We start from the raw sequence: 218003 nt of genomic DNA, 5'->3' as shown, positions 1-218003 counted from the left end.
GTTTTGAAGTGCAGGGCTGACATTTTTTGAACACTCGTTGCTTTTATTGGCCTTGCTGGTATAATCATAGGCAAGCTGATTTACTGCAAGTTATTTTACTGTCTGTAGAGCAGAAGGACAAAGTCTGTGTACCTGTCTAGCAGTTTTTGGTTCAAAGGAAACAGCTGCAGTCAGCCCCATGCTACTATGGTGAGATGGCAGGGTAAGGATGAACAAGGCTTAGGCTGGGACAGAGGTGGAAAAGCTGCATGGGGCAACCTGATGCTGTCAGAGCCAGCAGGACTGAATCTACTGGGGAGTTCAAGTCCTTCAGAGCCCCTCAGGTAACTTCCCTAGAGGGACCTGCTGGGGACCTGAGAGAGGTTTTTGATCTTGGGCATTGTGCTGTACACACACCATGCTGTCCATGCTTGGTGCTATCTGTGCACCATGCTGAACATGCACCATGATTTATGTATACCATGTTGTATGTGCATTGTGCTGGCTGCACTTTGTGTACATGCACACTGTTTTATGTAAACTGTGGTAGACATGCCCAGTGCTGCATATTCATCGTGTCATACACCCCCCATGTTGTACGTGTACTGTGCTGGCCATGCACTGTGCTGCCCGTGCCATGTCTGCTGCAAGTGTGGCAGATTCTGCTTTGTGCCCAGGCAGCACATGGAGGGCCAGCAAACCTCTGTGAATACTTGTGGATTCATGGCTGGCAAAAACACCGTGTGAAAACCATGAGCAACAGCTCATGCTGAGGAGGACCAGCCACAGAACAGTTAGAACCGCTGCTGAGGGCAGGTTGGTGTTCTACAATGGTTATGTGGAGATGGAAATAACTATGAAACCAAATAACTCTAGTGGTTTTTGCAATGAGAACAAAAGAGAAAATTCACTCCCTGGACTCATCCGAATTTCCCAACACATCTTCAGATGGGAAGACAGCCAAAATATTCCCCTCAGGGAGGCAAGCAGCGGCAGAGGGGAGAAACAAAGCAACATTGCTCACTAGATTTCAAACAGCTGGAAAAGGGCTAATATCAGTTAAACCCTGTAGCTTGAAGCACAGTGGGAGGTAAAGAATTCTTCACCGAGAATAATTATAACTACAAAAACCTGCCTGCTGACACCCCAGTCATCACAGTAACCAGCAGTTGTATCACACAGACAAGCTGTTCTTGAGCAGGCTTTGTGCTGTGCCTTTTCCTTGAAGGATCCCACTGCCATTCCATGTGGTCCTGTCAGTGCACAAAGGTGTTTGTTGCCACAGAGAGTAAAGACAAACCCCAGACCCTGCTCCACCATTACGCAGAGGATTAAACATGCTCTTGTGTGTTCAGAAATCCAGGGGCAGGGAAGCCTCCCTGAAGAGAGGAAGATGCCCAACCTGCTCTGCCCTGCAGTCACACTACCCAAGCTGAAATCAAAGACAATCAAGTGGGTTTTTACCCACAAGTGATGAGAATGGATTTTTGAGGCTGACTGCACCCTCCAAAACTGAATTTCACCCAGTAATTCCCGATCGAACATGCCTGCACTTCAGCAGTGCCTTAGTTCAGGATCCCCAATCCTTTTGAAAAACCCTGCAGAATGGGGGAAGCTGGTGTATCTACGCAGCTTGCTGAATATTGTCTTTACTAAACATTTTGTGCTGTCTTTTTAGCCTTTGGCTCCCGTTTCATTATGCCGTTTTCCGCTAGGTGACAGCATCATATACTTCCCCTGCATTGACTCATACAGAGTCTGCTCAAACCACTTCTTAAGAAGCAATAAATTTTACTGAAGTACCAAAAATGCTAAGCTCAGAGTTGTTCATCAAATTCTTGCCTAAATTTCTTGCACTGTTTTATGGAAAGTTCTACAGCAGAGCAGAGACACCTTTCTTTTCTATATTTCCTATGTATTTAATAGCTTGTTTCTCTGTCTAAAAATATCCAAACCAATAAAGATGTCATGTTTATTTCTTGCCTTCTTACTGTCCTTCATCTGTTTAAAGTGTTACAGTTGTAGATGAAAGAGTGAGAGAAATCTCTCACAGGGCCACTTTCCTTAATATTTGATGCCCTTTTGCCCTCTGAAATACAAAGTGAATGACTGGGTAAATACTGCTGCAGTTGATGAAGCCCTCTGAGGGCATATGTCACAGCATCCATAACTGGATTTTCTCTTACTGCCTAATTTCCAATGATCATTCATTGCTAAGGAGCTGCTGCTCCTGGTCCCATCAACAGACCATTGTCCCAGCATTAGGGAGGGCAGGGAGTAGCAGGCTTCCCGGGAAGCCCTTCTAAACAACACTGCCACATGGAGAGTGTTTTTTGAGGGAAGGTGTTTTTCAAATGTTGTCTGCTTGCCCATAAAACCTCCCACATGCAGCCGGCTCAGCTGCCCAGGACTGGACACAGGACAATGCTTGAAATGGCAATGTGGCACTTGGCTGGTCATGGAAACAGCAGAGACCCAAAGGCACAAAACCACCCACAGTTGCTGCTGCCTGTGATTTACAGGTACCATGGGGACTTTGGCAAGTCTCTTTGAACAGAGAGATTCACCCCATCTGTAAGAATAAGCAAGGGACATAGTAATCAAGGTATGAGCCAATCTCTGAAAATGTAAATACAGTGTATATTCTTCGAAGATCTGCTATTACTCTTCATTTTTTGCCTTTAAGAATAAATCCAAGCCTTTTCTATTTTTTAAAAAAAATTGCTAGATTGCAGCCCTTTAGAGATTTCATTAGTGTGCTCTTGGTGCCGAAAAACTTTGGGTAATTAACTTAGGAATAAATGGTACTAAAAAGGGCATAAAATACGAGTTTAATAATGCCACATAGATAATGAATCTTCCCTTAATGATATAGGGCATTCATCCAATATTTTCCAAGCATTTTGAAATCTAATTTAATCTGACAAGGATGAATATGAGCAAATAAAACATGAAATTTACCAGGTGGTTGCAAGTCATACAAACACTCTGCTCACAGCTTTGTGTCTGGGTCATTTCACTGGCATCAGCAGATTCTTAAGCTTTTTGATGGATTGCACAGACTCAGTGTCCCACTGCCTGTGTGATGGTGGGGCAGAAGAGGACAGGAGCGCTGAAACAGTGACCTTTTCTTTCCCTTTAATTTCCATTTTGTTCTATAACACTCGGATATTTGAAGTTACACATTTAAATATGTGGTCCGTTGTTAACATACTGTTCTGCAAACTTTAAAATCTGGAGGTTTGGGGCTTTGCAGACAGTATGGGAAGCAAGGCTGTTTTGGGGCAATAAAGCAGAGCAGGTCCTCAACCTCTGCTGCTTCCAGGACTCCAGCTCACGTGGCCACTGTGGTAAAGCTCCAGTGACAACTGGCGTGGAATAGATGCTGTTTCAGGGCAGAGAAGTGATGGAGGAAGCAAGAAACAGGAGTTTGCAAAAAAAAGAAGGCGTGAAAGGGCTGATGGGCCATGGCCTTCCTGTGAGATCTGCTGCAAGCACACTTCAAGCCATCTATCCCCAAAACTGCAGGTTCCTTACAAACAAGAGATGTTTGCAGGGATGGCAGCAGAACAGGCTTTTTCAGGCTGTGGTCAATCTACTTTTATGGCAGGTACCTTCAATGCGTCTGATAGTTCCTGCCTTAGCAGTCTGGATTTGTCTCCGCAGCCCTGAAAGGAGCCCATGCAACAAATGGAGATGGAGATATTTATAATAACATATCCAGTGCCAGGGAAGATGTATTGCACCCAAAAGAATTGAATTTCACTTGCTTCTTTGTTGTTCTAAGATAATTTATCCTAACATTTCTCCTAACTGTAAAGCATGTCCTGTATTGCATCCTTAGCTTGAGGTACCTAGGGAGCAATGTCAACAGAAGAAACTTTGTCAAACTGCAAGGGAAGATACATTTATGTTTGACTTCACCAGTGAATATTTAAATTTCTGCACTGAAGCCATTCTGACATTTATTTCCATGACAATTCTCCAATAAAACAGAGAATCTGATATTAATTAATAAATTAATCTGATTAATCTGATTACAGATTAATTACTGGATTTCTCAACACACAGGAGCATGTTTAATCCTCCACATAATGGTGGAGCAGGGTCTGGGGTTTGTCCTTACTGTCTGTGGCAACAAACACCTCTGTGCACTGAAAGGACTACAAGGAATGGCAGTGGGATCCTCCAAGGAAAAGGCACAGCAAAAAACCTGCCCAAGAACAGCTTGTCTGGGTGGTACAATATGATTAACACAAATAATACAATTAATAAATTAATCTGATATTAATTAATGATTTAATTGACCTGCTGGCTTTGCTGAAACTGCAGGGAAGTAAGTGTGCATTTAATCAATTTTGCTGTGTCTGTAGAGATCATCATTGTGAATGGTCTCCTGGAGATGCTGTTCAGTTACTTGCTCTCTGTAGAAAAGGAGGTTTTGGATCCTGATATCATCTAGAGAATGCAAATACCCAACAAATGTCTTCCTATAAGAGCCTGTTGGGAAGAACCTTGATGCTGCAGATGAACAGAGTGCCATGTGCTTTGGAAATGTGGCATTTCCCTGCTCCCTGGATACTGTGAGCATCCTGTCACCTGGCAAGGGGTTCACTGCAGAGAGCATGCTCAAAACTGCTGAGTGCGAATTATGGGCTGCCATAGGAAAGTTTTCAGAGTAAATAGAGAAAAGTAGAATTCCTGAGAAGCTCAATGGTTGGGAAATGCATGGACTGGTGTACAAGAGGAGGAAGATACCAGCTTTAGAGCAACTTTGCTCTAATAGAATTTTATTTTATTTTTTAAATTTAAACTTATCCCAGATTTTGGTTTTCCTTCGGTTTTTTTCTTCCCTTAAATGAATAAGGGACTTTCTATAATAATTTTGATGTGAGCAGTCAGAGAGGACACTTGTGATTTAGTTTTATTTTATCTGATAGCAACCTGATCTGATGACTAATTAGGTAAATTATTGCCCACCATTACGATTCTATGTTCATTTAAATGGCACTGTTTGCTGTGTTACTTGAACTGTAAATTCCTAGCACAGGGGTTACTTTTATACTTACTTTTATATTATACAAATCTGCACACAAGGGTATTACTAGAAAATAATTAATTACAACCTATCGACAAAAATAAGTCAACTACTTATTTGGCTCCCATGTGGAACAAGCAGTTATCCAAGTGTGTAGTCATATGCTGGAGGACTAAAATTTCTCAGGAATATAACATGTTATTCTCCATTCATTCACAACCCATTGTGCTATTTTTTAAGATTCAGACTGTGCAGTGTGAAGGAAACGGACACAATTTGTTTTAAACAATCTGATCAAAACGCAAAGAAATGTGTATTCATCAGAGAGGAGGGTGCTGCCTTCATGGCTCGCTGACCTTTGTCTTCTGCTGAAGTCCCCGTAAGATTGTGCAACCAACTCACATTCTAGCCATGAATTTTGCATTGGGACATCTTTGTTTGAGAAATGCACAAAAAAACATAGAGTGCCTGTATTCGAGAAAGTGGTTAAAAAGAGAGTTTTCTCAAATCTGACACTGTGTGATTAGAACAAGTCTCCAGAGTCTGGCTGAGAAGTGGGAGAGGTGTCATCCCAGAGAGGAGATGTTCAAGACAACAGATGCCAGGCCTTGCACACCCAGTCCCAGACCTGCAACCCAGGTGACCTGGAAAAGGCAGCAGTCCCAGGGTACTCATCTAACACACTGTATATTCTGCCAGCTCTCCTTCTCATCTCACCAATTTTTTGGTAGAGTCACCATGGAGGTGAACACTTCCTGAAGGAAAACACCAGGCTATCATCACTTGCATCAACAGTTTCTTGTCAATCTTTCCTCCTATTTCAAAATTCTGCCACTGTAAATATCACATGGCTTTGACTGCAGAAACTGGGCCAGACTCATATTCTTAAAGATGGCCATAGGACGGCCTCTGATTATCTAGGTCTGTTACCTAAAGGCAGAATCAGAAATAATCAAGAAAATGTGCTGCGTATCCAGAGCAGAAAAATGCTCATCAACTGACAAATTAACCCCATGTAGAAAGGCCAAAATCAGAAATCCCTGAACCAATTATCCCAGCAATGAGAAACTGTTTGCAGTTTGGGGACATCCCCTTTTGAGGAATAAGCTGCTGCTCACGTTAGTGCACTTATTCTCCCAGGCCAGCAAATGTATGCAGCTTAGACTACTCCTCCGATGGAAGTGGAAGTGAGAAAGTGCCTAGGGAGGACTGCTTGAACTCAGGTATTTCTGTGCACTTGTCAGAGCCCTGAAGCTCTAGAGTTTATTTCAGCTAATGCAAAAACAAGTGGAATCCAATAAGGTACAATTTGCTCTCAGTAGAGAGGAATTAACTGCAGAACAGAGATGTAGCTGTTCTTCTGGGGCCCAATATCAACGGCTGATCACTACTCATGGAAAGCAGGAAAAAATCTCAGTCACACATCCATTTGATATTTTGAAAAAGTCAGTTTCCCAGTGCAGACAACTGTATACCAGGGCAAACTTTGAAACAGAACTCAGAAGTCACACAAACACATTTGAAGGCCACTGCAGCCAAAGCCTTGGAGAGCCCTTGTCCCTCTGCTGACAAAGGACCTTGAGATGGTTACAGAAGTTGAACGTCTCAGAGAAACAATGAAAGAAGCAATGTTTGCATCCAAATGGAAAACAAACAAAAAAGGGAATGTTGCAATTACTGTAATTTGGATATTAGAAACTGCAAAAATTAAATAACCAAAGGAAAAGAATACAAGAGACAAGCTACGGTTACAGAGAAAAGGGCAATAAGGAAAAGTCTTTAAAACATATTAGGGATGACGATAAACCAAACAATGTCTTTGGACTATTACCAAATTGAAATTACAGAAATGACAATAATTATGCAGAAAGGCAAATGTTTTTAATAAACAAATACTCCTGTTCTGAATGTAGGAGAAAAACAGACACAAATGATGCATTCCCACCAGATGATGATACAACAATTAGCATAAAAGCAGAAATTCAGGGCATATAGCAAGCAACAGTTACAATATCTCAGCATCTTCGAATCAGCAGTGTAAATAATTTGCAAAGCAGTGTTTTGAAGAGAACTTACTTTTTTTTCTGACCTGCTAACGCTGTTTTGGCAGTGATCATGGAGTACGGGTAACATTAAAACAGGAGAAGGAAAGATGCTATCTAAGGGAAATCACTGCTCCGTCTCAAGACAGGCAATGTTTTACTGGTACTTGGGAAAAACTACATGAAATCCTGTCAGATCTGGCTGGCCACTGATCCGTGCTGGGGCAAGCAGCAAGCAGTGGAAAGGAGAGGTCCTTGATGCAGAGGCAGGTGTCCTGCTTAGTCAAACATGATGAAACCACACACATTTTCTTTTAGTTATAGGTAAAGTCAGTGCTGAAAGGGATTGGGGCACGTGTGCTCAACAAGAATGAGGAGGTGGTGGAGCTGTGCCCAGAAGATCAGATTCTGAGAGAGAGATCTGAGTCTGAGGAGGGTTAATTAAGTATGAAATGGCTAAAGACCTAATACAGGTGAGACAATTGTTTCTGAAACACTGTGCAGTCGGTGGCTGCTGGCTGCAGCAGCATGCTCATAAGTGCTGAAGCGGATCCAGTGACAGTGGAAATTTTTTCATCAGTCTTTGCGCTGGAAAACAGCATCTTTTATTAGAGTGATGGCACAGCTTGAGACTTGCAGCCACAAATATCAGATAGGATTCTATCTATTGAACAAAGACCTCTGTTTTATTCCAACATGGGCTCCAATGGTTTTCTTGTTTAGAAGTTACTTCACTACAACAAAACCGTTGTCTCATCTCTTGGAAAGGGCTTTGTTTAGTGTAGACAGAATCTTCTGTCTTCCCCCTTCCCCTGTGTTTCATAGAGCAGTTTCATCTCTTCCATGATCAACTGCTGAAACACCTCATCATGCATCACTTAATAGCTGGCACATGTAATGATTCTTCATTTAGCTTCCATACAGTAATGATGGATTTTTGATTATTAGTAGGTGATGATGGCTAAAGAGTTTTAGGATACATTTCCCTCTGAGCAGCTCTCATGCTGAATGCCAGCACAGACCCAGGCAGTGAGGGAACAAGAACCATGCAGAGGTGACACACTCAGTCTTGGAGCATACACATGGTAATTGGCAAAGGCAGGTCTAAGCTGGTGTATCTGCCAGGGGAAGGATTGAGGAGATAAAGGGCAATTAGAGCCATTATTAATCCCTTGTGGGCTGACTGACTGTATGGAACTAATAAAGAAGGAGTAACAAAAAACTGCATGGACGCGGCTGCCGATGCTCTTATCTCCCTGGAGAATTGCTGTTCTCACTGTGCAAAAAGGTGGGCATGGGAGCGGGACACACCGAGTCTTTGCACCCCAGAACCAATTGGGACTGCTGCTAGTCCCTCCAAAAAAAACCCTGGCTAAAAAATATTTCAGTAGGTTCATGCCATCCCATGCAGGGATCCCCACAGCATCCACTGATGGCACATCTTTTCTTGGTCACAGCCATGAGGACACCGCAAGACACAGAGACTCAAAGTCATGTATTCACATAATTAAGGCTGTGCCAAAGGCAACTGTGGATGCTGAGGTCCCAAAGTGAAAATCGTCCCAGAGAGATGAAAAACTGTCTTTAGAATTTTCATTTCCCACCCCCCCCCTCCCAGCTGAACATAACAGAGATCAGAGCCTAGAAGTAGAGACCTTCTAAGAAGCAGACTTACCTATGACAGGAAGAGTTGCAAAAGTATGATGGTTATTTTGACGGAAGATGAAAGCATTGCATTGCTCAGCCACATGGGAGGTCACAATCTTATGATGGAAACAGTTACTTTAGAAAGAAGGAAAACCTAAATATTTGATATTGTTTCTTGGAAGTAATGATCAGTTTCTTTAATTTTTTTTAAGATGCTGGATTATTTAATTTGTGGCTGAATTATCTATTTTACTTTTAAAATTCTGGGGAAAAAAAAGGTAAAATAAAATTATTGATCGGCAATCCCCAAAAGCTTTCCAGCACAGCTATTATTTCACAACCTATTTCCAAGGAAAAGTCTGTTTAAAGTTTCTATTTTTTCAGACAGCTTTATCTCAGCATGTGAAGCATTTCTGAGTTTCATCTGTCACTAGCCCCACTGAAATCAAAGGCTTTACCGGGGTCCAAACGTGTTGTGCTGTTTTATTACGTATTAGTCATCCCTAAGTCTCTTCCAGCAGCTGAAGATCACAGTGACTTGTCCCCAGTAGAGGCAGGACTGTGCTGTTCCTCCCACACCTTGCCAAAAGGCTATTTCCTCAATATTATCTCAATATTAGCTGAAAGCATTTTATCTGCAGGATCCTTCGGAACACCACCCTTGCTGTGCTAAGGAAGCAGGAGTTTGTGGGGAAGCACAGGACTCCCCAGGGACAGGGGAAAGAACCTGGCTCTTCACCGTCAGACCAGCCCAGGAGCCTAATAAGCACCTTGGGGAGTCTCAGATGGAGTCTCAGCTCTCCCAGTGGGGCTGTCTGGTACATAATAAGAAACATATACAGATCCCAGCCAGACCAGCAGCCAGCTCAGTGAACTGGCCAATTTCTTGAGGTGCTCATCACAAACTAACTTCTGCTTTTTATGTCTGTGTCTAAGATTTAGGGTGGATAGGAGTGTCTGAAGGCACATATTTTCTGGCAATCCTTGAGCATTATTAAGTTTTCTCAAAGCTGTTCCTTTTTTATCTTAACAATTTGGAGGAAGATTTGTTCTTAGAATGATGTGGTTTTTTCCAAGTGAGCTGAAGAATTTTTACATCTCTGCTGTGTTTGCTGCACTGCAAGGGAAAACACGAATGTAAAAAAAATAAACACAAAAAATGGATTTTGAACCCCCATTTTTTGAGTGATTCAAATTAATTGCAGCACTACAGAATTTCAAGAGTGCTTTGGGTTTCTGGGCTTGCAGAGTTCAGAGCAATTTAAAATTAAAGAGTACTTAAAGTTTCTAACAGCACTTCAATTTGCAAGTGATCAGAGTTCAGGGATGCAGAGGAAAAGTAAATTAAAATAAATGGAAGAGTTTTTCAGAGCATTTATCTTAACCCTGGCATCAATGGCACCATGTTCAAGGGCTGCCAGCACTTCCATTGTGTGCTGTGCGCCATGGAGCTTTATCTCTATGACAATCAGCTCTTCAGCAAAATCAACTGGTTGATCATGGCCTCTTAAGAGACAATTTGTATTTCTAAACAGCAAAAAAACCTGCATACTCTTTGGGCACAATTTCTGTGTCAAAAGCTTCTTTCAACATATTTGAAAGGACTTAGACCCAGGAGAAAAGTTAGGGAAATCCATAAGGCTGAACTGAAAGCTGCCACCACATGAGCTGCTAGTTGGATATGCTGTGCAACAGCTCTTGTGGGCACCCACATGCTCACAACAGTCTTCTGGCACCATAACACCTCGGCTTAATTTCCAGTTTCCTGCTTCCCCCTGAATGCCATGCTACAGGAAGACAGCAGGAATGGCATTCTTTCATCTGCACAGGGGTGTCTAGAAGTCATATCTAAATGAATATAAATACACAGGGCTTTTTAAAAAAAAATTTGGTTTGAACACATTAGTTTAACTTAAGAAAAGAAAACTGTCAGATCTCAGAAAACTAAATAAAGTAATCCTCTGATATTTCCTGGGAAAACACTTTTCTTACTAAGTCTTTTCATGCTAGGTTGAAGGCAGATATACTGCTATGAGGGCACTTGCAAAAGTTAACATCTAATGTAGCTCCTCAAGGGACTATCAAGGCATTTCCTTGCATACCTGTTGACACTTCTGACCGAGATATTACTTCCCAGTTCCGTTCATCTGCAATCAAACACAAGACTGTAGAGGGAAAGATGCCATCCTGAAATTACAGCTTCCCCATCAATGTACTTGAATAGGTTACCCAGAGATTGTCGTTTTTCACCTGAAAGCAGACATCAGGTGTCCTTTTTCAAAGCATTGAAGTAGTGGATGATGTGGAAAAAAGAGCTAACAGCAGAAAGGAAAATAACATTTGAACACCTTGCACAGCAACTTGAGAGAAGGCAGGTGCCAGAGGAAAAGGTGTTCCACAGTGCAAGGGAAGGCTGGGGAGGTTGTGTCTGCAGCAGGGGAGTTACCTGGGCTTGAACCCAAATTTGACTTCTCTCTAAATGTTCAAAGCTTTTGCTCTTTGTTTTCTTTCAACAAGCACCCAACAAATCCTGTAAAAAAGAGCTGATAAGCTAATTAGTTTCAGAAATAACTTAATCCACAGAAAATGCCCAAAAATCTCAGTACGAGTCCTGCCCATGGCTGTGGTTTCTGAACATTGCGAGGAAAGAGGAGGATATGAGGAGGATTTTCCTGCTAAGATAGCACTGTGGATGGAGAAGAGACCAGCTGGAAGAAGCAAAGGGTTCAGCAAACCTATATAATCTTGGAAATTAGGAGGGGGAAGGTGAAAAGGAAAGAATTTAAATCAGAAATTTTCAAGTTTCTCATCTTCAGCCATATATTTTTATGAGAAGAAAGGAGAAACAAAAAGCACAGTAGATGGAACCTCCAATGGAAGCAGATATTACTGTAGCCCTTTCACTCCCTTAGATCAAAGGGCTATCATTTTGCTCTTGGAGATGGAGCCTTTTTTGTAGGAAAGCAATCACCTGAATTTGCCTGCACCAACCAATTCAGCAGGGCAAAGGAGGGACCTCCTTTCCCTGCGAGGTATTCAAAGGCCCACCAAACAAAAAGCTGGATTAAAGCAAACTCCCTGTTAAATAGTGGGAACAACCCAACTGTGTGTGAATTCCCATGTGGAAACGGCAACTGGGTTGGCACAGAGGTGGGCTCCCAATGAATGGCTTTGTCATCAGATCCTGGATGGTCCCAGGTCCTGCTGGAGCACATACCTGACAGCTGCTGGTCTTCAGAACCAAACCCAGCTCTCATGAGGTGAGAGGGTGTGTCTCTTGGCAGATTGGCAAAGAAGCTCCCTGTTACGTGAGCCATGATAGATGTGCAGCTTCTGCAGCCCAGCACTGGGAGATGGAGAACACCAAATGAGAAGGCATAAGGGGTGGGGACAGTTTCCCCACACCTCCATGAGTGCTGCCTCCTTACCTTGCTCCTTCACCCACCCTTCTGTGAGCACAGCATGGTCACAAGAGAAAATGGTTGGGACAACTATTATTAGGAAAAGGGCTGAGAAGAGAGGCCACCTGATCCAAAATCACAAACCCACTCCCTCCTGATCTTCTCTCGATTATCAAGCTATTTATAGTTACTCACTCATTGCAAAACTCTGCAAAATCAAGTAGCAGCAATATGTGCCCTTTTAATTATTAGTCTTCATTGGTGAATGCTATGTGTATGTTCCCAGGGAATATTGCTGTCCTCTGGAAGGGAATAATCAGGCCTGTTTATTTCCTGAGGCACTGGGAAGTAGCCTAATATTCAGTAGTTATGCTTTTAGATACTTGTGGGTAGCTGTGATCTAATTATTTAACCTATGCCCGAGTTATAAAAACATTGGAGCCAAGATAGTACGCCTAAAAATGTGAGATACAAAGGTTGTTGTCATGGAATATGATACATAAGTCTGCATACCTGATTTTTAAAACATTTATAGCTAGGGTTAAAAAAATGCCTGAGATGCAAATAGGCAGTATATGGAATTTTATCTGTTGCCTGCAGATTGGTAAGTTACGAGCAAGGAAGGACAACGCAAATGGTTGTTTTGTGCATTGGTGGTTATTACAATTAGTAAGTGCCTTCTGCTTTTCAGATCTCTTTGGAAAGCCTCTATAGGAGAGACAATGCAATTATGCATGGAAAAGGCAGTCACATCTTCTGCAGAATAATTTACAAGGACAGTAACGGAATAAGGAAATCATAATTAATAAGCTTAACTTGTTGACTTTTTAATATCTATTATACCTCTACTTATATCAGCTACAGGTAAGAGTCAAAATGCAGGCAAAATGCTTTTTAAAGAGTTATCCCTGTCTTAAAAAAAACCCCAAAACAAACAACATTTCCCAGAGGAATACAGGCTGAGAGCTTGAATTACGGAAGAGGTAACAGAGATTGTGAGATGGCGAAGCGAGAGCTTCATAAGTAAGAATTTATTCATATCATATAATAAAATATTTCTTCATTGAAACACCCAAAAGTAAACTTAGCTTCCCTGTTGAAATAAAGTACTTAGTGCTCTGCCTCTCCAAACACAAACATGAAAAAATTTGACTTTTTGAATTTAAAGCGATTGTTGCATGATAGACGAACTTTCTGCTCATCAGGAATGTGCAAGAAGCCATGTTGACCATCCAGCAATACTGCCATCATTTTCTATCACAAACTGGAATACGGATATAAAAAAATATTTTAAATGTTTTCCAATATCCAGTTAATGTATTTATACAAAGTTTTACCATCCTTGCTTGGGTGGAGGAGCTCTGGTGGAGTGAGGATAGCAGTGATGCATCACAGAATTTACCAGGAGCAGTAAAGGGGCTGCAGAAGTCTTCCTTGTCCCCTCTATCCACCCACCTGCTGCCACTGGGCAGGTGACTGATGCCCAACACAGGACGCCCATTCTCATGGTGTATGAACATGCTCTGCATCTTGCTGAAGCAGTGCTGCCTGTTATTGCTTATGTTTTCCCTGTACTCAGCGTGGTAAAAATGACATTGATACAAATATATTCCAGAAAACCATAAACCACAGAGAACATTTATATATTCAGCTAGAATCTTTGCTTGCAGGAGTCATACTGGCGTTCCCAAACCCTGTTTGGAGATGATTCAAAGCTACGCCAAAAATCCTAAACACAAAACGGGAAAATGTGAATAGTTTTTCATCACTACCACCAAGATATTTTTCAGAAAATGAATAAGTATTCATCTATTAAACTGTGTATGTTTTATTAATTCAAGTAAAAATGTATTAGGCTGAAAAAAACCTCCTAAGTTTGGTTTCTTAAATGCTCCGGCTGCTGTTGCAAAGAAAGCTCCAGAGACAGGCAGGCCAGAATCCACCATGCTTCATCTGGTTAGGAAATTAAGGGATAGGTGCATGGTGAATTCCAGTGAGGATTGCTGTAGTAGGTCTGGAAACCTCAGGAGAAGATCACCTATTACTCAGACTCATTTTAAACTCACTATAAAAATTATCAGCCAGCAAGATATAGAAAAGTCTTGCATTAATGAAGGATGGACTCTGATGATAGTAGTAACAGAGCAAGAGGAGGGAGCTACCAGTAAAATTTTTCAGATACTGAGGTCTGTTTATCCTGTGTAGTTTGCTGTGAAAATTTCATTTTCACATGGAGGCAGATAAGTTCATGACCACTGAGCTTTGGAAGGGGATATCAGCTCCACAGGCATAAGGTGGAACAGACTGAGAATCACTTGGAGAAGGAAACGCCGAGCAGATTGTAAGGCTGAGATAATTCAGAATGTTCTGGGAAAGGCAGTTTTTCTCTGTGAAAAGGGTGAAGGTAACACAATGTCGTTTACTTCTAGTAAAGTCATATAAATAAGGCTGTGGATGTTGAAAGCTTGATCACAGAGAAATTTTCCAGCTTTCTGCCAGCATCCATGTGAGACCCTTGATTTCACATGCACGTTTTCTGTGAACAGTGAGAGGCTTTTGTAAATCAATACCTGTTATCTTGCAGCTGCAATTTGTTGTGCAGATTGTTATGTTACTGACTGGAGAAATATTTTGTAATGGGTGTTGTAGGGTTTAAACAATCATTCCAATAGGTGCATGGTCAAAGGACCTTATGCCATTCAAGAGAGCTAGGTTACATAAACAAGTTTGGAAATTAATAAAAAAGTCCCTTTCTCTCGACTGGAGTCTATGCCGCTTTTCTCGCCATCCCCGGTACAACAGCGACATTACGCATTAGTTAAAATGAAGGTCTGGGAAGAAATGTTTATACTGTTTTAGGTGTTTTTCCTTAGTTGACGGCTCCTAAAGGGTGTCATCAAGTCAAGGAAAAACTGTATGTTTCATTGCTGGCAATGTCGCCAAAGCAATCGGTAGCTTCCTTTCCTCACCACTGAGAGTCATCCTTCATGCATATGAATTCTCTGTTTGAAGAAAGATGGTTACAACAAAAAGACTTAAGTATCAAGGAGACCAAACTGGAACAAAGATGTTTAATTAAGTAAACACAGAAACATCGAGGAAAGACAGAAATCTATAAAAAAAGTGAAGGTAGTCTTATTTGTCAGGAGTGGTGCAAGGGTTTGAAAGTCCCTAATGCGAGCAGAGGTTCCAAAGAGAGGATGAGACAATCTGTTTTTCTCAGCCAAGCCTGCAAGCAACAAAATTACTGAAATAGACAACCTGTCCTGCTTCACAGAGCCACTGCAGAAGGAAACTTTCAGCAACCTCTGCCAGTATTTTCCAATAAGCAGAGAGTTAATGAAGATCTGCTGTAAAAAAATACTAATACCTGATGAGGGCTGGCTCGTTGGGTATATTGCTCATGCTGTAGTGCGAAGCCAAATCCTGAAGCTGAAGGCACAACCAGGCACTGAGCATGTGGTATCAATGATTATTAATGCCCATCAGAAGGCTGCAATAGGTAAATATTAACTATGATGTTAAAACAAACTTTTGCGCTGTTAAGCTCGAAGGTAAAATTGATTGGTTAGTCATTCGTAAACAGTTAGTTCATTATAATCTATGAATTCCTTACTATCAAATCTTTATACTCTATTAATCCTTACTATTAAATGAAATGGCACATTGGGTTTGACACGGCATCCACACCACTACTGTGTACAGCAGTGCAGTCCTCTGCTTGCTCTGCCCAGCCACCCCATGATCATCCTCCTGCTCTGCCTGGGTTGATCTCTCACAAAAGAAAAAAAAGAGATTTGCACCTTTCCAATCCTGCCATACTGAGTAATGTGAAACCTGTCGCTCCACTCTCCAGCCAGGCGCATGTATCTCACTGTCCTGAGCAGTATTTTATTCCAGTGACTGAAAATAATTCACAGACTTTAACATTTTTTCAAAAAGCAATTCCACTAATTATTCAAGTAGAGTTAAAATCAAAAGCCTTTTGAAATATTTATTCCTTTATAGCTGGCAAATTGGTTACTGGTTCAGCTTCATTGATATCACCAGCCAAGAGCAATCAAATTTTTTTACAGCACTAAATGCAGAAAAAGAATTTCCCTGTTAACTTAAATGGGTCCTTTCAAATGCTTCAGATATTTTGTTAGGGAGGTGCTAACATCATCATCATATGCTACTTAAAACCCAACACATTTCTTGCTATGTTTTCAAACATAACACTTGATTTTATTTTTAGATATTGATGTGGCCTGTGAAAGTTTCTTATAAGTATTCTATGGAAAGGGCAATACTGAGTAATTCTGGTTTATCTTTAAGGGACCTTTCAAGTACTCTCTGCGTTTTTCTCTTCTCGGAGAAATATAGGCAGTTTTCTTAATTAACAAATGCTTATATAACGTGCCTAAATATAAAATTAGACTTTATTTTCAAGCTGCTGACCTACTAGATTTCTTTATGTCATATGGACTTCTGGCAAAAGAGTAACTGTGAAAATACTGCTAAAATTGGAGCTGCAACATTTGACTGCTTTATTTTTTTGCTTTCCTATGTACACAACAGAACCAGAGTGTCTAGCAATGCTGACGGTGTAGAGGAAACCTGGAGTGGGTTGTATCAAGCATGGAGCAGGAGGGGCTTGGCCTTCTCTAAAAAGACTGAAATCTGTCTTTTTTACAGCAAGTTGTTTTGTACCGTACTGTCTGGGTGGAGGATAAAACCGCTTTAATTTGCAGCAGAGTTGAGCATCTGGTATTTTAACTTCTGACAGCACTTGGAGCATGTTGACACAACTATTTGGGAGACTTTATTCAGCCAAAAGTTAATTGCAAAGAGTATCTGCATAATTCTCAGCTTCACGTCAGGTGTTCCTAATTGCAGGGCCCTGAATGACCTTTAGGTTGAAGACATACAGCCCAGAAGACCTAACTAGCGTCTCTGGGTGGCTCTCCATACCCTGAGTCACCTCCACGAAAACAAGTTTCACTGGGGTTTGCAGGAGGCTACATTAACTGCAATTCAAACTTTCTTGTGGATAATTCCTGCCCTGTTAACTATGTGACTAGTCAAATCAATTTTTTTATCTCAATCAAAGAAATCAAAATAAATAAACCGAATCCATGTGTTGAAATCTCATTTGCAACGTGCTATTATTTTAATTTGTCCTGCAACTTCAGACTCTGAATAAAAGTAATATAGCTATTCTAGTCGCCTTAAGGAAGGAAAGGTGCTGGAACAAAATGTTTTCCACTCTAAACATAACTGGTATCTGTTTATTCTTCCATATATTGATGATGGAGAAGATACAATTAGAGAACAAACGACACATATTTCAGAGCATGAGCCATGGATACTCAATCTGCCTGGTACGGGCCTGAGCTGGCAACATGCTGAAAGCAGCGGCCCAGGACCAGGAGTGTGGATACCCTTGAAAGTTGTTGCCAAATCCCAGCCTTGTGTTAATCAGCCCCATCCATATTTTGCTGCCAGAAAAATGCTCAAAAAAATATCATGTTTGTGAACACGTGTCATTTAACAGTGATCTTTTCCAGTGTCACTCTCGGGGCACGAAGCCAAGTCTAGGGGTGCAGCCTCTTTGTCTCCTAATTACATGTGCTGGTCATTTGTTCTTCAAATTTTTGGGGTTTTTTGTTTTAAACATTTGAAAAATGTTTAGGAGAATGTGAAACATCCTGTGAAACTTGCAACTCATGGAAATACATAAACCCTCTAAAGAGGTTTTTCTTACTGGGAATGAGATAGACCAGTATCTGAATCCTAGAGGACTCCCTTGTTTTACTCATTAAGTCAAGGAAAACATAATATTTTGACTGTGCTGGAAAAATGAGGACTCACACCTCGTGTTCTGGCCTGAAACTTTTCAAGCATTGCTCACTTCATGAATCACTGTAGGGAAAAGTACAAAACAAAGAACAAGCTAGTCAGTGACTGCTTCCCCTTTGAGACAGACCATGGCCATCTAAAAAAACCCAACAAAGACCACAAAACCAAGTTCTGTCCATCTGGTAAGGAAAAGGGGAAAAGGAGAACAAATATCAGAGCTCAGTTATTTCAATCGTCCCATAAGGAAATTAAATTTGCTGGTTAATAGGCTTTACTTGACCTGGCTTCCGAATGACTTTGACTTAAGCTGTCAAGAAAATTTTTGTCAGTGAAGGCTGGAATATCAAGAACGTTTTTGGTAATTCAAGACCAAGGACTAACTTAATCTTTTCCTCTTGATAGCAGGACTTTCACTGGTATTGGTGGTCTGTAATGAGCATTTATCAAAATACCTCTCTGTCAAATTTTACTGTAGGACAATTAAGAATAGAGACACTTCTAAATTTTTATATGATAAAGACATGTGAGGTAATACGGAATAGTATTTAGCATGTTGTCTTGGTATTTGACATCAGGGTATATCAAATTATGTAAGCTTTCCACAACAGAGAGTTTTAAAGTGGCTGCTATGGGCTTTCTCTGTCCTTGATTAATTGACTTCCGCTCTTTTTTTCCTGCAGTTTCCCTATTGTTGATATTTTTTGTGTTTCAAAGAGAAAGTCCCAAACAAGACAAAGCAAGCCTCGGGCAGGACTAACAAAAGAGGTGTTTAAAGGAAATATTGGCCTGATGGGCCCATGACTTAGTTTGCAGTTATATAGGTCACACCAGGAGCCATTGAAATTAACGTGTGCTCAACAGTGGAGGATTCCTAGGTGATGTTCCTTTTTATAGGGAAAACCAGGTAAACCCCTGTAATAAAATGTCGTAAGAAATTGTCAAGCTTCAGAAAAAGATCCCTTAACTTACTAAATAAATAAGGAAAAAATCACAAAAGTGAGGGACATTGTAATCTAAGGTATAGATGAACATGCTGAACAATTCAATCTGTTTTTTAAACCTCACCTTCGTTACCCTTGCTGGGCACCCTGTGAGTTGTTCCACACCAGGGGTCCTCCGTGGATGAGGCATCCATGAGTTCTCACCCCCATCAAATATTTGTCTCTCATCCCTGGTCCTGTCTCAGGCACTTAGCCTGCTTGACCTGGAAGTCACTGTCTGGTGGGATGCTCAAAAATTTCTCTCTGCTGTGGCTGCAGATGGTGAAGAATGCACAGAGGAGCTGATATTGATAACCATTTCTCTTGCTGAGTAAAGTAAATTAAAAAAAAGGAGTCTATTCCCAGCCAGTCATGGCCAAGTTGCTCGACGATGTCACGTCAGCAGCCAGACTTCATTTAGTTCAAAATCCTGGGCTCTGGTGCAGATTTGACTGGAGCACCACTGAGGGGAAGAGCCAAGAATTAATTATGGGGACAAAATTAGTCAGAAATCTGGGTGCAATGTACTGCTGTCGTGTTGGCAAAGGGCAGTTGGGAATAGCTGCCAAAGGCCAGGCATCGATGGGCATCTCCACGCTTTGGCTTTTGAAGAAATATTTCAGTCTAGGGATGCCCTTTAAAAACCCTGGTTGACAGCATCTGTGCAAAGTGGGATGCTTTTTCGTTTTGGGCAGAGAGGGCATCATCCCTTGCGGTGCGTCTCTTGGCTGCCACACACAGACCGTAGGGCAGGAGCATTTGAAAAACCTGCAGGTCACAGTAATTTAATGTTCGACTTTGGCTAGTCCCACACGACAAGCTACACAAAATACACAAAATAAACACAACAGTATCAATAACAATTAGAATGATAATAAACAGAGTAGTAATGATAAATATTAATCTAGAGAAGTGCCTAATAGATGAGAGAATTTTAAAGAAAACAAGTTACCTAGTGCACAAATAATGGTTGCTCGCAGTAACAAAGCTAAAAAAAAAATTATAAACAATTAGGACCTTATCTGTGCTGTCTCTAGAATGGGGAATTTTGGAGTTTTCCTCCTAGGAGAGTGTGGGGCCACCAAGACAACTGCCTGAGCTACCTCAGCCACAAGTCTATCCTAAATTCTTCTTGCTGTGGCAGGACCTCCGTGTTTATTTGCCATCTCTGCATCTCTAATTTGTACACAATTTCTGATATTTCACCATATCAGATTCTTTCAGAAACTCATAGAAACAGGCACCTTCTGACACATTTTTGGTGTATTAAAGCAAAATTGTGTTCAAAAGAATAAATGTTCAGGCTAGTATAGACAGCAGCTTTGATTCATAACTAAAAGAAATATCCCTTGAAGTAATCAGAAGTTAAAGACAATTAAATAACACCCTGATTCATAGCTCCCAGTTTGTATATACTTACACTGTAAACAAATAGCTGAAATATGCTGTTTATCCCAGGAAAAATACAATGCTTCATAAAGTAAAATCAAATGTGTATTATACGTTAGTATTCTTGCTTTTCTCGTTTTATCAACATCAATTTTCATTTCCAAATTTCAATCTGGTGAGAATACATAAGAATCTTGTTGCATTTATTGTTTGTTTGGGATTGCTTAATTAATGCAATGTGAAAAGGAAAAACCCATCCTCCGTAAGGGTCTCTCTATTTTTGGTTACAAATAAATGAATGGTTTTAAACCTACATAATGGACTCTTTGTTCTTTAACAGATTTACACTACTTAAAGCCTTTCACTTAGGTCTGCAAATTTTTTCGAAGTATTTTACTTTGGATACAGTGGTATCTGAAGAAAGAGTAAAGGGTACAATGCAAAATAATAACCTGCAGAGCAGCTGGAAAATGTACAGAATCAAGGTGCTCAAGCTAAAACAGTATCTCCTTTGAATTATCAACTTCTCCAATTTTTCCGTGGATCAGTTGCAAGCATATATTGCTGGTGTCAACACAAGGCATTAACATGGCAGCACAAATAAACCAGCTCCTGTATTTGGATGTGCCTGCAGATCCTTCACGGAGTGCACAGCGGTGCTGGCCAGCTAAGCCCGTCTCATGACCATAGGTTAAGGAGACTGTAATATAACAAACATGGCATAGCCATGAAGTTATTCCCAGAGCCCATCAGTGCCAGCAGTCCTTCTGGACGATGTGGATAAGATTGCCTAACCACAGCTCCCGAGATAACACGGGAATGAGGGATGAAAACCCGCATGAAATTGGTAGAGAAAAAAAGGGCTTCCCACTGGGCTGAAGCCACACGAATAGGGATTAAAGGAATGCCTTCGGCAATATCTCATAGAATGGCTTGCACTCTGCTCAGTTTCTGAAGGAAAATCATTTTAGTTTAACACTACTCTGACTTAAACGCCAATACGTAAAGTCACTGAGACGTCACTGAGCATTGAACTGCCTCAGGTTTAAAGTCTGTTCTCTCTTCAGTCATATCTCTTTTGTGTTAAAAGAGGAATTAAGGAGATATTTAATCATCGCCTTTCATTACCTGACCCAATCGCACGGCTTTTCTTACAGGGCTCGTGCAGTCACTTGTGGATCCATTGTAAATCTGTACTTTGTAAAAGACCGGTGAAGTGGTAATTGAGTAGAAGATTCTTCTCTTGCTAACAAGAGATACTCACATAGTTCTCTTTTGGTAAAGAAGCAAACAAAAAAAATCAAAAACCCCGTTAACTTTAGTCTCCTTGCTTTGATCCATAAGAAATGTAGAGAGCACTAAGATTGGGAATTAATTTGGGCAGGAGAATAAATTGGAGGGCAATGACTAAAAATCTCCAGCACACTGGCAGCGGTAGAGGCTCAAAGAATATTTTTATGTTTGAGAAAATGAATGGAATTGGAAGTGTTTCTCTGCATCCAAATTTATGGTGACACTACTGATTATGATACAAGGAAGTAAGAAGCTGAAAGAATATATTTGCTATAATCCAATTATGCGAAAAAAATAATAGCCACTCATTCTTAGTTTCATTAAGACTATCCCTAACAGACAGACCTGAATACCACCAGAATTATACTACTATGTGTGTCCATTTAAAACTGGAATTTTTGTTGTATATCCAAAAGTTTCCTACCGCATAAAAAAGATGGACTTTTTGGGGGATAATTTATTTATTAGGGAATATACTTTAAAAGTATGGTCTGCCTGTTATACTTACAGGCTAACAGGATGAGAAGTCATTCTCTAGGGTGAGAAATAACTTACAGTGACAGGCAGAGCTGAGCTTGTGATAACACAATTTCCTTAAAAGCAATTTGTAACTTTATGTCAAAAACTTATTGAAAAGAAGAAACATGTCCTAATTATGGGAAAATATTTTGAGTCTGGATTTATTTTTTTTCTAATGTTCTCATTAGGAAACCTATTTCTGATATCCACCAGCCACATATATATATATTCTGAATAAAAGCCTATTTGCTATATCAGCTATATAGGCAAAACATACCAAAACAAGTAAGTTTTGGCCTGAATTTAATTTTATTTGCTTATGTAGCAAGGTATTGTGATGTTTCTTTTGCTTCAATTAGAAATTCGGTGTTATTTCTTCCTCCATTATTTATTCTACCTTTTATAAAATACATGAATTTCCAAGTGCCTTGTGATGCACATGTTAGAAAGACTGGTATTTTCTCAGCATTAATTCTCGTTTGCTTAGGACATGGGAAAGGGTTGCCATACACAGTGTCATAATTACAACTCTCTCGTATGAGAAAAGATAGCTCAAGCCCTACAAATGGTTTGATAATGGCTTCCACCAAAATCAGTTTAACTTGGTGACTGAGCAATTTATAATTGATCAAGTCCTGGTGACTTGCGCTGGGGTTTGGTGCGGGATGGAGTGATGCATCAACCTTCCATGTGCTGTAGCTTTCAACTTTCTTGCTAATTACATAGATCACCCTAAAAAGCAAAAAGAATACTTTCCATTCAGTAGCCCAGAAACCTGTGCAGGGATTACTCGGAGCTTTACTATTACGATGAAGCTGGGAAGGTTGTTTTCTAAGAAGTAGGCAGAAGCATTTCTATTTGTCATAAGCACAACTTTTCCTTTCATGTGACACATCTGGGTTACAGTGAGCTGCCTCGAGACAGACGGCTGGCGGTGGTTGTGTAATATTACAATCCAGCAGGCCTCCGCAAAGGAGCAAACGAAGGAAAGTGGAGATGAAAAAAAAAGAGATCTTAACCGTCTGTGCCGCTTCCAGTGTTAGCTCACAAATCAGTTGCTGTCTCTGCTCGGAGATTGGTTGGGTCCAAAAAACATGAGGCGCTCCAGTAGAACAAAAACTTTTGTCCCCTCTCTCTTTAAGTCCGGTCCTGGGAACACAAGACTTGAAAGGTACAAGGTAAACAATACGATTATGAGCAGGTATGACTGCAGGAAGAGTGGGTGTAGAAACCCTTGCATATATTTGTCTCGTACTGTCTGCATCAATTACTCCTGGATGCACAAAAATCCCTTGCAGGTTAGCACTTGATCTTCCTATTAGCACAGCATTTAAGGTTTTCCCCATGGGTCCATGTGCATCCAAAGGCACTTTATGAACTGCAGGATAGTCTATCATCCATCCCTGCTGAGCCTTTTGTTCCGCAAGCAAGCCTGTCATATAAACCTGTGCCGGGCACAGCGGTTCATGGGGAAGCATTTTTTTCTGCACACGCCCTCCCCTCCCGTTCCGTTGGTATTTTCGCTGATTCTTAAAAGGCTTCCCATTGGCGTGGAAACGAGATTTACATTGTTTCGCATATTGTACCGGTTTGCCACATCGGTTACACAGAACTACTCCAGGAACTGCTTTGTTGTTGTTAGTTATTTTGGAGGACGGAGTTCTGTGTGGGCAAGGAGATTTAAAATGGCCTGGTTGTCCTCAGCTATAGCAATTATGTGTCATTTTAATAGCTGCTGCAGCAGCCGTAGTAACAGACACGGTTAGCATAGCCATTTGAGGTGGTGCTGTCCCTATTTTTGCACATGCATTAATCATATAATGCAACGAGGGCCTTTTCATAGGCAGCAAATCAATAGCTTTTCTACATTCCTCATTTGCATTATCTTGTGCCATTTGCAAAATTAAAGTTTCTTTTACATCCACATCTACGATTTCCTTTTCTATCGCATCCTGAAGGCGGTCTAGAAAGGCAATAAATGTCTCATTAAGGCCCTGCTTAATAGTTCTGTAGCTTTTCCCAGGAGCTGACATGCTCGCCACCTTAAACAGAGCTTGCAAAGCATTTTCACGGGACTGTGGTAGGATCAAAGGGTGCAGGCGAGCTGAGGCTCATCCACGGGGTGCAACCCCATCAATTGCGGTACACCTGCGCCAAATCAAGGATCAACTACTGGCAATCGCATATTATTTAAAGCAGTGTCCTCACAAGAAGCCCTCCACTCAGTCTCATACACCGTACACAGAACCAGCTTTCAAAGCATCTTAGCAAACTGCTTCAAATGAGAGGGAGTTAACCCTTCACTTGTTATGAATTTCTGCTATTTCTCATACTAGCGTATGAGCTATTAAGTTCTCAGGTCTTCGTCACTCATTAACAGAAATGTCTAATTCCAGTTCCTAAAACTTGTGTTTAAATTGGTATTTAAGAAGGACTATCGGCATAAATATGAACAGAGCTTTAAACTGGTGAGATATGGTCAAATATTACAGAAAGCTTGGAGAAGGAGGGAGGACTCTTTTCAACCTATCTGCTGTTTCTTATAGGAAATATGCATTAAAAAACAACCTACAGATGAAAAGGACGAGATACTTGAGCTGTCATTTTTGACCATCTGAGTTAAGTCTGCTCCGTCGGCTAACTGCGAAGAAGATGACACTGTTTTTAATTGCACACTTTATTCCTTGTTCCTGAGGGTTATCACTAATACACTCAGCCTTTGGGGAGTATTAGAGCTTAGACTGTTATGAAAATTGGGATGAACATAGATAAGTCTTATTTTTTTTTATCCATTTATATACACCTTTATGGCCATTTCCACTCAAAGGCCTTTTTGTGCCCTCTCTCCAGTGCCTTCAACATTTTCAGCCTTACAAGGTAAGAATGAGGAAAGCCCTTCCCTTTCCGTAGCTGCACTCCATTGCACGTTTTCAAAGCTAAAACAGCTGGAGAGCCGGAGGGTGATACAGAGAGCTGCACAGAGTGTTGGTGTGAGGTTTGGGTTCGATGGTTCCTGCTGCTTATGAGGAGGAGGAGGATGGACCTGGCAAAGCCCTAGTGGAAAGTCCTGCCTCATGACAGCTCCTCGTGTTGGGAGATTGTTTACTGCCCTTTCCCTGCAGAGATGGCACAAGAAAAGGCAGCCAAGATGAACACTAGCTAAGAGCCTCAGAAGTACCAGTTGGAGCAAGAATCAGGGAGGGGCAAAGAAGGTGAGGAGGGGCACTTGCTGAGATGTGCTTGCAGAGGGTGTGCCATCCTGATTTTGTGTCTGTAGCGTGTCCTCAGAGACAGACGCAGCAGCATCCGGATTCGAGGAGGATTGCGGGGAGATGCAATTATTTATTCTTCAGGGCCTCCTGGGGCTGTGCAGAAAATCAGCCCTCTCCCACCAGTTTGCAAATGAATGGAAGGAGGCTGCTCTTATATTGTGGAGGTGTCTGTCACCTCTAAGCATTCAACAAGCCACTGTCCAACTGTGCCTGCTCATATTGCTCCTTCCACTGCTCGAGCTCTTGCAGAGCATCCCTTTTTAAACACCTCTCTGTGCTCTGGGCAATCTGCTCAGCTACCCTGGGGTCTGGCTGCTTAACTTTTTTAAGGTATAGTAATTTCCTAGTGAAACCGCCAACAGTCACCTGCACTTCAAAATTTCTCTTTAATTTCATGTTATGTTTAAATTAATGTTGTTTTCTCTATGCCTGTCTCATAGCAATTGCTCTCCCATAGAGGCTCTCTGGGTTTTCTGCCTCGAGCAGCGGCGCTGCACCTTTTGGTGGACCATCAGGTCCATGGGAGATACTGCCAGGAGATACGTGATGGGTATCTCCTTCCACCCCTCTCCTTGCTGCACCTGGAGAATGAGACCACCATGACCAAGGTCGTTGCAAGTGGAGGGAGGTTTTGAGAGGTACCTTGGGCACAACTCCTTCCCAGCCTGTCCATGTCGGGATCTGAGAGGGTGGCAAACCTGCTTTTCCTTTTTGTTTTCATAAGCCCTACATTTGGAGCAGAAATGCCTTATGTCTCCCATGCAGAAGAAATCATTACTTCCTTCCTGCAAGGATGGGCAGGTTTCTTTTCCTAAAACCAACACTGTCACAGAATCATACAACGGTTTGGGTTGGAAGACATACGAAATATCACCTCGTTCCAACCCCCCTGCTATGGGTAGACACGTCTCCCACTTCAAGGGTTGCTTCAAACCCCATCCAGCCTGGACTACAACACTCCCAGGGATGGGCCAGACACAGCTTATCTGGACGCCCTGTTCCAGTCCCTCATCACAGTCACAGGAAAGGATTTTTTCCTCATGTTCTGTCTAAACCTACTTTTTTCCAGTGCAAAGCCACTTTGCTTTTTCCTATCACTATTCTGCTCTGGCAAAAAGTCATTCTCCAGGGACGCACAAGGACCCCCTTTTTTTACATTTCCCAAGGGATCCCAGGTGCCCCGCAGACTGGTGGTGGGAAAGAAGGGTGTCCATTCATTTGTGCAGAAGCTGAGTGAACACCGCAAGGTGGGTTGCTGTCCCCTCACTCTCCCTTTTAAAGCAAACAATTGCCAGTTTTTCTCCTCAGGGGGACACCCTGGCATCACATATCTTGCGTTCACTCCGTGCCTTCTCAATTTCTCAGAAAACCTCGGTGTTAACACAACTTTGTAAACAGCCGTTGTTTGGCTACAACAAAAGGATCTGCAGATCTGTATTAAGCCTTATGGGGGGGGCTGTAATTTTCATTATGCAGAAACTACTCAAAGAGCTCCTCAAGGTGTTTCAAAAAGGGTCAGTTGTTAATTGATATTACTGGAAGTTTCAGACGTCAGCCTTCCAATGCACTCAACTCTCCATGGCACAGCTAAAATTGCTTGATCTCCTGCAGTTCTTTTCCATTTAACTTTACCGGCAGAATAAAGTGAAGTGAGAATGGACAGAAGAGTGGAAGTGTTGTGCAGTGCTCTGATATTTGCTCAGCTCTGTGAGACAGGAAATAAACTTTCCAGCAAACAATTTTTAACACGTCTTTCTGTTTAAGAATAAAAGGTTTATATGGAATGAGTCATGGTGGCATATTCTACTTTTAAGCACAGTGACGCACCTAACAGAAGCTTTCCTGAAGGTATAGCGCAGGAACTGCCCGCAAAAGCCAGCTCGTCAAAGAGCAGTGGGGGTTACCTGTGGCAGGCACAACCTTATCTCCCTCCAGACACTGAGAATTTGGAGGGCTCTGCCATGCCAAGGGCTACATGAGGGGCAATGCCACCTTCTATGGACAAGAGCGTGAACCTTGGAGTGATGGATGTATTCAAGCAAAGCATTACGTTCCCTACCTTTGAGTTAATTCTTCAATTTACATCAAATGTGATAGGGTGGAACAGCTGCTTTTGGAAGTGAGAGTGGGCCGGGTTCGCAGAGGCCCAGGTAATGTGAGGCCCTCAGTGATCCCTCCCTGTTTGTCCACGTATTTTATCTTTGCTAAAGTCAGTGAAAACAAACACCAGCTAAAGCATCTCAGGATTTTCTTCAAACAAGTCAGCAAAACTGAAACCTGCAGTAAACCTTTTCCAACAAAACTAATGAAAAGATGGGTCGGCAGATGTAGAAGGATCGTGTTTGAAGAAAATCTACTTGATTTTGGTTTTGAAAAAGTTTCATGCTTCAAGTCCACGTAGTTTACAACCTCAGCCTTCTCCATGCAAAGGTCTTTTCAAAAGCATTTCTTTTTGGTGAAAATGTATTAAATCACTTGCCCTGAGATGAGTTTTCTTTTCAGCTTGACAAGCCAAGAATGTTTCTATTTGGATGAAAACTCACAAAACAATAGGAGATGGAGAACAATTTCCTGTCTTTAGCAATGGGTATCACTTTGTCCACTGATTTCACTCGATAGAAGCATGGGATGTGTCACACTGAGGACCAACTCCCATAGTGGCTGGTAAAGTGCCAGGAAGAGATGAGAAGAATTAAAATGGATGAGAAATGGTCAAACAAAAGGGAGGAGAAGCCTAAATACTTGCCCATTTGCAGCAAATGTTGGTTGCTCCCATGTTGTGGCAGCCTTCCTGAGAATTATTTAAAGATGAAATAAGGTTTTTTTAGTCAGTGAGGGCCATCACAAAGGCATTGATGAGCAAAAGGACGAAAACAGGTTTGTGCTTCACACTGTAGCTGGGCCAAGTCTTGCTAGTCCCCTGTATTCGCTAGTGTAATTAGAGCTCTGTGATGCTGTTGCTGGGCCCTCTGCACTGGTGTTTTCTCCTCCACACGCAAGACCAAAGAATCACAAGCATTATTATTCTTATCTAAGTTTTACCTCCAGAGTACTGAAATTAAATACAGGCACGGAAGAAAGCAGGCTCACTGCTGTAGCAGGACATCAGTACCTTAATGTCAATTCGGAAATACAAGCTCCCATAAATTTAAATCCCAAAGGTTCCTATGACAGACCGTACAGAGAACGGTCTGTGTGCCAGTAAAGACCGAGGAGGTGCCATGGTTAAGAATCAAACAATTTTTGTCGCATCATCGCAATTTTTAACAGTATTGTCTCAAATACTGCAGTGAACACCTGCCTCAAACAACCACTGTGAATGTTACCTAAACATGGAACAAAGCCTTGAAGTCAAATCATATGTAGGAAAGCAACCTGTCATTACCATGTTACCAATGAGGGTAATTTTAAAATCAAACTAGGTTACCAGGTTTCAAGGGTTTGCACTCCCACAAACCTTCTATCCAAAGCAAGCAGCCGAACTGTCAGCAAAGAGCATGTTTGTGGTGCGTTACCAAATGATAATAAATGGAGAATCTCACTAAGCCACATGCTCTAACAAGGCATTGCTCTCCCACAAAATGAGCCAGGTGTTGACAGGGTTATTCAAAACTGGGGAAAGTGTGAGGATTTCAGTCCATCTTGTGTTTTCAAAAAGCACCCTTGCAGAACGAAGGGACCTTTTCCCCTAATCTTCCATGCGTGAAGCTGCCTAATACGTCACGGGCAACCTGGGCTTACCTTGCAAGTAAACTGTACTAGACCAGGGCAACTGGAGATGAAGGCGTGTGTTGGATGAGCTGATGGAGTAGCCTAAAAGCGTGGATGGGATTAGTAGATCTGGCTCATGAGGGGCTGGCTGTGGTGCTTGATTTCAAATACGTGTTAAAAGAGAGGCTGCCTCTACTCCAGGGTGATCCATAATTAAATGCAGGTTAGAATCCTCAAGGTCCAGTACAGTATTTTGTTTTATACTCAGACTGCAGCACATAATAAGTCCCTTTGTCTGAAGTGCAACCTGAGGAGAGAGGGGACTTGTATCTGACAAAAAGACAGAAGGCAAGCTCATGCAAACTTACTGATCCACAGAAACAATTCGTTGCTTCCTTTTTTCTTCAGAAATGGTTATTGCTGCAACAAAAGTTGATTTCTGGACCTTGGAAAGCTTCCTTACCTAATTCACTTTGGCCTTCTGCTACTCTAATATGTGTCTACTGTAGATTCCTGTAATTAAATTAGGCTGAAAAATTATACTGCACCTGAGTCACTTGATTGGTTAAATATGTTGGCATGGGCTGATGAGGAGCAACGGGTTGGAGAATGCTGGTGCAGCAATGTAAAAGGCACTCGGATGTACAGAGCTGCTGACAGGCAGAGCAGGGTCCCAGTAGTGAGAAGGACAGGGATGTGTTTCTCCCGGCTTGTTGCACAGAGATAGCTGGGAGTCCCAGAGTTACAGTCAGCGTGAGACGGCACCTTCAGCACAAGAACTCGCTCAACTCAGCATCCATTGCCCATAGGAAGACCCCTGCTGCCCAGCACACCCCAGGGACCTCACAGGGACGCCTCTGCGTGTAATTGAGATGGAGGATGCTGTCCCATAATATATACCGCGAGCCTTCACATTTACATGTCACGCTGCTCCATGCACTTATATAGACGTTTTCCCGATTAGCTTAAATTCTGTCTTGACAGAATCGACACAGCAGGAAATACTATCCTGAATGTCAGGGACTTAAAGTATAACCTTTTCTAACCACGGTTAAATGCTATCCAAAGCGGAGGCATCTGAATGATGCTTTCAAGGAGAAAAATAATAGAATAACAGAAAATCATAGATGTTAAGTTTGTCGAAACTTAAAAATGCAAATTACCTTTTCAGCCAGAGGGACTATAAGGTTTGTGGTGATTTTTTTGGGATTAATGTTCTGCCAGCTACTGTACTAGGTTTCTCTATTTATCAACCCTCCTATCTTTATACTAGTGGTTGACTGAAGCTTCAGAGATACACACATAAACCTCGGCCCACAACTTACTCCTCCATTTATCAAAAAGAGACAGCCATGGCTCTGCCTATTTAATAAAGACGGAGTGACTAAAGGTAACCCTGGAGATGTTGCTGTTTGCAACAGGGAAAATTGCTGCAACTTTGATCTGAGCAGTTATATCTGTGCACAGCACACTCCTTCATTCTATTGGCACGATGCTGCAGACAGACCTTAAGAAACTTTTAAAAAATGTTCGGAGATAATGGGCAGGGCAGCCAGTTGGTCTGAGAAAGTAGCTCCCACGGGGAGCCAGGAACGGTGGCTGTAAGTCTTCTGGGTGCATAGATATATGTAGTGTCGCGCGTGTAACAGGGTGATAAAGGCAGAGATAATAAGCAGCCAGATTCGCTGCTTTTTGGGATGTGGCATCTGCCAGCACGGAGGTGCAGATTGTGCAAACCTGAGAGTATCACAAGATCTCTTGTCTCGCACCCATCCTCTTCAGGGACCCAAGACTGTCCTCCAGGAAAATCCATACTAGGACAGAGCTGAGCAGTGAAAGTCAACCTATGGAAAGACATTTTGTCTCTTCTTGCAGATTACGAGGTATCTGCTGTGCTCTGTTTCTGAAATGCTGGCTATCTCAGCTGCCAAATGAGGGTGAGCATCCTGTAAGGTTTTCTGGTGAAATGGGCTCATTTTCACCTGCAGTGATGTGAAGAGGCTGCATGATCTTTCTATAAACCCTGAAGAGTGTCTTGGCTCTTTCATAGGTTTTGAGAAAAGAGAGCACAGAGGAAGTTTGAGAAGAACCCTGTACCTTATAAACATATAATGTAATTGCAAAATTCTTAAAATGTCATGAAACTTATGGTGAATTTTCAAAACTAATTCAACAGCAGTCTCTTTTCATAAATAGCAGCTAACCCAAAACTGTAAACTTTAAGGATGTGAAGTACCTTTGTAGCCTCTGGGATGACGCAGAAAGTTCACATTTCACTTTGGACTGTGCTGCTTGTAGGCACCCTCACCATCACAGTGCTCCCGCATCATCACACAATCCTCCGCTTTCCAAGTTTTAGAAACAGCTCATGGAAGGAAACACACCCCTTAGTCCAATTCTGTTTTGTGATGGGTGGGAGCCCTAAGACCTTTCAGCTCCCCAAGCAAAGTGGGGGAGCACAGGGCAAGGAGTCTGGGGCATTGCCCCAGTCCATGTCTGCAGTGGATAATGTTCGAAGCATCTCCATGGAATCTACATCTCTCTACATGCTTTTGATCCCACAGAGACTGCGGACATTTCTGATGCCTGATGGCATCTGAAACAAACTTCTTCCAACCTGGGAAGATGAAGAGGTCCCTGGCACCTTGGTGACACCGAGGTTCAACTCCCCAGCACCACAGGCATTACCCTCAATTCAGCACCCATCACCTCAACATCTATCACCCACCACGCAAATGCTCAGTCAGTCACCAGCATCATTGGACAAGGAGTCCTCACTCTCCCAGAGCATCTTCTCCCCGCTCTTGCTTTTCTCCCTCTTCTGCCATTACATTCGGTTTCTCGGATTCAGCAGCATCCAGCACGTCCCAGAGGCAGCACCAGCTGAGCTAATGGCTGTCTCCAAAACTCCTCTCACTCAGGCATTTCTGCCGGCCATAGGAAGGGAGAAGAAAATTGCTGGCACCAGTTCTGCATCAGAGCAGCTGTGTGCAGCCATGGGAATGAGAGGTGCTATTCATTATAGCTGTGCTTATATTTTCCCTCTCATCTCTGCCTCTTCTTTGAGAAAATCCAGCCAGTCCCACTCTGATTCCCTGTTAATTCTGCAGAGCTGGCCTGTCTCAGCCGGAACACCCTGCAGGAACAGAGAAGGGGGAAAGGGGTGACATCACACAGCTGCGCCGGCAGCTCCCAGTGTGCGTCCCCATGTCCATGGGAGTGTGCAGCCTTGGTCTTGCCCAATGCCAGAGGGCTCCCGGCTTGAGACTCATCTCACTGTAGATGCTCTCTGGTTAAACCCATGATTTTCATAAGATAAATCCCTCCCTTGCTGTTCTTCACACATCCTGGGCGCCAACAGGTTCACTACACTGCTAAATTAATGCTAGGAGAAAGCTTTTCACCTGATGTCATATTTAATCTCTCCTTCTCCTATATATATTTCCTGAAAATGTGTAAGAGCAGGAACCTTCTAAGACATTTCTTAAGTGTAGAATACCAAAGTGACTTCATTATATATTTATCTTTTCTCTTTTTCTTCTCGGGTACATTCTGAGCTGTGCTCATTTTATCAGCCTTTCAAAGGTGCAGCCAAGCCGCTGTTGTTTCATACAGGAAGAGGTAACACACTCATCATGACCAGTGCAAACAGCCAGTTAGAGGGAATGTTTCTCCTAGACACTGGTGATAGGCGCCAAATTCCCCTTAGGTTTGAAAACTGGTGCCGTGTAATCCTCTGTTACATAAAGTTCTGCCTTGAGCTACACCTTTTGTCGTCAGCTTGTGAAAGCACCGACTTGCCTGAGCATCACACGGTCTCAGGATAAGGCCTCAGTTGTCTTTAATGGCTCAGTAGTTCCAGCAGCAAGGGCCAAACTGCTTCTTTTTTTCCATCTTTCATTATATCATATTTCCCTTTCATTACCCTTTCGAAGCCGCTCTCACCATCTCACACTTCTTAATCATTTCTCAGAGTGTTTTTAATGCTTCTTCCCGATTTTCCTTCAGTTGTCTTTCATGTTTCACGGGCTGTATGGCTGTGGCTCTTTGTAGTGTCATGCCTTTTCTATGTTTTTTAATTCGCTGCAGGTTTTTGTGGGGTGTTTCAGTATTTCAGAGTTGTCTTCCATTTTTATATCAATGTTTCATAAGAAAACTTGCAGGTCTTGAGATCTGTCAAGAAAGAGAGAGCAATAAATTAAACAACGTCCAATGCCTGGGAGCTCAATGCCAGCATATGAAGAACCAAGTGTTCAGAGAGTTTTGGGACATAAAAATCCAAAGAAGCAGAGAAATCACGGGTCAAGACACTGTTTTTCCTTCCCTTGACATGCCAGTTTTCTAGCATTGTATGTTGTTCTGTGGTGTTGAAGGGCAAAAATGTGCCTGAATATGGGATATTGCATAAAAGCTCTTTCCCTGTGAAACTCCCCACTTAAGGGTGTTGAACACCTGCATATGTCAATAAATACATCAAAATTAAAATAAATTAGAATGTATTTCTTGAATGAAAAAAGTCAAACTGTTGTTTTGGTTGAGGATTTGTAAGCTCTTTGTGTTTAGAGAACCGCTTCCCCCAGATGAAAGCCTTGGAACGCCTTTTCCCGCTAGCCTCCAGCTGCTCTCCTGTACCTCTTCAAATAAATTATGCAAGGATTTTGCTGATGACCCCTCATCATTACATTGTGGCTTGAACTGCTCTCTTTGCCAATACAAACGGCAGCAGCAATTGCTCTCCATCTGAGCAAAGTAGTCAAGCGAGGCCTCTTGCATAATTGCATTATGCTGATGTGTTGAAGGATCACCGCTTTTAGGTGGAGTGGAGAGAATGTAAGAGAGCCAGGAATGTCTTCTAAGTGAAAAGAGTTTTAATTAGCACTTCAAGCCTCTGAGCCAAAAGAGAGCATTCAAATCAAAGCTGCGTGCTGTTAGTCTGAACTATGCTGGACCCTGCTTCAGCCCCATAGCAGGAGAGGGCATAATTGAAATCTAGATTTTTCTGAGTCTTCCTTTTGCATTTGCTTTCTGGTGAGCAAAAAAAATTTACTTTGCAAATGTGAGAGAGGGACCCTTTCCTCAACTTCTAATTTTTTTCTACTTCCCACTAAAAAATCATTGTTTAAAATCAAAGCGGTCTCCTTATGGAGAGATAATTTCCCCTTTGTTTTAAAGTTTACTTTGCTTCAAAGAAGGAAACCATGTCAAATCTTCAGAATTCCCTGCTCCTCCTTTCTTTGTAATAACTGGGCCTTTTTAGAAGGTATTTTATCCTGTGTTTTGTGCAAAGCAGGTAGGATAGCAACACTTCCCATGAAGCCAGCAATCTCCTACAAAACAACCCAGACGATGGCAGAACCGGCTTTCCTGGAGACAAGTCCAGAGCAAACCTTTGCTGTGTTCTGATGCAGTGCCATTCCCACTTCCTTTTCAAGGACCATGACGCCATTCAACCGGGGCAAATCAAAAACGTTGTCTCGAAACCAAGTTGACGTCTCTGAACGAAGGTGTGACCCTCTCCTGGCCACGAGAATTTTCTTGGAAATTTTGGCAGGTTTCCAAACAAAAAAGCCTTTTTCTTTTCTCTCTGAGCACAGGTGGTCCTTCGTTGCGCTATACTCTCAGAGACTAAAAAAGGGCCTACTCCAAGTTGCTGCGAAGTGTCCAAAGGTGATTCCTGGCTGATGAGGGAGCAGAAGGAAACACAAACCAAAAAGGAGTAGAGAAATTGGTCACGCTGCTGTTATTTTTAAGGATAATAGTGATTAACCAGGAGACTCAAGCAGTGCTTAGACCAGGTATCAGCTTGTGTGGTCTTGACTTTTTTAGTGATGCTTCATTGAACTAATGAGAAAAAAGTGCATTCATATATGAAACCTTCAAAACGCTGCAAACATGGCATGCCATACATTGGGGGAAGGAAAGTTTGTGCAAGCTGTCAATGCAATAGTGCATGAACCTCTCATCCTCTTAAACTCAGGACAATATTACTAGAAATAATTGGACAATATGGAGGTATTTAAATGGTATTTGGAGAGAGAATTTTAAGATGTTTTACTCTTAATTTATGCTCAACTTCTTTTGAGCATAATCAAAATCAAAAGCACATTACTGTACTTTACAGGGTACTTAACAAATATCCAACATTTATATGATGGTGAATGTGCCTGGAAATACAGGCCTTGAAATTCAGATAATTAACACAAGCAGATTAAAAGAGTTCCATGTCAAGCTGACAGTAACCCCCTCACTGCCATCAGGCACACAGGGATGCCCTGCAATTTTGGCATTTTGCCTCCCAGAGGGATGGGGATTTTGACAACATTTTGATGAAGGAAAGTTGCAGGCAACTACAGGAAACTACCAGCAGGGAGGGTCATAGACACTTCTATGAATGCTAAAAGTTTTAGAGGTTTCTATAAAGTTAGTAATTCCTACATATCTGCTTGAGATAGGGATGATAATACAAACTGTTTCATTAAACACTCTGAAAGATCTCTAGGTTTCCCTTGATGGATGTGTTCGAGATTTGCTTTCATAAATATCTCCCCTTTACTGACCCCTGCAGTCTTTGGAGTGCTGCCTCCTGAGCATCATAAGCAAGTTAAACATGCCGAATAACGCAGGACCACCTACGTTTCAAAACATCTTAAGTTCCATGTCAGCCTCTTGTATGCTACCGAGCAAATCCTGTTAAATAAGTAAAAAAAAATCCCTTGTTTCTGAGGCAAACGCAGAGGAAATGGAAAATGGTTAGTATTAATCTTTCTTTCAAAGGGGGAGTCCCCTGCTAACCCTCTCAAACCCAGAGAAAGTCAAAATAACTGGGGATGAAAGAAATATGTACGGCTGGTTCTGTGTTGTAATGATAAGAGCCTCTCCAGCTCTGCTGGCAGCACGATCCGGCTACACTCTTGGCTGCCTGCATCTCTCCTCTTCCCGGAGGCAGCACCCCGCCAATAGGAGCTCGCTGCACAGTGAGAAGGAGTGTGAGGGGGAAGAAGCAGAGCCAGAATCACCATCACAGGGGCTTTGTCTTTTGGAATCCCCCAGACAGTACTCTTTTAGCTGGATGCGGCCATAAATCCATGCTCATCCCTCTCCGGAGGTTTCCCGTTCTCAGCGCCACCACTTGAAGGGAGGCACAGAGGGACCTGCAGAACAAAATGATGTCTCAGCTGCCATGCTGTGCCCCCTATGTGCTACATTGCCATCACCTGCTGAGGCAGTCAGCTCTGCTCTGATATGAGCAAGTCCAAGAGGCACTGTGCCACTTATAGCTAGGCCTGCTGGGCAGCATCCTTCCCTTTAACACCATACACAGCCTTTGTTTTGTGTAGCCAGAGCAGCTGAATTCTCATCGACCTTTCTCACATACGCCCAGCATCTCAATAGCCCCTCTCAGGAAATCTTTCTTTGAGATCAGGGCTCACCATTGTCCCATTAGATTCGCGTAGGATTACAGGAAGCTCTGCTGCTACATCTTTGGTTCCCATTTCCCTTATCAATACTTTATGTTCCTCAGCCTATTAGCAACAGAGAGAGCAATCAGTTCTGAAAACCAGCCCTTGACTTACAGCAGAATTGCTCATTACCTAGTGTTTGAATTTTACTAAATTATGTCACATATTTTTTTCCCCAGTGGTCAGATTTTCTTTGTGGTGAATATGCTTCATGCTTTCTTTCTTTCCTAAACTTCATAAGCTTCCACTCTTTTCAAAGGCTGTGACTCAAGCCTGCACTGCTCTTTGAGGAACAGCACTTTTACCATCTCTTTAGTCTGCTGTTGTGCTAAAAGATGCTGATTTCTCACATTAATCCACTTTTAGAAATCATCAGCCATTTTTCACACAATCATGTCTTAACTCTCATAACAAATATCTCCTGCGATCATCATCACAAAGCAACTTTTGGACGTACAGACCTGTTAAAAATGCCACATTCCACTTGTAATACAAATAGGCCTTTTCTGACAGAGATACAAAATCAGAGAATCATATCATCATGAAAGGTTTCGGGTTACAAGGGACCTTAAGGAGCTTTTTTGTTCCAATCCTGTGCCATGGGCAAGGACGACTTCCACGAGACCTCTTTGCTCCAAACCCTGTCCCACTTAGCCTTGAATGTTTCAGGGAATGGGCAGCCTGTGCCAGAACCTCACCACGCTCACTGTCAAGAATTTCCTTGTAACATCTAATCTAAAGCTCTCCTGATTTAATTTAGAAATGTTCCCCCTTGTTCTATCATTATCGGTCAATGTAAAAAGTCACAATTCATTGTTGAGTAACTAAAAGTAACAAACCTTGGTGAAAGCAAATGGGAGGAAATAGCCTTTGATTAGACCCTCCTTCACAAGTAGTGGTCCCTTGGCCCAGCGGTGCTGTTGCCATCCTGCCCTTTTCTTCCTATGGGATGGTAATGAGCTGCAATCTCTAATTTACTAAACGGAGATTCTTCTGGTGTTATAAAAAGGGCTCTATATTTAAACTCATACTCAGAGTTGATGCAATCTAGCACTTTTCCTGCCAGCATACGGTATGTTTGCACAATATCAGGGAGTTTCTTTACCAACAGCAAAGTATTAAGATAGCGATGTTGGCCCTGTTGGGTGTTGGGCTCCAAAAACGATGCCAAGTAATAAGCGGGAAGTTTGAAGACTTCACTCTCAGCCAGGCCGTGAATGCTGCACAGCTTGGTAACTCTGGAGCATGTAACTGCTGCAGTGGCCTGCAAGCTTACAAACCCTACCTGTGCAGAAACACTGCTTTAGTGTTTTTCTCCTTCATGCACTCAGATATTTATTCTTCATTATTTTACGGCTTTCACATATTTGCTAGTTCAGCCATTGCCATTCCAGGTGAGACCACATATAATGAAATACTGGCTTTTTATTGAATATATCTGAGTCTCAGGCTCAGCCACCAGCTCAGACAGAGGTAATTCCAAATGCTGTTGTACCTTTTCTGCAGCCCTGATTGTGTGGCTTTCCTAGGCCACCCAGGTATAGCTGCACAATGCATGGGTGTGGATGCTCTTATTCACCTTGACACACAACTTTCTTTGTTTCAGCTCTAGAACATGCAAGACCATAGAAATTGCTGGCCTGTGTTAAGCCCAGTTGATATCCTGGAACTCCACAGCTGTTTGCTCCAGCCAGAAGGGAGAGGGACAGAGCAGCTCCTCTTAACAGCAACTCCAGCACAGACACCTACAAGGTGTGGTGTTCCAATATGTTGCCTCTTGGCATGTACTTTAGTCCCTTGTCATCCCATCACCTCTCTATGAGTCCCTCTACTTTCTTCCCCATCGCTTTTCAACTGGAAGAACCCAAACTGGTTTTTTATATCAGGTGCTTTGAAGGGAGGAGGAAGATACTTCCCTTCTGCTGGGAAGGATTTCATGACAGGTTTTGGACATACCCAGCAAGTAAAGATAGGAAAACAACTTCCTTGTGCTTCTTTGAAGAAGTCAGATCCATGCTCGTGCATTATATGAGGCCACTTGGCCTGTCCAAAAGAACCAGATCCTCCACACCAGCCCTTTGCCATTAGATGCAGTACAGGTACCATTTTTCCTTGGGCAAGTAGAAGGGTTTGGACAGCCAATTTTATGTGCAACCATGAATTAGCAGAGGAGGAGGCAAGGGAAGCACGGTGAGATTTGAGGCTTGACAGACTCCCAGTATGGTGGTGATTTCAAAGGATGGAGACTGGGTACCACCACCGTCCATTGCCCCGGCCGCTGCCCGACGCTGCCCGCTCATACCCGGCCGGAGGGAGAAGCGAGCGGCTCCTGTCGCAAAAGGAGACGTTGGGCCCCATCAAGTGGCAGCTGACCAAATTGCAGGTAAATTGCAAATAATTCACTGTTAATTTTAGTAGTAATTGTTTTTTCCAAATACCGACTGTTATAACAGCTGTTCTTCACTGAAAGTGCCAGGTTTATGAGGCTGTAGTCTAATACCCATGCAATCATTCAGTGTAATTCTTAGAAATGTAGCTATGATTCCAGTATATGTCCCTGCTCACACAATTGAGTGTGCAACTACCCTATGTCCTGCTTAATTGTGTTACAAATAAAAATGTTTTGGGAAAGGAAGTGTGGTTTGTTTTAGCGCTAATAAAGGCTGCAGATCACCCCATTCCCTGACCCTTATCCCAGCACAACCCAAGCAGGGACACAAGTGCAACAATGCAAACACCATTTTCCCACTATTGGAAACAGTAAAAAATGAATTTTGCATTACTAGATGTATTTCCCATCGCATGAACTACACGCTTAGAAACCTCCCGTGTGTATTTCCACACTTGAACATTGTCACTGCAGTAAATGGGTAATAAATGATGTTCCTGGCATCGTTGTCCAGGGTTATGAATCCTGGGTCTTGTAATGAAACAATAGTTGAGATGCCTGGCGTCCTGGTTTCTAATGCTGCCTATATGGGTAAGGAAGAGCAAAGAACAGGCTCAGCTGTTAGCAAGTCTCTGCAGCACAGCTCAGCTCAGTTTCAGGTACACTCCAGAAATCTTCATAAGACAGAAAGTCATAAGGAAGCCTATGAGACCCTTGCACAGGAGTTCCCAGCAGTTCTTGCTGAACGGTTCACAAGCCACAACTCATAACTCTTTTCTTCCCTCTTCTACGTACTAATCAATCAAGAACAAAATGGCTCCTCGGCATTGTTAGAATTGGTCTGTCCAGCTGGGAAACAGCTCCCTTTCCAGCTAGAGGTTTGTGGTTCAAACGAAACCAAACTGGGACCATTTGTTATTACCATCAGCACACTCAAAATCTTCCCATCAATTAAGTTCTTTCCTTCCCTAGTACCTTTGAAGTGCCTTGAAAACAATTCTGAGATTGAATCTGTTAATTATGTTCTCTCCTCCTCACCTTCTGTTATGTTCATTTAAGGAAATACCAATCTAAACAGTTCTTCTTAGCAAATGAATGCAGACACCTAACAAAAGATCAGCTCATTTGCATCTACATCAGCATGATGTATGCCACAAGAAAACCTTGTGCCTCTGCTACTGAAAACCAAAAATCTCACTTTACATGAATATTGATCATGACAGTCTTGCTGCTTTTAAATGCAAGGCACAACTTTTCTGATGGATCACACACATGGAAAGCCATCACACCAGCCCCCTATCTAGAACTGTTCTCACTGCCTTGGACCCAGTAGCTTGTGCTGGCAGCTCAAAGATTTAATAGAGGGCAGAGAGCAGGCCTGAAAGCGAGGAGGCTCCAGCATCCTCCACTGAAATTCAATCTAATTCCAATAATCTCCTGAAAGGTCACTGAATAAAAATTCAGCAGGCAGCCGATAGAGGGCTGATAGCATTCCTGGCATGAGGCCTACTCACTCTCACAAATAACTTGATAAATGGGGCCATTTTCCCTGAAAGAGAAAGCTTGGGCAAGAAACACAGCCCTCTCTTTGGGAGCTGGGATTTTTGGTTTAATTTCCTGTTAAAGGATTTCTAACACCCCCAAGGCACTCAGCTGGATCCCAGAAAGAGAAAATAAGTTCATGCGTGTCCCTAACTGCTGCACCTGTGAATTAGCACACATCTGAATGAGCAGCCAAAAAACAATAGCATTGCTGGGGAAAGTACTTTTCTGGAGGGAGCAAGCAGGGCTCTATTTCTGGGTGCATTTAGTCAGATTCCCAGCCAGCAATGAAGACCTTCATTCCCAACACTTTGTGCTAAACAAACTCACTGTACCTTCCCAAGGATCTCATACAGAACCTCTGATTTACTGTAATACAGAGAGCATGAAAATCTGGTTTGGGCTTCAATTTTATACACGACATTAGCTCTTCCTTCATTTTTTTCTCCTGCAGGGTGAAGTCTTAATGAAAAAGGCAAAAGTCAGTGCTAATAATCTGGGTATTGTTTTTCCTTCCTTTCTTTCAAACCTGAGTCAGGTGGATTTCAGCAAGTAGATTTACAGTTCAAAGCTCTCCCACAAGCCCACACTGTATGCTGGCTAAGTCACCACATCACTGATATCTCTTAATGCAGGACTTTCCAGTCCCCAGCACCAGAAAGGATCCGCCTAACTCGAATCTCACCTCTTCCTGCAGCAAAATGGCTGATAAAACTTAAAATAAAAGAAAATCCATTGATCTTTCCTACCCAAAAGCCGCATTTTCTCTTAGAGAAAAGAATGGTGCATGGGAGTTATATACTTTTGCTTGTTTCACCAAGTTTCTGGGGCCTGGGACATCACTAGTGTTACAGGCCCCAGGTTTAGGTCACTCACCCAGGACGTAACTCTTGCCCTTTTGGCATCCTTACCAGGCAACGCTTTTTATAGCCTTTTTTATGTAGGATTTTGCCAGGGAGCTCCTGGTTTTGGGTTGGACTGGGAGCATCCCTGAGCCTACTCAGCTGCTCAGAACCAAAGTCACTATAAAGTCATAGCCAGACCTGTGCAAAGGTGTAAAAAGCCTGATGGACGCATCTAGCTGTGTGTTTTGTTGTACTCATGCATCAAAGCAGAGCATGGCAGCAGTGCATCTTTCTCTTGAAAGGGACTGGCAGCAAGCGTGGGTGGAAACACAGTCATGGCTCTGATCAGATCATCAATCATCCCTTCACAACGTGGCTGGTGGTGCCACTCAAGTGACTGAACACCCTACAGTTGCCAGAAAACCACATGGCCCAAGCAGCTGCTGAGCAGTTAGCCAAGCAAATGCCGGGGATGGCAAGGGGAGAAGCAAAGCCTTCAGCCACTCTTCCCAATTAAGATTAAGACCTACATTTAAGTTTGCTGACAAGCTTGGTTATTATCCCCAGTGTAACTGAACAAGGGGTTTCATCCAGGACGATTGGCTGCCAAGTTCAGCCCCAGTGGGAAGCTTCCCCAAGCTCTACTTCAGCAGAGGATGGTTTCTTAAAGTGCAAAGTGTTGTGGGATGACTGTGTTAATCCAAGCAAGTTCCTGGCTTTGCACAGTTATTTGTTGTAGAGATAGATCAAAGTAATTTTCTAATTCAGGCGAGAATTACTTAACTAAAATTGTAGTGTGTTGAATGAATAGTGCCTGGATAGCAAAACGCTCTCTGGTTTGGCAGAAATTCCCCTGTGATGCTTATCTAGAGAAAGTAAGATTATTTTCCAAAAAATCATAAGCAGCAGTTCCTTTGCATCACGAAGGTCTCCTGTTGCTCCAATAATATTTTCCAGAGGATTATTTTTGAAGACCTCTGTGTCACTGCACTGTCCATTTGCTAGCTATCGTCCTGTTAGCACTCCTTTCCGCTCCACTTGCTGTGGGAAAACTTGCCTGTTGTTAATGCTACTTATGTCCCAAAAGACTTTGAAGTCCAGCAGTGGCAAACAGTTTATAAAAGCAAGATGTTATTGCCATTAACCAGAGTTGTTAAATGCATCCTGGCAGGTAATGGGTATGTGACATATGTCTGTACAATAATTCAACTGTGTAAGAGCTGAGAAAGCGCTTGTGTTTTCTAAATGCCCTAGGTTTTATAGAAGGGAATGAGGCCACAGCTGCTTTTCAGAAAGGAGCCACGTGAGAGCAAGGCTGACAGCTGCTAAGGCTGTAGGAAAGGACAGCCCAGCTGAGCATCTCTCCCCATCCCTGTCATCCAAGTGACGAAGTGGGGGCTGTCCTATTGTGAGCGTTTGCCCTGGAGGTGAACTTTAGGTGATAAATTCAGCCACCCTGTGGAGGCTGTGGCAGGGGATCCACACCTGGAATATGCCCATGTGTCTGTGCCCAGACACCACAACAAGCCAGGTCGTAACGTCGGCTTCCAAAAGCTCCAGGACTGAACCACACCATCATCTCCTGCTGCCAGCACAGAAGGCCCTGCTGGCTCCTCCCTCACGTCTCCTGTCAGCGGCAGGAACCCTCTTCTCTCGAGCTGTTGTGTCCGGGTTGATCCGAACAGTAAATGTACATCTTGAGTGTGAATCAACATTATGATTCATCCTTCCTGCAATGTATCCTTTCACTGTGATTAAAGAGTTATTCTGTAAGATAAGACATGAACTTCACTTAAGACTACATGGTTTATTTGGGTTTGAGAATACAGATGCGGTCCTGTTCAAACTGCCATGCCCGGGAGCCAATGACAGAATATAAAAATAGCTTATGCTGTCAGCATGGCTTTTTCTTATTTGTATTCTGAGTATCATCACTTTGGCAGGCACAGGAAGCTCTTCTCGTTTGCATTTTATTTTGCCTGCAGAAAATTTACAGTTCAAATGACTTCTCTATGCTTCATCAGACTAATCAGATGACAAATTGCTTGAGCTACAGAGAAGAGACCTCAGACAACAGAAAATTGTAATGGAAGAAAAAAATTAAATGCCTGCTTTTGATAGGAGCAAAGATTTTGCTTCGTCCCAATCTCAGTTTTCATTTTTTCCTTCTATGTTAGTGCAAAGCTTTGTGAAATGGAAATCAAATTAGTTAATCTGTTTAAAGGGATCTACAGGCTTGACATCATTTTCTTCAGTGACACGGAGCCTCAGAAATGCTGTCCTTCCTTAACCAACAGAAACAGCTACATCCTCTATTTATGCTGCACTTCATTCTGCCACTGAAGCCTCATGAAGCATCCAGAACAAGGCTTAATTTGTCCTCATCTTATTTATAATTTTTGATGTCGTTTTCCTACCCAGAACAAGCAGTTTAAAAAATAGCCAAGGATCTGTCCCTTTTTCAGAAGGGAATGGGGAGATCAGAAGGGTTTTCTCTTCCTTTCTGTGCTGGCTGACCTTGCCTGGAGTGACACAGAGGAAAAGCAATGAAGATACATTGCCCCAGTTTTCAATAGGGGCCTTAACACAGACAATGTCAGGTTTGGAGCTCTGAACTGCCCTTGAAAACAAGTTTGCTCTTAGGTTTCTATGAAATATTATTTTCTGTGCAAGGACTCTCTTCTGGGCTGGCATTCATTTCACAGGCAGAACTGTGGCACCATCTTCTGGATGAGTCTTTAGATTATAAAAAATAACCCACCTAAAGAGAAGATGTTTCTTTATCATCCCTAACAATGAGAACATCTTGAATATTCATTGCCTGTGCACTCCTGATTACAGCAGGCTTTAAATAATTTAATTATGCCATCCATTTTGGAAGCACTAAGAGCTAGTCAAACTCTTGATTGCTGAATTTTTTGTGAGGGAATACAGATTTTGCATCTGAGAGGGTATTTCTACCCACGGAGAGATAACAAGAAGTGCCCCACATTAAATACAGGGGCATAACTCTTCCTACTATAAGGTTATGAGTTCAGGCAATTTTATGGTGAACCAGGAGTGAGTTATTCCACCTCAGATTGTTCCTCAGATTGCTAGCCATGATGACTTTTCATTTTTTAACAGGTAAATGGAAGAAAGAGGTGCAAAAGGAGCCTTGAAGAGCAGCCTGGGAATGCCTGTAAATGTAACGCACAGCCCAAGCCACCTGCTACTGCCTAACATAGGACTAGGGAATCAGAAAACTTCACAGACTTAGAAACACAGCTTTTCTGAACACAGATTGTAGACCAGTAATTACAGTTAAACCCCTAAGGCATCCAACTACCTAAGGGTAGCCAGCAGCGCCTTGGCACTAGGGAGTTTAGGAAAAAGTGCTGAGGCGTGACAGCTCTGCTGCCCCTCTGCTGCCATATCTGTTCATCCTTCTAGTGCAAGTGATTTTCAAAAACCATTTTTTACTCACGTACTTGTGTCATTTTATTTGGTGGTGACCACTGTAAATTCTGTAACAGGTGAGATTATCTGCTGGATGCCAATTATTGACTGTGGGTATCAATCACTTTTTTTTTTCCTTTAATTAAAAACACTCTAATCTTGTTTTTGATTCTTTTTACTGTAATAAAAATCTCTTTGCATTGTGTTTTGACTGAATATAAGGATCTGAAGGCTGCAGAAGGTTTTTACTGCTTCTGGCAGTTACACACGGAGAAATATAAAGCAAGTGGACTGCAATTTTCTTCCTTTCTTCCTTCCCTCCCAGGTACAGCATCTCAGAATCCTCACTGTACCCCCTTGGGAACTCATTGCACCAGTTATCACCTAAATTTTGCCTGAGAGGCAAATCCAAATACCCAAACCATACTTGGGGCTCCACGGCTTCAGACGGTGTGCAGTGGCGGTCAGAGGTCTCTGTCCCTCCTACCTCAGGTGAGCTGCTTTTCTTTGTGAAGCTCCAGGGTACCTGTACTATCAGTCCTCATTCTTAAATCCAGAGTACTAAAACACCAGACCATCTAAAGGATTCTTTTTTCTCTGTGCTTGAAACCATGCCCTGTGACATGTACAAACCATGTGAACAAACCACACTCAGATCCAAAAGAAGCCAGAGAGCCTGGACTGTGTGAGTTGTCTGGTGCTCTGCCTTTTGATACCTCTTGTATGTTACCTGTTGTCACTATAATCATACCATTTATCTTGAATGAGCAATAACTAGGTTGTTGTTCATCATTCCATATCATGGCATTCATGATCACTCCAAAGCAATGCCATGACTGGTGCAGCCTGACATTTATGCAGTGCGACCGAGCTGCTCAGTCACATATGGAGACCTGCTGCAGCTCCCAGAAATCAGCTCCCAGAACCAGCAGCATATTATCACATCAGATGAGATCTCATGCTGCTGTATGTATAAGCACAAAAGACAACATACATTGTGTCCTTCAGTGGCAGCTTGAAGATGTGGTATCTGGCTTGAAATATGCAGGGAGTCAGAGAACCAACCCTGCCCCCAGGAAATTCATGGGACTCCTATTGCCACCAGCAATAGTTTCTGGGATTGCTCTCACACTCCTGCAGCATTCAATACTCAATCTCTGCTGCAAACAGCAGCCACAGCTGCCCAGCTCACCTTGGTATGATGAGCAGGCCTTTGGCCACCTCTCACTCACTGCACAGCCCTACTCCTGCGCAGAAATCAGATCCTGGATCTGCTCCAAGGTCTTCACAGGTCGCTGCGTGCCACTTACCCTGCACCACTGCTAATCCTATCAGCAGCAGTTTCCTCTCTCAGATGTCCAGTAATTGAAAGGACTGGGAATTTTGACTTGCATGCTGTGTTCCAGAAAAATGTTACGGCTATGCATTAAACTCCTGCTGTGAAATAAAACACATGCCAGAGGAGAATGTCAGATACTCCTTCTTCTTTCCCTATGAAGTTATACATGATCAGAGTACAGCAAGAAATGGAGAAACATAGGCAAAAGTTGCATCTCTCGGCTAGCACAACAGGTATGAACTTTCAGGGAAAAACATGTGTGTCTCTCCCCAGACCTAAACTCCAGCCATAGAGAAGAGCACAGTCCTCTGCTCCATTTCTCTCTGTTCAAAATTAAACTCGAGCTTTGTAATGGAGAACAGATGTCTGCTTCATTTCTCTCTCCCCAAATTAGTCTACCTGCACAAAATAGCTCCAAAGAGAGCTTTTAATGTCATAGCTATAAAATGTATTTGAGAAAGCATATGCATAGCGGCACTAAGGAGTCTAGACAATTAAAAAATTTTACGTATATTTCAGCCACTTGCTATTCCTGGTGGTATTTTGATGTCTTTCTATGCCTGAATCCAAAGCTAAAGAAGTCCATTGGAACACACAGGTTCTTTGCTCTTCTAAGCCTCCAAAAAACACATGTCAGATGCTCTGCTGCAGATTAGAGTGGGAACAACAGTGTGCAAATGATTTGCAATCTCCAAATTTCTCATGTTTGGATCACCTTCTCTCTTTCACGTTCGTCACAATAATGTGTGTGACAGGGTCTGATTGCACAGACGTTTAGTAGGAAGCTTTTAACCGTGCAAATTCAAGGGCACAAGCACAAGCAAATGTATTCTGGTCTGTACAGAGGTCCTTAGAGAACATCCTCTTCTCCCTCAGCAACAACATAATTACCTATGGCAAGTGCAATTGAAGAAAATCAAACATCAAATCTGCCAAATATCCAATAGGAACCTGGTTTTCTTGGCAAAGCTTTCAAGCAAAGCCATTTTTTCTCCATTCCCACGGCTTCCAACACATGACCAAGACAGTAAATTGCTCTCCAATACAAGTAATAAATCCTGTCTCTGCTTTACTCTGAGTTAAATGCAACCAGCTTTGAAAATCATAGGCTCATCAGAGCCAGGCAAAATTTTCCTTCATTCTGGAAGAAAATATGCATTGCCCAGATAGCAGCTTTGGACAGTATGAAGCTCTTTTACTCCCATCCTCTGGGAGAGACAGAGATCTGCCAGGAAGGAACCAGAGACCTCAGGGTTGTTTGGTGCTATTGAAAATCTGTTCAATAGGAGAACATCGTTTATGTGTGGCCAGCACCAGAGCAAGGAATAGGAGATGAAACACAATGATCATATTTGTCTGAAAGATTAAAAGGGGCTACTCTGCATGCTCTGGTGCTGACAGATCTCATGATTTAATCACTAGCCTTGAAATACTTAGGGATATTTTAGATTTGTGGTGATTAAGGAACAGTTTCAGGGTTTTCTGATGAAACAAAAAGTTTCACCCCTAAGACTGTACAAACTATTGATCCTGGTTGTATCCTCAATTTGACTGTGACGGTTCTAATCTTTACTTTAGCAAAACATTTTTTAAGGTGCCAGACCTGTGTTGAGGAACAACAAAACTGAGCTCTTGAAAAAAAATAAGGTAGACAAACAATAAACGCTCTCTGGCTCTCCTGGATCCTCATGCTGAAGCTGAGGTGAGGGCAAGAACCCAATAACAGCTCGGAAGGTGCAGACAGTCATACCCACTCTGTGCCAGAGCCGCAGCGGCTGCAGAAAATGACATCTGGTCTGGGATAATCTGCCTTCCTTACAGTGGCTTTATGAGAGGGAAGCGCCACTGATCTCGGAGGACTTGTTCCAGTTTTAGCTCCGGGTCGGATGAGAACGCGACCAGCTGCAACCCCAGGTCAGCGATTCCCCAGGAGAGGGGCGACGCAGCGGGGGCCACAGGAGCGCAGCGCTGGATGGCTTCAGTCCCTCACGCTGCGCTGGAATGGATGCAGCCACGAAAGGATTTCCTGATCCCCAGGCAGAAATTGGGCTTGCCCCAACCTCTTGACACACAGCCCAACCCCGCAGCAAATCACACTGGGCATGGCCTGCCGGAAGGGCGGCAGGTTACCCGCCAGATGCTGGGGCTCCGTTTCAAATCTGTGTCTTCAAAGTCCTTCTCTCTGGAGCTCACATCACCGATTTAAAGTCTTTGGGCTACAGCTTTCTCACTCCAATCTTTTTTGTCAGTATCTGGACACTGTTTTTGTTGTTTTGTTGGGGGGTTTTTTTGTTTGTTTTTGATTTGCTCTTTGCTATCCCAAACCCACTAATTTCAAAACCAGAGATAGAGGCAAGCCCCCTTGTGCCCTCTGGCTCTGGCACAAGGAATGGAGATAACTGGCATGTGTAGCCAGGAACGCCAAAGCGTAGAGTTAGTTTGACTAAAAAATATCCTCCGTGACAAATTGCACAACAAACAAAAAAATATTAATATTTATAAAATATTTAGGCTTCCCTGATTTCCACTTTGGACTTCTTTCTTGAAAACTTAGATTAACATGTAAATATGCATACAATTAGGCCATTACAGGCAAAAATTTTCCTGTCACCATGGAAAATAGGCAGGTTTTCTTTTTGATATATTTTAGGTAAGGGGTCTGATTCTCACTCATGATGCATTCTTCACGTTCTGCCAGCAAATTAGTCTTATTTTTAGGCCCTTTTTGCTTTACTGAAAAGGTGTAAAAAAGGTTTTGTACAAATGAGTATTGGGAATGAACTGTTGTTTTTTGAATTAGAATTACACTTCATCTGAATTATCAAAGATAGAAAAAATAGCACAAATATCAGAGAATACCACATTAAGATACAAAACTCATGCATTTTAACATGTATTACTGAAATGGTTATTGATTATCAATAGTTGTCAATTTATGCTTTCCCCCCATGACCTAAATGTTCTGTTTTCACAAGACAAATCTGGATTTCCTCATAAGTGAGTTGCTGTAAAAGAATTAGATGAAAGACAACTAAATCACCCCAAACCCTGCAACTCTCATATTCACATGGAGCAGGTTTTGCACTAGATGTCTTGCTTGGGAGCTGTGAAAATCACCCTAAGTATATATTTTCCTCCTGGTTTTTGTGCACATAATTATCATTATTGGTAAAGGTTGTAAAAAAAAGAATATACCCTTTAAAAACACGGAAAATGTTGTTCTATTTTTGTTCATTCAGTGGCTTAATTGCATTCTTCATTCGGTGATATGGTTTGTGGCAGTAACACAAAGAGAGCTTTCTCTCTGTTTTCACATCAAAGGAAAAAAGGTTATGAAATACTTTTTGAAAAGCATTTAAATCACCTGACCTGATATTTTCAAATTAATCCAATTATTTTAGTTGAGTGTTTAATATGACACTGTAGATATGGCCCTGGTTTTAAATCAATAAGTCACAATAAGGCATTTACTATCAACCTTTTCACAGTAATTACCAAGATTTTTCTTCTAAGATATATCTCATCTTGGTCCTGACAGCTCAAACACTCCAGCAGTGAGTAACTAGTGTGAGGGAGATCAGCCCTTCAGCTGGGGAAGTCCTGCCTTTTGCTCCTTCAATCTGTTACCTGCCCATGATCGATTTTCTTAAATCCTTTCCTCCAGGACAAGAGGACTGGATCAGGTACTTGTACACCTACATATGTTCATCCACTCTGGTTAAGACCTCATTAATATTTTAATATTAAAAATTCCATGTTTTAACAAATTCCTCAGGATTTATTCTTTTTTTCCTTCATTTCATGTGGTGTCTCATCCCTCCATCATATGAGATAAAAAGGGCCTCGTGACATAAGTCACTGCCTGTCCCTAATCTGGTCCCCCTCAGGGCAACAGGAGGATTTGGGAGCGGAACATGCTGGATGCCACACTCCAATTTTCTCATGCACATGTTTGGATTTTGAATTTCCAGAGTGCCTGTGTTAAAATCAGGAGGAGAGGAAAGAGACTGTCCCACAGAGACTCATGAGGCTTTTGCTTTATTTATAGAGCGTCCAAACCCAGAATATTAAATACTGCTGAGTCATAAGTCTGGGTACAACAAAACAGATGTTGGGATATGCTCCTCTCTGTCACACCAGGGAAACCTGTTGTCAAAACACAACTGAGCTTTCAGTCTAAACACTACCGGCACTATCAGATCCAGCCTCAGAGAGAAATCATAAAACAGCCTACATTTCAGTAGAGGATCTTAACACTCTCCCAAGAGCCCCTCTCTGTCAGCAACCCATTCAGCCAGACTTGCTTTCAGGTTCGAACCAAAACCGCAGCACCAAACTCTCGCTCCACAACCACCATTTCACAAGGCTCACTCTCACATCAGTGACAGCTGCTGGAGAGTGAGGAGAAAAAGAGCAGAGAAGAGCCACACAGCAAGCTCCCTGTCTGAAAGTATCAAAATTTGCCCACTGAAGCCTGGATTTACCTATTTTTTCCCTATACTGACAGCTCCCACACCACGGTACCTATCCAAGTGTAAGGATGCTTACACAGCCTCTTGGACCAGGGAACACAGCAGATACATGGGAATTGCTGTTCCTGGCCAGAGAGACTGAGCTTGAGACTTGTGCCTTTTCATAGCCATATTGCACCACTGACTCAGCTGCCATCCGACACATTAACAGCCAGACCCTGTCCTTCCAGTCACACTTGCTGAGCTCCCTGCTTAAGACCAGAACAGCTGGATTTGGTCATTGGGTCACACATGTCCTTTACAGCTTATAGTGCTATGGGGAGACACTGCCAGTGAAGTCACTGTTCCTTTTAAGGGCTAGGACTGTCACTAAAGTATGGGCTACAAATATATATCTATGTGTGTGTATATATATATATTTATATACAGTTCCCCATCCCTGGAAGTGTCTAAGGCCACTTTGAGCAGCCTGGTCTGGTGGAAGGTGTCCCTGCCCATGACAGGGGTGTTGGAAGTGGATGGTCTTTAAGGTCACTTCCAACCCAAACCATTCTGTGATTCCCTGTCTGTGCACACATGGAGATTCTCTACAGATCTCCAGCTTCTCCAGGAAGTTCTGGTATACAGAGGTCACTGAAATAAACTATATGGCCATCATAAAGATCAGGCTGCTCTAGAAGTGGCTCCTGCTAGGGCAGATTTGGAGAAAAGCAGTGCAGTATCACTACACCAGCTTTTGTTGACAACAGCCTGTGGGTAAAAGAACTTTATTTCCTTCTCCAGCCTCCCATTCTTCTTTAGGCCTAGCAAATGCCCTCAGACATCCTGAGCTTATAATTTCTCCCAGATAAGTTATTTCACAGACTCAAGCCTTTGTTTTCCATCTCCCAGCCTGACTCTGTGAGAGATGCCACAGCCCCCAGCTCCTTCTGCACCTGAAACGATGTCCTTGAAGGACTTCAAATGTTTATGAGAACTGAAGCAGGAATTGTACTCAAAAGCCAAAGTTTGAGGAAGAGAGACAAGAGGTGATAACATACATGCAGGAGAACAGAAGGAAAGAAGATGCTGCATAATTCTCTTCTGCTACTACTTTTTTTAAGGTCTCAAAACTCAAGATTTTTGCCATTTCGAAGAAAAATGCCCAAATTTATGTCTCTTAGGAGGCACATAGCTATAAAGGTGACTAAACTAGGAAACACTCAGCAGTTCTACCCAGACTTAGGAACAGGTCTGTGCATAACCCACTGCTGCATTACACAAAGCTCTATTTGCCAGTCACGTCTCCCCACCAAAAAACAGGCAGTAGTCCTGCTGGGGGACTATCCATATCTTTCCTCACCCCTTGCTGATTGACATAACAAGACTCTGGGAAGAGCAAACTCAATATAATCCCTCCCTCCAGCACAGTCCTTTCTACCTTCTGCTCAACTGCAGTTATTTGGGATTTTTGTGATAGGCTGTGGCTGCTTTCTTTTTAATTACTGTTTTGCTTATATCTCTGAGTTTTAAAATCCTTTTTGTTATTTTTTCCATCCCCATTTTTCACTTCATTTTTCATGCTGCTTCTTCTGTTTGGTAACACCCTCTCACCATGGGTTTTGTGTTAGTAGTCCCTGCCTGCTCTCTGTCCTGCAGGGTCTCCTGATGTTTCTCTTCCCAACAAAGTAGTGGTGTCTGGGTTCTTCAAAACAAAACCACAGTCACCTTCTCTGCAGTATCAGGGACTGATGGGGGGTGTTTGGACAACTCTAAAAGGGTATTTCTAACCAGATGGGAAGGTTAATTTATCCTCATGAAAACTGGGTATTGCTTGGTAAGTAGGAACAATACACTGGCTGGCTCTTTGTGTTTTACAGCCGTTAAAAAGTAATTTTAATAGTATTAACTAAACTCCTGCAGAAATAAATTGCAGGCAGGGGCTTTCCCCTTCCACACTGTTCCTGGGGCACAGGAGCACCTGACCAGGGTTTGACTAATGGTGAGGACCCAGCCTCTGCTCCACTTTTGCGGGCACCTGTGAAGCTGTTGTAAAGTCCTTGGTGGGGAACTGGACTTCAGTGCAGCACACCTTGGCCTGGGGAGAGCTGGTTCTGTGCTGGGCAAGCTCCACCCCTCCCTTTGAGTGTCTTGCAAGGGAAAGTGAATTTAAAAGGCTGTTGAAATGGGCAGGAAAAGGTGTGTGCTTTTGTTTGTTTGGTTGTTTTTTTGTATTTTAATCTTTCCACCAAGCCTTAAAAAAATCTGAATTTTAAAAAAAGGTTTTTTTAGCTCCAGTTTGATGAAACCCAATTTTAAAAACACACAATCCCGGGAGCAGAGAATGGATTTTTATGTTGTCAACAGTGCTATAAATAGTACGTCAGCAACCAGCACGACCTGTACAACAGCTTTAGCCAGACTGCAGATCTGAAGGAAATTCAGATAATACTAAGCATGAGAAAGGATTTTTATATTCATTGTTATGGAAAGGAAGGTCCCTGTTTGTTTGGGGTTTTTTTATTATCTATCATTATAAAAAGTTTATTTTATGACATTAGTAATCTCCTGTTTTGAGGTGTTATCAATAGTGACTTCAGCATATGTTGACAAATGGTTAGCAAAATTTCCAATTAGATGCAGAAAGCACCTTATTAAAACCTGAAGGTTTACAGCACTGCTTCTTGCTCAGCCCCTGAGCCTGAGAAAGCACTTGGGAAAACTGCGAGGAAAGAAAAGATAATGTGTGAATTGCCTGCAAGGCGGGCAAGAGTGAGGGTGGATGTTCAGGGATGTTACAGGCAGTTTCTTGAGAGCTGTAGATTCTTGCTTTCCCATAATTTACACTTGTGTAGTTCATTTTATGCTTCTGGTCCCCAAAAGCAGGATGTTGAGAACTTCTCATTTCCTAAAAGCTTCTTGAAATTCTGTTGCAGATGACAGGAACTGGTTCTGTGCTTCAAACTCCTCTATCCACCCATCAAGTATTAATCAGGTGCCTTCTGTAAGAACATCCAAGCAGGTCACTGTCTTTAATGCCTTGCATGCCCAGGCTTTCACCAGTGGAACCTGATGAGTTTTTTGATCTGATTTGGAGCATCCCCCCTTGCTGCTGTGACCTTGCCTGGCTGCATGCCAGATGATGCTTTGCCTCTCAGCCTGGCCTCATCTTCAGCCCTGTGCTTGGGGCACCCTCTGGAAAGGATGACGTGAGCTTGAATTTTCCCCGGCTGGAGAAGAGGCTGAATTTTCCTCTCATGGTTTGTGTGAGAACTCAGACCAGGAAGTAGCAGTTTTAAGGAGAAGTAGCTGCTGTTCTCTGAAGTGATGGGGCACCAGCTCCTGACTCCAGTTTGTGGGTGCACAGGGAATTGGATGGGTATCCCCTGGAGAGTGATGGTGTTTGGGATGCTTCCTGTCTTTTGTATTTTTATGAGCTGTTTCATTAGCCAGCTGTGAAAAACACCTTCTAACTTGCAGGGCTGTGCTGGTGTGAATTTGGGGATTTTGGTAGGTTTATATTTTCTATGTTGTGTTATAGGAGATTTGCACCCTACCATGCTGTCAAAGCTTTAATCCAGACTGAAGGAGGTAAATAAAATCTCCCTTATCAAGGAAAGGACAGGTGAGATACCTCTTGGGATACGGAAGTGTATATGCAATATGCCTACCTCATCCCTCCTTACGGATGTAAGTGGTGTGCATGTGCTTTATACCAGTATTGAGGAGCAAAGTTTGCGTTTGTGGTATTTCTCCTTCAATCCTGGATCTGGCAAGGTGGGTCCTCCCCACCACCAGCTAGCCCTGACCCTCTAATTCCTTACCCTGAAAAGAGATTTTTCTCATGCAAACCAGCAGCAAGGTGGGCTAGGGTTTTGTTGTTGTTTTTGTGCCCCAAACGGGCACTGGGCCAGGGCACAGCATGGATGTGTGGACATCTCCTCATGGGGTTGGGACAGCTGAGGGGATCATCTCCATGCGGGATGTGGTACAAGCCCCTTCCTCTGTGGTTAACCCAAAGCAGATCTAGTTTGTGCAAGTCTTCCTTGGAGCCAGTGCACTGACATTTCCCCCTCTTCCTTTAAGGAAAAAAAAAAAAATCTAGCATTTAAACCTTTGCTTTGGTAAAGGATGAAATGGAAAAGTAGGTCAGATTTGAAGGATCCCAGCCCTGACAGTGTCCCTTCTAGAGCTCCAGACCCAGGTTTTTGGAGAGAGACTGAATATGACTGCAGCAGTGCTTCTCACGCTCATTTGTGCTCTTCACGTTCCTGTGTACAAAATCACCCTCAAAATGCCCAGGAAAAATTATATCCCCATGATTTTAAGGGATGAATTTGGTTGCCACTGATATATTTATGAAATGAAGCTACCGCTGTTCAGCTCCTTTGAAACTTAGCTGGGTTTTACCACAAAACAGGGTTATTTTTTTTTTTCTTTTAAATAGTTTAAGCCAAATTAGCTGGAACCTAATTACAGAATGCTTTTGATTAAAGCCAGACAATGTGCTCTGGAAGCCAGGATCAAAAATGACAAAACTGGATGGCAGTGAAGGATTAGGAAGAAAAAGGAAAATGACTGATTCATTTTTAAAATCAAATCAGGATCACTTTTTGTACATGGAACAAAGGTTGTAGCCAAGTCAGGCAAACATTTTGGACTAGGGAAAACTTGACTTTGAATAATATGATTTTTAATTTCACTTCACAGGCATATAACTGAAATCCAAAAAGAAACACTAAAGATTATTTCTGCATCTGTTCTTAGAGATCAGGAGAGAAATAGTTGCGAGCCTTGTATGAGATCTAGAAATCTTACTAAGACAAGATTTCTTATCATGACTTGTAGACATGATAGTGCAGCCAAACAGCTGGCTGCTCTTGCCTTAATCACTGAACCTTCAGAAAGTACTCTATAATTATTTTCATGCTATACTCTGAAAATAACCCTGATTAAAGAAATTGTGCATATTGTTAGAAAAACAAATGCTGATTCAGCAAAGCTCCTTTCAAAAATACTTTTGTACCTTTAGCTTAATAATGACCAATAGCCTCATTGCTCTACTGCTTTGAATCCTGAAGACTTTTTATTGTCTGGCAACACACTGAGAAGTGCATTCTTTTCCAAGCTATTTTGCTCTAAAGCAAGCACATGGGTTTCTGTATGCAGGCTTTATTCAGCTCCTGAGGATAGAATGTTCTGCAGTCCTGTGGCATTTCAAGTTATTTACCTTAACATACAGTGAGGGGGGATTGATATCCATGCTTGGCCCTATCATCTGCACACAGGGAAAACTGAGAAATGAGATTCCCTGGGAAATTATGTTTATTAAGGATTATTTATAGCCAGGCGTTTACACCTAGGATTTGAAAATGCAGTGGGGGGGAAGCTTACGGGTGTTGGAAAATGTGGTACAGGACCTGGCAGGGACCTAAGAGTCTGGTCTCTCCCATGGATCACCATATGTGATTCCTGGCCACATGGAAGGCAATTCTTGGCTATCCCAAGGCCTCATATTTCGTTGCTCTTCTGTTATTACATTTTAGAGTGAACACACCAAAAAAGTGAAGCCAAGCCATGAAATGACTGGCAATTGGCTTTGGGATGGGTGAGTGAACTCTCCTGCACCAGGAAAAGGAGGAAAGCTTCCTGGAGCAGAACACAGCCCCAGGGGAAAATATTGAAACCTAATCAAAATGACTGGGAGATTTAAAAACAACAGAAGGGTCCAAGAGATGGCACCCAGCTCTCCTTTCTAGGAGATAATGTACTGCAAACAAATTTGATGGAGACACCAGGAGGATGAAGTGACCCTTGACAGCGTGGATCTCGAGAAGAGTGATAGGTAGAGTGAGACTGAGGCCTGGCTGGAGCTGGGAAATCTGGTGTGCTAAGTGCCATATGGTCCTCCTAGGGCGTGTGCGAGACCTCATTTCCACACCCAACTGCCCACAAAAAAATTGCACTGGTGCTAACACCAGTTGCCTTAGACTTGTTTCAAACTGGGTGACCCCATCATCTGGCTCTTGCTGCTGCAGCCTGGATGACCCATGAGTCATAGGCTTTGTGCTCTGCCACATGCAAGGAGAGACACTTTTTCTACTGTTTACCTGTTGTGCACACGCTTGTGTGCAGGTGCACTTGTCTTACATTTAATGTTCAGCCTAGGAGAACAAGGTATCAACCCTTACCCTTTCCATATTGGCAGGTGGAAGTAAGATATAAATCACAGACATCCCAAGGAAAAACAAAGCCCCAGTGTCCTTTTCAGCCCCTCAAGGCTGGCATGGCTCTTACTGCTGCAGCCCTGGGCAGAGGCAGGAGCACTACCATCCCTTAAGTTAGTGTCCCCATACTGCAGTGGCTATTTCTCCATTCCCACAGGGAAAATTTGACCCAGAGCCATGTGCTGAGGAGTGGTGCTGGCACAGTCATGCTTCCATGGATCTGCTCCTTTCCAGCACAGTGTGGTCTGCAGTCCATGGCTGTGCAGCAAAAGCCTGAATTCACTTGGTCTGGTGTTTAGGCAACACTGTAGGAAATTATTTACAAGAACACAGGTTCAGGCAGGCTGGGAGAAGTCTAACACACATCTTTTGGCAAAGCCCTTTGATAAAACCTTTCCAAGGTAGAAATGAGGGCTAGGCACATATTGATGATTTTCCTACTGATACATAACATCTAACAGATGCAGTTCTCACACTTGCCATCAATAAGGTAGGGAAGCTTCCTACCTTCTACCCAAATGTAAAATCAAGGTATGTGCTTCCTAGAAACAGGAAAGAAATCACTGCCTGTGGCTGGACAAAATGCTAATCCTGAAATTAGGACTTCAGCTTTTAAACTTGCCCTATTAGGATTTGGGCCAACTAATATATATATATATATATATATATATATTTTTTTTTTTTTTTTTTTTTTTTTTTTTTTGAGGAGCACTAAAGCTCCACTAGTGTCCTGTGGAGAACTTTGGCCCTCAGCAGTGATGTAGGACTGGCATGGCTGCTTCCCTTTACAGCACTGCTGGACCCTTTCCAAGGAAAGGAAAAGGCAGGAGGCTCTTGTGTATGAGATTCTGTCCCTATGAAATACTCTGAGTCTTTCCAGCCTATTTTTCTTTCAGCATGGAGATTTGTAACTGCGCCTCTCTGGATTGTATTGATTTATGCATGTCAAGCCCAGTCATCCAGGTGTGAGAAGAGTGAATATAGTGTAGTGTCCTGGGGTACAGCTTCTTGCTGTACCACCAGTAATTGCAGACATATCATGTCTGCTAACTTGAACATTCATTTCAGAGTGTGTATTATCATGTAGGATCAAAAAAGTGTGGAGCTTTAATGTCATTTTCAGAGCAAAGTTTGTACTAGGATTCTCAAGAACTGGGGTGGAGATGCTCTTACTTCTGAGCTGACTGGGATAGTATTTAGAGAGAGCAGCTATGAAAGCCAGAGACACTGCCATATCCAAGAAGAAATGCTAATAGCCATCTGGAAGAGTTAATAATGGCAAGAAGAGGCACTGAACACTGGCTATAAACCCAGGTTCCTGCCATGGTTCTGCAAGGATTTCCAGCCAGTGGGGGAGCTGAGGTGAGGCTGGCCAAGCACTGAGGAGCACCAAGATGAAACAGGATGGTGGAGAGGGAATGAGAAAACCTCCCCAAAAGCAGCATGAGGGAGCTCCAGTATCTGCTGAAAACCCAAGTGCACTGACCTAGAGAACAGCGGGGAAACCATCCCAGTTTGCAACCTCCCAGTGGTAAAGGCTTTAGGAATATTTGCTTTTGTCTTCTTTTCTTTGACAATTTTTGAAAACTGCAGTTCAAGCGCTACTAAAATCTCAGGCTTATAATTGGAAGTAATTAATAAAGGGTTAGTCAATTAGGCTTCTAGTTCTCTGTGGCAGTCAATGGAGATGGGGCATATGTTTCTTCCAGAATACACTACTAATAAAATTAAGGAAAACATTTTCTCCACATCTTCCCCAGTCTACTGCTAAGTTATGCCTTTACTAAATGTTTCAGCATTTTTTTTTTATCTCTCAGGAGGTTTTTGAACTGCTTCAATATATCCACTGCTCTTTCATGGAGAGCTGTAAGTCTCTCCATGAAAGGAACCTATTAAAGGGAACAGCACATGAGAGTCACAGTAAACAACCAGTGACGAAACTTCCCACAGCCAAGGGCTTTATTGGTGGGAACACCAGACACCAGAGCTGGAAATCTCTGCAGGAGGCAGAATGGTTACCCTGTCGCTCTTGGGTACTAGACTAATTTAGATTCAATGATCCTTGTGGGTCCCCTTCCAGCACGGGATATTCCATAACAATTTCTTCTTCAGGCATGAGAACTGAAGGCAGGTGGCTTGCAGTGACCTGGCCCTGCATCTCTGTATCAGTGGGAGAAATTCTGGCTGAAAGTCAGATGGATGATTGTGCGTTCCTGCCTGCTTGTGTCTGTTGGAGATTTATGGATGCTCTGTCCTTCTGCCTCTGTTAGGGGAGTCTGCCTTCCACAGCACTGGAATCTAGCAATTCCTAGAACTGCTGAGAAGTATTTTGTATTCCCTAGACGATGTTATATAAATAAACTAAAGCATACTTGATATTATTTTGTAAGGAAAATTATTCATTTTCCTTTCCTGTTTTTTCCTAGGGTAGAAAGAAAAGAGCACAGAAAATACAAGAATTTTTAATTGAAAAAATTTAAATGTTATTCTGACCTGAAAGCTGGTTTTGATAAGGTTAAAAAAAAGAGATTATTTAAGTTTTTAAAAAACTGGGCCCAGTCCCACTGCTACCAGACTTCAGATGACTTTGTTCCAGATCTGTGATTTTGACACAAAATCGTCTGCCTCAAGTTCCAGTGAAAACTTCATAAATTAATCTTCTTCCTCCTCCCCCCACCCCCCCTCCACCCCGTCTTGTTTACTCCAAGAATACATTTAGCTTATTGTTAAGGATTTTAATAATAGAGATTTAGTTTAAGCAAAACTAATTAACTTATTAAACTTTTGCAGATGGATGATTCCTTACAGAGAGTAAAAGCTTCAGATATTTTTTAGGCAGATCTCTGACCTACTTATGGCTGAAATCCTATTTGAGCACCGGTGTCCTTCTGGTGGCACAACCGGTTATCAGGGTGGCAGTGAAGTTGAATATGCAAATGTTTGCAGACTCGGGGTCTCAATCTAGAGGCTGTTGTGCTCTTAAACAGGGTGATGGAGTTGTGTCCTGAGCCTTTACTGGGGCAGGAACTTGCTCCATCGCAAAATCCTCACAGCACTGTTTTAATGTCACAAGGAGCTAGAAACACTGTCAGTGAGCGTGGATGGGCGCAGGGAACCTCCGCTCCTGCCGGGCTGTGCCACCCGGGATGCATTAGGATTGTTAAGGCTCTGCTGGGAAACGAGGCCAGGACAACGGCAAGACAGAAAACGCTGTTCTGCTGTCAAGGAAATGCTCGAAAAGCAGGATGGAGCGAGAGCTGAGAGCGCAGAGCTGCAGCCCTGCGGCCGCGGGGGCGACGAGCGAGTTCCTCCCGGGAGGGGAAGAGGGGACGGAAGAGCACGGCGCAGCGAGTGCCATCCCCTAAAATATTAATAGTTTCTGTGCGCGCGGTGAGGAGGCAGTTCGCTTGTTCGTTTGGTTTGGTTTTTTTTTAATTTTATTTCATTTTTCCCGATGTCTTCCATCTCCTTCCTGCCAGAAATACAATTTAAAAAAAAAAAGGGAAAAAAAAAATAATACTAATTACCGGAAGACCAACACCGCTACAAGAAGCGCCGGAGCGGCGGCTGGGGCGGCTCGGCGGGGGCAGTAGGTGGGGGCCGGGGCGGCTCCGCGGGGCGGTGCGGGGGGCGCGGGCCCCGCCCGGCTGCTCCGCCCGGCCTGCGCGGGGGCAGCGCCGCGCATCCCGGCTGGCGGGCGGGAGGCTCCGCTCGGCTCCGGGCAGCGGGGCTGCGGCGCCATGGAGGCGGTGGACCAGGTACGCGGAGCCCCGCGGGCGGGGGGCGGGCGCTGCGCTGCGGGGCGCGCGGAGCGGGCGCGGTGCTGACCCCTCTCTCTGCCCGCAGCTCGCCTCCGCGGGCACTTTCCGAGTGGTGAAGGAGCCGCTGGCCTTCCTCAGGGTGCTCGAGTGGGTGAGTCCCGGGCTGTGGAGGGTGGCGGGGGGGCTGTCGCCAAAGTGCCCGCCCGTCGGAACAGGTGGGAGCTGGGTCGGGCTGAGGGACGGGGATACGGGGCGAGGGGCCGGGGACTCGCGTCCTACAGCGCTGTGGCCGGCGGGGCGGTCTGGTGGCTGGGTTTGTGGGTGTCCCGTCCCTCCCCCCACCCCGACCCCCCTTCCTTGTGCTGGCTGTAAACGAATTTTAAAAACATAAAACAACACTGAGGAAAATAAAATCCTCATTATGCATTTAGCAAACTTGTCTCTGGGCCGAGCGGGGAAGGAGGCAGATAATTGGTGTGCGGAGCAATGTCACTGTGTATTGCTCTGATGCTCATTCGTAGTGAAGTCTGCGGGTCAAATGACATCCATCGCCAGTAGGTCTACGGGAGCAGAGAGCCTTTCTGAACGGAAAGTTCAGAACATGTCATGGAGGATTAATCACATTCCCCTAACGCCGACTGGCTGGGGAGTTATGTAAGGCGCGTACTCTGGGGGGCGCGTCCCTGTGCGGGTGCGCTTATACACGTTGGCACCTGCAATGCACAGCCCGGACTGGGGTGCCTGTGAGGGGGTGTTTTGGTGTGCTGGGGCAGCTGCATGCCCCAGACTCTGTCCCTGCTCACTAGAAGCACCTTCTCTTCCCCACTGGGCACCTTGAAGCATCAGGTCCTGTGGAGTTGGGTGATGGTGGATGTGGTGGTGCCATGGCCTGGGATGGGGCGGCCTCACGGTGGGGTCATCTGCGTGTAGCAGTGGACAGACAAGGTCCCTTGTGTTCTTTGCCCAGAGCTTTACAAACCCACCTGGCACTGCTGCTCCTGCCTCAAGGAGAAGTCAGGACATCCAGGGACTGAGCCCAAGGTGCTGGTCTGAGGGTGCTTCAGACAGTCTGCAGCGCTCACTATGGGGCAGAAGAATGGGGAGCAAAGCTGTTCCTATGGAAAATAGTCACTGGGAGCGTGGTCTTTTGGCTGTCTGCCTGATGAGGCTGTATCTGATGGAGCTTGGGAAGCAAGCCCTTCTGGGAAGGACTCTGGACTGACTCTGGGCTGTGCCATCAAGAAAATTGTTCCCACCCTGCTCAGTGTGTTGGCATCCTGGGGACAGCGAGTGGGAGCTCTTCTCTTGGCACTTTCCTGGGTCTGTAACTTCTTCCAACAGCCAAATATAAAAGCTCCCTTTGTCATGGTTGGAAGCCACAAGTAGAACTCTTCTGGCTGCTACAAGTGCACGTTGCCTGTGTGTGTACACATACATGCACACACAGCTGTGTGTAAACAGAGCTCTTCTGACATGGCCAAGGTGGGCCAGTCCTTGGCAATAAGGGGTTGTGGGAGAAGGGTGCAGAGTGTGGTAACATTTAAGATGATCTGAGAAATTACTTTCTCTCTGTTTGACATGTATGTGTAAGTAGAATTAAGCCAAGTTTAGTTCATGATATTTCAGAGTGTGGAAGACCTTATTTTTTTTTTTTAATATACTTAAAAGGCTTTTTGGATTACTGAAATTCCATCTCTATTCAATTAATCTTATTACACCCATCTTCCTTCTCTTCTTACCATGCCTCCCAACTGCTGTCCACCTCTCTCTACCATCTCCAGTCTCAACTAATTGTCCACATCTCCCTCAGACTCTTTTTATCAGCCTAATCATAATTTTAAACTTTAAAAGAAGACCAAATGCTCCAGTCAATTCTGTGTCCGCTTCTGTGTCCCCCGGCAGCCTCTTTGCACTTGATCAGAACAGTCAAATTACACCCCTTAACACCTCCCACTTGAGTCCTAGATTGCATCTGCAAAGAAATAAAGTTCATAGCCCAGCTAGTGACGCAGCGATTCTGGGCGTTGGGTGGCTCTCGTGCTTGGGGGGAGGCTCTGTGGTATTGCAGCACAGATGGCAGAGTTGTGGGGGCTCCTCAGAAGGGCTGGTAGGGTGGAGGTGGTGCAGGCTGAAAATGTCCTTAGCTTGTCCATGCAATCCAGCCTTGAATTTGCACTCATTGTCTGGATGGTTTGGGTTGGCTCACAGTGACTCTGGGGTGAGCACGTCTTTATTCATAAACCTCTGCTGCTAAAATTTGTGTGTTTGTGGGCGCGCACATTTGCGGGTCTGGAGGCAACTGAAGCAGCTGTACATTTCTCAGATGTGTAACTGTAACTGTTGCAGAATTAATCTTTAGGTGTGCAGATTCCAGTTTACCTGTAGTCTGGCTCAGACATGGACCTCTGTCTCGAGGAGCAGGGACCTTATCTAACCTTCTTGAATTTCCTACTTTGATGGTCACCTAACACCCAGAGGAAAGCTGCTGAGATAAGGCTGATTCTTCTGAATATTCATAGCACTGTAATATGTTTTCATTTGTAATTCCCATGTACATTGTAATCTTATTTTCAGACAACAAATTGCATTTAGAAGCCATTTAGAGACAACATTGGCTCAGGCCCGGGAAAGGTTAAGAGGAAGAAAAGAAACCAAGAAATTGACTTGTAGCAATTATGCAAGGGTTGCATTTTTTGAACTCCACCTTGGCAATAAAACATGAGGATCACAAATCTGAGCTTGGAAAAATGCGCACAGCTGTACTGGGTCAGGCCTGGGTGTTTCCAGCTTTGAGTCAACTCATGGCATGTGCTGGGGGCAGGGAAGAGCTGTTTAAAAGCTGTATTTGGTGCTGCTCCTCCTTTGGCTGTTACTCCACAGATCTTTGCATGGGAAGAATGTTCTTCTAAAGCTTATTTCTCAGATAATCCACTGGGGCACTACAACCAGTAGCAATGTCACAAACACTCTCACAACTTCACTTGAAAAATAACTCTCTTATATGTGCACCTGACAATAATGAATAAGGAAAGATGAAAGAGAAGAAATATGTTCATTTGTCTCCCTGGATTAATTTCAGTCCTGCGACTCTCTGGATGTGTTTAGACTGCTTTTATTTGGGCTTGCAAAAAGTGAGCAAGACAAGCAAGTTTGTCACTTTTGGTCTGTTTGTTTTGCAGTTGCTGCCTCTCTGGAGCCCTAGAAGAGGAAATTAAATGAAAAGCAAGGCTCTCCCCATGCAGTGTGATGGGTATAGGAACTGCCTGCTGTACTCAGGCTGTTACTGGCAGAAATACTTTTGTAAAAATGGAAACTTTGTATCCCTAGGCTGCAGGAGGAGTGGGGGGAGAAGGTTAATTACACTGTGAATTGCCACAAACAGCTTTCCGTCTGCAAACCCAAAGCAACCTGATACTTGTCCATTTTTGTGTAAAGTAACAGGAGCTGCAGTGCTGTCCATAATGTCTTTCCCTGTATTCCTCCATAAATAGCAGAGATGCAGAAACTCCACCATTGTGCCAGGTGGGAGATGCTGTGATTGCCTTGATATGGTAATCTGTAGGTTGGTGTTTTAAAGTACCTTGCACTGAGCGCCCATCTCCACCAGCTTTCAGCTCTGTCTGGGCTGGTATGGGCAGGGGGTATTTTTGGCACAAAGACCACATTGTAGCTCTGTCTAAGCAAGTGCAGCTTTTATCAGGGCATGTGTGAATCATTCATGTTGCAGGACAAATCTTGTGGACACTATGGCTTTTCTTGATAGGACAACTTGGAAGTGAATGTTAGGATGTTCAGTGAACTCAGATGTGTCTGAGGAGTTGTTTTAATTCTTGCCTTTATGCAAAAAACATACATTCCAGGCCTTGCGCGACTGGCTATAATCACTGCTTATGAGCATCTTTATGGGATGTACCAAAGAGTTCCAAAGCACTGGAGGGCATTTGGACAACAAATCTTCGGGGGAAATTGGATGATGATGGTTTGAAAAATCTATGTGTGGTGTACATGGACCAAGCTAACCTTGCTTTGCTTCCTTGCCTTCACACTGTGATCACTTGACTGGTGAGCCAGGAAAAAAGCCAGGAAAAACTGTTGCCTGCCTGGCAAGTGTCAAGCTTGCTTTGATGGTATAGATTCTGAAAGGGTTAGCACCTCTTGCCTTGCACACAGATGTGTGCTCAGAAGGCAAGGGGAATCTGAATCTTGAAAGACTGATAGTAAGTCTTGTCTTTTGTCCTAGTGCTGATTGCTCATTTGGCCATGGAGCACTTTTGTTGGATTATATTTGCATGCATATAAATGGACATAAGTAGCTGCGTGCTTTCAAGTATGCCCTAGAAAAGCCTAGATATCTTGAGATGCTGAAAATAAATGGGAAAGAAATAAGAAGGTAATGCTTGCATGAAGCATGTGTGATTAGTAGTTTGCTCTGTCTAGTGTATTACAGGCCTCGGATGTTTTATAGTTGCTTGAGATTCTTCATCAATTTGCATATGTTTGTTTGGTTTTTGCATAACTGGAAGGGTGCTGGCTACTATGGTATGGGCAGAGATTTAGCTGATGGAGCAGGGTTAGCTTGCTGAAGCTTAATGCTCTTCATGGATGCAGGATGGAAGAGCTGAATGTTTGATCTTCTCTACCGTCATATTGAAAGGAAAGCCTTAAAAAAAGGTAATATTTCTTATTGTCTGGTGATGTTGCTTACGCAATGCCAGGATCAGATGCTGCATTTAGTGCTGGGTCCATCTGTCTTGATGTGTAAGAAGCACAAACACTGTTAAAAATACATTGTCAAGTCTTTTGATGTCTGCCTGGGAATATAGGTACTTAGCTGTTCTTGTAAACTGGGTCCCAATTGCTACCTCAAAGGTCTTGTATGTGTAGTGTCAGGTCAGTAAAACACGTGCGATTTAATCAAAAAATGTAAATCCATTTCTATGGAATTTTATTATTAGAAAGGTAATTACTGTGTAACTAACCCTTCTCTGTAAGCTGTCATTAATTGGATGATTTCTTATAGGCAGCTTAGCATAATGCATGCAAAATACACTGCAGCTCTGGGCAGGCAAAAATTGTCATGATGATCCTGTTGGGATGTGAGCATTCAAGAGACCTGAGCCCTGGGAACAGGCTTCATTGGTCCTTGGCTTTGGGCCTGCAACTTCTGAGCACTTATTGGGGTAATCTGAAGGCAGGGAACTCCATCAGGCAAGTTATTTTTATTAGGAAGAGCCCAGGAAGTGGATTTTGCCATTAGACATCAGGGTCTGTGGTGTGTGACAGGAAGGATCTGAAAAGTTTTTGTAGTTTCGTTGAAGGCAGATGTGAAAGCCACATGTCTCTCTGCCAGTGGGCCTGGTATAAAGGCAGCAGAAGCACTGGCAGTGCCTACATGGTGTTTTACCTTGTGTCTTAAAGTCTCAGCTTCTGCGAGTCTCACGAGTCTGAAACCTCTGGCTTTGATAAATCATATGGTTTTAGATCAAGGTAGCAGAAGAAAGATGGGAGCTCTAAAGACTGAAAACCCAGAACATAAGTAAAAGAGCAGGAAATCTGTCTTGTGATCCCATGTTTTACGCAGTCTGCAGAGAGCTGTCTGCTTTGCTGTTCACATCCATGATTATCTGCGTGCATATCTGGTTGGAAACTGAGAACTGTGCTCATCAAAAAGTTGCTGTTAAAATGGTACAAATGCTGATACAAGGGAAGAGAAAAGGTCAGCAGTGCCTGACCACATTGTAAATAAATGATATCTTTCATCTGGAAAATGCCTACCATTTTTCATTTAGGACTGTGTTGTGATCATGGAAGAGCTGATTTTAAAAGGTCACCTAACAATTCATTTAAATCCTGATGATTCTCAAGTAGCCCAGAGTGTGACTTGGTATAAAATAGTTATGTAGGATTAGCACATATGGTTGAGAGACAGGGCTCCAGGAGCAGGACTTTTTGGAGTTACGTGCTGCTGCTGTGGAAACACCTGGGTGAAACTGGTAAAATCTCATGGTAAGCCATTTCAATGGCTGCTCTTATCTGAGTGTGGCTGTTTGAAGCATTAGGAATAGAAGATGAGGAAAGAGACTCATTAATGCTAAATTTGATTATATATGCAAACCAGGTTTCTATGAAAAGAAGAACAAAAATGATCTGACTTTCAAACTAGCAATAAGATGTGTAGAGATAGAGGGTTCTGCTATTAGACAAACACAGTTAAAGTCTCCTTGACAATTTTTATGAGGGCGATGTTTCAGTCATCACTCCTCTAAATCAGCATCTGCATAATCGAGCCCCGGGTAAAAGCCCTGCATGTTGATATCTCTGGATTCAGATGTTGCAGCTGGGAGAGGACAGGCTTGGAGGTGCTTCTCATAGAACCCTTTTTGTCATTTGGATGCTCTGGTCCCCAGCTTAACCTGCATTCATGGCACTGTGTATGATTCCAAGGGGCAGGAGATGTTGCTTGGTGAGGTTGTCCACTCTTGCTCCAAGGGAGAGGACCTTGTCCTGAGCAGAGAAAGAGGAGAGGCAGAAAGCAGGTAATACTGGACTCAGCACAGGGCCGGTGGTGGAAGACAAAGCTGCACATCTGCAAGCTCAGGTTTCCCCTTGGGCACTGAATAAAAATATTTCTGTCTTAGTATGGGCCTGGGGTGCAGTGTGGAAAACAGCACTTGGCTGTGTCTGTCCAGCCAAGCAGCTGCCAGAGGGGTCTTCATGGATTTTATTCTCAGGGGGATCTACAGAGTGCTGTTAAGAACATTATAGAAAGGAACATACAGTGTGGAGATGCTGTGTTTAAGGTGTTTGTTCAAAGTGGCATATGTGCTGCAAAGTGTGACATAGTTGCTAAGGTGACAGCTTGCTTGCTTTTTGGCAAAAGCGAAAGAATACTGAATATAGGCAAACTGTAAGCTTTTTCTTTAATTTGCACAGTTTTATCTTCTGGCCATTGTAGAGACTCCTCAGGTTTGTTCTTGGAAGCAGTGCTTTCCCATTCTGAATACTTCACTCAGTTAAAAAAGCTAATAGTGCTTCCCATTCTTAAGGAAAATCCTAAACCACGTAAAATGATGGAGATTCCAATTATTATAATTGTAGATACACTTATGGCATTGAAGGGCTTTGATATATAACATTCATTTAAGTAAGGAAGTATTCTCTAAGAACATTTTATATAAAAAAATATTAAGTGTTGCCTCATTAGCATCCTATGGATGCAGGCACATCCATGAGTGCATGCTCCACGGTTTTGGATGGAGTATTTGCATGCATTTGTAAGTGCTCAAACCTAAACTGGAATGGATGGTGAGGGGAGAAGTCCTGTGGGTCAGGCTCAGAGGTTGGTTGTGATGGGAGGGAACAGAGTCTTGTGTTGAACAGCTTGGGTTCTGCTGTGGTGAAGTATTTTCATAATGCTGCCAGGGGAGGAGATCAGCAGAGGATTAGACTGGCGTGGCCCCTAAGGAGAGAGGGTGTTCCAGATGAGCAGCCATCTGTGGCGTGAAGCAAATGTTATGGACCTCAGTGTTGAGAGCAAAGCACAAAGGTCTCACAAGATGAGTGTCAGCTTTGGCCCTTAAAGCAGTGGGGTAGGTGCATGACCCAGGAAAAACGCTCAGGAAAGGCTGAAGTAATGTGCTCATTGCTCTTTATTGTTTTACCTTTCTTTTTTTGTGATGTTCTAATGAATAGGTAAATGTGTTTCTCTGAGCAAGCTGTTCTGTCTGTGCCTTTTCCAGAACGCCTTAGCATCTGGGAGAAAGAAGGCTGTGTTAGAGGCAGAGCCTGTGAAAGCTGCTGAGCTAATACTGTGAGGAGCATAAAGTGCTGCAGTCTGATTGTGGGGAGCTCTGTGGGCTCCAGGTCCTGGATAAGTGCTGGTGCAGATGTTCCAGCCCAGTTTGGCTGGGCCACTGCAAGGCAGAAGTTAGTGAGGATGTTTTCACTGACCAGAGACCATGACACAGGGGGCTTTTGCTGGATTGGAGAAGCCTCTTTGATAGAAGACCCCATACTAGTCACTGAAATGTGCAGGAAGGGAGGTAGTGTTAAGGAAGCGGGAGAAGAACCGGAGCAGGAAGATTTCAATGAAGTGTTATACATTTTCGGAGGAGAGGTGTACAGTCCCAGACCTGCTGTCAGAAATAAAGCTGATCTGACTCTCTTGCAAAAGTCCCAACTTGTCAACTTGATCTTTATTCTATGAGAAATACTAGAACCTGCTGCAAACAGCCTGGCTGAATATTCACTAGAAATACTCAAAAGCCTGAAGTATTGAGGGTAAAATTCTGCCCAGAAGATTTCAAAATGAAATGCTGCCCAACATCAGCAAGATCATTGATACATCAGGAAGTAATTTATAGTAACAGCTCTACAGTAGCTCTTTGAATTTCAAAGAGAAGTTTTTTGTATTTGTCCTTGGTCTTCCCTTTTCCTGATGTTAATGCTCTGCCCTCCTGTGTAATTTCTCAGGTGATGTATCTTTGGCTTGAAGTAATAAGCCCCAGCTCAGATCCTTTGTCACGTGCATGTTGAGTGCTTGTATTGAGGCCCCATGTTTGACACTGGATTTGACAATCTTCATATTAGGTGAAGAACCTCTGCGGCATTCCAGATAGTATTAAAGAAGAAGCAAAATCTTCCTTGCTAGGTTCCCAAAAACCAAGGAGACAACTGGCTTCTTGACTCAACCTCTTTGAGGTGGGCTGTATGGTCTATGGCTGCCTTAAGCATTCAGATCAAAATACCCCAGGAAGACAGGAAATATCTTACAGTTATTTAACAAGCAAACTTGAGCCTTGCTTGAACTGTTTGCAGAATAATCTTCTCCCTGGCTGTGTGCTGGAGGTATGCTTGAAGCAAAAGCAAACAAGACAAGGCCCCCATCTGTGTGCAAGTCTAAAACCACATAGTTGCTTACTCCTGCTCCTTCCTGCACAGAGGCCATGCTGCACGCAAAACATCACTTCTTTGCACCAGTTTTTACCCCATTTCAAACAGCCTTTGTATGGAGGGAAGGGTGTCTTGAAGTGGTTGAACATGGCAAGGTCACACCTCTCTGTTGGGACTCTAAGGGGGAACGATGCTCTTGGGTGTATCTCGTGACCAGCCCAAGGGGCTTAGGTTTGATACTGGAAGTTGGCTTATTACTGCAGAATATATATATAGCAATAATTATCCTTTGAAGCTGAGCAGTTTCTTTTAATGTTTTTTTAGGGACTGTGCTTGAAAGCCAAAGCAAGCGTGGGATTCCCCCACTGCCAAATCCAGCAGCCGATAAATCCGGCAGAGCTCTCCTGATTGCCATCTCCAAGGGCAGTCAGTGCTCTGGAATGGAATTAGAACCCCGTTTGAAAGAAGATGCCTGCCAAAAATTAAACAATGGATGCCTTCCTGTTTAATTTTAACATTTTAATTAAATTCTTCACTGCTGTGTGCCTTTGATCTTGGTGAACTGATACACATGGTGTGTGCTGTTCTGTCGTAGCAGCGTTTTGTTCTAATCTTGCACACAGATGCAAGGACGCATTTGAGGATGGATGAAAGTGCAAAAGCTGCTCCCTGCCAAGTACTGAGTACATTGCAGGCTGTCTTTTCCAACTGGTGACCCATGGACATGTGGACAGAGGGATTATTCACAAGTATGGCTCAGTAGAGTTACTCTCTAAACATATTCACTCCCTTTTTTTAATCTTCTGTGAACAGTGCTGCAAGAAGAGTTTCCTTGGTGGAATTACTCATTGAGAGGGTTGAGGCCAAGAGTGGAGATTTTATTGTGAAAGAGATTTAATTTCAAGTGGAAGAATTAATAAACTTTGATTCTTCAGTTAGAGAGCAGAAGCAACACTGGATGTTGTTGGCTGGGCACATCCATCGATAAATCCCAGCCAAGTACCCAGTTTGGCAGGCTGGCTTTCCTTGCAGCCAGGCACAGAGCAGCAGGAAAGGTATTAGAAAGAGTTTCCTCATGGGTTATAGGCTGGGGCAGGTGATTGAGGATCATATGGAATATTTGTCCTTTGCAATTTGGGCTGTACCTAAGATGTCAGGGAAGAATCTGTCATTGCTACATCAAAAGCAGTCATTGGTAGAGCTGCTTTGGGAAAATAAATTTCACTTACTTGAGAGAAAAATAATTCTTACTCCAAATTTCCTTTGAAAACTGGCACTTTGGTGAGATCATGAATGGATGAATATTTGCAACAGAAACTACAATATTTCAGCACAAAATATTTCTGTAAGGAGATATTCTCTACAGAAATGGTTGTATTCTCCTCCTCTGCACACCCTGCTGAGATGCCCTAGGCTCACTCCTTCTGGAGAAATCAGTGATGGATCATCCCAAGTGGGATCCTTCTGCCCATTGGAATGGTGTAGTCTGGCTGTGGCACCTGATATCCAGAGCAGGAGCAGTGCAAGGGGCCAACCCAAACTCGCTGCAGGCACAGCAGTGGTGTTCCCAGGGTAGATTTTGCAAGCCCTTAGCGTTGGCACTTAGAAAAGTCAAAATTTTTTGGAGAGATGACAACTCTTGGAAAAAGACAAGTGAGTGTAAAATGCAGAAGATTGTTTTGGTTGAAAATTGTCATCTGACGTGTAAGTCCATGAGTGCATGCTGGTGGTGTAGTCTATGCATATATTGTATGCCTAGCCCTTTTTATGGCCAACTGTGGAATTTTTCAGAGCTGTGCAGAAGCAGCACAGTTCGCTCAGCAGAGAATCAGCATTCCTAAGCCTCCGTGTTTTGCTGCGTTGGCTCCGTGGGCTGCGTGTGGTCCTGGGGCTGCTGTGGCAGCCTGTCACTCGTGGCAGGCAGCTCTGCAGAGAGGGTGCCTGTTCCAGCACAAAATCTGTGCCTGTCCAGATTGTGAGGCCCTGGCAGGCAGCAGGAGCTGGCTCCACGGCGGGCCAACATATGCAGGGGATGCTGGCTGTGCCACAGGGTACGAGCCTCCTGCCACTGCTGCGTGTGACCTGGCGCTTCCCAGGCAGGGATGATGCCATGAAAATGAGCTCCTTGCCTGTGGTCTTCCATGGCCCAGCGGTGGTCCCCACTGCAGGGACCAAGTACTGTCACTGCTTTTTTTTTCCCCCTTCTCTTTTTTTCATCCTCTCCACCATGGCTTTCACAGCAGAATGACAGCAACAGGAGAGGGAGATGAGTTTTGGGTCTCATGGCAGAACTGATCCAGCACAGCTTGTGTTGCTGAGGAATCAAACAGAAAAGGTCTTTCTGCCATATAGCTCACCACGGCATAGTTCACTCATTTCTAAAAATGGCTTTGCCTCTTCAAATTTACGTGCTCATTAGTGCTGGCCACCCATGGGTGCAGCATTGGTTGTTCATGCAGCTGGAGAGGCTCTGAAAGAGCTCATAAATGTTCACTGTGCAGCTTAGTCCCCCAAAAGTAGTGACTCAGCAGTGATCAGACATCTCTCATGGGACAAACAGTTCCCAGCTATTCCCAAATTGCATTGAAACCCATGTGTCACTGGGCTGCCAAGAGGCAGAGCTTGAGTACCCCACATCTGTATTGCTTCTGCACAGAGAGATTGCTAAGCATGTCCTGGGTGTTAGGACAAGAGTACTCTTGCTTCCTTTAAAAGAGATTTTATTTTTTTTTTTCTGGGGTTTTTACACTCCACCCCATGATGCGCTTTGGGATGCATTCAGCTTTCCCTTCTGAATAGGGCTCCAGATGATGGAAATAAATTATCATAAATTAGAATAGATTGCAGTCTTCAGCATCTCTACATCTGTCATTATGTTTCTTTAACAGTTCAGTTTAACATTTATACACACTCTGACAGCAGCTACTCATGTGTATGCTATAAATATTGGCTTGCAGAAGACATTAATGGAGTTTAGGTAAACGTTTGATGCTGCTAAGATTCTGTTCCATATGGTGGTACGCAGAAAAATTAGATTCAACATGCCATGTATAGTGCACATGTATTCCCTATGGACAGGCCTCCTGGCATTGCAGCAGCTTACTACCCTAGAAAGCGCAGGTACCTTCAAAGAGGAAGGTGAGATTCTTGCAGTCTATTCTGGTTTTTACCACGTGCATTGTCTGCAATGTTTAAAGCCAACATGTAGTTTGTAGAGATGGGAAGTGTTTGTGAGAAAGACATCTCAGAGAAGCAGCAGTCAGGAATTAGGCAACAAGATGTGGGAATGCTCTGCTTTGAACATGTCTAAAGAAAACCCATGGGATTTTCTGGCCCAGGTGCCATTTTGTTAGACAGTAACTGACTGGCAGGGTGAAAACTTTGTGCATTGATTGGTCATGGCTGCTAAACCATGAAATTTGTGTCTCTGCTCCTGATCCAACTGTCACCAAAACTACATGGGGGGAGCGTAGCATGAGGGTTTGAGGAGTCTGGCTTGCATCCCTCTGACTTACAGGAGGACAAACAGCTGAGACCATCATGACAAGAGGCAAGAAGAAATATTCATTCTGGTCCCTCTGGTGTTCCTTCTGCAGTTCGACAGAATTTGGATGTCTCCCATAGGTATGGGGTTTTTGCTTTGTTGGCTTGGTGATTTTTTTTTTATTTTGCTAATTGCAACACTTTGATTAGTGTAGCCTGCTGATGTGGCTGTGTCCTCTGCAGTATTTCGCACATTTACCCCACTTTCAAACTAGAAGTAAGGTAAGAGGTCTGTGCCAGGCTCAGCACTGCAGAGGGGCAGTTGGGGTAGCCCCTGCTCCTGATGTGGGGCCCTCGGAAACATCTGGCTCATGCTGGCCCTGGGGCACATCTGCTGCAGAGAGCAGCGGCTGCTGCGTTTGCCCCTGTGTAATGCAATGTAAGTAATGAAGTAACTGTAATGTACAAACTGACTCAAAGCAGGGCAATCTGAGGAGAAAGTGCTCTTCACACTGTAAATTGCTAAAGGTCTTTATGATGCCAGTGAATTAAAAATCTGAGAAGAAAAACCCCTCCAGTGCTGTAAGTTGAAGATGAATCTTTTAAAAGCTGCTGGTGGGGAGGGGAAGAGGTAATTTATCTGAATGGAAATGTATTTAAACTCTGTATCTTGTACTGTTCTAGGCTGCTGAAAAGCAAACTGTGTTCTTTGTCTCTTGGAGAGCTGGTGACATTTTTGTATAGACTGAATAGGTTTCTGTGTTGATGTTACCCCTTTTGATCTTAATCGTTAGTCAGGTTTTCTGTCCTTTGCAGGTTATTTCTTTTAGAAGAAGTTGCTTCAGATGTTTTGTTGATTCACTCCTGTTTATTCACACTGGCAGTACAGAGGAGCCTGGTGTGCTCCTGCATCCTGTGAGCGTTTGCAGCCACCTTCCCCCTGACTGGGCAGAAACCCCGCTCTTACCTTTGAGTTTCCAGGTTTTACTGTTGTTCTGACTGCTTGTGTGGTTCTTTGGCCTCAACTTTTCTCTGCTTTCTTGCTCTTGCGGAGAAAAAAAAGGTTTTGCGAAACCATTAGCAAGAGCTTTCTGCCAGAGCAAAACCTTGCCTGTGAATTTCCTTTGAAGACTTACTTGTGTCTGAGCTTGAGGCTGGCATTTAGGTCTCTTGAATGGTGCTTTAAAGGAACTAAACTGTATTTAAAGAAAGGCAGCATTTACATTGGCTTGATGCTAAAGACATTTTAGCCTAGCCAACAAGATTTTATGGTGAGCCTTGGTCCAGCAAGGAACCCTTCAGCCTTCTCCAAGCTGAAAAAGAAGCTGGGGAGCAGTTTCAAAGCATTGGGACTCTTCTGTCATTGTTTGTTGTATTCGTTTTTTGCATCTTTTGACCCTTTGAGGACTGAACAATTAAGATCTGCACAGTCGGGGTGCAACTAGGACAGGTGTGGTTTTCTCCATGATGCCCTAATATAAGAGTGCAGAATTTGGGAAGGAATGTGCAGTGAGAGGAAATTCATGTAAACAATCTGCATTGGATCACTTGTCATGAGGATATCTCTTTCAATTTTGTATTTAGTTAACTGCATTTTTAAAAATTTGCTTCTCAGCTACACTGTAAAGATACTTTTGGCTGGGGGTAGAGAAAGGAGCCCTTATTCTGAATGGGTTTTTCTGTTGGTGTTCTCATAGGAAAGAAGTCTGTGTACTTCTTTTTCATCAAACCTTTTAGCTTTCCTATATGGCTGACATCCATAAATTCTAAAGCTGTTTCTTTTAAGCTTTCTACCCCCATTGTACACCTGGAGATGACCCACTCCTAGTTCCTACTGTCACCTGTCATTGCATGAAAGGCCCTTCGGGGTAGGACGGGAGAAAAGTCATACTTTTTGCATTCCAATCAGTTCTGGATCTCAGAGTTTAAAAATATCACAAGTGAAAAACATGGATGTGAGTCATACAGAAGGCACCCTTCGTTTCTCAGGGAGTAAAAATATCAGAAAAACACATTCTTCAGATGTTTCCTCCTGTTGAGAGGTAGCCACATCTAAGATTTCCGTTTGAAGTGTTGAATCATAAACATTGGTTCCCTGCTGTCACAGTGACCACTGGGTACAGGAGACGCCTATTAAATGTTAACAGCTTGTGCTCTGCCAGAGCTACATCACTCACGAGGGTCTGGGTGAGCTTTACATGAAGAGCAAATGTGGAGAAGGCTGCGATGTCGTTTCTTGGGTCAAGATACTCCAGTGCTCAATACCAGTCTGCAGTAAATGCCCCACTTCTGGAAAGTTCTGTGCTCACTTTGGACCTAAACACTCATCCATATCTAACACATGTGGTGTCATATTCCAGGGCAGCACATCTGCATGCTTTTGGAGGAATGACCTCTTTCTTTTTGGTCATTGCCTTTGCCCCTCAGGGGCTGGGAGACCATGGTTTTGTATCAGTTTGCTTTAGTGGTATTTGTGAAGCAAGCATGTTTTAAAATGCATATGCATTTCCCTCTGTTTTTACAAGATTAATATTTGAAAGGATATTTAATACAAAATTGCATAAAGTTATTTAAATTTGAGACATGCTGGAGAGATCAGAGAACTCTTATCAGGTGTTGAATTAGTAATGTTGAATTAGACATGAGAAAATCCTTTTTAATTTAAGTGGCTTTTCTTGGACCTTTTTGCATGTTTAATATCTTCATTCATCCTTCTCATAATTCTTCCAATTTCAGCACTCCTGAGTATCCATGCAGATGTGCACAATCCACAGTGTTCAGGCCCTGATCCATTTAGCCAAACTTTACATCCCTGAGGACCATCAGGAAGCCTGCAAACCACTTGTCTTATGTTTTCCTCTTGTGGATGCAAAGATTGAGTCCTTCATGGATAATGTCATACTTGTATTTGAAAAACCTGCTTGTGCTGCTGTCTGAGAGATTGGAGAGATCATGAGCGCTCTTCAGTGTAGACATTTTAGCATTATCTTCCAAGAATCTTAAAACAATTTGAACTGGAAATAACATTTGCATAATATTTTGTAAGAACACTACGATGAGTCTCTGCAAGGAGAATTACAAATATTGCTTTTCCTTTCTTCATAACTCTCGGAGGGGGTCAACCTCTCTCCAGTCCCCCTTGATAACAAGCTGCTGAGAGAGCTTAGCAGAGCAATGTGTGTCCTGGTCACACCAGAAGGATCTCATTTGTGTTGCTGTTCATAGTCATGATAGGCAGCAAATGGAGCGGAGCCTGAGGCAGCACTTTGCTGCCTGAAGTTGATGCCTGATGAATTACGGAGATAAATAAGGCAAGAGTCTGCCTTTGCTTTTCCCTTTGAGTGTGCATGTGATTGTTAGGTGGCCCATGTTTTGAGAAGACAAAGTGAAATGAGCTTTCAAATATTTCCATGAAGTTGTCTTAATTATTTCATTATAATGGTAAGGAACAAAGCAGAAGAATCAACATGCCTAATTATGACATCTAAATGCAAGAGAAATTAGTCAGTGAACTCTCCCTTCTCTGGGGAGGATTAATCTTCCTATGCTCTATTTCAAATGTCTTCCAGAAAAATGAAAGGCTTATCACCTAGGAAACATGCGGTCCTAATCGTCCAGGTCTGGCTCTTGGATTTATAGATGGTGAGGGGACTCTTAGTTGATCTTCTGAAGCACAAAATTAGATTGTGTTGCTTGTGTTTAACCGTTGTAGTTGAGTTTTGTAGCTGGGTGATTTGAATGAGAAGTGCAATTGGGGTATGTGCTTCATGTCATCCCAACAGGATGGATGAGCTGTGAGGACTGACTCAGCACCAGGCAGTGCCATGTGGAGGGGATGGGTTGGATCCTACTGTGATGCTGTCAGAGGGGCAGTGCTAATTAGCTCAGGTTCTCAGTAATAAGTGCTGTATTGATGAATCTATAATACTTACAGAGCCATCTCATTGCCTTTTTGATCACTATGTGAGACTCCAACCAGCATTTGGCTGTGGCCTAGTGGCACACAGCCACAATTTGATTAGAGGTGATCCTGGCAGGATATGATTCTTCACCCTTGAATTAGGCACTGGATTGAAATGGCAATAATGTTTCCTGCATGCTAGGTTTGGTATGGCAATAAATTCTGGGCCTGTGTCCTTGCTGTTGTCTTGCACCAAGCCAATAGCATCTTGTGATAGTTTCTACTAGGTTGATTATAAGAATTTCAAGCTGTGACACAGATGTAAGATGATTTCAGATGAAGTGTTACATTAATAAATTAATCTTCAGCCTCTGCCTTCTGTAAGGTCTGACTTTCTTTAGATTTTGTCATTTGTAGTCATGTGCTGTGGTGGTGGAAATACAAGTCTGGAAGTACTAAGATATGCTTCCCTAAAATAATTCCAGATTTTTGGATAGGCAGATCATGCCCAGGAATGGGTTTATTCCTTGCCTGCAAACTCAGCTTAGGGTAAAGAAGACTCAGTAGCTGAAATATGAAGACTAAATAAAAGAAAAAAGGGCTGTTTCTTTGCATAACGCTGGGGAAATCAGCCTTACAGTTCACAAACTGAGATGTACAGCAGCTTGCTGTAGGGAAAACTTCAGTCCGTTATTATTTTGCATTTTGGGTTGCTTTACTCATGGCAGTTTATTAATTAGTTTCTATTTTGCACTCTTTCTTAAAAGAAAAAGATTTCAACTCATTATGTATCACCCTTGTACCTTTTTTTCTTCCCAAATTACTCTGCATCATGGTCAGTTCCCATCTTCCCTGGCTGTTGAGTTGATTAACTGGGTGATGCTGACTGGAGGGCATGGGATGGGCCACTGATGCACCACCTGATTATGTGGTCATGGAAACCCCCGGAGGTAAGACCTCTGTTATCAAAATAAATTGGGATTTTCTGCCAACTAATGGTTGGCGAAGCTTGCACTAATGCTAGATTCTGATGGATGATGCACTATGGAAGGCAATTAACCTTTGCTGATAAGCTAGACTTTGATTAAGCTCTTCCAGGCTTTCTCATCACAAGAAACATGTACTACTCATTGAACATGCAAATGTATTTGCAGTGTGTAATTACAACATTTTCTAAAGGAACAACCTATTTTAAACAGGGCTTTTGTTTCACTCTTATTCCTTTGTTGCACTCACCAACTCAGTCATACAGGCTAATTCAGCAAACGTAATTGACTGGTTTTAGGAGTTGAAATATCCTGTTGTTGAATGTTTTATGCTTCAAATACCAATTGTAATGAAGACCTCTCTGGTGGGTACGTAGCTCTCTGCAGCTGCTCTGAAAGACTTGCCCTTTGCAGTGAGCCTTTGGGATGCGGAGGGCTGGCAATGTTGGGATCTGCAGCCCCAGCCAATTTAAAAGTGATCTTATCCCAATAGTGCTGAGAACAAACTCTTTCTGTAGCCATAGGCAGGGATAATTAGGCTGCAGAATGTGCAGCTCATTGCACTTGTTGGGAATTCACTTATTGATCCAATTAGCTTCTGAATTGTTTATAGGGTGATTGTTATAATTAAAATTGATTATGGCTGTGTATTGTAACTTTAATCTTTGATGCTGGGGATTTGGATATTATGGCCTGTCTCCTGTAGCTGATAATGGACTGTGAAGAGCATCAAGGAGTTAATGTATTTTCACACTCCTCAGGGATACATTTTCTGTGTTAGATTCTCATTTATGGTGCTGTTAACTGAGTGACAGTATCATGTTGCTTACCTGGTCATACATATTTTGGTAGCTTTAGTCACTTTGTCTAAGGGATTGCACGAGCTCCTCTATCTGTCTCTATCCATACCATGGTGCTTTAGGAAAAAACCTAGGAAATGGACATTTGGTTTCTAGGTATAATTCATAGTTGTAATCCTCAACTGTTACAAATGCATTCCTATAGCTATCTGCATGTACCTCCTAGTTGTGGTGCCTTTAGTTTATTGCATGCCTAAGAGCATGGAAATGAGAGTTGTATTCTGTTGTACACTGATGGGATTGAAGTTTGGCATAGTTACCATTTTCAGACAGAAATACCTGCACAAATTCTCAAATCAGAGCAGTAGAAACACAGAGAAATGGGCAGTGCAATGGCCCATCTGCACTTTCCCCGCTGTACATCTCATCTCTTGTGGTGTGGCTGTGGGGTCAGAGGGGAGGAGTGAAAGGAACAGAGCAGCTTCCAGATGCACCATCTCCTGTGCTTTCTCCTCCAAACTCCCAGTGCTGCACTGACATTTGGTGTGGGGGTAATGATCTGTCAGGGGATGTCCCTGCTGTGACAGACACTCTGAGATGTGTAGTTTTTAGGATGGAGAAAACCAAGGATTTGACTGCTGTAGAAACCTGTGGTTGAGAGTAATTACAAGCCTTGATCCTGCAGGAATAATCTGTGTGATGTAGGTTTTGCCCCTTCTGTAGATTATATATAATTGATGACTTCACCTTATGATGCCTTAGCCCTGGAGCTGGTGGGTTCAAATAATGCTGGATGCAAGGAGCATGGTCATTCTTCCCTTGTGAGGCTTCGCTCCTCCCTCTTGCTAAACCAGCTTCCTCTGCTCCTCACATGGATATTCCCAGGATTTCAGCTAATGACCACAGAGCACACTTCTCACTCTAAAATCATGTGTCCATCCTCTTCCAAATTAGCAGTTTTTGGGTATCCCACTGGACATTTGGCCTAAAGTAGTCTGAACGCTTCTACTGTTTTATGGTCATCACCAGCTTTCACAACAGGCTCTGGTGAGCCACAGTCTGAACACACAACATTGCAGCCTTTATTTAAATTAAATTCCACCTGTGGTAGGAGTGTTGCAAGGGAAAGTTTCAGGACTGATGTTTGAGTGTAAATATCTGAATTATAAATTAAATTCTGCAGCATTTCAGCTTAAGAACAATTTTTATGAAATCTTGAGAATTGTCATTCTTTCCCGTTCTATCAATAGTAACTGCAAGCTTGAGCATATGCTGCAAAAGGCTCTGAGGCGAAGTATTCACTTAGAGAGAGAACACAAGTGCCTTTTTCATCTGAGGCAAATTAGCAGAAAAGGAGACAACTTCCAGCAAACTGTGGCTTCCGATCTACAAGCTGATAAAATCTGCATATTAGTCACAAGTTATTTTTCCAGATTTCTAGTTCATTCTGTTTTCCAAATTAAAGATGCTGAAATTCACTTTCAGTCTTTTCAGCCTCAGTTTCATAAGTAGTATACTTGGTGGGGAGGGGAAAAAACCAAAATCATCACCACCACCATTATTATACCTCACATCCAGCAGGTCGTGATTTGGCTGGGGTTTTTTGGGAGTAAATCTAAGGAAGAATGCAATCTTTGTTGTGACCATATTCTGTAAAAATTGAATTTTTCTCAAAGAGAAGGTGTTACTTTATGACAATCCCCCCCCCCCCCCCCCCCCCCCCCCCCCCCCCCCCCCCCCCCCCCCCCCCCCCCCCCCCCCCCCCCCCCCCCCATGTGTTGGGTTATTAAAACCAAACCCTTCATTGCATGGGTTTGGGGCTCAGCATCCCAGCACATCCTGTATTAGTACTCTGGACTTTTTAAAATATGAGGTAGGTATGTGTACTAGTTTGAAAACAAACCAGTGGGAGGCACCAAGTCAGAATAACAATTTAATAGGGAAATAAAAAAAGAATAAAGGCAGAAAACACTGGGTTAAACTGACAGAGTCAGGATACAACCTGACTCCCTGTTAATCAGGCTGGCGGTGGCAGTCCGATAAAATGGTGGCTGCCGTCCTCCTGAAGTGATGGATGTGGTTCTGTCGAAGCAGTGATCCTGTAGAAAGGGCCTGCTCTTCCTCAGAAGGTCCAGTGGTGGCTGTGTAGCTCCTGTCCTCTGGGAATCCAGTGGAAAGGGTGTCTGTAGTGTTCAGAATCTCAGATTATATCCAGGATGGAATGCTTGGTTCCTCCCTCTGGGTGGAGCATCTCACAATGGGATGATGAGTCATGAGGCCAGGCATTGATTAAGATCATTAACAGAAGATGGTCCAGAGGGAGTTATCTCTGAGTCATGTGGCGGGACAATGATGGGTCATTAACAGAAAGATAGTCTGGGGGGAGGAGGCAAGGAAACACTGCCCCTCCTGGTTTCAACAACTCATGAGGATGGTGATAGAATACACTGCAACCCAGGACAGTGTGCACCTTGTGTGCAAGTGTGAAAGCACAGAGCCATTCTGAATCTTTGCAGTGGTGGATGTGTGTCTGTCCAGGGCTTGCTCAATTGCTGTGAGGATTAATGGTACTTCACCGAGTTCATTTGACTATTTGAGGGGTTTAAGTGTCATGAGCTTTTCCCAATCGCAGGAGACATCCCTTTCTGGGGGAAGGGGTAACATCCCTTGCCTCATATTGTAGCAGTGAAATCAAGGGCTTGAGGGAAGAAATGGTTCCATATCAGAAAAGATGTCCCTTTTTTTTGTGTAGCAGTCATCAGAGAATCAGCTTTTCTGCCAGAAGTAGCAACCACTGGCTACAGCAAGGGTATTGCTGCTTAGGATAATTCATAAGAGTATTTTGGCTGCAAAGGTTGGGTTTTTACAATTTTGTGTCATTACGGTGACTGAGGACATCTCTTGGTCTTCACTTCAGTCACAGAAGGTGTTTTCTGTACTTTTTTGGCATGTGCTAGTTTGTGTAAGAGTTGCTGAGCCTGAGTTTCTGCTGCATCATGACCTCTGGAAATGTATTGCTGTTCTCAGTGTTGCCTGTAGAGCAGCTGGCAAAAGCAGAGCAAGTGCCATAAAATGAGTTGTCTCTCATGCTTTTTAATACTCCTCTGTGGCGGCCAGTGAGCCAGTGGTTCAAAGGACAAAGAGCGTCCATTAGTAGACAGTCCCTAGTACAAGAGAACCTCCCCAGGTTAGGGTGAACAAAAGAGGCTTCCCCTAGGATGCTTTGCCCTGTTCTATTAATGTACCCCAGTTCTGCTTCCCTGCTTGGCTTGTTAGCCTCTTCACCCCTTTGTTACCTTATGTGTCCCATGTGCTGGAAAGTTCTCCACTCCCTGTTCCCGCATTGGCCCTTGCCCCTCACCACTCCCCCACAGTTTCCCCATTGGTCCCCTTACCCTAGTCCTGCCTTTGTACTGCCCCTGTGCCCTCAGATCATTGGTCTCTGATGCTTTCTCCGCTCCCCTGTATAACCCTGGACTCTCCATTGTTCTCTGTCTTTGTTTCTGGAACCTTTCACGGTGTAGCTGCAGTAAACCTCTCCCGTGGAACTCTATACGAAGACCCTTCCTGCCTCTTTGCCATCAACCCATTTGAAGGAGCTGTCCGTGTGTGTGTGCATGCACACATGTGTGAGTGTGTGCTGGTCCTGCCGAGTGGCTTTGCTTTGGAGACGCTTTTAGGAAGGTTGTGGCACCTCGTGCTCTGGCACCGACAAGCAGCAGCCGGACAGCTCGCGACACTCCTCTAGTTTGGTGCCGCCTTTGGTTAGTGTATGTAAATTTGTGATTGGCGTTTACTGTATTTTTCTATCCTAAATTTAAATTTTATTCACTTCCATAGCATGAAGGGATGCACAAGGGGAAGGGTGCATCAGAGGTTATCAGAGAACATACATAGGATTTGCAGACTGGAAATACTGACCTACAAGCAGAAGACAGCAAGGGCCAGTTTGATATGTACAGCTCATGGTTCCAGTTTAATTGGGTTGGTTTGTGGCAGAATACTGTTCCTCTCTTTTATGCATTATTTTTCCAGTCAAGAAATCATCTGCACTTGTGCTTTTCACTATCTCTTTTCTTCCACACCTCTCTTGCCCCATTTTCACTGCCCTCATCCTGATCATTGCGTAGAGATGTGCATGCATTGGTCCATCACTCATGAGGAGGATTTTTTTGGTTGAAATAAGTCTTCCCAGAAGGGCTAACATAGCATTCATATTTTATTCTTCCAATTCACTCAGATTGATGCAAGAGTTGTTGTGAATCTGCACATTTAGATACGGCAAAGACTGTTTTTATCCCCGATGAAAAACTAAAATGCCATTAAAGCAGAATGTTTGCAGTAATCTTCTGTGTATGTGTGCATAAAGGCCATAAGGAGAAGTGGACCTTATCGATTTGATGGCACTCATTATCCTAGAGCTATTTTCACAGGGTCCTTCTACCACAATTCTAGACTATTTTTCTCTTAAAATTTGCTCTGACATGTTTGTGTTTTGGAGGAATTTTCCCTCCACAAGATGAAACACGATCCTGTCATCTAACTTATTTCTTGTATTTTTTTACTTGTGGCAAATTCATGGAAGTTACATGCTGAATTCAGGGTGGGCTCGGAGGAATGCATGATTACATTAACCTTTATGTACTGTTGTGTACTGAAAATGTTGTCTATTTATTTTCTGTTCAGGCAAACTAATTGATTAACCCATGCAAGATTTTATATCCCCACGTCATTAATAAAGACAACGTTTTCTAACATCTGTATCATTGTGTCTTTTTTAAAATTATTATTATTATTTTCAGTATGACCATGTTGGTTTTGTCTTTTGGTAGGTGGAACAAATAACGATGTTCTGCAGGGTTAAAACATTCTCTAACACTTTCGGGTATAATTTGTGACTATTGTTGCACCAGAGCATAGAGGCAATGGGTGATTTCCATGCTCCCAAGACTCTGCTCTTCTGAAAGACTAGAATATGTAAAACATCTCCTGGGTGAAGGAAGATTTCAGGAAAAAACAGATGTGAAAACATGTTTTACAGAAGCACCTGTGCTGGAGGAGTTGGCCTAAACAAACAGGCTTAGCCAACACCTCAGTGTCTGCACCCACAAAATCCAGGTGGAAATTCTGCTGGGCTGGGTACCAGTTATCTCTGAGTCATTCCTACTAGGTGGCATCACCATGGGTTGTCACGACCCATCTCCCTGACTTTGCAGCAAATTTGCCATTGGCAATGGATAGAAGTTGATTTTTTTCATGTTACTATGGTAAGATGTTTACAGCCATGGCTCTGGATGCATCCAAGGCAGAGAAGGAGGGATGAATGTGTGTGCCCAGCATGGAGCTGGGCTAGTACCCATCACCTGGGCAGGATGCATGCTGCTCTTTGGAGCAGTTGCAGCTGAGATACTGCTGTGCTGATGCTGGAATATTTAGATCTCTGGAAAAGATTTGGTTGCCATTCAGTTGGATTTCCTTCAAAAATAACCCCAAAGCTTTTTGGATGATGGGAGAAGCTTAAGGCATGGTTCACAGGGAAGCATCTCCTCTGGACCTGAGCAAAGGAGGTGAGACAGCCTGATTTGGTAGTGATTTTGGCATGTGCCCTTCCGTTCCATCTCCTGGAGGCAGGGAGGCTTCTGCTTAGGTGCTGGGATACAGGAAAGCCTGCAGGAAACCTTTCCTGTAAGCTAGGAAATTCCTGTAAGCTGTGCCCATTTTAAAAACTAATCCATGTGTTCTTAATTTAAATTCATCTTACCTCTCACATGCTTAAAACTTCTCTACCTGAAATGTGCAGTGGAGAACCATTCTGCAGGGATCTGTAGGTTAAAAAAAACCCAAACAAGGCATTTCCATGGACACACTAATTTTTATTTTCTAAAATCAGAGACTGTGATTGGACTCTGTCCCCCAGGAACTTGTTAAGAGAAGATATACTCTCTAAAGATTTAATGACCAGAAGCATTTTCCTCTTGTTTCACAATTACTTTTTTTTTTTAAGTGACTGCTTGTAAAACATAGGCAAAATATAAAGCTGAAAGGAAGAGAAGCCAGGAATGCTAAAGAGAGAGAGAGAGAGAGTGCTTGCTTGAAAGTGTTGGCCAAGCAGCTGTTCATGCCTCCTATTTAGCATGAATGGAAGACATAGCCCTGATTAAAAATGGTAGGTAGCAGCTGCACAGCCTGGGCTAAGGATTACCAGATGGTTAACTCTGATTGACTTGTCTCCATGGAGCTCAGTGGGAAGGGAGAAATAGAATATCTGAAATGTGATGAACATGCTAGGTACACAATTTTTTTATAATGAATGTGCCAGATTTGTTTACATGCTTCTTGAATAAAATATGGCTGCTAGTTTGACTTAAGACAGACATCTTTAGTACATGCTGTATTGCAAAACCTTGCTCTTTTGATTGTAGGTGTGATGATTCCCCCTCATCTCCCCCACCTCCCCCCCCCAACCCCGGTGCTGTGATACAGCATAAAATAATTGGTTGACAGAATGTTGATTCCGCAGCACGGGAAGGATTTGCACAGATGGGAGTCAAAATATGTCTCCTTGCCTTATGCTAATGCCACCACAAAGGTTAGGGAGAAGTTCAGAACTGAATGTGGAATCCTTGTGCTGCTTTAGCTGTTGCAAAGTGTTTAAAGTCGGTACCTGGAGGAAGAAGATCTGGGTCCAAATCCTCTGTGTGTGTGCCCCCTCTGTTTTACAGCAAAAGGGTACCAGCACTTGCTACGTATTCATAGTACCATGGTGCCTGTGCGATTGCTTTTCCTTGACCTGTGCCCATGGTGGCCAAAGTGGGATTTTTTTCCTACCCTGGAAAGGGCTAGAAATCACAGATATCTCTAAAAATACTGTGGCAAGAGGATGATGCATCAACATGATACCAAACAGCATTTTCTTAAGGGGCATGGCCACATTTCTCACAAGTGCCAGTTGTCCCTTGTTTAAACAACGTGTTCTACAGAGGCTGTAGCCATGTGCAAGGTTGTGAATTCCTCATAAAACCTGCTTTTGGGGTGATGGAAGAAAGTGGGAATTGGTCAGTTAAGGGCCAGAATGGCTCACCCACCTCTTCTGGACAGTCCTTGGGAAGCAGCAGCCCCATTACTTGGTTTCCCTTCCCCTCTCTTTGATCTCAGCTCCTTCTGTTTAGGCAGCAGCTCTCACAGTGTGTTTTTGGAGGAGTCGTGGAGCTGTGGCACCCTCAAGGCCATGGGGTTCATGGGCAAACAGTCCCTCACTTTTCAGCCTTTAGTTCCATATGACTGCCCTGACTTGCATGGGAGATGGAAAATTGCAGGTAACTAGCAATAGAGGCCAGTAATTTGGAAAGTAATACTTTGGCATGTATTTAGGAAAAAAAATAGTAATAACAGTGAATAATTGAGAAATGCCAAGATAAATACCATGTTTTAGGGAATGTGTCACCTCCAGCTGTGGGGAGTGGGAGACACTGATCATGTGTTTCTTTATCCTCTGTGTTGAACATTTTTACTTTGTGTTTGCGTTACTTTTTTAAAGCAAATTACAAATATGTCAAAAAGATGGAGTCATCAGTTGTGCCAAGTCATTTCCTCACATTTGAGTATGAATGGAATTGTGATGCTGATTTTTCTTCATAAATGGTTTTTACCTAGAAAACATTAATTCTGAACCTGTGACACTTAGTACTTTATTATTGGTCTCACCTGAATGTTTTCACTGTATACAAACACAAATAAAATGTTAGTTCAAGCTACTGATACTGATAATCAAATGTGGGGTTTTTTTACTTGGTTGAGTTTGTTTGGGTTTTTTAGCAGTATCAGAGCCTCCCTCCTTCTTCCCAAGTACAAAACCAAACCAAGATGCTGTCTGATTTTCTGGAAGTGACAGAGTCTTAAAAGCAATGATTTAAATTCTCATTATTCTCAAACAATAGTGCCAAAGAGGGGAGGTTGGGCTGGGGATGGTTGCCACAACCTCTGCCTCTTTGTGGGATGAAGTGTTTAGCTGTGGGTTTCATGATCCTAGTGTAATGAGCATCCAGGCTCCAGAGACACCACAGTGTTCTCTATGGGCAGAAGGAAAAGCTCATGAGGAAAACAAACCCATTTTTTCTGGGCTGAGCATGCAGACTGTGAAGTTTGTGGTGGGTTTTGTAAGGGCTTTTGGTCTCCCCTGGGGAATTGAGCCGTTTGGATGCTGGAATGTAGTGGACACGCACATCTAGCTCTCTTGAGATAGCAGGGTGGTTGTCAGGTGTCCTTTTATTTCCTTTCTCCTGCATGCTGCTAGAAGTCTAATTTCTGGGGAAAACTCATCTTCAGCATGGTCTGCTTCTCAGTGTACAACAAACTGGATTTATCTTAAGTGTCGTAAGCCAGTAATAGATAAAGGTGATAAATCTGTTAGCAGCCACACTGAAAGGGCTGAAATATTCTGCATTTGTGGAGGTTAAGCCCTATTTGTGAAAATAGACACTTATGGTTGGGCCACAACTTGCAAAAAAACCAAAAGAGGTGGCCAAGGAGAACTGTCCTCCCTGGTGTTGGATTTTAAATTGTTTTCTGACAGTAGGGAAAGGTGTGGAAGTGTGCTGGTGTGATGAGAAACTGCTGTGCAAGAGGGAGACAAAAGAGGGCTTGGTTTTTCAGGTGTAATGGGCACACTTAAAAATAACTCTGCTGTTTAGATGCATGAAGGGGAGAACAGCTGTTTGAGCTAATAAGCGAACTTGGTGTGGCTGTAGGCACCCTGCAGAGAACTGCAGCCTTTGGGAGCACAAAGCTCCTCTGCCAACATGGAGGGAAGAAGAGAAGCAAAGGTAGTTTTGTGAGAAAAGGAAGGAATTAATGAGAGGTGCTGCTGATGCTGTGTTCCCTCAGTAGCATGAGGTGACCCTCATGTTGATTTCAGCCCTGTGAGAGCCTGGAGGACACAGGGGATGGGATGGGGTGGGATGGGGTGGGATGGGATGGGATGGGATGGGATAGAAGGTGGTCCTGGTTGCCACAGCTGGGCATTTCCTTGTGTGGCCACCACCATGCTCTCAAGGGGCTGTCACAGAGTGTGGGGCATGGGAGGAGAAAAATCTGCCCTCTCCTCACACATGAGGGTAATTTCTGCCTCAGTGATGCTTGGCAAAGCCACGTGTGAAACAGCCTTCAAGTCTCACTGAAAAAAAGGTATGACTGCCAAAATTTTGTCTGTTTTGAGTCAGGAAGGAATGTTGAAATCTTGAAAGTCTGTTTGCCTTGAAAAAGATACCAACACCCCAAAATGCAGATCTGGTCAACTGAAGTATTTTGATTTTGATGCATTACACTGTCTTTTTCATGTGTGTATAAATTTTGTAACACAGTATTTTTCAAGCAAAACTGTTCATTTTGAAAACTTCAGAGCAAGGATTTTGACAATGTAATAAATTTCTGTAGAGAACATGTCATCCTTCCTGTCTACAATTATGTGTGACAAATCAAAGCTTTAAGGGAAAAACACACATGCGCAATAATAGTTCTTTGGGAATTTCCTTTTCAGCTACATCATTTAGTACATTATTTCAATTTTAATAGAAAAGGAAAGGGCTAGTATTGACCTGTGTATTTTGAGAATCAATGGCAATTCCTCCTGGGGCTCAGGCAGCCGATCTCTTGCTGGTGGGAGGGGAAGATGGACCTTCTGCTGTCCCAACAGCATTTGAGGGAATTCTCAGGAATATCTCCCACCACTAACCCCGTTTGACAGGAACCTTCAGAATGATGTGGCCGATGGCACCACTGTCACAGTCCCAGTGGGATGTGTGGCTTTATCTGCTGAAAAGTGAAGAAATGTAGAGGCATTTGAATGCAAAAGCCAAAACTGATGAGCCAGCAGCTCTGCAGCCTTGGCTCTGTGTAGGTGCCTCATTGCAGTTGGAAAGGTGAGGAGGGGGCACAGGTGAGGCTGGCAGCTCTTGGAAAGAAATAGGATTCACAAGGTGGTCTTGTAAGAAATGCCAGGTCTTGGAGAGTGCAGGTTTGCACAGAGGCTCCTCATGGGTGCTGCTGTTTTCCTCCAGAAGCAGCAGGCACCTGTGTATCTGCTGTAGGGCAGAGAGGACAGAAGTGAGTGCACCCTACTAAAAGTGTGTTCCCAAATGGAGAGGAGCCTCTTGGGGGAAACTGCTCATATGCAGCACTGTGTTCAGTACTAGTGTTGTAGTTATTATTAATGAGAAAACATGCCTGGCCATCCAGAAGGTGGTCAGAGTGTGTGTGGGAGGGGCAGAGCTGCAAATGTTTCTGAAGCTACCCTTGAAGGTAAGTGTCTGTGGCCATGGGTTTTTGTGTCATTTACTGCTGCATGTTGTAAATACCAGTGAATGAGAAGTGTTAAATCATATTGCTCTGGTTTTGTGTTCTGATGTACAAGGATGTTCAGTGAAGTCTCTGCCATAAAATATTTTCATTTTATTGAGCTACGCATCAATAACTGCTTGATGGCAAACAAAAAGTATCTGACTGCTGCTTATGACTCCATGGTAAACGGAACAGATGCAAGTGGGTTTTCATTTTAGCGTTGTGTGCTGAGCTTCAGAATTCAGAAGAAACTGCCATCCAAACCTTTTTGCATTCCGTATTTTGCCATTTTACTCTCAGCAAAAACCCTGTCATCTCCATGTCATTCTATCACAGGTAACTCATTGCTTGACATTTTCCCAGCAATATTTCTAAGGAAACATTTTGTCCCCAGTAGCATAAACACTGTGAACTAGGATTTCTGCTTTGTAAATCAAGGCCTGGTACTCTGTACTGAGAATAACATTTTGCTGTAAATGTGTCCACGTCAGGTGACTACAGCATCCTGTCCTCTACACCACAGGATTTGTCTTGGAATGAGTGTGATGAATTAACTGTTTGGAACTTAGCCTCTACATGTGTAGTTGTTTTATGGGTGCTTGGGTGACTCACTAATACTCATGCAATGTAAATCAAATCTCTCCTGCTGGCTGAGTGGTACCTTGAATGTAGACAGTAACAGCATTTGTCTTCTTAGAAATTGCCTGGTTTATCAGCATAAATTGACTGTTAAAATGAATTGTTTGCATGGATATAGAAAAATGTGACAATTAATCAGCTTAAGACACGTAGACATTGATTTTGTGTAAATCTAGTCCATGTTTTGCTATTATAAAGCAATGCAGAGTTGGCTTAAAAGAAATTGCATCTTTAATGTGTGTGTTTGCCTTAGCCAGATTAACTTAAGAAGTAAAATCTTGCCATGGCCCTGCTGCAATATAGGATACATCTATATATAGATCCAGTGGGTGACATCCCTGCCCATGGAGGGGGGGTTGGGACTAGAAGATCTTTAAGGTGCCTTTCAACCCAAGCCATTCTGTGATAGATTATATATTTTTTAAGTATATGTAGGGAGAAAATGTATATATTTGCTCATACACATGCATGCACACATACAGAAATTAAGTAGAGAGCACATGTGTACGAATGACTTTGAAGTGTCACCTCTGAGTTTGACATCTGAACCAAACCTTAATGTCACAAGATGTCACTCTGCTGCAGTTGGTGTGTGGATGTGCCAAGAGTAGGCTGCGTTAGATGAGGCTGGATTAAATCTCATCAGTGCTGTACAGGTCATGCGCAGTATGGGTTGGCCTTGATTGCCCTCCATGCTCCACTATTCATGTTTCTTTTTGGCTGAATGCTTCCGTGCATCCTTAAGAGTAAGCTGTGAATGGGAAATAAAGACCTTTTCTGACCTGGCCATAGAATGAGCCCTATATTTGGGATCATGCATCATGGACATGTGCAGACATCCCAGCATTGATGTCATGATGTGTGTGATCACTAAGGTTCCGTATTTAAAGCTTGGGTAGCACAGAGAAGCTGGGCAGCAGGTTTTACATGGATCTGTGCCTTGCATCCCTGCATTTTGTCTGCAAAAGTAGCATTACCTCTGTGAACTGTTTCTGCAACATGAGTTGGTGCTGGACTCTAATACTGATCCTGCGGGTGTGTGGAGCCACACAGTACCCAGGGCCATTTGCAAATGTGGAGAGGTGCCTCAGCACCTTGCTCAGGGCCCAGATACATCATTTCTTCTTGTCGGGGTCCCTTCCCCCCTGATATGTAGCCCTGGGAGAGGGGCCCTGGGGGGAGACACGGGGTTCCCCTGCCCCTGGTCAGCCTCATTCCCCACTGGTTGGTTTGTGTTCCCCTGCGCAGGCAAGGACCCTCGGGTCCCGTGATTGCGGCAGCTCCTCGGCAGAGCTCCGGCCATGCGGCTGGAGAAATAAACATCTCTGAAACATCTATCAAGAATCAGTCCATATCTATCTCTTTTCCACGGGCCTCCTTGTTTGATATGCGTGTTACAGTATCTGCACTGTAACAAATGGTGGAGAATTGCGAGCAGAACGATCCCCGATCCCTAAGCGACTGATTTGTGAGTAAACTCTAGAAACTCTGGATCTCTCTTCTTGTTTTTGTTTTGCTGTTCCATATCTAAACTATGGAGGAACCATGGAAAGACTCTTGGCTCTCAGAGCCACATATGGACGTTTATCTTAAACTTGAAAAGATTCTTGAACAACAACTTGTAAATTTTAGCTTAATTCAAGCTCGAAAGGAACTGAAACACTTCCTGGCATGGTTGTTTAAGAACTTATTCTATGTTTCTTGGGATTTAATTCTTACCAAAGACTTTTGGAACGCCGTTTGGACACAGTTAATTTCTGAGTCAAAATATATGCCGATGGAAGAATATTTTCATGAATATTATTTAATTACCGAGACTGTTGAGCAATGTCAGCTGTGTCCTGGAGAAGGGAAGCATGCCTCAGAGTCTGTGTGACCCGGGCCACATGGACCGAGCGCTCTCCGAGCAGCAGCAAAGCAGTTCCCACGCGCGGTTGGAGCAGCGCGAGCCGCAGGGTCGGTGGCGGAGCGAGGCGCGGCGGGAGAGGCGGGACCCGGCGGTGCCCGCCCGGCCCCGCGCAGCGCGTGGTGGAGCGAGCCCCGTGAACGCCCGACCGAGAGGGGCGGCGCGCGGGCGGTGGCGGTGGAGCGGAGCCGAGCCCAGCCGAGATGTGTGCTGGAGCAGAGCGCGGCGGGGTTGTCGCTCAGGGGCCAGGCTGAAACGTAGGCGCGGGGCCGCGCAGAGCCCAGACACGCGCCGGAGCAGCACCGCTCGGAGAGCGCGGAGCAGCCGCAACGCGGGGGCCCGGCCGAGACATTGGAGTCGGCGAGGCAGCGGCCGCGTGGGACAAGCAGCCACGACAAACACGCAAGCATGTGATAGGAGAAGTTGTAGCAGCGAAAATCACAGGAACTGTGAAATGGTACAATGTCAAAAACAACTATGGATTTATAGCACGAGATGATACAGGGGAAGATTTATTCATCCATAGAGCTGCCATTAAAAGGAATAACCCTAAAAATTACCTGCAAAGTGTAGGAGATGGGGAAGCTGTACAATTAGATATAGTACAAGGAAAGAAGGGTTTACAAGCAGCAAATGTTACTGGGCCTGGAGGTATTCCAGTCAAAGGCAGCCGTTATGCACAAAATTATAAACAATATCCATCCCAGCAGCTTCCCTACCCACAATCTACTTTCCCCTTTTACCCTATACCCAATATGAGCCCTTTCCTAGGTTTACCCCATCCCCAGTTTCTTCCTAATCTGTTTTTCACCACATGGTTTCCCTATACAATTCCCTTTCCCTATAACTCCTCTCCAATGCTGAGGAGGGGATGAAAAGGGGGAGGGAAGAAATTAAACCGTCTCCTGCCTCAGTTTCCCCTCATGCCCAGAGAGTCCTGTCTCCCTTCTGTCAGCCTTAAGATGTTCCAGAGAATCTGTTTGGACATTTAAAGGGTGGCTTGTTTTGTTTTGAAACTGTCCTGGTTATCTCATGTTTATCCAGTTGTTTTCAATGTTAAGTTTTAAATCTCTTTTTGTTAAAAATAAATGGGTGAAATGTCGGGGTCCCTTCCCCCCTGCCGTGGGGTCCTGGGAGAGGGGCCCTGGGGGGAGACACGGGGTTCCCCTGCCCCTGCTCAGCCTCATTCCCCACTGGTTGGTTTGTGTTCCCCTGCGCGGGCAAGGACCCTCGGGTCCTGTGATTGCAGCAGTTCCTCGGCAGAGCTCCGGCCACGCGGCTGGAGAAATAAACATCTCTGAAACATCTATCAAGAATCAGTCCATATCTATCTCTTTTCCACGGGCCTCCTTGTTTGATACGCGTGTTACAGTATCCGCACTGTAACATCTTCTTGTAGTACAAAAATCTCATCAGAGGGAATTAGAGCGTTTAGTTCTTCATTGTGTGGTTGAACCAGTTAAGCTGCACTTGGTTATCCACGTGCCCAGATATCGTGATGAATTCATCCTGCCTTACAGCATGTGCACATTCTGCTGAGAATTAGAGTTATGTTTTTAAATTTCTGGGAAAAAAATCCAAGTAAACAGAGTTGAACAATTGATTTGGATTGATGACGACCAACTCTATTAGCCTAATACAACACTAATCTGATTCCAAACTGTTAACATATTAAAGCTGCTTAATTATATGTTTGTTTGACACAATGTGGTAATCCTGTATTATTTAGGGTATATTGTCACAGCTCTTGACTTGCAGTGCCTCACCATTGAAAAAAACACAATTAAAACCCTTTAGTGTGACTTAGGCATTCACTTCACCCTTTGCTGTATTGAAATGTGGCTTGTTGTAAGGGTTTCCAAACATCCTCCCTGCTTTATAGAAACAGTCACCACCTCCATTCCATGCATGAAAGCAAGGGGCAGGAAAGGCTGGTGTTTGCTTATGCAAGGAATGGGTGTCTGAGCTGGGAATTTAATCCAGGGTTCCTGAGGAGGAGGTCTGGAATTCCTTCTAGATTAAACGAGTAGGTTAAGGGGTAAGAGGATATAGCACTTTGATGTATTTGGGCAGTTTTCTGGTGTTGTGCAGTATTTTCTATCTGATCTGGATGCAGCAATGTTCCAAAAACTAAAAAGCTTCTTCACATCTGCTCACTGTGAAGAGTGGGATAATGAGATGCAAAATCAAGGCAGAGCACAAGCCCTCTTTGCTTGTTTGAGCCAGGCGCTGTCAGAGGAGGAGATGTCTTCCCCAGGAAAATGGCTCAGCCATTTCTGAGGCTCCCTGTGCAAAGGGCCTGATCCTGGGCTTGTGCCGAAGCTGCTGCCCTCCTCCATGGTGGGAGCAGGACCAAACCTGGGACATTTCTGCCTCACTCACTGTGCATTTCTGTGGTGTTTTGCATTTTTCACAGCAGAATTCTCGTGCAGAGTACAGCATCTGTGTGACTGCAGAGAACCAGAGAGAGGAGAGAGATTTGTGGCTTTTGGTCATAAATAAGTTGAACACACCACGGTCACTTACTATCAAAGATCTCACCAGAACAATTCAGCTTGTATGCCAGGTGGTACTTCTGCTTTTCAGACTGAAAATCTCTGCTGTCACAGATTTTTGACATCTCATACAATACCCTTGAGATTTTTCATTGCTATTAGGCAAGGTTGGTCTGCAAATTTTATGTAACGTCATTGAAATCAATACAGATTGGAGGCATTTTTACTTAACAGCTCTCATTTAAATTGAAAATTTTCAGATTTCTAAATGCAATTGAAAATCTTGAAGCATTTCTTGCAGCCTTGGTATAAAGATTTTAACTTAAACTTGATATGGGGCTTTGGTGGCTATCCAAAGTAAAAATATTCCTGATACAGATGCCATATAAAGTGATACCTTGAAAGCAGAGTAAAACATTTCTGGTGTTGTGTCTGTCTCTTGAGTTCAGCATCTGCAAAGCCTAATCTGCAAAAAGAAAAAAAAACAAAAAAAAAAAACCCCACAAACACGCAGATTCCAGGGATTAATTTATATGAAGATAAGGACAACATCCTCTTTGAACCTAATGGATAGTGTGTGCTGTGGTGGTGCCTTCAGTGGACATTATAGTGACAATCTGCAAGAATATGATGACATGAGGACCTGCCAGATGGATGCTACGAGTTTTGAGGTGTTTGACAAGGTTCTGACATTGGGATGGATAATCAGAATGATAGAGAAGAGGAACAGGAAGTCCTGACTTTCATATGATTTCGAAGGTTTCAAGGCCACTAAACTTTTTCACTCAGCAAGGCTTTGCTTGCTTCAGCGAAAGGAGCTGGGGCTTATTGACCAGTAAGGAAGATCTGTTCCCAGTTAGAGACATTTGCATCCCTGGCAGCTCAAATCAGAATAAACAGAGAGTTTGAGTCCCTCCGGGAGTATCTTTCATGTGCTGAGGCAGTGTCCAGATGCTGCAAGAATATTTCCTCGTTGATCATCTTCAAAGTGTGGCAATGTCTGTAGGCACCGAGTATAGTGGCACCATTCCCAGTGCTGGTGCTGGGTGCTGGTTTTGTGTATCCCTGCTCCATGCATAGCATTTCACTGGGAGCCTGAGATAGATTATCTCCTGTGATAACATTTTTTTTCAGAAGTTCTGTAACTGATGCAGAAGTATTAGTAACTCATACTTTCTCTCTAGTTCTTACGTTGTACTGATTGTGAAATGTCATGCATATACATGAAGATATGAGACAGGAAAGATGATATTCTGAGTTGGTTTTCTTTCTGTTGCTTCCACTTTTTGAGCAGTACCATTTGCTCAGACATCAGGATAAGTAACAGTGCTTTTTACAGTTGTCACTTACCTTTTTCCAAGATACTCTTTAACTTTCGTGTCTTATACCTTGTTTCACATGTCTGTGAGCTAACTGCTCTTCAGTTGGAATTGTCGGCTTGACCCAAATAATTTCTCCTCTGTAAATCTAGACCATAACTACTCAGTGGGTAGTTTTTTGATAGTAAAGCAAAGGTTGGAATAGTAGGTTTCCCTATGGGCTGGGGCAGGTTTGCGTCTCCTTGTTCAGAGACGGCACATGGCACCCTCAAGCCTCCACGTCATTAATGGGAACAGGAGTTACACCTCACAGTTGGGTTGGGTTCCCTTTTTCTGTAAGGTGACAGGCTGTCGGAGTGACTGTAAACACAGGGGAGTTACCCAGAGGCACCTCAACGGGAACAAACAGCATGTGGTTTTGGAGGGGAAAGTGCCTGCTTTTCTGGTTATATGTGTGGTACGTGTGACAGTCGTCACCGTGAGTAATAAACAGGCTGATAAAAGCGCATTTTGGGATCAGATCTGCGTTGATCAAGAAGTTGGTGACACCTGGTGGCGGGCGCTGGCCAAGCCCGGGCTCCGCCGCCTGACCCAGATTCAGTCACTTTGAATGGGCTGCTGCAGAATTAATGCTGTTTTCTGACAAGGGCAAAATGCTTCACGTCAGAGTTACTGTTTTCCGAGGTTTTTCAGGGATAAAACCCGTCTGAGGTAGTTGTGTATAGCAGCGAGAGCATCCTGACTCTGCCGTGGCTCCATGTCTGCACAGGCAGGATGATGTCTCTGACACCATCTAAGGCCTTTGCCTTGCTGCTTGAATTTAGCAGATCCCCTCCTCTCACATCACCTGGAGTATGTTATCTGTAAAGGATGAGAAATTTGGGGAAGAATAGACTGTAATGGAGGTTAAGTACAACTGGTTTCTTATCTAGTATACTTTACAGAAAATTAATGCCATATCTGTGTATCAGGTTGCTTAAGTTTTGTATCACTGGTGAGTATCTGGATCATCTTACACAGGGAACCAATTAAAAATAATATAATAGCATGCTTGCATTTATCCATACCTGCTGTACTTGCCAGAGTCTAACTTGGAAGAAAACCTTCTCCTGGTTAGGGGATTTTTGGAGTCACTGACCCTTTTTGCTGTGAGGACCCTTCCTGCACCCAGATGGAGCCTGCCAGGATGGTGCACATATGGAGCAGTGGTTTGGGATGTGCAGCAGCCACTGTTCACCTCTGCAGAGCCAAAGGGTGACTCAGCCAGGCTGCAGTTGGGATCCTGATGCATCTCAAAGAGTAAGATGTACAGTCCCAAAACTCTGTAAAATGAAAACCAATTAAAAGATCCTTGAAGATTTCTTTAAAGTGACTTTTCATCCTTTACAGTCACATCTCTAAAAGTGCAGCAGCATTATATCAGAGAAACTACATGAAAGGGTTCTCGGGAAGGTAATGTTGCTGCTATCTTTCCCCAGTGATGGCGTTATTGCAAGAGATGAACTATAAAACATATTTCTTGGACAGCCTAAGATCCCAGTGTTTTAAAATGAGAGAAATAGAGACTTTTCCAAAATCTTGTCAGTTCAGTTGTACTGAGGTGTCTTTTCAGACCTTGTCAAATACTTTTGAAGACTTTCATGCTCAGTTTAATTAGTTTCCTCCAATTAAATTTGAATTTTGCTTGTTGACTAAGTGATTCTTCCCCCAAACTGCCTGAGGCATCAAGTTGATCTCGACAGGAATGCTGAAGTAAACACTATTATTTGGTAACTGTGACTGTTCAGAGCTGCACCACTGGTGCCAAACTGTTACTCGCTATGACAGCTCATTATCTCCCTGTTTCCCTGTTCTTCCCGTATCTTTTTGTTTGTTCTGGTGGACTGAAAATAGATGTGTGTCCATATTTGTGTGTACTGCTGTTTTCTGTACAGCAGTGAAACCATGTTTATTAAGTGTACAACGTCTTGTGTAGTTTTAGGGGCGCCGAGGCCAGTGGGGAGGCATGTCCTGGTGTAAGCTTGTTTTGTAAAGTCCAGGGTATTATTTATATATCTGTCTATCCATAAAAACCATCAGGTATATGTTTTTGGGGGTTTTTTACATATATACACATTTATATAATAGTGTGTGAGCAGCTCAGCCTGTGCATGGATGAAGATGACTATTGGTTCCAGTCAAGGTCAAGTCTGTATATACCTGCCAGAAAGAGTCAATAAAGAGCATTCCTGGTCTAAATACTTAAGAGAGGTCTGTGGGAATCTAGAATGCAGAGAGTATTTCTCTGCCTGTTTTGAAAGGTTTTACCCCCCTGGACAGTACTGGTTTTTTTGACCTTTGTCCATGGGAAAATTTGCCTAGCCTCTGGGAAGAATTTGAATCTACAATGGTGTGAATTGGGTGATAGAATACTATGTGAGATTATCACAGGGTGAAAAATTTAGAGTTTTTAGGTCTATTTGCATAGTAAATAGAAGTAGAAAACCTCAAAATGGAGGATAAGTTGTAGTTAAAAGCGTCTTTCTCCTTCTTCACTAGCTCCATATTTTGCAGCAATAGTGGTCTGGGACGATTGGATACAGAGTTCCGCAGTTCCTGTCTACGTGATTTAGGAACTTGTTGGACATTGGTAAAAAAGTGAAAATATCTTGTGTTTTAAGTTTTCATTGGGTAATTTACCTTTAAAAAGGCTGTGAAATCTTGGTAAGTTGTCTTCTTGCTGCATTCTCTGCTCTGTGCTATGTCTAGGCCATGCCAGTGGCTTGTACTCCTTAGATAAGAATTAGTAAACACCTATCTGGAGATTGAGAAGGATGAAGTCCCATTCGCCTCCTTTTTTCTCCTGGCAAAAATCTGAACGTCTCCCCCATCAGGGAAGACAACAATTAGTGACGTGGACAGCGTTAGAGGTCTTTTGGAGCTCATCTGGCTTCTGGACAGTAACATTGTCCACTCTAGGTGACATTTTTAGTAACACACTGTCCAAGTGTATCTGCTGTAATCCATGGGTTATTGTTGGAATTGCTGAAATTTTTTTGGAACTGTTCTGAATCTGTATTAGATATTCCTTTTTAATGCTTCATCTCAATAAAGCTAAAAATACTAAGCACTGAAACTTGTTTCTATACTGTATTATTCAGATGGAATATGAAGGCCAAAAAGCCCATGTTTAATTGGTAGTTTGTCGCAATTTTAGTTCGGAAGATAGCATTTTAGGCACACATATCAGGAAAATGGAGCAGAGGGAGAACTCTTATTTCCTTCTCTGGGTTTGTGTTTCACTGTGCTTTGTTGCAGCTGGATCACCTTGGCAATTGATCTTATTTTGAATGAGAGTTTCCTGATATTGCCCAGGTAGCAGTATTCACATTGGATCCCATAAAATCTTGATAAAAGCAAACTAAAAAGTGTTACTTCTTTTTTCTTACATATTAGGGGAACAGTGATGGGATCATAATTGCAGAGACTTTTCCAGGTCATGGAATTATGCCATGTGAATGGAGGACTCCAAATACAGGATGTATTTTTCGTAAAACATCTCTCAGCTTGAACAGCTCATGCAGCATCACCAGGTTGATGGAAGTCACTATTTTAATTACTTTTTAAATATTTTTAAGGAAAGATGTTGCGTTTTTGTCTGTGGCCTGGGACAACCTTGATTCTGATCTTTTAACCAAGCAAGTAGCTAATTTTATTTGTAAGCAGAGTCTGTGATCTGCATTACACAGATCAACAGATTATGGCATATTTGGAAAAAGAACTAAGCAAACAAATTGAAAACCAGATATCTGGCCTTATCTAGGCAACAAACTGCCTTGCCACTCTCATGAGAAACAGGGACAGAGCCCTGGAGGGCTGCAGCTCTTCCTGCAGTTGTGGAAAGCCACCAGTTGTGGCTGGTGCTGTGAAATGCCACTTCAGGGGAAGGATGTCCTGCTTTCAGGGCAGCCAAACGTCTCTGCCCTGAGTAGATTCCACATGCAGCAGGTTGCACTTGTCTACCAAGTCTTGATCAAAGGGATTCTGCCCTTGCAAGGCACTGGACTGAGGAGCTCAACAAACATGATCTGTCTGGATCTTGAGCTCTTACGGTGATGCCTTTTGAAGCAGTAATGTGATTTTATTTAGTCAGATAGGAAACATTATTTATCTCAAAGCTCCAAGATAACAAATGCACAGCTTAATGTGCTACAGATGTGTGTGAAGATGAATCAGAGCCTTGGGAAGCTTCCAAAGAGCTTCAGTGCCGACGGTCATGCGCTACACAAGCTCCTGACAGAGCCCTGCATACCTTGGTGTAGTGGGAATGGCAGGGAAAGTTCAAGGGGATGTCTGCAGGTTGTTAAGAAACTTACCTGCTTCTCCTTAATTCTCTTTTGTTTACCTTTATTTCCAATAAATTTCACCAGTGAGGGAAACAATGAATAATTTTATGAAGATACTGACAGTTGTTCCAGACCAGAATATTCTTCCCTAAATCTAATTTTCTCAGAAGTGCTGGCTTTTTTCTTCAGTGAGCTGGGGTCGTTATATTCTGTATGTATCCGTTGTCATAAAAATGCTGACAGAAGAATTTGCCAAAATAGCATTTGTTTGCATAAATTTAGCATATAAAAACCTACTTGTGATGAAGTTGAATACAAGGAAAAGCTGTTTGGTATGAGGAGCACTAGCCCCCGTTTGCTATGCCATCATTTATGGGTCTGATATCAGAGACAACCAAAGGTATTCCTGTGCATGGATTAGTGCATATTTATGTGTACTGTATGGCAAGAGTGGTATTTAGTGATATGTTAAGCAGTGTGGAAGGGGCCTGTGTTGCTGCAGTGAGACACTGAGATGCTGAGGAGGAAGGTTTGAGTACCAGTCACCTCTTCTCTGGGATACTCCTCCCTGCTGGGATCAAGCTCCTGTGTTTGGCAACAGCTGTGGAGGATTTCAGAAACCCAAAATTTTGCATGGTTTTGTCCTGTAGTATCCAAAATGTTGCAAATGCCTCAGTCCCCATTACTTTACCTGTTCACCTACTGCCACAGTTTATTTGCCCATCCCCAATGCACATGCTGTCCATGGTGTAAGAATATGGAAAAGGAAAAAAAAAACCTGGCAAACACCCCCAAAACCCAAACTAAACTGACCAAACAAAACAAAAACCAGAAAAGGAATACGGGGATGTTTAAAGGCTCAGCCTTATATTGAATATGAATAGCTCTCAGACTAATTTCAGTCCTCTTGCTCCTGTCACATGGGGAGCTGTGCATGGGGGATAATTCCATATGAAGAGAATCTATGTTTATCTGTAGAACTTCAAGCCCCCTGATAATTAAAGGTAGGTACAAGGGGATCAATACAGATGTTCAGAGGTGAGTGAGGAGGCAGCCAGATCTTATTTAGCAGCAAGGACTGAAGGAAAATGAGTGACTGTGGGTAAAAAGCAGGATCGTGTCCAGCCATTCCTCAACACGTGTGTATATTTGGAGTGATCACGCTCAAAGCCTGGCCCAGAGGGGACTGTCTTCATGGATGGAGTGTACAAAAAGAACAAATGTGTGTTTCCCTGATTCAGCCCAGGTCCAATGCTGTTTTCTCAGAGAAGTGCTGTGACAGACTGAGCTCAGCTGCTGGAGTTGGCTGCTGCTGCTTGTGAGGTAGGGATAGGCTAGAGAAAGTCAAACTCTTCTAAACTGGCTCTGCCCCAGCATGGTTCACAGCTTTGAAGGTGCTGATGTCCTGGGCAGAGCACGCAGGCTGTGCCTTGTCCTGACAGTTGCTCATCTTGGAAACACCCAAGAAGAACCAGGTGCACAGGCAGCATAGGTGGAGGCTGGAGGATAACTCAGGAGTGGAATTGACACAAGGAATGTTTGCTGAGACCTCTTTAATGAATTTCACTGTCTGTCCTTCATGGGCTCTGCGGTGACTGCAGCTTTATAACTCACTGAGGAGACTTCCCTTGCTTTTAATAGCCTTTCTTTCTGTGCTCCTTGGTGTTCCAAGCTATTCTATTACCCAGTTGTCTTCAGTGCCAGGGCAATGATGCAAAATCACCCGCTCTCAGGTGAACGCTGACATTTCTGGGTGTAGCAAATTATCCCACACCAAGCTGTCTGTGTGTGCCAAAAGCACTTCATACTCTGCACATTGTGGGAGTCAGAAAAGTCAGAAGTAAGTTTAAGGAGCTGCTTAAGAAGCCCCATCTGGAGTCCATCACAAGGAAAGTGTCATTCCAGTGTTCCTCATTTGGTGCTCCTTTTCCCAGCAGGTAAAAGGGGGTGCAGGCAGGGATGGTACAGGATGCCCATGGTCTGCCAGGTAGCATGACACCATCTGGATCCCAACTGCTCTGCAAAACTCTGCCATTGTTTTCTCATTTTCCTGGGCTTTTCATGGTGAGTGCCTCTCTGCATTGGCAGGTTTTCCTGGCTTGACTGGCAAAACAGTACCTGGGGAGATGCTCCCTGAATGGTGCTGCAGAAGTTCTGCATGTAATCCCACACTCACACCTTGGGAAACTTGCCCCTGGATCTTCTATATCAGTTCAGGTTAAGGGAATTATAATTGAAAATATTTTTTCCTTGTTACCTCTGTTTTGACATCGTCCTGTATAGTTTCATTTCAGTCTCCATAGTTATTAAAAGCATTTTAGTCTGTTTTTTCAGTGAGTGCACAAATGGTGGTCCCTTACAGTAGAATTTAAAGCATAGCATATGTCTTCTGTTCTGTGTTTAACTGTGACAAACTCCCTGGCTTTACAGGTGCACTCCCTTCTTTCCTTGAGTGCATTAAGTGAGTTTCCTTCTCAGTTCTGATCATCAGAAAACTCCTATTCCACTCCCAAGTGCTACACTCCTTACCTTGCCTGTGAATCTTTCAGGGAGACTCCTGCTGTTCCTGTCTGGCACCTATGGGCTGATGTGGGCTGAGGAGGTGTTAAGCTGAGCAGCCACCTCACAGGTGAGGTGTGGCTTTGTGACAACCTTCAGTTTTCAATTCCTATGCCACCCAGATAGATACACAAAATAATGTGCTTGATAACAAATTCTGATTTATGAAAGTAGAACAAAACTGCAAACTGGTAAATGGGCAAAGCAGTACAGCTATTGTAAAGGATTTTTTTGCTCGGCATCACAAGTAACCTTCATTTCTTCCCTTTAGGTCAAGTTGGAATCTCCTTTCCTTAGTTTAAGATGAGTTTCTTGCTTGTATTTTCTAGAGGTTGCAGCACCTACCTTCTTCTTCTGTATGGAGAAGGAAATGACCTGGGCAGGAAAAAATACCCAAGTCCTGCAGCATCCCAAACAAGAATGCAGCACTTGTACCTATTTCAGAGTTTCAACAGTCCTGGCTTCTTACTCTCTCCTCCCCTCTTCCTAAGTGTCACCTGGCACAGGTCATTTCTGAGCTGTGCAGTGTGAAGAGATGGCATTGATGTGGAACCTTGGGCAGACCCTCTTTGCCTTGTGGAAGATACCGTGGGGTGAGTGCTTAGTGCTGTGCCATGATTCTCCTATTTCTCTCCAGGTTCCAACACATTGCTGAGGTAGTGCAGAGCAGCATGAGGCATGTGTGTGACATGAGATGAGACAAATTCCTCTTGCCCTGGAATGATACATTTCACAGACACGGAGGAGTGTTTTCTAGATTAGGTAGATTCAGTTTTCTTGTATGGATTTACACTGTCAGGGCATTTCTTCCAGCCTTCCTTTGATAGGGAGGATGTGTTCATGATGCTGGACTGCCACTGAGAAATCTGGCCTCAGTTCTTGGCTGGGTCACAGACTTTGTGAGATGCTGGTAAGCAGTTCCTTCTTGTGACTTGGCTGTGAATGAGGAGATCATCGGTTCTTCTATCAGGAGCTCAAGGCTGTTCCTTTTAGTAATACACCAGCCTCAATGCTATGATGTAAATAAGGCTGTCTTTTGCATATTTCTGTGCAGTAGTTTGATGCCTTAAGTAACCTATAAATGAAACAACACACACTTTCAAGATAATATTAATATAGGAGGTAGTATAAAGGTTGATCATTATTGGAGGCCTCCAGGGGCAGATATGGAAAATTTCCACAAAAGCCCACTCACACAGGGTGAATACAGTTTTTATAAGTTTAGCACATTATCATAATTGACAAGAATTCCCAGTTAGAAGCACAGGTGATGAGGTAATTCCCCCTTCTGGTTCAACCCTTTTCTGGAGCACCCCCCCCCTTGGTACTAGCTGTACTTTGTTTATGAAAATGTGTCTTGAAGAGCAGTTTTCAACTTTGGTAGCCAGGGAGAATCAAGACAGGATAGGGACCCTTGGAATGCGTTTCATCTTTCTGCCTAGGGAAAGGCCATGGAAAACTACTGGGAAAACTAGCCACTAATGAATTAATAGGCTACAAATATATGTGTAAAGAATACGGAGAATATATAAAAGGAAAAGGCAAAAATCAGGATATCATCAGTTTGATCCACCACTTCCAGTTATCTCCAGATTTGTCATTGGTTTTTTATTGAGCAGCATTGTCCTATCTCACATTTTCATTCTCCTTTGCCTAACACCAATGAAGGAGAGATATATGTGGTGATAAAGTACTTTCAGGGTGACCTAGGGTGAAGAGCTTATCTGTTGCAAGTCTCCTCTCTTGTAATTCTGAAAGGTTAGTTGGGGCACTAAAAGGACTCTTTCTGAATGATATTGGAGTCAGTATTCAGCTCATAAATATTTGTGTTTCGTGTTTCATCACCATATCAACGAAAATCTGGAAGGCTGTTATATGTTGTTGGTTCTGTCCTGACTGACTGTAAAATTTTGATTGGTTTTACTTCTGGTGCTTGTTAACCTAAATGCAATGTTGAGTTCCGGGGAAATGAAATCCCTTCCAAAATTTTGCAAATAATTGTTTAAACAGGGGCATGGTTTTTGTGATTAATTATTAATGCCAGAAAATATTACTGCGTCCCGCAGCCATAGGGAGGAGGAGAGAAGATCCAGCAGACAGGAACTGTGCAGCAAGATTGATCTATTTAATTATTTTACAAACTCTTTATAGACTTTTTCTCCATAGACAAGGGATCAGCCACCTCTTGGGGGTGATTGGCTAAAATCCTAAAACATCCATTGTCAAAATATTTTTCTACTTTAGTATAAACAAGGCTTCTCAAGGTTGCAGGTGTTTCATTGTTTATAGAACTCTGCTACTATCTTCTGTGAGAGAGAAAAGTCTCTCACGGGCTTAGAAAATAGCAAGAAAATTGTTGATAGCAGCATTTTTGTATCCACAATTAATTTTTTCAAGACAAACTGTTTTCTGCTCTTTGCAGGGGAAGAGCCTCCCACTGCCTTTATCCATATCCTTAATTCAGCCAATGTGTTTACAAGGATTGAGCTTTAAAATCAAAGCACCATCAGGACTCAGCTGTAACTTTGCCTGCAATGACAAGATTGCTAAATAACTGTTGTGTTATTTGTGCTGTAAGCTCTGTGGAAGTGGCAGCCTTTACTCTTTTTATTTTCTAATTCCAACTGCTCCAAAACATGTGCCCCAGCTGACACATCCATGCTGACCTTCAAGCTCAAGTCTGCCACTATCTCCACAAGCCCCAAACTGGGACCAGAGTTAATGGAGCAGCATTGTGAGAAACCTGTGGAGAACAAGGTGGATCTGCAGAAGAGGCAACTGATGAGCAAAAAAGGCTTTGGAGGAGACTATTGCTCACCATAGGGTCAGCATCATCTAATTTTGCAGTGCTGTGCTTATTTCAGAGGGCTGAAACCATGTGCCTTATGGAATAATGGTCCATTTTCCCCATCACCTCCCAGCACTTAATGCACATAAAATTGTGGTCAGAGTCTGACTTCTGTTTGATTTCAATACAATTGGTTTTAGTCATACATCAGTGTTGATACCCTGAAAGCTGAGTGAAAGCAATCATTTTGGCACCCCTCAGTATCACTATCCACAGAGCCTTGTTTAAGCCTGTGTATGTTTGAAATCATGTTCTGCAGAATATTATTGAATTTTGTCACTGGCAGTCCCGGTATGGAGAAGATGGAAAACTCTAGTTAAAAACAATGGGAAAAAATTTAGTAAAATAGTATACTAATACTACATGATTGGCTGAATTAAACATATAAACATGCAGATTTTTTTCCTTATTTCTCACTCTTTCCTTGTGTAGTGGTTTGGTCCAAAATACTCATTACTGTTTACCTTCTGTGAGATAAGAATTAGGAGAAAAGCAAAGCAGGCACAAAACTTGAAAGAATATAAAGAAGTTTATTAATAGAACTAAAAGAAGAAAAAAAAAAAAAAATCATACCACAGCTTCAGAACACTTCTCCTCCCCCCACCTTTCTCCCTTCTCCCACTAACAATGTAAAAAGACAACCCTTGAGATGTTCGGTCTGTTTACCACTTCCATAATAACCTTTTTCAGTTCATTTAGGAAGAGGAGTCTCTCTTGCTCATACTATGGAGACATTATCACAACGAGCCAGCCGCCTGGGTTGGTTCTCTGCTCGCATCATGTGAGAGTCCCTTCCCCCGACTTGCAGCTTTTCCCACAACTGCTTTCGAGGGTCCAATCTTGAGCTACTGGGGTACAATTTTAAGGTTGAGCTGTTCAGAAACAAAAGTTCTCTTCACCCATCTCTGGGAACATTTCCATCTCTGAGAATGGCCCTCCTCCTTTCCTGGGAGAAAAAAGCATCTTTATCTCTAGGACTATCTCTGGGAGTATCTCTAGGAACAGAGGTCTTCTCCTTCCAGTTGGAGCAAGAGTCCTCATTGCTTCCATCTCTTCCTGTTCAAACTTCTCATGAAATTACAGCTGCTTCAGCATTTGCTTGTTTCAGTACAGGTACTTTTGCTCACAAGTACAAGTTGAACGCTCCACTTTATGGGGGGGCGGTCCTGGGTGCAGGGGAACCAGCCAGAGACGTGACACGAGCACCGATACGATTTGAGCATCGTGCTCCAGTTTTATTGTTTACCTCCACCAAGTTATACTTTGAAAAGTTCACGCCCCTTTCCCACAAGAAAGCCTCTATGCAGCGGGGGAGCTGACTAGTGTATGCCTTTTCCCAAGGCTGTTGGCTAGCAGGTGCCTTGCAAGCCTATCTTCAGCCTGAGGCCCCGTCAGGGGTACTTCTGCAACAGCCCTGGGATGCCCAAGCTCTCCTGGGGTATCCTATGCCCCCACTCCACAAGGAATTCCTCTACACTCCACCCCCCATGCTTTCATGAAATTACAACGGGTACTCTTGATATATCATAGTCCATCACTACCATAGCTTTACAACAGAATTCCAGCTTTAAGCATCTCCTCTTTCTCCTCCCTCAGGATTTCAGCTCTTCACAGCACTAAAAGGGTTAATCTCACCCGGGCCTTGCAGCTGGAATGTTGCTTATCGCTGTTGGTCACATGATCTTTGCTGGGCATCGGGCAGCTTCAGCTGAATCTTCATCTTCGGCCGCACTGGAGAGGGGGACCGCGCTGTCTGCACATAGCAGGGCTCTGGGGGGCCGTAGGTGGAACAGGGCTGCATGGCTGGCCTGGCCTTGGCCCACCGGGCCCCGTACAGGTCCTGCAGCTACCTGTCCCAGCACCGGAAATGAGACAGAGCTCCCCCGGGGTTTGTCCATTCTTAAATGTGGACCACAGAGGCGGGCACAATTTTAAGTGGCTTAAAAAATTGTCCATATTCAAATTAGCCAGCTGATAGGTTCTGTCAGGTCACAGAGGAGCTGTAAGCACCTCTTTGCAAGAACATCACTTCCGGGACTATGCTTGCTAACCCATGACACCTTGTCTGGGCACTGTTAGTTATTTGCAGTTTGAGTTACCCCAGAATGTGAGCCTTGGTGTCACCTACTGAAAGTGAGCTGGCTCATAGAAACATCTCTAACCCTAGCCCAAAATTGCCCAGTGTGAACAGCAAGATGTGGTCTCCAAACTGGGTGTTAAAATCACAGTTCAGGTAAGAGCCAGCAGTGTGTTTACAAGTGTAATTATTAGTCTTAACTGAAACTGGCAGGCTGGAAATGTAAAGGTCTTTCCTAAATTAAAGCATCTTCAGGTGATGGTAGAACTTTGCAGAGCTCTGTAAAACCTATTGTCTCTGGTGAAATCAGTCTCTTTGATCTCAGTCGCTATTTTAGTTTTCTACAAAATTAAACAAAACTATGCAACTATTTTAAAAGATAATCAATTGGTTAGATTACAAATACAGCAACTTCTTTTTCTTTCGTATAGAATGTGATGGTTATTAAAGCTTGTGTTCCTGAACTTAAAAATACTTTCACGATAGAAGAAAATAGGTTTGTTAACTATCTGGATTTGCAGATACAAGGTGATTCTCAGCTAAAATGTCACAGCTGATGAGATAACTCTTTAAAAATACTTGGAAACCGTATGAGAAGAAGTGAGCTGCAGGTGCAAGGCAGAGGGATGATCAAAGGAGTGACCCAGGGGCACAGGGAGAACAATCCGTCTTCTGCCTAAAGGCCTAGATCCTCTGCATCAGAGACCCCAAGCTGGATCCCTTTCCTCCCTACCATGGGAGGCAACACTGGCCACATCCACAGGTTGTGGGAGAGAAAGCTTTTATGGGCGTGGGAAACATCACATGAAATGGCACCTGCACATCTCCTCCAGAAGATCCTCCTGGATGGTCAGCTATGCCTAAATATCACCTCAGTGTGTATTAGTGGGTGACAGCCCTGCCCATGGCACAGGGGTTGGAACTGGATGATCTTTAAGGTCCCTGCCAACCCAAACCAGTCTGTGATTCATTCTGTGATTCTCTAAATGTCATGTTTAATATGGTAGTATGTATAGCCAAATGCACACAGAGAGATTTGTCCTTTGAATTGTTTGAAGACTCTTGTTTACCACTATTGATTCGTGCCAGCCTTGCTTTTATTTTAAATCCATCCAGGCCTTGGTATTCTTTGGCTGTGATGGTTCATACTCCTCAGATAGCAATTTATGTGTTTCATTTATAACCTCATGACAGGCCTTATGTTTCACAGTAATAAAAAGGCTGTTTTACACTTAAAATTATTAAATTGTCAATTTCTGAGCACAGACTGAAAAATTGTCTAAGTTAATTGTCTGTTTATGGTTTTCATGAGAATTTGCATGTGCAAATCAGATATTTTGTTGCACAACCACCATCTGAGTTATTGTAAATGCATCCAGGCAGGTTTGGCAGGTATGTTTCGACTAGAGTAAAGAATTACTAAAATATGCTAAAAACCTGGAGGGTGGCTGAAACCAGGTTCAGGTTTGGTCATTGACATTAGAGGGATGTTGATTTTGTAATGCTGCTTTAACTTTCTTTGGCTTAACTTAATTTCATGCAAGGGTTTTAGTATTTTGTGTTCTCCTTGGTAGGGAACTAGTCCTTTCATGTGCTTTATATTGTTTGTGAATTATTACTCATACTGTTTATCACTTTTGATTTTTATAAGCTTTTTTTTTTCATGGGTGATCTGTAATTCAGAGTCAGCATCTGTGAAAGAATTAAGTATTGTTTTTTTCAGGATGGTCATGAGACTGCGCAGCAGACCTTGGGGATAAAGTGTAAATTCAACGAGCCCAGCACAGTGCTCCAACACCAATGTACATGATAACCACAGTCACAGTTAGAGGATGACCATGTCGCTAGTAAAAAAAAAGTCTCTAATATTAGTATACTACTATAGTTTGTTAGTAACTATTTGAAGAATAGGAACAGTATCCATCTTAAGTTCTCTGCCCAACTGTATTTAAAGAAGATAACTGTGTGCTAAATTAAGTAGACAGAGTGAAGATATTTTATCTGCAAATCTAAATGATGCTCAGGTTTTAGACAACCCCAGAGTTGCTCTGCACAGCCTCTTGGTGAGGCTAGCCAATGTCTAGGGGAGGAGCAAGGAGCAGTGATTGATGGGCTGAGGAAGAACCCAGCCACACCTGGGGTGCACTTGGGGTTTGTGAGTATGTACATAATCAAACCCACACATGCCTGGGGTTAGTGCAGGTGAGCTCAGATCAACCCAAGAGAAAATTTAAAAGCCCACCATTAATTACAGCTGCAGAATCACATACAACCATTGCTTTTAAGGGAGGGAGCAGCAGCTTTGGCCAAGTGGCTGGTGCAGGCATGAGGTGAGCAGGTGATGTACTGAGGTAAGCCAGACCTGCCTGGTCCTTGCTGTTGCTTTCTCTACAATTCCTGTGCAGAGAGCTGTGAGGTAGGGCTGAAAACATGGACAAGATAAGGCAGTGAGTAAGGGGACCAAGAGATTTTAGGCTTACTAAATTGTACTGTGTAGCCATTGGAAAGAGCTAGGCTGCTCCTTAAGGTAAGTTAAGGGATGAGGTTGGTGCTGAGAAAATATCTGGAGACATCTGATTTTGTGTAAGCATCCTTTGGGTAGGTGGAGGAACAGCTTCACAAGTTCCCTGGAATGGGACTCTGCAGGAAGGGGAGTTTTGAGGAAGGGGATTGGTGAGGACGAGGTGCTTCACAGACTGGAAGTAAGAAGTCTTCTGCAAAGTGGTTGGATTGTGTGTGGGGCTACAGCAAACTGGGAGGGCTGAGTGTTGGGCAGGTGAGGCAATCCTTCCTGCCTTGCTCTGTGCTGGTTAGACTAGGAAACCATCACATTTTGGGCTTCATCCTAAAAGAAAGAGATATTTGGGAAAATAGAGTCAAGAAAGGGACACTAAAAATGAACTGAGAGTAGAGTCTGTGGGGAGAAAAATTGTGGGGTTCAGGCTTTGTACTGTGGGGGGGAAAAAAAGAGGTAACTGGAAGGAAGTAAGATCCATGTGTGAGTTGTCCTGGGCTGCTGCAGAGAATGAAGGAAGGGAATGGGCAGTTCTCTTGTCTGTGCTGGTTGGGAGGAGAAGATATGCTATTAAGGGATACAAAATTTTAAGAAGCAGATGGAGAAGTGCTGGGGTAGATTTGCTCCAGGAAGTTGTGGGGTTGCAGTCACTGAGAGTCAGAAGTTAGATAAATGTCTGCCAGAAAAGATAGAGCTGCCTGGTCTCTGCTCTGAGGGTCCTTTCAACCCTCTTTGCAATGATGACTTTGAAATCAAATTCTGCGCAAAAATAAAACAGAGCATTGCCTTTCCTCTGCAAAGAAGGAGATGCAGGGTGGGCCCAGGAGGAAGAGATGTGGAATAAAGTGGTGGTGGCAGGGACAAAATGTGACTGAGGCCTGAAACCAGTATTATTTCCTTCCTTCTCTTTAAATATTAATAGAATTTTCTTTGTTATGCAATTAAGATAGCCAACGTTATTTAAAGCTGTTGTCTAAGCCATTAATGCACTGTGCTCTGAGTTATATTTTGCAGGCCTTTTCCTTCCCCTCTCAAGAGATTTTGTTATGAAGTACCCTCACTGGCAGCAGAGCTGGGATACAGTGATGGTACTTCATGAACAAGTTCCTTAGACTCTGGAAGGAACAGTGGCTTTCTGGGGTAAGACTCCTTTGCTTTCTTACTCAACAGTAAACAGGCCTGCAGGGTGACAGATCTTGATAATAATAAAGAAAAGCACACTGTTTGCACTGGGGAAATAATAAGAAAAGGATTTATGAGTGGTTTGGAGTGGGATTCTTGGGGCCATAATCCTCATCCAAGGGAGCTCTCAGTACCAGGGATACTGTGGAAAAGTCTGTTCAAGTTAGCAAGTGTATACAATCCAAAAACCTTTGCATGTAACAGCCCAAGAGGGTCAGTTTGGGGAATTACAGTCCCTCCCACCCCTCCTGACCCAGGTGCAGTGAGCTGAGGTCTGGGAGATACAGTGGTGGGTGTTGGAGTGCTCTCTGGAGTGTAAAGCCTGTGGCTCGTGGGGTGGATGTGCGTTCAGACAGTTCTGTTTGCCCATGTACAGGGGTTCTCTCAGCCTCTGGTCATCTGCTCAGAACAAAAGCTAAAGCCTTAAAGGTTTAATCTGCTTGGAAGCACTTTCCATCTGTTGAGATGCTTAGCATGCAAGCCTGGGCAGCAGAATGTCAGTGTGGTCCATAATTTCTGGTCTCTGTGATCAAAGCTTCCTCATGAGTAAAGCCTTTTCATCCACATCAGTGATGGGAAGAGAACAGGCTTTGTTACCTCCCTGTTGTCGAGGTACCTGTGTTATTTGTATTGCCCTGTGCACCCTGGAATGCAGGGAGCCCGGGCAGGCCCAGGCAAAGCTGCTGCTTTGGCAGACTTGTCACGCACCTCCAGGTCTTCAGTCTTAGTAAAGACAGAGCAGGGAGGTGCAGGCTCTTGGTTGGTTCATTAATGCCTGTGCTTGTCACTCTAAGTGGAAATATATTTGGTGACTTTGGTGTATTAACAGGCTTTTGGTGTTGGACAGGACTGTGGAGAATTCAGAAGCTGCCTGAAAGTCGTGGGTTTTTTCCCTTATCTCTGATATGCTGAGGGTAAACAGCTCTGCCCTCTAGCGCTGTTTGCCAAATCTGGTAAAGCTAAACATGTCTGTGATCCAGGGAGCACGAGAGTGTCCCCTGGAGCACACTGACCCATGCTGGTCCAGGCTGCTCTGGGCATCCCTGGGAGCAGTTGGAACCAGAACAGGAGAATTTTAGCCCCACACCAGGCAGGAGAGCATGGCACATATTAGCATACCTGCTGCACAGCATCCCCACGTTCATTTCTGTGTTCTCCCTCAAACAACCCTGCTTAGCCTGATACTTGCTTTCCCATTACGTTTGTAATGCCTTTGAGAGACATACAGAGGAGCTAAATGATTTTAGCAGCTTTGCTCTTTCAGCCCCATAAATAATGAATTCATCAGTGTGAGAAAACACATGCCCAGACACAAACACATGCAGAGACCTGTGGAGAAAAGGGAATAAAGACAGAAGCTTGAGATTCAAATGCAGAGCGCTGTGTCAGTAAACTGGGAACTGCTTTTTGGAGTGAGAAAGTGTCAGGGGGTGGGTATGGCATTAATTGCCTCAAGAAGAGGCTAAAAGCAATTAGGAATGCAAGTGAGTGCTAGCTGAGGTTAGAAGTGATAAGTTGCTACCTGCTTGGCTCTTGGAGAGGGCCATTAGTTTGAAGGAGATGTTTGTTTTATAGCCTGTAAATCCTGTCTTTAAGCATCAGATGAAATAATTTGGTTGTGACTGGCACCCTGCAACATGACAAGGGGTACAAATACATTGTGAACCTGCTGGACAGCCTCAGCTTGATGGGGCAGGATAGTGGGGTTTCAAAGAATCTGCATTTCTGGAAGTTTTGTAAAAGTAAATAAAAAAATAAATGGAACCTCACTGCCCCTGCTGAGAGTACTTGCAGAGATGGTGTACGTGCAACTAGACACCAGAGAATTCACCCATCCCTTCTCCTCTGCTGGGCGAGTTGTGGACTTCTGATATTTCCAAGAGCTCTTTCCTTGCTGGTGCTTTGAGTACCCTTTCCGGGAGAGATAATGTGGAGCAGGAGGTGTGAGCCTGGCTGGTGTGGGGAGCCATGGGATGCTGAGCTCGGCACCCTAAAAGCCAGGTGTCTGCAAACCTGGGCTGCACCAGGAAGGTAAATGAGATGCAAGAGGTTCACCTGAGGCACCTTAGCAATGTTCTCCTGGCTGGAGATAATTGTGTTAACTCTGTTCGTTTCTGGAAAATTGCGAAGAAAAATACACTGGTTTGCAGTTAGTCCTTCAAACATGAGTACTCCTGGACAGCCAGGGGAGCACATGGGCAGCTCTTGAGTTTAGCAAATGCTGAGACTTCAATTCTTGGATCCATCTTAGCTTGACTTGCACTGATAAGAATTACAGCATTTTTATAAAATTTGGTCCTCTGCCTACAGCCACGTCTAAAAGGTTTTACAGGTCAGCTGCCAAGATGAGGCTATCTTTTGTGGAATTGAAAATTTGTTTGGGGAAGGCTGAACAATTCCATTTGGAGGCACTTTACCACTCAGCAGGTGATAATGGGGGAAAAAATCGTGCGCACAGCCTGAAGATACTGAATTTCTGATCTTAAGTGGGGCTTGGAGTTCTTACATTGGTATCAAAACCATAACTACTTGACTATTGCATAAATAACCCTCCAATATGCATGCACTGATTTATTTTGTTCCCCTTGATACTCAGGCCATCTATGACAACTCTTATGACCTCTCTTGACCTGCTGTATTTGTCTCCTTGATCTCTGAAGCGAGTGACGTCTACAAGATTGTGCTGTCCGAGCTCCTTCCTTCTCCCCGTAGATTTTGAATGTCTTTGACTTGTCTTACCCACTTTGACTGGGAGTAAACACTGTGTCACTGTGGGTTTTGTGAACCCAGCTGGCTGGGCTGAGCAGAGGCCTCTTGGTGCCTTCAGAAGCTCACCCTATAGCTGACAAATTAAAGTGGGGGCAAAGGGAAAGAAAGAGACATTAGTAATTCCTGAGTTCAGGAGAAGTTCAGCCAGAGCTTTCCCCAGTAACTGTCAGTTTCCTTCTCATCCCCCTTTATATATTTAGTTGTAATGATGAAAGCTTAAATGTGAATGCAAATACAAGATAATTTTGCAGATCATCATTCCTAGGAGTGAAAACAATCATTACAGGCTGAAATAATGTAAGTAGAAATATAATAGCAAAGAGAGAGAGGAGCGAGCAAAAAATAAGTTTTTAGTGGAGTTTTAGAAGGAAACAGAGCTAATGAGTTGGAGCTCATCTAGATGGCAGCAGCAGGCATTACTTTTCGAGCAAGTGGTGATTCATGTCTGGAGAATAAAAGTGAATTAGAAAGTTGCCTGATCAGTAATATAGGGGTTGAAAGAGCTGCAGGAAATGATTAGGAGTAGACTGAAACAACTAAGGTATCATGGATTTACATGTACTTCATTTTATTCAGAGTGACTAATACTGGGCAGTTCATAAACCCAGGCTTCTATATCTGTGTAACCTCTAGCTGCCTTTATTTTTAAAATAGTATTTGGGTTGAGCAGTTTTGTTCCTGTTGCTGCAACAGAGTGGCTGGGGAAGAACAAAGGAGGCAGCAAAGGGTTTGCCCCAGGTTGGAGACCAGCACCAGGATGTGCCAGGGTTTTGGACCATGCAGACCCCATGCCCTTCTGGAAGATAGTCCACAGCATCAAACCAGAGGCATGTGCATTTTATGGGCTTATTTATCCTCTGGCCTGTCCTGTCAAACCCAGAGCACAAAGTCTCTTGGGGTGGCTGCAGCCTTTTGCCCCAGCAATGGTGCCAGGCAGGGGATGTTTGAATTTGATGTAGGCAGTTCCTTTGCCTGGGTAAACAGGAGCTATGTAATTAGTGGGAGCAGGTCCCTGTGTTTGCATGGGGCAGTTGTTAGCAAGGCTGTTCCAGGCTGAGCTCACCAGGCTCTGCCCTTGTGTTGTGGCAGATGGAGTTGTGGGTGAAGATGGGCACAGGTGGGCTGCTTAGTGAGACCGAAAATAATTAGGAGAGCATTAGTTTTAGGTTGAAATAAATGGATTGTCCAGCTGTAGCTGCTGTAGGAGAGGAAGCTGAATGTTAATTAGATGCTACCAGTAATTATGATGATTATGTATTTTTTGAGTGGCTGTTGGGAATAGTTCAGTTCACTTCCACAGGGTAATGTGAATGACATTTCTAATCAGTTTAGGGAAGAGGGAAGGTACCTTTTTTTTGGTTTGGGGTTTTTTTTTAAAACAAAGCTACTGGAGGATGCAAAAAAATGTAAGTTGTTTCCTGTAACTGCTCAGAAAAAAATGATTGTTTGTTGAAGTAAGAGAAAATGCTTTGTGTCTGCTGCAAGAAATACATCCTGCTTTTCTACAGAGAAAAATTAGACCCTGGCAGAGATGGGACCTAAACCCATTCTTCCATCTCATTGTGCATTTTTTTAACAAGCAGATCTCTTGAAAATAGCTCTGAATTTATTTTGCTGGCTTTCAGGCCTGTTTGATGCTTTTCTCTCCTTCTTACACATATAAAGGTGATGCCAGAAAAATTAATGGAAACAGTGATTTTTGTAAGAGACTATGACTTATATTACTTGTCAAGGGACAATTTTAATATTTAGATCAGAAAACTAATTTTACAGGCTTGTCCATGCATGGGGCTACTCTGAAACAGTTGCTCCATACATATTTATGTAGGGATTGTGATAAATCAAGTGCCCACATGCAAATCTGTTCAGCAATATCTGTTGTGCTCTATATTCAGTTTTTCTTTCAGTTTTTTCTTTCAGTTGTAGATCAAGCCTCTCACTTATACCCACTAGTTAAGACATGAGCACATTAACATGCCACCCACTGTGTCTGATAACCTAAATAACACCTGCAATCTCAGACAGCCTCTGCTCAAATTCACTCAGCATTATTTGTCAAGGTTATTTGTAGAATAGGTTTGCATAAATTGCCAACAAGCATATACTGAACACCCAGACTTTTGTGGAATACCTTACTGGGAATGACTGGTGTAGGAGAATTTTGTCTTTCATGCAAACCAAGTGCTGCTCCTGGAGGGGTTCTCATTTCAAGAAATAATAACAAATACTTGAATCTTACACACACAAAATGTGCAAAAGCCCAGGCCCAGTGAGCTACTTTGCACAGAAAGCCTCTGCTGGTTGGACAAGGACAGTCTTCTGTGATCTACAGGGAAGATTCACCTAAAGCACTTGTGTGGCTGCCTAATAGGAAACTTAAAAAATGCACCATTCGCCATCATTCACAGGGGAAATACAGTACCTCACCCCCTGACCTTCCTGGAGCTGAAGTTTAGAAGAGCCTTGCTGATGGTGATTCAGGTAAGACATTGCCTGGTGTTCGCATTGGCCATGTTACTTTCTGTTAGGGGCATGACTGATTTTTCTGAACATTGGAACAGTACAGGATACCCTGATGACACACAGTGGTCAAAATGTCTCAGACAGAACTGAAGATGTTCCCAGCATCCTACACTTGCAGTTTTGGGGACATCAGTTGGAGAGGTGTAACCTTTCACCGCATGGCCCAGCCCTTGCTTTCCTTCAGCTTTGTTCTCCATGTGGAGTTTCTTCAGTGGTCCCTGGTTGTGATACAAGGGACCACCTGCTTCTTTGGGTGTGACTGAAGTCCATCCGTTACAGAGCCGAGTGCAAGTGTCCTGCAGCATGAGATGGCCACATACAGACATCTTCTCTTCCCTGTACCCTGGCACATGGGCAGGTCTGTGGCGTGATGTGCCCTTCTCAGAAGCAGCTGCATTTTGTTCCCATAATAGATGCAGTTGTGCAGGGGGGAAGGATTTGCACATCTGATGGAGCTGGAGCAGTGGGTGGGTTGATAGCCTGAGCAGCAGGGTGCCCCGCACCTGGGAACAAGCCTTGGGCTAACAGCTGGCTGAAAACTTTTGGTGGGTTGGATACATCTGGGAGCATATGATTTGCTAAAGCAAGGCTCCTGTCTGCACTGCAAGCACAACAGCTCTTGCTTTCCTTAATTACTTCCATCTAGGAAAGTTGATGGCTTATTTGATTGAACTATGTTAAATGAAAAATAGGTAGCAAGATGAATGCTTTGCTCTTGCTTCTAAAATCCACCGATGATTAGAACTTATGGAAGCAGTAATGTGCTTCATTTTCATTTTTCCCTGGCCAATGAGTCAATTGAAATATATTTTCATCCTTTTATCCAGAGTATTTTAATTTGGGGAATGTAGAGACTCTTCACACATTTTTCTTGCATGCTTGGAGCACTGTGCAGATGGGAAAGTTGGACTGGCATTGATTTATCCACTGCTTACACAGCCTGTACTCTCCTCTTCCAGATTCATCCTGTGGGATCTACTGCTGTTTGATGGGAATTCATCAAAACACACAGTGTCACTTCATGAGGAGCATAGGGTAGCCTAGGACTCTCGCTCCTCTTCTTTGAGGATGAAGAGTTGACAATTTTAAATGGACACCATAAGCAGTATAGTCGAGAGGAGATGGAGGAAGACTGGGAGCTCTGTCAGGTTTTGAATCTTTGAAGAATCAGAGCCCAAGGATGTTGATCTTAAGACCTGTGTTTATAAGAGTGATTGCTTTGCCATGCTCTCCTTGAGGACCTGTCTGAGCATCCATAGAGGGGGCATACACTGTCACCTGCACTGAGGCAGGCTGGCTCATGCCACCAGATCTGTTTTGTCACTATGAGTTCCTCCGTGTGCTGTGCCATCACCAACACTTGTAGGAACAATAGATTCCGCTGCTCCTGTGCCTGGCAGCCTCAGTTTTCCTTGTTTGTCCTTTACTCTCCTCCTGTACTTGGACATGGGAATAGTTTTCAGTCATGCTGGTGGATTTGCTTCAGCCCTGATGTGTTGGTGCTTCCCTCCTCCATCCTTTCTATGCCTGGCACAACTGAGGCTGTGGGATCTGCTTGGTGACAGGGAGGTGGCAGCTCATCGACAGAGCCACCACTAGGGTGACTTTGGCCATAACCCAGTTTCTCTGTGTCCTTGCAGCTTTCTGAGTAAGGAGGTCTGTCAGTCTGAGGGTTCATTTGCACAAACGCCATAGGTGAGAAATCTAACACTGTGATGGGCCATGTTTATTTTAAATCTCAGGGCTGCTGAGAACTCTGTCAGCCAAGGCAGTCCCCCAACCCTTGGGAACACCAGGGGTCTCCAGGCTGGACATGGTGAGAGCTCTCCTGGTTTGCCTGGGAGCACCGTGGTGCTGCTTGGCAGCCCAAGTAATGGCAAAAGTTATTTTTCTATCTTCTTGTCTTAAACAGTGAAGCAAGTTTAGTGATGGGGGGAGGACAGAGTAACACACCTCAGGGAAGAACTGTCTTCCCAGAGGGCTCTCACAACACACACAAAGGGATTTTTAGCCGTGGGGTCCCTCTGGACTTGTGGCCAGGGTGTCTCAGGTTTGCATGGGAAGCAGTAGTTTCCTGTGTGGCTGAAGAGCATTGTGCTGGGGCTGGTCCATCCTTGCTGTGGGGTGGGAGAAAGGGTGAGCAATTTTTTTTTTTTTTACACGTTTTTAAACTAGTGCTCTGTTTCTCTCACTCCTGGGTTGATGGACACTGCTGTTGTCCATCCTAAGGATGGCTCCAGGAGCAGGCTGAGTGAAGGTTGGGATGCTGTACCATCTGTGTCTGGCTGTAGTAGGCAGGGTGGTGGTTCTTTCAGGAGGAAAATCTCCTCAGATGAGCTGGTCTCCCATGATTCCAACATGGACCTGGTGGTGCAGTGAGTGTGCTGGTGTGCTCTGTGCTCGTGTCTGTGTGTCAGTCCCAGCACTGGGAGGGGCTCCCCCAGGCAAGGGGGATGACTCTGGGGCTGGCCCAGGTGCGTGCAGAGCCCTGGCACTGGGTGCCTCCTGGCACAGGCACCTTCCTCTGGGACACAACTTCGGGAAATGTGTTATTTCCCGTCTTTTCCTTGTCAGCTCTCAGCAGTTTCTGTGCATGCCCACCAGAGAGCAACCCCAGCACAGGGTTGTTGTCTCCAGAGAGATGGATTGTAGAGCTGAGTGTGAGGTTAAATCCATCTTCCTTCACCCCTTCCAGCCCTATCCACTCATCCCAAACCTGAGCTGAACAGTGAGTTTAGGCCCTCTGTGTCCTGGGCAAGAGGAGTATCCCACAGGGAAGGAAGGATATGCTGGAGGAGAGAGGCAAGAGACCCTACCTCTGTCTTCTACAGCAAACCCAGTGCCATTGCCAGGGAAGGACTATGCCATGAATTAGCAAGGGACATCAATCTGATGTACAGGAAACAAGGTTTCAGACAGAGCTTAACAACTTGGATGGCTAAAAATTTGGTGCTTTTTGCAGTTTCCTATAAGTACATAGACAAATTGTACTCATCTTGTAGAAGCACAGAATCATTTCGTCTGGAAAAGACCTTTAAGATCCTTGAGTCCAACAGACATCTCAGTGGGTATCTTTGTAGCTGGGGGTTTTGTATGTTAGACTCCATCCCAGTTTTTGGGGAAGGAGCATACCCGTGCTTTTCATGTATCCTCAGGCTTTGTGAGTGTTGGCTCAGCCTCAGTGCTGGCAAGAAGTCCCAGGGTAGGCAGTTGCAGCTGGACTTGGAGGTGAGGTTCAACTAAGCAACATCAAATACCTTACTTGACCTGCCTGGGAGAGATGGGCAGGATTGGTCTTTCCTGGGATAGACACAGCACAAGGGACTGAATCTCCTGGAAGGACCTGTCCCTCCCCTCCGTGCTTCCCTTGAGCTGCAGGAGCAGCATTCACATGCTGGTGGTGGGTGCCAAGGTCTGTGGCACTGCTGAGCTGCAGCCCCAGTACCTGCAGAAATGGGCTTTGAAAGAAAGCTGAGGGAAGAAACAACTCCTTGCTATTTTTATCCTTGCACCAGCCCCCGGGGATTTCAATTGACAGGATTAGTTATGAAGCCAGTATTATGAGTTTAACTATGAGTGAAATAACACAACTTCTGTGGGAAGCAGAGTAAAAGAGGCAATTATACAGTAGTTTAATAACAGCGCGCTGCTGGCTGGGTAGCTGAAAACTTACAGTTGACAGTAATTACATTTTTCCATTCTTCTTGTTAAATAGCTATAAAAATTACAACAGAAAATAATCTGATTCTCTTTTATTTCATGCTGTTTTCATCATCCAGTTGGTATCCATTTGGCCTTCTGGTTTTTCTTTTATGTTTTTAGTATCAGGTATTTAAGACATGCAGGAATGGGACAATGTTAAAAAAATGCAGAAAGCACTAGGAATGAGAGAATGGCCAGTAACACTCTTCTGAGCATGAGGAATCCAGGGGATGCTTGAATGAACAGTGAGGGCTTTCCAAATTGACCAACTCTGAATAACAGCTGGACTTCTAACCACAGGAGTTACTCCAAATCATTTAAAATTACAGTAAAAAATGACATGTTAGAGATTAAATCCCCATTTACCTGTCTGTTACTGTAATGTGCCAGGTGTAGATAAGCAGGAGGGATGGAGGGAGGTGCTGTGGCACATCAGTCTGCACTGGTTGCTTGCTGCCCTCATCTCCCTGATGGGATGGGAGTCCATGCTGTGATGTGATTCAGGGCTTCACTCCCACCTTGGGCTCCATGCTGGGATGGCAGTGTGAGTAGTGGGGGTGTTTGTTGGCTGGCAAAGAGCTGGACTTGGACAAAAAACTGTGAGGTCCCTCAGATCTGCAGGATATCTTCTCTTCCCAGTCTTTGCTGCTCTTCCACAGCCCTGTAGTGCTGAGATTTGTGCCCCGCAGTGCTGGGGCTGTACAGGCATCTCATGTCCCTGTTATTCACATCCCAAGTGATGCTTCCTTGTCTGCTGCCCTCCTTTCAAGCACTGTCCTTTTATTTTTTCCTCTGTGTCTAGGCAGAAGTAAGTTTTCTCTTACGGCATAAAAATGTGAATTACTTTAAAAATACACAGTTGTTAAGCTTCCAGGGTGAAACTTGATGAGCCAGCAAATGTGTGGCATTTTGGCTGCTTATGATGATAACTTGAAAGTGCTGCACAGCACAAAGGGAAGAGCTCTCAGGTTTGCTTTTGCTGTTGAAAGCTCAGGATGGGATATTTGCTCAGAGATGAAAAGTATTCTTCCTTTTGCTCTCCTTTACCTTGTAATGTAAAAGATACAGGTGTGATAAATGGTATCCTGGTTGTGATGTTGTGCAGGGAATTCAGTGTGAGGTGGTGTTTTGCAGTGCCTGGTAGGAACTCTGACACACAATAAATATGTTCTGTGGCAGCACACCCAACCTCACAGCACAGTGTGTGTCTGATTTTATTTCTTTTATTCTGTCATGGCAGGAGCATCACAGTTCAACTTCACACTCATATGTCAGTTTTAAAGCACTGTGGAGGTACCCAGAGCTGACAGCAGGGCAAAGGCCACCTCCAGGTTTGCCTCTACCCCATTTGGTTCCACTAGTTGAAGAAATGTGCTGTGCTTTTGCAGATGCAAATGCTCCAGACAGTACTGGGAAAAGTGCAAATGAAAGATTTGTTTTCGGCCCTTCCACACTTTAATAAAATCCTGTTCATCTCTCTGGAAGAGCCTTTTTTTTCAGAGGAATTTAAAAATGTATCCCCTCTCTTTTTTTTTTTCTACCCCTGCATCTGAGCCTGTGACTTTCAGCTCATCCCTGTGTCACTGGAAGTTGTTCTGATGGTTGTTGCAGTCTGCCATCCAAAGCAGGTACCTTCCAGCATGTTTTTCTGGTGCTAGTCTTTAAAAAGTGGATATAATCCATTAATCACAGTGTGTGACTGTTTCTGAGTTGGGGCCTGTTGCCAGGTTTGAGCCAGGTGGATGAGATAGTGAGCAGTGTGTGGGGTCTTGACACCTGGACGTGCACTGGTGAAGAGCAAACTTTTAGCATGTGCTGAAACAAATATTCCCTCGTGTTCTGGGTTCCTGCTGGCCCCCGTGTGAGGGACAGGGGCAGCTCCAAACAGCTGGTGCTGCTCTTGGGTTGTGTCTGCTGCCACCATAGGCATCATTCTTCTGCAAAGCTCTGGTGGAAGAGCAAGAGGCTGGAAGTGATGCCATGATGATTTTTTGCCTTTTTTTTATGCCCCTTTTATATACCTTTTTATAGCTTTTTGTATTTTTAGTGGTTTTTAGCCTACATTCTTAGACTTATTTTGTTAAGCTAGGAGACTAAACATCTTAGAAGCCTCGTAGTTAGGGATCAGAAAGCTCCAGACACCAAGGTCCTCTCCAGAACACATTTTCTAAACTAAGAACCATCCAGGGGGAAGGTTCCTTGGGGAGGGGGGCTCACTCAAGCCTCTCTTTGGGGAATCTCTGATAGATATGCTAATTAGTAACACCTATAATGTTATACCCGATCTATCGTGTGTGTGCACTGCGGTGTGCATTTCAGCACATTCCACCTGGACGTGGTGCACCTAAGGATCCTTAAAATAAATACTGAGGTAAAACCCCTTTTTCCCTTCTAACCATCTTTGAGTCTTGATTTTAAGACCAGGAAAAGGCATCAGAAGGAGTCACCTTCTGGGGCTGACCCAACACGTGGGCCACTACATGGACCTAATTTTGGCTTGGGAGGATGAGGGAGAGGAGAGCTGTCATCTCCACCCTTAGTTCCATCTGGAATGGCATGTGTGCTTCCGGGTGTGTGCTGTGCTGATGCTCACACAGTGCCCAAGTCACCACCCTGCATTAGCTTATTCCAGCACATTTCCTTGTTACAAAATTAGATCCATTTTGCAAATTGCTGCTGCACTAGTAATTGAATGGAAGGGGTGTTTTTGTTAGTTTTATCTTCCCCCCCCCCCGTCTTTTTTTTTTTTTTTTTTTTTTCCACTGGCGTAAATCAGGAATAAGTCAACAGAATCAAGCCCTTAGTGCTTTCAGCAACATGCTCATTTAAATTGGATGCAAGAGGGTGTCTGTGTTTACATTTGGCCTGCCAAGAATCTCTGTTTCAGAAACTGGCTTACATAATATGTCAAAATGGGTTTACTCATTAGCATTGCAGACTGCGTGAAACAAGACGCAGATTGATAAAATCGCAGCAATATTTGCATCCGGATCTGAGTGGCACAGGGGGAGGGGAAGTTCATTAGGAAATGTTCCATTTCCACAAGAAAAGCAAATGGTTTCCAGTTATAGATCTCAGGCTTCGTTAATTTTCTGTCTTCCCAAATTTAAATAAAGATTGAGAGGGAAATGTGAAAATCTCTGTTGGCAAACAGGCAGTCTATCTGAATATTTCCTGTGCTGGTGGGTTGTTTACAGCAGCAGGTCCAGGTAGGCTGATTATCCTCTCCCAGCTGGGGTTCCAGCCCTTCTGCCAGGCTCCAGCCTGCTTGGACACCACTGCTGCCTTGATTGGTGCTTTCTCTGCAGCACAGGTGGGATGGATAATTTAACGTTTAGTAGTATTAATTAACTTTTCCAAATGTGGAGTGGGCACCAGTGCAGTAGCATGCCCCAAAGGGTCTTTGGTGGTACTCCCTGTTCCTGGCTTTACCTGGCCAGGGGAAGGGTGCAATCCAGCCTTGGGCAGAGCTGAGGACCCTGATGTGGAAAAGCTCCAGCTCAGATGCTCCGTGACTAGACTGATGAAACTCCATGTCCACAGTGCAGTGTGTGATTTTAGAGGTGTCTGTAAATCTGCACACACACAGAGGAGCAGGCATGAACAGGGCTTCTGGGGTAATATGAACAAGCATGTTAAGAATAAAGCAACAGAGCATGAGAGGGTCTAAGGCTAGTTAGTCAGTGCTTTTGGGCTTTTGCTGTGTGGGTGTTGGATACTTTGTGGTGGGCTGGGGGTAGTGGGAAGAGACAACAAAGAGTGGTGGGGAGCCAGATATTAGGAAAAGTTTCTTCACTGGAAGGGTAGCCAAGCATTAGGATAGGCTGCCCAGAGAAGTGGCCCTGGAAGTGTTCAAACAACACACATATGCTGCTTAGGGATGTGGTTTAGTGGTGGATTGGCAGTGCTGCATTAAGTTGGACTCAGTGATCTTAGAGGTCTTTTCCAACTTTTGTAATTCTGAGCTGTCCTCATGCCAATGCCTCCCTTGAGTCCTGCTGTATCCAGGGATAAGTCTCTCCCCAGGCTGCTGCCTTTCCTGTTGCTGGTGTCACTGCATCCCTTTCAGCAACATTGGCCATGAACCTTGCACAAGGTTGATGCAGATCTGTTGGATGTGTACTGCTTTTCAGTGGTATCTAAAGTAGTTTGGGGCTTAAATCCCAGGAAGTTTTTTTTTTTTTTGCTTTGAAACTCCCAACTCAAAAATCAGAGGTAAAAAGCTCTGATCGAGCACACAGACATGGCATAGCAGTGCTGGTTTGGCAGCAGCTCTTCTTGTGCTTGGTGGTGCTGAGTGCCCCATCCAGTATTTCAGGTGAACTTTTGAAAAGGAATCTAATAAAGCTGGAGAAAGGACCAGCCTGCAGTGCTGCAGGGTCTGCTGCAGCTGGACAAGTATTTTGGCTTGTCAGCAAACACCAGCACATTCGCTTTCAGCAGCGTTAGAACTGATCCACAGCATTCATGATGTGTTACCGGTTAGGGAAGAAAAGCAGGCTTTGGTTTCTGTATCCTGTGGAGTCTGTGTTGCAGCATTGTTTGGAGGAGGTGTGTGACAGGACAGACCCTCATCTGCTGCAATCCTTTGTGCTCTGGCTAAAGCTGCATCCTTACATCCCACACAGGTACCCAGGTGGGCACATATTTTAAAGAGCTGAGACAGGCAGCTCTCAGCTCAACAAAACACTTTTAATGTAGGTTTTTCAAAGTTTTCAGAAGACTTTAGTGAGTTTAAGTACGCAGTTGTTAGCTGTGGGAAGGGAAGATAAATTTTCTCACTGGAAAATGAAATGAGAGGTGTTTGCTTTTCACTTACTCTCACACCTTGCAGCAAGAGGCTGGTCACCATGAGATACAGTGCATTTGAGTGCCAGCTGGAGAACTGAATGCAGTGGGGAAGGCCAGGAGCAGTGGGATGCATCTGCTGGGAAGCTGAGGCAAGCTGAGCATCCTCTTGCTATCCTCCACCAATGTGCACCCACAGGCTGGAGAAGAGCTCCCAGGGCTGCGGGAGAGCCAGCATCACCCTTTGTGCTGATGCAGTGGGTGGTAAGTTTTGTGTGGTCCTTGGTCACCTTTTACCACGTGGAGCGTGAATGTGACTGCAGAGTGCAGCTCCTGAATTTATAAGGCATCAAAGGGCTGCTCACAGTGCAGGGGGAGGCAAGTGCTGCCTCCAGCTCTGCAGACCTGAGTCGCTGTGGTGTTCAGTCTTCATGGCGGGGCTCAGGCGGTGTGCAGGTAGCTGGTGAATATTTTTGTCTATGTTAAAATGTACCACACAGCAGAGCAGTGCTTCAGCCTGAAGAACTCTCAGAGCATCACAGCATTTCCTCATTACAGCATCCCCCAGCATTTGGCTGTATCTGCTGGAAACACAGGGCCACATCAACAGCAGTGATATCTCTCAGCCTGGCTGTGTAGCTCCTGCTTGTGGCAAAAGGGCCTGGAGTACTGTACTCATGAAGGGCTGTCAGAGCCTGCTCTGTGCCTGGATTGTGCAAGAAGTGCCAGCCCCGAACAGATAAACTGTGTTATCAGATGAATTCAGCTTCCTTGCTTTTGTCTTCAGGATTTTCCCTGTGAATTCCAACACTTATTGCACAATGTAAATTCCAAGCCACTGGGGAAAAGCAATTTTGCTGTGCAGAGAACTGTTGTCACTCCACAGGTGTTTTCGTATACCAGCATGTAACTCCTGTCTTCTAATAAAAGGGAAATTTGCCTTATGTCACATGTATTTGAAAATATTTGATGCTGTGTGTAGAAAAGATGCTAAAACAGTGATCAGCATTTATCAATAAACAGCACAGTATGGTTTAGTTTTGGTTACACCAAGTGGTGTTGGGGCACGGGTGAGTGTAGAGTAGATACCTTGCCAAGAGGGATCCATGGATCCATTCCTCCTCTTAACGTGCTGATGTCCTGAATGCAGAGCAGAGATGTGGGACTGGCCTGAAACCCCTCTTGTGAGGAGGTTTGCTGTGACAAGGTATGGGGTTTATGTCTGTCTGTAGCTGCCAGGGGGAACAAATGTGGCACCTTCCCAAAGAAGTGGTGTTTGTCTGCCACTGATGTGTCCTGCTCACAGACAGGTGCCTGAGCTCATCCCCTGACACATCCTCCTCCTCCCAACACACATGCAGCACAGCAAAGGTTTTGTTTGGGTGGATTAATAGCACAAAAATTTTCCCTCTTGGTGCAAGGCAACTCATGGGTTTCCCCCTGGTTTTCTCTGATACACAAAAAGGGACAAAAGCTCAAATTCCAGGAGGATGCTTTGGAGGTCCAGTCCTGTGCAAGCACAGGGTGAGCTCAGCACACATGAAATTATGGGAGACTTGAGAGGTTTTTTTCCCCTTTGTGGATGGGCTCCCTTGCTGCAGCTGCAGGGCAGCTGTCTGAGGTGCAGTGAAACACATCTCAAAATGTAACAGAGTCCAAACAGCCTCCACACCCCACAATGAAGAAGCACTGCTCCAATGACAATCAGTAAGTGGTAGCATTTTGGAGGATCTTCAAGCTTTTTTCAACTTTAGCCCAAAATTGTGAGCTGATTCTTCTCTATGGAGCACACACGAGGGCCAGAGCGATGCTGCATTAGCAGTGGGTGGGAAGGGGCTGCATCTCCCAGCCCACCATGGTGGTGGGAGATTAGCAATCAGCCCCTCGCTGAGGGGAAAGGGTTTCTCCACTCAGGCTGTGTGTAGTCAGTGTCTAATAATACAAGCATTTTGCCATCCCTCTGCAAACAAGGCTGAGGCTGCTGCCTGATTGGTATATCATTTCACTTTCTCTCAGCATTGATTTTCTTGCTCTCCTTATTTGCTTCATAAAAAGCGAGGCAAGGAGCTGGTGCTTGCTTGTTCCCTCTCCCTCCCCTCCCTCTCTCTCTCTCTCTCTCTCTCTCCTGTGAGAAGCTTTTGGGAGCCTTTATTTTTAGTATGAGACAAACCTTGCTTTATTTCAGGACACGCAAGTTGGATTGTAAATTCTTTTGTAAATGTGTATGGTGATATTTGCTCCGGTAAGTTATATGCATCTCTATTTATTTCTGTAACTGTACTGGTTGGGGGAGAAGTGGGGTTTTGCAGGAATTGTGAAGCCCACAAAATTGTGTTTAGGCTTGGTTTCTTTGTAGTCTCATGCTGAGCCAAACTGTTCTGTGATTTTTAGATACATTGAAATATTTTCAATTTGTATTTTGCTTTGCAGAGAGGGATGCCTGCTTTGAAAACTTGTTTTGCGCTTCATTTTACTGCAGAAACACGGACAATGATGATTAAAGGGAAAAGGAATTTTTGTTTATTGTGTTCCTTCTGGCATTTTAAATCAAAGGTGCCTCCAAAATAATGCAGCAATATTTGATATTAAAAAAAAATCAGCAAGAGCTATTTAATATTGATCAAGCTGAAGTATGAAATTTGACTGCCTATTACCTTAGATCAATCTAAAGTATGACAGCTTGGCACCACCATGCTCCTCATCAAAATGTGTTAATGAAATAAATAAAACCTTTAATTAAGAAATTTGCTTACTTTACAGAGTATAACATCATTAATACAGGTCAATAGACTGTTGCTCTGACTTCCTGCTCCCTGCCTTTGCTTTTACAGCTCAGCAGCCTCATTCCTCAGCCCTCTTGGTTAACTTGGAGACCTCCTTGTTACCTGTGAGGTGCAGTTATTTCTCTCTCCCCATCACAGCTCCTGGTGAGCTTTCCAGGCAGCACAAGTCAGGGACTGTAATAGTAGGCTGAGGAAAACAAGATGTATAGCTTTAATACTTTCAAACTACCTAATACTTGAGTTTTCAGCATTATATTGATTAATTTATTGACAGTTTAATTCTCTCATGAATACTTGAACTGTATCTGTGGGAGTCAATAGCTTTGGTGCTCCAGAAGTCTTTAAGACCTCTAGCTGTAGCACAAGCTGGAGCTGCTATGAGAACATCTTTGAGTATATATCTGCTCAGAAAATCAACAGATTAAACCTAGAATAGCCTGCTACTCTCATGATACCAGGGTATGCTAATAAATATATGAGGTGTACTTTAATAAGATGTTAGAATGCTGTAACTGAGTTTATTAAACCCACAGCAGAAGGTAAGGATGTTTTGTCTGGAAGCCCAAGCTAAGCTCTTCTAAAATCTGAGAGAAATTTCAGATTGGCAATAATTGCTTAGTCATTTTAAGCTGGTTTTGGACAGCTTAAATTTTTCTCCCCACCCCTCCCCCCCTTTTTTTTTGTTTTAGGTAATAGTTGACTTGCCTTTTCACCTGCCTGAAGAGCAGCTGATGGGAATATTTGGTGGTGTGCCCCTCAGCAGTGGCTCACAGGCTCTGCTGGGTCTGTGCCCTGGCTGGGCTGAGCTGATGCTGGTGCACAGGATCCCACAGGCAGCCAGGGCATTCCACAGGCGAGCCCAGGTGCTTTGTTCCTGAAAATGTAGTTAACAGGCACTCAGTTCAGAGGCTTTCTGGTGTTTTTGTGATTACTGTTTCATAAGGACCATATATATTTAGAGCAGCTGCATAGCTTGAATGCGTGTGCTTGGCACAGAAAACATGGTACATAAAATGTGCCATGTGCCACCGTGTTAGAGAACAAGGTACATAACAGTAATTGTCTTTTTCACAGTCCTTTAGCTACTCAGGTGCAGAGGATATGGGTATCTGAGCAGTGCACGTTTCACTTACTTTCTAAGCATAATGCTGCTTGCCTGAGGACAGTGTTGGGCATTTCTAACTTTGCTCAGCCCTGTTATCTGGCTCAATGCAGCGTCCTCCAGGTGAGCAGGGCAATGGTCAGAGAAGTGTTTGGATAACCCAGGATGGGAGTGGGCTGAGCAGTATGAACTGAAAAGCACAGTTCCTGCTCCTACCCTGCAAAACTAAAGGCCTGGTTTTTCTGTGCCACATAACTCATCATAGCAGGGGTGCCAGACTGCCCTGAAGCCAGGTTGTGGTTTATTAAGGAAGGCAGTTGATCTAATAGCTTTGAAGCAGGAAAAGTGGCTTGAAATGGCTGATTTGCTTGCAGGCAGGGGCAAGTCTCTTCCCTGTCCCTGAGAGCAGGTTGCCAGCAGTCAAGGGACTTAAGGCACAAAGTGAATATGTGGTTAAGTCCATTGCTGCAAGACTTTCTCTTGGCAGAGGAACTTTTGGCTCAGCAGAAATGATCCCGTCAGCCCTACATCTCTACAGAGTACAGCTTACACAAACTCAGGGGGACAGGCAAGCTTACCCTGCTCATCATGTCATACATACAGAAGTCTTCAGTGTTCATGGGGTTTTGTCTCTGTCCTTTTGCCCATCCTCATGCTGCAACTTGTGGTGATCCTTCATCTCCAGCTACTTGGTGGTAGCAGGTCTGGGGGCAGCTGCTCCCCAGCCCAGTACCACCAACCACCACTCAGCTCTCAGACCTTGGAACAGCCTCCATCACCTCCTCAGGAGCATGATACCCACTCTGCAAGATGACTTCAGGCTGACATGCAAACCAGGGCTTGGTACAACTGCAGGGACAGGTTCACAGCATGGTGCTTTGCAAGCCTTGTGACTGAAAAAGTGAGATTTGTGCCAGTGGGATGGAGGCATCACTGTCCCTTGCTAGCAGGTGCATCAAGGTTTAAAAGGGGTTCGAAACATTATTTTAGGCGTGTTTTGGATTTCAGGAGCTTCATTTCCTTGGAAACCTGTCTTCCTCATTGCTCCTCTAGCAGCTCAGACAAGTCCTAGAGAAATTCCGTGAACTCTTTAAAAAATTGATTTCTTAAATACCTGGCTTCTCCTGAATGTCTGATACTCTTTTTTTAGCTGAGTCCTTGGAAGACTTAATGAGTACTTTTCTCACTTCTGTTGATCCTGTTCACATCAATAGAAACTCTGCAAGGGGAAAGGTATTTGTATTGATACTGGGTAGCAGCTGCCCGTCAGTGCTGGTGATTGCAAGTGGTACTTTATTCTTCATGTTACTCTTGATTAAGAGTTCCTGTAGAATTATGTGACCAGTTTTTTCTGGGGACTTCTTCCGTGAACGTAGGATGGTAGATGACAACCTAACATGGAGTTTGGTTTTTCCTGATTTTGCCTGGGGGCTCTCTTTCCCTCAGCAAGCTGAGCACAAGTCGTTTCAAACATTAGCGTATCACACCCTTGTGAATTTCACTCGGTTGTGTGTGGTGGGCTGGAGACTCAGCACGGCTGGTCTGAACAGAACTGGGCTCTCCAGGTCCCTCCTGAGCTTTAGGTACCACTGCAGGATGCAAGCATTTGGGTGCAGTGCCATGGGATGGGAACGGGAAAGGGCCATGTTCCTGTTCAGTGCATCCTTGCTCCTTCATCCAGAGCCAGTGTGGGCAGCCTGATGTGAGATGAAGAGATGAAGCTGCTGCTTGCCAACACTGCAGCTGTGTGTCCATACACAGGAGGCAGAGTTGCTGGAGAGCCCAGGGGGACATGTAGCTCCTCGCTTTGTGTGTGGTGGCACTGTGCCAGCCCTGAAGAAGCTGGAGGGGCCCATGGGTGTGCTTGGGCTGCAGGTGAGGTTGGGGCTGGGGATACACGCCCCTGTAGAACCGTGGAGCTTGCTCAGCCTTTATTTACTTCAGTGTCCAGTGCAGATGGAGGGTCTGGCTCTGCCTGTCCTTAGTTTGCAGATGTGACCGAAAGGTTGCAAAGAGCCCTTGCACCTGCAGTGAAACTCTTTGGTAAATGAGCTCTGGGGCCAGAGACGTGACAGTACTGTGAAATTCTTCAGCCATCCTCTCCTGCCATGTGCCACCTCTTATTTTGGAGGAAAAAAAAAAAAAAGGAAGGCAAGGAAAGAAAAGAAAATGAGAAAGATGTGCTAAGCCCGTCTGTAGAGACAGTGGAAGAGACAGATGATCAGCATGGGGTATCTGCAGTGCTGTGCCTTCCCTCTCTCTTTTCCAAACTGCTGGGTGTGTGTCAGGGCTGTCTGTCCATCTGTCCGTGCACAGGCTGGATGAGTGGGAGAGCCCTGCACCACCTAAATGGCTGCGCAGTGGCTCATCTGTCACCCAAACTCCCCGGCACCATGGCAAAGCAAATATGCTGCAGCAGGCTGTAAAGCTGTAAACATATGGGCACTAACAACAGATAAAGTGAGTGATTTAGTCTAAGGGGCTTGGTAGATTACCATAAAATGTATCTTAATTAGAAAAGCAATCGAAGTTGCACAGAGTCAATGAGGATGAAACGTCTCTGTTGGCAACAGTGAGCATTCTGTCCCCCATACCAGGGGATGTGGATGGTGATGGATGTAGCTCATGCCCACTTTGGGCGGTTTCCTGGGGTTTACCCAATTCAGCCCTGAGTGCAGGCTGCCCTCATGCTGAATTATTTCTTCTTTGACCCATGAGACCGTTCTGTGAGCTGCTCAGAATGAGACTGATGGTAGACTTGGGTTCCTTTAAAAGCATTAACAAACCAGAAACTGCTGAAGGTGAAGGAAGAGAGCATTTGCACATTTTCCTTAAAACTATGTACCATTACCCAAAGATACATCTGAGTGTTTGCCGTGTATAGCACAGCTAGTCCCCGATAAAGGATTGGGGCTTCTAAGTGCTACCATAACACGAATAATTAATAAGTCTCTCTCCCTCACTGTGTCTATATCTTATCAGTGAGCATGGCCATAATTAGCTTTCACCTGATTCTGAGTTTATAGCATGTTCAATTGCTTTTTCCATTCTGCTTGTGTTTTCTCTGCTTCCTTATTTTAGTGGCCCTGGCTTTATTCCACAGGCCAGAGTCTACGGATTAAAAAAAAAAAGCTGGATAATCATCTCCAGCAGTGCAGCAGTGCAGATGTAAAGATTGCAACAGCCAAAAACATATTGATGCACTACTGTTTTTGTACAAGTGGCTGTTTATTTTCTGGGGTCTGGGAGGATTTGAAGTACACTGGGAAGTGGCACAGAAGATTTGCAGCAGCTGCTGGCAGCTGAGAGAAAGGGAAGGATGACTGGTTGTCTCAGAATTAAGTATTTTGAACCATGAAGGAAATGGAGAACTTTCAGGTGAGATCTTTGAAAAGTTTTTTCTCTGTGTTTGGAAGCAGGTATGGGTACAGATTTCAGGGAACGTGAATGAAGAGGTGTTGAAAAAAAAGAGACAGGCAAGAGGTGTGGAGCAGCACAGGAAGTGGGACGATGTAGGGGAACAGGACAACTTGACCTGTCCAGATGAAGTGTTTCAGATCTTGTGACCTAAGGACAACATTGTTAGCATTTCTTAAATATGTTGTGTTTAGGTGTTACTTTCTATGATTTAAATGTGGGAAGGAGAGCAATACCATCTCTGGGGACAGAGTATGAGAGGAGTGGCAGAAAAGGAGAGGGAAGTTTTAATTTTAAAAATGTTTCTTGCTCAAAATGTTCCCTGTGAATTCCCAAAGCTCAGCAAAGCAAAGATTTATTTATAGCCCATCATCTTAATTATCAAAAAATAAATTATTTTTACCATGTGGGCTGATATTTAGCCAGGAGCAAATTCTTATTCCAGCCTTTTGCACAGAGGTGGGTATTGAGGTCAAAGCTAGCTCCAGTGGATTTTTCTGTCCAAAACTGGTTTAAGATGAGGCAGTGGGCCCCATGTTTGGAGACAGAGCCAGTGCAGGCATGTGGGACAGCAGGTGGGGAGGCAGCAGATGACACCAGATAGTTACACTGGAGCCTAGGGAGCTGAGAGGAAGCTACTAATGGCCTCTGATGAGCATGGATGTGATAGTAATGACGTTAATGCCCTTTCATTCACCCAAAAACATCTTCAGGAATGTATAATCCCTGCTAGTCAATGGGCAATCATTAGGTCATAAATAATACAGTGTGATTGAAGGACAAGAGCCTTTCCTGTATAATAATTTTCCATCAGTGCTGACCCAGGGAGGGTTTGGTTGCAGCCCCCTCGCTGTGCCACGCTGCAGGGACCCAGCTGTCAGAGCATTTTCTGGTCAGAGGAGTGCTCCAGCCTCTCAGTTCCACTGTGTGCATCTGTCACCAGAGCAGGAAAATTCTCCTCAGGAGAATTCCAGGTCCATGGAGGAGTGCTGGGAAAGGAGCTGAAGCTAATGGAAGGAACAAAGACACAAATTAGGCAAGGAAGCAGTTCCAGGAGCCATCAGGGACTGTTACCAAAGGAGAGTGATGCCTGGTGGTGATGCTGGGAGAGCTGGGAATGGGGCTGGGAGAGGTGCCTTGTCCCAGCCCCAGCTCAGGGCAGATGGTGTGTACACTGTGTATGACACTTCTTTTGCAAGCTGGGTTTGTGGTCCCCTGCCATTCAGTGCTGCAGTGGAGGGGGTGTGGTGTAGTCTTGGCTGTAGTTGAGCCCCTGCGCCTGTATTGACCATCAGGGATTTAAAGACATTAAGTTCAGGGGCACTTTCCCTTCACAGATTGCTCCCCATGTGTGCCTGTCACTCAGCAATAATGTAAATCCCTCTGATTATTAGAGGGAGTAAATCCTACTTAGTAATAACTTGGATCATCTGCTGTATGCATTTATATTACGTTACGGGCCATTTTAAGCCCAGATGCTTTTAAACCCACCAAGCAAAAGAGGAAACGAGCAGCCATCCAACCTTTTTTATTTTATAATTAAATGTTTACACTTGTTACACAATAAATCCCATATAATCAGGCTGTAAAGTCTCCACAAAACCTGTTGTTTTCTGGAGGGAGCAGAAGCAGAGTTATATACATGCATTAACCTGAGCGTTTGCTGGGTTGTTGCACATTACCTGTTAGTAAAATGAGAATTGACTTAACCTATTAGAAAAGCTCTCTTGTACCTCACCATGGCTTTCCATGGTTTTGCCTACAGTGGTCACATGTGGTTGGTGCCAAAGCAGCTCATGAGACAAGAGGACGGGGACACAGCCTGGGAGTGGCTGCTCTCCAGGACTCTGGGCACTTGTGATGTTCTGGGCACTGTCACAGTGTGGATCCTGGTAGAGACCACTACGGTTGGGTTTTTTTTTTTGCTGGAAGTCTAGGGCTAGAAAAGCTCTCAGGCCCAAAAAGGAGCACATCTTTGCTGCAGTGACATATATCACAGCATGAGTCATTCAGGGATTATATGTACAAATCTAAACATCTGTCCAACTTGTGCTCTCACGTCCTTAAAGGAAGAGGGCACAAAGGGGAAGTTGTGGAGGCTTCAGAGGGAGAGCCATAACTTCCAGACTGTTCTACAGCCAGAGGGGAAAAGGGCTGCAGGCTGTAGACATGTCTGTGATACATCCCAAATCAAGCCATGTACACCCAGTAATTACCTAAGCCTGTCTGCAGCACTTGTTGGTGTCTTTTGTTTCATGGAAGACTCATCACCGATGTGTCAATGTCCATGTGCTGAAAGCAATTTATGCAATAAATTTCAAAAAAACCCCTCAGGTCCTTGTAAATGTTTACCTCCAACCTTTGACTAATGGTTAGATGGTCTGGGAGAGCTTGGCAGCTCTGCCCAGCTTGTGTAAGTACCTTTGTACTCCAACAGCTTTTCGCTGAGTCCAAGAAGAGATGCTGTAAATGTGTCTCTGTTTTCTGCCTGTTAACTCCTCCATGCATGCTGCCAACTTTAGCATTAGCTTTCAGCTTTGTGGCTGACCCATTAAATATTGGATGAAACAGCTTGCATTACGTTTTGAACTTAATAAATAGGAAATGCATTTCCTATTTCCAGATTCTGTCTGACCATCTGGAAGAACAGTGTTCTTTACCCCAATGAATGGTTATCTAATCATCTCATATACAGCTGGGCTTTATTCTATTAAAATGTAGTGAGAAAAGACTACCATACCATTATTTGGTGGAGCTAAATGGGGTTTTTAGAATAATCAATGGAAGATGAATGAAAAAGATTAAGGTTTTCTTCAAAGAAAAGGAAAATTGTCTCCTTGGGATTCAAGTATTGTATAACCAAATTATTATAACATGAAATTTACTCACTAAAAATACCCCAATTTCATTTCCATAGATCTTTCCATTAATAATCAAATCAAGTTTTTGGTTTTTTTTTTCATTTAAAAAAAAGCTAAGCATTAAATGAAGTGCTGTGCTTTAAACAGAGGATGCTGTGAGATTCCTGCGTGCTCTGGGGTCAGGTCTTTCCATCCAGCTGGTGGCATCAAGGGCTGCACTTTGTGGGTGCTCTAAAATGCCAGGCAGAGGTTTACTGCTGCAGATGCCCTCATGAAGACCCTACCACCATGTAGGGAAGTCGTGGAGCAGAGTGGTCTCCTCCAGGTGGATGACAGTGGCACATGTGGTTCTTCATGCTCACACTCTGAGTTGCTCCCTCATCCCTGGGGTTTTCACTCCATGCAGACCAGGGCTGGGCTGGCACAGGAGCCTTCTTAGCAATGCTGCTGTTTATTTATAAGGTGGGGACACTAAATCCCAGCAATCAGTGAACTATGGCTTTAGGGCTTGTTTCTCAGCAGGAGCAGAATGTATTTCAGCTTTCTCCCTGTATAGCTGTTGAAGGAAAATTACTCCAGCTAGTTGTCACCCCCCCCCCCCAGCACTGCGTCAGCTGCGATGCCATCCACCTCCAATTCATCAACCAGTCAAGTTGATATAATTAGGAATCCCAAAGTCAATAATCTGATAATCTCCAGTGCACAAAGGCTTGTATGTAGGAGAAGTGATTCCAGGAAGTCTGCAGCTCAGATCCGTGCAGGAAAAATGCCAGATTTTAAAAAAGAAACAGGCAGAGACCCAGAGGAGAGAATGCTTCCTAATCCTTCACTGGTGACATATTTTGGGCCATCAGTTCTGCAGTAAATGTTTCCCGTACAGTCATTTAGTGCATTCGAACCTCTCCTTCACAGCATAAAGAATAATAACGTTCAATTACTGGTTCTGCCCCATAAGTAAATAATCTCAGTTTAACGAGACACTCTGCTGGGTAAGCGATGCCAGCTGTGGGGTGACATCTCCAGAGCCCTCAGAGCAACGTGCTCCCTTCTCGCTCCACACACGCTCTTGGCTACAGCAAGCAGCAGGAAGTGTAAGGCAGTTGAACATTTGGCAAAGGTTTTGCAGTCTCTCTGTTACGGTGATATGGAGAAAGGGAGGTCTCAGATCCAGAAATTATGCCAGAAAACTAGGGCTCCTTTTAAAACACTCTGAGCATGTAAAATGACTAACAATAGTGTAGGCGTTTTGAATATTTTAGGTTGCTCTTTAGAAGTGTCAGGAGTTCCCCTCAGCTTTCCAGTGTTAGGGCAGGAGTAGGGGACTGGGAGGACCTCTTTGGGAAAGTGTCCAGCAGGTTCATTCCCATTTTCCTTCCTCAGTGCCAAGAGAAAGCATTGGAAACCAAACCACGTAGCTAACTGCGTCCCTCACAGTCTGTTTTTGGCCACCACAGCTCCAGGCAAGACTAACACTTTCTTTTTAAGATCTTTCCCTCCTGGAGGACCCACCAAGGAGCCTTCAGGCAGAGCGGATCCTCTCCTTTGACGCAGGATAGTTTTCAGGTGCCTCCCCAGCATGGCTCCATCCTGTCAGCCAGCAAGTTGCCACAGGCCGCTGCACAGGGCAGACGTGCTCCTGGAAAAAGCAAGTGGTTTATATAGAAGTTACATCCATTTTATCGTCCTACCGAGATGTTTTAGCTGTAACATGTGCCACGTAAGCCTTTTAACTTGCCTTTTCAGGAACTGTTCTGCCTTCTCCTGGTGTGCAGAGTGAGCTTGTTGCTCAGCAGGCATTGAGAGGAATTGTCGGAAAGCCAAACAGGGAGAAGCTATAGGAAATCATCCCATTTTTCCCTTCCATGGTGGGATGAGTGATGTACAGGGTCACATGTTGAGGCACTACCAACTGTTTAATTCACAGCTGGGACTTGGGCTCCTTCAGGGCATTATACATCCCAAGCCCCTGGCCACTGGGTTGGGAAACGAAGGAACCAGCCTTGAGCCTGGATAAATGACAGCACCTGAACGCTCAACTACAGGATTCACTGCCATTGCATCGAAACTTGGCATTGGAAGAAGGGAGGTGATCACATAAATCATATGATGAACCTTTCCCTGCCCTGCACTGGTGTGAGAAACAGTATTGTGCTCTGCTAGGTATTGCTATTTTTTCTCAAAGTGCTAAGGAGCCAACTGGTCTTTAAAACATGTTTATCTGGTTTCACAGGGAAGGCTGGTTTATTGTTGCACAGTACCATAATAAATATATTTTTGTTGGTTAAGTTATACTGTGGGATTATACTTCCTTACAAAAATCTACCAATAGTCTGGGCCAAGGCTGGAGGTCAAAGAGGGAATATCACCATAACAGGATCTGGGAATGGTGTTAATCACTCTACAGAAACTTACTGCCTTGTCAGTGTTGGGTCTGAGACCATGAGGAAGAAGGATGATCTTCCAACCAGGCTAGACTGGACACGTGAGATGTGCATTGCTCCAGCCTGTGCTGAGGAGCACAAATAATATTCCTTTCTCTCTCTCCCTTCAGTCTGTGGCCTCATCAGGTGGGTTGGCAACTGCTTCCATAACACACACTGAACTAGTGGGATGCTTGGTGTGTTACGCCACACGGAATGTGGACCACTGATCTCCATGCTGGGGACAGGCATTTTCCATTTCCCTGCAAGGGTCCAGGCACATGTGAAGGCCCAGCCTCTCCACTGTGTCACAATGGCAGGGCAATAGCTGCAGCTACAGGAGGAATGGGGAGCACAGGAGAAAGCAGGATTTGCCCTGCTCCCACACCTGTGGGCAGGATTAGCCTGGCATAGCCAGGGCAGCAAGAATTTGTTGCCTCAAGGGCACTGTGTTTCTCCCACTCCTGCTCCAGGGAAGCCAGGCACAGGGCTAGCTGTCAGGCCTGAGCCTTGGGAGGCAGCAGCCATGTGATAGCCAGAGCTAACTGTGCGTGGGGAGATTTATCTCATGTGAATCAGGATGCATGCGCACTGCAGGTAGGACTAGTGCTGAGTGTGGATTTATAGGCAAAGAGTAAATAGGAACATAAGGAAACACTTTCCCTTTCTCCATAAACTTTTCAATTTCAGAGCAGCTAGGTTCAATAAAATTATCTCAGATGGAGGTTTTATTGAATCTGGCTCATAAAGCTCCCATTATGGGGTTTACAACTGCCATTTACACAAATCCTGCTATTATAAAATACAGTGGTGTTTACAGCATTCCTGAAATGACCACAAAATTACTGTGTGCACAAAAAAATCAGTGAGTAGTTCTTGGCTTATTGCACTGGGTGCTCCTCTGACAAGATAAAGCAGCACAACTCGTGGTGGGGGAGAGAAGGGGAAATGCAGAGGTAGGAGGAGGAGAATTATGCTGCTGCTTTGGCCAAGGTACCCCAGGGAAATACCGCTGATTTACAGCCCTCACTCTGCACTCCCTTGATGGAAACTGTAAATATGTTTCCAAAAGGAGCTTAATGTCCTCAGCATGCAGCTGTGGGGACTGGCTGGGCATTACTGGCAGCTGGTTGATCCCAGCCATCAGCAGCATCTGATCCAGCCACAGCAGGGAGCCAAGCTTGGGTTGGCTGAGGCATTGCTGAAGTTTGGTAGCTAAACCTCCAGTATGGTCCTTTTCCTTTTCCCACCTGCCTTGTGGGTGCTGGGTAATGTGGGAACCCAGAGTGCAGAGAAATATTCTCTGCACTCTGGGTTCCCACAGGTAAGGGTGGGAGCTGGTGGTTGTTCCTGGGGGGAGTTTGCTGAAAAGCTTCTGATTAAGAGCTTGTGGGGCTAACAGGTGAGTAAAGGCTGAATCTGAACTATCTTGAAGGACCAAGGTTCCAGGTGCCTGAGTCTGCTGTCAGAGATGCTCTCAATAGGGGAGAGGAAAAACTGGGAATTCTGGAGGAGATACTTCCTGGGAAGGAATAGCCTGAACTGTGTTTTTGGGCATGGCTCTGTGCCCTTGGTGAAAAAACATGGCACCCCTTATGCTGATTTTAAAGGCGATGCATTTCAATTGCCCCTCTTTCCTCTGCTTGTCCCCTTGCTGAGAGTGGTAGCTGAGAGGTGATGGCTCTTCCTTTATGGCAGGTCTGTCTCACACCACAGGCTTTCAAGTTCCCTCTTTTCATATCACTGTTAATCTTTGTGCCTCTCTACGTACCTGCAAAACATACGCATTTGCAACTCTGTTAATTAGGCCAGAAAGCAGGTCAACTTTCTCTCCTGTTCTCCTTAATATATTGTTTTCTGACATCACCTCACAAATTAACCTGAGGTGATTAATGCTGATTTTCAGTGCTGTGCTATATGTAAGGGCAGAAACTTCTTGTGTGTACAGAGGAAGTGTCTCATTTAGGATGAAGGAACACTATTTAAGTTGTAGTGAAAACATTTATTTTGTGGCACATATTTAACGAGTCAATTCATAGTGAAGTTCAGCTTTCCTCTGTTGCAGTGAGCTCAGCAAGAAGAATTGATTCAATCAAAGTTTTTATTAACTTGTCATTAGGTACCTAAATACCTCTGCAAATCTATCCTCCATATATGACATGCCCTGATCACATTGGAAGCGAGTAGCAGGGTGGAAACTTACATCATTCTCCTGTTAGTCCCTGTGCTCCATCATGCTCAGCACATCACTCTGCAGCCAGGGAGGGTCTCCCTGCCCCAGTGCTCAGGTGTCACTCCTATAATCTGTCACTCTCTGGGGAAAAGGTGCACATGGAAAGCTCCAAGGCGGCCGAGTGAAACTCAGGGCTTTGTTTATGCTGCAAATAGGGAGAACAAAGATTAATGGCATGTTTTGCAAAGCCTTGTGCAGCAAGAGAAGATCTAGTTTTTCTATTTATTATATTTTTAGTCCTTTATTTTGTTATTATATCTGCTTGCTGCATAATTTTTCAGTGTCCAAAAACATGGTTTCTTTCCCAGATGTGTGCACTCTTTGTTTCCTCTGGGTTGCTGATTTTAGCTTATTTAATTGTAGCTGGGATTGGGCATTTGCTTGCCATTTCCCATATCTGCCCCTCTGTAGATCTCACAGTAACTCTGTTAAAGCTAATGGAATTACTTCAGAGCTATAGTGCTGCAATCAACAAAATCTGACCTATCTAATTTAAATTACAACTGCATAAATAAACTGTCCCCACTTCTGCTTAGGGTCTTCCAAGGAAGCCTAAGTCAATGATGTTTTAAGATACCCTATGCTAGCTTCCAATTCATTTCTTTGAACCCTTGATATTAAAGCTGATGTGTCTCTGCCCTGCATACTCCCTCCTTCATTATTTTTCTCCTGGAAGATTAAGATGTGATATGGGTTTGCATCAGAACCACCCAAGCTCTTTGTTCCTTTCTAGTTTGCTTATTTTAGCTGAAGTCTGAAATTCCTTTCTGCTTTGTAGTCAGTTTACTTCACCTCTATATCCACTTTGGATTATGGTAGTAATTTAGGAAAAGTAATTTTAAAAATACTGGGGTTTTTTCCGAAGTCATACATAACCTGGGAGAGGGGCAGCTCAGTTCTGTGTTTTGCCACATAATGGGATGGCGGCCGTGTGAACTGTCTTGGTCTGCTACTGCTACTTCTGGTTGCGCCTTTTAAATACTTCTGCCAGTGTTTTGTTTGGGTTAAGACTGACTCATTGTGCTCAGTCAATATTCATCCTTCTCTTCTTGTCCAATCTCACCTGTCAGTGGGGTGATTTAAATAACTGCCTGGTTTGTGAATCCCAAATGGAGTTCAAGACAGGAGGGAAGAGCTGAGATGCCTGGCATGGATGAATGGTGATGTGTCTGTGTGTCAGCAGAGCTTCATGTTTCATGGTTCTTTGCATTTGCTTTTGGGAAGGGTGCAGGAATAATGTATGGCAATGCTTTAAATGCAAGGAGTGATGGATAACCTGACCCAAGGGGGCTGGTGCTGCACCAAGAGCTACTGCATGGATCTGCTTGTGGTGGTTGCTGAAACGAAATAAAATTAAAATGTTGTTTGTTTTTGACAGCTTTTTGCAATCTTTGCATTTGCAACATGCGGTGGGTACTCTGGAGAGCTGCGCCTCAGTGTGGACTGTGCAAACAAGTCAGAGAGTGACCTCAGCATTGACATAGCCTTTGCCTACCCCTTCAGGTAACCCCAGCTGGCTCGCGGTGGTTCGGCGCTCGGGGGCTGGGGCTGGCCCAGCTTCATGGGGATTTCCTTCATTTGTAGCAGATTTCAGTTAAGCACCAGTCTGGGGCTCCAGAATTTTCCTCTGGTGTGCAGGAGGAATGAATTTGGCCAGACGTGGTATGGATGGGGCCATGGCAACTGCTGGGAATGGGAGCTCAGCGGAGGAGAAGAGAAATTCCAAAGCCCTGTGGAGGCCAGGAAAGCTCAGGGAGTGGAAAATGGCAAGCAAGGAAAAATTAAACAACACATCATCCCAAGATAAAAAACTATAGTGTAGCTATTAACTAAGCTGGAAATGAGAGAGGTTTCCCATCCATTGCAGTAGCAAGGATCTGAAATAGCTACTCCAAAGGAGGGGGAAGCAAAAAAACAAAATTAGTTTGAACCATAATTTTGAAATGCTTTTTGAAAATTTTACTAATTGCCTGTTTGCATCTCTTGGTGTCTGAATGCTTTAAACCTAGTGATTTAGGAAAACAGTTTTTATAGCTTTTTAAATGTTTTTTTAAGTACATCTGAAAACTGTAGTGCATATATATAGATATATGTGTGTGTGTGTGTGTAGATGTGTGTGTATATATATATATATATATAAAATATTCATGCCATTTAAGATCCTGCTTCAAAAGAGCATCTACAGTCTTCTTTTTCTAGATATGTCAAGTCCACTGCAGTGCAGAAACCATTCACTTTTGTGTAAGTGTTTTCTTCAAGGAATTGAGATTATTAAGAAAAGAATGCACAGTTCAATCTCAAGTCTAGTACACTATGACTCTAAAATTATTTTTCTTCCTTGGGAGATCGCATGCTGTTTTGCTTATGATTACTATGCACAGACCAGACTTGAAAGCATCTATTTCTCTAATGTTCTAAGATACAGCAAATTCCAAACAGTGGGAACTGAATTTGATTCCTTGAAATGTTATTCTTGCTTGGCATACATTTATTACAAAAAAGTCACGTTTTCTGGTATTACAAGTGTTTGGTTTTTTGTCTGGAACATGTCTACATTTTCTTTCATTTCTGCTTAGTATGCACAGGAGAGATCCTGAAAAATGAGTTATGTGAGTTTGTAATTTGATTCACTTCCTATAGGTAATTTCTCCTACATTCATGACAAATACACCCTGTAGTGAAGTGCTTTTAGTTTGCATGATTATAAAATAGTATTTTATTTTAAAAGTTAATAAAACAGAGAGAAGTAGCTGTCAAGTGTCTCCTGGTGTTTCACCAGGCACATCAACCATTGTTTCTAGAAGGAAGTGACTGGATCTGCAATTTCCCATAGTTTTTTTACTTATTAGAAAACTGGAAGTAATTGATAGGTAATTGTAACATTCCAGCATGTTGCAGAGATGATGCAAAATAGGGTTTATTTGCAGGAGGGATCCAGCTGAGGCTGTAGCTGGCCTTTGAACTCAGCACTCTGTCTTGGTTTGAAAGACAGGTGTCTGTTAAGGAAGGCAGCAGCCTCCTTTAGAATGGCAGATGCAACCCCCCTTCCCTCTGAATTATTATAATTTTGAAATCAAGGGGCTTTTAGGCAAAGATGTGGGAAATAGGAATAACAGTTCTTTACTATTATATATCTCTATGTGTATAACCAGTCAAACAAACAACAATAACTGCGGCAGTAACAGCGAACAATCACAAACCCAGTGCCAGCCTTCTCGGCTGTCGGGCCCTTTCCCCTCGGGTGCAGTTCCGCTCGCAGCCGGCAGGGGCGCTGGCGGCTCCCGGTGAGCAGGGCAGGTGCGATGGTTCCCCCGCGGCTGCAGGGGGCGCTCCGGAGCGAGCTCGGGGAGCACGCGGCACTGGCGGCCTGGGATCCCGGGAAGGGATGGGACAAAGGCCTCACAAACCCCTGGGCAGCTGATCCCGGTGTCCGGCCGGACCCTCGGGAACAGCAGGCTGGAACGGCAGGGACGAGCACAAATCCCGTGTGGCAGAGGAGATGTATCCAAATGGGGAACCCCCCGGAGGTCTGGGCAGGCAGGACGTGCGGGGCTACAGCGTAGAGAAGGCTCGAAGCAGCGACAGGCGCAGGGCGGCCACAGTCCAGCTCCCAGCGGGGCAGGGAAAGGCGGGCTTGGGATCCTGGGGCTTCTCCGGCAGAAGGAAAAGCAGCCGAAGAAAGCAGCCTCCCTCTCTGTCCAAACGCCAGGGACTGACTGACTGCACACCCAGATGAAACAAAAAGAGTAGCCAGATGCACCCCACCCCCATAGCCACCTCTTTTGTTTTCTTAAGTACCCAGCCATTTGTCCCGCTAGCAACACGAATGGGGAAAATTCCTTTAACAGAAAAAAAAAAAACCCAGGAGAGCTCCTAAAACCCCAACACACCATAGACGGGAGGTATGGCATGTACAATGGGGTGGTTTGTTACAGTGCAGATACTGTAACACGCATATCAAACAAGGAGGCCCGTGGAAAAGAGATAGATATGGACTGATTCTTGATAGATGTTTCAGAGATGTTTATTTCTCCAGCCGCGTGGCCGGAGCTCTGCCGAGGAGCTGCCGCAATCACGGGACCCGAGGGTCCTTGCCTGCGCAGGGGAACACAAACCAACCGATGGGGAATGAGGGTGAGCAGGGGCAGGGGAACCCCGTGTCTCCCCCCAGGGCCCCTCTCGCAGGACCCCACGGCAGGGGGGAGGGCCCCAACAGAGGTTGGCTATGTGGTATAAATATACCTGAAATGTGTGGGTGAGAAGGGAGATGACAGCCAGCTGCTGTTTTAGGAGAAGCATGAATATACTCAGATTTTGTGCAATTTGGGGTTTTGATTGCAAACCTGAGGCACGTGCAAAAAGTGTCCAGAGATGCGCAGATTACACGAGGCAGCAGATGTGTGCCTGGAAAATCTGGCCCAGTGCTACCTGTGGAACTTGGTGTCATCTCAGTGTTTTATCTAAATATTCCTGTGACTTTCTCATGTGTTTGCTCTTTTTGCTTTTTGCCAGTGCTCCTTCCACAGAATGGAGATGGGATGCTCTAAAAACAGAAGTGAGATTAGCTGGGAAAGGTAACATCGCAGAGCAGTGAATACACTTGGAAAAAGCACTTAGAAAAGTTCAGGCTCTCTAATCAAGACTGTGCTCCTGAGTCTGAGGCTAATCTCCCTGCATGGGCTTGTAGGTGTTGTGTAGGTAGGATGCATTTCCCACCAGTTGTCTTGCATTCAGGTCCATCTTCACATGGCATTTTCCTTTCAAATGCCTTCACAGTCCTGATTATTGGCTGTCGGCTGGGGAAGGTGTAGGTGGAAGGAGAGAAGCTGCTGAGCATCTGACACACCCCGCTGCTGTTGGGGCTGTCAGCAGTGACACTGAAAAAGTCAAAATACCTGAGTGCTGCTTTTTATGAGCTGCACCTTCCAGCATGACTTGAAATGAAGAAAGCTGTGCTACAAGCTGCTTTCATTTCTGTTGCTGTGAATTTGAGGCTTTATTTTCTTCTCACAAAAGATGAACTGCTAGACCTTGGCCAGTAGATGACAAGTGTCAAGAGCTTTAAGCTGGTATACAAAGTGGTAAGGCTGAACAGGACATCTTGGCAAAGAAAGAAGGCTTGGGTGTTTTGGAAATGAAATTGAAGGAGCCTGAAAACGTTCCCATTAAAGTAAGATCAGAATGGGCAGGGAGCTTTCTAGACTGAAGGGATGGGTATTACGCTTGTGACCACATGCTTTTGGGGCCAATCAACTGAGCTAAAGAAAAGGATGCAGGAGGGCAAAACCAGTGGTGGTGGGGTGTGGGGATGTGTGATTAAAACATAATGGATGCCAGTGTGACTTCAAACCAGTGATTCATGCAGCCCCAGGCCAGTCTTGAATGCACTGAAGCAGTTCTGCACTCCACAACAGGTTGCTCCAGATGCTCCCAAAACAAAGGAGCATCTTCACAGCTGCTTAATGAGATTTTTCTCAGCCCCAGCCTACAAACTGCAAAAGTCTCCAGCAAGAAATAAAAATGAGTCAAAGAGAAATAATTAGTACTATTAGGGAGTTTTGAAACATATCTTTAAACTAATATTAATTCTTTCTTGTTCTTTTTTTTTTTTTTTTTAACTTATGGCTGTATGTAAGTTGTGCTTGGCTCCTGTGTTGTCTTACTGCTGTTGTAACTCTGGCAGCAGGAAATTGTGGAGCACCAAAAGGAAAACCCAAAGAAAACTTTTTCACAAGGTGGCTACTTCTCATTTCTGCTGGAATCACTTCCTTAGTTTAGTTCTGGACCTGGATTCATTTGCCCTTTGAAAAGAGGAAAGTGAGGAAAAGCACAAAAGCCCACTTATCGCTAGAGACCACCAGAGTAATCTGGTGCAGTGGTGCTTTTGCACAGCTGGGAGACAGGATCCCTTTGGAGAAAAGCTGATGTCTGTGCACGGTTGTTGTGTCAGGATGGAGGGGAGGCTGAGCCATTCCCATGTGAGGGATGCCCTGTCCTAGACCCTCTGCTCTGAGCTCGCGTTACTAGGGTGCAGTAACCACACAAGAGCCCCCCCCAATACTGAGGTAATTAACCTCAAATCTGGCTCCACCATCTCTCCTGGAATAGGAGATGAGATGGATGCTTTTCCATCCACACTTACACCGATTCATTTAAGCTTCCTGCAGCCCATGCCTATGACCCTGTAGTCACCCTGTAATGTGGATGTTAACCTGAAGTCTAAACCCTAATATCCTCCAACAGTGTCTCCTGGAGCTCTGCCACACTCTTCTACAGGTCCTGCCAGACTCTTCCATGCCTAAGCTGATATTTATAAGGATGTTTCAAATAGTCACCTGACGTTTCTTCTCATTTTTGCCTGATTCTAGTTTTATTACAAAGTATTTCTTTCCTTCCTCATGTTTTAAAGCACAAATCAGCCATTCTTCGGGATACCTGGGTACGCGTTTGAAAGTTTTACCAGTTTAGATATAGAATCAATTTCTCTGTTCCTACAGTAGCAGTTTTTCCCTAGCATTAGGATCTGTGCTTTATACAGAGTCTATTGCAAATTTGGCACACATTACGATGTTCATCAATTTGACCCTCACCCAAGCAATGATTCTTTAAGGGGTGGTAAAAAATGTCAGCATTTTGGGATTATTTGTTACTTGCACAGTCCATCACCCTTTCAGATTGGATTTGTCACTTATCCAAGTGCCCTGAAGCAGTATTTTTTTGTCTGTAATAAGAGTCCTAGTGAAGGTCCTATTAGTTTATTATTTTCTCTGATCCCAGCAACATTCTTATCATGTACTTTGTTTTGCCGTGGGTTTACTTTGATAGTAAGTGATTGAATAGTACACCTACTGTGCACATATTTGTTATTGGTATTCACTATTTTAAGATGCTTTTTCATCAGTCCTCCTAAAAGCAAGTATTTTTGTTTGCTTAACTTACTGAGTCTGTACTAAAGAATTTTTGCTATATAGTTATTCATATCGCAAACTTGATTTTTACTTGCAGCTGGCAGAGTTGCATTGAAACATTTGGGCTTCTTCAACTACTGATTTAAATGAATCTTTGCATCTCAGAAGTGCTCTCGTGATGATATTCTGGGAGAGGTACTCTCTGCTGATGCCATCACCTGCTGCTTTGTGGTTATGTCCTGTCCTAGCAAGGAAGGAATGCTGTGCCATACCCTGGCTGTGGGTGATGCTGATGGGGTCTATGGCTCGTGGGAGTCCCATGAGCAGAGGTGGTGTGCTGGATGGGTCTGCAGGGCAATGGGAAGGGAGAAGCATCTCAATACAAGCCCCTAAGTGTGCTGCCTGTTAAGTCTTGAGGCAGACCCTGGACTAAAATCTCTTTGCCCGTAGCTTTTGGAGGTGCCTTAACCCAAGCCTACATACACAGTATATCCGCAAGTTAAATGCTGCAACGGAATTCATTTGGAGTATCTCTTGTCTTTTCTTGGGGCATCCATCCTGAAAGCTACTTGGAAAATATTGGCCTGGAGGATGACATTGTTAAATTTTAAACAGTCTCATGTAAGCCAGTGGTTAGGTGAACTGTGTGCAGAGGTGTTAAGAGCACTGAGCCACAGTTACTAGAAGGACAGAATAGGATTTCCTGGTGGTGCTAACATGAGAGCCTGATGAAAATACATCTTTGCACATCTTTGTATCACAGCAGTGAGCAAAACAAATGTTTTCCATTTTATTCTAAATCACCTATTAGTATCTTTTCAGTGTGCTAGTAAAGCTGTCTCTTCAAGTGGTTCTTCCTTCTGAAGAAAAAGGAAATTGTGTTTCATGGGAGCTTTTCATTCACTTTAAGTGTCTCATTTGATTAAAGACATTCCCATTGAGCACTCTTGAAAGTGTTCACCTCATCTGTGTGTGGTGGGTAGTCTAGTCTTCCATTTGAAATATGACAGCCAGATTTGAATTGCCTACTTAGAAGCTATAAATGATAATTAAGGAGAAAGCATCTAACTTTTTGAGCTCTGCATCTATCTTTCTTTGGAAAAGGCCTCTGCTAATGTTTGCACATTTCTGTGCCAGTTTGTACTATCCTTCTATTTTTTGTCATCCATTTGTAGTAAATCTTGCTTCAGAATTCAGTGAAAAACATTCTGGCTGAAAGATTATAAATGTCTGTGGTGGCTGGGAGACTGAGAGCTGCTGGTAAATAGAAACTCTTTCAACTAAGTAGTTGCCGTCAGTGCTGACTTTCAGGCAACTGTGGCGGGCTTTCCTCCCAGACTTCTCAGGAGGTTGGAGATAGGAAGGAATAAAGTCACTGAGTCAGCTAAACTCCTTAAGGTTTGTGTTTTATTTTTTGTATGTCTTCATCTTACAGAGGATGCCCCTTCTGCAAAACCAAACTGTGGCCTCATAAACCTCCTGTGGGTAGACAGGAGCAAAAGCAAGCCAGCAGGAGTTGTGCACTGGCTTCAGGTGTGCCCTGTGCCAAAATGTAGATGCCCCAGTTCCCAGGCAGATTTGGCAGAGCTCTTGGGAAGGTGAGAGGTGCTGGTTAAACTTTGCATGACCCATTCCAGCTTAATGAAGGGAGAAATCTCCGCCCTGGAACTTCTTAGAACAAAACTTGGTGCTTTTGAGAAGCTGCTTTTGTACAAGCAGGAGTTGCAGGGATGATTGGGTAGAGTTCAGAAGACCACAAGCTGTGTCACAGTGGTCCCTTTGGGATCTGCAATAGGCTGTTCCATGAAAGCTGCATTAATTTAGTCCCTTTTCTTGCCAAACTGTGACCACCTCATCTAGCACTACAGATTTGGGGTTAACAGCTGAACTGATGAGGAAGAATGTTCAAAATAACATCAGCAAAGTTGGAGATTTTCACCAATATCCCTGTTATATAAACTGGCTCTGTAGCATGGGCACTGAGGGCTCAGTCATGGCTTTAATTATCTTCCACAACTGTTTCAAAACCTGATCTCAGCAGTGCTTTTTATACCTAGTTTTGACCTCTTAATAAGTAGTTTGCCTAACCAGGACTTCTACGTTTTAGCTACTATTAGTGGAAACTGGAAATTGTTTGAGTGAGGAAACTCTGCTTGCATCCTGCTGAGTAAAATTCATTAAATCCTTCAGGTTACAAATGTCTCTGATTGTGACACCTTCACGAAGTATCTTCATATTTAATGTGACTTAATGATGCAAACTGAAGCATTAAGACATATGTTTAACTAGGAAATAGACCTTTTTTTCTCAGTTGTGATTTTTACATTCTGGTAATTTATAGGGCTGTCCAGAAAATTGCAGCTCAGTTTTTCAAAATCTTTTTTTTTTTTCCCAATGGAAAGCCGATTAAAAGATTTTATGCCTTTATGATGTGAATGCAAGAACTTTGTGAGCTATTTAAAGTATGGCCCCAGCACTTGCTGGCAGTGAAAGCATCAAGAGACCTTGGTGAAGTCTCTGCACTGAAGCAAGTCTGGAAGCAACCTGAACATGGAGCTTGCAAAGCCAAACTGAGCACTGATCAGTGAGCTGTTGGTTTAGTTAGAGCTGTTTGCTCTTAGATTGTCTCCTGGGCTGGGGAAAAGGTGATCCAGGTCTGCAGAATAAGTAGTTTTCTTTTCAGCTTTGAATGAACATAGTTTGTAATAGGGAAGAATACTTCACATTTTTGTAACTGGCTCTAGTGATTAGAGAGTGAAGCCCATAGTTCAGAGCCCTGATGTGATTTTTGCTTGCTTGTGCATGGCTACAGACTGCTGAAGTAATTAAAAACTGAAAATCAGTGTTCTCCAATATCCACAAGTCTTCAAGGACCATGCTGACTCTGGAGATACTGTCTTTAGACAAAGAGAACAGTAGAATAGGAGAAAATGGGCTTTTTTACTTGGGACAGCTGTGGTCTGCAGTAACAACTGTCCATGAGTACCATGTACAATGTAATTCCTGTTGTCAGAAGTAGATGGAATTATTGCTGGTTTGATTAAAACAGGTAAAAATAAGGATGACTTTGTGACTTTTCTAGTTTTGAGGTCCTCCTTTTGACCCCAATTACAATCTCCAAAACCCACTTTGCAGAAATCTTCAAGATTGGCAACTTGACCAAAGAATGGTTGTTACTTCCAGTTTGCACTTTTGAAACTGTGGATAAAGGCAAATGCCCTTTTCTCACAAGTGAGGGACCAGAGATGCTTCCAGTCACCCTTTGTTCCTGCATGAGATCTATAGAAAACCACCAGAAATCTGGTAAAGCCACATCTTCAGCTTCTCTTGAGGCTGACCTGTGCATGTGGTCCTCTGCACAACTGTGTTGTTGAAGCAAGAGATGACCCACCACCCCCACAATTTCATGTCTGGTCTGGATGGCTTGGCTTCTGGGTCAAACTATTTTGTAAACAGCCAAGGAGCTGCAGCCCAAGGGTGGCAAAGTCTCTGCTTGTTCCTGCCACTGGTGTGTTGGGCTGTCCACAGGGATTTGGTGCTTGAGGAGGTCAGAGGAGGAGGATTTGTAAAACCATGAAGTGCCCAGTTAATTGCACAACCAAGGACCAGCTGGTGGGTCCAGGCAGGATTTTTGTGATGGGGTAGCAGTTCTGCAGACAAAACAACTTATCCAGATATTGAGGTCATCTCAGTTGCTGTTAGCATCAGTGTTCTCCTGCTTCTACTTTGTAGTTTTTAATCCCTTAAAACTTGAAACAAACCCATCCTTGAGTGCTGAACTGGGGCCATAGGGTAGGCTTGTCTTGCTTTGCAACTCTTCACACCGGTCAGTTCTTGTCCTCTTGTCCATGTACAAACATTGCAGGAACACTGAGCTCATGGCAGCTGGAGGGAGAAGGAAAGTGGTAGCAGGTTTCTGGAAATGGTTTCTGCTGCAGATAAGAGAGGACACTTTCTTAAAACTTCAAATTGTAGAGCTTTTCTTTTGGCACTCAAAAATTGGATTTTTGATGAATTTGGAGGGTCCACTTGATCCAGACTGGCTGATTTTTCTTCACAGAGGCTATATTTTATGCTTAACACTCTCTTAGTGCCAGAAAAAATTCTTCATTAATTCTTTAGGCCAAATTTATTCTTAAAGTGGAAGTCACTTTTGGATTTGTTAATATATGCAGCTTTTTCACAATTTGAATTTTTAATATATATTCATGAATAGTCTCTGTGGTATTGTGCAGTGATGGTGTTTTATCTGTGCCTGCCACAAAGGCTTTTCCTAAAAGTCAGACTTTAGGCAACTTCCCTTGCAAATTTATTTTCGCACATTTTCATGCTGTCAGTACAGAAGCAACCAAAGCAGCCACCCTTCGGCTTTGCTTTGTTTGGCATTTGATCCCATACCGTGGATGGCACGTGGTGACCCAGCTGAGGGACAATCAAGCAGATGCCCTTCCCCTTTTCCCTGCTCCAAAATGTGCATCTGCTGTGCAGAGGCCCTGAAGGTTTCCCCAGGACTTTAGGGAATGGGATACGCAGGATGTCTTTGGTCTCCTCTCACACCTGGATTCTACATTAATTTATTTGCCAGGAGATTAATGCAATATTTTTCATTCAGTAGACTCTGGAGAGGATATGTATGCAACCCCATGCAGCACAGCCCCACTCAGTGCCTGTCCTCTCTGGATTCACACTTCCTGGTCTATTCAGGATGCAGAGGTGTTGGCAATTTGTCTGCAGGTGCATCGGCAGACCCACAGGTCTCCTTGGCTCCTGCCCCGTGCACTGCTCAGCCTGTGCTGGAGCCCACCAGCTCCCTGAGAAAAGGATTTGTCATATCCTTCCAATGTACATACTGTGACTGGGAGTTTCATTGGAGTCATGCCATAAAACTCTACAGGGAACTTAATGTGATTGCTTAAGTACATTAGGACAATATACTTGAGAAAGTTATATACAAAGTAATGTTGAAATACAGCACAAAGGAGTAAATGTTGCTGCATCTTCTGTAATTGCTCTTGTATTTATCTCAGTTGGTCTTGAGGGTGAAATTGCTGCTTTCAGGGTTTATAGATCTGGATGAAAATGTATGTGAACACTGCTTGTCACGGGGTGAAGCATTTATGCTTTCAGGTGGTTCTGGCTGATCACCAGGTGATGCCTAAGAATTTGGAATACTTTGACATGGAGTTCATAGCCCGTTTGATGGTAGAAGGGAAGGTGACCTGGAGGAGGTGTGAGCAGCTGCAGAATGTGTTGGGGTGTAGGAACAGGGGATCAGCAGTCCCATATTGCTCCATGCAGAAACATTGTCCAGGGATTTGATACATCCACTTCTGAGAAATGGTCTTATTATATTCAATTACTGGTTTAGGCCTTTTCTCTATGATTTCTACTGCTTGTTTTTTATCTGTAGATGTTTAGATTTCTGTAGACCTTTCTCCAAATGTAAGCTTTTGTTTGGCTCTGACAGGAGCTTCTTAGTTTGGAAGCTGTTTCCTGTGTCTGTCAAGAGGAGAGGGCAGCAGAAGGGACATGAGAGCTATGGGTTCAGCCAGGATTTCGTGATGGGACCAGGTAACATTGGATAGTTATTTATGCGGTGATGCAAACGTATGCCAGTGGCATTTCCAGGTCCTATAATTTGCCTTGTTCCATGAACATGATGCCTTTTTTTAAAAATAATTAAGGGTTACCTTCCTTCAGAGATAGTAGCAAAGCTTCCCAGAGACTAGAAGGCAGTTTGTCCCAAGAAAATAGCTTGGCAAAGGGGAATCAGAGTGTAATGCTACCAGTCCATACCACAAAGAATATAAGTGCCCAGTCTGGGAAGGTATTTGGGTTGTAAAGACTGGTGGAGCATGTCTTTGAGCACTGTGCTCTGCTTGCACAAGGAAAAGCATGTGTTCCTGAGAAGAGCTGTGAAATTATCTTGGGAGATAAATCTGGGTCTTGGATGTAGGCTTGGAAGTGGGGTTGGGATCACCCACTCAGCTTTCTGAGCACTCCCAGCAGCATGTGTTCTATAACGAGCCTTTTTTTGTTGGCTTTTTGGTGCTACGATGGAGTAGTAGGGTTTGCATTCCTGCTACGTGCACAGTCTGGGGAGGCTCATTCCTATGGCTGGCAGGAATCCAGATGTTTTTTCCCCTTCGGAGTGTTGTGCAGGCTGTTTCCCAAGAGCTTTGTGCTTGCAGTCACTGGGAGCGGGTCCTGCAGGAGTGCTCTCAAGCTGGGGGTGTGGCACAGGTGCCTTCTCCCCACCACCAGTGTTGTCCCTGTTCCAGTGTCTTCAGACCCCGTCCTCAAAAGAGTTGTGTAGCTTCTCTTCCTGGAGGGCTGAGCACCTCAGGGGGTCTCAGACTCACTGTCTTAACAGGAGAAGTGAAATGAGGGGGAGAGGGATGGAGCAGAGGGACCCATGTGGTACCCAGCTCTGGGCAGGCATCATGGTGAACTTGCTCGGTGCTGGGAGAATTGCCCCTGTCCCAGTGCAGCACACAGTGTGGTGTGCTGGGACAGCAGCTGTGCCTGGCAGCTTGTCCTGATAAACCATCACTGTAGGAAAACAGTGCTGGCCAAACATTTGCAGTACAGCTATATGCTAGTGAGAGCTGGGAACCTCTCAAGCTGAGAAATTGGAAGTATGAGGAGGGAAATATTTTCCATTATTTTGACTGGACATAAACCAGAAAAAAGCGTAGGTTGCTACAGCTTTCCTGGTTAGCTTCCCAGCAGCACCTTCTGGGGGGTTTTTTTGTCATGCTGCTCTGGACATGGATTTGGATAAGTATAAGACACTAAAGTCAGCTGTGACAAAGAGGAGATCTTTAGGATGTTCAAATGTCCAGGATAGGAGCTAGGAATAAATGTTTACAAGGTGATGTATGTCTTTGTGTGAAATGACTGGTAGTGTTGAATAATTCTAGAGTGATGTGGGCTTTGGAATTTATATTTTTGTAATAAATTGAGAGGTTTTATTGAGCAGACAGAAGTTCAAAGTGAAATATTTTCAAATACTCTTTGATCAGCCAACTCTATTCTTTCTTCCTCTAGAAAGGAAAGAAACAAAAGACCAGGCTTGAATTGTGGAGTCAGATGGCGAATTTTAATTTTGCTTACTGTCTCCAGAGAAAAATGAACCGATTTTGTAGGGGCAGGTATGTGGTACAAACAAATGTGCTGCTGCTCTGTAGGGCAGGAGGGTACTGAAGGCACCTTTGGGTGCTGGAGAGTCTGGAAGGGTGTTGTTTTTTGGGACAGCTGGTAGAGTGAGGTATGGAAAACTGCTGGGATAGTTAGGAAGGATGAATAAACATCTCACCATTTTGAAAGACTGTGGTATATGCAGGCAGCACTGGGATGCGCATCATGGCAGATGGGCAATGAAAAGGTAAGGGATGGGAATACTTGAGTAAGTAGTAATTTCTTCATCTTGGGAAAAGAGCTGTTTGAGAGCAGCCTGGGGTGAGAAACAGTGTTGTCATTGCTAGCAAAAGGGTAGAAACCTCTGATTTTACCAGAATAGCGCAGGTGCCAAAGGGCCAGGGGGCAGTCACCTCCATGGTAGCTGCTGTGCTGCTGCTGGGCAAACCCCATCTCATCCCCAGAGTTGTCCAGGGTTTGAGTAACATCTCAGCTATTTGACTTTGAAGGGCTGGAGAGAACTTCAGCATTAATGGCTTCAAGGTGTTCAAATGTGGTATTAACAGGCTAACACTAACTTCAGCAGCTCCTGGATGCCTGGGTGAAAAGATTCAGATCCTGTGGGAATTGGTGGATAATGGTTTTGATGCTGCGGAGTCCCCCCCACTCAGAAGTTTGTCCTTGGGGGGCAGATCTGGGGGGAGGAGGAGGAAGAGGAGAAAGCTGCAGAGCTCTCTCCATCCGTCCTCCCAAACACTGGCTGGAAGCCTGTTCCTTGCTGTGTGAGCAGCCTTGCAGATAGCCAGGATTTAGCACCAAGCATTCGGGGGTGCCCAGCATTGGGGGAAGCATTCTTTGCAGTGAGAAGAACAGGTTGTGAAGAGTGTTGGCAGAGTCAGTGGACCCCAATTTCATTAAAGAAAGGACTTTTCATTTGCAGGCAGATTTCTACTTTCACCTGACTATTAGAGATGACTTTCAAAGTGGTTTTCTTAATGCAGATAATATCTCTAGAGAAGTTTTACAGGAGTTACGAGCTCTGTTGTGTGAGGAAAGGCTCCCATTTATTTGTGTTCTTCCACTAAACCTACAAAAATTCCATATTTAGAACCTCAAAAAGGTACATTTGCCCAGGGACTGGCTGGCTGGAGGCACCTGTGTCAAAGCACACCAGCATATTCCTCTGAAATGAGGGAACTCCGGTGTTTTCAGGGCTAACTGAAACAAATGCCTTTACTCTGTATCCCAGAGAAAGGAAGATGTAAACCCTTGTCACATTTTTGTGCCTCAGCAGAGCAGTTTGACTTGCTGAGGGGCTCTGTGCATGTCAGCATTTCACTACCGAATTTTGAAATTTAATTTTCCCCTCATTTTGAAGAATATCAGCCAAGATAAACATTTCCCAAGAAACCCGTCCACAAGCACTACTGCAATAACTCATTTCTAGTGATGTGTTTCTCTCAGGGATTTGCAGACAGTAAAGACAGTTGACAGTTTGACTGCCAGAAACAAGTTGGGGGGAAATACAGCCCAATGAAAAGATAATGGATCTCTGGGTTTTTGAAAGCACGTGTGTGGGTGTTGCAGATTTTGTTCCAGCATGTTGTAGACAGGTTGGAGGGTGGATTACAAGATGCTATTTTCAGAAAACAGGACAACCTCCCAAAACAGAGAGCTCTTTTTTTGCCTGTTTTTTCCTAGATTCTAGTAAAGGAATGGAGAAACACTAACCCTCATTGAGAATTTTTGGAAGCAGAACTTTATTTGTTATTTATTAATCCACACACCGATCAAAGCCCAGGAGAGGAAATCTGTGCTGGTTCATCAATAAGATTTGAGCACATTCTTGTGTTAATTGCATATTCTGTTGGCTTCAAGTCTAAGCCCTGTGTGCATTGTTGAAGGGGGTGAATCAGACAAGATTAGATCACTCACCCTTCTGCTTGGGCTCTTCTGTGTCTGCTGGTAGAGCGAGACAGGTCTTTGGGGCAGTTGGCTCTGATGATTTTCATGCTCAAAGATCATCAGGGGAACTAAACTGCTCAAAAAAATAGTGGGCTATGATTAAAAGAAAGCTGTGGCTTGAATATTGTACTGAGGAAGTTGTGGAAGAAAAGGCAACTTCACATGGAGAGAGCGCAACATCTGCTCCCCCACATACATGTAACAGCTGTAGCTTTGTTCAATGTGTCTGGCTTCATGTATTTTTTTCAGAGCAAGGGTAATTAGTGTCTGAAAATGTAACTGCTCTTTGCAATTGTGGAACTATGTAAAAATCCCTTTTTTCACTGTAAAACATTCCTGCCCTCTTTTGATCTTGTCAAACTAGACAATGCAGCTGTCTTGTCATCATATTTCCCACGGCAATGGAAAGTTTGCCAAGTGGTGGAAGAAACGTCAGAAGCCCTTAGTTATTGTGACTTTGTCAGTGAAATTTGACTGCCTTTGATGGACTTGCTTCAGACTGAAGTGAATTTGAGGGAATTTGGGCCTGCATGGCTTGGCCATGGCAGTTGCTGTTAACAAAGGCGATGGTGCTGGTAACGATGGGCAGCGAGGATGACCTTAGTGCAGCTCTGCAGTGTGGGGTGCAAGGTCACATTCCAAAGTCAGGAGCTTTTTTCCTGAATTCATATCAATACTCAGGGCAGTACAAGGCAAAAAAATCCTGGAGGAACTTACAGGGGGAAAGGTTTCCCTAATTAAGTAAACTCATTACTGTCGTGTTCCTTATTTGCATTGTCCATCAATCAGTGAAAATCATTCCTGTTAATGCAGCCTAACAAATGTTAGCGAAGTGCAGAGGGTGTGATTGCAAAGGGTCATTCTTGGGACTCCTGATTTTTTTTTAGCAAAGGGAGAGTCAAAGGTGGAATGGAGGGGTGGTGCTTGAAATTGGAAAAGCAGCAGAAGGAAGACACTGGCCAAGGGTGACTTGAATGAAAAGGTGGAGTGTAAACAATGAGAGATAAGAGAAGATGAAAGAAGAGCAAGAAGAGGAAGTAAGAGACAGAGCAGGTAGAATTATATCAAAAGTGTGTGGCAGAGGCAATTGATGTTTTGTGAGTCATCACCAAACCATCCTGCCCCCAGAAAGGCTGACTCAGCAACATCAGTAGAAAAAAATCAGAGTTTTCTCTCAAAGATGCCATTCCAGATCATAGCAGTTTCAATTAGTGAAACTGAATTTTCTGTCACTGATCCTCCCCTGCCTTAAAGAAACTTTTCAGCTGTATTATGTAAAGTCAGCATCCACCCTAACCACCACAGGGCTTGGCTCCCTCACTGCTCTTCCCTGCCGCATCTCTTCTTCCCAGGTCTGAATCATGGTCTGTTTTGGGGCCCTTAGCACAACAGAGATCTCGGCTGTTTTGGCAGAGGTGAGGTGTACACAAGAGACACCAATTACTGCATATCTTAGAGGCAAGGAAATCTAAAAAGACATGCAAGGGAATAAAAATAACTTGATGGAAGATGGTTTCTGTGATTTCCTATCCCTGACAGTGGCTTGGCCACAAAAGCACTGCTGGGAAGGTACAAGTGTGGTGTTAATACATGAACATTTTTTTCTGGCTTATGATTCAGAAATAAGGTGCAGTCAGGAAAGCAGAGAATAGAAAAGGAAAATGGTCTCAGTTGCATTACAATGTTTTGTAAAGGCTGGTGGTTGTTGATGATGAGACTGGGCTGTGTTGACTGTGGACAGTCAGAAGGCAGCAGTGGGCAGAAACTCCCAGTCTGAATCTTGATAGAAATATTCCCTAAGTTGTTTCCTCTTTGGTATGCACAGGAGTTTGAGCTGCTACTTGCAACACCACGTTGTCCAGTCTGCGTTTCAGGACTCTTGGGGAGGGGAAAAGAATTCCACTATAAAGACGTGTTGTACACAAGAAAATGCATGCAGAATTGCCTTGTTCTTCTTTCTCTTTTCCCCAAAGCACTTGGATTATATTTAATGTAGCTCAGCCCAATTTCACAGTGCTTGTGCAAGTGATGTGACGGGAGGTGGTAACAAAACCACAGAGCTCCCCCCACTGCATCAAAGCCTGGCTTTTGCTGGCCTCAGCTGGAGGAACAGATCCCACATCCTGCATCAGGGCCCTAAAACAGCAGCCATGGTACTTGAGTGTGGCCCTTCAAATACAGCAAATGTCATGAGTTATTGAAGAACCAGAAATCTGGAGGTTTGGACCAACAACAGCCAGCCAAACAAAACCCTCCTAGCCTTGAGCATTGAGTTGCAGTCCAGGCTGACAATGAGATCCTTGGTCTGCTAGTGGGCAAGAGCAGACAGTGGTGCCCACCTCTGGCTCTGCACAACATTGCTGGTGTTCTTCCCACCCCAGACTGCAACTCCATGGTCTGGGTAGGATGTGAAACCTGGCTTGAACCTGGCCTTGAGCCCTGATGAGGACTGTGAGGACAGCCTCTGGCTGCACAGCACTGCATTCCCCTGGGGAAGAGGGGATGGTCCACCTTTCTTAACTGATCCAGAGCCCCACAGAGCCTTTGGCAGTTTTCTGGGTGCTTTGAAACAGTTTTGTTCTGTGTCACTACAGCTCCCAAGCAGCTGTGCAGAGGAAAACAGAGAAAGCTTCCTTTTTAGACCATGCAAATAATGCATTTCAAATCTTTCCATTGTCTTGGTGATGGTTAAAACAATACTACTTTCTCTCCAGACTGCAAAATTGGCATGACAGGCACTAGGAAATCATACTTCTCCTTTTATTCCCCAATTTTAGAAAAGAACAATAAGCCCTGATGAGAAGTGTGTGTGTGGTGATGCCAGGAAACAGTGAAGTCAGGAAACCGATCATGAGCATTAGGATCTCTCTCATGTGTTCAGATTTCATCAGGCTTTGCTGGCTTTATGCAAGAAAGGCGATTCAGCCACTGCTCATCTCTGCAATCTGGTCAGACTTGGTTTTTGTTTTCATCCCACCACTACTACAATGACAGGGAATAAAATTTCTGAGTCAGATAACTGGCTGCTGGTGAAAAGGTCCTGCCTACAGGTTTGGGTACATTTAGTCTGGACAGCAAAAGCAAAACGTCATCCAATCCTCCAATGTCCATTAATCCATCTTCTGTGATTTCTGCTGTGGGTACTTTGTTTTCCTCTGGGGAATTAACTTTTTATTTAGCCAAATGTAGTTATGGCTGCTGCTGCCACTGGCTTGCTGTTGCACACATTAATTGCCCTTGAGCAGAGGAATATCTCCCAGAAGGCCTAATCCTTTCTCAGCACCAGATCATCAGTTCTTTAATTGCTGCTGGCTTCGTCCCCTCCACTCACCCTGCATGGAGCAGAACAACATGATCCCTCATTAGGCTCCATGTCCCCACTGATGTGAATCTAGGCCATGCAACAGGACCTGCCAAAATGACCCCTCCATATATCTTCTTTCTTTCTTTCTCTGAATCAGAAATTTAAATTATTACAGAAAAAAAGGGTCTTGCAGGAGCTTCCAGACAGAACTACAAATCTGTTAGCTCAGTCACTGATAAACAGTGTGTGAGTATAAAGTTAGGGCTTAGGTTGCTTAAACCAGGGCATGTAGACTTCTTCTTTGATCCAAGTTGTGTATTTCTGCTGCAGCTTGATTTAAAAGGCTTTAATGTAGAAGCACTATGTGGCTTGCAGCCCTATGGGCTAACAGCCACAGGTAGCTCTGCGCTAGACAGTTTTATGCAAGGAATTCATGATCATCCACACATGGGTATCCCATGGGCTTAGTACTGAGGATAAGATCTGTTTTCTGCTGCCGGGATTGTAAGAATTCAAGAATCAAATTGTTTCTCATGTTATCCTTTTTCAGTTGTTGCCATGGCAAAACCCCAGAGAGGACGGGGAGGGTTGTACTAAACCACTGGAACATAAACTTTTCTCTGGGATTGATTAAAACATGTATTCATGTGCGCAGTCTCACCTTGGCACTCACAGGGAAGTAACCTCACGTGTACAAGCTGCTCTGAGGAGCACAGCCCACAGCTGCCAGTTATTCACAGGGATCAATGCACATCAGGAATGAGACAGAACAAATATATTCCTCTTTATTCAGATAAGAGTTTCCATTTTCTGTACTTCACCTACTGCTCTTTGGGATGTTTTCTAGGTTGCATCAAGTGAATTTCGAGGCTCCCACTTGTGAAGGCAAGCGCCAGGAAAAGCTTGCCTTGATAGGGGACTTCTCCTCTTCGGCGGAGTTCTTCGTCACCATTGCAGTCTTTGCCTTCCTCTACTCACTGGCTGCCACCGTGGTTTATATCTTCTTCCAGAACAAGTACCGTGAAAACAACAGAGGGCCTTTAATTGTAAGTGTTTACAGCATTTGCAGTGTTTTCAAACGTAGGTCTTCACCTCTTGCTTTTTTGGTTATTGAGGTTTGGTCATGGTCTGGGAGATCCAGGTGTCCCACTGCCCAGAGCATCTCTACATTCACCTGCTTTTTTATCTTAATGGTGATTTAATATTTTAACACCAAGGGTAATGGAGACCACATGCAGGAGGAGTTTAGTCCTGTATGTACTTATGAAATTCTGTGCTTCTCTCCCACTGCCCACAGTTATGATGATCACACAAATAAAGAACATGTAGCTGAGTGGTAGCAGGATTGGGGTCTCAGCTCTATGTCTGTGACAGCAGAGCTTCGTTGGTGGGGAAAACAGGGAAGAAGAGATCTTAGGCATTGTCCTAGCAGACAGACGAAACCATGATGAAGCCCCTGATCAAAGCCTAGCCAGGGAGATTGGTTATTGCTAATTACTGCAGGGTTAAGCCAAATTATTTTCCTTTCAAGAATTATGTGGCTGTTTTTCTAGCATGACACTGAGCTCCCAGCATGTTTGTGTCTCCACAATTGGTTTGTGAGCCTTCCAGTTATCATTGTCTGCACCCATCAAGCTGTGGCTGTTCATGCCTTTATTTTTCTTTTTACTGATTCCTGAAGGCTTGTGATAAAAAGCAGATGCTACTGTGCATATATTTTCTCATAAACTGAGACCGTAAAGCCAGTGAGGGCTATTTTGGTCCAGGTGTCTGTTGCCTGTCTATGCATCATGACCCATGGTGCACCCCATGGTCTTGCTGGGCTGCCAAGCACTGGGTGCTGACCCTCACCTGCATTTGGGTTGGGTCTCTGCATCTGTGGGCTGTAGGGCTGCAGCACGATCTCTCTTTCATGGACAACCCTCTCCCTCATGACTGTAAGGAGGAGGTTACTAAGGGAGAGAAAATACTTCTGTGAAGGTGGGGGGAGTTTATCAAGGACCTATGTAAGGAAAAAGTTAACTCTGGATTTCAGAAAAATCTAAAGTTTATGACTGACAGAAACCAGACATTTTGCTGAGACTTAAGTGGCTAAAAGCCACCAGTAAAGTATATCAGAAATATCTAGCAGGAAAAAAATAAATTGCCAGTGCAGAAAAGCTGAATCTATTAAAGGAAGTAACTACTACAACAACAAAAGATTAAACTGTAGGAAGGTAAACTTAGCATTGTGGTTTGAGGGAAAGATTTTCCTGCTGCAAGGAGGTGTGAACTGTTTTCTTTGAGTTTGCATAATTCAAAACTGATGAACTTTTACCAAAAAAAATTCTCCTTCCATATCAAAGGAAGTTAATTCTCTTCATTTGGGGGTTCTTGGGATCTTTCCTGTCCTAGAAAATGGTGAGGACATACGAGGAAATCCTCACAGAGGAGATGAAAAACAGGCAAAATAACGGGGACCCTACAGAAAGAGTAAATAAATAAAGTGCCTTGCTTCTTCTTGGTATCAAGTTAGATCTCATTTCAAACTGTCTCATCAAAGGATTAGTTACAGAATTCTGCCATCTTAAGTTTCTTACGGAAAATAATTCTTGCTTTTGACCAACTGCATTATCCTCTGTAGCAATAGAAAAAGGAAAGAGAAACAATAGTTCTGATATGTCACGTTATGATATGGCCACTTGCCTTTGTCCAGGACTTTCCTGAAACAGCCGTTGTGTCTGTCACAGGATGCACGGCACAATCCACTACAGCATTAATGTCACATTGACTTAATTTGTTCTGTGTAATGGATTGTAACTGAATCTACAGGTTAAATTTAAACACTGTCTCTTACCAAAACCTCTGTTTGCAGTTTCCCAGTATTTAAACCAAGGCTATATGACCTTATTTGTCCAGAATATAAAGATGCTTTTGAGTTTGTCCTGTAGCAAATGCAGCTCCTGCTGGTGAGTGGTTCTGGGAAGTGGCTGAGGGTTATGGTCAGGTTATGCCTGCCAGGAGGATAGTCCCATCTTCCCCAGCCAAATGCTCCTGCAACTCCTGTGCACTGCTACCTCTGTTGTATTTGGTATTTTTAGAAAAAAAAGAACCTTTTTTGCCTGGAGCACACCCTTGTGGGTGTCCCTGGACACTCTCCAGTGCAATGATTGCAGCACCACAGCCTGACTGAGCACAGGTCCCTCTGTGGAGTGAAGTTGTAGGGAAAATGCAGAGACCCAGCCAGAGAAAAAGCTGGCAGCTGTAGCCAGGAGGAATTCAGGGATCAAGGAAAAAGAAAACTTGGAGTGAAAACCAGCTTCTGAGGGCTGCAGTGCTCACCTAAGGGATGTCACACGCTCTGTGAAGGAGGCAGGCAATGTATCCTCCAGCTCCAAGCAGATGCTGCTCTGAACTGACGTGTATCAGATCAGATGTGTGAGTATGTCTCATCCCTGAGATTTTTCCTTCCAAAGAAAAGTGCTGCAGAAATCTGTGGTGCAGCAGCAGCCCCCAGCACGTGTTGGTGCAGGAGGCAGGGCAGCCCTTGCTCTGTTTCATCACCAGGCAGGATCAGTGCATCAGGCACCATTTCCTGACTACCAGTTTTTTTCTTCTTAGTGAAGAGTTTGAAGATGATAGTTTCATCCATCCTTGCTTCTGCTGCAGTGCCTGATCACAATTTCATAGTTAAAATCATTCTTGTTTTAAGCCTTGTATTTCCTCTTGGCTTCATATTTTCTCAGTCTGGGATGACATCTGCCTTTAAGCAGCACCCTCTCAGCAGCTGCCTTTTCTCCTGGCAAATTTTCAGGATTTGAAAAATGAGTATGACAGGAGAAGTCAAGAGAGGAAAAAACCCCTTTCACTTGAAATTTTTTAATATTTTTTCAAAAAGCCCCTGCACAGGCAGTCGGGACACATCAATGTGTTATCAAATTGCAGAAGCCTGACTGGGTGCAGAAGATATGATTATAAAGAATTTAATGACCATTAAGTCACAAGAAACTTGCAGGGAAAATTTCAGTCACAAATGTTTTAAGTTTACTTTGTTTATACAGATACAGGGAAATTAACTGAGTGTGCTGAGATCTCAGCGAAGCATCACTTTAACGGTGGAAAAATATTTTAGCATTTAGTGTGGAATGAGGCATGATAACAAGGAAATATTTCCAGTGGGAGAAGCAGTTAACTCCTTCCCTGGCTGTTTGGATGGCAGTGGTGTGTTCATTCACTATGCAGTAAGCCATTTCTGTTGATAACATTGCCTGTCAGGTTTTGGGGATAAAAGTCTTCCTTTTGGTTGCACAGAGCCCTGGTTGTGTTACTCATCCATTCCCACAGGGCTGGCAGCAGTGAGTGCTTGCACTATGTGCCCTCTGCTTCCCTTGCTGGCTCCCTGAGGGGTCATCTGAGGGCATTCCTACAGATAGATGAACCCAAGAGAGGACCTTAGATGCCCAGTTTCTGAAGGAACAAGGAGCAGGTTACCAGGGATTCAGTACCTCATAGGTATGTGCTGTGTGTTTCTGAGCTCTGCAAACCACAGCTGTGATTTTCATTCCATTGTGAACTCCCACATGGTGCATGCGTGCAGTGAGGAGCTGGGGGCTCACCTTGGTGGGTACAACGAGGGCAAGGCAGCTTCTCAAGTGACTGATTAGTGCTCAAGAGCCAGAAACTTTTAAAAGAAATTAATTGGAGGTGGTGACTTAGGTTTTTAAGAATGCGATGTACAAAATGCCACCAGTTTTCTGTATATCCCCATCTCTCAGACCAAACCAACCTAAGCTGGTTTCCACTCATTTAACACTGCATACCTGGGGAGGTACTGCTGGTTTTTGATGAGAGCAAAGATGAGCTGCACGCTGGTACTGCCAGCCCAGGCATCTGTGTTGATGCTCTGCTTCAGGTCTATACATTTGGAGCTTCTTGCAAGCAGAGAATAACCAACCCAGTGCGGATACAAAAATGCTGTTAGCAAGAAATTTTCCGCTTCTTTCTAAGCCTGTGAGACACTTTTCTCTCTCATGAAGATAGTAGCAGAGTTTTATAAACTATGAACACCTGCAAGCTTGCAGAGCTTTGTTTATGGTACAGTAGAAAAATATTTTGACAATGGATGTTTTAGGATTTTAGCCAATCACCCCAAAGGGTGGCTGATCCTTTGACCAATTAGACTATGAAGAAAAAAGTGAGTTTGTAAAATAATTAAATAAATCAATCTTGCTGCACAATTCCTGCCTGCTGGATCTCTCTCCTCTCCTCGCTATGGCTGCGGGATACAGTAATAACCCAGCTGTGCTGAAGTTTTAGCAGATCAGGGATAGGATTCCATATGTCTCTCAGAAAATAATGAATAGGCACAGTCAATGTGTATCAGTCCCCATCACTCAGACTTCTTACTTTTCTTATGGTTTCTTTATCCCATATGTGCTCTATTTAAAGTCCATGTGCTGACAACCTTATATGCCTTCAGGTTTGTCTTTGGGAAGTTATAATTTGGCCATGAGAAATGACATGCATTCATGTATAAATGTAAATCACTTTATTAATATTCCAATCAATTAATATAAATGCATGAAATTATTCAGCCAAGAAAGGTGACTGACATAGCCCTGAAAATAGATAGTTCATTTTTATAGTGATTACTTGATAATCTCATTCTTACGGTGCATAAAGATGCTTACATCTTAAGAAGATGAGATCTTTCCTTTGTATCTGGAGTCCTGTGAATAATCACATTATTCAGAGAGGCATTTGGTTCCTTACATATGTTGCAGATCGAGTGAATTAAGTACACCCTGGTCTGCCCTTTGGACACCTCTTTGATCAGACATGTTGTACTTCCTCACCTGTGTCCAGCTGTCTAGAAAATAGAGAGGAAAAGAATAAAGAGCCATCTACAAAAACAAAGACTGAATTCTTTACAGCTGAAAAATGAAATTAGGAAGAACCTGGCTATTTCTTTGCATTTCAAAGAGCTGTTTCAGCCTGCTGTTGTCATCTCCTTTTGAAGCACAAGCCAGGGTGACCTTGCTGTACATGCTGGTGCCTCCCAAAGGGCTCTGCACTTCCCTGCCAGAAGCAAGCTTGCAAGGCCTTACACTATTGCAAGAAGCATGTAATTCTTTCAAAGCTTCATTTGGCAGAAAATCTGGGGTGGGACCTCGTTCAAACCAAAAAAGAGCTAAAATGCCACTGTAGGAAGGCGTTTGCTTGCTTGCCTGCAGCAATCTGCTCTTGGCCACTTTCCTGGCTGGGACCGGGGCTGTGGCTCTTGCTGGGGTAGTTCTTGAATTTTTAGGTTGGTTGTGACTGTAAAAGCAAATCCTCTGAGTGGTTTGCCTCTGCTGGGTAAAGAAATCTCCCTCTGCTCCTGCGTGGCTGGCCATGAAACCTGTTGGCACTGCTAGACAGGGTCTGACTGGGAGGGTTTATGGACTTCAGAATTTGAGGAGTTGCTCCCTTGGATGCTGTAAATGTGGGAGAGGGTTTTCCCGAATGGAAAGGTTTTGTAGCATGAGCCCTACATGGAAGCCAATTACAAGGCAGGAGCTGCGGCTCTGTGAGGGAGGAAGGATGCCAGGAGCCCTTTGGCCAGGCCAGAGCTGAGGTTTTGCCTGTTTCCAGCCGTGACAGCCCAAGACCATCCTGCCAGACTTGGCTGGGAAGGAGAGCAGGGCACCAAGTGCATGCAGGGACATGTGTGTCACAGCCTTCAGGGGCTGATGAAGCCACTGACCAGCTTGGAGCAGATGAAACACATCCCCTTTCTGAGTGAACAAGCAGCTTCTGCAGAGGCTCTTGGCTGGGTGAGGTTGTGCCAGACACCGGGCAATCCAAAACTGTGCTCAGGAGGCTTAAGTGACTGCCCCTTTCCAAGAGGGACATTTTGCAAAAGCCAGTAGCTCGATAGCAAGGAGAAATATTTCAATTATCATGAAAAGGGCATTCACAGTCCTATTCTAAAATGTATAATATATAAAATTGTTCCAAGTAGGCATTTTTGGCAAACTCAGTAATAACAAATTCCAACTTGAAGAAGGCAGGAAGAATTTTTTTTTTTTTTTTTTTTTGCACATACTTCAGTATCTTAAAAAGTCCCTCCTTGGATACTCAGAGTATTTTAAATTTCAGTTTTTGCCTTTCTTTATGTGTTCCTATTTTCCTTACTTCCCAAAGGCACCTGTAGGCAGAACGAAGTGTCTCAGATGAGATGTGAGAGAGAAACTCAGCAATTAGGAGTGTAGTGTAATCATACAACAGTACACACTGAAGAGATCTGTAGACAGCGCTTTAAGAGAGCAACTACAAAAAATTACTTTGTTTCAAAGGAAAAAAAGCCTCAGCCATGCTATAGGGATATTAAACATTGAAATGCAAGTTTTGTTTTAGTGTGCAGGCACTCTGGCCTTAATTACCAAGGAGAAATTCCCCAGACAGATATTAAGCCACAGAACAGCTTAGCTTGAAATTCACTTTTATTTTCAGCATGTCATTATCTGGTAACTCTGTTCTACCCAGAGCTGTGAAAATGTTCAGCCAGAAATGCAAACCCACTTGAAAACAAGAGAGGTTCAAGTTCCAGCCAAAGCTGAAGGTTCGCAAAGATTCAAAATAAATAGGAAGATGCAAGTTCTCTCTAGTCATAGAATCATACATTTTGTTCCTTGCACTGTGCAGAGGTGGCAGAAAAAGTATTCCAAGAGCCCGAGTCTGGCCGTGTAGCCTTGGTGAGAACACCTACTGAAAAAATCCCAGTGTTCCATTAACCTTTCTGTCCTGTCTCCTTGGCCAGCTGTTGGCTGGCTGGTGGACAGGCTGCATGGTTTCCTCTTCGAGTCCCACTGTGCCATCTTTCACTTCTGGCTCAGTGTATTTCTTGCACCCAGCCAGACTTTACAGTTTTAGGGAGTTCCTCTATACAAGAGCTGATCCTGGCACCCCAGGAGCAAGAACCCTTTCCCCAAGGCTCTGACCCGCTCAGAAATAGGGGAGTTTGTGGCAGAGAGGGCAGGGTTTTAGGCTTTGTGAACACCCTGGCACAGGGGAGCAGAGGAAGCCAGGAGAAGGCTGGAGCATGGGGTGTGATGGGGAAGATAAGACTTGAGAAATAACATTAAATATTTAGTGCCTTTAGGGCCATCCCCTCAACTGCACAGTGCCATGGGATGTTCCTAGAAGGACTTACAGCCCATGGCCACCAGCAGTCATAGTGAGGGACTCGTACAGATGGAGTCATTTGTGCAATGAGCCTCACCAACACGGGGTCAGGGCCTGGGAGCTCAACAGCAGGTCTGTACCCCTGCTGCTGTCACCTACTTCAAGAACTGCTCACTTTTAAAATTTCTCTCTTTTTAGCAAGTTTAATGTCATGCCTTGTATTAGTTTTAGTCAGTTTGTTTACATCAAATTTCTACCTGCTGTTTATGCATTTCTTTAATTGGCATTGCCAGTGCACTGATTACAGAGCTGGATTTAGTTTACAAAGGCTCCAAGTGTGGTGACACTGGGAGAGGGTTGCTTGTCATTTAAAAAATACGTTCCCCAAAATTCTGCTGTTGCCCCATCTCTTGTGTCAGTCAGAACCTGCGTGGGGGCTTGGCATCTGGGTCAATAGCATGTCAAACCTCACAGCAAATAAAGAGCCTCTCCCATCATTGTCCACAGCTCAGCAGATATTTGGTGTTTCTACCAGCTGGAATTTTTAGGAAATGCTTGCAACTGAACTGTTGCCTCTAGGAATCTGTTTCTCATTCACTGCTAAGACATATGAGATACAAGAATTTCTTTTGCTGGAAATCAGCTTGAGAAGAAGAATTACTCTGGGCTATATGCCTCTGCCCCCATGGAGTCTCTTTGGGTGTTAAGAGAGTTGTCAGCTCCTGGGCTTCACGCTCTTCAAGAGAGCCCATTTGGGCAGCATGAAGGAGGTCAGAGCTCAGTGGCAGACAGGCCTGCAGAAAACAAACTGTTAAAAGAGAAGGATGTATCCTTTGGGAAAGCATCCAAGCACAGTTAATTTAATCCCATCTGCATCAGTGGAGACATCCTTTGTTCATGGCTTGCTTGTGTGGTGGCTTTATCGACTGGTGCCTCTTCCATTGTGACAGAGGCTCGCACCCTCCACCCCTGTGGTGCCACAGAGGGCTCCTTCCCCAAATGTCAGGTGTGCATGTAGATGAGAATGGTATTTCCTAGGGATTGCTTATTTCTTTGAGAGGCAGCCTGAAACACTGGGTTCTTAATGAATGTTTTCCCTTCCTTCCATGCACACCTTTATTTTGCAGGGGGGAAGGGGAAGCAGCCCCTTGGGAGGTGGGATATCAAGACGCAGCGATGCAGTTAGTGGTATGTTAGACTTTGGCACCTCTGCCATCTGTTGTGGGCTGACAGATGGGATGAAATATGACAGCAGAAAGGCTCTTCTGTTTTAGCAAGACACAAGAAAGCTTGAAAAATCACACCTCCTCCCTCCTTTCCCCCCAAACCCACACAAAAACAGTGTCACTTGGTCACTTGTTCTGGCTAAAACAAGGAGAAGTTTATGCCTGAGCATGCTCCTGAAAGTCTTTGAGGGGAAAGTGAGCAGAGTGGATCAGAGCAGAGCTGCTCAGAGGCACTGGAACCTGGAGGGGCCACCACACTTTCTCTACTCTTTTCACGTGGATGGGAATTAGGAACCAGTGCTTTACCGGGCCAGGGAGGAGTCTCTGCTTGGCAAGTCGTGCTGTTTACTTGCTCACTCATGGTAATTAGTGGCTGCATGCAGCAGGGACATTTGGCCTTACCTGTGGCTGGTGAGAAAGCTCCTCATCTGGTACATGAGGATTAGCCAATCTCACATTCTCCCTGAGACAGAAACACTTCCTATTGGAAACCCACACTGACTGTCTGTAGGAGTACCCAGGACAAGACCCAGCCCTCAGGAGGGCCCAGCTTCTTTACAGGCATGTGTATTTTGTAATTCATCTCAATGCCTCAGCCTGGTGCTGTGAACAGTCACATTTTCAAGGCAGCTCAGCGTCCTGGGTACCGGCCACATGTTTGTGGGAATCTTGCCTCAAGGCCAGAGGTGCAAATGTCGGCCAAGGGGCTCTGCCCCATTAGGCATGTCAAGCACTTCTGAAAATTAGCTCTGTGGGTGATGACAGTAAGAGATGACAACCTTCCACGAAGTAACAAGCTCTTGGTATTTCTCTCCTCTGACACCAGCTTTCAGTTTTCTGGTGGTTTTTAATATTTTTTCCTTTCCAATGGACACACCAATATAATGCTTCTAACTAATTTGTCTTTTAGGATTTCATTGTGACAGTGGTCTTCTCATTCTTGTGGCTAGTGAGCTCATCTGCTTGGGCTAAAGGACTGTCAGATGTAAAGGTTGCAACTGACCCTGATGAAGTGCTGCTGCTGATATCTGCCTGCAAACAGCAGTCCAACAAATGCTTGCCTGTTCGCAGCCCTGTTATGTCAAGCCTCAACACTTCGGTTGTAAGTGACTTTGATTGCTGCTGTTCACCCTTACCTTGCAATGTATTTTCATCTTTTACCCATGTATTGACCTAAATTGACTGGTGTAAACCAGTTAGCTGGCATGATTTAATTGGAAGTGCAGTCTTGCTGAGGGAAAGGCAGGCTGTGACTCACAGCAGCTCTGCCAGAGCAGCAGCAGGATGAGCGTTCAGGGTTGGGAGAGGAAGAAGGCAAACTGTCTGTCCAACTGCATTGTTTGCCCCTCTGCTTTTAACTTGCTCACTGCAACACTTTTGAAAAGGGGCCTGTGTGCTCCTTTAGGAAAGAAACGTTTGTGCCATACAAATTCCTTTAAAAATCCTCAAAAAACAATATAAAATTGGACTTCAGAATGTTAAAAAAAATCTAAATACAATAAAACCCCTCCAGGCCAGCTGACCAATTAAGATCTCTCTTTTTAATTAGTTTCTTTCAATTTTATCTTTCCACAATTTCTTTAAATGAAATTATGTTTTCAAACAAAAAAAAATTTTGGTCTGAAAACGTAACCTTCTTTTGGAAACAAAAAGCGAAGCAGACACCTTGTGAGCTACAGCTAAGGGAGGTGAATTAGGGAATTTGCTCCAAAGCTGAGAGAATTTTCCAGCAAGTTTTGGGAGAATCATAGAATCATTTAGGTTGGAAAAGGTCTCTAAGATCATAGAGTCCAACCACTAACGCAGCACTGCCAAGTCCTGCACTAACCATGTCCCCAGGTGCCATATCTACACTTATCCCCATGGATGGTGACGCCACCACTTCCCTGGGCAGCCTATTCCAGTGCTTGACAACTGTTTCAGTAAAGAGATTTTTTTCTAATAACCAATCTGAGCCTCCTCTTGCACAACTTGAGGCCATTTCCTCTTGTCCTTGGGAAGGAGGGGTTGGGAGAAGCTTTGCCTTTTCCCGGGACCATGCAGGGTCCATAACCTTAGGTTGAGCTGTGAGACCGTGGCTGCTGGTGATGATCTCCTCTTCTTCCCACCCAGGTCTTTGGCTACCTGAACTTTATCCTCTGGGCAGGCAACATTTGGTTTGTGTTTAAGGAGACGGGCTGGCATTCCTCAGGCCAGCGGCACCCTGCGGACACCATGGAGAAGCAGCCTGGCGGCTACAACCAAGGTGGCTACAACCAAGACAGCTACGGGCCAGCTGGCTCCTACAACCAGCCAGGCTCCTATGGCCAGGTGGGTGAATATGGCCAGTCCCAGAGCTACGGGCAGAGCGGGCCAACCTCCTTCGCTAATCAAATTTAGGGTTCACACACAGTGCAAGCTCTTGTGTCCCTCACATGTAGAGAGTTTAACAGGTCTCAAGTTTCAGTGGCACCAGATTTTTAAGGGTTCTACATAAAGTAATACTACAACACAGTGTTTAATGTCTATTGAAGGTTTAAGCCCGCCTTGTTTGGCAGATGGGAGGTAGCCAGAGGGCTGGAGTTGGCCTTTTTTTCCCTGACTAGCCAGACACAGGGGATGTGCTCCTTGCTGGTGACCTGGAGTTGCTGTTGTAGTTCGCACTATAGAGATAACTTTATGGTAGTTTTGTATGTGTTAAGATGGTAGAAGCATTTTGTAGCCTCAAGTCTATAGTATTTAATATGCATAATATAATTGAATTTCCTTCTTAATTTTGGTGGAAAACGGAAGTGTTTTACTATGATTTCTACAAATTATTCTGTATATCCATGCATGTAACATTGTACCTAAATTTTCAAAACTGCCTGTCTGTGACTCTTCAGAGTGTTTGTTTTGGTTATACCTTCTGTTTCAGAAGATTTTACTATTATTTCAGTTAACTGAGTTGTCCATCTGTAATTTAGTGCATGGATAAGCAGGTTCATACTACCAAATGTCTGCACTGTGTAAATGGAACTTCTTGACTTCTGCCACTATATTTTGTTAAATGTCTGTTTAAGAGAAGTATGCATCTTTTATATATATTTTGCAGAGTTGAATATATGGCTTACCCAAGTTCTGAATGCTTTGTAACTAAACCGTTTTTCCTTGAAATGGCATTCAGTAGTATATATGGTACCTGACCAATGTTTACTCCATTTAACTCAGCTAAGTATTCCTTCTATACATCACTATTTCTATGGATGTTTTGTGAATCTTTTAACGTGAGCTGTGGAGAATAAGGACCAAGTAACTGTGTTATATGTTTACAAAGGTATTTATTTAACTAAGCTAACAGAGGTGCAGATATCAGTATACAAAATCATGTAAAAATGTCCTGTTGCTTGATACAGCAACATGAAAACTGCACGTGTTGTTGTGACCTTACAAAGCATATATTCCTTTATGCCCGCTTACGAGAAGAAAACCTTTCTGTCCGTGCTGATTCAAGATTTTTAGCTATCCCTCTGTTAGGTCACTGCTCTGAGCGCTAGCTTGGTGCTACTGGAGAATGTAACTGGATTGACCAAATAACCCAGGCTCAGAGGAACTCATCCTAAAAGAGCTGGAGCCAGACTTGTAGCCTATTTGGATTCCTCCCTGGGAAATTCAACCCTTCCTCACTACAGCATACAGGATGCATTGATACAAATGAAAGCCTGAAGCACAATGTACTAATCAAAACTGATCATCTGCATTTCTAGATCAAAGTGTATCAGTATATAATCTTATTGTATGAGCTGTAATGTTGAAAGCGTCTTAGCGTAAAACAGCTTAGTCTCTTCTATGATTGTTGTAACCAATTTATGGCTACTTGGTGGATGAATCTATATTGTGATATCTATTTGACCCTAATAAAGTTATTGCATACAATGCATGTTTTCAGAGTATGTTAATATTGAAATGTCACTGCCAAATAATGAAGGTAGCTATTAAAGAAAAATAACTGTTCCTGTGCCTGACCTTATTGGTCATATTCTTACTGTTTTCCAACACTTTTATGGGGATTGTTTTAATGTATAGTGGAGTATGACACTTCTGCAGACACCTGTCATTAAAGGTCAGTATCACAAGTTTTTAAAAAAATTAAAAGTGTGCGGTTTAATACCTGCCTGCCTCTTTACCTCTCTTTCCACTGTCAGTAGGACAAGCCCAGTATTGTGCTAACCATCCCAGTTCTGAGGATTGGTGGAAAGCCATGTGTGAGTTGTAGAGAAAACAAACTCGAATATCTAAATGTTCTCCTGTTCCAAATGAGAGCAAGATACAATTTTCTGGGTTAAAGAAAAATTTTATTTTGGCTCTTAGTTAATTTGTTTGGGGTTTTTTGGTTTGGGTGGCTTTTTTGGCCGGTTTTTTGGTTTTGAGGGTTTTTGGTTGGTGGGTTGGTTGGTTTTTTGGGGGGGCTGCTTTTTTGGTTGGTTGGTTGGTTGTTTTTCTTCTTTTAAGTTTGGAAAAAAGTTAGATATTGGCAAGTCAGGAGAAAGTGAAATCTGTGTGTGTGCAAGGGGTGTGATCAGATGTGCGTTCTTCATACCCACTCCCACATAGTCCTACTTCTACTCTATTTATTTTTTGTTACTGTTGTTCTTTTTAATTCCCTTTGTATTGGTTGATGAGGAATATCTCAAACTAAGCTCCCATATCGAAACTTCTCCACTAGAAATAGTTTTTGTGTCAACTAGCTTTCTCTTCATTAACTTTTCCACCCAAATGAGCAAGGTCCCATTCCCAAATTTTTCTATCCAATGCTGAGGGATGGAAATGAGTTTTGCTTTGGTTTATTCCTGCATTTCAAACCAGATGAAATTCTTGTGTAACCATGTGAGCACAGGACTGCAGCTTTCTGGAGTTCACACCCCTGGAGAAAGGACAGTTTCTAATACAAGGCTGGGAACAGAAATAAGATTATGTCATATTTTGGGTACTATTTGCATAACTCCAGGTCTAAAGTTTTCTCATGAAGGGCAGAGCTGGTGGAAGAGTTGACAACAGTAATATAAGAGGCACGTGTTTTCATGGAAGACTTGCCCTTTGCTTTACCCAGCTGGCCAGATCTTCACAGGCACCTCAGCTCCTTGCTGCTGTACAGAACAGTTCAGCTGGTTGTTACCATTTGGGGCCTGTAATCTTCACTCTGAATTAGGAGGGAAGAGAAATATCTTCATCTATAACTTCTCAGATTAGTAAAGTATGGCAGCAGCAAAAGTGAAAACAAAAGTGATGCATGCACTTGTCTGTGTTACGTGAGAAAATGTATTTGAATGTTTCCTCAGTCTTCCTGGGAATTTGAGTCTTATCACATCCTTTTGTAGTTGTTGAGAAATTGAAAGTTTATTTCAACTGGGAATAGTGACTGCACAGCCAAGGGTTGAGCAACTGATGAAAAAGACTGCATTTGGTGTTACTTGGATTTAAGACAAATAGCGAAGTAAACTTGAGCATCCTTTGTGAAACTGCTGCTGGCAGCCTCGTTGCTTTCCTACTTCATCATTAGTGAGTATCTCTGCCAGTTAGTTAAATAACTAGGTCAGCTTGGGAAAAAAAAAACCAACGTGTTCCTTGATCTTCTGCGCTATCCCTCCTGTTTTCCCATGTGTTTCTCTTTATAGCCCATTTCTCAGCTACCCAAGTTAGGAGCATGTTTGCATTATCAAGTGTGAAGCTATGGGGGAGAGGCAGGTACATCTAGTGAGTGTGGTGGAGAGGGGGGGGAGCACAGGACTTTCTCTCCAGGTGCCTCAGAGGCCAAGGAAGGGGCACATTCACCTACTGTTTTGGGGTTTCCCCCATTGCTCTTGGCTGGGATGGGGATGCACTTTGCAGAGCTGGAGCATCAATGCCCTCCATGGGAAGGTGTGATTCTGGGTACCCCTGGCTCTGCAGCCTGCTTCATTTCCTGCCCAGCACATCAAGGAGACAAGGATAAGTTCAGATGCAAACGTTCTGCCCTGACTTGATAGGGTTGGGGTTTTTGTGTGTGATATTTTTCCTGATGACAAAATCGCCTTCAGTGTAGCTGTTGAGCTGCACATAACAGAGTCTCAGTGATGGCTAAGACTTGGAGAAAGTTTGTGCTCCTGTTGCATGAATTCATGTTGCAATTGCCTGACTGGATTATTATTTCCAATCTTTATATGCTCTCAAAATGAAGGAGCAATCCAGGCTGTAGCCCTGAATCAATCTTGGCTGAAACTGTGATGCGCTGATGAAAGAGGCAGTGGCGTCAACATGCGTTGCACCTCCCTGTAGTCTGCTCCTGACAATATCTCCAGAGTTTCACAGTGTCATGGGTTAGCAAGCATAGTCCCGGAAGTGATGTTCTTGCAAAGAGGTGCTTACAGCTTCCTCTGTGACCTGACAGAACCTATCAGCTGGCCAGTTTGAATATGGACAATTCTTTAAGCCACTTAAAATTGTGCCCGCCTCTGTGATCCACACTTAAGAATACACAACCCGCCCCCAGCTCTCTCTCGTTTCTGGTGCTGGGACAGGTGGCTGTGGGCCCCGTGCCGGGGCCAGCGGGCCCGGCCCAGGCCCTGCTCGGGCCAGGCTGGGCCAGGCCACGGCCATCCTGGAGCCGATGGGCTCTGTCCCACCCGTGGAACCCCCCCCACAGCCCTGCTGTGGGCAGCTGGAGCGGCTCAGCCTCCCCCCTTCCAGTGCAGCCAAGATTCAGCTGAAGCTGCACCGCTGTCCGGCAGAGTTCATGTGACCAACAGCGATAAGCAACATTCCAGCTGCAAGGCCCGGGTGAGATTAACCCTTTGATTGCTGTGAAGAGCTGAAAACCTGAGGGAGAAGAAAGAGGAGATGCTTAAAGCTGAAATTCTGTTGTAAAGCTATGATATATCAGAGTACCCGTTGTAATTTCATGAAAGCATGGGGGGTGAGGCATTCAACTTGTACTTGTGAGCAAAAGCACCTGTGCTGAGATAGGCAAATGCTGAAGCAGCTGTAATTTCATGAGAAGTTTGAACAGGGAGAGATGGACCAGATGAGGACTTTTGCTCCAAATGGGAAAGGAGAAGACCTCAGTTCCTAGAGATGCTCCCAGAGATAGTCCTAAAGATGAAGATGAGGAAGACCCTTTGCTCCCAGGGAAGGAGAAGGGCCTCTGTTCTTAGGGATGAAATGCTCCCAGAGATGGGTGAAGAGAACTTTTATTTCTGAACGGCTCAACCTTAAAATTTGTACCCCAGTAATTCAAGATTGGACCCTCGAAAGCAGTTGTGGGAAAAGCTGCAAGTCGGGGGAAGGGACTCACATGCGAGCAAAGAACCAACCCAGACGGCTGGCTCGTTGTGATAATGTTTTCATAGCATGGGCAAGAGAGACTCCTCTTCCTAAATGAACTGAAAAAGGTTATTATGGAAGTGGTAAACAGACTGAACATCTCAAGGGCTGTCTTTTTACATTATCACTGGGAGAAGGGAGAAAGGTGGGGGGAGGACAAGTGTTCTGAAGGTGTGGTATAATTTTTTTTCTTCTTTTAGGTCTGTTAATAAACTTCTTTATATTCTTTCAAGTTTGGTGCCTGCTTTGCGTTTCTCCTAATTCTTATCCCACAGAAGGTAAACAGTAATGAGTATTTTGGACCAAACCACTGCACACAGTTAATATGACAGACAGATTATGAACTACTGAGTAAAAGCTGCCACATATTATTGCATCCTTTTCTGAAAAAGTTCTCATATTGCACCATATCATGTCACAAGCATTTAGTCTTTTGTTCACTAGTTCTAAGATAGATTTGAGTCAAAATTCCTTATGTATGTGAATGGATGGTCTACTTAGCTTGTTCCCTCCCTAACGTAACTATTCTTTCTTAAGATTTCTGTTTATTCCCTGCTTCTGCTAAACGCAAGAGCTTTTTCTTTTGGAATTCTCTAACATCAGCAATAATCTGTATTTTGCTATTAATACCTGATGCTGATTATCCCATCATTTGTCAATGCCATCTATCCTTATTATGAAGATCTTAGCATTTCAATATGAAATTTTAATAGTTCAGTGGCGAGGCATCCCATTTGTTGCATTTAGTTTCTGTTCTTACATTTTCATTGTTGTGTCCCCCTTTAGTGAGATTTTAGGTTTTTAAGAATATAGCTACCTTTCTAACATCTAAATGTCGTATAATAAAACATTTATTGGAGGAAAAATTACTTAGCAATAGTATTTTCAGGATTAAAGACCATCTAGTTCTATCCCCCCTGCTATGGGCAGGGACACCTTCCACTAGACCAGGTTGCTTAAAGTCCTATCCAGCCTGGCCTTGAACGCTTCCAGGGATGGGACAGCCTCAACTTCTCTAGGTGAAGAGTTCAAGCTATTACCTGCCTGGGTGCAAGTTACCAGCTCTTCTCCTGCAGCTCCTGAAGGATTTGCTGGTGAAATGAAGTCTGAGAGGCCAGGAGGTGGGAATGCATCTCCTGTTTCAGGTATTCCCTTGTGCCTGTGTCCCTCTGATCCTGCCCTGCCCAGGGTCATCTCTAAGGGAGTCAGGGCTCTGTCACACACACACACGTTTCACAACATCAGCCTTTTTGAAATGCAAGAAGCATTTCCTTAAAAGAAGGAGGGGGAGAGCTCTGGGAAAATACCAAAAATGAAGCAGAGGCTGTGACTTTTTGCAGTGGCAATTATTTTAAGTGAACTGCCTGTAAAGATTTTGCAGTTTGAAGTGGCAGGTTGCGTATTTTGTGAAGACAAGATTGTTAACGTGAAACATGCTAAAAATTGACCGATAAAAGCACCTGGATATTTCAAACATAAATAGTGTGTATCAAAATATCTACAGAGCAGATGGCCTGACTCCCCACACACCTTGCTGACCAGAATACTCGAGCAACACACACAGCCAAAATCTCACTGTCTTCAAAGCTGATCATCTGCAAAGGCAAGGGTTATCCTCATGCTACCCTTTATCTGTCAGGCACAAACGCTCCTGCATACACTAATTAGTGTATCCTAGAGGGATAATGAACCCCAGGTTTGTTTGAACTTGTTACTACCCCAGCAAAGCAAATCACCTGTTCTAGAGCTCAGGCTCTCAAACGTTGGGTGAGATTAAAACAACTGTGAGCTGAAATGTGATCTACCGTGGAAAGGTTCCAAAACATAGAGGGCTGGGTTTGCCAACCCGCTCACAGTACCGCCTGCCACTGATAAACGGGCAACTGAGTCTGTTTCTCACTCTCATTTTTTACCTTGGACGCTAAGACCAGACATACCCATTCCATGGATTAACCGGGATGTAAGGCTTTTCATGCCTCGTGTGGTTCAACAGATGTGAAAGGGAATTACCACTTCAACATGATATCAAGACTATTTTTTTTTTTTTTTAGCTGATGGCAGATTACTGAGCCTGAATTCTTGTTTCATTTTAGTGTGTTAATTGATGGGATAATGAGCATTGATTATATGTGTTTTGGCTTCTCATTGCAATTACAGGCTCTGTTTTATTCATGAGCCAGTCCTAAAGAATGCACTAGAGATCTAAGACAGCTTAAACCTCTCAGAAAAAGGCTCTGAATTGTTTGAATAATGACACTCTTAGATGGAAAATTAAAGGTTCTCTTTTCCCATGCTTTTTAAGATAATTAAAATCCAGGAACAGTAAGGTGGTGAACATCCTTATTCATTAGCCTTCAGTAATTTAGCTTCTACTAAATGAGGAAAACATTTTAATTCTCCAGGCCATCTGTTGCAGTCTCTTTTGTGTGTCCTGTTACATAAACTCTCATCATGGATAGTTTTAACATCAGTATTGTATCCTTTCACCAGGAATGATGAGCTGGATGAGGTAGTTGAAGTAACTACCTATTAACAGACCACCCTGGGATTAAAGCAGCTGCTTGGTCTTTTAAGTTGAAGTTATCCTGTATAGACACCTCTAGGCAAAGGGTCAGCAGAGAGGAGCCCCTGCATGGAGATAGGCAGTGTGACAAGCTGTGTTTTCTAATAGTGATATCCATGCTAATAAATAACAAGAGTTCATCGGAGCCTTTCCAGTTCCTCTGATGTGTGACTGCTCTCCCATATGGCTCTGTGCTGCTTTTGGAAGCAGGTGCTGCTTTTGGAAGCAGGCACTCTCCGTTCAGGTAGGAACTACAGCTGAGGCTCCATGCTGGATGCTGCTTTGGAAGTGGTTTGGAGGCAGAGCAGGTCTCTTTGCACTGTGATGGGGAAATAGAATAAATATTAGAGTAGGAGTGTGCTTACCTAGGATAAATGCTGGATCAGGAACTGGGAGATGCTTAGATTCTGACTCAAGCTGTAGGAATAACTCACTTTATAGCTTGGGGCAAGTTACATTATCCCACATCGGGAAAGTTTCTCATTAAAATTATAATTTGTATAGATGAATGGATGCAGTGTCGAAGTTATTCCTGATGCAAAGTTACATCCCCAGAGGTCTAAGAGGATCCAGGTTCCATTATGAGTTTGGTTTGTTTCTGTCAAATTCTCCTGTAAAATACAAGCCCCACTACTTGCCAGCCCAGCAGTGCCTTCCAGGGGCTGCTGTAGACCGCTGTATTTAGCTGGCTCCACGATTCCCAGGTAGTGTTTACATTATTGATAGGCATTGCTCCAAGCAGGCTGCTTCCACGGGGCAGAGCTTAAATCCATCTGCTTGCTATTATTCCCGTTGCTTGGAGATCACAAACACCCTCACCTCGAGATGTGTGGCTGCAGAACAAGTGTTCCCAGTATAAAACAGGATTCAGTCAATCAGCCAGCTCCTGCTTCCACCAAAAAAGACCCTCTGGCTGCTGCAGGCATGCCCAAGGGGTAAGTCATCGCTTTGTTCAGGCATCTGGGTGATGTGCCATTTGTCTCAGAACTCATTATCTGGATGCGTTTGTCTCTATCACATGCTCTGTAATTAGTTTCTGGCAATTCAGCACAAGGTAAGCAGGTTTTAGGTTTTGATTGAAAGCCGGGAGGTGCTTCTCACAAATGTGAGTCCTCCTGGAAATAAAAGCTATGTGCCTGCTCCAAACTGAGAGGACTGGTGAGGAGGGGATGGCAGACCCCTCTGCATTTTCCTGGGAATGGGTGTAAAACTGAGAAACTTCCAGGACCTATTTCATGTTCTGAAGAAATTACATGAAGTATGTTGCAATGTCCCTCACTTAAAAATAATAATCAGCTTTAGTAACAACTCCAGGCTACTCATTTAGGTGAGGGATTAGAAGCGGTGTGATGTTCTTGTGCTGCTTGTAGAGGCCATTTTCCTTTCCACTGTGAAGGAAAGGCAGTCTTCCTTGGGGAAGCCCTGAGTTCCTGGGGGATTAAATAAAACAGAAATGAGCAAGCTCATTCATGGAGAAATTAAATACCCAACACAATTTACCGGGTGGTAATTGTGCCTCTCTGCTTTCTCACCACCAGCGTACCCATAGCCAAGCAGCTGACATCAATACAAGGTAAGGGGATCCCTTCGTTGTCCCTTTGGGGTTCAGGTCTTTCACAGCCCACGTGCAGAAAATTCTGGTGATGTCACAGGGCTGCGCAGGCTGTGCAGATCCTCAGCTGATGCAAGTCAGGAGGGTCTCATGGGTCCCTGTTCCAGGTGCTCCTGTGTTGTCACATCTCCTCTTCTGCTTGCCTTTTCATTAAAAATTACAACATAAATCATCTGTATAATCTCTGCTAATAAAGGCTTGTGAACATGCAGTCTTTTGGAGTCATGCATGAGTGGGGGGAATGAATCCAGCCAAAATCCCAAGTATGCCATAATGCTGAGGTGCAACACTAATGCTCAGACATGGACATTCCTGCGCAGCCAGCTTCCCAAATGGGCCATGTTTTCCCTGATACAGGTCTCTGGGAGTCCAAATGCATCCAGGAGATGGTCACCATGGCCTGTCCCTGTGGTGTGGCAGGTCCTTGCTGGATGCCCAGGGTCAGGATGGACCAGATGGGTCTCAAGCCCCACACTGTGTCACAGCCCTAGCTCTGAAGGAAAGCTTCCTTCAGGGTATGGTTCCATGGGGCATGAAGCGTGTTGCTGGCCCACTCCAAATAAAATCTGGGCCAGATCCTCTGTGGGTATAAACAGTTTCAGTCTCATTAACTTTAATGAAACTAAACAGATTTCCATCCACCCAGGATGGTTCTAACAGATTCCTTTCAATTTTATCTCAAAAGCCTTTTTTTTTTTTTTTTTTTGGATAAACTTTTCCTCCCTCCAGCCCTAAGAAAAGGCTCAGACCTTGAAAAGGCTTTTGCTACAGCAGCTTTGGTGTATAACAACTATGCTGACCCCAAGGGCAAGCTCAGCAAAGCTGAAACCAAGAGCTTACTACAGTCCCAGTTTTGGCATGTCATACAGGTGAGGGGGTTTGCTGAGTGGGTGGCACTGGGACAGCCCTGGCCGGGCAGTTTGGGTGCAGGAATGGCAGCTCAGGCTCCGTCCTGAAGCTGGTCAAGCATCAGTCAATGGGGTAATCCCAGATGAGACTTTAGGGATTTGGTACAAACATATTCAGTGACTTAGTTGCTTTATGTTGAGCCTGTGTCTAACACACGACCGAAGGAGGGAGACAGCAATAAACCATGGCCGATGCCTGGTTGAATTTGTTTAAAGAAAACAGGGCAATTGCAAAAAAAAAAACACCCAACCAACCAACCAAATAAAAACCCTTGGATGATAGCAAGAGGCTGTATTTATGAAGAGAAGAAACCTGTGGCATTTAATAAGGTGTTTGGTGGTTTGCCAGAGCACTGACCCAGTACTGAGAGCCAGCCCTGTGCCACGGACCCATGGTCACTGAGGTGACTGGTGGGGTTCCTGGGAGAGAGGGGAAAAGTGAGGAAAGCACTCACCCACCTGGCCAGGTATGGTGAAAAACAGCCATAGCAGCCCTTGTGGCTGTAAACTTCCTGCAGGGTTTTTTTTTCCCTCCCTAAATTAAAAAAAAACACCAAAGCAAAACAAAAATTCCCCCATTTTATCAAGTGGTAGGGAAAGCTATAGAGGACTAATAAAAAAGAGCTCAATGAAGTAAATGAGAGAGGTAATACCTTTTCTTCCAAAAATAACAAAATCATGACTGGTTGGGAAGGGGAAATTGTCACCAAATTAGAAACTAGGCACCTTATTGAAAAAGAATTGAAAATATCATTAGCTAATTAAACTTGGGATCCTGAGATGGCTTGGGAATTATTAAGCTAAAAAAACTATCCTGGAACTCCAGCGAGGTTTTTATGTAAGGAAATGGGAATAATAGATATGTTACAGAATTTTAATAATCCATTCCAACAGGAATGTCCAACAAGACCAAGAGTAGCAGTACTAACGTCATGTGTGTAAAATCAACAGTTTCTGAGACCTTCACAATATATACTTGTATATATTTGAATATTAAATTTAGGAGGGTTGGTTGGTTGGTTGGTTGTTTCCTCCTCCCAGTTTTATCAAGACACAGGACTCCCTTTTTTCCCAGCAGTTACCAGCTATATCATCATTGTCAGATTTTCAGTCGTGATTAGCTGTCTTTTAAAAGATATGTTATGGATTCTGGTGGAAACTTTGAGGCCTGGTTGTTCCCCTTTCTGATTGCAATAATATTTCTGGTTGAATTTCTTTGTATACCTCTAGAAAAACTAATAATGTGGACATAACAACCTGAATGGGAAAATAGAAAAATACATTAATACTTACATAGGTAGATGTCTTTTTTTTTTCTAATGATGAAATAAAAAAAAGAAGGTCATGCTTAATTTTTTTTTTTTTCATTTAAAAACCTCCCTAGGGCCAAGAAAACAAACCAAAATACCAGGAAATAATTTCCTTCTTGGATGAGGATTCAGAGAACAAAATTGATTTTGAAGATTTCATGTTCTTGTTAGTCAGTCTCACTTTAATGTCTGACCTTCTACAGGAGATCAAAAATGTGACAACCCCTAAATGATCTGTGATTTTAAAGAAGAAATGGCTTGGCACTGTATGAAGAAAGCATGAGGGGGCTACACACAGAGGTACCACTGTGTGCCTGGTTGCCCTGTGCTGGTCCCTTTTAAATGGAATAAAGTCATGTCCAAACCTGGTTGAACTTACTCCTCTCTCAAAACACTCCATGAAGTTGGTGCTCAGGGATTTGTGTCCACTACGTTTGTGCTTTGGGAGAGTGAGTGACTGGCTCCTGCTGGGTCCAAGACCAGTGAACAGCTGGGAGCAACCCCCAGCCCAGTTTAATGCCAGGGAAAGGCAGCCCATTCTCTCCCAGACCTCTCCATCCTCTCCCTACAGTAGTGTGGGAGATGATGGAGAGACAGCTGCCAAAATGTGCAGCCCCATCCCTCGAGGCAGGGCTGCCCAGCTTCCCGGGTTCTCCCAGTTATCCCAGGGAGCTTCAGCCCTGAGCAGAGCGTTACTAGTGATGGATTTCACACTGGTCAATGACCACAAAATCTGTTGCTGTCTTGGGTAAACATTGATTTTAGCCTGTGTGGTTTCCACCCCACCATTAACCCCACTGAAGGGAGCATTTGTTTACTTTTCTTTCCTCCTCCAACTGCTCTCTTTGTTTAGAGATCACAATGGAAGGAATTTCAAGTCAAACATTTGCAGGGCATCTTTAACAGTGCTGTGCTTATATGACCAGGGGAATGGCCCAAACATGCCAGCCAGTTGAATCTGCTGTTCCATGAAACTGTAAAAAGCAGAAACCAGATAAGAGGTCGTCCAGACCAGGGATGGTGAGAAAAAAGGGTAGCCAATAAATTGTCTGTATTGGAACAGAGCAGTATTGGTTAGGGCCAGAGCCTCAAATTAAATGCTGCTCATCCTAATATTTGGTTTGATTCCTACCTACAAAGTCCTGGCTCAGAGCCAATATTTATCCCGCTGTGACATCCCTTTGGGACACAAAAAGCAGTCTCACGCTCCAGGAACAGAACAGCCTCTGTAAGGATGTTATAAGAGCCTACCAAGATGAACGAGCCAGCAAGACATTGGAGCCTTTTTATTTTTTTCTTCCTTGCCTGGAAAGGAGAAGACAAGAATGATTTAGCTTTGGTGCATGAATTTCTAACAGGAAGGGATCAAACCCTCTAGTTTTAAAAGAGGGAAATTAATTCCAGCTGAGTAATGAGATTTTATGTCCTTGACATAAAAAGGTTCTTAGTGTTTCCAGGAGCTAAGAGGATGTTTTGTGATGGATTTTGATGTGAAGGAAAGACTACAGTAGAAGACCAGCAGCCAATTGTTTGGAGAAGGAAGGTCTGTGCCTGTGCAGTAGGGGATGGAGCTGAAAGAAGAAATGCAAATGGATGTGGTGGGTTTTGAAATGAAGCTCAGCAGGTAAGGTGCTGGGTTTGGACCTCAGCCAGGACATGGCCTGCTCTGGAGGCTAAACACATTCACAACTGGTCCTACTACAAAGAAAACCTCATATTAGCAAAGCCCCTTCTGTCATGGTGGGTTGCAAGAACAGGCAGCATCCAACCTGTGGCGAGAAGTGACAAAGGCAATACGTAGCATTTCTGTGTGTTTGCTCACAGACATGTCCCTGCAGTGCATCCCCTTGCTGAGGGAGTGGTGTCCCAGTGCTGTGAGGATGACTGCTTCCACGGGGTGCCCATCAAGCCTCCCAGAGGTGGGATCATCCATGCTGGTATCACAGTTTAACACTGATACTGTGTCCCTGGTGTTACTCAGTCTCTTTCCCCATCCCCTTGTTTTTTGGCCCAGAAGATTTGTGAAAGCTTAAAATATCAGCTGATGCTCCTTTTCTGGGGTAGAAAGATCGATTGAACGTGAGTCTCTAGGCAGCTTTCCCATTACTGAAGCAAAGAAAACGCAGCACAGCCCTGAAAAATTGTTTGGGAGCCACTGGTGCTACTGGAAGCAAAAACTTCCTAATATCCCCGTTACAAAAAAAAAGGACTGAAAGGAAAAATATTATGAAGCCAATCAAGAAAAAGTTCTTTGAAATTGCTACGGCTCTAACAGAGTTTTTGTTATTGCTGAAATGTTTCTAAATCTTGCACAACTTGAATTAATGACTTAAGAGCCTTTTATCAGATCAGTTCACTCTGTCATCTCATCATGTGCAAACCCTTTTTGTCCCAATTCACTGTGTTGTAAGCAACATCCTGAGTCCCTGGCTTGGATGAAAAGCCCCTTGTGCAAAGCACAGTGAAAATTCAAAGAAGCAATTCCTGAACAACTGAATAGCAAAGATATGCAAAAGGCAGGGAAGGAATCAGAGGCACAGAAAAAACAAGTACCTTGCTGAGCACATGTAGCAGAGCTGGAGCTGGATTCCAGCCTACACTGGGCTCCTCACACAGAAGCCAAGGGTCACTGTGATGGTTTCTGCAAGAGTTTCTGAAGAAAGTGAATCGGATGTGCAAGGCTCCATCTGCATCAGTTCTTGAAAGTCCTCCCTGATGCTCAAAAGCAGAAGGATGTGTTTGGAAGCACCCCAGCATCTTCTTTTAGTTAGGAGTAGGCAGAAGTTTGCAGCTTGACTGTGGAAGATGCTCTTTTATTAACTCAGGCTATTTGTGGCTGCCCTGAGCACTCTCAGCTATTAGCTTTGAAGCTGATCTGGTGCAGACAGCATGTCTGGCTGCATCCTCAGGGAGCTGGCTGTAAGCTTGCTTAGAAGACTACTGTTGTGCTTTATTTTGTTCCTAGTTTACTCCTGTTGGAAGCAAAGAGAGTTCATAGTTGATTCTCACAGCAGAGCCCAGCAAGTGCTAAGGAGTAAGCAGCAGCTGAATTGATGAAATCTGCATGTTCCTCTGCCTCAGCAAGGGGGAACATCATGTCAGTATATGATACCCTCAGAAGTGAAAGTGGCATGAAGACCTGACCTGTGTGCTTGGGGTTGTGTTGAGATTTGTGCCGTGAGAGCGTTCAGGTGTAAACCTTGGGGTGTTCTGTAGATTTTGGATCTAAGCTTTAAGTTCTGTTCTGAAAAGTCTGAATCATCTCTGCAGTTACATGAGCTTTCAGATGACTGCCAGAGGAGAAATGAGGGTCAGGGAGAATTTCAGCCTCAGATCTTCAGCTTCCATTTCCAAATATCAGCTCAGGGAGGCAGGTTCATTCTCATACGTTAATTAGCACACCTACAGCTTCTCCCCATGACTTCTTACTTTGTATCTAGCCTTAACTCTTTGGCCTGCTGAACTTGGGAAGTTTTTAAAATCTGGCTTTAGTCTAATCTCTGAGGGGCTCTCGCAGATTGCAGGGGAGCTCTCACATCCCAGTGCACTGACTTTGAGGAGGTGAGTCAGGGCAGGGCTTTGCATGTTGAACCTTTTCTGGGAGCCCAGGGCCACACACACTGTATGTACAATTTTTCATAAGTCTTTCAGGGAAGAGAAATACATTTTTCAACTGTCTTTCTGTAACTGTACCTTCAGTAAGTAGACCCTGCAGTCTGAGATATGTTTTCCCTGTCTCTTCCTCTCTCAGAATAAGTGTTGTGTCACTTTTTCGTATAAGTTTAAACTTGCCCTGGCTGCATACACTTTTGAAGTACCTATGTGATGCACACCCCACCTCAGTGCTGCCATGTGTCCTGGCCCATGAAATCTTCTCAGCAGCTACATCCACTCAAATGGTTATTGCAGCAGGTCTCTGCAGAGAGAGGTAGTTTGCATTGTAGCCTGCCAAGGAAGTGGTTAAATTGTGGCTACATGGTAGGAACCTTCTCCGGAGTGTTGGAATGATTTCTCCAGCAGTGTTGGAAAAATGCTACATAGTGCAACCCCCTAGGAGCTCACACAGAGCAGATGAAAAGCTTTGTCCCAGAATTATGTTCTCTGCAAAGTGTGATAGTTTGTGAGCCTCAAAGGAGCTCTCTGAAATGTCTCTTGAAAAAATACAATCTGTTCTTTCAAGCTCAGTCAGGGAAGATAGATGTAGAAGAGATGGTGGTTTAAGGCTTTTTGAATTGACAGTTTTTAATCCTGCATTGACTTTTACTGCAGTCCATGGTTTACAAGGTTTCCAGTGAAGCTGTGTCTCCTTACTTTGCTCACCTGCTCTTCCCTCCCCCCTACATAAGTGTTTATAGCCCTAGAACTGAGTCCTCATCCAGCAAAGGTAAACAGCAAATAATGTTCAACAGCCTCTGGGCCAAATGGGTTTATAACAAATTTGGGTTTATAACAAATGAGTGTCTGATTGTTTGTCAAAGATCCACTGAGTCTTAAACAGGACCTGGAGTACTGAGGGCCTCTGGGCAGGGAGGGACCCCAATGCCTAAGATGTCTCTCACTTGATGGCAGCATGAACTGCAGTCCCTTGCAGTGATCGGTGGCACCCTCACATTTCTGACACCCATAGGGCAAACCCTGGAACCAAGGGACCAATTTCCATTTGTGATTTCCTCTTTCTTTTATTCCCCTTGCCATGATCTTGCTTTTTTGACTGCTATCTGCTGGATCTTGATGTGTAGAGAAATGCAAGACACATACTCCTGGGAAGCTGCTGCTGGAATCAATGAGAGGGCAGGACCTCTCAGGTGGAGGGAAGCAGCTCGTCAGGTGGGCATGTTTCCACCCCTCCAGTAAAACCAGCAGCCCAAACAGATGCAGGAGCTCTTCAGTGGGCAAAATCAAGCCTCTGATTGTCCTGAGATGATCAGTAAATGATGTACAGAATACCAGGAGCTCTTCCACTCCTGCAACCTCTCACACACAGAAGCTGGTTGGCTTTTGGGCACTCAAGCATCACTGGAGCAAAGGAGAACAAGCATCATGGTAGATGATTCTGGTGAGTTTTGTCCTGCTGCATGTTATTACCAGGAGCCTTGTTAAGCGTTAATCAGTGTTACAAGCTGGAAAAGGAGCTCTCTGGAAAGGCACCTTTGAGTGGATAAACTGATGGATGCCAGGTCTCTGCTTGAGTTTGGAAAATTAAGCTGGGTAATACTGGGAACTGTCCAAGTACTCTTACAGCAGGGACAAGCAGAAAAATCTACAACCCAACCCTGAGACCCTTCCTCCTCCAGTGTTGGAGTGAAAGCTCCTCTGGACTCAGGCCCAGAGGGAAGCCAAAGCACAGGGGTTGAATTAAAACCTTTGGACAAGCTGAGATACATGAAGCCACACCAAAGTGAAATAGAAATATAGATTTTTAACTTCAGTAGAAATATATGCTAAGTGCCTTAAACATTAGAAAGCTGTAGCAGAGACCTTAAACACAGTTCTTGCTGCAGCAGTGTTACCTTTTCACAGAATTCTTTACTTTAGACAAAATATAGATAGAATTGTACTGTTCACATTTTTTAGATAGAGTGTTCACATAAACAATAAGAGCTGATAGAAACTGCATCCACAAATCTGTGTAATACCTATGTAACACTTGTGTAAGGCTTACAACTGTTAGAATTAAACCAGGATAGGTTAAGAAAAGAAAAACTAGAATCATGTGTTCATCTTATTGGTCAATTAACAAATATAATCCACACTTCTGTAAGAAAAAATATATGGAGCATATAGAACATATAGAAGAAGCTGGTTTTGCCTGCTGTTGCTGCTGCTGCTTGCCTTTATCATGTAACCCCCTTCAAACTCTGCCTTCAAGAAAGCTGTGAGACTATGAAATAAAGAACTTAGCAGAACAGCAGCCTCCTCTGCTCTCCTACCCTGGTCCAAGAAGGAAGGGTACCCTGTCAAAAGCTCAACACTCCAGCTGTTGCCCAGACAGCCTTCCCACTATTTCTGATTTGTTTTCCTAGGAGTATGAGATTTGTTTACTTTGACATCTTTACTGTGACACCTGGGACTGTTGGAGGAAGCCTCTGTACAGATGCTGACCCATTTCCTACATTTGCTGGTGAATTTTTCTTGATCCAGTTGTTTTGCCTCCATCCCCACATAATGCTCGTTTGAGCATTTTGAGCATTTTTTTTGAAGAAAACCTGCACTAGCAGACACATCCAGGTTAACCATTATATGACAGCTTTTTTCTCTGAGGCTGGCAGGGGCAAAAACCACACTGGGGATAGAATATCCACAGGTAAATATCCCTTTTTCCGTGGGACACTGTAGCTGGTGTCATGGTTTCCCTGGGTTTATATGCCACTATGTGGATTATATAGGGTTTTCCCTAATTAATTAATGAGAACAAATTGCAAAATTACCTTCTTATTAAACTGATCTCACTGCAGAAATAAGGCTGATTACTTCCCTGACAAATTTTAATTAGGCAGCTACAACAAACTGTAATAAAGAGCACAAATTAAAAACAGATCATACTAGATGTGGCTTTTCAAATGCTGTGTTAGTACCAGGGAACATACACATGATTAAATTATACAGAAAAAGCTAATTTTTTCTCCTTGGGTAAAAATCTATCTTCTTTCTAGGGGAAGAAACATTTATATAAAAACGTTGCATTAGTAACCAACACATCAATAAGTGCTTACTGGTAGTTGCTTTCCAACAGCAGCTCTTGAACATTCTGTAAGACTCGGCCATTACAGAGCTCTTTATTTCTCCTCTAAATTTATACTTGTAGTACACATGACCCAAGGTTACTGCAAAGCCTCTGAGGACAAGAAAGGCTTTATCACCTGCACATATACTCCTCAATTTGTCTTTCCTCTTTTAGCTTTTTAGGGCTTGGATCCAGCTCAACTGAAAACAGAACACAATTTGATAAGGATTTGCCTAAGAATTGTAAACAGAGGCCCACACAAATTAAGTATTAATTAATGAGCACCTGAAGCCTTCTGCTGAATGCAGCTTGAGGCCAAGCAATGCTGGGAGTGCTCAAGTATATGTGAGGGAAAGAGTGGGTAAGCACAGCAAATTAAAGAAAAATGCTTAATTCTTCTCCAATACTTATTCCAGCCCTTCAGACTGTAGAAGAACTGCAGACTTCTTATGCCTGTTAGAGGATAACAAAGGTCAAAATGAAAGTTCTTCCACATGGAACTGAATTCATCCAGAAGCTCCCGGGCTGTGTTGTGTCCAGGATGCTGGACTCTGGTTGAGGAATAATGGTGCTCTGAGCTGCCCCCCAAGGAGGGAGAGGGTGCCCCACAGCCTGGGCAGTGTGGGGGTGGGTGTTTGGGGTCTGCTGATGCCCTTGGGACAAGCAGGTAGAACCTCAGAGTTGCAGCAGAGAGGCAGGTTTGTGCTGCCTGATGCAGGGTCTGGGGGGGAGATTCACCTCCTCTGTGGGAGTAAAAAGACCACTGATGTAACAGCACAGTGGGCTTTGGACTTGAAAAAAGGCTAAGAGAGTCTGGAGACTTTTGAAATCTCAAGTGACCATTTTCTTTATGTTGTTGCATGCGTACATCTAACACACTGGCAAAGGACTCCTAAGGAAACTGGCTTGTAGCTTTCATGGGTGGCAGACACGCTCTGAACACACCTGCTGCCCCTGCCCCCACCCCCACCTGTTATAGCCAGAGCCTTCACAGGAGAATATTTTGGCTCTGGTTCTCTCCTTTTTTCTAGCCCAGAGAAATGTTTAGCAGCTCTTCCTCAGGCATTTAACTGAGAGCTGTCAGCTGCTGCATATTTCAAATCAGCTCAAAAATTCTGATAAAAGGAAACCACCCTTTTTTTGCAGAGCTCTTGGGAGATAGGTCGGGGTGTTGGACTTTCCAGGCTGAGCAGATGGAGAGCTGTTTTGTCCTGCCATAAAGGTGTGTGAAATACCTCCTTGCACTAGACATCTGTTCATATACCAGAAAATAAATGCTGGTATTCATTGGAAATGGGGGGTTGTTGATGTCCATGACCTAGTTCAGTTGTGTAGCTCTCTTGAGCACAAAACTTGCGTGCTGGTAGCCTTAGAAAGGTCCAGGCTGGTCTTGTTTTTGGTTTTTTTTTGTAAGCACCAAGAGCTTAGGAAAGGCAGGACTGTCCCCTTGAGCTGGAAGCCACTTGAACTGTCTGTGTGCTCTGCTGCAACCTGGGACCATTTTGCTGTTGACAATTATTTCATAACAAGATTCCTGGCTAGGTGTGTGCATCTTAATGAGTACTAGGTGCTAACAGGGGCCAAGAGGTGGCTTAAGATCGATTGAAGCACTCAGTTTGTTAATGTGATGGTGGAGAGCCTGAACTTTAGCTAAAAAGCGAATGAATTGACACAGTTGTATACCGATTGCTGCAACATCTCAGGTCTCTGTAACGACTCAAAAGCAAACGTTGCCCTGAGGGTCTCTTTGGGAGCTGTCGTGGCTGCCGCGGAGAGCGGCTGTCCCTGCCTGCCCCGTGCTGGGGCTGGGGTGGAGATGGGCTGGTGCTGCCCCAGGGGGGAACGGGAGGGTTTGGCTTCTGGGCTCGTAGGGAGCCCAGGCAGTTGGTTTGGCACTTGGTTTGCTCTGTATTTAACTTGTTGCTGAGATGCTTCTGCTGACGTAGTCCTATGGAGCCCCACAAGCTGCTGTGCTGCCTCCCTCCACATCTGCCCTAGAGCCTGGTACCCAGGGAAAGGTGGTAGAAAATGGGGTGGGGTATTAGCTTATGTAGACCGGCATATGTGTATGAAATATGTTGATTTAAAAATATATATAATATATTTTGACTTATCTACACACAAGCTATAATCTAACATATATAATATGTACATATATACATGTATATAACTATTAATATACACGTGCTACATATAAAATGTCTATGTGCATATACACATATAAAATCTCTTCCAGTTTTCACTATTCTGACTTACCTCACCTAGAAACCCCGTTTTGCTTCTAAATTACTTTCTAGACCACTTATAACTACAGTGAGCAGTACAAATCACTGCTCATATGTTCCTTTTCTGTTGAAAAACTGGGGCTTATTCCTAGTGTTGTGGGGTTTGGATTTTTCATCCCTCTATTTATTAATGCATTAAAGGATCCTCCTTCTCATCCTGTGACATCCCAGCAGCTTTAAGTGCCTTGGAGAGGGGATTTCTTAAAAGCCATTTGGCATTAAAATGCTGCTAAATGGAGTAGGCAATCATTCTGCTGGTATGACAGTGCCTTCCTCTGCCAGGAGACATCCTGGTCCCTCCCTGCTGCTGCTGTTCCTGACAAAGCTTTTCCCCAGCTTGCAGGTACAGGTCTCCTAACCTTTAGTAAGCTTTCTCTTAAACCCAGTCTCACATTTGTCATTTCTCTTGTATCTGGTATTGATGGTAATGAGAGCAGGGTTGTCACCCACCACAGGCAGCTGTGACTGGCATCTGTGGTGGAAGATCCTTGAAAAATAATTTTTTTTCTTAATATCTGTGAGCTGAGTAGTGCTTTACTGCCAGTGAGAGTGTAAAGAGTACAAAGCCAGTCCTATTCATAACTTAATATTTCTATCCTCTCCTTTCCTGCTAGTTAGAACCCAAAGGGTGCCAAATACTTGGTGAAGGTTTGGGACTTTCCTGTCACATACCACTTTATATATATATATATATATATCTCCTTTCTCTTTTGCTCCTCCACTGTAATGTAGAACAGAAGCTCCTCCACTGTAATGTAGAACATTAGTTTGGCAGAAGGGGGGCCATGATGATAGCAGAGCCTTGCTGCTTTGCCATTTTGCCTGTGACACACTACTGCATTGTAACTGCGTTTTGATGAAGGTAATTACCATGGAAAAGTCATCAGCTCCTTCTCCAGACACTCCCCCACCCCCCCCCACCCCCAGGTGCATGTGGCAGGAGCCAAACGTTCACATGGTGTGAGTTCTGAGACACTGCTCCAAAATCACATATTTCAATTATTCATTAGTTAATGGTTCCCTGGGGGTGTAAGGAAGACTGGGACTGTAAGGAGCCTGTTTGGAAATACAAGTCCGAAGATACAAAGGGTTTATCTTTACATGAGCTGATGTCCTGGAGATGCCCTGTGTGAACCTGATTTCAAGGAAGGGCACAGCCCCATTTGTGATCATTGGTCATAGGGAGCCTTCACAGTGACCTGGTCATGTGGCCAGTGGGACCAGGGCAGTGACTGTCCCCTTGTACTTGGCACTAGTGAGGGCACACCTCAAATCCTGGGTTCAGTTTTGGGCTCCTCACTACAAGAAGGACGTTGAGGGGCTGGAAGATGTGGAGCTGGGTCTGGAGCACAAGTTTGATGAGGAGCAGCTGAGGGAGCTGGAGGGACTCAGCCTGGAGAAAAGGAGGCTCAGGGGGGACCTTCTCACTCTCTACAACTCCCTGAGAGGAGGATGTAGCCAGGTGGGGGTCAGTTGCTTCTCCCAGGTAACAAGTAACAGGACAAGAGGAAACAGCCTGAAGTTGCTCCAGAGGAGGTTCAGACTGGATATTAGGAAATGTTTCCTCACTGGAAGGATGGTCAGGCATTAGAACAGGCTGCCCAGGGCAGTGGTGGAGTTTCCATTCCTGAAAGTGTTCCAAAATATGTGAATGTGGCACTTTGGGACATGATTTTATGGTACACATGGCAGTGCTGGCTTAGAGGTTGGATTCAATGAGGGTAGAGGTCTCTTCCAACCTAAACTATTCTATGATTCCCCACACACAGACTTTGTCCCAGAGACTGTTGAGTGACTGCAGCACCACAGGGTAGGGATGCTGTTGGTTGAAGCATCCAAAACACAATTGTGGGGAATATTTAACAAGCTTTTTTTTTTCCCCAACAAGTTTTCTTTGCTTTACTGCAGGGCTCTTAATTTGATGAATTAATATGAGAAGTGCTAATGTACCAGCAAAGACAGCAAGCAAAGATCTGTCTGCTGATCCCAGACACGACTGATTTCAACTGTGCTGCTGAGCATGGTATGTGCTGATGCCACTAAAAACTACCATAAAGATAACAGCAGTATCTGTGTGGTCTCACAGGAAGGTGTTTGTAGCTTTTAATTTCTCCTCTCCCTCCAGGGTAAGACTGTGAGCAATTATCTTTGAGAAAGGAGTGCAGGCGCCTGGGACTCTGCTCTTGAGTGCACAGGACAGAGGTGCTCACGCTATGAATGGTGACACTCAAACCTCCCTTCCAGAGGGTTTCTTTTACAGCTGTGGAGGATGAACCCCATCCTGGAGCCTGCTGCAGGCTGTGATCCTCCTGCACTGGCTGCCCAAGTACATCTGCTGCTAGGGCTCTGGTCCTGCAGCAAGTAGCTTTGATTGCCCAGCGCTGGAGCCTGAGGAAAGAAGCTCACAGCTCCAACATCTGCAATTCAATCCCAGAGAGAGATCTAGATTTGAAGACAAGTCAGAAGTCCCATGCTCCTGTTTCTGTGTTCGAAAGAGGCCAAGTTAAAGTGTCCAAAGGGGAGACATTGCCTTGTTCCTGATATGTTTGAGTAGGCAGCTCATTGGCTCAGGCTTTCCACACATACTCTATATAATTTTACAAAACCTATTTAAGGGCACATAGTGATAGGAAAATGGGGAATGGCTTTAAACTGAAAGAGTAAGTTTAGATTGGATACCAGGAAGAAATTCTTTCCTGTGAGGGTGGTGAGGTGCTGGCACAGGCTGCCCAGAGAAGATGTGTATGCCCCACCCCTGGAAGTGTTCAAGGCCAAGTTGGATGGGGCTTGGAGCAACCTGATTTAGTGGAAAGTGTCCCTGCCCATGGCAGAAGGGCTGGAAGTAGACGATCTTTAATATCCTTTCTGTCAGGAAAATTAATCCACGAACACCAGAGGTTTATGTCCAAAAAGGAGACAGAGGAGTCCTGTTACTTTATTCAAATAAAGGGGGAGGCCATGGGGCGTTCCTCTGGGGCCTCTCAAATTTTTGGAGGGCGCAGCCTCCTACTTATCCTGATTACGCGACTGCATTTCCCTCTCTCTTTCTCCATTGGCTGAGGTACTCGAGATGTACAGTCTTCCTGAAACGCCTAATACCCAAGACTCCCTTCTAATGTATAACGCCCCTCCCCCCTTAATTTTCATTCTTATGGAAGTTATGGTTCTTTGCATTGTTTCTTTCATCTCTCAATATCCAATTTCATTTATCAGCAGACCTATAGTTTATTTGTAAAGACAAATCTCTTTCTTTCCATTCACCAATCAGTGGAATCCTTCCCATTGCTTCTTTTATCTCTCAGTACTAGTTTTGTCTTCCAGCATACCCACAGCTTGTTTGTAAAGACAAGTCCCTCATTCCTTTCATTTCCAACCCAAACCATTCTGTGATATAAATAGAAATCTGTTGCTGAGCTCTTACAGTGTTTCTAGAAGCAGCTCTCCCATGGTCACTGTGCACAGTGATGTGTTGGTCCTTTCACAGCATGAAATAACAATCACAGTTTCCATATGGAGAAACACCTTTACAGCTTTCTGCCTGGTTGAACTTGTCCACAGCAGGTTCTCAAACGATACATACTGAAATGGAGCCACCTTGAAATGCCTGTGTCTCAAGACACCTCCAAGCAGAGAGGACAAGATTGCTCTGCTGCTTTTTGAAAGATGTGAGTGATAGTCTGCTCACATGAGGAGTGTTTAGTCATTTGGCATGAAGTAGAATATCTAAACCATTAAGGTGTGTGGGCTCTGCAATGCATAAATAAGTTACAAATTAGGGATTCTGAGTGGCTGCTTGCCCCCTTGCATGCAGTCCTCCAAGTGATCACTCTTCTCTTTGTCTAAACAAAGTTCCTCAGCTCAGAGCCAGTTTCTAATTTAAACACTCAATACAACATGTTTCTATAAATTAAGTAAACTTTACCCAGACAAATCATTGCAGAATCTCTGTCTTATGCACAACAGATTCTATCTGCCTCCCCCCCCCCGCCTTTATATGCAACTTTTTTCCTTGACTCTGTAACACATTTTCCTCTGAAGGGTAAATGATTCCTGATATAGATATGAATAACCTTGGCTTTGCAATATTGTATCTTCAAGCAACTCATTTAAGATGTTTTCTAGAAAATGACAAAAGCAGCTTGTAACATAAAGCATGGGTGCAAGTATTGTAGCACTGCTCCAAAAAGGAGCCTTCTCTGAGTAAATGCCCCGTTATGTAAACAACTGGTAGGCAAAGCAGTAGGTGGTCATCAACACAGAGATTTTCCCCTACAGCCTTAGCAGCACGTGCATCTTTCCTGCACTGCCCTGGGTCTCAGCTCTTGGCAGCCCTGCCTGCGGGGTTGAATGCAGACTTTAAACTTGTCTGATGAAAAAACCACCATGCTACAGCTGGCTGTGATCCAAACTGGAGAAGGCTTTGGTTCCCTATACAGTCATGGAAAGATACTTCGGGTGCCAAGGCTGAGAAAGCTTATAAATGTTAACTCCTGTGTTTGACCCAATGAAAGGGAGAGTGTGCTGCGCTTGCTAAATGGTGACACCTAGTGAAAGGTACATCCTGGGGTTGAGGGATGGAAACACAGCATCCTTGTAAGTAGAGGGAGAGAATATGGCAATGTATGTGCAGGGGGAGAAGATTACCCTTGCTTGCAGTGATTTAACCTAGAGCCTAACATAAGTGTGTGCTTGGGATGTAACTCACAACTAGTGGCTTTTGTAGGATTTCTTTTTACCTCTGCCAGAAGCAGAGACATCTCAATTGGCTGTACAGCAGCTGCTGAGCTGCAGCACTGGGCAGATGAGCACATTATTGCATGGCTGATGCAACTTGGCTTAATTTGCTGAGCTTGGAGCTGTGGCCACTCAATAGATGCCTGAGATACCACAGCATCCATGGGAATGGGAATGCTGCAGCCAGCAGATAGATTTTACGTGTTAGGGATTGTTTGTTACTCGGCTTATCCTACAAGGGTAGTGAAGCAGACCTTTATATGCATGAAAATATTCAAGTATATGGTTTTAAAATATCTGTGAAATTGTGGCTTAAAGATGACTCTTGGGGGAGGATTATGGCAGTTAACACCTTCTGAGACCCTGTGTGAAAGGGGTTATCCCTGTGCTTTGCTCATGGAGGGTCTCTCATTGCCTTTTCTGAATCAGTTCTGGTTTTATGGAGCTCAGGTGCTTATCATCTCGGGAAGAGTTACATCTGCTCTGTGTTTTTGGCCAAGTTTTCCTATGGAGAGTGGTGCTGTCTTTTTTGCAGGTATGGGGATGGTGGTTGGGCAAAACCTCTCTGTCCCTGCCCAACCCTGAAGAACCAGCAGGCAGAGGCTCGTGTACAGAGGAGCTGGACTTTTCTCTGGGTGTGACAGAAGAGTTCAAGGATGGTTGTATCAGGGAATGCCCATATTTCAAGTGCAGCACATTGCAGACCAGGGACAGGTCTGGTTTTATCTATGGTTTGATAATCTTTCTGCCTGTACCGTAACCCTCTGTGCACAAAGCTGAGGGAAACACCTCCAGTCTGTGCACACCCTGGCCCCGGGCAGGGAGCAGGATCATCACAGCAACACCAGTCTCAGGGAGAAGTGCCACCCACCAGCAGGGTGGTTGCAGCAATCAGTGTGGAGCTGACACAGTCAGGTGATGAGCTGCAAATTAGATCTATTTCTCAATAAGCAGTTAATTTACAAAGCGTTTTCAGGGTTGTTTGTTCTTTTTTTATCCAAGTGATCAACAACTTATCACTTCTGGATGTGTATCCTTCAGACAAGGGACTGCTCACAGATCGTTGACTGGAATTGTTCCTGCCTTCTGGTTTTGATCTAAACCATGCACTGATGAATGAGAGAAATATTTTTAAGGACAAGAGGATGGTGGATGCCATATTTCTGGTGTAAACTGAATAAAGAGGCATGTGCTAAAACTCACGGAAATTTTGTGACCATCTCTCAGAAATGCCAATCTCTCCTTGGCATGTGAATAATACTTAATAATGAATAAAGCTGTTGATATACCAAAACAAATGTGAGGGAATAGTTTGCCAAAGGAGCAGATGCTGTGTTGCATCCCATTGTATGGTTAAAACTCCCAGAAATTACTTATCCCCAAACATTTTGCTTTTCTATTAAGTGAGAAGTTGTCTCATTCTGCAAACTTATAGTTCCTCAGAAGAAGCAGAGAGCACTAGAAGTAAGAATAATTTCTGTCTGTGAAAAGAAAAAGTTCTGAAGCATTCTTTTGGTTGGTTAGTTGGTTTTTAGTAGGAGAAAACAATTCTTTTTTTTTTCTTCAGGTTCCTTTAATCATTAAGTACATTTCTTTTGAAGCCTAGATTTTTTTCTTTTAATTTTTCCTTCACTTTTCCTAGTCAGGCCACTAGCCTCCCACCAACACTGCTATAGGAGATACTTGCATTCTAGTGCAAAATTACCCTGAGAGAGAATCCACAGAGTGTTGCCTGTTCTTGTTGCTGGGACCAGAAGATGAAACCCCTCCAGATGTGTTGTGTAGAAACAAATCAACCTTTGCAGCGTGCTGGCTGTGCCAAACTGTCCCTGTGAGCCCAGCCATGGTTTAACCCCTGAAACTGCCATCTTTCCAAAGGAAGCACAGCACCACCACTGCTGCTATAAACTCCTTGAGCAAAGTGTAACCTGCTGTAGTCACATGGGGCACGGGGCTGCTGTTCTAGTTTGGCAACATTTTATTTTTGCTTTGCCATGGAATAGATTAAAAGAAGTAAAAACACTCCCGTGACAGATGATTGTGTGTGCAAAGTGGCACCAACAGGAAATAACTACTCCTTGTTCAGCCTGGAGAAAAGGAGGTTCAGGGGAAACGTTGTTCTCCAAAACTCTCTGAAAAGACATTGTAGCCAGATGGGGGTCAGCCTCTTCTCTCAGGTGAAAAGTGACAGGTCAAGAGGAAATGGCCTCAAGTTATACCAGGGGAAGTTTAGGCTGGATATTAGGAAATGTTTCTTCACCGAAAGGGTTGAAGTGTGGGAACAGGCTGCCCAGGGAAGTGGTGGAGTCACCATCCCTGGAGGAATTTAAAAGACATGTAGACATGGCACTCAGGGACATGGTTTGTTGGTGGGCTTGGCAGTGCTGAGTTAATGGTTGGACTTGATGATCTTAGGAGGTTTCTTCAACCTGAATGATTCTGTGATTTTTGCAATGGCTAATATATTGCCACTGTTGCTTTTCAAGCCTGTGTTAGTCAGTCTCCATCCCAGTGTTTTCTCCATTTTACACAGAAATGCTGCAGTCCATGGGCAGAGATTTCAGTGTGCAGGCACAGAACAGCATTCAGTGTAATGAGATGATTGTGATGTCTGGATTGGCCCCATCTAAGCATGGCAAATCAGGCTGTTTTGGGGTCTGAGTATGCAGCTCTTCATGGTGCGTTGTATGTCACGTAAGGGCAGGGGGTTGTTCCCCAAGTGTGTTATGGAAGATGTTGGGACGACCTGCAGCCCCTGGCTGGGCTGCCCTGATCAACCCAGGGGCTGCTCTTTGAGTTCACACTTGGTGTTTCTCAGACACTGAATTTTGCACCCACGGGCTTGGCAATAGTTGTGTGTACAGAGGAGCTGGACTTTTCTCTGGGTGTGACAGAAGAGTTCAAGGACGGTTGTGTCAGGGGAATGCCCATATTTCAAGTACAGCTCATTGCAGACCAGGGACAGGTCTGCATAACATACCCTGATAACTTAAATGAAATTAGCATGGTTGATAGGCTCATTATCCAGTCCTTTTAATACATTTTGCTTTCTAAATGGGAGGTAGGACTCTGCTATATGGCACAGAGAAGTTTATCCAAAAGAAATGACCGATAACTCATCCCTAACACATTACCAACTACTCTCTGAATCCACAGTGTTGAACTGCTCCAGTCCCCAACATAACAGTTTAGCTGGGAGCTGTGGAGGTCTGTCCCACCAGTTCCACTGTTGGATGCAATTGCCTTTTACAGGGAGGGCTCACAAAGTGGCTGCTCATCACTATTCTCTTCAGTGTCAGTTGTAACCTGTCAGGCACTGAAATAAAACAAGCTGTTGGCACTGTAATACGTATTTATGTCACCTTCTGGTCACATCATGGATCCTGTAGACCACGTGAATCTACATAATCAATTTACTCACTGCAAAAAGCTGCAATTCACAGTCCTGACACGGCTGAAATGTTAAAACTCCCTATCAGTTCGAGAGGTACTCCCTACCATCTAGACAGCCAGATACCCACAGATTTCATCCTTTATCTGTCAAAATGGGTTTCCTTTGATGTTGCAGGTCCAGCCCAGGGCTGTGGCATTCAAACAGTTTACATCTCTTTTAGCAATATGAAATCCAGTGTGTTAAATTATTTTCTCAGGAATTTAACCAAGGGGGAAAATGGTAGAAACATGTTAGCCAGAGATGCTATAGGGGAACACTTGAACCCCCTATTTGACACTCAGGAGTCTGTTTGCCGTCATTTTAAACACAAAGATCCCCTGTGGAGGCAGAGATGCCTGCAGGGCTCCAGCTGCCAGCAGTGCTTTATGGTGGGGGAGGGAGGCACTGGGAAGTAGGGGTAGATGTCCCAGTTAGGACTGGCCCGGGGGGAGGCTGAAGTCACAGCTCCAGCATGTTGCTGGTGGAGGAAGACAGAGGAGTTGGAGACAGAGGAGGCTGGCGGTAACGGCATCACCTTGAGGTGCCTCCCACGAGGTATATTGACCACCACCTCTCTGGTAAAGTCCCAGCAAAGCAGGTATGAGACTCCCTGCTAATCGCTGGAACTTCTGAAATTTAGAGGTGTGTGTTTGTTTTCTCAGCCTGTTAAATGGGCTCAAGAATTTTGCTGTTGCATGATCCAAAAAAGAAACTGTATTCCCTCAACCTTGAAAATCCTTGTCTTAACTTCTTCTGGAGCTCTGGGAAGCTCTTCTTTCTGGCCGCAGCAAGAGGGGCTCCCCAGACTGTGCTTCCTCTGGTGCCCATGTGCTGCACTGAGCAGCTTTGTGAGCTGGGAGACAGATGTTGCAGCTGAAACATTGAGGTGACCAAACATGACAGGTTTGTGTGTATCTGGGGAAGCTCTTCAGTTCCCCTGATCTGTTAGTAATTTGTTTTTTTAAAGGATTGGCATCGTTCAGAATCTCCCAAAAGATAAAATACTGCTTTGTAGTCCATCCTAATTCATAATCCTTCCACGCAGCTATCATTTATTCAGGAAAATCAGATAGTAAAATGACCATGACTGTATGCTTGAGAGTGAGTAATTAGAAGAGTGTAACTGAGCTGTAGCAGAAAAGCTGAACAAGGATTCTGGAGTCTGATGGCAAACGAATTGCTGGTTGTTCATTGGAACTTCTTTATCTGAGATTAATGACAGGAGGTTAGTGGCATCTTGCTCCAGATCCTTTTTTGGCTCTGGGACCCTTGCCAAAGTTTAGACTCCCATTCTGAGTGTTGACAGGCGGAGAGAGCACTTCAAAATGTGTTATGAACATAATTAGTTACTGTTATCACAGTTTTCTTAATTAGAATATCATAAAAAGGGGAAGTGTGATGATTTACATGAGGAAGATCGGAAGAGCAGCAATTCTAAAGGTTAGAGACTGAATACCAGAGAGGAATATAAAGGTTATCTGCCTTTGTGATGAGGGATGGTTCTCACCTGGGACTTTCATAGGGATGCCTGGAGGTGCTCTCAGTGTCAATTGAACTTTTTTTTATTTTCCAACTTTCCACTAACTCAGACAAACTGCCGGAGTCTTTGTTCAGCAATTGCCCATGCATCTCCTGCAGGATGGCTCACCCGCTGCCAGGATCCTGGCAATGCTGATAACTTGCAAATACTAAAAGGAAGCCTTACTTTTAAAAAGACTTCTTTCATAAGCTACATTTTTCTTGCTGTTTCTAGACAACAGAATCCAAGACATCAGTTATTCATTCTCATAATTGTGGAGAGAAATTAAAACCCTATTTTTAAAAGAATGGAAGCAGCTAAAGAAACCCAGTTATTTTATCACTTTCTTGCCTGGCAGTTCCTTGTCAGGGCTGTGCCTCACTTCCCAGCCATACCAGCCTTTACAAAGGCAAGGTCCTACCTGTCCCAGAGCACAGCTTAGGAAGAACTGGCTGCTCCCAGCCTCCACACTTGGTTGAAGGCTGCTTCTCCAAGCTGTTTTCCATATCCCCTTGCTGGTGAGGAATTCAGACTGAACTATTTGCAGGCCTGGCTTTCTCTGCCATGCTGAGGTTTACTTTGCTGTTGCAGGGAGGAGCATTTGACTGGCTTTGAGGCCAAAGCTCCAGAGCATGGGATGCCCTGAGTTCTTTCTTTGGGGCTGTGGATCTAAGGCTTGCAACAAAATTTCCCCAAACTGCCACAAACCCAAGAGCTATTTCTAAAAAAGCTGGACTTGGAAAAGGTGCTTCGGATGAGGAGGTACTTTGGTGCTTGTGCCTGAGTTGTGCCACACTGCCTCCCCTGCACCTCCCTGCCCTGCCATAGAGAAGCACAGGCAGGGATGTAACTCAGAGTCAATAAACCTGTTTGTTCTGTTGCATTAATCCTTTGTCTGCAAATAGTGATTAAATTAGTTTTATTGAAAGGTTAATTGCACCTGGGATGTGGCAGCCCACACACTGATCCCAGCTGGGTGTGTCAGTGGCTATGTGCTGCACCTCAGTCAGATGGGGGGAGATGGCAGCCTGCACATCCTCTGAGCCCTGGGAACAGTCCCTCTGTCCCTTGTTCCTCAGGCAGGAGCCCCTAGCAATGACAGGGAGCACTGTGCAATGATAAATATGCCTTGCACAGAGCCATGGTACCAGGATTCATTGGGATGAATTAATCCTCTTCCTCTTCCTTGACAAATAATTTCTGGTTTGACTGAACTTAAAATACCTAAATGAAATTCAGTGTGACTTTTTTCCCCCCTATAAGGTAATGACTGAATCATGGTTTCCTTGAAGGCAAAACCTATGCTTTTCCCTAATGGTATTCCTTGTGCATGCAGCTGCAAAAACGCTCTCCTCTCTGCCTGTATCTGCCCTCTCCAGCACTGTGCACGCCCACACTCACACATGCCCTTGTTGTGTGGAGGAATGATGGTTCCGGGAGCCAGGAGGTGGCTGTATCCATCAGAGGTAGCTGAAACTACTGCTACAAGTGCCCTCTGTGTTTAATTGCTGGGATCTGAGAAGCAGAGGGGGAAGCGGTGGTTTTGGAGATTGCCAGACACAAAACCAAAAAAGCATCGCATTTGCAAGGACTTCCTCAAGTCATGGGAGGCTGAAGTTCAGGCTGTGTCACAAAATAATTACAACAAGGTATATAGCCCTAGATGCTGAGAAGTGTCCTCTTGGGACTCCTCTGGCTCTTCAGAATTGGCTCAGGCAAGCATTGCCCCACCCTGGATGAGTGATGGAGTCAGTGTACCTTGGTGGCATGGGATGTTGCACCAAGTGCATAGGCCACCAGGAGTATTTTATTGTTTGTGCCCTGATCTTAGCCCCCCAGTGGGAGATGAGCATCGAATCAGGCTGGCTCCCAATGGCATGTTTCACTCCAATAGAAAATACAGTTGATGGAATGGGAAGGGAAATGAGGAAATTTCTTCTTTACCTACCTCTTGTTTGTACTTTGCCAGCAATAAGGTGAGCCCAGAGATGCAGCGGTGCTTTTTGAGACACCTTGGCATAAATCTGTGAAGAATTAGTATTTTCAAGCCTTGTCCCAGGGAAATGTCCCCTTTTGCTTTCTGTGTTGGGTGTTTTCAGGTGTGGGCTACCACAGCCTCCCACCCTGCATAGCTGGCACCCAAATTACTGCGGCTGGTGATGTCCTGCAGCTCTCACCCAGAGCTGATTTGGGATTACGTGCTGTTGGTGTTGATGCTCCAGGCAGACCTGCGCCTTGGCTCCATGGGGAAAGAATGGAAAATCAGGATGGGTTAACAATTCAACAAACTTTGCACATTCATAGGGAAGGGACTGTAATTTTCGCATTTAACACTCTGTTAGATCTAATGGAAAGCTGATATTTTTCTGTAGGTGTGAAATTAACCTTTCAATAAAACTAAAAGCTATCTTGAGTGTTTTCAAGATGAAGTTTAAAATAGAGCAATTATGAAACTTGCTGAAAGACTGCCAAGTTTTCTTGTTGAAAACTGCTGCAAATGAGTTATGTTTCCCTTGTGATTTATAGCACAGTGTGAAGGAACTATAGTTTGTATTTAAATCTGTTTCCATTAAAGACTATTTGTAGCTTACAGAAATGATTTTTTTTTTTTTACAAAATTGTCAAACTTCATCAGAGAAAATTCCTTTCAATGTTTAATGCTACAAATTGCTAAACATGGCATTGTTTATGAGTGCCATGTGTGGTAATTGTATGCCTTGCAAGAATATTTTCTTTCTGAGCGAGGATGGCTGACACTAAACAAATTAGCTCAATTTCTTATGGAGACTGCTGGATGCAAGCAGGGGGATGAAGTGGGTTTTGTCTTGCCTTAAATCCTAGCAAAACTGGGATCTTCCATGCCATGCTCCCTTATCCTCATTTAGGTTAAAAAAGAGAAGCTGAAACTATGTAGGTTTTGCACTCACACATGTCCATGCACTCATGGTATCTGTGTAGGTAATGATGTTTGCCAATGGGATTGTTACAGGACACTGGAAAAACCTGTTGAGTCAGAACCCATTCTGGAAAAGCAGCCAACTTTGCATTCTACTCCTAGAAACAAGGGATTAAATACTGATTAAAAACTCACTTCTCTCTTTTACACGGTGGCATTCACTGCAGACAGTGAAGAAGAAATTCCTGGGGACATGGAGCGTGGGGAAGATCAGTCACAGTAACACTGTAGTGTCTCAAGTGAGAGCTGCTTCATTGGCTAACTTTCTAGGAAACTGATTGAACTTTCTGTGAAATCCAGCTGACTGGTATGAAGGATAGGTAAATCAGATGGGTCTGCAGAAGAGATTTTTAAATATGGAGTTAACATAAAAAAATATTCCTGTGTGGAAAGGTCTCATGTCACATTACCCTCATTTCATGTACACTGACACCTGCAGCTTCAGTTGCATCCACATAAACTCACTCCTCAGTAACCCTGAAAGCTTGATGAAGCAAACCAGACCTCCAGTTCTAGGTGGCTGTTAAAAATATATGTTGTTGGAATCACATACTCCATGAAATGACAAGCAATTCTATGAGGTATTCATATCTGAGGTCAAAAGCAAAAGAGCATTTATGTCTTTATTTTTTTAACTCTGAAAATAGTATGTTAGAGGCAATAATCAATCTCCTGTTCACAGCCACCTCCATACCCAGCAGAAGCATCCCCTCCCCCAGATATGTCTCCTCCTTTCTCTCCTGCAGCCATGTACCCAAACCCTGTAAGACCAATTGCTTTGTACAACATCCACCTTGCTTCCAGCTATGTGTGGGCTTGGGTCAGGCTAGACACCACCATAAACTGGATAGTTTTTTGCAAACAAGGCACTTGGGCTCAGTTTTACTTCACAGATAGTGTTCCCAGTCTTGATTTTCCTTGAAGAGCTTCCCCATACTTGATGGACTGCTCTCTGGCACAGAATGAAGTACATCTGGGGACCTGTCCTGGTAAAGACACAACCAAATTATTTGCAGTCACCCCTGTGTCTGTGCATCTAATTAAAAAGAAACCATTAACCTGACAAAGTAACTGATATACTAGCAGTCTCCATAATTATCCTCCATAAATGTCTGTCAGCTGTACAAGGCTCATATTTTGCCATCCATCCTAATAGGAGACAGGCTGCTTGCCTGGCTTGTGTGGGTGGGCTTGGTGCTTGCCACTGGCTTCAGAAAGGTGATGCTGATTTACAGCACTGGAAACATGTTCTGATAAATGTAATAGCTAGCAGGTAATTGATTTCTTGGTAAAATTCGGCTGAGTGAATGTCATGATTCTTGAAAAATACAGCAAAGCAGCTTCTAAAAGTCATGAATCACACTTGTGATTGCATTTATGTCAGTCTTGCATCAACGTAGTGGTGAAATTTTCTGGCTGCAGGTTCAGCTGTACTGGCGCTGAAGTCAGCACTGATTTAGATGCTTTCAATTATTAAAATTATTTAAATGACGCTGTGTCTCACTCTGCTGTCCCAGAGCTGTCTGTGCAGCTCCACGAGGGGCCAGCTCCAGAAAACACAGAGGACCTGGTTTACTGTTAATAGAGTTCGAATGGAGTGAATCAAGTATCCAGCACAGGTATTGAGGATGGGCAGTGAGTCACAAAAGAGCAGGAAAGGGACTTTTGTCATGGTTATGTTGTGTGTTGAGTCAGTCTACAAAAGGTGAGTCACTAACACTGCAGAATTAAATGCTGAAGCGCAGTGCTCACCATCAGTGCTCCAGCACACAGCTGCGGGCTCCTGGAGACTCATCTTGACAGTCACAATTGTGCTGTGTAGGAACACTGGGATTTTTGGTGTATTTTTAGCATGCAGAATATCACTAGAGGCTGTAAATGAGAGAAAAACTGAAAGGGTTTTTTTCTTAAGGGAAAAAAATATGTTTTTTCCTCATGCACATACTCTGCAGGAACCTGAGTGGTGGGAGTGCTCCCTTCTCCACAGGGGTTCAGATGGGGAGGGTTCTGCCCTTAGTGGATAATTCTGGGAAATTACTTGCTCTGCTGTCTGAAACTTCTCAACTGCACTTTCAACCGTAATTATAAGCTGTCAAAAGGCTGCAACAGATACTGATATCTTGCCAAAGTTATTCTTGGAAAATGAGCTACACCTGGGCTTGTGCTATGAACAGCAGCAACAGTTCATCAGGAACTCCTCAGTATAATGAATATTGAAAACACTGCCACACCAACTGTCAGGAGCTTAGCAGTAGTCGTGGGTTTGAACTGCTCCTGGTTTACAGTGGATTGCCAGTAACGGGGGAGGTTTTGGCTGCTACTTGATAACTGAGAGTTCCCCTGTAATACTTCTGTCTTCAGTTCTTTTCCTGCAGCCTTGTCAGAATGGTGAAATTAACTCAAATTAGGGATAGGTTTTTGTGTGTCCGCTTTGCCTGGAAATTTTGCTATTTGCACATTCACAACTTCTCTGGGTAACCTGTTCTAGTGCCTCACTACCCTCATAGTATGTAGTGCTGCATTTCCCCACTGCTTTTCTTACTAAATTGTCTGCCTTTCCCACATGGTCCTCACTTCTCTGCCCTAGTCCTGGCCACACCCTCGGGTTCTCCCTATTGATTCCAGTACCCCAACTCCACCCATGTACCGCCCCTGCACCCTTAGAAAATTGTAGGCTCCCTGACCATGTGGTCTCTCTGCCTCTGGGAACTGGCTTGTCATCATGAAAAATAAAAGTTCCTCTGAGGTCGCCATGCAGGGACCCTTCTGCCTCCTTTATCATCACCGTGTTGTGGAGCCCAGCTAGCCGGAGCAAGAGCACAGGGCTGCCCGAAAGGGCTATGGGAGAGTGGAACAGCCGTTCTCCCTGAAGCAGCCCTGCTGCACTCTCTGGGAAGGTTGTGGCTTGCTAAACCAACGCAGGAGACCAAGCAAGGCAACAATAGTAAAAAAACTTTTTTCTTTGTATCTAATCTAAAGTGCAACAGGGAAATATTTCTAATGGATTTCTGAAATTACCAGATTCTTGTAAAGCTACTAATCTTGGAAGATGATAGAAGAGATGGAAAATCCCATTTCCTATTTCATGGTTTAACACTGTTCCTAAGGCAGTTAACAGCAAAAGATGCGTAATTTTAACAGAAACCTCCAAAGCTTTAAGTTTTCTGTTGTTAACAAAGTGATATTTTCTTCAACACACCTCCTCTTTCTAAGGTACTTCAAAACTTCTGTCTACATGAAAAGCCTTATTCACTAGAACACAGCTGAGAGGTTTCAACCAGCTCTCATTTTAGACAAATGAGTGAACACAACTCTCTTCACCCTGTAGAAAAATACTCCTTTTGTATCAACTTACCTGCTACTGTTGCCAAGTGTTGGGGTTTTAGGAGTTCTCCTTCCCTTTTCTTTTTCTCTTAAAGAGTGTTCCCTATACTTGTTGCCAGGGGGACAAATTACTGTGTGCTTAAGAAAAACAAAAGACCGGGCCACGGGAGGGGTCCATCTGACTACTCTCTTTCACCTAGGCTTGTGGGCATATTTCCCACAGTTTGGATGGAGAGAGAGGCTGGACACAATTCGTCAGCACTGGAGACTTCTGCTTTTTTCGGCTGCCTTCCTCCTACCAGAGAAACCCTGGGATTCCCAAGCCCGCCTTTCCCTGCCCTGCTGGGAGCCGGGCTGTGGCCACCCTCCCCCTGTTGCTGCTTCGAGCCTTCGCTGCTCTGTAGCCCCGCACGTCCTGCCTGCCCAGACCTCCGGGGGTTCCACTGCAGCTCCGGAGTTTGATACATCTCATCTGCCACCCGGGATTTGTGCTCGTCCCTGCCGTTCCAGCCTGCTGTTCCCGAGGGTCCGGCCGGACACCGGGATCGGCTGCCCAGGGGTTTGTGGAGCCTTTGTCCCATCCCTTCCCGGGATCCCAGGCCGCCAGTGCCGCGTGCTCCCCGAGCTCGCTCCGGAGCGCCCCCTGCAGCCGCGGGGGAACCATCGCACCTGCCCTGCTCACCGGGAGCCGCCAGCGCCCCTGCCGGCGGCGAGCGGAACTGCACCCGAGGGGAAAGGGCCCGACAGCCGAGAAGGCTGGCACTGGGTTTGTGATTGTTCGCTGTTACTGCCAGAGTTACTGCTGTTTGTTTGCCTTGTTATACACATAGAGATATATAATAGTAAAGAACTGTTATTCCTGTTCCTCATATCTTTGCTTGAAAGCCCCTTAATTTCAAAATTATAATAATTCAGAGGGAAGGGGGTTGCAATTTTTTTTCATTTCAAGGGAGACTCCTGCCTTCCTTGGCAGACACCTGTCTTTTCAAACCAAGACACCAAGTCTTTCTGCTTTTGAGTTACTTGAGAGTATCTTGAGTTAGTTGTGGCTGCCCCATCCCTGGAAGTGTTCAAGTCCAGGTTGGATGGGACTTTGAGCAACCCGGTCTAGTGAAAGGTGTCCCTGCCTAAGGCAGGGAGGTTGAAACTGTATGACTTTTAAGGTGCCTTCCAACCCAAACCATCCTGTAATTGTATGGTCAGTGGTGCTTGGCTGGGTTGTTCTTTGTGAAGTGGAACTCTAGAGGGGATATGGGGTTGTGCAAAGTCCTTCACACCCACCACTTGCACCATTTGTGATTATTATTTCCTGTTCTCACCACTGGATCCTGCTTAGATGCACATATGTAATGGAGAGAAAAGTTCTGCTGATTAAATTATGTCTCCATAAAGTGGAGAAGAGAGTACAGTGCAAAAATTTCTAAATTTCCCATCAAAATGGGAGTAAAATCACAATATCTACAGAGGTAGAGGGCCTGCCCCAGCTCCCCAGCAGCAATAAGGGGTCATTTAAGAAATTTCACAAGCTTTTTGGAGGTCAGTGGATAACTATCATTATCAATTATTTCATGGCTAACCTAAGGGGGAAAAAAGCCTGTTAAAAACAGATCAAAGAGAATAGGCTTCTATATTTAACAAGGCCAGACAATATTAATATGCAAGTGCAGAGACATGGCTGATGAATAGGATTTGTTATTACTAAGGCAATCTATAACTTCTTTGAGTGCCACAAGTGGCAGGGAAGTTACTGCTGAAGTGACTGGAATTAATGAGCTGTCTCAGAAATTTTATCAAGTTCTCTATAAAAGTCTTTCCCTTGCTCCTGAGGAGATGGATATATTCAGAGAGATGCAGAGAAAAATTTTCTTTGTATCTGCTTAAAGGCTGAATGATCATGAAGGCCCTGAGCTTAGGAAGCTCTTCATGCTAAATTTTTATGGGAGCTTTGAACAGTGTCAGGCCCATTAACAAAGAAATACATCTAATGTCTTCAATCTGCTGGTTTACCTCCTACAGCTCCAATCCATCAGGACTCTCTAGTGTATGAGCAAAGTTAAAACGAGAGCAGTGACATGAATAGACTGGAGTGGATGTAGGTTTTGATGCAGTTTTTTAAACAGGACTCTACTCGGCAGCTTGCACAGAAGTTATTGTTTTGTGTTTTCCCAGGGCCAGATTGATTGAACCATCCTACACCAAACTAATTATTTGTGTAGCACTTATAGGAGTTTTAGAGGAACACAGAAGCCCAAGGGTGTCAGTGTAATTTGTCAATAATTTGACTGGATCTCAGGTGGAGCTGCCTCATATGTTTGTTAGCTACACTGAAGGTGAGGAATACGTGAAACTGTCCTCTCCTGTAGAGGACAGTTGATGCACACAGTTGTCACAGAAAGTAGTTACCCCTCCATATGTCCTACCTTGCAGTAATGGAAGGGTAAATGCATATTTATTAGAGTAGCTCTGCTATGGCTGACTTGGAGACAACTTACTTACATGCCCACATCACAAAACGTTCTCTTTACATGCTCTCTGTTACATGTTCTCTTATATCAGAACTCTTGAGGAGGACTCAGGTTCACCCCCTGTTTTGCTGCTGAGCTCTTGGTTTGGGTGAGGTCTAACAGAGGGACATCACACTTCTTTAAAAAGTATTTCCTTGAAGAAATTGAAAGGTCTCAAAGGTTCAGGGTGCGTGTTTGAGCAAATGTATATATGCATGTATTCATAATTTCCTGTGGCAACTGTTATCCTCTTTTTATTAAAAATTTCTCACACATATCTACAGATATATATAAATTGCATGTAGGAGTTGCTCTCTCCTGTATCCCAAGAAGAGTGCAGAATAAGTAAGGGAAGATACAGGACAGAAATGTGCTTTCCTGACATTAACACTGTGCCTGTGTTTAAAAGTGCCATCCATAATTAGCGTGAGCAAAAAGCAGCAATTTTTCTCCAGTTTTTTGCTCCTCTTTTACACTCAGAACTGTGGGTTATTGTGCTGATTTCACACAGCCTAGCTTTTAGTAGCGGGGAAGGGCCACAGAGGTGGCTTCTGTGAGACACTGCTAGAAGCTTCCACCTGTCCAGCAGAGCCAATCTCTGATGGCTCTGAAGATGGAAATGCTGCTGTCCCAGTTAGAGAGGTCAGTAATGCCTCTGTGATGACATATTTAAGAAGGAAATCAAAACAGCGAGTGGGCAGTTTTTCCAAGGGTGGCGGGCTGCTGCCGCTGGGACCATTCCTGGCGCCGCACGCGCTGATGTGCTGCTGCCACCAATTTGGTGCCGCCCATGGTGAGCCTTGCCTGCTGTGCCGTGGGCAGAAGGGCAGGGGTGGTGGCAGCGGCTTCTCCTTTTTAGCACCCTGTATGAAGAGAGACATTAAATACCACCCCGCATGGTGGCGACGGGGGCCATGTGGCCAGCAGCAGAAACATGGTGAGTGATTCCCCGACGCAGAACTTAGATGAGATCAACCTCTTGGCGCTGCAAGATGCTGCAAAAATCTTTGAATTAGTGAAACTTGTTGACAGTGATACCTACGAGCAGCAATTTTTCTTCTAGTTGGAGAAAGAGGAGGAAGTGAGAACACGTGGAGAAAGACAACATGGCGGCACCAAGGTCAATGAGAAGAAAGAGAGGAAGGAGGTATTCCAAGCATCGGAATCTAAATTCTTCTGCAAGCGGTGATGAGGACTATGATGAAACAAGCTGTCCCCCTATAATCAGTGAAGTCCACAGGGTGTGCAGAAATCCACTTGCAGCCTGTGGAAAAGGTGCCCATGCCAGAGCAAGTGGAGGCCAAAAAAAGCTCCAGTGGGAGACCCGAAGAGACAGAGAGGGCCCCTGCTTCCAGAGATAGAGAAAGAGGGCCCTCGCTTCCAAACTAAAGCAGCCTGTCCTTAAAAGATGGCATCCCATGGACCAGTGACCCATGTCACAGCAGTTCTGGGAAAACTGTTTTACTCACGGGAAGGACTCACGACAAAACAGGAAAAAAGACTCCTCTCCCTGAGTGAACTGAAAAAAGATCTCAGGTAACAAACTGACCAAAATATGCTCCCCCCCCCCTCGCCATCTCCCTGCACTGTCAGTGGGAAGGAGGGAGGGGTTGGGAAGAAAAAAGTGTTTTAAAGGCTTATTTTACTTCTCATTATCCTCCTCTGACTCTATTAATAATAAATTTACTTTATACCTTTAAATTTGAGCCTGTTTTGCCCTTAAAATGTTTTCCCCCCATCCTTATCTCAACTCATGAGCCCTTTGTTTTTTTCCCCTCCTCTGCTCAGCTATAGCAGAGGAGAGTGAGTGAATGGCTTTCATGGGTGCCTGGTGTTTTAACCAAAGTCAAACCACAGCAGTCATTACCCAGCAAGTACAGGAACCAGCCAGGCTGCAGCAGGTGGATCACTGGCAGCTGAGGATCTCTGCTTCCTGCTGGGAAGCAATGCTAGAAGAGCCCTGCTCCAAATGCTGCTGAGATGTGAGTGGAGAGAAGGTGGCCAAGGGCAGGGTTGCAAGGCAGCCCTATGAAGACAGCAGAGACACAAACAGAGAGGGAAAGAAGTCTTTTCACAGGGTTGATTCTGAGGGGCCTGAACAAAGAGCTGGAAGTAAATAGGTAAGAACCTTGTGATGCCTAAAGAGCTGTATGTGTAGAACAAATGAATGACTTCAGGGTTTGCCATCAGTCTTTTTAAAATGCAACTTTAGGGTTCAAGAGATTTTTTCCAGTTAGAAAAAAAAAAGGGAAGTACCTGTTTTCAACATTTCAAAGTATTTTTCTAAACCTCAGGTTGTTAAGCATGATTTTCTATGCTGGAGAGCCCCAACACCAAATGTGCAGGGGGCTGTCCTAGCACCCAGTACCTCACAAATCTTTCTGTTTACTCCAGACACAAATGACTCTCTGCTGTCAGCATTGAGCCCTGCACAGGGATGACAGGTACATGTGAGGTTACCTGCTGTCCACAGACAAAGATAACCCCAGGGCCCAGAGCTGGACTCTTCTGGGAGGGAAAGAGCCTGTCTCTCTTCCACAGAAGAATGAAGGCACCAAATGCACTTCAAATGCAAGCTTCTAGCAGGCACTAGTGACACTTAAACTATTAAAAAAAACCCCTTTTGTTTTCTGCTGAAACCTTATGAACCATGATTTGACACCTTTTCCACAAGCTTTGGAGCTGTGCTGAAGGAGGGAGGGATTAGCCTTGAGGCAAGTCATGAGCAAGGACAGAAACTCATCACTCAGCTCATCATTTCTTATTCCAGGGCTAGTTATGAGATATGTTCATTTGAACTGGCAGCAGATTTTGCAAAACTGCATCTCAGAACACCAGTCAGCCCTAAAATTTGCCATGGAATTTAGTTCTTATATTATTAAAACCTTATAATGAAGTTTTACAGTCTAGATCTTTCTTCAAGCTTTGCTGCAGTGATGTTCAACGCTAGTAGAGAATAGACTCACTCCAAAGGGTGAAGGCTGGGATTTTATTACTAGTAAGTGTCTTGTGCTTGGCCTTAATGTCTCCACAGTGTAGGACATTAAGAAATGTGGGGATTATGTCCATAGAATTTGCAGCATCCTTCTTTCCATGTATGTGAGAACTACCCAGAGCTTTTATGCAGGAACAAAGCATTTACTGCTGATGATACTGGAACCATTTCTATTACATTTACTTTTTGTCTAGAATGTATGTATTTTATCCTCTCTTTGTAAAGGTAGTTCCACCAAAAAGGTTACCACTCTTCAGGGAATCTTCCCTGGAGAGGTTGCATTTCCCTTCTGAAACCACAGACACCTGTGAAAAACATCTTCTCGTGTGCCCATGGAGGCTGAGGTACTGCTGCAAACAGCACAGCTTTGTTCCTGCTGTTTTATGAGGGAGCTGCCAGAAGGGAAGGGGATACAGTGCCTGGGCAGGGCAGGCACACCCAGGCAGAAAGGAAGCAGAGCTGCTGGGTCTTGAGGAGTGGGAAGGAGCTGGACAAGTGAACTTTCTGCCCAGCAGCCCTTGTAGGTGAGGTGGATGCCTTGCCCTTGCCTGCTAATCACAGCTCTTCTCTTGACACCCAGTCAGATGTGGGGGTCACTAGGGGGTGTGATGCCCCAAGGGAGAGGCTGTGCATGACAGCAGGGGCCTTGTCCATCTGAGGGACCCCTGACAGGCTTCACCTCTTTATCTTCCCGTCCTCATGTTGGTGATGCTGGGAATGCTGATTCTGTGTAATTAAGACACAGCATGTCTTGTTCAGCAGGCTTTTATTCCCAAGGGTTGCCTCTGTTAAGCTCTATGGGGACCTTTCCCTTGAGCCAGGCCTACAGGATAGAAACGTGTTCTCAGAAGTTCATGCCAGTGTGGGTGATTTTCCAGGCAGTGAACCCCTCTGTGGGAAGTGTGAGCATTCCTGGGTGCCCCCAGGCAAGGGATGAGGGAAAAGCCTGTATGCTGATCCTCACTGGAGGCCTGTGCTGGAAAAGCAAGGGAGATGAGGACGGGGCATGCCCTGGGTGGGGTTTTATCCCTCCTGTAGCAAGGGCACGGCTAACTGTGTAAGCCAGACAGCACAGCTCATAATGCTGGGTGTCAGGACATGGAGGCACACTCCTACCTTGCAGGCAGGTAACATCAGCTGCCATAAGCATTTCCTGCTGCAACCTGTATGTCCTGGAAGCAGACAGCAAAATCTTGGTGTCTGGTACCTGCACACTCATCATAGCCCATCACTGGTGGCCTCTGGGCTATGTGCTGGTGGCTGCTCTGCCCCCTTGACCTGCCCCACTGCTGGGTCAAGCCTGGGTTTGGAAAGTGGAAATCCTTGTAGGGACAGCCTAGAGGGACTCCATGTTTACAACATCTTAACACTTTGTCTGAATTCCTGAATGAAGAAAAACATGAAGTGAACCACAGTTTTGTTCTGCAGTGTCTCAGAAGCAGAAGCTGGGGAAGGGATAAGCTTAATCTTATTTTTAGTATTTTTAATATTGCAAACTGCTGAGTTCTTAGCTTTGTTATGCTTAATGATGTTTCAGTGCTTATAATGTAGTGCTAAATTTTATGTAATAACTAAAGAAACACCCACTGGTACTTGAGATACCCTCTAAATAGGGTGCAGCAAAGCTCCTTGGTCATACTGGGCAATAGCTGGACTGTGGATGCTAAAAAGCAGACGCAGAGAAATTTTCCAGGTGCTGAAGCATTTTGTGAAGTTTTCCTTTCTCATGCTTCAGCTGAGAAACAGTGAAAGATGGTTTTGTAAACTAACTCTCTATCTTGCACCTGTACGGTCTTGTTTTGGTTTACTGAAGAAAATATTTTGAAATAGGCGTTGTAGCATTCAGCCAATCACTCTGGGAGGTGTACGGTCAAGCAGCCAATAATGTAATTTCTCTATTGCGCACCAAGTTATATAAACGAGGTGATAATTAATTAAATAATCCCACTTTATCCTGGAATTCCGTGCGGTGATTCTCGCTGTCCCTGGGGACAACAGCGACATCTGGTGACCCCGATGTGTACTGCAACCGCAGCCTCTCAGAAGGTTCGTGCCTGACCGCGACTGGCCCGGCCCGCCCCCGGCGCTGCGCGGAACTAGACTGAGAAATGGAACTTAAATCCTCAAAAGAAAGCACGATACTTTCCACATTCCAGTCTGCGATACAGACCGCAGGAGCTAATATAAGTGATGGGGATTTTGTGGCTCAGGGGAGGACACAGCAGTGGCCATGCTTCCCGATATCAGACTCTCTCGGGGAACAGTTTTGCATGATACTGCAGCGGCTCGATGCGCAGCAGGAAGTGTTGCAACAGCTTGTAGTGGCTGGATCCCCGCCAGAAACGGCGGCGGGGTCTGCGGAGCTGCGCGGTTGACCGCGGGGCCAGCGGCCGCGCTACCGGAGCTGGGACCAGTCAAGCCACTGGCGCCGGGCTCGTCCATGGAGCTACGGGCAGCGCCGGCCGTTCTGGGCGCACGTGAGACTATGGAGTCAGGCGCGGGGCTGGCGGCTTCAGAGCCCGAGTGAAATTCCGCGCCCACCCGAAAATCGGCGCCGATCCGACCCGGCACGTTTCAGGTGCCGGTTGCGGCGGCCGCTGCCGCCTCAGCCCCGCGGCTTCAGCCCCTGCTGCCCTGGCTGCCGCCTCAGCCCCGCGGCTTCAGCCCCTGCTGCCCTGGCTGCCGCTGCTCCGCCCTGCGCTGCCTTGGCCTCCGTTCCAGCCTCCGCTGCTCCGCCCTCTCTAGCCCGAGCTGTGACGTCCCTGCCCCGCCCGCTGGCTCCCAGCCGGCACGCCGGTCTCCTGGGAGATCATCCAGCACAGCCTTGGATGGTGATGCACGGAGCGTGGCCATGGAAACGCCTGCTCCACGGCGGGGCTCCGGGGCGGCGCTCAGGCGCAAGCAGCGCTCAGCGTGCCGAGTTCGCAATTGTCCTTGGCCTCTCCCAGACTGTAAAGTAACTGTCCATCCTAGAGATCCGAAACGGTTCTGGGAACAGGTTAAAAGGTGTGCATTGCAGGAGGGGCACTGGGAGTTGCTAGAAAGAACTGGGATGCCTGGCAGGCAAAAGGCATCTGAGCAACCTGCTACCTTGCCCCAGAGTAGAGGGCAGGCAGATCAAAGTGATGTAACAATGCAGCAAAGTAGTGATGATACAGATGGAATTGTCCAGGCTTTTCTGGTGCAGAAAGCTCTGCCTAACTCTGGTCAGACTGACAAACATGAATGTTTCACTTGGAAAGCGATTCAGGACTTGCAAACTAAGGTTGCTCGGTATGGATTAAGTTCTCCTGAAGTCATGCAGATTATTAGAGTGCTGAATACTGATCTGCTCTCCCCATATGATACTAAGCATTTAGGTCAGATGTTATTGCAACCTGTACAATATTCAGTTTTTTAAGCCAATTGGAGAAGAATGGCTGAGAAGGTTGTAGCTGGGAATGAGCAATTGCCTCAAACTGATCCCAGGCATCTAGTTCCTGTGGATGCTTTTATGGGACTCAGTAATTATTGGGACCCTGATGTTCAGGCTACCTGGCATCCTCAAATCCTGGAACAGATTCAAAAGGCTGGCATGGCAGCTCTCATAAAGAGCTTAGATACAGCTGCTCCTAAGACATGATATGTAAAAATATCTCAGGGGCAGAAAGAGAACTTTTAATCTTTTGTGGAAAAGATTGCTGCAGCCTTGGAAAAGCAGATTGAAGATAAGACCGTGAGGCAGCTGTTGTGCAGACAGCTAGCAAGAGATAATGCTAATGATGAGTGCAGAAGGATTATAGATGCCCTGCCTGGAGAACCCACAATAACACAAATGGTTGATGCCTGTGTTAAGGTGGGATCTGGAGAGCATAAATCTGCTTCAGCAGCAGTTCTAAGACCTCTTCAATTAAATTCTGATGGATCAAAAAAAAGACCTAAGGTTGAGAGCACACAGAAACAGCTTAAACGAAGGAAGAGAAACAAGGAGAATAGGCGAGTTGTTCAATGCAAAAGATGTGGTAGGCCAGGTCATTCTTCAGACTACTGCCAGTCTATCTACCATGCCAATGGTCAACCTCTGATACGTTTAGGGAACTTGAACAGGAACGTGAAGGGGAGTCAAGTATTTCCTCAGGGCATAGCTCCTCTGAGACAGGCCTACTCAGCCAGCTTAGAGCTGGCACCCAGGGGTCGGCTGGCATGGATGTGCACGCTGTAGCAACAGTCAGCTTAGAACATCGAGAAAAAAAAAAGAAAAAAAAAAAAAAGGGAAAAAAAAAAAAAGAAGAATCTGAGTGGCAAGTGCTGGAAGGCCACGAGTCAGGCTCAGCCCAGCTGGTTGAACTAAGGGCTGTTGCCATGGCTTTTCAGCAGTTTTCTCATGTTCCTTTGAATTTGGTCACTGATTCTGCCTACATAACAGACATAACTCAGCGCTTAGATTGTTTGCTTTTGAAGGAAGTGAATAATGCGGCTCTGTTTTCACTATTGAAGTCCTTGTGGAGTGCAATTCAAGCTCGAGTGCATCCATATTACATTTTGCACATTCGAAACCACACCAATTTGCCAGGTTTCATAACAGAAGGCAATGCTAGGGCTGACAGGCTAGCTAACCCTGCCTGGGTAGCACCTCAGCCTGACAAAATTGCACAAGACAAGGCATTGCACAATTTCTTTCATCGAAGTGCGCATACCCTGCATTTGATGCCAGCTGAGGCTCGGGACATTGTCAGTGCTTGTGCTGACTGTCACAGACTCGCACCTCTGCCGTCGGGGGTAAACCCCAGAGGCCTACAGGCCTTGCAGCTTTGGCAGACAGATGTAACACACATTCCTGAATTTGGCAGATTTAAGTATGTGCATGTGTCTATTGACACGTTCTCCTCAGCTATGTGGGCATCTGCTCATACTGGGGAGAAAGGCCGTGATATTGCCCATTGGAAACTCGCTTTTGCAATTTTGGGCGTACCTTCTTCTGTGAAAACTGATCATGGCCCTGCCTATGTCTCTCAGAAGACGCGGCAGTTTCTGCACCTATGGGGTGTAGATCATACTTTGGATATTCTGCATTCTCCTACAGGCCAAGCCATTGTTGAACTCACTCATGGTACTTTGAAGCGTGTTCTGGAGAAACAAAAAGGGGGAATGCATGGAGAAACCCCACAGAGCCCACTAGAAAAAGCGTTATATACAATTAATCACCTTAAAGTGCCACCAAATTCGAACGATCCTGTTATTTTGAATAATTTTCTCTCATTGCAGTCTGCAGGCGAGATGCACCTGCCTCGAGCGAAAGTCTGGGTACAGGACCTCCTCACTAAGAAGTGGGAAGGCCTGCATGAGCTCATAGCTTGGGGTCGTGGGTATGCTTGCGTTTCCACAGATACTGGGGTACGGTGGCTACCTGCAAGATGCGTTCACCCTGACCTGTGGCACCAGAAGCAGAACAGGCAACCTCCAAGGCAACCTTCAAATGATGACCAGAATGCAGATCATTCATTGAATGATCCCTCTGATGATGACCAAGATGTTGACCATCAGCCTGGTCCCTCTACAAGCAGAGACTGTATTTCGGAGACTGAATTTCAAGTTTCTTATGTTATGGAGTCAGAATGTTATGCAGAATGTTAGAGCCCTTAAGGCTATTCAGAATTAGTAACTGATGTAGAGCCCTTAAGGCTATTCGGAATTAATGACTGGACATATAGCTGGATTTGCTAGATGT

At 44.1% G+C, this 218003-nt stretch overlaps 2 protein-coding genes across 3 annotated transcripts; both read left to right on the top strand.

Annotated features, from left to right (window-relative positions):
- The first annotated feature begins 60452 nt into the window (after positions 1–60452).
- SYNPR (synaptoporin) lies at positions 60453–172010 on the top strand. Of its 2 annotated transcripts, XM_032120722.1 has the most exons (6): positions 60453–60561; positions 60650–60715; positions 140803–140927; positions 159589–159787; positions 169023–169214; positions 170225–172010. In XM_032120722.1, exons 1-6 carry the CDS (start codon positions 60544–60546, stop codon positions 170489–170491), a joined length of 867 nt encoding a protein of 288 aa, XP_031976613.1. In that variant the 5' UTR covers positions 60453–60543; the 3' UTR covers positions 170492–172010. The 2 variants fall into 2 exon arrangements, with proteins under 2 accessions (XP_031976613.1, XP_031976614.1); XM_032120723.1 differs by lacking the exons at positions 60453–60561; positions 60650–60715 and adding an exon at positions 126720–126850.
- A 5978-nt stretch (positions 172011–177988) lies between these two features.
- On the top strand, positions 177989–182196 carry SNTN (sentan, cilia apical structure protein). The gene is made up of 4 exons (XM_032121316.1): positions 177989–178927; positions 179531–179565; positions 180334–180473; positions 181897–182196. Exons 1-4 carry the CDS (start codon positions 178818–178820, stop codon positions 182053–182055), a joined length of 444 nt encoding a protein of 147 aa, XP_031977207.1. The 5' UTR covers positions 177989–178817; the 3' UTR covers positions 182056–182196.
- Positions 182197–218003: the final 35807 nt, after the last annotated feature.

The sequence above is a fragment of the Corvus moneduloides genome, chromosome 11 (genome assembly GCF_009650955.1).
Source record: "Corvus moneduloides isolate bCorMon1 chromosome 11, bCorMon1.pri, whole genome shotgun sequence".
Classification (NCBI taxonomy): Eukaryota; Metazoa; Chordata; class Aves; order Passeriformes; family Corvidae; genus Corvus; species Corvus moneduloides.
Note: the sequence above shows the minus strand (reverse complement) of the source record. Positions and strands in the feature narration are given on the sequence as shown.

Bases quoted from the DNA above. Each gene is read 5' to 3' on its own strand.
- SYNPR (XM_032120722.1), top strand. The intron at 159,788-169,022 runs GTAAGTGTTTAC...TTTGTCTTTTAG, and splicing joins ACAACAGAGGGCCTTTAATT to GATTTCATTGTGACAGTGGT. The intron at 169,215-170,224 runs GTAAGTGACTTT...CTTCCCACCCAG, and splicing joins CAAGCCTCAACACTTCGGTT to GTCTTTGGCTACCTGAACTT.
- SNTN (XM_032121316.1), top strand. From the start codon at position 178,818: ATGTGTGGCTGCAGAACAAGTGTTCCCAGTATAAAACAGGATTCAGTC. The intron at 178,928-179,530 runs GTAAGTCATCGC...TCTCACCACCAG, and splicing joins GCTGCAGGCATGCCCAAGGG to CGTACCCATAGCCAAGCAGC. The intron at 179,566-180,333 runs GTAAGGGGATCC...TCCTCCCTCCAG, and splicing joins GCAGCTGACATCAATACAAG to CCCTAAGAAAAGGCTCAGAC.